We start from the raw sequence: 246493 nt of genomic DNA on the forward strand, positions 1-246493 counted from the left end.
CTCCATTTTTTCTGATCCTTTTAATTTTCCTGTCTTGATGTCTAAATTTCTTTGAAAATATATGTATTTTAGCGTGGGGGGGGGGGAGTCATGGGTCAAAGGACCACTTTAAGAAGTCAGTTTTCTCTGTCCAGCTTGTGGGTCTTGGGGATTGAACTCAGGTCTTCAGGCTTGACAACAGATACCTTTACAAGGCAAACGTTCTCTCTGGCCCAGGGCCTACTTCTCCTTTGAAACTTGTCCCCTCCTTCACTCCCATCTTGGTGCTGAGCATAGTCGGGTTATCTTTCTGACTGAAACTCAGCGCCTAAATACTTTAGGGTAAAAAGTCCTGTCCCTTAAGTGTTGCTCCAGATTTTATCTGGCAAGACACTTGTCTTCAAAAGTCCTTTCGGGGTGATCTACACGAGTGTTCGTGGCAAGCCTGTAATTGAACACATGAAAACAATTAGCTGCTCAGGATGCTCGCAGAGAAACTGGGGGAAACCTCGAGGTTCAGTTTAGACGCTTCCAGGCCGAGGAGATAAGTGGTACCAAGCATGGCACGTCGCGTACATGCTGTGTAGAGCAGGCAGGGAGGTGAGAAATGGTGCTAGGGTTGTAGCAAATTCACTTCTGTCTCCAGGACTTAGAGTTCTTTATTTCTTTGTTGAGAGACGTTTGCTAATAACAAAAGCTGATTGTCATCCTTACCTCGTGCCAGGACTGAGATAAATTCTCACAAGCGTTACTCCTTAAAGCACTTGAATGGTTTCTCAGATCAGGAAAAGACGGCTCAGAGAAGCTAGGAATCAAGTCTTGACATCAAGAGGCAGAGTTGAGATTTGAACATCAATCCAACTTCGTCGCCCATAATCTCAAACCACTACTGGATGTTTTGTTTGTCTCTGTTTTCTATTTTTTGTTTGTTTGTTTGTTTTATTGGGACGTCTATTTTCTAAAAATCTATCCTTTGCAAATTTCTCTTGGGGTATATTTTACAATCAATATAGTATGTGTTTATTATTGGGGGGGTCAGACAAAAAGACATTTTACTGTAGATACAAAATTGCAACTTGCCACTTTTTCATATGTTACCTTGCATTATGTTCATATTGCTTCATATCCATAGGCCACAAATTTCTCAAGAAATTTTCAGTGTCCTTGAATGTGAAAATTATGTTTTAAATTTATACTCTACCTCCCACAGTGGGCCTAACTGTGTTATCCAACAATACTCACCAACATTACACTCTAGAGTAAAGCCAAGCTAATAAAAATTGTTAGGAGCACAGAGTTTTAGTTTCCGTGCACTGCACCCAGAACAACATAGCAACTTGGAAATAATCCTGTGGCGCAAACACTGAAAGTGTTACTACAGACCCTAAATATCGAAACTGGCTTTGAACGCCCAAGCCATATCCTATATGCTAAAGCAATCTTGTCTGGGAAGCTCTCCGGAAGGACAGAGGAGGGCTCTGTGGAAGGTGTTGATAACCCATGCGTTGGCGCCCTCTGCTGGCAGAAGGAGGTTCTTTGTGTCTTTGCGGGAATTCTTGGTTCAGGTGTGTAGTTGCTTATAGTATCCAGCCCCAGTCAGTTCTTAGTCTATAAAGGAGAACAACCACCCACCCCCTGAGTCTTTCTCCTTTTGCTGCAACCAAATACACATCCTATTCTTGTTCGAGGACAGCACATGTGTCCCCGAAGCCAGGCTCTTTGTACACTGCTGGCAGAGAAGCTCCACATACCTGACACACATTCTGCCCTGACAAGTACAGCCTTGACTGTCCGCTGCGCTGCGCAAAGCCCGGCTTGCCACAGTCTCAGCTAGTGCTGTCTCGGTATTGTTTGTCGTAGATAAGAATTTTTAAGTCTCGACCAGTGGAAGGAATCAAATACCTACAATTCTTTGATTTGTTCAGCTGAAATAATTACTGGCACATATTTCTTAGCATGTGGTTTTCTCTATTTCTCTTTCTCAGAACTTTAAGAATATGAGTCATAATTGTTAATCATGTCAATGACTCCTCAAAATCTGAGATTTGTGCCGATGCCGCCAGGCAAAATTCTTCTGCACGGTTTTCCCACAGAGCACTGAGCATTTCTTTCCCTGCTTGGGTTGAGAACTTTAAGAATCACTGGAGAACTTAAAATGTCACCATTGCATGACACACTGCAACCTTTATAAAGAGGATACTTATAAACGGCTGGTTTTATTTTATTATTCTATTTTAAGGGGCATCGCCCGTTTTTAGAGGCATGACAATGTTTAAAATCCTTGTTGTTAAATTGTACGCATGGAATGAAATGGGCCTGGCATCGGACAGGACTCCGTCACTTACTGTTTGTGGAGACAATTCACCAGTAGTGTCAGTGCATGCTCTCGTTGGGTGTGCCAAGAATGCAAGATTGATCACTCTTTCTTTGGGTCTTTTTTTCGGAGTTGTGTTTGCAAGGAGCAGTTTTGAGAGATGAGGTAATGTCTCTCTGTGGAACAAAGAACAGGCTTGCTCACTGCTCGCCATAAAACATAGTAGTTTCCGAGCTCAGCATTCCTCGCCTATAGTGAAGACCGTTTTGTGTTCAAGCATGCATCTGGGGCCCATATGCTTTGTTCGGAGAGAATCCGAGTTCAGAGAGCCAACATGAACATGATGACCCTCTGGCTACTGCTTTGTTGTCAACAGTCCACTCGTGTTCTGTCAATATCGATAAAGCCGTGAAAGATTTATTTAGCCTGCAAGGTAGAAAAAAAAATCTGATTCTCCACACTTGACCTCACTAGATGGGTCCCCAATGTGCGTGATTTAACTTAAGCTGTGGTTTTTCTTTCTCGAATGGGGATGCTGGTACTTGTCCTTTAATAGAAAAATGTCCTCCCCCACTAGAAGGTTCCAGAGAATTCCCTCTCTCCTTTTAGTGCACCGCGCTAGGCAAGGACCTGTTGTTTGACGCCTGCTTCTGCCCGGCAGGGACGACCCTGTGGCCGCAGATACCCAATTTTTGGTGTAAAGGTGTCAGCGTCAGGTCGCGCCACGCGAGTCCTACGCAGGCGGGGCCCGGAGAGCCGCACGCTGATTGGAGCCCAAGCCGGGGCTTTTGTCTGGCAGCGGCCGTTGCCTAGCAACCGGGGATTTATTTAGCTAGTTCTCTCCGCGTGGCTTCGGGGTCGTCTGATGGAGTCGCGGGTGGGTGGGGGGCGCTGGAAACCCACTCCTGCCCACGCCGCAGCTCCAATTCACGGCGAACCCCGTCCTTCTGAGCAAAGGTGCCAGGTCGTTCGCTGCCCACCACGCCCAGGCGGGGAAGACGCCTCCATCGCGCTCGGCCGCGCGCCCTGCAGCCGCGGCGCCCGCACCCGCGCGCTCCCACGCTCCCCGTCTGCCTCCGGAGGCCGCCCACTCAGACGCGCGTGGGGAGCGCGCGGGCATCGGCGGCTGCGCGGAAGCTCCTCCGCGGAGGCAGAGCGGACCAGCTCCCGGGAGGATGCTTCGGTGCGGGGCGCGTCGCCCCCCTCAGGCCACCAGAGCCCGGATACCTCAGAAATTCGGCTCTGGGTCTGTGGGGAGCGAAATGCAACCCAAACCCCGTTCCTCCCCCGAAGCCCCGCGCAGATAAACACGCACAAGCACGCACACAGACGTCGCCGCGGCCCGCACTCGCAGCCGCGGGTTCCCGGCGTCAGGGAAGGAAAGTGCCCGGGGCCCGGAGGGGTCGCCGCCTTCGCCTGGCAGCCCCGGGCGCGGCCGCTCACCCTCACCGCTCGCAGGGGCGACAGAAGCGCCCGGCGTCACCGGCCTGGAGCAACGGCGCAACGGCCGGTCTGGGCCCGCAACCTCGGCGGCCTGGGCGGGGCGGGAGCGGCCGCCGGACACAGCTGGTAGGCGGGGGCGCGGGGCGGGCGGGGAGCCGGGGAGGGACGGGCGCCACCGGCCTGGAAGGGCGGGCTCCCGCTGCTCTCTCCGGACCCGCGGCCCGCAGCCGCCCTTCAGCCGCCGCGGCTCCTGGGAGGTCGGGCGTCCCCCGGCCTCGCCTGCCTTCGCCGGTCCTGCTGCGGACGTCTTGGCGCGGCGGCTCGGCTCCGGGGACAGCCGAGATTGCGATGGGCTGGGCGTGGGGCCGTTGCCTCTGGTTGAATAGGGCAGATGCGCGGAAGCTCCAACAGGTGGCTCCGTGGCGCAATGGATAGCGCATTGGACTTCTAGAGGTTGAAGGCATTCAAAGGTTCCGGGTTCGAGTCCCGGCGGAGTCGGAGTCTTTTTAAGACACTCGGGAAATTTCTTGATTTCTGCTTTTATTCCTTTTCGGTTGTGCAAACTTCTGCTCCCCGCCCAGCCACAGGACGCTGCGTGCTGCAACCACAACCTTGAGCTGCAGCTCCCGCGGCCACGCTTCCTCATTGCAGACCGAGCCGATCTCAATCGGGAAAAGGGGGACGATAAAGAAGCTGGGCGCTCGCTGTGGGCCTCGGTGAGCGTGGGGCAGGCCTGGGTCTCGCGTGACATTCCACGTCTGGAGCTAGACAGTGGCTACCAGCAGGGTGGAGGAAGCGCGCTGCCCAGACTAGCCGGAAGGCATTCTAAATACACGCCTCGCTCCCCCTCCCCCGAATCTCGAGGGGATCTTGTGAAAAAAAAAAAAATAGATCTCAGCTGTCACTTCAGGATGCCATTTCGGTGGATGTGGGAAGAGGTCCAGAAATCTGCATTTCTGGGGTTGACTGCTTTCTTCGTCCACGATTTTAGTGCAAAGCAAAGGATTGAAATGGTCACTTTCTGCCTGCCAGTTCGAAAGGGGAGTAAATGTCTTGTCCCCTTGTGACAGGTCAACTTTGCACAAGGTTAGCGTTCCACTTCGCCAAATACAAATAAGCGTAGGAATGAAGGGAGTTTAAAAAATGTATTGTGCCGACAAAACCGTAATTGATGCAAAACACAGAAAATTCAAAACAGTCGGTTAAGGTCCAGGAAAGAGTACGCACCCTTGCTATTCCTGTGTCTGAGGCTTGAAATTCTCACAAGCCAGTAGTAATCATGACCACTTGAAAATGTTTTCCAAATTTTTTTAAATTCAGGAGTTAGCACTTTCTGTACATTGCTTAGTATTACTGGCCATATGTAATATTATAAAACACACTGCAGCTTATTACACCCGTTTCAGCTAATACAGGTAGAGCTGCCTTGTGCCATTGTATCCTATTGATTTAATAGCCCCTAATACTTAGACATTTAGATGTCCGTTATTTCCCATGACGATGCTTCAGTGAACTGCCTGTTCTCTGTGCACAGTGTATCTTTAAGATAGCTCTCTAGGAAGTTGTATTGCTGGCTCAAGGGTTGTTCCAGGATTCCTAATCTGTGCCTTTTTTGACAAGGTTTGGCAGATCCCCTTCCTAGGCTCCTTCCTCACTTTACTCTCCCAGCGATGTGCGAGAAAGCTAGTTTTCCTACAGCCCATGCTACCAAACACGTGGGAACTAATCGTAGCTTTAAACTCATTTTTTATTATTGTGCATGACTCTGAGCACCTTTCCATAAACAGGGCAACTTGTTTTTCCTTTTCTGTGCTTTACCTGTCCTTGTAGTGAGCTCATTTTCCTCTTGTGTCATTCACACCTGCTTAGGATGGCTGTAATAAAAAATGTTTTTATTTGTTTGTAGTTCTTTATCTGTAAGAGAAAACAGCTCTATGTTTTCAATAAATGCTATTTTCCAGGGCACTTGTGCTATTTTTATTTATAAACTCCTATTTTTGTCTCACAGAAATTCATCTATTGTGATCTATCAGTGTTTGCCAGCTTCCAGGTCTGAAGGTTCCCAGATTGTTAAATAATTCCCTTTAATGGTTTCATTTTTAAACCTTTGCTCTATCTGGAATATCTTTTGTCATGGAGCTTCTGGTCCAGACTGGCTGGTGATGAGTCCGCTGTCTCTTCCATTCTAATTTTATTATTGTCTAAATTCCTGCATACACTTTGGTTTCTGGATTTTCTAGTTTGCTACATTGGCCTGAAATTTTTACGTGCTATTTTATAGTCTAGTAAGGTCAGGTGTTTGTTGTTTTAAGAGATTTCTCCTTTCTAATCATAAATTATTCATTAATGTAATACTAATGAAGCTGGTGCTACACCTGCTGTGGTCTACAGTTATAAACAGTGTCCTCATGTTTCCCAGCACATGAGCTGTGGGGAAACAGGACTTCTCACACATGGCTGGGGAGACTAAAACAATCGTCTCTAGTTGGGACGTCAGAACTGTTTTTGCTTCTGTGACAAAATATGATAAATTTAAATTGATTTTGACTCCGTGATTTTGAAAAGGAACCACCAACTTGTCTGTGCAAGGACAAGAGGCCAAGTCTGGTGCCTTACCTTTGTGTTCATTCAGGCACGCTCTCAACAGCTTCTTCACAAAACACCAAGCTACAAAGGTCAGAATGTTTGCAGAGCTAGAGGCTCCTTATGACCTCATCAGCTGAGAACTGGCGGGACTGAGGAGCTTCCATGTATGGAAGACAAGGAGAAACTGTTACTAAGGTAAAAATCTTTGTCCCCAAGACTCCTTCGGGAAGCCTCCAGATGCCCTGGCTGCCAGGGGGCGGCGTCGTTTACCCCTAGTTGAGGAACTCTGGGAATCGCACATTCATACAATGAGCAGATGTATTAGCTTCCTGCTAGCTTGTGAGAAATATCCCCTCCACCACGTGAGTCATGGGAACAGCTGCCTGGGCTACTCTGCAGAAACTTGAACTTTTGCTAAGACGGATTCTTCACTAGAGTTCACACATACCAGATGGAGAAACATGATCAAATGCTTGGCATGGGATTTCCTACAGCATCTGTCCATTTTGCCGTCTTAACTTCCGGGTCAGCTCTAAGTAAAATAAATGCTCATCGTTTGAAAAAAAATATTTTGTCCAAAACTAGTAAAACTTGACCTGTTGCCAGTAGAGCTGGTGTTTGTTCTACCCCACCCTTGTGCTTTCGAGACAGCTTACACACCTACAGTCCCTATAAACCATGAGACTAGAATGTTCCATGAGGAACTCAGCACTTTCTGAGCCCACCAAATAAAAGGATAGTTAGTGTGTGTGTGTCTGTGTATAAAAGAAGCATGTCTTTTGAAACCATGTTAGAACTAATGAACAATGACCAAAGAATAGTCTATCCAAGAGGAATCAAAAGTCTGCTGTTTTGTCTTATTAAGTGAACAGCCCAATCAGTATTAGCTTCCTTCTATTCCTATGCGGAAGAGCCAATAAATGGAGCCTGGAGGCACAGGTTTAGAATCTGAATCACTCTGTATTATATATATTTTACTATCTAATACTCAAAGCATTTCTGAAAACCAGCTGCTCATGCTAATATCTACCCCAGATACAACGATTCTGCTAAGTTCCTACAACGTCAGAGCATGTACACTGCCCAGAAATCCAAAAGCAAATATCACGGCTTGGTCTCATTTCTGTTGTGCCTAAGCCATAAATCCTGCTATTCAATCTCAATTTTAGTCCATAGTTACTTTGGCTTGATTTCTTCAGTGTTGTATTGAGACAGAACATCATGATGGGCGCAAGCATGAAACAAAACAGGACACACCAGCAGATGGAAGGCGGGGGTAGGGGTAGCAGATGCAAGATAATAGACTTCCTAAAGACATGTTCTCAACAAGGTCCTAAGTTTCCACCTTCTAATAGCCCATCAAAGAATTATCCATAGATGCATCAAAGCCCTCTATAAGCAGGCCTCAGTGATAAATTGGCCCTTTGGAAGCTCGTCTGTGAATTACTAAGTTATAGGAGCCCACCCGATGTACACCTGTAGGAGCCCCTGTTATTAAGAACTGGAGAAGCAGCTGGGTGTGGTGGAGTACTTTGATCCCAGCCTTGGAAGGCAGAGCCTGGTGGTTCTTGGAGCTTGAGGACAGCTTAATCTGTCTAGTGAGTTCCAGGACAGTAACGACTGCATCGTGAGACCGACCCCGTCCAAAACAAACAGATGAAGGAACAAAGCCCCAAACTTTACGAGTCCACCCAGGACCATATTCCAAATGTCTCATACACCATTGTCGAGCGTGGACTTAATGGCCATGGAAGTGCTGGACAGTTGTTAGCGGGGAAGCGGTATCGTGAGTTTTATTTATGTCGTTCCTCTGCTGCAGGGTAGATATGGACTAAGGCTACTGAAGACACTAAAGTAAGGAGGTATTGAGAGCTAGGATGGGGAGGTGGTTGAAGAGGAGGCTGAGAATGGTACTGGAGCTGTTTCCCAGGACAGACAGGGATGCACGAGAGAGCAGAGGCCGCTAGAGTGCCAGAGCTCAGCTGTTTGTACTTGGGCCAGTGGGTGCATGCTGACGTAATTGAGACAAAAAATAAAAATGCAGGAAGGAGTGTATGAGGATGAGTTCGGGTATGTGTTGACTCTGAGGTCTCTGGGACACCCTGGGGCTTTACTGTTGGAACTTAGACACAATGCTAAGCCCCGAACAAGTTCCCTGTGAATGTCTACATGGAAGGGCACAGCAAGGACAAGCTGAAGGCATGAAGTGATGGGAAAGCTAGGACTAAAGAGACGGATGCAGGCTTTGGACAACCTTAACTGATCTGCTTTACACCCGGCTGTAGCAGCCCGACTTTGGTAGTCATTGAGCCTAAACTCAAATAATTGTTGAGTAGATTAAATTTTGTGTATGCTCACCAAACCAAGACAGTCTCGTCCACTATTCAAACACCGATGGCCCCTGACAAGCCTACCTCGGAACCGACTGCAATGGAGAGAAAGCCACTTGCATTGAGCAGAAACTACTTTTCCTGGGCTAGCGATGATTCTCACGTTGGGCAGATGATTCTCGTCATGCTTGGCCATTGAGATAATCAAGGTATCAGATTGTGCAAATGAAGACTAACGCACATGTTCTGAGCATTTCAGTGAAACTAGCTAAGACTGTATTTGTTACATTAGATCAAACGTATCCTCAACTTAGACTGCTTCCAACTTAAGCTCTTTGAACCCTATTGAAGTACACAAGTATTTGTAAGTTGGGATGACTGAAACCAAAAGCAGAAGTTCCAGGCAGATATGATGTGTGGTGGTATTTTGTGTCTTAACAACTAAAGCTTGCCTGAAGTTCAGAGTGCAGAGCTATGCCACTAGAGGCCAGGCATTGGCGGCACACACCTTCAATCCCAGGACTCCGGAGACTGAGTCGGACGGATCTTCATTCAAGGTCAGCGCGGGCTACACAGGACTGAATCTGCCTAAGAGAGAAGCAGAGCTCACTGCTTCCCAAATTGTTGGGATCCCACACCTTTAATCCCAGCACTAGGGAGGAGGAGACAGGAGTGACGTAACTAGACACAGAGGAATGAATATAAGGTGAGAGAAGACAGGAGCTCAGAGCAGTCCGGATCAGCAGTCTGAGGACAGGACCGCCCCTTTGGTCTAAGCATGGTAGGGGTAAGAACTCGAATGTCTGGCCATTCTCCTTCTCCGATCCTTCAGCTTTCACCCCCTGACAGCTGACCCTGAGTTTTTATTATTAAGAACAATTAGAATTCGTGCTACAAGATCGGTTAGTAGATAAAGCCTGTGGCCAAGGCTTTGATCCCTGGGACCCACGTGGTGAAAAGGTACCTCATGTTGTCCTCTGACCATCATACAAGTACATGCACATGCCCCACACACTTACACAAACAAAAAGGTAATAAAAAATAGTTAATAAAAATAGGTAATAAAAAGCAGTTCCTACCTTTGAAACAGGACCCCAGACTTAACACAACTGACACCATGATGGAAGTACCACCCAGACCTTAGAATCCAGCATGTAAGTAGGCGGTAACACCTGCCAAAATGAGAACAAAGACCTAGTCCATCCAAGTCCATAGTTCTGAGAAGTCCCTAAATATACTCACCCTGCTTTTTGGCTTCTGTAGTTCCACATCTGACCAGCTGAGGTGTGTCAACCCAGGATGTGGTTTTTATGCTTAAAACCCCACTCTGAGAAAGACTCAGGACTGCACTGGGTCCCAAACACCAGTGTAGCCACCCATCGACTAATACAGGCTTTCTATTGGCTTCAACCCAAGTCCAACCAGTGGACACTTCACAACACCATCTTAGAATTACAGTACTTTTAGGTATTAGTCTTTAGTTTGGAAGGTATTTGTTTATTGGGACAGTAACATTGCATATAAAATCAATTATGCAGTTGAAGCGATTTTCAGTGCCTGATGCCCCTGCTTCCACTTCCAAAGTGCGGGGATTTCAGGCTGGTACCATTACTCTGCTTTGAAAGCTCATATTCAATTAAGAATGAATGTTAGGTGATTTCAGATTATTTTTAGTTAATTTCAGTTTACTTGATGGAAGCAATTATTTTGTTAAACATTCCCTACTTTATACAAATGAAGTGGAAATAAGGAAACTTTCCATTGTGGTAACAAAATTCCTGGTATCAGTGAGTTAAGGTTTATTGTGGCTTTGTTTCACAGATTGTCATCTGTGGTCACTTTGGTGTTGTAGCAAATCATTTTAAGGTGTGTGACTTTTGTTTATGCTGCATTTGTTTAACTCTGTGAAGCTATGATTCTTTGTCTAAAACACCTGATGGTCTAATAAAGAGGTGAATGGCCAATAGCAGGGCAGGAGAAAAGATTGGCGGGGCTGGCAGGCAGAGAGTAAATAGAAAAACAAATCTGGGAAGGAGCAAGAGAGAACAAGGAGAGGGAGATGTCAGGGGCAGCCACCCAGTCAGCCACAGATTAAGAGTGAAAGAAAGATATACAGAAGGAAGAAAAGGAAAATGCCCCGAGGCAAAAGGTAGTCAGGGTAATTTAAGAAAAACTGGTAAGAAACAAGCCAAGACCAGGCATTTATAAGTAATAAATAAGCCTCTGTGATTTACTTGGGAGCTAGGTGGTGGAACCCCCCAAAAACAAAAGACCAAGGAGCCAAAGAGTAAAGAGTAAAAACCAAACACCACTTTAGGCCATGGCAAGGAAGTCCATAGCAGGACAGCAATGGTAGGACAGCTGACCATCTCATGGCTGCAAATAAAACGTAAAGCAGTCAGGGGTCCAGTCCCCTTGCGACGACATGTCCCCATATTTACCTTTACTAGGGCCCGCCTCCTAAATGACCTCCCAAAAGTACCATAGCCTTTGAGGAATATTTAAGACAAATTACAAATTGCTTATAAAAAAATCTTTTTAAAAAGTTCGTCCGGTGCTGGTGGTACATGCCTTTAATCCGAGCCCAGCACTCGGGAGGCGAGGCTGGGAGATCTGAATTCAAGGTCAGCTTGACCTATAGACCAGGACAGCTAGAGCTGTTACAGAGAAACCCTATCTTGAAAAACAAAAGTTAAAATAAGCCAATGGAGACAAAACAAAAAGAGCATTTCAATGGAAATGTAACTATGAGTAAATACTGAAAAATACTGTCTGTTTTTATGCAGAGAATAGCTCAGCCCATTCTAGCATTCACAGGACAGATCAAGCAGCAGTAGGTTGCCCCTTGAGCCTTAGTCATGAAGTTTACTAAGAATCTCCTGGAAGATGGGTAAAGAAACTTTATCTTCCTTACTTCTCCCACATACAATCCTTTTATCACACAGAGACTACATATATTATTGAAATAGGTTGTCTTAAGTTTTTAAAAAATTTTATGTACATTGGTGTTTCCCCTGCATGCATGTCTGTGTGAGGTTGCCAGATTTTAGTTACAGATAGTTGTTAACTGCCATGTGGGTGCTGGGAATTGAACCTGGGACCTATGGAAGAGCAGTCAGTGTTCTTAACAGCTGTACCATCTTTTCAGCCCCTTGCTTCTTTTTTTAATAAAAGGAAGCACAGAAGCTAGGTTGCTTGATCCTAATATAAAGTGTAAGATTTTATAGTTATTCAAATAGGGATCCAGTAAATAATATAAAGGAGCTATAACCAACAAGCATTAATAGGAATGATCAACACTCTTGGGTACCAGAGTGTTAGGTTGGGTGCCGGCTGAACCACTGGATGAGGAAAACTGGGTAATTTGACCTACTGGCCAAGTGAAAAACCTGTTTAATCCTGTTTTGCTTATAACTAACCTTAGAAGGAATCATCCCGCCTTTCTCAGTTGCTAAGGAAAAACTCCAGCCCCTTGCATCTTCCAGTTTTGTCCCAGACTTTCCAGGGAGGCTTCTGTGTTTCTGACATACTGGAGCTCCACTGAGCTGTTTCTGCACGTATTTCATGACATGACTGCTCCGGGAACTTTCCTTACCCCACTGTAGTTGTACACTGGGAGACACAGGGAAGCAGAAGCCGTGTCTACACCCTCCACACACACCACAGGAGACACAGGGAAGCAGAAGCCGTGTCTACACCCTCCACACACACCACAGGAGACACAGGGAAGCAGAAGCCGTGTCTACACCCTCCACACACACCACAGGAGACACAGAGAAGCAGAAGCCGTGTCTACACCCTCCACACACACAACAGGAGAAGCAGGGAAGCAGAAGCTGTGTCTACACCCTCCACACACATCACAGGAGACGCAGGGAAGCAGAAGCCGTGTCTACACCCTCCACACACACCACAGGAGACGCAGGGAAGCAGAAGCCGTGTCTACACCCTCCATACACACCACAGGAGACGCAGGTAAGCAGAAGCCGTGTCTACACCCTCCATACACACCACAGAAGCCGTGTCTACACCCTCCATACACACCACAGAAGCCGTGTCTACACCCTCCATACACACCACAGGAGAAGCAGGGAAGCAGAAGCCGTGTCTACACCCTCCACACACACCACAGTAGCTTTCACAGTTAACAGTTTTGATCACTTCAAAATTCTTTGAACAGTTCTTTGAACATACTGCCTATTTATGTTCTAATTACATTCTTTAAATAAAAATACCAAAACATGGACAAACATACTGAAGTAGTGGATATTCATTTTCCCTTGAACAATTAAAACCAGATGTATCATTATACACACCTATTTTTATTCCAAGGGGCACATGATTCTTTCAAAATAAAGTCAGCTTTATTTCCAAATAGAAATCACTAAATATTTATACATTACTTATATAAATTATGTGATGACCTTCAGCAAATAAAGATCTATAAAATGCTATGGTTTGCATAGTAGATTTTAATTGCGAAATTTCTTCTTTTTCCGGAACTTCTTTCCTGCTGCATTTGCTGCTTTTTCAGCCATGATTTCTGAATACTTCCTTCGGTTAAATCTGAAAAGAAAAAACAAACTTTATCTCTAATCTAAAGCACAATAATACATCAGGTATATCAGGTAAGAGCAGTCAATATAGCCTTAGGGAGGCACTAACTCTCACAATGCTCTGAGCATTGTGTAAATTGTCTTGTGTAAATCACATTGCTACCAAATGTCAGGAGGCTGAGGACAGCAATGGTCTCTGTCCTCTGTGTGTGTGTGTGGTTTTTTATTTTTTTTCTTTTCTTTCTTTCTTTTTTTTTTTTTTTTTTAAGGTTTTGAGATGGTGTCCTGCAGTAGCTGGCCTTGAACTTCCCTAAGACTCCTAGGCTGATGACAACCTTCCCTTCTCAGTTTCCTGTGCACTGGACTTACAGACTACACTGACCTTCTCAGCCAGTTTGTATTTACCAGGTGGTGTTGGATCTGAGTATAAATGTAGGATAAAAACACAAAAAGGACAAAGCAGAACAGTTTTTACTTAATAGAAGCAGTATTAATGACTTTTTAGAAGCTCAAAGCCAGGTGTACTGGGACACTTGGGAGGCAAAGACAGGTGATCTCTGATCCAGGGTAGCCAGAACTACACAGTGAGAGACCCCGTCTCAACTGCCTCCACCCCCCCACCACAGAAAAAAAAAAAAAACACATAGAAAACAAAGAGTAATGACTTCAAAGTCTGCTCTCCAGATCAGAGGTCTGTTAGGTAAGAAGTATTTTCACAAGAACAGCAAGGCATTAATTATCCCACCCGCTCTCATTCTCATGAGGCTACATGTGCAGTTTAAAGGATACAGGACATATGGTTTGGCAGAAATAGATGAGAATCTAACTATTCCAGACACTAAATTATTTTTGCTTTGTTATTCTCATAAAAAGTCACCAACATGTGATGTGAAAACCTATAACTTATGTGTATTTTTAAAAGGCATACAGAAAGTAAAATGTAATTACCTCCTGAACTCAGAATCAGCCAGCAGTTCTTCCACAATAGTCTTTTTCCTTTGTTTCTTGGGAATTCTTGAATGGTAGAAGTCAGCTGGGTTATCAGCGATGGTTCCAACCTAAGAAAATTGAGAAATAAATAATGTAGCATGTGGACGTTAAGTCGCGTCATGTCACTGTAGGTCTACAGTTTTCTGTGAAAGGAACAGACAGCACAAGCCCCATCACACGTCTTCTGTCTTCAAGTCATGTAGACCTCCCAGGAGCCGGTACACGGGCGCCACCGACGGCATTTCCCATCAGAGCACACGGCAGGTCCAGTACGTCAGTGCTCAACAGTAAATTCATGATGAATAGCACAATGTATAAATTGTGCCTTTTAATTCAAGAATGTACATATAAATTCTATATGCCTATTTTAGAGATTAGCAAAAACACTGCCAACCTAGAACCTGTTTAGTAAAGGTTCTCCATTTATTCTCAACTGACTGACGTTTACAGGATGACTACTATGTGCAGGCACTGTGCTTAGGTGATGGGAAAACAAGGACTGAGACCGACTAGACCACGCCAGTAAGGAGCCACCATCTTAAGGCAGAAACTAAAAATCATTACAGTACAAACGATACACACAGACAAATCACTATACTCTGGAGACCTAGTGACCAGGTTTACCAAAGGAGGTAAGAATGACAAGACAGTATTTTAGCTTGGCTCTCTATAGGTAGAGTCAAGTTGGAGAACAGTGAAAGCTGGTTCATGTTCTGAGAAGGCTGAGCAGCAGAAGCTTAAGAGGGCTCAATAACCTAGGGGTGGCAAGCTAGTTTGTGTGCAGAGTAGCTAGTGTTATAGTCTGTAATTTCCTTACATATTTGTTTTCATGTTATACTTCTGAGAAACTTGAGTAATTCCTGGTAACCTTTGGGGTAGTCTGTATCACTTCCTTTGGACCTTCACACTGCGCATCCACACTAGCTACATGGGGCCAGAGGGAAAGAGACTGGGAAACGTATAAGGAGACACAGGAGCAGAAAAGGAATGGAGTGGAAACATGACCAACCTGCTCACTCATTGGGAGACACGGAAAAGCAACTTTTACCATGTGTCTGGGGAAAGGGAAAGGAACGGAACAAAAGAATTTCCTCTCTCTATGTGTTGCATGAACTCTTGCTCTTAGGTTAGTACTAACAATACATTCAGATACAAAAATTCAGTGAGTTTAAGAGAACTACTCTTGATCCCAGCTACCATTTTTAACCCTGCCCCTTTTGAGGACCCATCATAGACCGGTGGCTGGCTGAGCTGCGTTGGCGTCATGATAAAGCTAAGCAGACGCTGACCACCGGCCTGCTGTGCTCTCGCTTACTCTGCTGTGCTGCTCCCACGGAACATAACCAGTACTCTGTTTGTATACCTGGAAGTACTTAGGGAAGCCATCTCTGTCATTTTTCTTGTAAAACCTTTTTGGGTCCATGCTTGCTCTCATCTTCAGTGCTTTGAGATCATTTTTCAGTTCATCTGTCAGTTCTGGAGCTTTCATGCCAAACCAACCATCACCTGCTGTTTTCTGTCGCTCTTTCTGAAATACAAGTTTTAAAAATGAAAATTATAAAAAAAAAAAAAAGATTTGTTTTACTTGTATGTATGTGCACATACATCTGTATGCAGGTGCCCATGGAGGTGAGGAGAGTGAAGATTTCCTGAGCTGGAGTTAAAGGCAGTCAGGAGATGCCTGATGTGGGTGCTGGGAAACAAACTTTGGTCCTCTGTAAGAGCAGCGAGTGCTCTTGACCAAGCCACCTCCCCAGCCTCCCAAAATAAACATTCTGACTTTTAAAAGTATAGGAACTAATTTCCCCTATTGTGCAATAAAGGTGCCCTCCCCTAGAATTATGCAACAGAAAACTGTGTGAATTACTTGGGGGTGGTAGAACATAGCTGTGAACTCAATATTTGGGAGAGATTAAGGTTGGATGATTGTGAATTCAAGATGCCAACCCATTCAGACTCTGGGAAGGGGCATTTACAAGGGCTGGGGATAGAACTCAGTTGGTAGAGTTCTTGCCCAGCATACATGAAGCCTTGGTGCTTACTCTTCAGCATGGCATGAGCTGGGTATAATAATGTACATGTGTAGCCCCAGAATTTGGGAATTGGTGGCCAGAGGATAAGAAGTTCAAGGTCATCCTCTGCTTGGCCAACCCAGGACATATGAGATATTATCTCAAAAAACAAATTAAAACAAAACAAAAGCAAAACCCCAACTTTATAGAAAGTACTTATCTCTAGGATCCTTATAAAAAAGTACTAAGTCGAAACAAAACAAAACAAAAATCATCATTTAGTTTCATAAATGATGGTTCTCTGGCGATGACATCCAGGGAAAGGAACAGACAGCTTCCGTTTTGTTTTTTGTTTTGTCTAAAAGACCTCATACAAGAGATAATGTATAAAAATTTTATTTTAGGAGCTGGTATATAAATATTTTTTTATTCAGATAAGAGAAACTAACTGAGAAACTAACTTAATGCTTAATAAGTCCAGAACTTTATATTATATCCAAAATAAAATTATTATTCTTTTGACAACTCTACTAAGCATTTTGTTTCATTCATGCAAAATGCTTTGGTGCCTGCCACATCCAGTGCTGCGTTATTAGCACCATTTGGAACTGCCTCGAAGTTCAAATAGTAAAATAGCAGGGTTTGCTTCCACTGTTAAACTGTTCCATTCCCTCGTCTGCCAGACCAATTGAACCAGAATTTTGAGTTGGTGGTATTAACTCTGTGAAACAGAGCACCTAGCCTTCAGTAATATGTGTAAAAGCTAAATGATGTGAATGGTGAATCTGTGTGCTGACTGTCACTGTTTAAGGTGTATTTTCAAAAGCTGTATTTGGGGGTGGAAGGCACAGTTCAGTGGCAGGGCACATGCTTACCACATGCACAAGACCCCAGGTTTCACTCCCAAGCACCAAACAAACTAAACCAAAAACTGTATTTGTGTGCAAAGTCACACTAAACACGTTGATGGAAGCACATCTGATAGCTCTTAGGATCTGAGAACTCTGGTCCTATCTATAATAGATGAATTCATAGCCAGAGCTGAACTGCACGGTCACAACATTACACACCCTGAAAACACAGGCAAAGCACGCATGAGCAATCTAAACAGTGAGTCCTACTTACCCTGCGCTGTTTCTGAATCTGATGCTTCGATTCACTATATGGTGGCACACAATAGTTTTTTTCAAAGTCAGGTGTAATGACAGATTTCTGCAGAAGCTAAGAAAATACAAAATTATTATTATTATTTTTTTTTACCTTTCTTCCGCATTTAAACTTTTAAAATTTAGGCTTCTCCTGGCCTTGCTCTTGCTCCCTGGAACCCACAGGGTGGGGACATGCAGCTACTGCAGATTGTCCTCTAATCTTCCCCTGCATACCAGAGCATAAATGTGTCTACACACACATGCACACAAAACAAAGAAATGAATGCTTAAAAAAATACAGCAAGAAAATAGGACCCCTGAGTCCTTCAGTGCTGAATGCAAGTAATAATAATATACTGATCATGAATTATTATTTCAAGTATCCTAGTATCCTTTCTCTCTCTCTCTCTCTCTCTCTCTCTCTCTCTCTCTCTCTCTCTCTCTCTCTCTCTCTGTCTCTCGGTTTTTCAAGACAGGGTTTCTCTGTAGCTTTTGGAGCCTGTCCTGGAACTAGCTCTTGTAGACCAGGCTAGCCTCAAACTCACAAAGATCCGCCTGTATCTGCCTCCCAAGTGTGGGATTAAAGGCGTGCACCACCACCGCCCGGCTCGAGTATCCTCTCTTACAGATAAAACTCCTTCCATAAAAAAGCAACTATTTTAACAAGATGGAAAAAGAGCACAACAGACAATATAGTTTGCCAAGGGGAAAGCAGTAATGTTCCAAGGACTAAAGAAGATGAGACAGTTCATACGCTTACCTCATTTTTCTTTTTCTCCTTGATCTGTGTTAGGGTTTTCTTTTGAGACTGCAGTTTGTCTACATTGAAATTAATATACAAGCCACCCAACTGCTTGATATTTAGTCCAGGGTCTATGCTGCTACTTGTCAACTTCAGACTGAAAGAGAAAATATCACTTAAAAGATTAAGACGAAATGGGAATGAGACTGCATGGTAAAATAACACATGTACACAGAGTTCCTTATTTACAGTGCAGTTCCTGAAACACTCAATAAACGTGTATCTCATACATTCACTCAGAATAAAGTCAAGGATGAATAATAAATAAACACCATTAGAGAAGATGCCCAGATTTTCTAACAGGATTAGCAAATAACACGCACACAGATTTCATAAAGAACTTGAAGAAAAGCCATTCAGTTGAACTTCACACACTGGAGGACACAGTTCAGAAAGACACTGTACCTCTAGGAAGAAAGACTAGCTCTGACGTGAACTTAACAGGTTCCCAATTCTAGATTCTTTCTTAGGCAGACCAAGTGTGGTACAGGACTATAATCCCAGCCTTCAGAGGCTGAGACAGGAGGATTGCACATTCTGGTCTAATGTAAGCTACGGAGAGATCATGGGTGAAAGAAAATCGACGCCCTTGCTGGATGAATTAATGGCAGTTTCTAAACACATCTCAGGTGGCAATGAGCACCAACCCCGGAGAAGCAAAAAAGACGGCATACTCCAAACCAGTCTCTTCCACATCTGGTCTCAGCTCCTATCCTATTTTTATAGTGAGAATTTTTACCTTATATAACCAAGAGTCCTTTTTATAAGCCAGTTTCTTCTCTGATCATTCCCATAAACCATGTAGTGTAGTTCAAAGTACATGCATGAGCCTCCACTGAAAAGTGGAGTCTTCCTGTTAGTGCCTTGGCAGTGGTTCTTATCATGAATGCATACTGGGTTTAATGTGGGGAGGAGTGTGTTTTTTTAAAAAACAAACAAACAAAAAGAGCCAAGCAAACAAATTAACCAGGCATGGTGTTGCACACCCTAAGGTCCCTAAGGTGATAAGGCTATCACCACGATTCTTGATGGCCTCCCACGAACTAGATGTTGAGACTCTACTGCTGGCCTGGCAGTGGTGGCACAAACCGCTAACCCAGCACCTGGGAGGCAGAGGCAGGCAGATCTCTGTGAGTTTGAGGCCACTATGGTCTACAGAGCTATTTCAAGGACAGCCAGGCACAGAGAGAAACCCTGTCTTGAAAAACCAAAAAACCCTACTACTGAAGATCTTACAGGTTTTGGTTACAGGACACAGAAACCAATCTGAAACTGAACTGGAATCCTGTTGGCTAACTTCTATAGTGTTGGGAGACTATACAGGTTGAGGGAAGTCATCAATGGTCTGACCCAGCTGGGGACTGACTGTACTACTGACTTGCCAGAGAAGCTATGTCTGCCTACTGGAGCACTGTTAAAGGGGTAACCAACCACTTCTAACTGAATTTGAGGCCCACTTACAGGAATTTATACTTGGTTCTGTACACCTCATCAAAAAGAAGCCTGTGGTTGGTCACAGGCGCTAGTGAGGAAGCTACTACTTTTTTTTTGCTAGACATGCTTAATTCATTAAAAAAATACCTTCTAAATATCTAGGTATGGTGAGATGCTTTTTACTTTATTTTATTTTTTTTGTAGTGGGCAGCAGTTACTACTAAGATTCGGAAATGTTCAAAGTGCGAAGAATAATTGTCTCAAGATGCTCATTTCTACATGGGACATCTATATCTCCCCTTTCAAAGCTCAGGGAACACTGCAGAAGAGGGGCAGGGAGCATCGACATGGAATACTGTTTCTCTGGGTATGACATGGTAGTTGCACCCAGGAACTGATAGCAGCTGTTGATCACCTATGGAACACGACTGGACCAGTCGACACTCTGAAATGGAGGGTCCAGGAGCGCATGATGCCCCATCTCTCCCTGAGGACCTCTAGGCAGTAATGATTACAAGCAGAGGAAGAGGCATTTTTTTTCAATGGTACAGCCCTAGTAAGCCTCCCACGATCCTATAAATAACCCCTCACCTATACTCCTGTAAGTAATTAAACTCATTGGGTCACCTATGTCCCCAAAAGTCACTAAAGCAGAAAGAAGCTGGGAAAAGGGGTATCAGTGGGAATGACAGGGGGATGAAGCGTACGAGGAGTAATTACACCTCAAAACTGACTGTATACACACAAGAATGAAAATATCATAATGAAACATTATATATAATATATACTAATTAAAATTATTTTGGGGGTTGGGTATAGCTCAGAGGCAAAGGCTGTGGCCACAGGTTTAATCCTCAGCATGTCCTCTCCTATTTACTTTTAAAGGCAGTACTTACAGCTTCGACTTTGTGTTATTTAATAAATCTTCCTCATCACTAGACTCATCTTTATTTTCATCACTGTCTGATGATTCTTCTTCACTATTTTCACCTTCTTCTTCTTCCTCCTCTTCTTCCTCAATAGCAACTTCACTCGGGGCCTTGTCTTCCAGGTAAAATTGTTTCTCAGCGCTCAACCCTGGAGTTTTATCGATTACAAAGAGGGAACTACCACATGCTGTGTCCTCCAAGTCTCCGCTTGAAGACTCCTTCTGGCCACTGTTTTCAAGGGAACACACGGTGTCCTTCTCGGTCTCGCTGTTTTCAGACTGCTGGCTTTCATCACTGCTAAGAAATAACAGAACAGAACTCTCTACATCCTGCGATATGCTGAGTTCGGATTTGCAGGGTCTGGTATCAGATTCGAGACCCACATCACTTTGGCTGTCCTTGTTCTCACAGTCACCCGCACTTGTGGACTCGTCGTTACTATCCCCGTGGTCACTGGATTGCGCCACGTCGCTCATTTGTAGGCTGCCCACTCTGTCTTCATTCAGTCTCGCTACTTTCACAACTGCAAACTTGTGCTCTAACGATTTCATTAGAGCCTCACACTGGGGACTCGAAGGCCGAGGTGTGGCTTTATTGCTTGGGCTGCTTGAATGATTCTGAGAAATGGACTGCCGAACGCTGGTGTCTTGAACTTCAGAAAGAGTCAACTGGGAATCCTTCTCAGTAATTTCTTTGTCTTCCATTATTTGGGCATCCTCTTCATCCAGACTCTTAGCATTCTCCTTCCTAATTTCTGGAAGAGGTGCAACACTGGCTTTTTCTTCTTGTATATGCAAATGGTGGTGGTTTTGTGGTGTTAGCTTTTTTTCTGAATCTCTGGGGATGGAATCATCAAAGTCATTACTATCAGTTTCATTATTAGAGAAATTTGGCCTATCAATCTGAGAACGGGTTCTCGCTGGTAACCTAGAGGCCTGTCTAGTATCCGAGTCCTCTGAGTTCACAGAGGTACCCATGCTTTGCTTTTCATTTCCTGGTATAATCTCAGCATTTTCCTTCTCAGCCTGGGCCTGTAATTTCCTCCGCGTACTCCTGGCTGTTCTCCTGGGTGCGATCCCAGCTGATGAAATACCTGAGCATGACGACTCAGCATCAGAAACGGCTTCTGCCTGTGACTGTGGGCTTGAATCTCGTTGAGATTTAGCCTTATTTCTTCTGCTTCTTCTTTCTGTGGAAGGCACAACCATTGAAACCCCTGAAACATGAGATTCTGCTTCAGAAACCGCTCCTTCATCGAGAGATTCATGCTGAGGGGTTATTTTCTGTCTTTTCTTAACACTGGACTTCGGCGTGGGTGCAGTTATGATCTGCCTCTTCCTAGTTATTCTTATAATGGGCTCCTGAACCTCAAACACAGAAGTAATCCCCGAAGCATGAGACTCTGCTTCAGAGACCTCTGCATCAGTAGCTGGCTCTGTTATCTCTGCTGGGGGGTCTGGACTTCGACTTTTCCTCTTTCTGGAGAGAACTGAACTTTGTTTCTCAGCTGTCTGTGAATTAGCAATACTTCTGTCATCTTTCTTGCTTTCTAGATGCGTCTCGATTCCTTGAGGAGTAGAACCCTGCAAACCAAAAACAAACACAGTACAACTGAGATAGGGCTGGGACAAGAGCAAGCAAATGTAGCAGGACCTCAAAAGGCAAAACTTAATAAGGCACAAAACAAAGCTAAACTCACGATGAAATAATTTTTTCCTTTACTTGCCTCATCCTAGACTTCAGAAAGCAAAACTGAAGAGAATTTTCTCCACTCTGAGGGGAAAAAGTACCTAAATCATTTATAGAGGCCCAGGGAGCGGGGGGAGTTAAGTACTAATTGAGCAAATATAGTGTATATACACTTAGGAGTGTATAAGAGAATTCTGTTTGCCTGGGTTTTTATGTACAGGAAAGATCGTGTTACATCTTTTACCACACAACCTAAAGAGTGTGGCAGCAGGAGACAGCCAGAGGCCCTCAGAGACGCCACAGCCGCCCTGAATAAACCAGAGCAGTTGGTGCTGGGCCACTTGCCAGTCTCCCCACATGAAAACGATGCTCCCTCCCATCCCCAATGAGGCTCGGGAGCAGGGGCAGGAATTAATCTTCCCAGGTATTGTCTCACCAGGAAGCTTAAGAGGACTCAGGTGCGCGCAAGGCAAGCAACCCACATGCTCGTAAGAGCCTGAAAGACCCCGAGGCCTAACCCGGTTCCAGGCCGACACAGCGCAGCGTTATGCGCACAAGGCTCGTGTTGCCCTCAACCTCCTCCGCCCCGCCGAGCCTCCTCGCTCTCCTCCACCAGGCAGAGCCGCTCCTGCCCGGCGGCGAGGACGCCTGGAGAACCTGGGACCGCTCACCTTGTGCTGGGAGCTTCCTGACGCAACTGGGACCCAAGTCCGACACCGCCCGGACCTGGTGACCACCATGCTCCCGACTCTGTATTCCCGGCAGCCAGCGCGGCTCCCTCGGCTCCGACGCTTCGGAAGTGCGTCAGACACAAGGGTCTCGCTTACGCTTCCCGGCGGAAACTGCGGCCCGGGAGAATGGTTCCTATCGGGTTCGGGTACCGTTCTAGACAGGGATCGCCGTGGAGGATTGTTCCGCGCGTCCTCCACCGTGCTCTCTACGGCGGTAGAGGCTTGCGTTTTACACAAAATAGGAAGTCGCATTCTTTAACCCTCCTTTCCATCGGTCTTCTCCTGTGCAGCCATTCTAAGATCTTTGGCATGAGTCTCGACTGAAACCAAAGGGAGACTTCTTTTAGTACTTTTAGAAAACACTTAATATTTGTGAAGTTAAATAGAAATGAGATTTCGAGATTAGATTGGGATACAAGGATGTGTGTCAAGTGAACCCTGGATCTCGGAGTATAATTAGAAAGCTCGGGATTTAACTAAGATGTCTCCGGATTTGAAGTAATCGTTTAAAAAAAAGAAAGAAAAAGAAAATAAATTGTGAAAGAGAGAGAAAAAACTTTTTCCCACAATGGAAAGAAGAGACTGACTGGCCCAGATCGAAAAGGTTTTAGTTTAGTTTGTTTTGCAAGGTCTCTCCACATAGCCCTGGCTGTCCTGGAAGTCACTATGTAGACCAGGCTGATCTTGTACTCAAAGATCTACCTGCCCCTGCCTCCCAAGTACTGGGATCAAAGGCGTGCGTCTTCACACCTGGTTGAAGTGTTCAATTTTGTTTTGCAGATGAAAGATAGATAACTAGACTATATTGAGAAGCTACAAAAGCATTGATGAAGAAGTAAAAGAAAATGTTGGGAGCAAGAAGAGATGTGGCTCATCAAATCTATTTTCCTTTACTTTTTAAACACAAAGTAATTTTTCTTAAAAACACGCATTTCAGTGGGTACATTGCTTCTGAGTTAAGTAGCTCCTCTTCCTGCTCCTTGGAGGCAGGTATGCATAGTGACCGAGATTGTTTTGTTTTGTGCAGCCCTGGCTGTCCTGGAACTCGCTCTGTATACCAGGCTGACTTCGAACTCACATAAATCACCCGTCTCCCGGGTGCTGGGATTAAAGGCTTGTGCCATCACCGCCCAGCCATGACCAAGTTTTGATTGTTAAAAGTTGTCTTAAATTAAAACATGAGACTCGTGCTTAGCAAAGTGGCTTGTTTTCTCCTGGAGAATTGTCTCTGGTTTTCTAGCAGCCATTGTGTACCATGAGGATGCAGCCTGTGCTTTGGGAGTCGCATAAATGTTAAGAACAAGAATATGTGTTCCTTTAACTGGAACTTGAGTCAATCTCCTGTCTTCACACTCTTTAAGACAGGCGAGGCTTAGTGAAAACACTGGCAACAATGAGAGCTGTTACTTTTCAGTTTAGGTTTAAAAGAGTTCCATCTTATTCTCTGAGCCATCTGGGGACAGCACACTGCATGATGTGAGCTACGCTAGGGTGAGGCCTATGAGGGAAGGAAGTTTCTGGCCAAAATATCCAGTGAGACCTTCAGTCTGATAAACTGTCTAAGAGTGGAATGGTGTCATATGCTAAGTGTACACTTGATTTTATAGGAAATGCCAAAGCCAGGGATGGTGGTACATGGCTTACAACCTCAGCACACGTAAGGCTTAGACAGGAGCACTCAGGCCAGTCTGAACTACCTAGCATGGTCGTGTCTCGAAAACAAAAGCAAAATGAAGAAACACCTGGGTATTTTCCATAGTGGTGGTTTTAGTCTCACTGACATCCGAGAGCTACGTCTGCATCGTGTTCTCACCAGCACTTGCTGTTGTCAGTCTTTCATCATTAGTGACATCTCATTATAGTTTAATCTGCACTTTTCTGATGATAATTATGTCCAACATGTTTTAATAGTTGCAGGGCCCTGGGTTCAATCTCCATCACCATTGAAAAGGAAGATTGAATATGAAATATATTTGTGCACACTACAGATAACAACTTTTCGTTTTAAGCAGATATATGGGGAGTATTTTGAGATTTGTGTGTACCGTGTGTGTGACTGGTGCCTCCAGGTCAGAAGAGGACACTTGATCTCCTGAAATTGGGGTTACAGATGTTGGTGCTGGGACCTGAATCTGGATCTTCTCCAAGAGCAGCAAATGCTCTTAGCCACTGAGCCATCTCTTCAGCCCCCAGAAGACTCATTTTTAAAGGTTATCCAATAACTTAAGGATTTGGAGTAAAAGAATGTTGTGGAATATTTTAACTGGACAAAGATGTGTTATATTTATGCTGTGGTATATTACTTTAACTGCATAAATGTGTGTTCATTTAATTATGCTGCATTTGTGTAATTATTTAAAGATGTATTGCTTTTGTTTCATCTTGCCTGCCTAAGGCATCTGACTGGTCTAAGAAAAAGGTGACCGGCCAATAGCCAGGAAGGGGAAAGGACAGACAGGGCTGGCAGGGAGATAGAGTAAATAGGAGAAATATAAGCTCAAGAGGAAAAATGAAAGGAGAGAACAAGAGGCATGCCCAGGGCAAGAAGTCAGGCAGATGCCAGTCAGACATAGAGAAAATAAGATATACAGAAGCAAGGTAATAAGCCATGAGGCAAAAGGTAGATAAAGAGAAACAGGTTAATTTAAGTTAAAATAGCTAGCTAAAATGTGCCTAAGCTAGGCTGAGCATTCAAAACTTATAAATAGTAAGTCTCCAGGTCATGATTTGGGAGCTGGCTGGTGAACTAAAAGAAAAAGCCTGGTACAAAAGAACAATGGAATCACGTAACAATTCCATCCATGAATATTTTCTTCTGCACATGAACCCTTCACAAAGTGAACCCATAATTTGTGCTTTATTTCCTGTTGGGAGTAGAAGAGAAGACCAAAACAAACTCTGGCTAACATCTGGATACATCAGCAAAGGAAGGTTTCTCAGATTGTCAAAGAAACTCTTCAAAAATCCAGGTTTTAAAAATAAAGGTGATACCAAGTTCCCCTCAGAGTAGTTCGGTCAACTCACTGCACAGACTTAAAATACAACATGTTGTGGGATGTCCTTCTATATATATGTTGCTTTTATTGGTTGATGAATAAAGCTATTTGGGCCAATGGTTTAGCAGAGTAAAGCCAGGGGGAAATCCGAACAGAGATATATAGAGAGTAGGCAGAGTCAGGGAGACACCATGTAGCTGCTGAAGGAGACAGATGCCAGAACCTTAGTGGTAGGCCACAGCCTTGTGGTGATACACATATTAATAGAAATGGGTTAATTTAAGATGTAAGACTAGCTAGGAATACACCTAAGCTATTGAGCAAACAGTGTTGTAATTAATACAGTTTTTGTGTGGGCAGACGGGAACAAAAGAGCAGCCTCGGCTTACAACATTATATATGAGATTTATGCCATATGAAAACACATACATTTCCAAATTTAAGTTACCTATATATTTAGCATTATGTACAATCAGTATAATTATTGGCTTTCAGTTTGAATTCTATATAAGTTTTAGCAAGCAACTCAGTTGGTTTCACATAATTCTAATTGAGAAAGTCATCTAATCAGTAACCATAAAGCCTTACTTAGGATAAAGGTCTACTGTGTTGACTTAACATAGACTATAGTTTTAAGTTGAAAATCTCTGAGCAAAATGTTTTACAAGGCCTATGTTTAAGAATACTGATATACAAGATCTCTTTTAAAGAAAAACCAAGACTGGGTAACAAGCACAGATTTGTAGCCCAAGACCCTATGGTGTGCTACAGGTAAGCGCATGGCTTCTTTGCAAACTTTCAGTTTTTACACTAGTATGAAATTAAACTGAATGATTCCCCTCAGTCTTCCCTGGCTTTACTCTCTCCTCATCAGTAATGAATAGGTACAGACAACACGTTTTACTTAGCTGACTCTTACATTGTCTCTCCAGGGCCACAGTGCCAAGTACATGGTGTGAACACAATAGAACTAGTGAACGCTCTTGAACGCACAGTGACACATAAGAATGCATTAAGAGCCCCAAAGAATCTGAAGATGACAGTAGTTCTTTTTCTAAACTCCCAACAATAATGCTAAAGCATCAAGCCTCTCTCTCAGATTCCCTTTGTCTTGCCTTTGTAAAGAATAGGTGAAAGAAACACGACACAGAGCACATGGTCAAATCACAGTTGAGCTGCAAGTAAGAACACACAAGATTAAGTTTCCATTCATGGATCAAAGAATGAATTTTATTTACATTACTAGTAGATCGCAGCTGCTGTAGTTACTCTGAGATAGATTATTTTGCCAATGACAGGAAAAAATATCTAGTTTAACAATTGTAATTTAATTGCTTAGTTATAGAGTATAGAGTAAGAAGCAATTAATGAATCTTGGAAATAAAAAATATGTATATATATCACCCTGATGCCCAAGCCAAAATATATCTAAAAACAAATTTTCTTGATTTCTATTACTCATAAAAATAAAGGAAATATATTGCAAGTACTTTTCTTTATAGACAACTTCAGTTAGAAAACAATAGTTTAATGAAAACAATACAGTGGTTCCTGTGGGCGCTGAGGCGAAGGCAGAAGTGTTCAAACCTCGACAGCACACTGCCGGACAACTGAATATAATGCCTCAACTGCACCTGGTATAGGCAAGAGCTAGATTTTTTTTACACATCTCAATTTTCTCTTACAAATTTTTATCTTATATCTGAGATAAATACAGGTCAGTAAGTTATGAGCTTGAGTTGTAGTTAAGAACCCCTTCTTTTGGCTTGCAAAATGTAGCCTTTTGACTTGATGATTCCTCTGCTTTTCACAATGACGGAGTATCTCAGCAGCCACAGTGGCACCCACTCCTGGGCTTCGATGTCGGGGATGCTTTCCTGAAGAGCTTCTTGGAAACTCGCCTCAGAAAGTAGTTCTAAAACAGCAATCCCAACAAGTCAGGTCTGAAGACAAAAACTCTTGATTATGTAAGTAAGCATTTCAACAACAAAACTGAGTACAGGGTCAGAAAATTAGCTGCTGGCAGCATGCTTGCCGAGAATGTACCTGGTATTGTTTGCCCCACCCCCATAAACCAGCTCTGATGGCACAGAGCTGAAATTAAGTACTTAGGGATGGAGGCAGGAGGGTCAGAAGTTCAGGTCATTCTTGGCTATATAGTGACCTCCAGGCCAGCATGGCTGCAGGAGACCCTGTCTTAAAAGACAAACAGCAAAACTGAATATAAAATACATGTATCCTCTAAGCTGAAATACAATAGTAAATGCAACCAGTTCTTTTAAAGCGCATCCCTGTACCCCAGTCTCTTTAGTGGAGTCTGGAGTTTGCAGTTTTTGAAGATCTCCAGGGGACTCTAATGTACAACCAGGGAGAATACAAGAGAGGACAAAGGAAATAAATCACTCCTAACCCTATTAATAGCATTTCTATTACTATATATCTAATCAGGATTTTTTTCTAGTATGTGTTCATCTACACACACACACACACACACACAGAGGGGGGATTATTTGCACAATATTATATTTAATTACATGAGAAAATAATAACACAAACACGAAAAGATGTAACTACAGAAGATTTAACTCCCCACTAGTATATTTGGTATATATAATAACATAGTCTTCACCACTGGCAAAAAGAAATGTAGTTTTTTCTATTACTCTGAACTTTTGCTTTGGCCACAGCACAATATTTAAGTATATTCATCAGAGCATTACTCCCATTGCTTAACAAACAAACAAAAACATGTGGGCTCTAGAGAAATGGTTTAGTTCATTCGCATGCTCTTGCACAGGATCCTGCCGACTGATTTACAACTCCACCACTGCAGAGACAAAGCTAACGATGGGTGTTTAAATTAACAACACTGAACACTCAGCATAGCACACACTTCAGATTTCAACATTTGTTTTCTTTTTTCTTTTCTAAAATTTGTGTGCACTATGTTGGGATCAAACCCAGGCTGTGTGCATTCTAGGCAAGCATTCCAGAAGTGGCCTGAACCTCCAGTCCCCCAAATAAACAGCTTTTGTCTTCCATAAATGAAAACAGCAGCCTTACCTTTCGGGTCATTATGAGTCAGTAGCTGTATGTCAAATTGTTTAGCAAATGCCGTCAAATCTGGTGGCATCACACAGCAGGAGGCAAGATTAACTTGATTACTATTTGGCTTTACCTAAAAGTGGAAATAAAATGAATTGTATTAAATTATGTCTTATCGAACACAGAAAGCAGAAAACTAATATTCACAGTAGCTAAGGAACTGAACTACATGTCCATCAACAGAATGCGTACAGAAAACATGATCCATAAGCACCGTGAATTCCAGTCACCATAGAGGAAAGGAAACTGTGACACTGGCCGGGCAATAACCAGAAGCAATCACGTGAGTGAAGTAGGCTGGGCTCAGAAGAGCCTTCTTCACATGTCAGGCTCTATGGACTACTGTGTATGCATCTAGGGCATTACTAAAAAGGGGAGGGAGAGCTCTTGATGGGGTGAAAGAGAAGAATGGACTACAGTGAGGAAAGAAAGCAGCCCCATGAGGAAGCATGGTGAGATGGGAATTAACTAGAACTTAGTACACTGACATATATATGAAAATGCTATCATGCTAATCTATTGCTTTGTGTGTTTAGTTAGACAATTCTGTGTCTTCGTCTGCGTATGTGTGTAGACTGGTGCATGTGGAGGTCAGAGGCTAGTATCAGGCATTTTCCTCAGTCACTCTCCTCCATATTTTTGGAGACAGGGTCTCTCAATGAACCTGGAGCTCACTAGTTCAGCTAGACTGGCTAGCCATCCATCAGTCTCCAGGAAACCTTCCTGTCTCTGCCTTCTCCACAGCTGGTATCATAGGCAGGTGTTGCCTTGATAGGTATTTTTAACGTGTGCTTTTTTGGGTTGCTAGGAATTGAACTTAGGTCCTCATGCTAATATAGCAAGTACCTAAGCCACTTCCCTAGCCTCCACTTTTTAAAAAAGAAAGCAATACACTTTAGAATATAAACCATATTTGACAATTCTTCACTGATAAAATACTTCTGCATGACTATCTATTAATATCATTAGCCTTCCTAATCCGTGCTAATGATAACGAGGAAAACAGCTCCAGGATGAGGGAAAAACCAATTTTTGGTATTACACTTACCATTAAGATTCAAATTAAAGCCTGCTGGAATCATTAGTAGTCCAGCCCATCTGTCTCTGAAGCAGTGATTCTAAGTGTAATGGTTTTAGGAACAGGGAATCTACAAGGTAGACACTGAATTTCCAGGTATAAACTGTGGCTACTACTCAGGCATTTAAGGAAACTCCTAACTTCCAGCAGCTGTTGGCTAACTGTTATAGCCTTCCTAGATCACTAAGTCTCCAGCTGTATCTTGGCCACATACTGCTACCAAGTCAACAAGAGAAGGAACAATGCAATCGTCCTTGCAATGCAATCAACTCTGAGGAAGCAGCTGAGAATGAAATAAAAGAAATAGAGACAAGATATAGAAAATAAACGTGGGGTGTGGGTAACCTCCCTCATAACTTTGTAGGTTCACAGAGTGGGGAGATGGCTTTATGATTCCTTCTCCATATCAGGTTCTATAGACTAAGTCTAATACCTCTTACTTAATAGGAAAATACTGTTACATTTATTTCCTTACTTAAGAAATCAGAGCCATAATGCCCACAGTGTAATATTTTCATCACATGTAAAGCTGACTGAATGGTTTTAATTCACTTGCTCTGAAAACTTAGCATTTAGTGTTTCCTTCATTCATTTTAAGCAGGATTAATACTCAGTTCAATTACACATACCCAACTCCAAACCCCAAGCTCCTAATGCCTTAGATAAAGCCCATCTCCGAGCTCCCACGTGTAGACGTCAGCCACAGTGAACATGCGCAGGTGTCGGCATGCGGACGTGCTCTACCTGTGCCCACTGGTACAGCTGCTCCAGCTGGGTTTTGTCGAGATCAGAGGTGCCGATGGCAACAATTTTCTTGCTCTGCACTAAGTTTTCTAGCTCCTCCCAGTAAGGCTGCAGATGCTCCAGGGAAAGGTTCACTCCATCTTCAATGGGAGGCGAAGCGATGATGACCGAGTCCAGCTGTGCGACTCCAAGGATTGAGCACGCTGACGGGAGGAAGACACGGACAGGACAACTGCGTGTTACAGGCTAGAGACAGGTATTACCGTCTTCAACACAGTCTGCTGAATTCCACGTCATGGTCGAGTTTTCTGTACAGTAGATTACTGCATAATTTACCTGTCGTTTACAGCATGTCTCTAAGTGCCCATTCACCTACTTCTCTGTGCAGCAGACAAAGTCTCTGACCTGCCCTCTTCCTTGTGGTTTTCCTTCTTTATTTTTAACTAACCAGGTGCTGGAAATGAATCCACAGTATTTGTACTCTGTTGTCTCTATTTTTAGTATTTTATCTATAGAATAATATTTAAATGATTACACAGAAATTTCATCCTCAAGCAGATAACATTAATACATCTTTTACACTTCTATCAAAATATCACTTTATGTAATTAAAGATTGGTTCTATGCAAGTCTTTAAAGTTTGGGTAGAAGTTTAAAATGTAAAATTGAAATCATCTTTATCTAGATTAAAATAATTAAAGTCCATTATTATAAGAGGGATAAATTTTTGCTTACCCATGTCAACAGCACTTCTAGTTGATGATGAAGAATTTGATCCTACAATGAACAGCTTTGCTGGATAACAAAGAAAATGTTGATTACCACATGTATCCACACCTCATTTACACTCCCATGTCCACATCCTACCGTGCGCTCCCGTGTCCACATCTACTGTGCGCTCCCGTGTCCACATCTACTGTGTGCTCCCGTGTCCACAGCCTACTGTGCACTCGTGTATCTACATCTTAGTATGCAGGATCACCATGGCAGAAACTAGTTTTCCTTTCTACTTCGGTAGTTGCATAGCTCCACTTTAGGAAAGACACATGCACTTTCACCTTAAATTTTAAATTACAAGCTAGCTGTCAACATGTTTATTTTTCAAGACTAAAACAAATAATTTCCCATGCATTATAGGGCAGGGTAGAAAAATAGAACCTGAAATTATTTTAAATGTCTATTTTTATAAGCAAAGCATTATGGATCAATTTACATGACTTCTATAATAAGTGAAATCTAAGCAAGCCTCAAAGTGTGTAATGAGAAGAAAACTGGATATATATACATGCCTATGTGCATAGATGTATATATACATATATACACACATATATACATACATATATACACATATCCACAATATAAAGCATGGTATAACTTTTTTAAAGCTCTAGTTGGTTTTTTAAATTTTTTTAAAAATGATTTTTAATTATGTGCATGCGCAAGTACACAAGTGCATGTGTCTTCAGAGCATCAGGCCCCTCTGGAGCTATAATTGCAGGTGTGAGCTGCCTGACACGGGTGCTGGAAACCCAACTCCAGTTCTGTGTAAGGAATGTGTGCCCTTCCCTGCCGAGCCATCTCTGAGCCCCATCTGGTTTGTCTTTGGGTGGTAATATTTTATGTGTTTCTGTGCAGTAGTTAAAGTTTTCCTAGTGATGATGTGCTTACTCCTCAAATGAGGAAGATCAAAGTAGAAAGACGAAAAAAGAAGTGAGCAGTATTATGAGGCAAAGCTTTTAAGAATCACTTCTTTAGTTTCCCTTCAGTGCTGCAGATCAAACTCATATGTATGTATACAACCCTATGTTTTTAATGCATATACACACTAAAGAAAGTTATTTTGAGACAAGGTCTCCTTTTTTTTAAGATTTATTTATTTAATGTACACTAGTATTCTGCCTGTATATACTGTTTCAGGGTGTCGGATCCCCTAGAACTAGAATTACAGACAGTTGTGAGCTGTCTGTAATGTGGGTGCTGGGAATTCTTCTGTTTCTCTAGAAGAACAGGTAATGCTCTTAAACCACTGAGTCATCTCTCCAGCCCAAGGTCTCCTTTTATACACAGCCCAGTCTGCCTCCAAAATCACAATCCCCCTACTCTCGCCCTCCTGAATGCCAGGGCTGCAGGTGCACCAACCACATCCAGTTTTCATTTCTCAGTCTTGAGCATTATTCTGCAATCTGACGGTATAGCTCACTAAATGGGTTCCTGCCTACTCAATATTTATGTTAGTAAATGTTCCACTGGCAGCTCCAAGTTTTGTTACATAAACAGCTTGGTAACTTTTTATTCGGCTTTATACTGATTCATTTCCCAAAGAAGAGCTCTTAGAAATGTGACTGAGTCAAAGGACTGGCGCACTGTGTCTTCTGTGTTCATCCGCTTTCTACTTTGGCAGCCATGTCTCAGTTTACCAGACCATCAGCAACTAAGAGTTGATCCCTTACAATGCAGGAGAAACAACCAGGAAAATCAACATAAACAATCTGAAAACCTCTGAGATCTAAAACATCTTTAGTTCCAAGCAGTAAATTTGTACTAATTTCTTAAAATTTAGCAGGCATAAAAAGTAGCCTTCCAAGGGTTATAGTTCGCTATTTCTTTGGCTACTTGTTGTGGAATATTACTTTAACTGTGTGATGGTGTGTTACATTTGTTTTTGCTGCCTCTGCTAATGATGTAAAGATGTGTTAGATTTGTTTCACCTTGCCTGGTGAAACACTTGCCTGGCACTTGACTGGTCTAATAAAAAGCTGAACGGCCAATAGCTAGGCAGGAGAGCAATAGGAGGGACTGGAAGGCAAAGAGAATAAGTGGGAGAAGAAATCTAGGCTAGGGAGAGACGAAGGAAGAGAACTAGGAGAAAGAGAGGAGACAACCAGAGCCAGAAACCAGGCAGCCGCCAGTCAGACATAGAGACAGCAGGAAAAATATAAAGAAACCTAAAGAGAAAGAGATGAAAATAAGAGCTAAGATAAGGTCAAGCATCCGTAACTAATACTAAATCTCCGTGTCATGATATAGGAGCCGGCAGGTGACTCAAAAGAAAAAGCCTGGTACATTTACTAGAAAGTTTTTGTTTTTAATTTATGTGTGTACACACACACATATGTAGGTTAGGTGGCTATGGAAGTCAGAAGTGGGGGTCAGAGCTCCTGAACTAGAGCCACAGTGGTTATGAGAGAACCAAACTTAGGTCTTCTGGAAGAACAGTCAGCACTCTTTAGACCTGAGCCATCTCTCCAGTGTTGGAAATTGATTAATTTTCAATGTATGTAAAGAAACATACATAAAAGATTAAAGCTCTGGCTTAATTTACACTCAACTTTGTATGTGCATGTTTATATAAACCTACTGTCTACTGAGCAAATTTAGATTTCTGAACAAATGTGAAAATAGTATGAAAACAATGCAATAATGAGAAAGGGGATAACAAAAAGGCTTGTCTTAGGCTTTCTACTGCTGTGAAAGACACCACGACAATGCAACTTTTATAAAGGAAAACATTTAATTAATGTAGATGCTTATCATTTCAGAGGTTTAATCTATTATCATCATGGCAGCGAGCATAGAGGCTGGGAGTATGGCGGTGCACGGGCAGACATGGTGCTGTGCTGTGGAATAATCCTTCTGTACACTGTAAATATGTATTACTCTCATTGATTAGTAAAAAGTTGACAGGCTGGTAGCCAGGTAGGAAGTTACATGGGAAAGCCAAACTGAGAATGATAGGAAGGAGGAGGGTGGAGTCAGGAGAGACACCAGTCAGCTGCTGAGCATGCAGAATATAGAGAAAATGAAGTAACAAGTCATGAGCCATGTGGCAAAGGCATGGATAAGAAATATGGGTTAATTTAAGTGTAAGAGTTAGTTAGTAATAAGCCCAAGCTATCGACTGAGCACTTATAAGTAATATAAGTCTCAAGTGTGGTAATTTGGAAGCAGTTGCTGGGATGGGAAAACTCGACCTACAGTGTTGGAGAATTCTATATCTTGATCCAAAGGCAACAGGAAGTGAACTGTGTCACTGAGCATGGCTTGAGCATGTGTGAAACCTCAAAGCCCACCTTCACAGTGCCACACTTGCTCTGACAAGGCCATGCCTACTCCAAGAAAGCCACACCTCTTAATAGTGCCACTCCCTATGAGCTTATGGGGCAAATTAAATTCTAACTATTACAGCACTTATACAGTGACTAGCGTTCAACATATGCAGCAAATGTCCCTGTGGACTTGTTTATCTGCCCCCTCTTTCTACGACCAGATCTTCCCAAAACATCCAGGTCCTGCTGTTACTCCTGACAAGCAGCCATTGGAGTGCCCTTAGCAGATAAGTCAATGTTCTCAAACTAAATTCAGCATTAGAGCCCTCGAAAACTTTGCCTTGTTGGGGTACAGCTTGATGGTAATGCGTTTGTCTCACATGTGTGAGGCCCTAGGTCTTATCCTCCTCCCCCCATTACTAATCCTTGGTCCCTAAATTTCACCCTCTGGAATGGCTTTCTCTCTCTCTGGAAGGTAGGGTACACTGAGATACAAAGAGGCAAGCTTCTCTTAGGGTAAAAATTTTATTACCTATCAAAGTTCTCAAACCCTACAGAAATGGAGGACAACCTGGAGAAGGCTCGAGACAGTAATGAGCTACATACAGTCAACCACACAGGAATGTTGGCTTTACTTCATTTCCTACACAAGCAGTGATGTGAAGGTAACAGAAGAGACAGGTTTCAGAGTCAGGCACACCTTCATAGCCAGGTGGTTCATCAATTCACTGGCTGAAAGACAGCTTTCTTTTTGCTTTCTTAACTGGTGGGGCCTCATTATCCTGCTAGGCTGGATAAAACTTCTAATCCCCGCATCAGCCTCCCAAGTAACTGGAACTATCGTTATGTGCCACTACACCCAGGCCTACGCTAACTTTCATGCTAATTAACGTTACTGGTGTGATGGGAATAATGGTCCTGATAGGTTTGTTTCGATAAATATGAGGAAATATAATCATAAAGGGACAGTTCAGTGCTTAGCATAAAGCAAGAGTCCACAGATGGCATTGTAATTGGAACGAAAAGGCCATTCCTATTTTATAATCCCGTCATGTGTCCCTGTCAATGTTAGTAATAACACTGTTATTCTTTACTACTTTGTGGCAAGCACTGCCCTAGCTATGAGCCTCTTTTGTTCCTTCATCCATACTATAAAGAAGCCTGTAAAACAACTGAATCCCATTGCAGAGATAAACAAACTGAGGCTCAGAGAGGCTGAACACTTGCTAACCCTAGACCATTCTAGTCAATAACCTACACATCCAGGAACTTGAATCTAGGCAAGCTCAGGAGTTACTGAGCCCTGCTACTACGCTGCCTGTAAGCTGAGGGCAGAAACTATTAGCTTCCCACCGCTGACACAGAGCAGTCACGAACACTGCTGGATGTATGTATACTTCACTCTCCCCGCAGAGCTGGCTGCCCAGACTTCCTTCTGGACTCCAGGCAGCGTCAGCACTGCTCACCAGCACCCAGGAAGGGGAGATCTGCTCACTCTGCACAGACGCTGCGCCTAACTGTCCCCTCTCCTTTCCGTTTTCTACTTGAGTCTCTCCACTGCTGAGTACACATGAAATCACACAAGAAATAGAAACATCAGGAGGAAGACTAAGTCAAAGTTTCATTCTGACTCCATGGTCCTCAGCTCTGACTTCCTATGACTCACTCCTAAGAGTTGACATTAGACTGGCCTTCGTCTGGTTTCCTCCTAATGACCGACCCCTGGCTGTCAGAAGGATTTGCTCTCATGTCCCTCAGTCCACAGCACAGGAGAGTGACCGGTCAAGGGGGCGCTTACCAGACACTTTCATTTCTTCTCTTTCATCAGGGTTAATCTTCTCAACTGCGTGGGACACGGTGCATTCCAAGACATCTGGAAACTCCTGCAGGAAACACAAAGTACAATGGACATAAAGTTAGCCCTGCTGATGGTAAAGTTTCTGAGTGTCCTAAGCATTTCAGGAGAAAAAATCTTTTTGTGGTCTAATGAACTTTATAAGCATAAAGTGCAGATGTTGAGAGAAAATTTCTATTTTCTGGAGAAAAAGTCTCATTTTGGCCAGGTATTACCAAAAATTATTAAAGCAAACAAGCAGAAGAGTGTAGAGTTATGTGAGGTGTTAGACTCACTGGCACAGAAGAGAATTTTACTTTAAAATCAATGAAAATTACCTATTTTGAATAATGGCATGTTAAAATCTTCTAAAAATCTTTGATATACAAAGTGTCCTAGCTGCTATTCTATTGCCATGAAGAGACACCATGACCAAGAGAAAGCATTTAATTAGGGGCTGCTTACAGTTTTAGAGAGGTAGTCCATGATCACCACGGCAGGAAGCAGACAAGCACGGCACTGGAGCAGTAGCTGAGCGCTCTACATCCTGATCCACAGGCAGCAGGCAGAGCCAGAGACTGAGCCTGGCATGGGCCTGTGAAACCTCCATGCCCACTCCCAGTGACACACCTCATCCAACAGGGCCACATCTCCTAATCCTTCCCAACAAACATATGAGCCTAATCTGCACCAAAGGTTTGGCAGGCTTACTTGAGCGGACTGACACATCTCCTAATGATGTGCAGCTATGGATCTAGCAAATGCCTTTTCTCAGTAGCTGTCCGTAAGAACCATCACGAGCAATGTGCTTTTCAGTTGACAGTATACCTTGACAAATTCAACTCTCCGGTACTCTGTCATAACTTAGAAGGAATCTTGATTCCTCTCTCACACACAAAACATCAGACTAGTCTACTACATTGATGACATTATGCTGATTGGACCAGATGAACGGGAGGCAGCAAACACTTGGGACTTGGAAGCATATATGTATATCAGAAGATGGGAAATAAAACCAACCAAAATTCAATGGCCTTCTACCTCAGTGAAATTCTTACGAGGCCGGTGGTGTGGACCATGCAGAGATGTTCCTTCTAAGGTGAAGGGAAAGCATTGCATCAAGAAAGAAGCACAGCAGTTGGTGGGCCTATCTGGATTCTAGAGACAGCAAATTCCTTACTTGGGTGTGTGACTTTGGCCCGGTACATCAAGTGACAAGGAAAGCTGTTAGCTTTGTGGAGGGGGAGTGGGGGCTGTAACAGGGGAAAGCTCACAGGTCCAGGCTGCTCTATCACTTGAACCACATGATCCAGCAGACCCTATGGCATTTGTGTCAGTGGCAAATAGAGATGCTGTTTGGGGCCTTTGGCAGGCCCTATAGGTGAATCAAAGAAGAGACCTTTGGGATTCTGGAGCAAGGCTCTGCCATCATCTTCAGACAACTATTCTCCTTTTGAAAAGACAGATCCTGGCCAGTTACTGGGTCACCAAGTTACCATGAGATATGAGGGCCCATCCTGAGCTAAGTATTATCGGAACCACCAAGCTATACAACAGGATGCGCACAGCAGCAATCTACTATCAAACGGAAGTGTGTAAACACATGATCAGGCTCGAGCAGGTCCTCATAGCACAAGTTACATGAAGACGTTTCCCAATTGTACATGGTTTCTACTCTTGTTACAATGCCTTCTGCTCTCAGGCAAGTACCTATAGGCTTCTGTGGTGAGCCCTATAATTAGAGAGAGAGAGAAAGAGAGAAACAGACTAGACCAAGTAAGGGCTCTTGAAAGGTCAAAGCCCACTCCCCAGTGAACACACCTCATCCAACAAGGCAAACCTAATCCTTCCCAACAAACATAAGAGCCTATGGGGGGGCATTCTCATTCAAACCCCCACACCAATTTAAACAAGTAAACCATATTAACATTCTTTTGGATTTCAAAGTCATCAAGTTTTAACCTGTTAAGGTAACAGCAGATTTTCCTTCAATAGATTTAAGAGCAATTGCAGGTTCATAGCAATACTGAACAGGAAGAACAGAGAGTTCTCATTTACCTCCCACTTCTACACACACTCTGCCTCCCCCACTGTCAACAGTCCCATCCAAGCGCATCACCTGCAATCACTTAGTACGCAGTCTTCCCAGAGAGACTGCACTTCAGGTTCCTTCATGTCTTTTCTGGCTAGAGAGCTCACTGCTTTTCAGGACTCAGTAACATCCACTGCCTGGATGCACCACACTTTGTATCTCCACTTGTCTACCGAAGAACACCTAAGTTACTTCAAACTGTTATCAATTGCTAATAAAGCTGGCACAAACATCCATGTATAGGATTTTGTAAGCATAAATATTCAAGTCCTTTAGGCAGATACCAAAGCATAAGACTGTATGACAATAGTATATTCAGTTTTGTAATTGCAAATATTTTAAGTTAAAATAGTTATTTTCTGATGTGGGATTCCCCTCTGTATGCTATAGATATGTTTTATTACCATTGATTAATAAAAAAGCTTTCTTTGGCCTATGGCAGGGCAGAAAGAATATAGGTAGGTGGGAAAACTAAACTAAATGCAGGGAGAAAGAAGGTAGAGTCAAAGAGACACCATGTAACCACCAAAGGAGTAACATGCCCGAACAAGTAAGCCACAGCCTACTGGCAATACACAGGTTAGTAGAAACAGGTTAATTTAAGATATAAGAGCTATCTAGGAATACGCTTGAGCCATTGGTCAAACAGTTTTGTAATTAATATAGTTTTTGTGTGATTATTTGGGTCTGGGTGGCCGCAAAATGAAAGAACAGTCTCTGCTTACAGTCTTCTTCAGTATAATTTTTTAAATGGCAAGGGCCACTCCAATACATTACAATAAATAATCTATTAAGATAACAATAAAAAGATAGCATCTATCAGTCAGAAACATACTGCCTAAGATTTAACAAAACAAATAATGTCTTCCTTGTGGCTCCTGCACACATTATAATATCTAGCACAAATCAGTACAAAGTGTTGACAAAGACAGACACAGCAATGGTTATTTCAGATAAACAGACATTAACCATTTCTGTACAGCACTTAGATGGTTAAAAAAAAGAATGTCCAAAGGAACACTATTTCCAGTATATATTCTTTGTTTGAAACAGTTTTGTTTTAGCCCAAGCTGGCTTTAAACTCAATCCTCTTGAACTGAGTTTCTCAAGGGCTGGGGTCACAGACATATGCCTGGTTGCTCTTCCATGCCTTTAACTAGTGTATGACTAAACACAAGTCTTTGTCTCAGCTGGACTTCAGAGCAGATGTAGATATTTACAGGGACTGGTAACTTCTTTGTAAATTGCCAGGTATGGACATTTAATGAAATATAGTTCCTTACTGTTTCATGAGAAACTGACATTTAAAAGTTGTTCCTGGGAGCTGGAGAGACAACTCAATGGTAAGAGTGTTGCCTGCTCTTCCAAAGGTCCCGAGTTTAATTCCCAGCAACCACATGATGGCTCACAACCATTTATAATGAGATCTGGAGCCCTCTTCTGGTCTACTTGCATACACACAGGCAGAACACTGTATACATAATAAGTAAATAAATCTTTAAAAAGAGTAGGTTCCAAGACAGCAAAGGCCACACAAAGAAACCCTGCCCCAGAAAAAAAAAAAGTTGTTCCTAGCTATATTATTGGAGTGACATTCTACCAAAGCAACGTACCAGCCAAGGTGGGCTATCATTCTTATACTAGACCAAATATTAACTGGAATGAGACACTGGTGGATGAGGAACTAGGCAGGGAAAACCAAATGGGGAAGAAACTGCAGACCAGACTTCTGCTGGGTGTTCAGCCCTGCTGCCGCTTCAGCAGAAGAGCACAAAGGGCTGGCTTTATGGCCAACTGCCTACTGGACTTCACTCACCAAACTGAGAAAGTCAACTTCTTGCTTAGGCCTGCAGGATTTCTGCATTCACATTCCACTTACCCGGATCAAATCGGGGCTGATTTGGGAACTCCACTCATTCAAGGTCTTTTGGATACAGTCTCGAAGCTGCAAAAAGCATCGTTTTCAAAGTTAATCAATGGCTCTCCATACCCAGTACTCAGTAAAGATGCATTAGTAAGTGAAGGAGGGGAGGAGGTGTTAATAGAAAATTCTAAGCAACCCAGGCTTAATTCTATAAGATTTTTTGTCTCCTACACTATAAAGTCAAACCTTGCTCTTATTTATTTATTTATTTATTTATTCATTCATTCATTTATTTTTGAGGCAGAGTCCACATAGCCCTGGCTATCCTGGAACTCACTCTGTAAGACCAGGCTGGCCTCAAACTCACAGAGATCCTCCTGCCTCTGCTCCCAAATACTGTATTAAAGTGTGTGCCACCACACCTGGACCTTGATTCGCTGCTGGCTTAAGTGGTAATCTCATTATTTTGATGGTGATTTTGTACCAGTGAAACCTTAAGACATTAAAGTATTTACAAGTAAACTAAGATTTTATTTCAAGAATAAAGTTATAAAAAGACTCGGGCCAGGTTGTAGAGCACAAAGCTCTAACTCCAACATGCAGGAGGTGGAAGCACGACAAGCTCTGAACTAAATAACTGAGCCTTTAGATCTAAGTGTGGAGTGTGAACAGAAATCACGTAAACCCGTCCCTATGCTACGCTCCTCAAAAACAAATATTGCGCTGCCCTGAAGGCTCAGCAGTTCCGAGCACTTGTCAGCTCCCAGCACCTACATCAGGCAGCTCCAGTACCAGGGATCTAATGCCTGCTTCTGGCCTGTGGGCAACTACGTACATGTGGTGCATACACAGATAAGCGGCACAAACACACATACACATAAATAAAAATAAAATTTTAAAATGGAACAAAGAGTAAGTATAGCTGGAGGAACTTCTAGATTAGATTTACCTGTGTTATATTATTAAAAATTCAAACCTAGGGCTGGAGAAAAGGCTCAGTGGCTAACAGCACTGGTTATTCTTCAGAGGATCCAGGCTCAATTCCTAGGACCCATTCTGCAGCTCACAAGTGTCTGTTACCTCCAGTTTCAGATGAACCAACACCCTCTTCTGGCCTCCACAGGGATCAGGCACCAAAGTGGTGTACTGACATATATACAGGTGAAACACACATATACTTGTTTTTTTTTTTTTTTTTTTAATCAATCTTGGTTCAGGGACATGGTGCAGTAACAGAGCAGCTGCCCAGCATCCCTGAGTCCAGCCATTGGTTCAGTCTCCAGCATCAAAACTCGTAAACATTCAGACTCCAAGCTCAGTCACGGATCTGCCGAAGACTCTTAATAACACCCAGAACTTTCATTTTAACAAACATTCCAATTCTACAGCCTGAAAAGCTATCAGCATGAATCACCTTGCATCATGACAATCTGTAAATCATCTCCTAACACACGGGGCACTTCTTACCTTATCTCCAGTGTTTTTATAATTTTTATACCAACATCACTGTATGCTGTAAATTAAAATATGCATTTGTATTTATCTCAGTGTCAGTGATCTCATATAAGATGTATATTTATTTAATGAGCAAAGACCTAGATATACATAACAGAAAAAACTAGAAATGCTATTTATTACTATCTACTAAGTATGCTAGTGATATCATCTTATGCCATTTCATTATTCACTAAACTTGCTTTTAAGTTTATATTAGATTTACCAATTTTATGTTATGTGTGTTTTGCCTGCATATATTATGTACGTCATGTATGTGCATGGTGCCCGTGGAGATCAGAAGAAGGCATTGGGTCCCCTGGAACTGGAGTTACAAAGGTTGTGAACCACGAAGTGGGTGCTGGAAATCAAGCCCCAGCCCTCTGCAAGAGCAACAAGTGCTCTCAGCTGCTGAGCCATCTCTCCAATCCTCACCTAACTCATTTTTAAAATGTATTATCTTGTTTTATTGTGTACAGGCAGTCAGAGGACAGTGTTCAAGTTCTCTCCTACAGATGTGTGGCAGGAGTCAGTCTCAGGCTGTCCTGCCTGGAGGCAAGTGCCTGCTGAGCCACCGTGTGGCCTGGCCCTGAACTTACTTCTGATCACTCATTAACCAACTCTGCAGCTAAAAAACAGTTGAGGGCACAGAGGTTCCAATGCTGTGGCAATCAATGGAAAGGGAAATCAGTAACTAAAAGTCCGAGTTGCAAAAGCATTTTCTCAATGGCAATAGGGACAAATTTTTGAACTCACTATTTCACCTATGCCTGCTTATGATAAAGATTAATATGATGTGCATTTTACCACTTAGGTACCATTCAAAGTAACAGAGCCACTTAGATTAATATTTGTGCCACCCATAATAACTCATCTAGATTCAAGTTACAAGATCTGTATTGTTATGCAAAGCATAATTAAATTAAAGTCAGATGAAAACTATCTGATAATCTTTTCCACACAATTACTATATACATTTGTTTCTTTTTTTAAGTTTTAGAGGCTTTTATTTTGTTTTTTAGTTTACAAAGAATTAAGTTTCATTTCTGTGTTTTTCTGAACAGAATTTGCTGTTCCCTTCCTCCTTATTCCCATCCCTCCCCTTCCCTCACGCCCTCCTTCCTCAATTCCTCTCCACTTCTTGCTACACAGGACCTTCTGTCCTCTTCAGCACCTCGCGCTCCTCCTCATGGCCGTCTTGGTTTAGTCTCTGCTCTCTGGCAGCTCCTTATGTACACAGCGTATGTGTGGAAGAGGTCAACGTCTTCTTACAAACCAGTAAGCGCAGACACAGCAGGATGGATTAGAGGTGAACAACCTATGAGCAGCGCTTTAGCTCCCATCTTGGAAGTATTCTAAGGTCCTTCCCTCTGGGAAGACGAGTGGTTCGTACAGTAAGGCCCTGCTGATGAATCCCCCAACCCAAGAAGACAAACTCATCTTTAAAGAAGTGGCCTCTTTTCTGAAACCATATTTGCAACAAACATTTACTAAATGGACACCAGGCCCAGATACAGTACTACAACCTCCTGCCCTTTGAGAGTTGTCATTCTAGAAGAGACAACAGTTAAAAGAAATAAATTGTGGGCAGTGTGGGAAAATTCAGAAGAGTGTAAGGAGTGTCCCGAGGGCAGGAACAACTTAAAAGAGAGCCCACAAAGACTTGACTGTGAAGAAAGACATTAGGAGAGGAAGTAAGTGAGCAGTGAAGTGATGTGGAGGAAACTCAGGTAGATGAGCAGTAAAACCGAATATTTTAAGTATAGTCTACGCAGGGAAGCAGTGTGGACTGCACTTGACCGGCGCACAGCGGTTACAGAAAGGGTGGGAGCAGGCCGACGGAGAAATCTGCCTGCTATTCCTTGTGGCTCCTGGAAGCTTGGTGTTTTTAGAGGGAAAGTAGTGTCTCTCTGACTTAAGCTGAAAGAGATCTATCTGGCTGATCCATTACAATCCACTGGAATTGTCCAAGATAAAGGTAGGAATTCCCACCAGTAACAGCAATTCAAAAATAGTGATGGCTTCCCAAGAGCCATAGCAGTGAAGGGAAGCAGTTCTGGAAGTGCATTCCCAGCATAGCATACAGGATTTATTTGATTCAAAAGTGTGAAGGATCAGAAGAGAGTTGAAAAGTGACTCCAATTACCTAGTCTAGGTGACACTAGCCTGTAATCTTAGGGAGTCTGAGACAGGAATGTCATGATTTTGAGACCAGCCTGGGCAACATATTTGAAGACTCTGTTTCAAAGAATGAATGACCAAATGAGTAAGTAAACAAACAAAAGAGAAAGGAGGGTGGTAGGAGAGGGAAGGAGAGATGGAAGAAAGCAAAGCAGAGAGAAAAGGAGGACAGGAGGGGAAAGGAAGGAGCAGAGACGGACTACACTGCTTTTAGCCACCACTGCTGGGTGACTTGTACCACTGAGATGGGAATAAAGCATGAAAAAATTTGTAGAAGTGAGTTTTGAATATATGAGGCTGGTGGTACCTATGATTCAATCCTACTCAAAGCTCAAACAGACAGTGCAGGCAGGGCGTGCTGGCATGTGGGAGGTAGTGGCAGCAGATCTCCATCAGTCTGAAGTCAGCAAGCTCTATATAGTGAGTTTCAGGCCAGTCAGGGGTACATCAAGATTCCTTGTCTCAAAACAAACAGAAAATCAAATAGTCAAAAGGTACAGCAGGCTAGGAGATGTGAATTCGCCTGATGTCAGGAGCTAGATTTTGCTTTAAGCTCTGATGTTGCCATCAGCCCCACAACCATGAGTGAAGAGAAAGAAGACGGACGCTAGTACAGTGACTTTCTTCTTTCTCATGGCTCCTCTTAGGTGGTCAGCCGCATCAAAGTGCCCAGCCACCACCAATGAACGGAACTGTGACCTTTCTATGGGATACATAGGCACAGAAGTTACTGCCGACGCCCTGAGTGAAGAGTGGAAGGGTAATAGGTATGATCAGTGGTGGGGATGGCAAATGGGGTCTCTTCACGAAGCAGGCCGTCTTGACCTTCATCAGGTCCTGCTGTTGCGCAGGGGCGTTCTTACTATAGACCGAGGAGAACTGCTGCAAGAGAGTGCATGTCTGTTCGGGATACATTCTGGATGCCAATTTGAGCATTCTCAGCTTGGTTATCATAAAAAAAAAAATGAGAAAGTTATTCCCAGATTGCCAGATACTACGGTGCTGCGGTGGTTGAGGCGGAGCTAGCAGAGCCCTCAGCCTTCTCAAGCCCTGTGAAGATGAGGTCCACTAACGCTGTCATAAAGCCCTTAAACAAAGAAGCACCCACAGTTCACCATCTTGTCATTCTACCTGGAACACAGTCACCAACTGCTTTGAAGAAACAATACTAGGAACAATGAGGCTGCAGAATACACGAAGCTTTTGGACAAGAGAATGAAGAACGCCAAGGAATAACATCAGGGACAGACTGCCAAGACATGTGGGCTGTCCTCGCTGAGAGCTTCTACTTCTGGGTCTGGACAAAATAAGAATCTCTGAGCCTTCCTTCCTAGCCCATCTCCTTTGTGCCCACCTCTCCTGCAAAAGGCCCTGAGAAAAGGAATTCAGTTGAAGCACAAGACAAAGACTTCAAAATAGTAACCGTTAAGGACCTTAAAGAGGACGTGAGTAAATGTGTTAATGAAGAGGACGGTTAATATACAGTTGAATAATGAAAATAGTACAGAATATTAAAGTAGAATTTAACAAAGAAATAGAATCACTAATGACAACCCAAACTAAAATAAAACTCAAAATGAAAACGTAGGCTATCACACAAAACCTTTGGCGATGAGTACCTTGTTCAGCTTATCTCAGAGTAGCCACTTCTGAGAGCAGATGGGAAGTAACAGAGACTAAACAGGACAATGTTTACAGAGGAAAGACCTGGAGCACAGAGCCCTAAGTGGGATGACTTCACCGACCCCCTCCTCAAAGCTCAGGGATCTATGCAGAGGTGGAGAGACTGGAGGAGCCAGCGGGGATGGGTGACTCCAAGCACACAGCGTCTTCCAGGCACAGCAGGACTGATGCACACACAGACCATGGCAGCACACAAGACCTGCACAGGTTCAAGCCAGACAGGTTCCAGCACTAAGAGAGGGAAGTGGACCTTGAAGCTATGTGCCGTTGATACCAACTGGCAAAGAAAAAAAAAATCCGTTTTCTCCAACGGAGCATCACTGGGTATATCAACCAAACTCCAGGGCAGGCCCCACAGCTCCTCGGCTTTTTTGTGGACTGTTTTGTTTTGTCTTGTTATGTTTTGTCTTACTGGTCTTTTGTTTGTTCATTTTGAGGTTTGGTGGGTTTTTCTGTTTTTTGAAAGAGAGAACAAAGTTGGATGGGTAGGGAGATGGGGAAGATCTAGGAGCAATCACACAGGGGAAACATGATCAAAATACATTGCTTGAAAAAATAAATATAAAAAAAGAAATCTTAAAAAATTCAAAAAATAAGAATCTTTAAAAAAAAATGATCAGGCCTTGAAAACAATAGTGGTTCTTTACTGTTTTCCTGTTTCCTTAATCCCATCAGTGAAGCTGAACTGTCTCCTCGGCTGCACATTCTTTATGCCGAGGCTGAGGAGCGGCTCTGGTGGTAAATACCTGCTGCACAAGCGTACATGACTGCACTTAAGACTCCATCTTTAAAGAGTTGGAGGGATGGCTTGGTGGTTATGAGCGCCTACCGCTCTTGCAGATGGCTCAGATTTGATTCTCAGCACCCATTAGGCAGCTCCCAATCACCTGCAATTCCACGGGGATCTGACACACTCACATGTACAAACACAGAAGATAATTTTAAAAAGTCAATAATATTTTTATAAATGGCAAATAATGTTGAGGAATAAGAGTCATTGAATTAGTTGGGTCACTTTAGCACAGGTTATTTATTTATTTATTTATTTATTTGCTTGTTTGTTTTGTTTCTTTGAGACAGTGTTCCTCTGTGTAGCCCTGACTGTCCTGGAACTCAATCTGTAGATCAGGCTGGCCTCAGACTCAGAGATCCCTGCCTCCAAGTTCTGAGATTAAAGGCATGTGCCACCATGCCAAGCTTAAAAAAAAAAAAATTTTTTTTACAAAGTTCAACAGGATTGAAAAACCGTCTACTACACAGTATGCAGGGATTAATAATCTTTTGTGCAACCTGGTCCTAATACGGGGATAGACACACATGTTGTATAATGTTTTATTCTTTTGTCTTTTTGAGGGGCCCACCACCCAGCTCCCAAATAAATCACATACAGAGGCTTATTCGTAGTTACGAATGCCTGACCTTAGCTTCTTTCCTGCCAACCTTTCTTAACTTATGTTATCCCGACTACTTTTTGCCTCTGGGCTTTTATCTTTCTCTATTTCTGTACACCTTTCTTTACTTCTTTCTCCGTGGCTTGCTGTGTAGCTGGGTGGCTGGCCCGATGTCCTCCCCTCCTCGTTCTCTTGCTCCTTCTCTTCCTCAGTTCTCCTTCTAATTTAAACTCTGCCTGGCAGCCCCACCTCTCCTTGCTCCTGCCTCGCTATTGACCATTCATCTCTTTATTAGGACCATCAGGTGTTTTAGACAGGCAAAGAATAACAGAGTTAAACAAATGCAGCGTAAACAAAAGTCACAAACCTTAAAATACTCCCCAACATACAAAGAAACAGAAACCTATGAACTGAATGGATAAAATTACTATTCTCTGTCAAAAATTTGTTGAAAGCCTCTCTGATGATGATTGAAAGAGGCACTGAAATTCTCGCAGAATTAATAAAAGATTAAAAAATTGAAAGTCACTAATGTATGTTATGGTCAGATAAGGTAAGAGAATGTTTCACGCAGTACATTCGCACTCATGGCAAAATGCCCTACTGAACTCAGGGCAGGAAGAAATGAGGGCTCTCTATACCAAAGTGCAGTAATACCTTCTGGAGAAATAGGCAAAGTAGGCAGTTTAAACAAAACAGACAAGCTTAGCTGGAACCTGAACACACACGGCCTAGGCTAGGGTCTCAGGTTCCTAAATCTGACTGCGAAGGCTCTCAACTTACAGCGAGAAGGATGCCAGGTGCCGTTGTATTGTCTGTCTCATTAGAAGATCCGGGGCTTGTCTCCCATCACAAGACACTAACTTTACCATATGACATCACTTCGGAAATGTATTCTTTCCTCAGGATGTGTTTGCCTTTCTGATGGTGTGGTTGATTAAATGCCTGAGGATTTGCATATACCATCTTTCACTTCCCACAACTTGATGAGAGGATATTTATTACTCAGGGTTAAAGTTACAGACAGGAAGGCGCTCTCAAAATCGTACAGCTCCTAAATGCCCATGTTTTGTTTTTAAAGCGTTTCTATTTATCTTATTTAGTTTCTGAGACAGGGTCTTACATCATAACCCAGGCTGGCCTCTTGCCTCAGCCCATTAGTCTGGGTTTCGGAGCAGCGCACCACCATTCCAGTCTTATTATTTCCATCACATAACTGCACATCTGTTTTGTTTTGTTTTAAGTGCAAACGTGTTCCATATGCAATATGCCTCTGCAATTAGTTGTGTGGTCCATGGAGAACTACTGGCCCAGGGACTGAGCCATTAACACAAATGCCACACGTTTTAAATTCTACACTAAACTCTGTCACTTCCAGTAATTAGGGTTTATTGGGGGAGGGAGGTTAAGACAGGGTTAGCCCTGAAGTATGACCAGGCTGGCCTCGAACTAAGAAATCCTCCTGTCTCTGCCTCCCCAGGGCTGGGATTTAAGGCGTGTGCCACCATGCTGTTAGTTCTGAAGCAAATAAAATGTTAACTTCCAGTAAGTACCCTAAATCCAAACTCAGCACAATAGATAAAGAAACTAATGTCAATAATGTCAAAGTCCAGAGTAATTGTTAGTTCATCTATCAGCTAAATATTCCTTTCGCTGGCTAGGGGAGAGGGAAGGGCGATGAGGATGCGGGGCTGCTGTGCTCTGTCCAACTTCCCCAGCCAGGCAAGGGACCCAGTGAGCTGGAGAGTAGTGAGATCCAACTAAGAGACCGCCACAGGCATCCCTCGCCCCTCGCCAAAGTGCAGTGGCACCTGCTACCGCAGGCTAGCACCCAGCTCACGGCGATACCCCCGGGGACAGCCACTGGGGCGGGCCGAGCCCGGACGCGTCCTGCCCGAGGCCCGCGGGACGTCCCGCATCCCCCATTCCCCGGGGTCCCGGCCCCACCACGCTCACCTCCTCGCTGTGCGTGGACGGGCACTTTTTCCGCAGGCGGCCCCAGTTGAGCAGGTTCCCTGTCTGCAGGTGCAGAGTGCTGGCCCGCGCCAGGAGCGCCCCGGCCGCGCGGCTGTCGGTGCCCATGGCAGCTGCCGCCTTGAAGGAGGGGAGTGGAGGGGAACCGGAGAGCGACGGGGCTGCGGAGGGGGCGGGCTGGGAAGACGGCGGCCACGCAGGGCGCGGTGTCCCAGGCCCGAGAGGCGAGCGCGAGGCTGCCGACTCCGCGCGGCCACAGTCCGGTGTGTGCGCTCGGGCCCGAGGAGGCCGGGCGGCGACCGAGAGGCGGTCCCGGAGGGAGGCGCTGGCGCGGACGGCCGCTGCGGCTTCTGCGGCCACGGCCGCCGGGAGGGAGGTGTTTCCTGGAAGACAATGACTAAGCAGAAACCGAAGCCGAGAAAGTGCTTCGTAACCGTTACTCGTCCCGCGGCGGCCCAGGGGCGGGGCGCGGAGGGCCGGCGGGGCGCAGGCCCGCGGGTGACTGGCCCTCGGCCTGCGGCGGGCGTGGCGCCGGGCGAGCGGGGCGCGGGCGGGAGGCGCCGCGGGGAGCGCGGCGCGCGGACGGGCGCCCCCTGCCGGCCAGAGTGCGGCGCGCGGCCTACGGCGCCGGCGCCGCGGGAGAGTTCACGACCCCCAGCGCTCCCCAGCCAATGGCTGCCGCGCTGCGGCTCTCGGTTCGGCCTCTTTAGGAAACAGCCCGAGATCCATCTTAGAGAGCCCGCCTGGTTTTATGTCTCTGAGGCGAGTGTGCTTGAGCCGGCGTCCCCTTCCCCGCGCCTTGCTATGCTTTTGTTTTGCTTTGCTCAAGAATCTTTCTCCTGAACTGGTGACTCTATTTGCTGGTACCGTATGAAGTCAGAAAATATACTTTATCTTTTCCTTTCAGAAGCCTATAGGCCTAAGCTCACAAAACATTAAATAAGACTACCAAAGGGCGGTTAGTTTCCAGATAAGCGAAAAGAACAGATGAGGACAGAGAAAGCTTTATCAGCCACACTCTTACAGGCTGTGATTCTCCATCCCTTGGGGTAGACTGGGTATCCTATCAAACGGGCCATTTATTAAGGTTCACTTCTGTTGACACGGGTCAGGTATGTTAGAACCACTAGAGGTTTTCATTGGAAGGGGGCAAAATCTTCTAAAGGGAAAAACGAATCGGAGTTGGTAAACTTGTAAGAAATAGGGAAGGCAAGATAAGACCAAAGAAGGTGAGGCTGAGGTGGAGTAAATATTTGTGGGCCCAATGAACAAGAGTCTATGGATGAAAACAGGATTATCCCGGAAGTCAGGCCTAACATGACCTACTTCATAAATAGAAACACCTGCCTCTTCTGCTGAGATGTCGTATGTCGCTTTTTATGCATTCTCTTAAGTCTGTGTAAATAATATTTGGTTAAAACTTAGTGGTCATATGTCCTAAACTTAGTTCTTTCTCTTTCCTAGAATCTTTTTTAAAAGTCTGACTAACCTATGTCTTTGAGCCTAGCACTTTGGAGCCAGAGGCAGATAGATTTCTGTGAATTTAGGGCCAGCCTAGTATACAGATATGAGTTCCAGGACAGCCAGAGCTGTGTAGAGAGACTCTGTCTCAAAAGAAGAGAAAAAGGCCCAAATAAAAAGTGTTTCTTTATGCTTGTGTACGTTTGCCTCCATGAGTTTGTGCACATCATATGTGTTCAGGGCCTCTGGGGGCCAGAGGAGAGATCCTCCATGTGGGTGCTGGGAACTGAATCCCTGTCCTCTGCAAGAGTAGTGGGCTCTCTTAACCACAGAGCCATCTCTGCAGCCACTCTTCTCTACCAGTTTATATTAATACAGCATGCTGTTCAGAAATACCAGCTTCTAAATCTCACATCAGCAAGTACCGTCTGTGTTATTTTACCTGAATTTCAGTTTCACTTTCTCCAAAGCAGGAAGCCAGTAACTTCAACCATCACAGGACTATCGATAGCTGACCGATTTTAATGTATAGATTTATGCTTCTCGAATTTTCCCAAATAATATTTCCTGCATTGGGTAGGCGTGATGAGTTAATAAGAGAAGGTACGGGGAATTCTTAGTTCAGCACTTGGTTTACAGTAAATTCTCAGGAAGTGGGAATTATTCTTTGCGGTGCTGGGATGCAAACCAGGACCTTACCCTTATGTCCTACACCTTTAGCCCGAGGGTAGTGTGCGTATTTATTGAATCAGGCAAAGATGTGTTGCATTTGTTTCCTGTGGGCTGTTACTTTAACTGTGCAAAGGTGTGTCCCTTTTGTGCCTGCTGCATGTTAACTGTGTAAAGACGGGTTGCATCTGTTTCGCCTTGCCTACCTAAGGCACCTGGTCAGTCTAATGAAGAGTAGAAAGACCAATAGCTAGGCAGAGAAAGGCTAGGCAGGGTTGGTGGGCAGAGAGAAAGAGAAGAGAGAATAGCGAGGAGAAGGGCATGCCCAGGGTCAGCCAGGCAGCTGCCAGCCAGACACAGGAAGCAGTAAAATTTATGACATGCAGAAGGAAGAAAAGTAAAAAGCTCCGAGGCAAAAGGTAGATAAAGAGAAGCAGGTTAATAAGTTCAAAGATCAAGCTAGAAAGGAGCCTAAGCTGGGCCAAACATTCATAACTACTATTAAGCCTCTGTGTCATGGTTTGGGAATTGATTGGTGGCGCAAGAGAAAACGCCTGGTAGACACACACACAAAGTCTGTTCTCCCGTCACAGCCTGGCTATCACAGGTTGGCGGGTTCAGAACATGAGCACTCTGCAGCCATCACATTGCTGTAACAAGACTTCCTTCGGACCACCAGTCCCCAAGTGATGACACGGAGACTCATTATTAATTATGAAAGCGTGGCCTTTAGCGTAGGCTTGTTCCCAACTAGCTCTTATAACTTAAATTAACCTGCCTCTATTAATCTACCTTCTGCCACATGACTTTTTAACCTCCCCTCCATTCTGGATGGGTGTCTCGCTGGCTTCTCTTGCTAAGTCAGATATTAACATTCAGTCTCCTCCCAAGCCCAGCCTATTCTCTCCTGCCTAGCTATTGATCATTTAGCTCTTTAGTAAATCAACCACAATATACATCTTCACACAGTGTACAAATATCCCATAACATGTTATGTTGCTGAGATGTACATGTTTAAACTCATAGCAACTCTTAGCTACTTAACTCTTAGTTAAGTGACTTGTTGAAAATTCCCAGTGAGCCCTGATCCAAACCTAGACCCTTTGACCAGATGTGGCTGCACACACCTACAACCCCGCCACTCAGCAGGCTGAAGCAAGGGGGATCAGAAATTCAGTGGTAGCCTGAGCTACATAATGAGAAACCTATTTCAAAACAAACAACAACGAGGTTGAGGGGAAAACCAGGATGCTGCCTTTTAAATTCTTTACTCTTCCATATTACAGGTAATTTAAATTCTTTAATGTGTTTGTGCATGATTTATATGCTTTTAATGCCTTACATATTTTACTTAATGATACTGTTGTTGTAACACCACAGCTTGGAGTGGAATGGGGGGGGAAGAGAATTGTAATCTTCTAAATTTATTCTGCGTGCAAAGGAAGGAATACAAACCAGAAGAACTTGGTTGCTTGGTCATTGTGAATCTTTTCTTTTGTCTCCAGGGGGGGGAGTGCTCGCCATACTTCCTCCTGCAGGTGCACCACAAGCTTTGTTTTCCGATTGACACAGGCAGCTCTGCCAGCAGAGCTGAGTAAACACGAGGAGTCACTAACACCCAGGGCTTTTCAGCGCTTACTTTTTATTTTCCTTGACATTGGTAGAACCTGGTAGCATTGTTTGTGGTTTCCTTTCAAACCCCTTCCTTTTGCTGGGCCTGAAACAATCTCTACCACATCCCCAATGCGTGTAAGATGGAGCTCTTTTGGAAGTCTAACAAACTCCCAAGTTCTAAGTATTTAGATCAAAGGAGACAAGAGAAATTCATGGTGAATGCTTTGCTGGAGAAAGAGATAACGTTTTCATCTCTAGTTTTTTTGTTTGCTGTTTTTGTTTTGGGGTTTTTGTTTTGTTTTGTTGCTATATAGGAGAATAAGCAATATCTAAAAATTAAATTCTTTTTGTCAAACTGGTGTAAGAAATATCAAGTGAGAATCTTTTCTAACTTGCAAATGTGGAACGGTGGTCACCTTTTTGTGACCCTCCAAGTTACTTCTTGCATTAGAAAACTACCTGAAGTATTTACTCTTTTTTTTTTTTTTAAGATTTAATGTTATGTGTATAGTATGTCTGCCCACCAGAAGAGGGCATCAGATCTCATTTTAGATGATTGTGAGCCACCCTGTGGGTGCTGGGAATTGAACTCAAGACCTCTGGAAGAGCAGTCAGCTCTCTTAACCGCGGAGCCATCTCTCCAACCCAATGTATTTATTCTTACAAAGTAAAGTAGATTTAAATTCTCAATTTTTATTTTAACTTCCTCAGTGACCTTGTTTTTATTTCTGTGCTCAGGAGTCACCGAGTGACATCACCTTAAGGATGTGACGGAGCTAGGCGAGTGCCAAGGAGTCGGTCTGGACTGAAGAGGGAGTGGTTGTTATCCCTTCATCAGTGTGAACTAGAGTATGGCTAACGGGGGAGCTTACGAAAAGGAGGCTTTCGGTTTGGTGTCTGAAGTACTGGGGAGCCTGTTACACTTGCGTAAAGCAGAGCTGACAGAAATCAATAAACAGACAAAGCATCTCTATTTAAAAACGCTACTCAGTAGCTGTGTCTCAAGTGTCCAGAACTGGTCAGTATGAGGCTAGTAGGCAAAGTCTGCGCCCCTATTCTTTTGTAACCTGCAATCCATTAGAGGAGGCTGGTGCTAGCAACAGACTAGAAGCAAGGCAAAATTACACTGCGGTTGTTGCTACAAAGAAAGGCACAAACATATTAAACCCTCAAGTGACTTGTAAAATTATAGTAGGGAATGCTGATCTGGAGCCCCGCAAGACTTTGACCATTATCTAACGTGGCTTAACCAGAATCATGGTGATACAAAAGCTAAGAAGATGCACTGAAACACTGTGTGTGCCTTCACTTTGCCCTAGTTAGAAAGGAGAAAGTGATGTTGCCATGACGAGGCTGAAAAGTACTATGACTTAGACCAAGCAAGATAGAAGACAGTCTATTTTCCCAAGGATCACAGCTTCAAAGGGGAATGAACCAACAGGACAATGTGAGGGTTGGGATTGGAGAGGAAAATTTGTTGATAATCCCGTATGTTTGAGTATAATAAAAGTCATACCAGTAATAAATGAATCCATTGTCAAGTATGGTCATGTGAGATTGACTGGAGAGCTGCTATGTTGTAATAGTTGGCAGTATTAAGGTGGAAGGTGATAAAGGAAGAGAATAAATCTATTGCTTTTGTTTGGAGCTGCACCAGTATTTTGGCTCCAAGATCAACACTTTTCTCTTAAAAGCAGTATGGCCATGTTGTTATAAATGGAGCTATGGTCTTAGTAGTTCTTATATACTTTCTTGGCCAGTTAATTAGGAATTTTAAGCTTCTATTATTGGACTCAAAAGTAACGCTTACTTTAAGTTATATTTATGACCCATAAATCTTCAAATAATTTTGGCATCGATTGATAGGAGGTAGATGCATGACCATCAAAGTATTTTCCAGCATGAAGGATGCCTCGATGTTATTAAGGTCATAGGTGAATATTCTTTAAGGTGTGGTTCACATGTAGTGGGAATACAGGGTCATAACTAGTATATTAAATTCTGCTAGGATAATAGTGAAGCTAGATCATCACATTGCTATTGAAGGATGTAATCTGTAATAGACAAACTGGTAGTACAGCCTCACTATGGATTGGTTCACAGTTTGAGTTTATGAGACGAAGCAATGAGAGCTCATGACCGTGGGCTATCAGGACTGAGGCACCATAAAAACTTAATGATGTTTGACTAAGAATGACTGCAATTACCTCTACATGACTTGACAAACCCATGACTGGAGATTTTCAGTCTGCTTGGTGGGAAAGAGGAGAGCTTGATGTTTGTAGAGCCCAATGACCCTTCATTGGGATGCTTTAAGAATGAATAGGCTGTATGTTCTGTCAGCATTTGGAATGATAGTGATTTTTACTAGGCTGTAGCCTCCTGTCTTTATTAGTGATGCAGCTGTGAGGATTGAAGAGTTAGTAACTGGGGCGGGTGCTAGCTGGAGCAGAGGCCGTGCAGGGTGTTTTCACTGTGACTGCTATTGTACTTATTGATCATAGGAAACTTAGATGAGGAGTTTGGTAACTTAGGAGTAGCTTGTCAAACAATGTGGAGAGTGTTCTGTATAGATTAGAGCTTGAGTAGTCAATCAGCATACAAGATAGGAAATAAAAATCCTGTCTAATCATCCAGTTTGGCTTCCTCAGTGTGTGATAATAATTAAATTAGAATTAGTGTTGCCTCAAAGAGAATATAGAATAGGGTTAGATTAGTTTTTTTGGCAATAAATGCCATGATTAAAAATATGTAGAGAAAAAAAATTGTGGAGATCTCTTGGTGGGCAGTGGTGGCACATGCCATTAATCCCACCACTTGGGAGGCAGAGGCAGGTGGATTTCTGTGAGTTCAAGGACAACCTGGTCTAGAAAGGGTGTACCAGGATAGCCAGGGCAGTTACACAGAGAAACCCTGTCTCAAAAAACAAACAAACAAAAATTTGTAGAGAACTCTTAACAGTTTTGATAGCTGCACGTGTAGCTCTGTGCAGTTGATGGCTCTGGGCAGGGGTGGGAATGGACTCAGTTTTCTTTCAGAGGCTGGCCACTAGGAGTTTGGGCATGCCCCAGTATGAGTATACAGGAAACACAAATTGGACTTGGTATATTTTTCTTCTTCTTTTTTGGGGAAATCACAAGGTTGAGGTTGGACCCAGGAGGACTAGCAAGTGAGGGTGATCAGAGTGCATTATGTGAAATTCTCAAATAACCAATAAAAATATTATGTTGGAAGAGTTATTTGTAGATGTTGGATGTGGCGGTGCATGCCTGTAATTCTAGCATTTAGGAGATGGAGGCAGGAAGACGAGGAGTTCAAAGTCATCTTTGTCTCTGTAGGTGGTTTGAGGCCACCATGAGAAACATGAGAAACGTGAGACTCACTTTCAAAACAAACAAACAAGCCAGGCATGGTAACCATGCCTTTAATCCCAGAACTCTGGAGATTGAGTTCAAGGCTAGCCTGGTCTACAGATTGATTTCCAGGAAAACTGGGGCTACACAGAGAAATGTTGTCTCAAAAAACAAACAAACAAATACAAATAAACAACATTCTTTGAAGAATATTTGCAGAATAATCAATGTCGATTAATAATCAATATTGAATATTTTTGTCTTTCATTACTATAGAGAAGAGAAAGATTTATGAGTATGGTGGTGTATCCCTTTAATCCCAGCACTAGGGAGACAGAGGTACTCAGATCTCTGTGAGTTCAAGGCCAGGCTGGTCTACATGGTGAGTTCTAAGCTAGTCAGGGGTACCCAGTAGGAATTGGGGAGAGACAGAAGGAGGGAGGGGGCGAGTATTACCATTGACCATTCGAAACTGGTCAAGGAATATGGAAACCTGGATTTTCTATTGACCATCCCCAAATAGGACTTCCCCTCAAGATGAATATAAAGTCAGAAAATATATTTGCCATTAAATGAAGAATCATCATCATCCATCAAAGAGAACCCCAGGCTTCGGGGACCAGAATCAGAGTCACAGCAGGGACAGAAGTGGTAGATAGCAGAGGAAGCTCAGGCAGGCCGGGAATGTCCAGAATCTTCCATGGCTAGCTTACTTTCCCCAAAGAATCTTCTCAATAACTGGCAATTGAGAAACTAAGGTTTATAAAGGGGCTATTTTCATAAGAAGATTAAAAGATATAAGTTGTATCCTAATATTTAGAGGTAAAAAGAGAAATTGTTCCCGTTAGAAGGTTGAGTTGAGATATTAATATTCACAGATTGAACTAATCCTGATGTGGATTATCAATTATAATTTGAACTATTAGAACCAGAGATTGGCAGAAGCCAGGTGGGTTGTCTTGGCTTTTGGGAAGCAAAGATTAAAAATCTACTTTTAAAACAAGTCTGCAGGTGTCTCTTATAATCTCTGTAATTTGAGAATCATTGATCTTGCATATATATTTTTTTCTTTGACACCCAGTCACAGATTTGTTAAGGAATCTAATTGTCTTGCCCAACATTCTCCTTAAATACATACATATATATCTTCTGAGTCAGGTGTGGCGGTACACGCCTATAATCCTAGCTATTTGAGAAGCTGAGACAAGAGGACCACTCGAGTTACAGACAAGCTTAGGCAACATAACAAGACACTAACTGAGAAAATTTAGCTTTTAAAATTTAGTGTGTGTGGGGGGGAGGGTTCCACTGCACATGTGGAGGTCAGTGGAGGTCAGTGGAGGTCAGTGGACAGCTTTCATGGACCAGCTCTTTCTTCCACATTCTGCACGGGTCCCGGGGATCAAACTCATGTCATCAGGCTTAGGTGGTAAATGCTTTAACTTGCTGCACCATCTGGCCTGCCCCATATTCCAATTACAAAAATAATCTAATTTTATTGTAACATCTGGAATGTGCAGAAAAAAGAAAACCCATCAACACTTTTCAAAGAGCAACATTTTAAAAATACATATTTTTGTGACAACTGTCCGCAGTCTTGGCAACTGCATTTCTTCTTTTTTAAGTTTAGCATCTTGACGAATCATTCCTCATTCGCTATTAAAATTATTCTTCAGTAACGTTTTCCTTTGGGACAAGACCTTACCATGTTCTCCATGTTGCCTGGGCTGACTTTGACCTCACATTTCTCCTGTCTTGGCTTCTCAGGCATGAGGGACTGAGCTGGAGATATGCCTCATAGGAGAGCACTTGCCTGCTGGGCTTTAGACCCTGGTTTGAACCCCGGAATTGAGTGGCTGGGATGAGCAGCATCTGGCATTACACTAATAACTGTTAAAGAATCGTCTCCGCGGACTACTCCAAGGGGATCATGACTGGGTAATACCTGGACCCCTGTCTGCCTGCTAAGATTTCTTACGGATCCACTTTTCTTAGGAGAAAACTAAGGTCTATTCTCTATAGAAAATATGAAGATGAAGGCAAGACTGAGAAAGTAGAGCAGAACTCTACCGTAAGTGCCAGGGTCTCTCACCGGAGCCTGGGTTTTGCTGATTAGACTGACTGGCCAGTGACCTGTCCCTGACTCGCTTGCACTGAGAGGACAAGTGCCTGTCACCACACCTGACACTTTACATGGGTGTCCAGGATTGAACTCAGTGTTTGTTTTCATGATCACTTTGCTAAGTGAATTAGCTCCCTTGCTCCTCCTTGAATTCTTAGCAGGTTAAAATGAGGGTTTAGATGTACTTAGGGGATCGAGAGGCAACCCTGGCCCTGCCTTCAACCAGAGCGGGTGGTGTTTTTCCTTGTTTACACATTTTGGTAATGGTTTAAACAAAGGATTCCTCAGCCAAAATGTGTTTGAAAATCATGGGTTCAGATGGATTACAAAATCCCTTTCCTCCTATTATCCTGGGATAATAATCCCCTGGGCTTTTTTTTTTTTAATTAAGAAGTTTTATTGGCCTTCTAAGAAGAGCTATTACATGCTGGGAAAATTTCTTCCCCTTCAGTTTCTTTAAAAACTGACATTTAATCACAGGTCCAGTGGGTTCCCTGAGGTCTCTTGACACAGACTCTGGATGTGCACAATCCAGTTTGCTCATTGTCCTTCTCACATTGGCTCTTTTCATGCTGAGTTTGCTGGCTGATCCTACAATACAACCCCGTGGCGATCTCAGCTTGAAGATCAGCAGACTGTTGGAGGTTGGAGCCAGGCCCAAACTTGCCTTTGGTGAATTTCATGGACGGAGAGGAGCCAGTGAGTGTTGGCAGGACCCATCTGAACACTGGCCATTAAAGCGGGTGTTCTTTAAAGAATAAAAAATTAGGGTGCAAACTAAAACTTAATATGTTTGGGTATAAATGAGAAAACAATATTGAGCAGGTTTTTGTGTGTAATGCACTATGGTGGGTGAAAAACAACAGTCACACTGTGTCTCAGGGAGCCTGGAGTGATAATCTTCCAAGGAACTGGAGAATTAACCTGCTGTTTGGAGAACCAAATGTGCCTGCTTGCCATTGAAGACAAAAGTGAATGTGTGAGCCATTTGGACCTTGCTGAAGATGAAGTTTAGACTTGTTCTTTGACCCCTAAATCTAAATTCTTTGTGGATTATACATTAGTGGTTCAATGGATACAGTTAGTGTCCTGGTTTGAATATGAAGTGTCTCCCACAGACTCGTGTTCTGGGTGCTTGGTCCCCTGTTGGGAATACTGCTTTAGAAGGTTGTGGTCATCTGGGGGTGTGGGCACTAGCTAGGAAGTAGGTCATCAGGGGTAGGCCTTTGTGGACATCCTCATCCCTTGGACTGAACCTTCTGGAATCATGACGTAAAGGGAATCTTTCCTCATTTTCAGCTGTTTTCTAAGACGTTTTCATCGCAATGACAAACAGAACAGAAGGCCCATTACAAACTCTGTAGTCAGGGTTCCTAGTGATTTGCAGTTTATATGGACACACCATAAAGAGCAAGCATTCTTTCTTCAGTGTCTTTGCAAGCAATCTAGAACATTCTTCTCCCTGTCATTGCAGACTTTCCTATTATTAACTGATTTTTTAAAAACCTTGTTTGGGGTGAGAATCTTTGTCAAACCTTCCTAAGTCTAGGCAACACATGCCTCTTGTGTTCTCCTCAAACATCTTCTATTTACTGTTGCCAGAAGTGTGTGTGTTCCTATTGTGTTAGTCTGCTCACTATTGCTAATTTGTGCTATGTCACAGTGACCCCACAAATGACTCACTTGATCCTAACGGTAAACACTGGCATGCTTTGCATATGTAAACATAGGTGGTTCTTGTCACCAAGAGAAAGGGACTGCTGTCACCTCTGTGCAAAGATACAGAATGATATACTTAGGGCCATACATCTTAGCAAGCAGGGACTCTGATCCAGGAAACCTAGCCAAAGTCTGTTGTGTCAAACCAGATGGCTTTCCGAGGCAGAGCCGTCTTAGAGTACACACCCCAGTGGGGTGATTCGCTTGGCGCTTAGCAGGTATTAATGCGTATTCACTAGAAGAGTGGATGGAGCCCAGGACACCTTAGGAGACTTCAGTATGGCGGTTCTGTCACAGAGACCCAAGGTCTGCAATCAGGCAGAGGTTTTAGGAGGTCAGTTCCTGGGCTGAGGGTCAGAGAGGAGCAGAAAAGTCCTGCTGTCTGGGGCTCAATGTTCCCCCACAAGCCTTCATGGTTGGAACACTTGGTTGACATTGAACCAATTTCGATGCATCTTTTTTTGAATCTTGAACAAGATACTCAAAAGACGGTGCTTTTAAGAAACTATAGATTTGATTTGTAGAAGTTTATTTTTAAAAATTGCCAGGTGGTGGTGGCGGTGCAGGTCTTTAATCCCAGCACTCCAGAGGCAGAGCGGGGAGGGGATCTCTGAGTTCAAAGTCAGCCTCGTCTACCAAATGCGAGTTCTGGGACAGCCAGGGTTACACAGAGAAACCACCTCTCGAAAAACCAAAAGGGTTTTTCTTCAAGCGTGACAAAACGAAACTTGAAGCGTTCCCCAAACAAAATGTTCAAAGTAGAAGAAAAGATCAATGTCTTTTTGAAAGAATATTTGAGTCCAAAGCGCTTGCATAGAGAAAGTATCAGGAACTGGCCCAGTTTTCCACGCCCCAGATATCAGAAAGAATGTCTAGAGGCTGGCCAAGAACGCACATGGGGACCACCTGCCGGCTCTGCCGCTCCCTCCCCCTCTCCCTGAGGCTGGGCCAGGATGCGGTCCACAGCCTGCGTTCATACAAGCTCTGCTAGGTCTGAACTTACACATTAGACACCTCACAGCCGGGATGTCGGAGAAACTTTGCAGTCTCCTTCCCTGTCTGTAGGTTCCGGCCTTCTTCCCTTCCTGTAGTCCCTCCACATCCTTCTCCTTGACTTACTGAACTTCACGAAATCTCCACTGCCCACTAACCTCCTCGTCTGGGAAAAACGCAGTAGCCTTTATGATCTGTGCTAATTCCTTCAAGGTAGTATTTCACAACATGCTCTGACATCAGGTCATGGGAATTGGGACCTCTGCTTCTGCGAATTTGCTTTCATTATCTAGCCCTTCTGAGCTCTAAGTTCCCCTCATGTTACGGCAGATCACAACCAGCCATTTTGTGGCACGGCGTTGTTTGTCATGAGGGTAACTAAAGAAACCTATGTAAGGCAGCAGGCAGGTGGGTACAATGACAGACACACACCAACCCGCCTCCTCCCAGCCAGGGGCACACAGCAGTGTGCTAGGAGTCTTCCCTTGCCTCTGAGTCTCCATGGAATTGCCCTGGTGACTCTGGATGGAGCTGAGAATGGCTTTGTCATGCACCCTGTGCATCAGCCACAGCCGCGTGAGGCTGGCTAGAGACCGCAGTTACTAATCTAGTCTCTGTGTCTGTTGGCAATAAGGAAGATTCTTTCTGGGCTGCAGGATAGAATGTGCCAGATCAGCTTAATCACTGGCTTATTTATTAACCGAGTCAGGGAAACTTGAGCTGAGGACCCTAACTTAACATTTGAACATTTGGGGCATTTATCTTCACTTACCCTGTTACCAGCTCCATCTGAATCCTTTAGGTTTTTTTTTCTTTTTTTTCTAAATACAAAAAGACAAAGCCAATCCAAATGAAACGATCAAGTTTCTTGGCCCCAGTGCTGGCATGGACAACTGAGGACCTGCCTCTTCATTCCAGATACCACCCATTGCCACAGGTCCTGATGCTGCTCCCAACTTCCTGATATTCATGCCCAACCCCCAGGCTACAGGGACGTTTTATAAACGAGATTAAAATGTAACCATTGCAAAGGTTCTGCTCTGAGTAAGCAAACCCTTGCCAAGGCAGAGAGCAGACTTCAGCCAGGGCCTTGAATGAGGGCGGCCTGGTGGTTGAGCTTGCGCTCTAAGGGTGGAAAGAGAAAACCCAGCTGTAGGGGACCTGGGACTTCCTGTCTGCCACTGTGGTCAGGGGATGGGCCAGTCTTTTTATTTTTAATTGTTTTTATTGAGCTCCCTTCCCTGCCTCTCCTCTTCCCTCCTATCCTTTCCCATGGTCCCTTTGCTCCCAATTGACTTAGGAGATCCTGTTTTTTTCTACTAACCATTACATGCACATTAGATCCATGTATATCTCTCTTAGGGTCCTCTTTGTTGTCTAGGTTCTCTGGGATTGTGATTTATAGGCTGCTTTTTTTTGCTTTATGTCTAAAAGTTACTTATGAGTGAGTACATATGATATTTGTCTTTCTGGGTCTGGGCTACCTCACTCAGCATGATATTTTCTAGATCCATCCATTTGCCTGCAAATTTCAAGATGTCATTATTTTTTTCTGTAGTGTAGTATTCCATTGTGTAAAGATACCACATTTTCCTTATCCATTCTTCGGTAGAGGGGAATTTATGTTGTTTCCAGGTTCTGGCTATGGCAAACAATGCTGCTATGAACATAGTTGAGCACATGTCTTTGTGAAACGATTGAGCATCCTTTAGGTATATACCCAAAAGTGTATTACTGGATCTTGAGGTAGGTTGTTTCCTAATTTTCTGAGAAATCCCCATACTGATATACAAAGGGTCTGTACCAGCTTGCATTCCCACCAGCAGTACAGGAGTGGTCTCTTTATCCCACATCCTCTCCAGCATAAGTTGTCATCAGTGTTTTTGATCTTGGCCATTCTTACAGGTATAAGATGATATCTCAGAGTTGTTCTGATTTGTATTTCTCTGATGGCTAAGGATGTTGAGCATTCCTTAAGTGTCTTTCAGCCATTTTAGATTCCTCTGTTGAGAGTTCTCTGTTTAGGTCTGTACGCCATTTTTATTGGATTATTTGTTCTTTTGATGACCAATTTCTAGAGTTCTTTGTATATTTTGGAGATCAGTCCTCTGTCTGATGTGGGGTTGATGAAGATCTTTTCCCATTCTGTCGGCCGACGTTTTGTCTTGTTGACTGCGTCCTTTGCTTTACAGAAGTTTCTCAGTTTCAGGAGGTCCCATTTATTAATTGTTTCTCTCAGTGTCTGTGCTGCTGGGGTTATATTTAGGAAGTGGTCTCCTGTGCCAGTGCGTTCAAGTGTACTTCCCAGTTCCTCTTCTATGAGGTTCAGTATGGTTGGTTTTATGTTGAGGTCTTTGATCCATCTGGACTTGAGCTTTGTGCATGGCAATAGATATGGATCTATTTTCATTCTTCTACATGTTGATATCCAGTTATGCCAACCCCATTTGTTGAATATGCTTTCTTTTTCCATGTTATATTTTTTGCTTCTTTGTCAAAAATCATAGGTGTGTAGATTGATATCTGGGTCTTCTATTTGGTTCCACTGGTCCTCCTGTCTGTTTTTATGCCAATACCAGGCTGTTTTCAGTACTGTAGCTCTGTAGTAGAGTTTGAAGTCAGGGATTGTGATGGGGATGGGCCAGTTTTTGCAGAGGGCTCTGTGTCACCCTTTTGTAACTGAATGCTTTGTTATTTACTAAAGGTAGTTAGGACTGTGAGGTGGGAAGGGTAACATGAAAAGACCTGAATCCTGCACTGTGTGACCAGGTCTGGATAAAATCCTGAGTGGCAAAGGTACATGAGGAAAGTCCTCTGACAATAGATCTAGTGTTCTCAGACAAGAACTTCAGGATGTTGGGGTGAGGTAGTGTCCAGTCAAGAAGAAAATGAGCAGTAAAGGTAAATACAGGCAGAAAAGAAACACCCCACACACCCTCTCCTTCCCTTGCTGAGAGAACTCAGAGCTAATAAATGTGTTAGCAGTCAAATGCGTGCTAACTCCAGTGTCTTAGGCAAGAAGTGAGGGTTTCCTCCAGTGTAGAAATCCCAGGGACTTGGTCTCTAGGCTACTGATATAGTCCATCCAGTACCTGCTGCTGGTTATTGTTTGATCTTGGAAGAAACACAGCCCAAGTAAAGTCTAAACTTTGGCCAATGGGGTCAGGGAAATCATGGTTCCCTTTCCTTCACGTTTTAGAGGAAAGTGGTTCCTACACGATCTAGAACTGATCATTTATAAAAAGCACCAACTGCAAGGACCTTTGTGAGATTTTCCACTGTAACCCAGAATGTGACTGTGATTCCAGAGAGTTTGTTTCAGGCAGGGTATTTGGATTGGGCTGCACCCATGACTGAGCCGAGGGTTCAGCACAGGGCCCTGTGTACTATTTAGATAAGTCAGTCTTCTTCTGCTTCCCCTCTTCCCAGGGTTTTAGCCAGCTAGTCACCTAGCCCTGTACCTTACTCTGGGGGCATTCAGGCTTGTAATGCAACAGGATTTTCATGGTTGCAGACAAGAACCTCAGTCCCCAAACCTATTTAGCTGGGTTGTGCAGCCCTTATCCAGCTCTGGTAGACTGATTGTCTCCAGTCTCAGGACCTCAACCAGCGTCTACTCTTCCCATGTGCAAGTTTTCAGAAAAAAACATTTGAATAAGTGCACATTTCTAGGTGGAGAGGCAGGGAGGACAGGGCCATAGCCATGGCAGCTGCTCTGCTCCAGACTTGACAAGGATGCCAAGCCAGCAGCTAACTCATTCAGTACACATTTTCTGAGTCTTTTGTCCAGAACCAGTGGCAATGGTGGTCAACACTACAGCTCTGGTCAACAGCAAGCCAGCAGTCTGTTAGGGGTCACAGAAAGCAGTCAGGGAACCATTCCATAGGAATGTTTCCCAGGATGACCCCAGTGTGTGCTGGGAGGAGAACTGAGGGTGCTTAACTCAGGGCATCCAGAGAGAGGACTCTGCAAAGGGCAATGACGCAGAGGTAGTAGGAAAACGAGGCATAGGTGTGGATCAAGGAATTCCAGATTGCAAAATGTTTATACCCGAGAGCTGGGAAGGAGCACAGGCGGGTAGGGAGGAAAGTGGAACAGACCACATTTGCCTCAGTCAAGACTGGATGCTTTCATGACTGCAGCAGGGCACAAGACTGCATTCCATCTCTTGCATCCTAAGCATATGTGAGTGAGGGACTAGAAATCGCATGGGGGCTACTGTGTGAGGGTGTCTGCTCAGAGTTCTGGAAGTAAGTGTCTATGCTAGAGATGACAGCTCTCAGCATGGCACCTCGCGATGGTCACCAAAGTAATTTTTGCGCTTGGGTACGATTGCATTTCAGGCACGGGAGCTAGGGGAGCTTGTGAGCCTCCTGCTGCTTTGAGCTTCATTCCTCTTCAAGGGTCTGCCATGCCCTACAGGACACAACTGTGGGCTCCTACTTGAACCTTGCTGCAGAGAAAGGCTCAGGCCCTGGGAACGGAAGCTGTAGCCTGGGTAACTCTTGCTTTCTAAGTGAGACTACCTTCTTATGTGTTATATGAAAATCATACAAGTTTCTTATACAAACTCAAGCATCCCAGAATTGTATACAACAGGAAGAATTCCCTGCTCCTCTTACCATCCCCCCTCCAAACATTATTCTCTGAACTTCAAAGAAATGCTTGTATTGTATATCCAGTCATTTCCTAGGGCATTATCTTTGTCCCTCTGGGTAGGTAAAACCAGACACTACCCCTGCCCCATCCCTGCCAGGGCCTCAAAATATCCTCCAGTACTTTCTAGAAGCATCCTAAGAGGGGACTGTGTTGGTTGGAAAGAAAATCGCCCCCAAAGGGAGTGGCACTATTAGGAGGTTGTAATAGCTGTGGTCTTCTTCACTGTGGAGATGGGCTTTGAGGTCTCATGTTTGCTCAAGCCACACCCAGCGTCTCAGACCACTTCTTGTTGCCTATGAGTCAAGCAAGATATAAGAACTCTCAACTATGCCTCCAACACCATGTCTGCCTGCACACCACTGGTGTGCGAGGTCCTTCTGTCTATGTGTTGCTTTTATTGGTTAAAGAATAAAGACTCTGCTTTGAGCCTATGGCAAGGGCAGAATAACACTAGGCAGAAAAAGCTAGGCTGTATGCTGGGAGAAAGGAAGGCAGAGTCAGAGAGAAGCCATGGAGCTGCTGGAGACAGATGCTGGGAACTTTAGCCGGTAAGCCACAGCCACCTGGCCATACATAGATTAATAGAAATGGGTTAAATTAATATAAGACTTAGCCAATAAAAGGCTAGAACTAATGGGCCAAGCAGTGTGTTTTAATTAATACAGTTTCTGTGTGATTATTTTGGTTCTGGGCAGCCGGGACAAACAAGCAGCTCACCCCAACATACCACCATGTTGTACTATGATGATAATGGGCTAAACCTCTGCAAATGCAAGCCACCCAGCTGAAGGTTTTTGCTTTATAAGAGTTGCTGTGGTCACAGTGTCTCCACAGCAACAGAAACCCAAATACAGAGGCTTAGTGCATCTACACCTCTCTTCCTTGGTTGTAACTCCACATGCACTTCTCTGTCCTTCTCCCGTGTTTGATCCTACCGTTGTGTCTGAGGCTTTGAAAAGTTCATGGAAGCCAAATGTCCATGCTGTAGGAAGTATCTCCCTATCCTCTTGTCTCCAAACTAAACAGACTTGAGATGCGAGGTTCCAGACAGATGTGGCAGAGAGTCATCTGTTCACTGTGTGTCAGTACTCTTTATCATCTGGGTCCCCCTGGGGTCTCTGCTTTGATGTTGAGGCTCAGGAGGTTTCTTTTGAATAACCTCATTCTTCTTCCCATGCTCCATGTTGGTGGCCTCATAGGTAGTCTCAGGGTTGAATCTTAGGATTCAGGAGACCAGGCAGGGGGATTGTGAGTTCCAGGCCAGTCAGGGCTACATAGCCCCTATCTCAGGGGGGTAAGGAGGGAAGCCATTTTCTTAGGTCCCTACAGCTGTTACATTGAAACATCTTCTTACGGCTATGTAAAACACCTGAATATGTTCCCTTTTTTATTTTATTCCTTCAGCTCCTTAAGTCCATGTGCACCTGGGTACATGTGCCTGAACACACACACACACACACACACACACACACACACACACACACACACACGTGCATACATCACACTAGCACCTCCACACACAGATAGTCCATATCAAGTCATTCCAACCAATAAGGATCCAGCTGATGGGAGGGCAATCCTTTTAAGCACAAGAGTAAAAAAGAATCCTGAGAAGTATTTAGCAAACAAATGGATAAGTCCGGAGAGATGGCTCTGTGGCTAAAGGCATTTGCCGCTTTTCATGAGGACCTGGGTTTGGTTCCCCGCATCCATATTAGGCAGCTCACACTGCCTGCAGCAACACCAGTTCCTGGAGACCCAACACCCTTTTCATGCCTTCGTGGACACTGCATGCAAGTGGTCTGGAAGCATATACCTGGGCGCATGCACTCGCACATCAAATAAATAAATAAATAAGTGAATTTGGTTTTTTGAGACAGGGTCTCTCTGTGTGTAGCCCTGGCTGTTCTGGAACTTACTATGTAGACCAGGCTGACCTCAAACTCCACAGAGTTGCTCCTGCCTCTGCCTCCTGAGTGCTGGTAGCAAAGTTGTGGGTTACCCTGCCAGGTTTAAATAAGTAAATCCTAAATCAAGAAAGAGAAAAGAAAACAAAGGGTCTCAGCACAGCCTCTGGCTTGTTTTAGCCCTACTCACCTGAGTACAAGGTGATAGAGTAGGTCGGTCATTAGACAGGGTTCCTACAAGATCACAGGTGACCTATCTCGCTCTGTCAACCTAGAACGGACTGTCTGTCGGGATAGAGTGGCTTGCTTTCAGCAAACAACTTTAGGAGGGAGAGAAATGTGGGTTAGAGACTTCAGGAGAGAAATGTGTTGCAACAGTTGCATTCCTAAACCTCACTCCACCCCTATAAAGGATCACAACTGGCTTTTTCTGTTGACAGATCGCTCCACTTCTGAGGGGCAGAGACTGGCCCTCAGTATAAGCAATAATAAACACAGTTCCGCCTGTCAAAGGTCAGACCCCTGTCCCTTTCACCTTCTGTCTCTTTACACTGTCTTAGAAATCTAACATGAGGAGCCAGAAAAGAAGGATCTCATGACATGACTCTTGCCCTTTGAGACTGTAGACTGTACCTTTCAGAAGTGCATTGTATGAGTTGTATGAAGCTGGGCCGTGAGCACTGTCAGACCTGGAACTTAAAGGGAATGAAGGCGGACAGAATCTAGCATGACTTTCACCTTCTATGCCATCAGTTGGTGTCAAGTGGCCTGGGTTTCTCACAGAGGAATGACCAGCTTAAAAGAAGGCCTATTTTGTGAAAATCTAACTCTACGGTGTAGGCATGCAGACTGTAGCCCATGGGCTGCTATGAACGTAGGCCAACACAAAACTGTAACTTACTTAAAACATTATGATATTTTTTCCCTTCTATTTTATAACTTGCTCACATGACTCTCTAGTGTAAAATTTGAAGATAAGTCATGTAGCAAAAGGTTGAAAACTCCTGGAATGCAGTTTCAAGAAGTAGACACACAGGCTCTTGGTTGGAAAGCCATTATTGTAGCCAACACAAAATATTCATCAGTGTATTCAGTCATTATAAGCAGCAAGAAATGAGACTACGTTAATCCAAGTGGGTTCAGCTCTCTAACATGACATAATTGGTATTTCAGGTTAATAGCTACATGGCCTGTGCCCAAATCCCCCCTGGACCTGCATTAACAAACACAGGTTCTGTCCTGCCGGGAGTTCCTACAGCCCAGACTAGACCAAACAGGGATCCACGCACCCCACGCTCTGTGTTCCAGTATGTCCCACCCTTCAGAATCCAGAATCCCTTCAGAGAACCCCGTCCTGAAGCTCTCACAACCAGTACTTTTCACTGTCTGTGCATTATATTTATATATGGAATATAAAAGTTCTAAAAAAAAAAAACAGTTCAAGACTGCTCAGGCATGGTCTTCTGAGAGGCCTCTTACTAGCAGATTTACTTTCAGAACCCATTCTGAGCTTTGCACTCCTGGGTCACAGAGGGTTACTGGAGGTCTATCAAAGGCTTAGGGGCTTTGCTGAGTGAGCAGGGACAGGGGAACTGTCTGCTAGAGTGCCTTTTCTGAAACAGAGTTGATGCTTTCTTTACTCTTCGATGACTCCATGTCTCCTCCAGCTGTGCTTGGAAAGTTAGCACCCAGCCATCTTCTGCATCACCCCAGGAGGGAGGGGCTGCAAGAAATGCAGATTCCTGGCTTCTCTCTGATGGGCCAAATCTGGACTTGTGCACGCAGAGTTCAGGGATCTACTGCGGGCTGATGCAAACGCCCCCGTGTCGTGTTCTACTCAGCGTAAGAAGCACAGCACCCCGTGGGATCCAGCCCGGCTGTGGAACACAGCACTCAAAGCCCAGCAGGATGTGCTTCTATTTGCGGGTCTATCTTGTTGGGTTTGCTGGAGACATCTGTGAAACCCACATCTGTGTCTAGCCACGCTGATGCACCTCATAAAACTTGTCTGAGAGTCTTACTCACTCTTGTGGTTTTAATGCCCTCTGTGCCATTCCATTCCCCAGTTCCTCCCTTCCTCTTGGTATAGTTTTTTTTTTGTTGTTGTTGTTCTTAATAACCAGCTTAACTATCATTTCCTTTGGATTAGGTGTATCTTCTCCACTTATCTCTTGGTGGCACACACAGGGAATCATAACCATTTGGTCCCCCCTCTTCCTCCCTCCCTCCCTCGCTCTACTCCTCCCTCCCTCCTTTCCTTCCTTTCTCCTTTTGGACTATAAGCCCTACAGAATGGAAACCATGTCTTATGCTTGGCTGCTTCTTGGTCCTGAGTTGGATCTCAGAGACAGGTGGGGATGAATCAGATCTTGTTAGAGGCCCTAGAGCTTTGTGTCTAGTTGGGTTGGTTATGTCTCCTCAGTAAAATATTTATAACAGTGATTTCAAATTCTGGTCTTTAAAACACAAGGCACCAATAAGTAAAAAATAAACACAAGCTAGGAGAAAAACCATGTACAGTTTACTAGAAATAAAGCTGGGCATAATATATGGCATAAATGACAAATAGGGCTGTGGTTGGCGATAAAGCCATATTCAGGGCCAGTATGGCACCGGTGGAGATGGTGAATGGGCTATTCCCATTATAATGGGAAGTGGGACTGAAACTAAGAAAGCCATCCTACCTTAGGACCTCCAAGAAAAAAGGACGCAGAGGGCAGGGGCCTGAGTCAGCATCGGTAGAGGCATTGCCAATTAAAGTTTGTTGGGGCAGGGGGACACAAAAAGATTCTCCTAGGTTGTATGACTGAACTTCTTTATCATGGAGAGGTGTAGAGCCAACCATAAGCCAGGTTTCCATTCTATATGCTTGCAGTCCAATGGGAGAGAGAGAGGGAGAGAGAGAGAGAGAGAGAGAGAGAGAGAGAGAGAGAGAGAGAGAAACCCAAATGGCTATGGTTGTGTGTGAGTACCATCTTGAGGTCAATATAAAGCAAGTCTAATCCAAAGGAAATGGTAACTAAGCCAGTTGTTAAGAGCAAACGAATAATAGCAAGAGGGAGGGAGGAAGGAGAGAAAGGTAGAGGGGTGTCGTAAGCAATGGGAGAGAGAGAGAGGCAGGTTTTATGAGGTGTATGGGCTTAGCTAGAAGTGGAGAGATGCAGGTTTCATATATGAGGCTCAGGTGAATGAGAAAAAGAAAGGGAAGGAAGGACATTGCTGTTCCTAGGTGTGACGGAGGAGAGAGTTTACTGTAGACATGCGGGAGAGCACAGCCAGAGGCAGGGACATCTGGGAGAGTCCAGGGTGGTCATGGCCCTGAGCCAAGTGAGGAGAGGGAGAGGGGAGAGCCGGACCAAGAAGCCAGGAAGGTAAAGATAGATGAAAGGGCCAGGTAACCAAAACGGTTGGATTGTGTAGGGAAGGGCAGCTGGGGGAGGGAAGCCCAGCCTAATACCTAGGCTGGAGAACTTGGGGGGACGGGAGGGAGTATGCCAGCCAGGAAGACCCGGTAACAGGTGGGGACTGAGGGATGCTGGGAGAACCTGGCAGCCAGATCAGCTTTGGTATGTTAAGTAGGCACCTCAGCCGGTTGACCAGGTTTGAGATCTAACAGCAGGTCAAAGCCAGTGTCCTAGGCCACTCTGAATCCTTCTGAAAGTCTTCCAATGTCTACGGCCACATCAGACTTAACATTCTTGTGACTACCAACGTCTTTAAAATGGGTTCCAAGGAAGCCATTGTTTTCCACAGTTTTGCTGTAAACCACCTACCCGTGGCTCCCACCCATGTATTCCCCAGATCGCTTGATCTATGACTTTGCCCTGGAACTAGTGAAATCTCTCGTGAAACCTCTCCACTGTGAGCGTGGTGTCTAGGGAACCAGAATCCTGGGCCACAATCACTTCTATTTGGCTCCAGAATAAAATCTTTTATTCCCTACAAAGTGAGAGTTGTGAGTTTTTATTAGTTTATTTATTTGCCCAAATAGTGCCAAGGGGCTGTGCTTCTAAGACCATTAATTATACCAAATCCTAAAGCAGCAAGAAGATTCATGGTTACATAAAACAATGTTGCCAAGGGTCGGGAATCAAACAAAAATTGTGCCAAAAACAGTGAAGAATTGGACAAGGCAGGGCTAGCACTGCTCGGCAGGGGCACCTGGAACAACTTAACACACCTCATTATGAGGCTTTGGAATGAAGGCCTTGTTTGGGGCTGTCAATAATGGACCCATCTGGGTGTGTGTTCTTGGCAACACACACCTTTGGGAGGGAAAGTGTGGAAGTTAAGAAGCTCTTGAAGAAACCCATTCAGGACCTAGAAAACATCATACTGAGTGAGGTAATCTAGACCCAGAAAGACAATTATATTTGCTCACTCATAGATGGTTTTTAAACATAAAGCAAAGAAAACCAGCCCACAAGTAACAATCCCAGAGAACCTAGACAACAATTAGGACCCTAAGAGAGGCATACATGGATCTAATCTACCTGGGAAGTAGTAAAAGACAAGGTCTCCTGAGTAAATTGGGAGCATGAGGACCATGGGAGAGGGCTGAAGGGGAGAGGAGAGGCAGGGAGGGGAGCAGAGAAAAATGTAGAGCTCAATAAAAATCAATAGAAAGGAAGGAAGGAAGGAAGGAAGGAAGGAAGGAAGGAAGGAAGGAAGGAAGGAAAGAAAGAAAGAAGGAAGGAAGAAAAAAAACTCATACAGCCTCTTCTCTCTAATCTGCTATTGGTCAAGGTCTGTTATAATTTACAAAATGGTCACCACCCCTCTTGCTTTTCTTAATAACCATAAACGGTCCTTTCTTTATCTGGGGCTTTCTCAAAATGAAGTCAGCTCGTGTAATGATGACCCAGTGAGCTTCTTACTCTTCTAAAGCTATGAGCCTTATTAAATAGCTTATTAAAGCCATTGAGAAAACATCCAGATGATCTTCCCAGAACGCCACCTCCTGTTTTGTTTTTCAGGCTTTTCGGACTTAGTGAGACAAAGAGCCCAGATCTGTTCCCAGAGGCATGGGCAGCCTCTGTTTACACCAAATGTCTCACTTCTCCTATAGCTTTTGTAAATCCTTGGGTCTTGTTTCTACAGTTTGGCCTGTATCTACAGGTCTTTTCACCCCACGGAAAGGTCAATCGAAACAATGCTGACTCCTTGGATTACTCGTGGAATAATGTTGAATTACTCGCGGAATTATGATGTTGGAGAACATGGCGAAGGCATGGGCTCTGGTCCCTGCCTAGCAGGCGCCTGCGCTCTTGGTGCCGGGTTCAGCATTGGATCTTCTCCATTGAGGCTGCTTCAGCCTTGTTTCAGCTTTGTTATCCATGCTGCCCTAACCTTCCCATTCCCAAAGTTTGTCTCCTCCCAGCTTTGGCTCCCCTTCCAGCTCGTGCTGTTGTAGCATTGCCATGGTTTTGTGAAGAGCTTGACCAGTATATACACGTAGTGTTGGCCCGGCTCACTTCTGGCCTGTGTCTGCCTCTCTTTCTCCTTAAAGAAGAGCAGGGTGTGAATGCGGGCTGGAGACAGGACTGGGGCTGTTAGGACCTGAGTCCAACCAAGGCTCTGGTATTTAAGTTTCCTAATGCCCTCAGGTTAGCTCTGCAAACATTTATATTTATTTATTTAATTTTACTGGCTCTAATTAGTAGCTTACCTTGCTTCTTGAGAACATGTTAAATATTGCTGAAAATGCTAAATATTGAAAATATCTCCTTAGCTACATAGATGTGCTCTTTGTCAATTTCCAAATTCCTTTTTTCATCTGGTTTTTAACGTCCAGGGCCACGTACTCCCATCTGCCATGGTGTGAGCGCCTTCAATCAGCCAGTTCACCTTTCCACAGTGAAATAGGATCATCGGGCACTGGCATTCATTTGTTGTGGCTGTTAAAAAAAAAAAAATCACAAGCAAATCCAAGAATGTGGTTACGAAAGCCGAGGCCTGTAGCCAAAGGATGTGTGTGCTGCCGGTAGGTCATGTGCTCTGTTATGCAACATCTGACCATTGATTCCTGGACGTCATCCAGTGAGTAGTTAGATGCCTAGGAAATTGCTCGTAGCCTCGGTGGGAGCTGGATGGATGACTCTTTGGAGTTTTGATCCTGTTTGCAAACACTCTCTCTGCTGGTACATCTGACAAGGCCCAGTTCCAAACTGGGCAACAGGATTCTGGATATTCCCAAAGATCTCCGTGATATGCTATAGTGCAATGTGCTTTCAGCGTGGCACCTTCCAGCTTGCTCTGCTGAACTTCAACAAACTAGGCAGCTCATTAAAGAAAAAAAAAAAAACACCTTATAGCATCATGTTGAGCAGAACAATGGATTCTTTTAGTATCAGATGCTGCTCTGGATAAAGGCAGTGTGGGGAGTTCGACTCCACAGTTTGGGCCGAAAACAAAAGCGGCACGGGGGTGGGGGGCAGCCTGCTTGGTTACAGGTCAGCATTTGCTCTGTTAGGACATGCTCACTGTTTGGCAGTCTATGGTTGACTAAAAACTCATCTACTATGCTTGGCAAAGACTTGGCTAGTTGTTAAAGAATATAGTCTCAGGGGCTGGAGAGATGGCTCAGAGGTTAAGAGCACTGATTTTCCTCCCAGAGGTCCTGAGTTCAATTCCCAGCAACCACATGGTGGCTCACAACCATCTGCAATGAAATCTGGTGCCCTCTTCTGGCCTGCAGGCACACATACAGACAGAACACTGCAAACAAAATAAATAAATAAATCTTTTTTTTTTTTAAAAAAAAAAGAATATAGTCTCAAATTAGGTTGTGCTTTGTCTACATATTGCAGAGTTATATTTTGCTACATAAGAAGGCAGCTTTGGGCTAAATGTAGTGTATCATTTGCCCCTCAGTTTTGAGAGACGGATCAAAACCCTGTGCACTAACACCAGTTTCCCGCACTGTACTGATGGACTCATTTCGTTTCAGTATGGAGTAAACGTGAATTTATAATACCAAATGACTTGAATGATCCTGTATGTTTTCTTCGTAATCTCACGATTCTAATCATAGACATCATTGTTGAAAAAGGATGGTGGTAGAGAAATCTCCAGGATTCTCAAGCTTGAGTATGACACATCAGGGACACTAAGGCAGGAAGGATGCCTGAAGTTTGAGGCCAGCTGGGTTATATGGTGAGTTCTGGGTCAGCCTGGCATGCATAGTAAGATCCTACCTAAGGAACAAATAAAATGGGTGGAGGGAGCCCCTGGGAACTCTATGAGAGTATTTCCCTGCTAAAGGAATCTAACACGCTTTCTTCTCTTTCAAGCTTGACTATGGGTAGTGCTGGGCTCTGGTTGCAGAAGTATAATGAGGACCACCTTCTGATCCTTCAGTCAATGACAGGCCATGTGTATGACGGCCCCATAGATTAGATTGGAGCTGGAGAATTCTTGGCACCCAATGACCTCTTAGCGATGGTAAGATTGCAGCAAAAATACATCACTCACATATTTGTGGTGACGCCAGTTCAAACACCTCCACTGTGTACCCATCAAATGAAAGCAGAACACAATACTTATGTAACGAACGTAATGCTTGGCAGTGATAATAAGGGACTATGCTACTGTTTTATGCATTTGGTATAATATCCTTTATACTGCTGTTTTTGCATGTGCTGTTTCTATATCGGAAAATAAAAGCTCCCTGTAAAACAAGTGGGCCATGTTAACTCAGCAACAGCCTCACATGTCTCCTCTGTTCTGTATCTCTGCACTGAAGTAGCGTCCACTGTGCTTGATTTAATCTCTTATTGTTCATCAGGACTTCAAGATCCACTGCTAATTTCACCAACAAGAGACCAACGGGGAATGGTAGTCTTGGAAACCGAATTAGAAGCAGTAAGGATGACGTAGGTGGGAAAGCAGTAATGGTTACTGAGTGCCAGTCAGTTATGTCCCATCAATCACAGCTACCATCCTGATGAACAAAAATAAGAGCAATGGAAGCAGTTACGTAATCTGTTTCACAGAAGCAATGAGACTAGGAAAATTTTCAGCCAGGCCTCTATCGCTTATGGAGAACCTTCCAATGATCTGGACTAAAGACCGGGCACAGAAGCATATCCCTGTCAGCACTGTGGCAATCAAAACCAAGGCACACAGGTTGATCTCATTGAAAGAAAAGGCTAAACCAAGCAATGATGTTGGGTTTACTATTAGCCCTAGGTGAGAAAAGTGGTTAAGAAAAGATGACTCACTTTGTGATGTGTAAAGAATGTTGAATCTCCAAATACCAATGTGAAGATGGCTGAAGAAATTCTGGAAACTCTGGGTGAGTTCACTTCAGGGGAAAACTACTTATTAGAGCCAGTGTTCAATGTATAAAATTCCCCTGTCCTAGTGATGAATGCATGAGGGGACTCTCACCTTTAGGAGGGCAACTCAATGCTGGATTTAAGGTTTCCACAAATAGATCAAAGTCTGGCTTGAGGGTGCTGAGGTAGGCTACAAGTTGAAACCCTTTGTGGTCTGACATAGCGAGATCCCCCAAGACTTTCAAGTGTGCCGCTGTGCCTACACCGCCAGCAGGCAACAGAAGCAGTAAGTCATGGTAACGGCTTGGGAGCATGTATGTGTAAGCCAGCTCTCTCATGATGCTATCTTGAGCTGTGGCAGCAAAGCAGAGAAACACTGCATGGAGAGAGATCTGTAAGGATTTCTCTACTGGTACTGATGCTCCCACCCATCAGCCCTTCTGCTGGCCTTGCAGTCACATCCCCAATACTGAAGTGACGTCGTTCCTCCAGACACCGCTCTCTGCTTTGCCCAAGCCATTGCTGGAGCAGAAGGACACAGATGCAGTGCTTTGGGGATGAAAACATCCATGACTGTGTCAAGACCCTAGCTTGGAATTGAGGTGATATCACTAAGGAGTGTTGGGGTGGTGATTGAAAGAAGACAAAGGTTTGCCTGTGATTAAAGATTTGCCAAGGACGCAGGACTTGCAGAATTCCTCAAGGCTAAGCTGAGCTGGCAACGAACTTGACCTGGGTGTGGCTGGGGATGACATCTAGGAGCTCCTGAGGAAGTGACTAATGAAGAGCCGTCAGCCCAAGAAGAGAGGCACATAGCTGGAGAAGAGAGAAGAAAAAAGAAACCGATGAAGTTCAAGGAGAAGAAGGCCAAGAAGAGCCACAAAATTTAGTACAAGTTTCTACAGCCTTCAGTAATCTCCAAAAGTGCTACATCCATGGCTGTCTCGCCAGTGTAGCAGAAATGCTGGCTGGGCAGGCAGGTGTTGCCAGAGGATTGGGATCTGTGCTTCTCGGAGTTGTATTCCAGGTGGTCCCTTGGTAATCAGCTGTGGTCATGATGCCACCTGAGTCGCCATTTGTACTGACTCGACTTGGAGCCATATGTGTGTCTTTTTCCCTTGTCTGTGTGTTCTTTGTGATTCTTGCATATTGTTAACAGATCAGACTAATCTAGGCAGTTGCAGATATAAACAAGACTGCCGAGGAAATTTTTGAGCTCTGCCCCACTATCCATTAAAGCCTTAAAAGAAGTAGCCAGTTCTGGGAATTGGCAGGGTTATCATTAGGACAATTCCTTGATGATGTGGAACAAAAGGAGTTAATTTTACCAGGAAAAACCTTAGAAGCCTTAGGCATTTGCCTGGGAAGTATGTGCAATTGTAAACAGAAGGCCTATGAAACCCTTCTTGTGGGAAGAAAAAGACCTAACCTAAGCTGACAATATTTGAGCCTGTGAATTGAGAAAGGAGGAAAGTTGAAGTTAGTGATATGGAGCGAGTTTCAGAGAGGTTCGAGACTATGTATTAGAAATTTCCTAGCAAAAAGCTTTCCCAGGGAGATAGTAGTCTTCTTTCCCACCCAGGAGCACAAGGTTACTTAGCTTAAACCAGCCAGCCACCTGTGCAAGATGGTAAAGATAGTCTAGCCCAAGGGCAATAGCCTCTCTGAAGGCAAGAAAAGAGTTTATTTTACAAAATATAAGAGAGCAGAAGTCCTTGTACCCAAGTAAAAACATCTTCAAAGATTCTTTTTGTAAACTGTTTTATGCTGTTCTTTTCTGTTTTATGATTTGATGATGTATGCCTTTGCCAAGTTCTTTGATTGTAAAAAATATATAATCCTGCACTGAAAAAAGTAAAAACGCAGCAGCATTTTCAAAATACATTGAGAGTGACTGCCTGTCATTCCTCCATCGTATCCTGAAATCTCCTGTCCTTCGTCCTGTTCCCCCACGGTCTGAGTGGCTCCCCTGAGCCGGTCCATGGCACAAAAGTTTGAAAGCATGACCCCAAGAGCAAACGTTTTCATGAATAGAGGAATATTCGAGGTGAGCTACCTGTTTACAAGCACATCTGTGATAAAAGGGGTCAAGACAAACAAAGCATCATGGGCTGCAGTGATGTCATCTTTCTGTTCCCGTAGTTGCTTGGGCAGAGCAGAAAGCGGCGGCTGGAGGGAAAATATCACTTCGATCTTGTGATGTGAGCGCAGTGTCAGTAAAGGGCCGAGGTGTGGGAACATGATCCACAGTAAGCACAAGCTTGACAGATCGCTCTCCAAGCATGCTTCTCACCTCAAGTTGGCACACAACTCGAGAGTATATCTTGGGAGAAGAGCTGAGTCACCATGACATACGGTTCCGGCTGTACACTGAAAGGCTAATGTCCCTCAAGAAGTGACATGGCCTTCCTGAGAGATTCCAGCAGAAGACATTGTTGGCGTAGGGGTGACAGTTCCGTGTGAGTTATCCCACTGAAAGCCTTTTAATGAGAAGAACTGAGCAGGTCAGGGACGCTGGTGGTTTATCCCATTGAAGCTTGTGTTTTGATCACTAACCAAAAAGTTTTAAAAGAAAAACAGTTAAAGAATAGAAAGTTTAGTCAGATATGGTAGTTTATGCCAGTAATCCCAGCACTCAGGAGATGGAGGCAAAAGGATCAGGAGTTCAAGGCTATTACTAACTATAAACTAAGTTTGAAGTTAGCATAAACTACATAAGAGCCTGGCTCAATTTTCTTAATAAAAAAAAGTTTAGCTAATAAGGGTGTAAAGAAACTATTTTTATGTAACTATATGAGTTTGTGCTTTTAGTAGTGTTCTAAAAAGTTTAAAAAATAGTTTGGTTGCAAAAAGCTACAGTATGATGAGATGAAACTTATTGAAGGAAGAAAAAAATAACAAAGTAAATCTAGTGTAAACTATATGTATGGTGTCTATAAAGTCTACATGGGTGCAGAAATCCTGGGTCTCCACATTCATCCACCAATCAGTCACCAACACGAAAGGTTTGGCATCTCTGTAGGGACTCTGGCCCGCTAACTCGATTGGTAGGCATGGCTCTGGCAGGCCTTGCCTGTCTCTCCCATTCACTCTGCCTTGCTAGAAACCATTAGATTACATTCCTAATGCTAGCCACCAAGGTCTATTCCCTTATTTGGTCACTTCCTCCTCCTGAGGTTGATCGTGGGTCCAGCTATCCAAGTATTGAAGTCCAACAATCAAAAGCCCCCTTTGATTCACCCAATTACTGTGCCACCACTGCCCGGCTTCACACCCAATTAAAATCAAACACCTCATCCTAACACAAGGTTTTCCCTTGTACCTTGATAACCTGCCATTTTCCTATGTGACAGGTCACTGACCTCTCTATCCAGAGGCAGTCCTTTGTCCTCCACTCCAAGACAAATACCCCTGTCCTCTTCCCTTTGTTCCCTTCCCCTTTTCCCTCTTCCTCTAAACCCTGTCTTTGTCCTTTATCCCTGTCCTCTGTCCTTCTGGGGCAAATAAATCTGCTTTGTGCTGAGAACTTGGTCTTGGGGGTCCTGAGCCGATACTTTTCCTTCCAGCCTCTATGACTGTTTGTTGTAAAATGGCGTGAGAGGAACCCGAGGGCTGCATGGTGGGTGAGGGCCTGAGGCCTCACTGCAGGCAGGAGACAAAAAACACCATGCAGGCAGAGCTTAAATATGGAGCTTAGTGAGAGAAGGGTAAAGAGGAGGGGAGAGGGGAAGAGAAATGCAGAGAGAGGAAGAGGAAGAAGAGACGAGGACCTTCTTCTTCAGAAGAGCAATGGGAAAGATAAGGAGAGGGTGGAGCTTGACTCTTAAGGGACCTTTACACCTGCATAGTGATACAGCAACCTGTATCACTACAAGATACAAGAACCCTGGCCTGGCTGGAGTACTGCCTGGGTTCACCCTGCCTGGTGACAGGGGTCAGCACAGTGCCTGAATCCTAACACTGCTGAGTTCCTTTGAGTTTTAAATAGTTTCCTCAGTGCCTTTTCTGTTTGTATAAGCACACCCTCCCCCCTGTGTTACATTCGCCTGCGGTAGTGATGTGGTAACACGCTGCACATTTTATAGCTGAGAAAAAAATAGGCTAGCCCATACAACCTTTTATGGGCTATACTATGTAGGTCTATATAAACATTGCCTACTGATGCATTTCTCAGACGGTATTCTATTTAATACCTGACAAAACATTTCAGGAAAGTAGCGGGAAAGGCAGGAGATGCGGTGTGGAGGCAGGAAAGGGGATCAGCATTCCCTGCTGACCCAACATGCCCCCACAGTGGCTGGAAAAGAGAATGTTTGATCAGAGATAGGTTAAAAATTGTTTACCTAGGACTCCACATAGCTCCTGGGCAAAGTCCAGTGAGAAAAACCACTTTCCCATAGCTCCTGTATGCTGAAAGGGTTCCGAACCACATCTAGTGAGAAACAAACAAACAAACAAACCAAAACAGACTTAGTTTAGTGCACAAGAGATCCATACACACACACCCCCCCCATATCCCAATTGTGGGCTGGGCTGTGGCTCAGTAGTAAGGCAGTTGTCTGGCATGTGCTATGTTCTGGATTGGATTCCCAGCACTGAGAAAGGAAAAAACAAAATAAAATCCCAACATATTTGCTACCAAATATAGAAAACCTATCCATGAGATACCTATAAAAGATATATTGAATCCAGGTGGTGATGGCATTCACCTTTAATCTCAGTCCTCAAGAGTCAGAGGCAGGTGGATCTCTGAGTTTGAGGCCAGCCTGGTCTATAGAGTGAGTTCCAGGACAGCTAGGGTTATACAGAGAAACACTGTCTGGAAAAAAATCGAAAAATAAAACAACACAACAACAACAAAAAAACAAAACAAAACAAAAAAAACTCCAAAAGATATACTGTGCTGCCCAGCATTATATAACCAAGGCCTGAGAGTCACCGCTGATAGCTGAGTAACTGCTTATGCAATGTTACTAATCCAGTAACATTGCATTAATTACATAATCCAGTTATGTCAATCACTGGATTGACTTGGTTCTTTCTCATTATGTGAGCTTATGCACCATCATCCTGACAACAAAGAGGCAGTCTAAAACCCAACATTTTAGCTGGAGATTGGCAGGCGGCAGGGGACCAGTTTCAGGGGTTGCTAGTCTACTGACTGAAAAGGGCCGTTTGGGTTTTAGTGAACTTCCCACAGAATGCAAGGACTTGCAAACAAAACTTTACCAATCTGGTTCCCTGTTGACCTTGCCAAGCAGGGGCAAACAAGACTGACTTCCTCAAAGAGATTCTCTCTTTGTAACCCTGGTTGTCCTGGAACTCAGAGACATCAGCCTGCTTTTGCCTCCAGAGGGCTGGAATTAAAGATGAACACCATCATTTCTGGCCCATTATGGTACTTTTAGAATGATTCAATCTCTAAATAAGACATTTATTACATAAGTCCTGGATCTATAATTTTTATGCATAAAATTCATCCCAGAAGATTGTTTTGATTAGATAAGCCCATTATCAAAATGTCCCTAGCGGAGGTGTCTAATGGATCTGAACTGGCTAGATATTGGATGTAGTTCATTCTGTACTCAGTCGAATCTAAGAGTTGCTTAATTCAATCTAAAGAGCTCAAGACCCGGGTTTGTGGAGTTCAGGATCCAAGAGAGAACCCTCCCCTGACCTCCAGTGGCTGGGACAGGCTAAGGGCACAATGGACCCTGACCAGGCAGCTCTGTCCAGTCATTAGCAGTCCTGGAATTTAACTTGAAATCTAGCCTCTGACTCCTCTCTCTTAGGAAGTAAAATGTTAGACACATTCAACAGGGGTTAACTGAGCAGACAAAAGACTGACCAAGCAGATGGTACCTGTGGTGGAGGGAGGTGGTTCAGAGAGCGCTACAGCAGTCAGAAAATGCTGCTGAACCACAAAGAAACAGCCTGGTGGACACAGTTTGGTGTGTCCCTTAAACAGACGTATTTCCTTAGTTTGTAGTCCTTGTAGTCCGTGGCTGGCAGAAAACTTGTGATTAGCTGGGTTTCAGCCACTAGTTTTTGTTTTTTTTAATATTTATTTATTCATTATGTATACAATATTCTGTCTACATGTATGCCTGCAGGCCAGAAGAGGGCACCAGACCTCATTACAGATGGTTGTGAGCCACCACGTGGTTACTAGGAATTGAACTCAGGACCTTTGGAAGAGCAGGCAATGCTCTTAACCACTGAGCCATCTCTCTAGCCCCCCAGCCGCTAGTTTTAAGACTAAACTATCTTATTAGGCTAATTTAGGGTAAAGCAAGCTTAATTTACCTCAGTGGTTGTCAATCTTCCTAATGCTGAGACCCTTTAATATAGTTCCTCGTGTTGTGGTGCCCCCCCAACCATAAATTTATTTATTCTCACAGCTACTTCACAACTGCAATTTTTTGCTACTGTTAAGAATCATCATGTAAATATCTGTGTTTCCTAGTGGTCTTAGGTGACCTCTGTGAAGGGGCCAAGGGGTCGTGACCCACAGGTTGAAAACCATTGACTTAACTTGTGCTAAGTTTAAGTTTTGAGTTTCTTGGGATTGAGCAGATTGAGATCATGTCTGAGCATGGTTCACCCCCTTGCCAAGCTAAGCTGCTCCTATGGAGCTGACCTTGGGCCTACTGCTGTCATACACAGGGAACTGCAGGCATGTCCCAGCTTTGGCTTAGCCTAGGGAAGTATTTCTCAACCTGTTGGTCGTGACCCCAATGGACCCCTTCACAGGAGTCACCTAAGACCATCAGAAAACACATATTTAAGATATTGGCATTATGGTTCATAAAGAGTAAGAAATTACAGTTATGAAGTAGCAACAAAATAATTTTATGGTTGGGGTCACCACGAGGGACTGTATTAAAGGGTCGCAGCATAAAGAAGATTGGGAACCACTGGTCTAGAGGGCCATGTGTCTGGCTGTGGGGTCAATGAAAAGAGATGTTTTTATTGTATTATTGTCAATGACATATTTGTCAAAAAAGCTATGATAGGGACGTCACTGATTTGAGCCATTGCCCTGAGGTGTGCTGTTTCTGTGTTTCTGAGCATGTCTGTTCCACATACATCATGCCACCCAGGGACCCAGGGCCCTTCCAACTGTGCTCTGGCATGCTGAGTCCTTCAGGATGTTTTTATGGCTGAAGCTGGGCTACTGGGTTATAGAACGGGGAAGGTGGATCTGAGGGGCTTTTCTGCTCGGATCTTGCACCCATCTTTTCGACTGTTGAGCTAGGGGGAACACTTAGTGTAAGTTTTAGAAATGTAGCTCTTATGTGTGCAACTGTGCAACAAATCATACCCTCTTCTAGGAGGAAAATGGCTGGGTATCACACGGTAGCAGCCTTCCCACATCCTCGCCTTTTAGATCACTTTCTTCTGAGTTGTGAGCTCAAAGGCAGCCGCTGAGGGGGGGCTGGGGCTGCAGGAATGTGAGGCTGTGGAGAGACAAAGAACTCAGAAGGCCCTGTACTGAAATTGATGCCCCTCCAACGCCATCTTCAAACCCTGGATAACTGCTCTCATATTTTTCCTTTGCACCGCGTCCAACCAATTATGCATCCAATTCTGCCCGCTGGTTTCCCCATTAACATTTTCATGCTACCCACTTACTATTTACTGAAAATCTATTATGTAATCAAAACATCAGAAAAGAGCATATAAACAGTGGAGGCTACAAAGATGAGTAGGATTCAAGGTCTAGAATCCTGCAATCTAGTAGTGGAATGAGAGAGAAATATTCCTTTACACAGTGTGAATATATATCACTCTGATTGTTTACTAAAAAAAACCTAAATGGCCAGTAGCTAGGCAGGATGGGGGGCAGAGAGATTGCTGGGGAGAAGGGTGGCGTCTGGGGGAGTCACCAGCCAGACTCAGAAGCAGCAGCATGGAAAGTACACAGATGCAGTAAAAGAACCTTGGGACAGCACATGGATTAATAGAAATGGGTTAGTTTATGTTATAAGAGCTAGCTAAAAATAAGCCTAAGCTATTGGTGAACTTTCATAATTAATAAGAGTCTTCACGTGGTTATTTGAGAGCCAGCGGTCCAGATGAAAAACTCCACCTACAGGCACTGGAGTAAATTGTCACTCAGGATAGTTTACAGAGCATTTAAGATGGTTCAGTGGATGCTTGATGACCAGATTTGATTCCTGGGACCCGCATGGCAGAAGAGAACTGACTCCATGCTTCCCTGAAACCCTCACACAGCAAATGACTCTCCCCATCTCCTCCTTGGGTAGTCTTCTCTCGCATGACCTCAGAGTTGCTAACCCACCTCTAGCCGGGGTGAACGAGAGACTCTGCCAACTGTGCTCACTATATCCCACATCTCTTGTCAGCGGCAATTACTGGGCCTCAGAGTCTCTCCCCCAAAGCCCTCCAGGGCTCTGGAGAACAGCCACACCATGATGTAACCTGAGAAGCACTTCTCTAGAGAGAGTTTAAACAGAGTCCATCTGTAGTTCTGACTGGGAGACTATCTTGGAAGAAATCAGTCCCCTTTCTTCATCCAGGTGTTTCAAAGTTTGGAGTAAAAGAATTAGTTTTGCTCAGTGGTGGTGGCACACACCTTTAATCCCAGCACTTGGGAGGCAGAGGCAGGTGAATCTCAATGAGTTCGAGGTCAGCCTGGTCTGTGAAGGGAGTTCCAGGACAGCTAGGACTGTTAGACAGAGAAACCCTGTCTCAAAAAGCAAAAAAAAAAAAAACAAAAACAAAAACAAAACAAAAAACCAAAACAAACAACAACAACAAAAAAAAACCCACAAAGAAAAGGATTAGTTTCTAATTCTTGATGCTTTGTTAGCCATTGTCTTCTAATATCCCCGTGGCAGATATGCTCACCAGCACCGGGGAAGAGTGTGGGAACGTGGGTCCATGACGGAAGTTGAGAGAGGAGATTTCTGAGACCTTGTGAGAAACGCCAAGGGAACAAGAGTCTTGTGATCTGTTTCTCCACAACACGGGTTGTTCTTGGATATGTTTTTGTGCCCCTCGCAGGTGGAGCAGGCAGGAGTGAGTTCACGTCAGATGATTTCTTACAACTGTCTATTGTTATTTGTTTAGATGCCTCCATGGGCAGACATAATCAGACTTTAAATTGTCTGATGCTCTGACTAGAGTTGGCTGGCCGTTACACGGGACTGTAGACCCCCTCATTTCCAGGCACCCTCCCCCAGGTTCATGCTGCCAACTAGAGCAGTGAACAGAGGAGACCCAGTATCTTATAAAGTCTTCTTTACCAGGACATGTTGATAGGATTATGCAGGCCTGCTCTGTCATCTGACAGGATGTGCCCAGGCAGTGCCCTGGCCAGCCTAGGGTCCTAAATGCAAAGATCCCTTTAAGAGAAGCTCCACCTACCCTTTTCTTCTCTTTCTTGCTCCGCTCTCTCTCTGTCTCTCGCTCTCTCTTTCCCTTCCTCCCCTCTAAGCTCCCTTTTAATAGAACTTCGCACTCAGTCTGCATGGCGTATTTCTCTGTCCCCTACCTACTCACCCACACGCCACGGGACCTGCAAAGCTTTCACTAGCGCCGAATCTTTCACATGGGAGGTCTAATAACCCAAGATTCGGCCCTGCTCATTAACGTCCCTTTGTGCTCTGTCCTAATTGTACCTGATGAGGAGGCACTCAGATATGCTGATCCAAAAAAAAAAAAAAAGACAAACATTCGGAGAATATCAGTGGGTGCACACTTGCGCTACACAGTGGGTGTTTTTCTTAAACCCTGTGAAGACTTTGGACGTGACATTACTGTAAATCCCAAATCCCGGCCCTGAGTCTGCCAAACCTTGACCCCCTCCCCGGAGGAGTGTCAAGATGAGCCCACCAAAATCTTGACTGTAGTATGTGGGGCTGGCTTGTTGGGGTATCTGTCCTGCCCAGTACCCAACAGCTGGCAAATCCCAAAGAGAAATTACACACAGGACTCCATAAGGTTATAAACTGATTGGCCCATTAGGTCAGGCTTCTTGTTAACTCTTATAACTTATATTAACCCATTATTCTCATCTATGTTAGCCATAATGGCTCCGTACCTTTCTCAGCTGGGCAAGTTACATGCTGCCTCTTCAGTGGTCTGCGCAGGAGTGGCTGAGGAAGTTTCCTGCTTCCCAGAATACTCTCAGTCTCTTTGCTCCACCCCTCTTCCTGTCTGGCTTTCCTGCCTATACTGCCTGCCTGGCCAATCAGTGTTTTATTAAAATATGATTGACAGAATACAGACAATTCTCCCGCACCATTTCCCTCTTTTTTTTTTTAAACAAAGAAAAATACCCATAGTCCATTTGTTGGGAATGTGGGCATAGTATTTCAGGCTACTTCCTGCTGGTTGGGGGCGCTGATAATCTTATGGGGACCTAAAGAAAATTTAGGGTTATAATCAAGTCCTGTCTGGAGCATCCTGTGAGTCTCGATCATCTCAGGCGACAGTCTTGAATCTGTTATCGACGTAGAACTCAGACATCTGGGCCATTTATTCCTGTCGGAGATTTTTCAGGTGGCCTCCCTTGTTCAAACTGGATTTTTCTTAACTCTGAATAAATCCAGAGCCTCTCATTTTATGTGGAAACAAAAGCAGAATCTCTTCTCCAAAGTAGCATACCTTTTGACTTCAATTTTGAAGCCAAGGTATTTTCAAAATACCTATCTTGGGTTAGTTCAGCAGCATTTATAAACAACAGTCCTTTAGCAGCTGTTGCTCCTTCCTCAGCATTCAAACAATTCAAAGAGAGCATAATAGCATACAGTATCAAGATTCTCTGTGTATTTTCCATCTTTATGTGGCTTTACTTTAACCTCTATTTCTTTTATTTTTACTTTAATTTTAGATACAGGTTCGCTGTATATCTTTGTCCTGGAATAACTCTGTAGACCAGGCTGTCCTTGAACTCACAGAGATCCTTCTGTCTCTGCCTCCCCAGTACTGGGCTCATTGGTGTTTGCTACCATACCTTGAACTCACAGAGATCCACATGTCTCTGCTTCCCCAGTGCTAGGATTAAAGGTGTGTGCTACCACACCTTGAACTCAGAGATCTGTCTGTCTCTGCCTCCCAGGCATTGGGATTAAAGGTGTGTGCTACCACACCTTGAAGTCATAGAGGTCAACTACCTCTGTCCCTTAAAGTCTCAGAGGTCAAGGTACCTCTGCCTCCCAGGCATTGGGATCAAAGGTGTGTTCTACCACACCCAACAACTCTCTTTCTTTCTTTTTACTTTAAGAACTTTAACTTCTAGCCTACATATATTTTTAATTCATAGTAAACCATTTAGAGGTTTTCCTTCCTCTTTGACTCTTTTTTTACTGTATATCTCTTTTTCTGACCACATGAGTCTAAAACCATGGCTTTGATGGCTAGACCCAGTCCATTTCTTAGCTTTCCAGACTCATGGTAGAGGTACCAGCCAGAGCTGTGTTCACTGCCACAACTCTATGGTGTTTCAAGGTCCTTGTCATCAAGCAAGCTGCAGCATTCTGCTCACAGACCATTCTCAGTCAGAATGCCGGCCTGAAAGAGTCAGAGTTTGCCCTGGCAGGACGGCCCAGAAAGCCGGCATTTTAAAGCAGCACAGCTTTTTTCCTGCTATGGCTGAAAACTGAAAAGCGTGCGTTCAGCTTTTCATCAACGTTTAAGTGTTTCGTGGCAGGACCTCTTAAAAGAGCCACAAAGTTTTGCAGCTAAAGCTGAGTCAGGAAGCCTCTCTTAGATGAAAACCTTGCTTGCCTCTAGCAAGCAGAGCAGACCCGAGAAATTACTGCCACCAAGAAAACATGCTTTACTCCATTCTTTCCCAAACTTTCTCAGGCTTTCTGTGGATGCAGTTATCCACGTGGGCGCCATCTGTAGTATGTGGGGCTGGCTTGTTGGGGTATCTGTCCTGCCCAGTACCCAACAGCTGGCAAATCCCAAAGAGAAATTACACACAGGACTCCATAAGGTTATAAACTGATTGGCCCATTAGGTCAGGCTTCTTGTTAACTCTTATAACTTATATTAACCCATTATTCTCATCTATGTTAGCCATAATGGCTCCGTACCTTTCTCAGCTGGGCAAGTTACATGCTGCCTCTTCAGTGGTCTGCGCAGGAATGGCTGAGGAAGTTTCCTGCTTCCCAGAATACTCTCAGTCTCTTTGCTCCACCCCTCTTCCTGTCTGGCTTTCCTGCCTATACTGCCTGCCTGGCCAATCAGTGTTTTATTAAAATATGATTGACAGAATACAGACAATTCTCCCGCACCACTTGACCACGCCCCCAGTAGACTTAAATTGCTTCCCCCAGAAGGTCACCACGTGGTCTCTCTTGGTCTCTTCGCACCCCTCTTCTGTGGTAGAGTTTGCTGCCTTCTGGTTCCTCCTGGGGCCAACCAAGAGTACAGGAATCCCATTAAACCTAGATATTTCTTAATTTGGCTTGATTGGGATTTTTGCATCGGCAGGGAGAAATTTCCTAACAATTACATTGAGCCCTTTCACTTCCACTCCAGTGTTGCAAGATTTTGCCACGACGAGTGTGGCTGTGTCACTGACTCTCTTGGAGCTCACAGCGGTTGAGATACACTTACCCTCTGAGAAAGTCTGAAACTATAACATATACTGAACACTGGTGAAGTCGGGGTTTAGGGAACGATTAACGAGTAGTTCACGAGGAGAGCACAGTTTATTCCTCCTTCCCATCACCCCCACACGCCCACCCTCCTCCCACCCCACAAAGGAGAGCCCCTCAGAGCGAAAGTGGCCCTAAACAAAGCCACTGGGCAGGGGACTACTTTGATGGTCTGGATGAAAAGGTGACTGCCTTCCGGGAGGTCAGTTTTGCCAGCAAGGATTTCGCTGAGTCGGTGAGTTTTGGGTTCCTTGAGTTTACTGTGGGCGTCTTGTGTGTCTGCCTTCCGCTGTCTTTGGGCTGTTTTCGTTAGCCAGTTGTTCAGTTATTCCCGTGGGCAAAGGCTCCTGCGTTTCAAGCTATAGAAAACAAACAATGTAAGAGGAATCAGCCTGAGGAAGGTCAGTGGGACACTTCTCATCCTGGCTTTCTGGAGCAACAGAGTTTTAGGTTTCAAGGTGCATCCCTGGCAGTCTCTAGAGGAAACTCAGCTGTAGAGACTAGGAAGGCATCTATTTGACGGCTTAGGTTCTGGGCTGCCCTAAGGTAGTGGAGTGAGCAGACCAGATGCACTCTAAGGTCCACACATTTCTTATAGAGACTTACATAAACTTTCCCTAGGTGTTCTTTCTAGTGGTTGTTTTGCTACGTTCCCTGCTCCCATGCTGGGGTCCAAACCTAGATCCTTATAGTATAGAACAGGGACTTCTACCATTGAGCTAAATTCCCAACCCTAGGCGTGTTTTTTTTAAAATAATTTATTTTTATTTTATATCCATTAGTATTTGGCTTACATGTATGTCCGTGTGAGGGATTTAGATCCACTGGAATTTAAGTTATAGACAGTTGTGAACTCCCTGATGTGGGTGCTGGCAATTGAACTCTGGCCTTCTGGAAGAGCGATCAGTGCTCTTAACCTCTGAGCCATCTCTCCAGCAAACCCTGGGCATTTTTGTTTGAACCCAAGAAAGTCGCCATCACCTTGCTGACTTAAAAGCTAAGAAGCTATCATTTAAGCTCAGCCCTGAGTCTAGACTTCTCTTTGTCCAGTTCATACAGACATGGCTCCTGGCAAGAAAGATCCTTTGACTGGGATCTATCTCAGGTGAGAGAGATTCCAATGGAGTTCATGGTAATGCATCCTGATCAAACTTGTGTACTAAATTCAGGGTCCTAGAGAAACAGACATTTTTCTAACTCAATCTTTCCAGCTAAAGGTGTATACTCTCTAATCACAAATGTAGGCTGTCTTCATGACCCAATACCAGCTGTGGGGTAGGGGTGGGAGGTGGGGGTGCAGGGGATGGAGAGGGTTGGGGGTAGGCCTTCCCAGTCTATGTAAATTTGCCTTGTCCAATTATCTGGTTTAAATACAGATCTCTTAAGAAGTAGACAATGCTAAAACTACAGCAAAACCTTGTCTCAAAAAACCAAAAAAAAAAACCCTAAAAAAAGCAAAAAAAAACAAAACAAAACAAAACAAAAAAGTAGACAATGAGATGTAGGGATGAGAACAGGTCCCGAGATGATACCAGTAAAATGTAGATAAGAACTCAATTACTATATGTTTTATGACAGATTTATATATAATACCATATAAAGAATTTCTATAAACTTTTATTGAGGATGGTATGTCATAGGTCAGAGTTAGATTTTTGAATAAAACATTTATTACAAAAATAATAATGTAGCCAACGTGTTACAGTAGGTTCAAGTGACAAACACAATAGTACCATGATCTTAACCAGTCCAAATCGTAGACCATGAGCACCCTGGCCTGGTCCTAATGTAGCTGGTGTTAGCCCTGTGTGAGGGACTGTGTCACTGGCAATGGCAGCACACTCTTGCAATTCCAGCACTTGGGAGGCTGAGTCAGGAAGACCATGGCTTTGGAGCCAGCCCGGACCACACAGTGAGATCCAGTCAACAAACAAACAAATCAGTAAAATAAGGAGTATGTTGTGGTATGTAGAAGGGGCCACAGGTAGTTCTTAGAAATAATTTTGCTAACTATATGTTCTCTGTTATAACAGGGACTCGTGACTGTAAATGATTCTCAAAGAATATTTTCAGCCTATATCAACAGCAACTGCGAGATCTAAAACCGAGAGACAGTAGTTAGATTGGTAAAAGGAAGTTGCCCTGGACAGGCACCTTTACTTGGGCATTCTGGGCCCTCTGAAGGGTGACAGATGGGGAGACAAAGTCAACCTTGCCAAGTAGCCATGGGGTGGAGAAGTCTTCATTCCAAGTACGACCTGGGAAAGACATGCCCTGCCTGCTCGTCAGCTGTGTTTGACTTTTATTGCAATCAAGAGATTTTTTGAGAGGAATGAGAAGTCTATGGAAAATAAGGCTTTTCACGTGTTTTTCGTTTGTTTGGTTTGGGGTTTTTTATTTTGTTAGAAATACTTTGAGTTGGTTTGATTTGCTGTCCAATGGTCCAGAACAGAATGGCGGGGTTCCTTGTCCTTGTAAAGTCTCGGGCTTAAGCCATCTGGCTGCTGGCATGGAGCTCACTCCTTTCTCCAGATTTCTGTCCTCCTGGGAAACCAGGAGTGGTGGGTGTACTCCTGACCCAGGCGCTGTGCTAGGGCAGGACTGGAAGTCCACCCCAGGCATATCTTGGCCCAGAACTTGCTCTTTCTATCATTTTCTATCATTTCTTCCTTCACTATCTTGATACTTCCATGAAAAAATCCTCCCCAAACTGGTCCAAGCGCATTCTAACCAGACATGTCTACCATTGAAAACGAGTGCCAGCTAGTCGCTAGTCCCCATCTCTTTAAGATCAAAGGTGTGACCAGGAACTGTTGTCAAGACCCCAATGATGAAGATATTTCAGTAGTCTCTCTTTCCTTGTTTATTCCTAAAGCTTGAAGTTTGGAGATTTGTGTTTGCTGTGCTGCTAGCAAGAACGTTCAGGAAAGTTCCTTTCAACATAACCCTCGGGCCTGTGAGGTGGCATCACTGGGTGAAGGCATGCACCTCAAACCTGACAACTGGAGCTGGACACAGACACATGCTCACTCATGAATAAATGCCTTTAACATGTGATTCACCCACACCGTCCAAATGGTTTTCCGATTACAGAAGGGAGCCACTCGGCTCCTGGGTGGAGTCCCCAGCTGAGATCCCAGGAGAGCCGCTGGGATCAAGCCAGGAGGGCGGCAGGTACAATAGGGACGGTGGAGATATGGCTTGGGGGCATTCCGCAGAGCCTCATCTGAACCTCGGGGCCCTCAAGCCCAGTGGGTCAGTGAGGCCCCTGTGCTGAGGCCCTGTCTAAGCAGTGACTAGGAAAGGGCAGGGGAAGTACCTTGGCTTGCCAGCTGGCTCCAGCAGCTCGCGGGTGCAGAGGGAGGTCATAGGTCTCAGTCTGCTGTTTAGCAAAGTTCACAAATACCTGCAGGCAAGGGAAGAGAACATGGTTGTTTCCAGAAAGATGGGACTCTATATTGTCTTCCTGCTTTGCTCTGTTTCCCACAGTTAACGCAGCCCTGCAGGTAGGGTTTGTTTCCTTCTCTAGCTTGCTGCAAGCCCACACAGCAGTGCCCTCGACCAGGCTTAGACTCCTGAGCCAAGGGAGTTCTTGCTGGAGGATTCCAAGGGCCGTGGACGTGAGAAATTGGGATTACTACGGCAGCTGGCAGAGTCTGGGCTCTCTAAAAACAGAAAGCAAGGGCTGGAGAGATGGCTCAGAGGTTAAGAGCACTGACTGCTCTTCCAGAGGTCATGAGTTCTATTCCCAGCAACCACATGATGGCTCACAACCATCTGTAATGAGATCTGGTGTGTGGGTATACATGGAAGCAGAATGTTGTATACATAATAAATAAATAAATCTTTTAAAAAAACAGAAAGCAAGCAAAGGCAACTTTGTTCCACATGCAGTGTGGCCACAGTTCCTGCGGAAGGAGTTCAGCAGTGTGGCCACAGTTCCTGTGGAAGGAGTCCACTGTGGCTGTCATCTACCTAAGGGTGGCGAGAAAGGGCCGATAAGCAGGTGAGTGAGCTTGTCTAGAGGTAGACGCTCGTCTGATTTCACTGCTTTACCAAATGGCTCTTAAGGGTGTTTATTAAAAACAGGAAATTGAAATAATAATAATTAAAAAAAACAACTCCCAACAACCCAAGAAAATCTCAAAAGTTCACGGATGAATGAATGGGTAGATGAGTAAAATACAGGAATAATTGGATATTACTCAGTCTTAAAAGGGAAGGCAATTCTGACACACGATATAGTGTCCTTTGGGGACACTAGGCCAGTAACAAAATGACAAGTGCTATTTGGTTACACTTAAATGAAGTACCTAGAGTAGTAGGTGTCATAGGAAGCAGAAGTATCCAAACAAGGACACCAGCAGTAGACATGCTGGTGCGGACGGTGGGGGAGCTCCAGAGGCCTGGCCCTGCCCTAAGAACGCAGACATCTAAGGACTGCTCAGGTCATTTATAGATTTAGGAATGTGTGTGTATCTCTATCTATCTATCTATCTATCTATCTATCTATCTATCTATCTATCTATCTATCTATCTACCTACCTACCTATATATACCATCTATAGTTGGTTTTTTAAAACTCTTTTGGGGGGGGTCTGCCACCCAGTTCCCAGATAATCACATGGAGGCTTATTATTACTTATGAATGCCTGGCCTCAGCTTGACTTATTTCTAGCCATTCTGTCTACTTTTTGCCTCTGGGATTTTATCTTTCTCTATTTCTGTATACCATTCTTTACTTCTTACTCCATGGCTTGCTATGTAGCTGGGTGCTTGGCCCCTCGAGCCTTCCTCTCCTCCTCTTTCTCACTCCTTGATCTTTTCTCTTCCCAGATTTCTCCTCCTATTTATTCTCTCTGCCCGCCAGCCCCGCCTATGCTTTCTCCTGATTAGTTATTGGTCGTTCCTCTCTTTATTAGACCAATCAGGTGTTTCAGACAGCTTCACAGATGTAACATAAAAGAATACAGCCTGTCTTTGCACCATTAAACAAATGTTCCATAGCATAGACAAATGTAACACATCTTAAAATAATATTCTACAACAATCATCTATCTATCCACCTAGTGATTGGTTAATCAATAGAGATAGATGGATATCAACAATTTTATAGAAAGATAGTAGAAGGCTCCAGACACGGTGGCACAAGGCTGTCATCCCAGCATTTGGAAGTACGCAGTCCTGGGTTACATATAACAGACCCTCAAAGTAAAGTTAGAGGGCGCTTGCCAGGCACTTCCAAGGGGAGAGAAGAGTGGACATGTAGAGCTTGGTAGAAAGCATTTCAGGGACACATGATGGGAAGAGTAAAGATGGGCTGAGGAGACGGCTCGGCCATGAACATATTTAAAATGCTCATTGCGCAAGTGTGAAGACCAGAGTTCAGATCCTCAGCACCCACATAAATGCCTGGTACATGTGGTCCACTACAGATCCAGCCTTGGAAGGTGGACACAGGAGATCCCCGGAGCACACTGGCTTGCAAGAGTAGTCAGATTATTGGAAAGCTCTGGGTTTGATTGAGAGACCCTGCCTTGAAGAATAGGAAGGAAGAGAAATCAAGAAAGATTCTGATATCAGCCTCCACATGCATAGTCACACATGTTTGTGTGTATCTGCAAACATGCAAATACACACACACACACGCGAACATCACATTCATAATCAATAAACACCTACATAAAGAATAAATATCCATAAAGACTCATCGAGCCATACAATTAAATATGTCTGTTTTGTTCTTGTTAATTATACACGAAATAATTGATCTGAAAAGAAGGGAAAAAATCAGCCACAACCATTCACCAGCAAGGATAAAATAACTCGTAAGAAAAGAACGAAGTAAAAATAGTCAATGAAGTTTGTGGTTGACTAGAATATCATTAGAAAACCATCTCTGAGATGCCAGATTTGACTCTAAGGGACAGAGACCAACAGTGTGTTAGAACTGAAGACACCCCGTCTGTCCCCATGACACACATTACTCATGTCAGGCATTGGAGGGCAGTGTGCATAACCTCCTGACATCCAGTCCCCTGGGTGGACTTGCCTGATCCAGCGTGGTCTGAGTGACGGAGTACTCCTCAATGAGGAGGCTGTCCTTGTGCGACAGGAGCAGCTGGAAGATCCTGGCCAGGGAAGAGGAGGAGACCTGGAACTGGAGCATGCTGTGGTGTCTCTCCCTCTGCACGCTGCCTGGGAAGTTGCCCTGGAAGAACTGCTCGACGGGATTCAAATCGGGAAGCAAGTCGTCCTTTGGGGATTTAATTTTCATTGTGACAATGTAGCCATCTCCAAACCTGGCAGGTGCACACAGTGTACAGTACTGTCAGAGCTAAGACAATCAATCCCCAAAGAGTACTCTCATCAGGCATAACGGGGATTCAATGCCCACAGCCTTGACTTTCCACACACATTTAAAACTGGGAGCGAAAAATATGTTTGGCATGTTTCTGGAGGTCTAAATATCCATGTGGCAAAGTCGGATAGACATATTTGCTGAAGTTCAAGGTGGTTATAGCTCCTTGTAGAGATCCCAGCCCCACCCCAAAAGGACATGGCTGGATCACTCAGATGTGGGGAAGACTGAATGACTTGTATAAGACTTGCCAGGGAGAGGCAGTTGCTTAGGAAGACTCTACTCCCCAAGGAAAGTTCCTGAAGGAAGTGGAGCATTGCTGTGGTTTGGCTATATCTCCTGAAGACTCCTGTATTAAAGGCTTGGTCCTCAATGCAACACTGAATAGAGGTGGGACCTTAGGGGTGATATGATCAGGAGGGGCTCTCACTCCATCCGTGGATGATTTCATTAGAGGTGGGGCCTAGTTGGAGGAAGAGGATCATGGGGACCCGTGGTTGAAAAAGGTTCTCCCTTCCTCCGCCTCACCCCCATCCCCCCCCACTGGAATCTACTGAGGTACGCCGGATCTCTGGCACATATTACCACCACCACCACCACCACCACCACCACCACCACCACCACCACCACCACGATAGTCTGCCCCAGGCGCACAACCGTGGAGCTGGCCAGCCTTTGCTCTTTGGTGTGGGTTGTTCTCAGGTATTCTGCTACAGTGCTGCTTCTCCCTTCTCCTTATAGGTCTGCTGGTCACCCTGTGTGGGTCAAGATGGTCCACCAGAAAGAGTATGCGTCCTAGGCTGGTGACTGTGATGACCTCGTGTCACTTCAAGTCACTGTCAGACTTCCGCTATGAACCAGGGCTGTCTCTGCCGTCAGATGCTATCAGTCTTCCAGTATCAGGAAATCAACCATCTCTCCACATGAGAGCACTCTCCCCGTTGTCTCCACTATCATGAGGAGATTGAGGAATGAGAGGGAAAGTGTGTGTGGGATGTCCTTTAGCATTTGGACATGGGGCATTGGTGACAGGGGTCTGGTGACCTCACGGGATGATATCCTCATAGTTACCTACGTAGTCTCCACATGGTGGCTACCTCATAGCTGGCTATGTAGTCTCCACATGGTGGCTACCTCATAGCTGGCTATGTAGTCTCCACATGGTGGCTACCTCATAGCTGGCTATGTAGTCTCCACATGGTGGCTACCTCATAGCTGGCTATGTAGTCTCCACATGGTGGCTACCTCATAGCTGGCTATGTAGTCTCCACATGGTGGCTACCTCATAGCTGGCTATGTATCTCCACACGCTGACTACTGAAGAAGTCAGGGCCAAGTGCCCATTTGTCAAATGCACCTTACATATTGGACCATCCCACTTTGACAGATGTAAAGGGTGATGCTTGCCATGCAACATGCTTCCATGAGCTCCCCAAGATTTGGATCTCGGATAAGCTAGGTTCTCTGTCCCTTTCACTGGCTGGCTTCATAGCTTATATCCTGGGCTCTTAATAAGCATGTGAAATACATGAGTGAGAACTATAAATCAGCTCTTTCCCAGGCATATCAGGATTCAAGGAAAGATAGCAATGTTACAATAATCTCATTTTAATGAATTCTTAGCTTTATCCCACAAGCTATAAATAACAAGGAATTATCTTTAACCATCTGTAAGCTCATGGATACAAGATCATCTTGCTCAAGATTACTGGTATTAGTTTGTCATACAACAGCATATAGTCATTTGTTTTTAAACAACCAGATACAATATTCTAGAAAAGAAAATTGGTTCTCAAGCTGTTGGGTCTCTTGTTTGTTTGTTTTTGAGACAAGGTTTCTCTGTGTAGCCCTGGCTGTCCTGGAACTCACAAGGTGGTAGTTTAGTCTGACCTTGAACTCACAGAGATCCACCTGCCTCTGCCTAAACTGTTTGGTCTCTTAATCATTTCTGCATTGGTTGTGGGCTCTCATAAAAAAAGGTTGTGGGTCCTGGATCTGTAGGGAAATGGGGTTGAGACTAGATCAGTGACAGTGACCTTCCTGCCTTCCAGCGAGGCTCTGCCCCAGTAAATGGCCCAGTAAGAACTCTCCCATCCAGAGACTCCTATGAACTTCTATAGTCCAGTATAGAACATCTCATCAGCTTTCTATCTGCCTAGAGAGTCTGGCCCAGCCATCGTTGGCCAATACCTGTGGGATGAAGAGGCAATTGTACCAAATGTCCATGATGAACTCAAGGCCTGGTTGAACCCACAGAATGTAGTGAAAGGCATGCCCCTCCATCTGCTTACTTGTACTTGAGGTGTTGAATGGTGCCCAGACATTGAAAGGTGCCCTTCACCATGATGGCCAGCCGCGTGCACAGGGCTTCACACTCTTCCATGCTGTCGAACAGGAGAGAGGAAGTGAGAACGAAGGTAGGGGATGCTCCTGCTCCCTCCACCTCCCTGGGGATCTCTTGCCTGTGGGAGGTGAGAACCACAGCTCTCCCTTCTCTGATTATGCTGACAATGGTATTCCACAGCATGCGGCGTGCCTGGGGATCCATCCCTGTCGTGGGCTCATCCTGGAGAGTAGGAGAGAAAACAGGGAGATACGGACTCAGAGCTGGTCTTTCTCCATTGCTGCATCCTTCCTGGGTTAACAAACATGTGTATAATCACTTCCTAGCAAGAAGGAAAGACAGAGCCATGAGCTGTAGGACATAAAGGCAGGATGGAAATTGGAAGAGTACAGAGACACGGTGTATACCTATAGATCTATGTCAGCTGTGAGTAAATTATAGTTAAGACCACAGGAATAAAGAAATTGTATAATGATGATGATGATGATGATGATGATGATGATGATGATGATGATGATGAAGAAGGAGGAGGAGGAAGAGGAGGAGGAAGTGAAAGAAGAGGAGGAAGAGAAAGAGGAGGAGTAGGAGGAGGAGGAGGAGGAAAGAAGAAGAAGGAGGAGGAAGAGGAAGAGGAGGAAGAGGAGGAGGAGGGGAGGAGTAAAAGGAGGAAGAGGGAAGGTAGGAAGGAAAGAAAGGAAGGAAGGGAGAAGGAGAGAGAGAGAGAGAGACAGACAGACAGACAGACAATAGAATTAGAAGGGGTCAGGGGAGGGAGATAGCCCAGGTAACTATTCCAATCTTTTCTATGTCCTGTGTCCTCTTAAAACTCAGACTACATGGACTCAAGGACTCAGGTCGACTCATAATTCATGCAAGGGTCACCGGAGCCCCTGACTCAGGTTAATGCTCCTGCCCACACAGCCCTTCTCACCCTGATTTCTAACCAGATATCAACACTCCCTGGAGCTGATGGAGCTTTCCCATTCTTAGCTGCTGACCCTCAAGAGCCTTCCTGGGCACTGAAGGCCAAACTGCGCTGTGACCAAACACTGGGCTAATTTGCTCCAAAGGGCTAATACGTGAGCAAGTCAGACCAAAGCTAACTGTTGTCTTTTCTAAAGCCGCAAGCCCTGAGCTAATTCTTCCAACCCAGAACGTGCAGCAACGCTTCAACTCTTCAGGGTACGATGCCCTCACCAGCAGCAGCAGGGGCGGGCAGCCAATGAGTGCTATGGCCGTGGAAAGTTTCCGCTTATTGCCTCCACTGTAGGTGCCTACCAGGCGGTCGGCGTAGAGAGACAAACCCAGGCTCTGGATACCCCAGTTGGCAACCTAGGAAAAGGGAAAGAAATTTCAGCCGGCAGATGATGGACAAGCGGATGTCCCAAGCACCAGCACAGGGCAAAGCTGTGTTCTCAGAGCTCAGCCTGCCAGCCCCAGATCTGCGGCAGCAGGGCCACCTGCTGGATGGTGTGCATGTATGTTTCAAGGAGAGAAGGCCACTTTTCTAGTCTTGATCTTTGGCTTCACCAGTGTGGCTTCCTCCATTCTGCAATCCCCTGAGAAACAGCCTGCAGCCTTCCAAGGTCTGCATTTCTCACCAAAAGCTCTAAGGTCTCTTTGAAAATACAGTGTACCCCCAAACCACTGGATCTAACCCCAAACAGTCCCATCTATAAGCTTCTTGTGCGTCTAATACCAGGGAAAGTGCTCTGAGGCAAGCTCACCTCATAGGTCATTCTCTGGCTCACTTTCCTCTTCCAACCCTATACTTAGACATCACTTGCTGTGAGCTTTGGCCTGAGCTGGCCTCTCTACTGACAAGCATGAACCTCATCCCAACGATTGTTCCCAGCTTAATTTTCCTCTCAGCACTTGCTTCTTTCTAACTCAACTCACTGAATATTTTCTTAATCTGTTTCCTATTCTTCCAGAGGCGCCATTTTAAACTTGTTGTTTGGAAATATAGTTTCAAGCTCTCCGCACCCACGCCACCCCCAGGGTGTGTATGTGGGGTGGGTGTGCACCATCGCAGGTGCTTATTTGCCTCAGCACACACGTGGCAGACAGTAGACGACCCCCGCCCCCTCCCACCTTGTTGAGGCAGGGTCTCTTTGTTGTTCACCGCTATGTATGCCAGGCTAGGTGGCCCGTGAGCTTTGAGGAGTCTCCTGTCTCTCATCTTGCTGGTAGGAGCCCTGGGGTTGCAGACATGCTCCACCACATTGAACCTTACTGGGGGTTCAAACTCAGGTCCTCTCAATTGCGCAAGGGCTCTACCCATGTGGTCATCTTTACAGCCCTCATTGTGTCGCGTTAGCCTCCTGTGAGCAGTAACATGTGATATTGAAGACATATGTAGTCCCTCCTTCTCACCTTCTTTTAAAATGAATATTATTTCCTTAGAATTTATCTTATGTTTTTTTTAATGATAAGATTCAGGTTGTACATTGTCCACCAGGAGTCTACGTAAGTGAAGCTGGATCTAGGTATGATGCTAGAGTATCATATCTGGGAGCATTCTACATGACATTAATTTTCATCATCCAATTAACATGCTATCTAATTTATTTTCTTTTTCACATTTTTAATTGTTTTTATTGATTTATATATTTTTCTCCTCTCCTCTCCCTCCCCACTCCCCTTTTCCCTCTCCCATGATCCTCACATTCGCAATTTACTCAGGAGATCTTGCCTTTTTCTAATTCCATGTAGATTAGATCCATGTATGTCTCTTTTAGAGTCTCATTGTTGTCTAGGTTCTCTAGGATTGTGAATTGTAGACTTGTTTTTCTTTGCTTTATGTCTAAAAGTCACTTATGATTGAGTATATATTATATTTGTCTTTCTGGGTCTGGGTTACCTCATTCAATATGATGTTTTCTAGATCTATCCATTTGCCTGCAAATTTCAAGATGTCATTATTTTTTTCTGCTGTATAGTACTCCATTATGTGAATGTATCACATCTTCTTTATCCATTCTTTGGTCAAGGGACATTTAGGTTGTTTTCAGGTTCTGGCTATGACAAATAATGCTGCTATGAACATAGTTGAACACATGTCCTTGTGGTATGATTGAGCATCCTTTGGATATATACCCAAAAGTGGTATTGCTGGGTTGTGAGGAGGTTGTTGCCTAATTTTCGGAGAAATCATCATACTGATATCCAAAGGGGCTGTACCAGCTTGCACTCCTAACAGCAGTTCAGGAGTGTTCTCTTTACCCCACATCCTCTCCAGCATAAGTTGTCATCAGTGTTTTTGATCTTGGCCATTCTTACAGGTGTAAGATGGAATCTCAGAGTTGTTTTGATTTGCATTTCTCTGATGACTAAGGATGTTGAGCAATTTCTATTCAATGTTAGGCTTTCTTTCTGTTCTCACATTTAGCCCCCTTCTTGTTCTTATTAATTCTGTCTTAGTTTTAAACCTGTAGAACATGGACACATCTACATGAGTCAAAACTACACAAAGGATTAACCTCGGAGAAGCATCATTTCCTCCCCGCTTGCTTTCACTCCTCTGTCCTCTTATCACCAAATTCACTGCTGTCCGGTTTACCATCTTCTGTCCTATTTGTAAAACTAAGCAGCCACATATCTGCTTCTTTATTTTCCTGCTTTCTTTCATAAAAGTAGCATCCTGCCTGTTCACCTTCATGTTTGGCCTCTTCTCATACGGTAATATTAGAAATAATGTTGGCAATGAGTCTGTAACAGACCATGGAGACCTCCTTTATTCCTTTCCTGTAGCTGCATAAGACCGCCACATGTATCTTATGTATCCAGCCAACTATGCCTAAATAGTTAGGTGATATCCAATATTTTGCAATTGCAAGTGTAATGAATAACTTAGTGTTTATGTGTTTTATACTTTGACACATGAATCTTCAGGGTAAATGTCAAAAATGTTGATTGCTGGGTGAAAAGACACATTCGTGCCCTATCAGAGAGACTCCAGGGCAGGAATGTGCTGTGTGTTCCTATTTCATTCAGTGTTATAGCCAGCTTCTAGGTCTGGATTTGGCACACAGACATGACTATTTGCTGGAATGGGTGGATAGTGTACCCAGTTTCTTGTCTCTAAATGATAGTACTTCATAAACCAGGCATATAGTTTGCCAACCTCCCATGTGGTCACAACAAACCGTTTTTCACCTTCTCAATTTCCTCTGCTGGCACACCCCGCAGCCTGGCATAGAGGTAAAGATGTTCTCGGCCTGTGAGGAGGTCATCAATTGCATCAAACTGAGGACAGTAGCCCATGTTTTGATGGACGTCAGACATATTGGTTAAGATGCTGCAAGAAGAAAGAGCAATTAGTGAGTGTCCTTCCTGGAGGGGGGACCAGAGAGCAGGAGCTGGGCAGTCTGCTGCCATTGGGCCATTTAAAAACACACATGGAATTCGGAAATCCAAGTGTGGATGCTTTAGTTGGAAGCACAGACTCCATCAGGAGTCTGAGCTTTAAAACTAGTCAAACTTGAGTTTCCAGGTCTTAGACAAATGACCACTCAAATGGTTAGGTTGGATCACCTGGCTTGAGGCCTTAAAAACAAAGGTTAAGAAATGATCAATGGATCATCAATGGATTCTAATCCCTTTCGGACACCTGGGGAGTAGCTTGGAATAGGTGGATACCTCCCAGTGGAAGTAAACTTCTTCTGTGTTTACTGGCAGACAAAGAGAGACAATCAGACAACCACTGGAGCGGGAGGCTGGCCAGCGGCAGAATAGGGTTCTCTCTTCCCCATCTGATGAATCCATCTAGATACCCCACCAGCAATGTACTGACTTGAGCAACAACAAAACTCTACATAGATGATTTTGTCAAATCACCTTTGCCTGGCCCTTATAGCCTCCCGAGTGCTGGGATTAAAGGCATGTGCCACCACCGCTCTTTTTTAATTTTTTTTTTAGATTTATTTATTAATTATGTACACAGTATTCTGTTTGCAGGTATGCTGCAGGTCCGAAGAGGGCACCAGATGTCATTACAGATGGTTGTGAGCCACCATGTGGTTAGTGGGAATTGAACTCAGAACCTCTAAAAGAACAGTCAGTGCTCTTAACCTCTGAGCCATCTCTCCAACTTCCCCTGGCTTTCTTTCTAACTTAGACTATCAGGCTGTGTCTCACCTGCACCAAAATTGGTGTCACCTAATAACCTGTTATCACATCTCCCACCCCCCACTGAACCTTCTCTCCATAACTCCTGTTATTACCACTGTGAAGTCACTTGCCTGGTGACAGCTAGCCAGATGGAAGATGAGATACTCTCAGCCATGACCTGGCTCTATCTTTGTAGTCTGTTTGCTTCAGATCCACTGGGCACAGTCATGGAAGGCTGGGACTCCAGATTCATCTTATCTGAGTCCCAGAGATGTATTCAGGACTCTGGCTGCTCATTGGGCTGGGTCGAGCACTACTTTTGAGTAAACGAGGGGGGTCTTTGTCAAGCAGATGCTGGGGAGCTGTCAGCAGTGTCTGTACCCGCTTACAAACTGGAGCAGAGTGTTGTGACCGCTCTCACTGGGTGACAACAGTGCTGTTCAGGAGCAGCCAGCAATGAGGAGGCCATTCATCCTTTTCCCTGCCCTGCCTCATAGAGACTAAATCTGTTTAAAACCACATTATTACAGAGGCCAACAGTGACTCTCCAGAAGCCAAGGCTACAGACCAGCTTTCTCTTTCCCAGTTTTCCTTAGTCTGATGAAAGCTAGAATGGGCAACCAAACAGCCAAAGCTGAGAAAGTCCTCCTGTGGTCCCTTGGATGAGGACCTGTATTCTTAAACTCAACAGAGACAGGACATATTATCCCAGGAGTTCTTAACTTGGGATTCAGAGGTTGCAGTGGGATCATGGGTGTACCCAGGGCTCAGTAAATTCCTTGAAGCTTTATAAACTGTCAGGAGGGAGATAATGGGAGGCCACAGAATATTCTTACAGAAGAAGAGGACACAGGGCTCCTCGGTTGCTGAAAACAGTCTATAGCCCAAAGAGATGAAGAAGCCTTGACTTGGTGATTCCCAGAACTTTCTAGGAATCCATGCTATGAGCACCCTTTTAAATAAGTTTAGCTTGGTTTTTCAGTATGCCTCTGTCTGGTGTATTTTTAAATCACATTCTGTGGGAGATCTCCCTCCTGCATAGGTCTTTCTGGGTCTCAGAGTTGCCCTGGCATATGACTGAAAATGACTTTCCTTATGTTAGCACAAGGATGTGACCCCTGGGGGACACTCTACAACAGGAAGGACAGAGCGCTCACCTCTTGCCTGCTATGGTAGCATCACCCGATGTCACTGTGGTGTCCCCAGTGAGCATCTTGAATGTGGTGGTTTTGCCTGCACCGTTCACTCCCAGGAGACCAAAGCACTAGGAGGAAATAGAGAACAGGTATTTCCCTAGGGACCAAGGAGGTCTTCACTGCCAGACCCCAGGCCAGTGTAAGATCTGGGAGTCATTTTATACATAGACTGCCATTATTGAGATTAATGGCTATGTATGGCCAACACAAAACATCCCTAATCCTAACTGACTTGAGCACTAAGAATGTGACACTGGCTTTGAGGACTTAGAATAAGAACAACAAAGAAAAATGAAAAACCGTCTCAGTAATGTTTTATATTAATTACACATTGAAATAATATTTTAGATAGATTGGGTAAAATAAAAATAGTAAATTGAATCTGTTTTTCCTCCCTGCATCTACTAGAAAGTTTGGCTTTCATTAGATTCCTACTGTCCAGCTCTGCTCAGAGAGAGAAGATTCATGGTTAAGGGCTGGTCTTTCTCAGAGTTACTTCATGGTAGTCTGTATGGTACCCACCTCTCCAGGACGGACTCCAACACATAGCCTGTCTACTGCTGGACTGGAAGAGCCCGAATAAACCTGTAAGATTCCAAGAAACTGGGTTGAAGACCAAGATATGGGTAGAGCAGGCAGTGGAGCTTGAGTCGAAGGCAGCAAAGACAGCTTTGGGAGAGAGCCACCAATATTAGGAGGTTACACATTAATACGGCAGCAGATGAGGAGCCGCGACACAGAGGTGTCGAGACTGAACCACACCGTGCACACGAAGAACAGAGAGCAGATGATGACACTCGGAGGAGCACATCTGGGGCCCTGCAGTTCCCAAGATGAACAGCAAGGGCAGTACCATGGGAAATGGCTGCTCCCGGAAGGTAAGTGATGATCCAGAGGTGGCACACATGATCGTCCTGTGCCATGTGTGGGCTCAGCTCGCATCACCAAGATAGTATTGCCCACTTGTGCCCCTCACCTTGGTTAGTTCATTTAGCCATAAGATGTCGGTTTTATTTCCCCCACTAGTGACTCTTTGTCTTTCTTCAGCCACATCGTCATCTTCATCAAAAATGGGCTCTCTAGCCGGCTCAGCGACCCTAGAGGAAGGGATGTGGTCAAGATGGGGGCTTGGGGCTTGGTGTGCAGTAACTGTTACACAGTCCCTTCCACCTAACTGCCATCCCATTCCCCCACTTTTGCTCCTCTGGGCTTCTTTCCTCTAAGTCCTGACAGGAGGGGTACTAGGCAAGAGGTCAAGGGCTTCTGCTCAAATCAGCTCCACACTGTAGTCCTGCCTCTTAAAGCACAACCTCGTGTTTGCCGACGGACCTCTCTGAGCCTTGCCTTCCTCAACCACGTGAAGGGGAAAGAAGGTCGTCTCGGAGATGTGTGAAGATGAACTCTGGATGACGTCTGGTACAGAGTGAAGGCTCGGGATCTGGGAGCTAGTGTTATACTGCTAAAATCTTTCCACTCTGGCAGGTGAAATGTCTGTGGATTATTATCCACCAGCCTTCCTTTTTCCTCCAGCCTTTCCTATCAATGTCAAAATAGCTCTGTCGTTGTATTAACACATGGTTCCAAATCTTACTTGGTTCGTTGGAAGCTCTAGGTTCCTAGTCTAAATTCTCCAAGCTTCTATGTCCTGCAGGCAGATCCCACATGCCTTTGCCACCTGCACATTTGTAATGCATTCACTTCTCCACCAACACTGCCATCTGCCCTAGTCCCTACTTCATGTAGGCTACTCTCACTTGCTAGCCTCAGCGTGTTCTCTTCCTCCTACCCTGCTGAAAGAATCCTCTGGAAATCCTTCTGACCACCTATGTGCTGAGTGTTTGACCTTTTGACATAGATATATGACATTGTCACCTACAAGTGTGTCAAGCTGTACTCCTAGCTACCCTTGGATGTGTGCAGCCTATAGGCTATAATTTAGACATGCTTGACCTAGGACTCCATCCCCTCCTTCCTCCCTCACTGACTGCATCTGATCTACCACTAAATCTTGTCTAAGAGACTGTCTTCTGGTTTTCTCTATCACCGCCTGATGCCTCCGATGCCTTGGTCCCTATCCAGCTCACTGTGGCCTCTTTGCGTATCATCACGGACTCCTATCTCACCTCTCAGCCATGGTAAGATCATGGGTAAAATACCCCAGGGATTTCATGCTGCTTGTAGCCTTGAATCCCAAGTCATCCAGATAAGGAGTATTTCATGACCCAACCCTGTCTTCCCCTTTGTACCCCCACTTCATCTTCCTGCTTTATGACTCCCTGGAAGTCCTTTTGTTCCACGTATCAGTTTTACTCTCTGGGGATGCTGAACTTTGGTGTAGGCCTTATCCTCTACCAAGAGGACATCCTTTCTTCCTTCCACTCCCTTTGTTTGCTAATTACCTGCATGGGTATATTTGTTGAGTGCCTGGAAGCCAGGCCACTCTGATTTTCTGTAGGACTCACTCAATTCTATTGGTATAAGAATTTAAAGCCAAGGGCTTAGTTTAGGCAATCAACTCTCTTCCCCTCTTCTCCTTTAAACTGTGTGGACAGCACTTCTGAGGGGTCTGCGGACAGCTGAGAGGCCCGCCAAGAGCTTCTCACAGGCTGGCCCATAGCTAGAAGCACTATTGACTGTTTATTCTACATGTGCTGATTTATTTTCTTCCTCAGCCCTCTCAACCATGGGATTAGGGAAGCAGATCATTTATAATGCACAAAGCCCTGGAGTCCTTTTATTTACATCTTATCAAACTCACCCTGAGAGGAGGAAAAGTTGAGAAACAACAACAACAACAAATGTCATAAAAATTCTTAGGAATGGGCTGGGTGATTGGGACGCAGGGCCCTGGGTGTGGCCCTCTGAAGGGGCTGTACTCCAGAAACCAAGCTCGGGTCAGCATGAGGCAGGCAGGGCTGGGGACAAGCCTGGAGAAGTATGGCTGGGCAGGAGCATAAGCTGGCTGAGCTGCCCCTTGAGGTGTCCTGGGAAGTCTAGGGTTGGCAGAGATAGCTTGGCTATGGGCATGGAGGTAGGGCTGCTTTCTTTAACCTCTCCCCAGACCCCTGGATGCCCTCCCCTGGCACAAGGTCCCAAGGTTACTCCTGCACTCAGTGTTCTAGACAGCAAGGGAGTCCCTTCTCATAGATCAAAACCCTGCTTCCATAATTTAGATAGTTCATAATTATTCTTATTTACAGTGCTAGCACTCAGTTTAAGATAGATATGTGGTAACTACACAGAAAGTTAAATATTAGTAACTGAAATGAAAAGAAATGTATTTCTAAACTTCTAATGGAAGTTAAGACTTGTATCAAGTTCTAACAGGCCTACTTTAAACCTTCTCTCCTGTGGCAGAACAAGCTGGGCCTTAAGAATGAAGAAACAGATCCATAAAGAATGCAGTTTCTGAGAACCATGCTGATACGAAGGCCAGGGCTAGAAACACTTGTGACCAGATGGCACCTCGGGGTGCAGTAAGACACACCACCAGGTGCCAGGCAGTGGTAGCGCACGCTTTTAATCCCTGTGCTTGGGAGGCAGAAGCTGGCAGACCGCAGTGAGTTTAAGGCCAGGCTGGTCTACAGAGTGAGTTTCAGAACAGCCAGGACTGTCTCACAGAGAAACCCTGTCTTGAAAAACCAAAACCAAACAAACAAACAAAACCCAAACAAGAACATACCACCGGGTGAAGAAAAAGTGGTACTGAATCAGGAGCGTCAGAAGGAAGTAGACCACCCCTTCTATTGCCATAGCAACCAGATTCTTCCCAATCAGGTCCCACTGGAAGGGGTTGGAGGAGTGTTCCTCCCCTGGGGATGAAAGCAACAGTATATTAGGAGGCATAGTCTGCTTTAGGGTTCCCAGGCTCACCCATGAAGACCCGACTATGACCCAGATGCCCAGGTCTGGGGGAGAGGCTAAATGAGACCCCAAATCAAGTTCCTCTTGGCTCCCCAGGTCAGAGTGTAGGAGTGTAAAATCCTGCCCTTTGCCCCACCTGTGGCTCCCAGCCATAGAAACAGAGGCACCTTAATTCCTTCTAAATGGCAGCATAATTCCTGACCAGGATTTAGGTCCCCTGCCCCAACCGCTAGGCTACAGGTCTGACATTAGAACCCTTGTAACTTTCCCAGCCTGGACGGCTCCACGGCTGTGACCTAGCAGACCTAGGATGTTACCCACCAAATTGGGCATAGACGTCTGTCACAGCTTGGCTCAGCGCCAGGTCGACGAGGCCTCTGCCCAGGCAGAAGTGGGGAAAGACGACAAGCAGCTTCCTCAACAGGGCGTTGAGCCTGAGCAGTGGCTAAGGAAGAGAAGGGAGGCTGCTGAGGGTGGAAACTGAGGCTAACTGTCCCCTTGCGAGCAGGTAGGCTCCAGTGCCTTCACAGAGCAAGGCCAGGGACGCTGCTCCACTGGCAGCGCCCAGTGCAGATGTGTGGCCACCCTCTGGACTGCGAAGAACTAGTGAGAAAAGGAAAGGCTAAGGAGACACTTGAGGACACAGACTCTGCCACCCCCGGGGAGCTGGATTGCTGGAGGAGAGCCAGGGCATGGGGTAGCCTGAGCAGGACGTACCAAAAGGAGTGAGGGACAAAGATAGACCTGTAGCCCCATACTCTCCTCTTTTTAAGGGTTCTGTCAGGCCACTCCCTTCTGGATAGGAAGAAGTCAGGGGGTGGGCCTACTAACTTGTAAAATGGAGTCATTCAGCACCAGGATTTCCTAGTCCTGTCCTCAAGATTTCTCTGGGAACAGGGAAGTATATGCTCGTATGTTGTCATTTGTGTATATGCAAAAGTTGGAGGAAAACTATGTGTTTGTTTGTGTGTCTTCAGGAAACATCAGGAGCTGCAATAAGGTGGAGTCTGGATAAGGGAACTGGGGGAACCGAAGTGGGCAGGGAGCTTTTTCATTGTGGCAATCTTTTTGTTTGTTTTAGATTTGGGAGTCACATGAACAGAAGCTCCTGTGGTACATTCAGTTAGTGTGTGGTCTTTATATAAAATCACCTGAATATGTTATCATGGTGTGTGTGTGTGTGTGTGTGTGTGTGTGTGAACAAACTAAATTCCCTTGAGGAAACTTTCTAGCTTTAATCTAAAAAGTCAGAATCATGAGTGAATGCATATAGCTTAAAGAAGAGACTTAAAGAGTCCTGGGGCTCAGAGCACATAAATCAAGAGTCAAGAGTAGGGAGTAGTCTTGAGTGAGGGTAGAGGAGGCAGCCCTGCTCACCTGTGCACATGAATCTGCACGCACAGTGTTTGCTATGGCTCTGGGAACTGGTGCATCTGCTGCACCATCCTACCGATTACACCAAGAAGCTAGAAAGTTCTGCTCACCTGGTTATTCTCAAACAGTTCCAGGACGAAGGTGACGGCACTGCTGTTGATGCCGATGAACAGGTTCGCACAAGACAGAGCCACGTAGGCGGTGCTGGGGACGTCAAACAGGAAGGATGCTGGGTACATCATGGGGATGACTGCCCATCTGTGAGAGATGACAGAGCTCAGGGAGAGAGTGCCGAGATCCATCCCATCAACTCTATGTCTAGATACGAGGTGACATAATTGAACTGGCTGGGGTCCCAAGGAGAGCAAGGATACACTCCATTCCTCGGCTGTCCTGCCTCATCTTCAAAAGGAGATGACAATGCCTGCCCTGACCATGCCCTGACCATGGCATGGGTTTTATGAGGAGCAAATGAGGCAGGAATGATGTGTGAACTTTATGAGCCCTAAAGCCTGGAGGCCACCCACAGTAATGCTCTCTGCCCCAGGTAAAGCAGAACTGAAGGTCCCAAGAACTCATCTTCCTCATTTCATCCTTCACAGTCAAGCTGGCTTCTGAGTCCATTTTCAAGAGGGATTAATGGACATCGTTGTTCTGGGATGAATGGAGGCCATTGTTCTGCTGAGACGCTCCTCTCTTCACAAGGACGGGCCAGGCATCATTCCTTTTTATGGCTGAGGAGTCTGAGGCCCAGTTAAATGACTTATTTGTCCACAGTTAATAGGCCTGAGATACAATGCTGCATGCTGTACTCCATAATTTGACTGGACTTCGTCTCTATGTCATCTTCTAGGCTGACATGGGGGTGGTGTTATGGCTTGGAATCGTCTACTGTATGCAGATAATTCTTGGCAAGCATAGAGGGAGACTTGACACTGGGCAGTTTGCCCACAGAGGGGATAGAAATCAGAGCTGGGAGGAAGTAGAGAGTGGTTGAGTACCAGACTTTTTTCAAGGTCACAGTTGGAAGTGAAGAAGATTTAGACTATGTGGCATTCATCTCTGTACCCCTGAATGGACTCGGGCTCAGACTTAAAGGGCTGGAGTCAGCCAGAGAGGTTTCTGATTAGCTACCGTGGAAGTTTCTGGGGCTAAACCTGCACGTGCTCCCACTACAAGAGGAGCCAAGTTTGGTACCAGAAAATCTACCTCCGCCCCTGGCCCGGATGACTTACCCATACAGCATGAGCAGGGCCACGAGAGCCGGAAGGTGATCTGGGGATGTGTAGGCTTTCTTCTGAAACCCAACAAAGATGCCCACCACCAGCCCCGCACTCACAGCATAGTTCATCTTGGAGAGAGGAGACAAAAAGTCACTGAAGCTCTATGACCCAGGGACCAGGCTCCTCCAGTTCTAATGGTCTGGGATGAGTCTGCTTGTCCAGTCTGGTTGTTCTTAACGTACAGAGTTAAGATATCCGTTAAGCTGTCCATGGTTCGTGCACAACCTCTTTCCTACCCCTGTTCAAAGACTATCAGTCTGTATCTTTGGAAACGACAGATTTAAAATTCTATGTGATCTCTTCCTCTCCCACTAATTGGTCATAAATCCCTGGTGGTTATTCTTTCTATACACGTTTCCAGAATTTGGAAAAACTTGAAATATAGTCCTCGGTTTTGAGACGTTCACACGGCGGGGGTAACTCTTCTAAATAACGTGGTTCTGAAGACATTAGGTCGGGACTGGAAAGACAGACAGCTTGGTAAGATTAGATCTCCACCACGGTGAACCCTGGTAAGAGTGAGGAGGGCACTGGAATGCATGCCAAAGGCCCTGTTGAGACAGGACATGCATAGGGACTAGCTTAGCAGACTGGGCTATACACACATCTATCTCCAAACAATACACCCACAAACTTGTGAGCAACTAAGGGCTCCCCTGTAAACCAAGCTGCATACATATCTGTTTGAGACCAACAGAAGTAAGTTATTCCTTTTAGCAATCCCTTGATATGCCCTATTCAGATTGTAGACTCCCTGGAACACAGTCTTGGAATTAGGGAATGGGTCTATCCAGCCTAGGCTGGGTAGGGGTGCAGGTACCATAAGACAAAATTGTATCCCCAAATAAACTTTTAGGGGAGACTCCCTATCTACCATCTTCTGCCAGTGTAAAACTAGGTATGCGTATAGTTAAGACCAGGAGGGGCTTGCACATTAGGCAAAGATTTACACCATCCTAGTGTAAACATCATAACAGAAACTCTGTACTCCACCAAGCAAGCTCACCCTCCTTTTGAACCCAAAGAAATAACTGGGGCCTTTGATTGTCACTCATTCGGCTTTCTGTCGATCTTGACAGTTCATTGCTAATCTGTTCTATTGCTTATATATGAGTGTTTTGCCTGAATGTATGTCTGTACACTATGTGCATGCAGTTTGCTAACAGACCAGAAGAGGTCCAGCCTGGAAATGGAGTTCCAGACAGTTGTGAGCCACCATGTAGATGCTAGGAACTGAACCTAGGACCCTCAGCAAGTGCTCTTAACCACTGAGCCCTCTCTCCATCACCTGTGGGCTTTTATGTCATTCTTAAAGGGCCAAGAACCTGAGCGCACCCATTCCAGACTCTGACCCATAGTACCCTAGGGTGAGGAAAGTGTCTACACAGGGGGTTGATTCACATGGAACAACAGAGCCAGGGCAGAATAAGGAGGACCTCCACGTAGCAGCTGAAGCAGGGGGAGGAAGAGGGAATTCCTACAGAGAGGCAACCCTGGCAGATATGGTGCACTACTACAGTGTATATATCACTCAATTAGGTAAATGGTTGAAGGGAGAGGTAGAGCCAGTTTCTTACTAGGAGAGAAGAGCTATGAGCTTGGAAAGTCAGAAAACTAACATGAACTCTTCAGTAGTAGAGGCGAGCATCGCAGAGGAACAGAGAGACTGCGGAGCATGGGTGTAAACCTGTGTATGTATGCAAACATCTCCAGTTCTGTCTACTTAGAAGCCTTGCCATCAGCGTTCTCTTGGTGGCAATGAACAAGTCTGGTGCCCAGACCTTGGCTTATTTATCCCACTGAAATAATCCAGGATCCATTGGGGGAAATATCTAATGTCAGCGGAGATACAGGGTGAGCCTGGGTCTCTTGCACAGTTAGAGTAGGAAGGTGTTGTGGGAGTAACTTCCGCTGCCTCAACCAATAGTCGCTGAAATACGAGCCCACAGTGCAGCGGGGAGCGACTTCCGCTCCGTCAGCCAATAGCTGCTGAAATACCAGCCCACTGGGGCGTGGTATATTTCTCTTTTAAAAAGAGAAGCAGATCCGGATCAGGCCCTCTTGGTTCCAGCTCTTGGTTCCGGTGCTTGCTCCTGGCTCCTGCTCCCGGCTCATGCGACTAGGCTCCCTTCCTGACGGTTTATGGTGTATGTAAGTTTTACCCCCCAAAATAAATAACCCCTTAAAACATAACTGGTGTGGGATTGATTCGCCGATAGGAAGGTACTCCAGGAAGATGGATGCAGTCAATCGGACATAAAGGGCAGCTTGGAGGGGTTCCTACTGGCCACACTGCTGATTGTCTCTATATTAGACTAACTAATAGTGGCACCGTATTGCAATCCACGAATTAACAAGAGCCACGACTGCATATAGACATAAATAAATAAATGAGCAAATGGAAAATTTGCTGACAAACCAGATATTTGCATATCGTCAAAGGGCCCCTTAAGGGTCTCATCAATAATGAAGTGGTAAAGAATAATTCTGGTGGAGAAACGGGGCAAACACCTCCTTAAGTGACAAAGTGAACACCCTCAAAACGAAGACATGTTGAAATCTGATACAAACTGATAGGATGCAAGGAAAACCCAGCCTCTCTGTACCCCAACACTGCTGCCCAGGACTCATGACCTCAATCTGGTCATGAGGACCTCAGGTCACCCCAAACTGAAGGACACCCTGCCACATTACTGGCCTGTAATCTTCCAATGGTTCAGGCCATGTGTGTGAAGGGGAGACTCGGAAACTGTTTCAGGGTGAAAGAAATGAAAAAGACAGGATGTCCTAGTGAAAATTGTTGGTATGGAGGTATGTCCTTCTTGTGTGTGTGTGTGTGTGTGTGTGTGTGTGTGTGTGTGTGTGTGTGTGTGTGTGTGAGAGAGAGAGAGAGAGAGAGAGAGAGAGAGAGAGAGAGAGAACACACATACACTTAGTCACAAAACATGTTTCAGCTGCTTTCCCCTGGCTAACAGCCCAGAGACTTCAGATGCCTGGGATTTGTATAAAAAGACAATCAGCAGGAGTCTGTCAGACCTCTGGCAGCATTCCTCAGGAAGTTTGGGAAGCTGAAAGTCCCTGCACGGAAGGACACAGTCCCCCTGGCCAAACAGAGTTCTCTGCCTATGGTGAGAAATAATCCTCCACAGAAGCTCCTTCCACGGAGCAGCTCCTGTACCCCTGGGATAAGGTTGGGGTTGGCTCCATGACCAAGATCTTCACACGCCATCAGAGAAATGGTGTCAGGACCTGTCACTTCAGCAAACGTTCTAAGACTGTGTCTTCCAAGCCCTCTAGGGGCTGAAAACGGAAGAAAGGATGAAGTTGGGGGACACAAGATGATACCTCAGGGACAGAGAGATCTAGATAGAATTACAGGCGTTACAGAGCGACCAACAAGAGACAGTAGAACAAGGAATCAATAGCTTGCTTCATTCTTACGGGGCCAGGGAGAGAGGGAGAGAGAGAAAGAGAGAGGAGAAGAAAAGAAGGAAGGAAGGAAGGAAGGAAGGAAGGAAGGAAGGAAGGGACAGAGAGAGAAGTAAGAAAGAAAGAGAGAAAGTAAAAAAGAAAGAAACTTTCAACTAACTCAAAAGGCTTTAAGCTGTGCTTGCCACATCTAGGGGTCTAAGACGGCTTCAACATTTAAAAGAGAAGGGCTGGAGAGATGACTCAGAGGTTAAGAGCACTGTCTGCTCTTCCAGAGGTCCTGAGTTCAATTCCCAGCAACCACATGGTGGCTCACAGCCATCTGTAATGAGGTCTGGTGCCCTCTTCTGGCCTGCAGGCATACACACAGACAGAATATTGTATACATAATAAATAAATACATATTTTTAAAAAAAACATTTAAAAGAGAAGCAGATGACACATACAGGACAGGAACGTCTAATGCCACAGGTGCCCTGAGTATATGATATAAACAGCTAACTGTTAGTTCAACAACGATTTCCCAGGCATGCATTGTCTTTTTGCCATGGACTAATGAGAGTAATGAGCTCTTTAATTCTAGACTACAGAGTTCAGAGTTCCAGCAAGCTATACATTTCTGCAAGGCTGTAGCCAGCATCTTCCGGCCCTTGAAAGAAAGGGCTGCTGTCTACCTTGCTAGTGCCACTTCTACCTGAGATGCCCACCCCCTCCTTGTAGCCTTGCCTCTCTACAGGCTCCAAGACCTCTCTTTGTACAAATATACGCACAGGCCAGGCCCAAGTGTAAATTACATACCTCATCTTTAAAACAGTAAAACAGGGGCTAGAGTAACAGCTCATGAGTCAAGAACATTTGCTGCTCTTGCAGAGGACTCAGGTTGGGCCCCCAACACCTATACAGTGGCTATCAGCTGACTGTAATTGCAGATAAAACCAAGATCTCATGGACCAGGTGTGGTGGCACACACCTTTAATCCCAGAACTTGTGTGGTAGAAGCAGGTGGATCTCTGTGAGTTCGAGGCCAACCTGGTCTACATATCCAGTTCCAAGCCAGCCAGGGCTACATAGTGAAATCCTGTTGTTGTTTTTTTTTAAATACTCATTATTCAAGACACCAAGAAAAGATAAGTTGGTGTCACAGTGACCCCCAACCCATCATAAGTAGATTCTGTTAACAGTTCCTTTGATCCACTGACCTGTAGAAACACATACAGCATTGTGATCTCTTTCTGCTCTCAGCAACATTGATTGCTGTTTGCTGTTGATCTGATTTTTTTCTTAATTTTTCCTAACATGGTAGCTGATCTAATACATAATAAATATGGTTATTTAAAATAATTACCGTGTGAATGCATGTGCATGATATATGTGGGTGTACACACTACAGCCACACACATGTGTGAAGGCAGAGAACACGTTTCTGCAGATGCTCCTCTCCTTCCACCTTTATATTTGTTCCAGGGATCGAACTCAGGTCATCAGGCTTGTGCGGCAAGCTCCTTTACCTGCTGAGCCCTCTCGCTGGCCCCTAGTTACTTTGAAGAAGTAAAATAAGGCTTCTGGATAATATTCCCAGATTTGGCAAATTAAAATATAGGATGTCCAATTAAATGTGAATTTCTGATAAGCCGCTAATAACTTTTACTCTAAATATGTACCATGCAATAATTGAGGTGGGATATATTAAATATTTATGTTACAAGCTGTTCATTGTTTATCCTGAGTCTCAGAGTTGGTGCTTAGACTGTATTTTTCTCATGACCCTATCACAAGGAAGTTCTACCTTCCCCTTTGGGGAGGTTGAGGCAGGACTTAAGACAGAGATGATGGATGGAGAGTCCTTTTGGTATTACCTAATCAGACCCCCGCTACTCACTCATCTCTGGCATATAGAGATCCTCGGGTGGATCAAAGCCCTCTTGGTGACAGGCACAGAGCGTCCCTACTCAGTGGCTATTAATTGTGCTCTGTGGTCTTCCCAAGGTTTAGTTCCCACCTGCCTTTTTAAGAAGGTGTCAAGGGATAGCAGTCACAAGACCATTTTCCCAGCAGCCCTCCCCTGCTGCCAGTCCCACCCTGGGCCCCAGGAAGTTAGGGAAGGCCTGGCACTCACAATGTCCCAGAGGAAGTTGGTCAGCCAGTAGGTGGTGGGGCTCACGCCACTGATAAACTGCAGGTGCTTGGCTTTCGTCACCCTCTCCTGGATCAAGTAAAGGACAAAGCTGGCTGGAACGAAGGACATGGCAAAAATCACACATATGGCAATGACGACATCCACGGAAGTGGTCAGCCTGCAGCAGGACCAGAGAGAGGGGACATCAGAGACCCAGGGAAGGCACACCGGAGGCTCCGGCAGTCCTTACCTTTAGACCCACATCCCCAGTGTGAAGCTAATCATCTCACAGGATTATCTTAATCAAGACTAAGTGGATATTTTTACAGGTTGCTTTTTGGATTCATGAGAACATTCCAGACAGCCTTTCTTTTTATTTCACTCCTACTTATTTATCATGGTATGTATAAGTGAATGTTTGTCGCAATTCCAAATTCTTCTTAGCTCTGAATTTTTCTATAGACTCTTAAGTTTCCTGCAGGCATAGACAGGCCTTTATTCTCTGAAATCACACATCACAGGAACGGTCACATGTAAACTCAAAGGATATGAAGCTAGTCATGTAAGGTTGGTCTCTGCAGCCACACGGAAGGCGTTTGGCTTGGGAGTAGGTAGACACTGAATCCTTCCTAAACCCTAGGAGGGTCTGGTAGCTTCCCAGAAGTTTGCACTTACAAAATGCTCTTCCTAGCTAGACAGTGGTGGCACATGCCTTTGACCCGAGCACGTGGGAAACAGAGGCAGACAGATCTCTAGCTCGAGGCCAGCCTGATCTACAGAGAGAGTTTCAGAACAACCAGGGCTACCCAGAGAAACCCCGCCTTGAAAAACTTACAAAAAGAAAACCCTTCTCCTAAGTTCTCCTCTCTGTAGGAGAACCATTGTAGAGACCAATCAATGTTCTTCCCGCCTGAGGCTGAGACATGAGAGCCCCGTCCTGAGGAAAGCAAACATGGCTATCCAAAGCAGGGCAATCTGTGGGGGAATTACCAGAATCCACAACTCTGCCAGGGAAGTGAAGGAAACTCCCTGAACCTTCCAGGTCCTGGCAGGTTCTCCGTGTCCTGGCAGGGAGGTTAGCAGTGTAATTCAGGAGGAACTTGTTATCAAGGGCCCCAAGGGAATGGCATAAAGTGTTCATTTACTTCCAAATAAATGGAGATGGGCAAGAACAGCCAAGCAATTTGGTGCAGGAAGCATTTGAAGCTGGTACATTCATATGAGCCCAATTAAATGTTACCACTCGGGCCTGCGTCTCACAACACTAAAAAGATTCTCTTCGGTTTCCAGGGAGAATAAGACAGGGAGGGAGCTGGGAGCCTGGGGTGGTGGCAGCTCACACTGTGATCTCTGACAGCTGCTCCTTGGTCAGGTTCAAGGGCTGGCTGATGACCGTGATTCCATACTCCTCAGGGTCCTTGTCCTTGGCTAGGCTGGCCCGTAAGATGGCGTTGTGGGCCACGTTCAGAAAGCTGACCAGGGCATGCCAGCCCTTGTTGTTAAACCATACCTAGGAGGGGCAGACAGAAACAGGCTTGACTGGACGGGTTGAACTACAACCCAGGCTCCAGAAAAGGGACACAAACAGGCTGTTTAAAGGAAAAGCTATCAGCAGCAAAATGAATGTGACCAAGGAGGAGGAACTTGGCAGTCATTTCTTGCTTGGTTTTAGCAGGTGCAATAGAATTTAATTAAGCAGGGTGAAAACAGTCATAATTATGAGCCTACCGGAATTTTTAGCTTCAGGTCAGTTACCTTAATGTTGTCTTTGGTTTCAAGATGTTTGAGGAAATCTAACATTTCTTTAGAGGCCTCCCTGGTGACGGGACCCTAGAAGAACATAACAAAGAAAGAAATGTTTCTTCTCGTATTCCCCCCTTCTCTAGTATGTAGGATAACTTCCTTCTCTTCATAGTCAAACAAGTCAAAAATTCGACCCCCGAACTTCAGTCTGTTTACCTACCCCGCTCACATTCATCATCTGGCCAAGGTCACTTAAAAACCCAACAAGTGCTTCCCCTGTGATGGGGATGGCAGGGAGCTTCCCTCCGATGGAGATGCCGCCATACCTGCAAGTCAGCAAGAGGGCCTCCAGTCAGTGCCAAGATGCTTATGCCTGCCAGACTCACGCCCACCAGGGCGATATCAGCTTCTGCAGGGGGTGTGCACATGGGGGAATTGTCTGGTCTATTGAGCAACACTGTCCAATTTACACACTTTTCTCTCCTATCTCTAGACTTAGAAGCTAATAAACCCAAGCCCTAGATTCCACATCTGAGATTAAGTATATATTTGACTTTCTGACTCTGAGTGATTTTGATCTCTGGTTTCATGCCTTTTCCCGAGTATGGCATGACTTCGTTCTTCTCTATGGAACATATAAAACCACAAATGACATTTTCGTCGGTGGGCCCCTAGGCAGATTCCTTCACTTGGCTGTCGCAAACAATACTGCAGTAAACTTAGATGTGCAAGCATATATCTATTGTATGTTAATTTACATTCCTTTGGAAATACATCAGGGGTGGGATAGAGCGAACATTGCTATGCTTTTAGTTTTTGGAAGAACCTCTGTACTGGTTTCCATAGCGACCAAATGCAGTCCCACATATGGTGCTTACGGGGTCCTCTCCCCTCTGTATCCTCAACAGCACTTGTTCTTCCTTACCTTCTTCTTGACAGTCCTTCTGACCAGGGAGAGACAGGATTTCCATGTAGTTTTGATTTGTATTTCCCTGGTATCTGAACATGGTGAGCATCTTTCGTGTATTTATTGGCCACTTGTATTTCTTTTAAGAAAGGTCTGTTCACTTCATTATTCATTTATTGGTTTATTTATTCTTTTGGTATTTAACTTTATGAGTTCCGTATATATTGTGGATATTAGTCCCTTGTTGAATGGTTATCTGGTAAAGATTTTCTTCCATTCTGGTGGCCATCTCTTCCTTTGGTAATGACTTTCTCTGTTTTAGAGAAGCCTTCAATCTGCTCTTATTTCCTGAGCTGTTAGAAGCCCTGCACCTGTGCTTATATCTTTTTTTAATATTTATTTTATTATGTATACAATATTCTGTCTGTGTGTATGCCTGCAGGCCAGAAGGGGGCGCCAGACCCCATTACAGATGGCTGTGAGCCACCATGTGATTGCTGGGAATTGAACTCAGGACCTTTGGAAGAGCAGGCAATGCTCTTAACCTCTGAGCCATCTCTCCAGCCCCTGTGCTTATAGCTTGACATCATTTCCCGTTGGTAGTTACAAAGTTGCAGGACTTACCTTAAGACCTCTGATCGATTTTGATCAATTTTGTCCAGAGTGAGAAAGGGGGAATCTAGTTTCCACTGTCTACATGTGGATAACTGGTTTCCTGGCATCATGTATTGCAGAGGGTATCTTTTTTCCAGTAGATGTTTTCGGCACCGTTGTCAAGAACCAGGTGGCTGTAACTGTGTGGGCTGATGTGTGAGTCCTGTCTTTTACTCCATTGGTCTATGTGTCTATATTTTAATTTTTTTATTTTTGTGATTATAATATAATTACATCATTTCCTTCTTCCCTTTCCTCCCTCTAAAACCTCCCAGGTGCCCTCCTTTCTCTCAAATGCATGGCCTCTTTTTTCACGCATATGTGTACGTGTGTGTGTGTGTGTGTGTGTGTGTGTGTGTGTGTGTATCTTTGACCCAGTATACAAACTTTGAAGTCTGAAGTCGGATGTTGTGATATCTTCAGATTTGTCTGCTTTGAACCAAACATACACCAAATACATACAGAAGCACAAGGTGCTGAAGAGCTAAAACCTCCAGGATGCTCTAGGAACAGGGTGGATACAGGAGCTGGACCATCTCCCTTGAAACTTAAATGGAACAGGCCAGGGAGCATCTACACTTAGAATCTAAGATTTTAATTCATCATAAAATTGTAGCTTTCCAGGCATGGTGATGCATGCCTTTAATCTCAACACTCGAGAGAGAGAGGCAGGCAGATCTCTGTGAGTTTGAGGCCAGCCTGGTCTACAGCATGAGTTCCAGGACCATAAATTTCTAGTGTCTGCTTTTCTGGAAAGGCAGGACCTCTGAAGACATTGCCTTTTGAAAGCTTTTCAGGCCACTGTAAAAACCGACCCTGAGGAAAGAGTGCCACCTACTGAACTAAACTTCCCATGTTCCCTCCAGGCGCGCATCTCCCAGCCTCAGTCAGCACTGCCCTGGTATGTTTAATGCTTAAAAACAAAATAGTAAGACTGCGGCATAGTGCGCGAAATCATTACCTTTGCCTTGGCACGAACTATTTTAATGATCTAACCATTGTTATATATTAATATAACACGTCTATAAATTAACTATTTCAATCGCCCCTGCCCCAGGAGTTTCTTACCTCTGTTCATTGACCCAGAATTTGCTCTTTAAGCTGGAAGTCAAAATAAAAGCATGCAATAAATACCACCAAAATAAAAGCATGCAATAAATACCACCAAAAAAAAAAAGCATGCAATAAATACCACCAGGATAGCAGTTGTGTTAGCTTTTCTTCCTAGTCTTTGGGGTGTCTCAGTCCTGGGGGTGTTTCTGCATTTCCTGATATCTAAGCAATGTAGTATTCACCAGGAGAATCTGCACACAGAGAAAGGACTACTACGTTCCAACTCTGGCTCTCCCAGTTGTCCCCTGCACACTGGACTTTTTGTCTAGCCCTTTAGACAGGCCTCATGCTGGACCAGTGACCCCAGGCTAGACCTAGAAAACATGGCAACAATCATGAAGTGAAGCTGGAAGCCCTCCCTCTTTTACAGAGTCTAAGAAATTCTAATAATCACCTGTATCCTTGGGAGACGTTCTGACTTACTCCTCCGCATTCGGTTAAGACAGACTTTTGGGGGCATTTGGAGGTAAGATAACATGATGAGGGAACTCTAGTCCCTAGAGCTCAAGCGGACCCTGAACTGTCGCTGTCACCAGCCATCAAGTAACATTCAAAAATTCCATGATGCAAATATGCTATTGAGTCAGGTTTAGGGTGGTTTTTGTCTATTGGATTAATGGACAAGCTCACCCTCCATTCTGGTTTTGGATTGGGCGGTGCTCTTGTCCTCACTGCCAGGCTGGCCCTGCCCTCCCAGCAGCCGTTCTGCCATCTGCAGTGCACTCCAGTCTGTTAGGTCTATTCATCATTTATTCGGACTCTACGATGGAAGGCCGCCGTAAGTACTGTTAAAAATTAGGCAGCATGCGTCACTTAAAAGCCATAGAGCACCTGGAGACTGGCTCACACTTCCTTAAAGGCCTTTCTGGCAGAATGCTTTTGTCAGGCTGCTAAAGGCCTTCCGTCGCCATCCCGGCTTGATAAGGAGAGCCACAGAGCCGAGAGACGCAGGCATCAAAGTGTCTGCGGATGTGGTCGAGGGTGGCGGTAACAGGTGATAATGAGTGTGGCAACAACAGCGCCCCCCCCCCCCCCCGGCCAGAGCACATGACCTGGGCTTGTACCCAGACTCTGTCCCTGCCTTTCCCTTCTCAGTCTCCTTTTGTTTCTCCTTCACTCTTCCTCCACTTTCGCTCCCCAACTTCCCCCACTTGTCCCCCCACATCCTACAAACTGTCTCTCTTTCGTGACTCCTTAAGAGATAAGGTTTCATTATCGAATATATTTTTTGGACCCTTGCAATAGTGCCTGAGATAAATGCCTGCTGCTGCTCATCTTGAACAGCAGAAAAAAAACAGACAAGAAAACTGACCTCAAGATGCCCCTTATGTGTATATATCTCAGTTACCTTTTCTGCCGTCTGTGGCCCTAACATTCTGCTGTCTCCCCCCGCCCCCCGCCCAGTTAATGGTGGGGAACTGACTTTCTGCCGTGGTTGATGTTGTCGACAGGCAGCCAGGATGACAACAGGGACGGGATCGCCTACCTGCTTCTTATGAGAGCAGGATACGTTTTCACCAAGTAATCGGAGACGTTCCTGCTCGTGAGGTCTTGTAGGACTTCCGTGCTGCGCTGGGTCCTCTGGAGTGAAGAGACAGTCAAGATTTCGGCATTGAGACATTAGGGTTCATGGAACCGCTGTTCTCCAAAAGTTATTATGGACTCAGATGCTGGGTCCCCTGACCGCGACCCTGACAGCGTTCCAGTTGCTACGTCGGTGATGTGGGAGTCATCCTTGATTCCCACCCCGCTTTTCTCTCTCCATCCATGACTTAACTACAGAGCAAATCTCCGATGGCTCTGTGTCTCCCACTCTGAGCCTGCCACCCCAATCTAAACCACCACTCAGACCTCGCCTACGCCTCGTCAGAAACGTCCATACTGTTTTCGTGGCGCTGCCCTTGGGTTTCTGCACTCCGCTCTCCACTCCCTGTCAGACTGATTTTATAGATGAAAAGCATCCACCAGTCACTTCGTGTACCTTCACTGCACTCATCCCACAGGAAACATGCCTCTGCCTGAATCCACTCCCTGCCACTACGCCTTCCCATGTACAGCAGCGCTCTGGGAAAGCAGAGGTCTTCTCTGGTTTGTTGGCTTTCCCATCCCCAGTACCCGGCATGAAGTTGTCCGATAATATATTGGGAATGCAAATTAAATAATTTGAATAGTACTTTATAGTTTAGAAATCACTTTCAAAATATATCTAGGAGTGGATGGTCAAGAGATTTAGAGGAACTCAAAGGTGCTAGACCTTGGCCACCAGGGGGCAATGTCACACAGTGCTGAGTTTCCAGGATCAGTTGGTGTCATAGGTCTAGATTGCCACACAGCAGTGGCTGACGGGATTCAAGGTGGCAGTAACCCACCAGCAAAACGCATGTATTTTTCATGTTTTCCAGATCCCTCCCTTCCCCTACCTGATTCCTCCGTTAGTTCATTTTCCACCATCCCTGCTAGGTGAAGCAGGAGCCCCTGGCAGGGACAGTGTGACAGACAGTGTGACGGGACCGTGGTAAATGTCCTGTACACACGACCCCACCCCACTGCTCTCACAAGAGAGAACTTTACTATGGAGAAAGGGAGGTTAGGAAAAGTGGGCCAGCTTGCGTGCGGCTGGTCTAGGATCCCCTGTGTCTGACTCCCCTGCTGTCTGTCACCTGTTCCTCGAACTGACCCCAGTACCTAACCAAACAACCCTGGTCGCAGGCTGGGACAAGCGCTGATGCCTGAGGCAAGGTTGTGACAAACGTTTTCTAAGACTTCTGTCAACGACAAAGTTCCTACTCTATCTCTGTGTAGAGCAGAAGTCAGGGATGGGGCTCTCCCACCTCAAGGCCCGCCACTATCAGAACAAGGTTAGAGCAGGAAGGCTTGCTTCAGGGCGTGGCAGCTGCTGCCCTGATGTTCCAGACACTGCTACGCCCCCCTTCTCTTCGCTGCCTCTGAACCAGGGCCCTCCTTCTGCTCTTATTCCTTGTTGAACGGGAAGGTGCAAAGTGAGGGTGAGTGGATGTGAATGCATGTACATGTATGTGTACATACATGTGCAGGCATGTACTTGTGTGTAGGAGATGGGGGCTATAGAGGTGTGACATTCAGTTCTGCTCCTAAGGAGATGTGAGTGCTAACGAGGACACTTGGGTAAACTAAAGTTCAGACCTGCTCTGATTCCTCTAGGACTTTGAATGTCTCCCCAAGGGCGGAGGGCCATGCTACACTGAAGGTAAGTTTCTAAGTTAGACAGGCAGCCTCTCACTCAGTTAGGAAATGAACTCCTGTGTAGCAAGGCTTGACTTTTCTTTTCCCAGCCCAGATCTTAGGGAGCCAAGGATACCTGCAATGCCGCAGTATCGATGTCGCCCGAAGAGAGAATATACTGCTTGAGAAATATAAAGGCATATGCTTTAGAATTTTATAAAAGAAAAAGATTGACACTGGGCCAGTTGTGAGCCAGCAGCCGTGACAGACGCGACAGTAACACACAACACACTTATTTGTCCCGTTACGTCTTCTTCCTGCTGCTATTGTTGTGGCTTTTCCCATGGGCACAGGTTGTGCAGAATTAAAGTGACAGTCCCTGGTCTCTCTCAATGCTGGGTCCCATCCGGTGACAGGGAAGTGGAGGGGCTCTGCAGTAGCCTCTAGAGGTCTTCCGTGCACACACTTAAAACGTGCGTTGTATCTTTTTCTTAATCTCATCTACCCAGTGGCCTAACAAAATAGTTTTTCTAGCACTCTGATTGGAGAGCCAGGGGTCTGGGCAGCTCTGAGGAACAACAGAAAAGAACACGGTAGACCATCCATGCTGTCTTTTGCACAGGCAAGAGACAAGCTGTATCTCGCTTTAGCCACCATTAGGTCAGGGTTGCCATCCCTTGAGCCGACGGTAATCCTAAATAGTTTGTTACTCACATGTTTCTGTAAATCCCTCAAATGCTGTAAGCTAAGTGGAGTTCTCCTCAGCCCCCAGAAGAGACAATGAAGACGGCTCAGACGGCCGAGAGACCAGACCATGCCTCCCCGACTCCCGTGCCTGATCCCTGCTCCTGCAACAGCCTGCCTCTTTGGGAATCATCCATTCATTGAGAAATAATGAGAGATCATCTGTACAAGCCACCTGGCAGGCTGTTACCAACCAGAGAAAAGGTGGGGCTCTCCTGCCCTGGAAGGAAACCTCTGAAAACCTCCAGGAGGGCTTGCTGGGGTCTAAAGCACACAGCTCTAGACAAGGCTGAGAGTCTTGCAAAAGATAAGTTGCCGGGTGTGTGCGTATGGATGTTAAATACATAGTGCATAGGCACACAGATTATCCCTGCCTCCTCCTTCCTTTCTTGTAATGAATATCAAACCCAGGGCCTTACAGCACGCTAGACAGCCTACCGCTGAGTTCCACCCTCGGCCCCCTAGTGGACTTCATTAAAACTGCTAATCAGTATGTAAACATAGTAACACTTGAATACACAGCAGCACGACATTATGTAGAGTGGAGAAAAACATTTGGAATCTAAATGATCAACCACGGGAAATGATTTCAAATCAACCGGCACACAGGAATAGTATGCAGCTGTTAAAAGGGCCGGTACCTGTGGGGGTGGGAGCCCTCCAGCACCCTCGGGGCACTCGGGCAGCATGGTGAGCTTCTCCCTGGTGCTGCACGTGCAGGAGGGGGAGGGGTAGGCCTCTGTCCACTTCTGCTTCTGGAACAGGTGAGTGATGTTTGGGGACACGGAAGGGGTCTTCCAGGAGGTTGAATTGCCACAGGGGTACTCCCTTATGGAAAAATGAGAAAATATTCCCCAGTCAGCCCCACTGCTGATGTATTTCTTTTAAATCCCTAGAAAAGAGGAATCATTACTGGCTCTCTTCTTCTCTGCTTTTCTCTTCCTCAGAGTCAGGAAATTTCCCTCCTGGGGGTTAGAGTCTGCTTAAGGAATATCAGAACTGGGGTCCTGCTCGTGACAAAGTGTGGACTAGAGAATAACCATCTAGTTTGCGGACTCTCTGTTTTTTTTTCGGTGGGGGGGGTTGTTTGGTTGTTTGTTTGGGTTTTTTTTGTTTGTTTAATTTTGTTTCTGTCTGGCAGTTTTTGCTGTTGAGAGATGAGAAAAATAACAGAAGAATCTGAAATGTGCCTGTTTTTCTCTTAAGCAATAGCTTTGGGGAAGACTGGATGAGAGAAGATGCTACAACTACGCTGAACTCTAAAAATACCTGGTGCATTTCAACTGTGTTCTACAACTCTGTTTTCTATAGTTACAACCATGAGTGAGAGCTGGCCATAGAAATAATTCATGTCATTCCAGGTTCAGTTACACAACAACATATCCTTTGCCTTCTTCCATCCATAGATACAGAGTGTAGAAAATTTCTAGATGGAGACACAGAGCTGTCGATGATGGGGCCTTCTAGTACAAGTTCTGCTTAAAGAAGAAGCTGGTGGGGGGGGGGGCTGGAGAGATGGCTCAGTGGTTAAGAGCACTGCCTGCTCTTCCAGAGGACCTGGGTTCAATACCCAGCACCTACATGGCAACTCACAACTGTCTGTAATTCTAGTTCCAGGAGACCCAACACTCATGGCAAAACACTAATGTACATTAAATAAATAAATAAGTAATTTTTTAAAAAAAGAAGAAGAAGAAACTGGGTAAAGCGCTGCTTAGAGACATGGATGGGACCCATATAATAGGGCAGGATCGAGGGGTCTTTCCCAGCGCTTCCAGGCTGGGTTGGGGGTCTCCCGTGTTAGTGCAGGACTTACAGAAGCCAGTCTTTCTTTAGACAACGGTTGCCAAAGCCCGGCTTGTTCAGGAGGACATCTGCCAGCACTGTGAGATGTTCATTGCTGGGCTCATCCATGCTAGAGAGAGAGAGAGAGAGAGAGAGAGAGAGAGAGAGAGAGAGAGAGAGAGAAAGAGAGAGATGCTCACGTAATAGACTAGGACAAAAGGACAATGATCACTAACATGCAGATAGAAGTGTTTACTAAATTCCATAACGCGCATGTATGTGAGACCCCGAACCCCGCCTGACTTGGAATGGTTGTGGGGCTCCTGGAAGTGGAGTGCCCTACCATACACACCTATAGAGCTCTGATGGTTGATTATCTATGCCTCAAAAAACAAAAAAAAACAAAAAAACAAACAAAAAAAAGGAACTTTGATGCCCTTTTCCAAGTTTCATATCCTCTTTCCTTATGGGCCTTCCACTGAGTACCACATTGCTAAGCAGTGACCACTACATTAGCTTCCCTTCTAAGAACAATCCCAGGACTCCTTTGACCTTAGTCATTCCAGGGAAGTGGGAAGGTCAAGACCCTTGTAGCAAGCACGTGGTCCCGGAATATCACATATCGGAGGATAATGGTGCCCCGCCGGGATGAACCTACATACCTGAAGAAGGTATATTGATGCCCGTACATCCAGGGGTGAAGGGTCAAAGCTGGAAAGTCACCAAACGGAGGCACAACAATGGAGAGTATCAGAGCCAAAAACACGAAAGTGGCAGGAAGAACCATCTGTAGGAGAGTAGCCAGAGAGGCACGGGCTGAAGTGCGAGATGACATGCACGCACAGGAAGGCATTCAAGGTGCGCGTGTGTACCCATACCGTGCACACATGGGGCATGCACATTCTTCTAAGCCTTTATTCCCATTTCACAATCCCATGCTGGTAGTGAAGGACAGGCCTCTGGGGGAATGCTACAGGCAAGTATAAAAGGTAGTATATGTAGAAGGTGTAGAAGGAAGAGGAATGTTCCTGCAGTCACAGAAGGATCTGAATGTCTGCCATGATCAGCCAGAGCCTGAAGGGATACTTAAAGAACAATCACGTTACTTGCTTCTCCTTGAACCAGAGTTCTTTTTTTTTTTAATGAAAAACATAGAAAGGGGGTTGGGCACATAGCTGAGCTGGTGTAGAGTGTTTGCCCGGCATGCATGAAGACCTGAGTTCAATCTGTAGCATCGTATAATATCGAGCTTATTGGCACATGGCTTTAATCCCAACACTCAGGAGATGGAGGCAAGAGGACCAGACGTTCCAGGTCATTCTTAGCTACAAGTTTGAGGCCAGCCTGGAGTACATGAGGCCCTGTCTCAAAATAGGACAATGGCTTTGAAAAGCGAATGAATTCATTAGAGAAATTAATGAAATACATAACTTTACCTTTCGTTATGAGAATGGAAACAATATGGACAAATGTGGTGCTATCCTATTTTTTACTCTAAATGAGGCCCAAACCTTTCAAGAAGGTTTGCAAAACCCAGCGTCAAAATAAAGGTTTGGCAAGGGAGGAGTAGAGCCAATAGGAGCTGAAGAAAGAGTTCTGGGAAGTGGTTGAACCCATTCCCACAGATGTTCCCAAGTAGACGGAAAAGTGGGACCAGTCCAACAGAGCCGGGTGTGGGGGTGGGGGTGGGAGCTGAGTCAAGCCCAAGCTGGCCACCGTGGTACCTGAGCCAGAAAGTCTTTGTGGCTGCGGACAGCATGGTGGAACCGCTTGATTAGCAGTGCTTGCACGTGTTGAGCAATCAGCCGAGCGCCTGTGTTGAATGGGGCACCCTGTTCCTCTGATTTGGGGGAAGACTGGCCCTTGGAAGGATCCATTTGTCCTGGGGAGCAGGTGTGAGAGCCCTGGGCAGGTCGCCTGACTTTCTCAGTGGGAACAGAACAAAGCTGCTGGAGATCGACGTGTTCTCTTTTTTGCTGCGAGCTACCTAAGGGATCAAGAATTTGAAAAATACAAACATAGAAGATTATTATATACGTTTCCCCCTGCTGCAACATCAGTTACTCTTTATTTAGAAAACTACAGGACAAGGAGGTTAATAATATTTCTGTCGTTGTTAGGGGTCAAGCCTCACTTCTAGCCCATCTGTATTTGGTCCTCTGTACTGTGGGAGGCAGGGAGGTTGTGGAATGGAGGCTCAGAGCCAGGAGAATAAGATCCATTAGCCCGTGTGGCTTTAGGCTGTATGCCGGGCTCAGTGAACTCAGGTTTCCCCAGATGGGCCAGGTCCCTCCCTGTCCTATCTGCCTCATAAGGTTATCGTGCTATTAAGTATCACAATGCTATCAGGTACTTTTTCAAGTATAGATAGCCATGCCGGTATGAATCAAGAGGATTTGGAAGTGTTGCCGTGAGGGGCTCGCTAAATCTTGAACACAGATCACAAGCTGTGTAGACTTGGCATGTATTTATTTAAGTCTCTCAATGACTTTAAAAAGTAAGCTGGGCGGTGGTGACTCACACCTTTAATCCCAGCACTTGGGAGGCAGAGGCAGGTGGATCTCTGTGAGTTCAAGGCCAGCCTGGTCTACAAGACCTAGTTTCAGGACAGACTCTAAAGCTACAGAGAAACCCTGTCTTGAAAAACCAAAAACCAAAAAGAAAAAAAAACCCAAAACAAAAACAAACAAAAAACTAGTATTTATTATTATTATTATTTTCATTCTCCACATGAGGAAACTGACTTATGAAGAGACTCAGTACCTTGCCCAAAGTCACTTAGGTATCAAATGATGGTGCTCAGGTTTGATGGTTGTCTACAGCACTCTATGGTTCAACTCTGAACAACCTACCCTCGACTGCCTCTGAAATGCCCACCGCTATGCCCCTGCTGACCAGTCTTCAATGTCTGACTGTATTATTCGGACAGGCTAATTACTAAAAAGGAGCGTACAGGTCCCTAGCTTTTAATTCTAGCACAAACTTGTGGTCTAATTTCACGTGCTTTCATTCTTGTCTCGGTTAATATGAATCTCTGGCTTTGAAGGAATAGAGAGAAAATTCAATTGCTCTCTGCAAAAAACTTGAAAAGGAATCTGGGCTCCCTGAAGAGATCTCATCCTTTCCCCTTCTGTAAGGATGATGGCCTCAGTGATCCACCACATGACCTATATGGGTAAGCGGGAGTGCACATGGACCCGTATACGTGGTCATTGGCAATTCTAGGCCCGACTGATACGTCTGGTCCCCTAGAAGCTGGGTGAGATACACACTATCCTAGGAGGTGGGAGAAGTAGCAGAAATGCCACAGGAAGGAAATACTACATAGGAAGACATTGCAAGGTGCCGAAGACATTGCAAGGTGCCATACTGGGCAGGAGGAGGGGACTAGGGACCCAAGACAGCAAGAGAGAAATGCGACCATCTTTGCCTCTGAGCAGGAGAGAGGGCCCACTGGGTCTATTTCAGCAGAGTGGGAATAAGCCTCTTACTCTATCAGAAGTGATTTGTGCTATGGAGACAAGTTACCGTCCTGATACTTCCATTCGCTCTGAAGTAAGTACGCAACACTCATAATGCTTCGTGTGGCCATGAAGAAACAAGCAAAGGACCCAGGCTAACACATACAGAAGCGGGAAGGCCAGAATTCACAGGAATTTTGGTGCCCGCCATTTCAGAGCCCACAGGTTCCTAACTGAGAGTTTGAGAGTTTTTATCTTGATCTCAAAGGGGCCAGGAGACAGCAGCAGGCATCTGGGTTATACTAGCTGTCGGCATTATCTCTAAGGACTCTCTGGAAGCTGTCACTCCCGCAGACAAGAGTGGACCAGAAGGCTGGTGGAGAGGAGAGGAGATGGTGATACAGCAGGAAAAAAAAAAAGAGACCAGAGGTGACATTTGAAGGGGGAAATCTACCAATCTGACAGTGGTAAGACTCCCGATTCATCCAGAATGTCCCTACCCAGCTAAATCCAGTTTCTCATTCCTGTCTGTCATCCAGTGGCACAAAGAACACAACATGCATTACTCGGGGCTCTGGCACTAGAAAGAAAGGAATGGCTGCTTTGTTACTCTTCCTGTAGATTTTTCAAGACCAAGTCTGGAGAAACATGGAACAGGTCGCAGGGTCCAGCCCCATACCTGCAAACATAGAGCTGGAGTCGGAGTCCTCCGTGACTTTCAGAAAAATCTGTTGAAACGAGAAGAGAGAATTTGGTTCAGGCAATTCCTACTTTTGGGAGAATCTAAACCTCCGTTTTGTTGGGCACTGTTACACCAGGGGAAGAAATACACGTTAACTGCCTTAAGAACATGGTCTATGGATGAAAAGTGTAGGCACATGGTGACCAGAGCTGCAGAAGTATGCACGCATGGGGACTGAGGTAAGAGGAAGCCGGCTAAAGATGGAGACGGGTGCACACTGGGTGGGAAATACTGGCCTTTTGCTTTGGTAGGATTTTGCTTTAGTGTTAGACTTTTGCAAGAGCTGCCTCTTCTGGAGCTAGCTGAGACTAACTGCGACCCCTCTCGGTCTTACCTCTTCCAGGGGAGTGTCAGAAATTCCAAAGCTACTGAGCCCCAGGTCAGACAGCGTCTCCTCCAGCTCTCGGAAGAGGCTGGCATATGCTCTCTGCTTGAAATCCTTGTTTGGAAGGAGGAAGATCAGTTCTTGACCAATGCATTCCACCAGCTTTGCCTCTGGGACATGGTGGTACACCAAATCCATCAGCTCCTTCACATCCCCTAGGACAAGAAGAAGGACTGATATCAATTCCACACAACCTTTCTAGAACCTGAAAGACTGTGATTGCCTGGGCCTCTTAGTCTGTTTCACCCCTGCCTCTCCCACTCCCTCTCCCCCTCTTATTTGAGAAAGGGGTAAGTAGCTGCCACCACCCCCTGCCTCTCTCCCTCTTCCCCACACTTTTCTCTCTTTCTGTCTCCCTCTCTCTGTCTGTCTCTCTCTCTCTCTCTCTGTCTCTCTGTCTCTCTGTCTGTCTGTCTGTCTGTCTCTCTCTCTCTCTCTCTCGTGTGTGTGTTTGTGTGTGTGTGTGTTGAAAGAGGGTCTCACACATCACAGACTGGCCTCAAATCCTTTATGTAATTAAATCTGATCTTGAACTCCTGCCACCTCTATCCTCAAATGATGGATTATAGATAGGTACAAATATATCATCTTTAGCCGGGTGGTGTGGCACACATCTTTAATCCCAGCAGTCTGGAGACAGAGCCAGGTAGATATCTTTGAATTTGAGGACAGCCCACCTTAGCCTGTAATTTAGCTTGGTACAGGCTGGCCTTCCTGAGTACTGGGGTTAGAGGCATAAACCGCACACTTGGCTCTTAGTGTCATGACATTTCTTTTAGACTTGACAATCAGTGAGTCTATTTTCGGCTTAGTCGACTCTGGGACAAAGGTCTTCCAGGTGGCTAGCTGTACATCCTGAGGGAGGGCGTGTCCTCCATTGTTCAGTCAAAGGTGCTATTGCTTCAAGGAATGCTAAACTCCCTGGTTCCTCATCGGTGAAAGGGGAAAATAACTGGGCCCACTTCAAGACTGTGGGGATGGGGAGTTAATGTACGCACGGTGCTTGGGGTGGTGCCTGGCACAGGCTGGCTGGCACTTAGCTGCTGTTGCATTCCTGAACATCAGCCCAGGGACAAAAGCCCATCATCATTACCGCTTATTCTCATTCATTGGAAAGTTAGGAGTTAAATCAGGGTTGTTTTCTTTCTCATGGTCTAGCCCAAGCAAGCTGTAGGGGACTTATCCAAGACACTCGCCTAGAGAGTGTCTAGTTCCCTTCCTAAATCACACCCATGCCTGGTCTGTTTCTTGGAGGACCACTCCATTTTCCCTTGGGTTGTACCTGTCCTCTCAAACAGGACAAGATTCACTAACCAGTGACCGCAGAAGGAGGTTGAGAAGCCCTGGAGAGGATGAGGATGGCATCGGGAGCGGGCAGCAATGGTAGCATGATAACTCTGAACAGCCAAAGCTGGATTTTATGGACAAGCACAGACTACTTTGAAATTGAAAGCCTAACTTGATATTTAAAAAAAAAAAAAAAAAAAAGTGGGTCTTGCTTTGTAATTCAGACTGGCCTTGAACTCATAATCCTGAGTGCTGGGGTGATAGGTACGTGATACTCTAATCCCATTGAGTGTTGATATTTAAGCCAGTTTTCTTAAAGGGTCAGCATCACCTAGGAAAGTCTCACCTTTTTTTTTTTTTTTTTTTAAATGACGTGGTCAGAATATTTCACAGCTCGCCATTAAGATCCTGTGCTGAGCCAGAATGAAAGGCTTGTGTGTCACACCTGCAAGCAGTGTGATTGTCTTCGGTCCTGGATGAGCTCATACTGGGACCGGGGAGTTCTTTACTGGAGGAAATAGCTCTGCCCCAGTAAACTTGGAGGGGTCACGCTCATTGTTCTCGCAGGAAGGAAGTGAGACCCAGTCACTGGATTCCCAGGGACTGTGTCTTAGATGTGTGTGTGTGTCAGCCTCTCAGAAGGCTCCATCTGGCAGGGAGGTCTGTGAGTGTGTGTGTGTGTGTGTGGTATGTGGAGCGCGGGGAGGGGGTGAGTCAAAAGCCAGCCAAGAGGATTAAGGGATCGCTCCTCCCTAATTGGGGGCACCCCCACCCACTGCACTTGCCACCATTACAGCATACCATGCTATACAAAGAAAGTCTTTTCACGGACATAGAGCCATACTTTAAACATCATGCCAGCCACAGACACACACACTCCAACTTGGTTTTGAGGGACTGTAACAACTAAACATGTTAATATGGATTTGTTTAAAGAAAGCATCAATGTCTGGACCAAGATTCCAAGGAGAGATTTTTCAGCAGCACAGGGGATGCCCACCGCGAGATGCAATGCCGAAGAAATGCTTCTGTCTGGCACAGGCTTTGCCGGCACGCCAAGTAGGGGAGCAAATCCCAGTGATGGGACCCCAAACATTGCCTCTCAGGTTTTTGTTGTCTCACTAAGTCACCCTGGATGTCCTAAACTCTGTATTTAGATCAGGCTGGCCTAGAACTCACAGAGATCTGCCTACTTCCGCCTGTGCTGGGATCAAAGGCGCATGCCAATGCATCTGGCTTTCCCCCTAGCCCAGGCTTTAAGCACAGCACATCAATATTGTCAAGCGTTCCTGCTCCGCCAGACTTCACTTAGGAAATTCTTAATGTTTGGGGGTGTGTTAAATTGGAAGCTTGGTCTCTGATAAGCACACACTTGCCTCTGTTCATAAAGCAAGGTCAGTGCCTACGTTTAGTTTTGCTTTTACACTGGGTTTTAGGGTCTGGGGCACTCGGCTTGCAAAGTCATCCTCATGAGAGGCGTGAAGGCGGGCAGTCGCTGAGAATGGAAAGAGTTGCTGGGAAGCTCTTGGGATCCTGAGCTTAGACCTGACGGGGGGAACAACTGCACGTACAGTGAGCCTATTTACTGTACCTCTCTGCAGATGGGGAGAGACCTCTGAGAGATAATATACCCTTAAATTGAAGGGAGGCTCACTGGGAACTTGGGTATGTGTGATACTGTGCAAGGATGTCATGCATCCGCTCCACCGACAAGCTCAGATTCCCCAAAAGTTCCCTATAAGAGGCATGCAGGGACCAAGCGATGGCTCCGCAGTTAAGAGCACTCGCTGCTCTTGCAGGGACCGTGGGCTCAGTTCATGGCACCCCCATGATGGCTCAACTGTCTGTAACTCTGGTTTCAGAGGATCCAATGCCCTCTTCTAGCTTCTGCAGGCACTGCACATACAACATGGTTCACTTTCATACATGCAGGCAGTCAAACACATAAAATAAAAATAATAAATAAAGTGCTAAAAGGAGAGAGAATCAGAGGGTACCTTGGCATACTTCTAGGAGTGGATGTGCCCATGCTCTGTTAGAGGGCAGGAGGGCGCCAAGGACCAAGACCTCATATGAGTAGGGAAGGAAAGTGAGCAAACACTGGACTCCTTATTAAAGAGAGAGCTCTTGGCTGCAGAACTTTAAAATCATGTTAGGAATCATGTTGGGAGGAGAAACAGACTCAAGAAAGAGACAAGCAATCACACGACATTGGGGTTCCAGTACACCAAGCGTCCTCTTTGCTTGAGGGCATCGCCACAGAGCACAGCCAAGAACGTGGAAGACGGTCATGAACCAGGACCAACGTTCAGCCCGCCCAGCTCTTACCATCCAACACTTGTTCTTCGGTTATCTCATCCACTCGGGCTGGACACCTGGTGGAGAAAGCCTTTGATGTACAGCTGCAGGCCCCCTACAACAGAGAGACAGAGATGACTGACGAGGTGCACCTCACCCCGGCGATAGCATCTTCTCGGTGCCGGCTGCTGTCACCACTGTTCTGTCTCTCATCACCAACCGGGGCCAACCTTTTCTTCTTCTTCGCTGTTCAATCTGTTAATTCATCGGAGCGTTTTGAGGGTGTAGCTGCTTGATTTTTATCCCAGAGGGCATGTGAGTCAGGGACAGAGAGAGAGAGAGAGAGAGAGAGAGAGAGAGAGAGAGAGAGAGAACCTCAAAGCATCCCTTTGGATTATCACTGCTCATGTGGCAACTAGAGACATTCTGCTCCCCTCCCAACCCCTGTGGACACCGGGCTGTGGAAATCTATGTGAGACAGGAAAATCCACTACAGCCACTTACACTGGAGGTGTAAATGAGACATCAGTAGAACACTTGTGGCAATTCCAATACGAGGGACACCTGTTCTCAAGGAGTCCAGGCAACATTCACAACCCTTTATCTCATTTGTCTCCTCTCTGTCCCTCCCTACAAGGCCGAAGCCAGCATCATCAGCTGCGTTTTCCATGTAAAGAATAAAAGTCACCTGCTCAGGGTGACACAGCAGACTTGCCAGTCCCCCTGGTCCTAAGGACGTGCTCAGTGCCCTCTGCTGGCTTCCCTATCCCCACATCATTTGATTACAGCTCCCAAGGATGTCTTTCCTTAGGTCTCATTTACTACTGGAATTCAGACTTCATTAGGGAACATGAATGTTGGGATGAAGGAGAGATGCTTAAACAAAACAGTCTAACCTTGAAGGGCAAGGTATTCCCATGGTACACCGTACTACATGTGTAGTTTGGGACACCGGTGTGTAGTATTTCTGGCTATTTAAAAATAGTTGTGTCCGAGTGCATGTTTGGGGGCATCTCTGCAGGGCATGTTAGAACGTGATTACTGAAATCTGCAAATAGACCCAGAAATAAACTGATTCCGACAGCTAAAGGCCCAGTGGGTAGGAATATCTAGAACGGCAGCCCCACACTGCCTGTCCCTTCCCATCCAAGCTGGGCCCCTTCCCTGTGCAGACACGAACCTCACAGCCACCTCTTTGGTTCTGGATGTTTTTCATCTTGCGAACCAAGGTCAAGTAGAAGCCTGTGCCAAAGCAGTTCTTGAGGAAGAGCGGCGTTCCACAGCAGTAGAGCCTTCCTTGGGAAAGGATGGCGATACGGTCGCCGAGGAGGTCAGCCTCATCCATGTGGTGGGTAGACATGATGATTGTTCTGCCTGTGAGAAAGTCATCGGGGTTGTCACCAGACAAGCCCTGGGGAGGACACACAGCAACCTCCAGGTTACGTGGTCCCCAGAACTAGAAGTTAATAAATAAATACAAAGTAGCTACTTCTTCAGCAAGCGTAATGATGTTATAGCAGCTGATTCATCCTAGCATCCTGCATCCCTAAAGCACCATCATGTACAACATCTCTGCACTGAGTTTCAGGTATGTGTGGGGCTCATCACTGTTGTCACCGCCAGCATCTATGGATTTCTATCTGTTGTCCTCACATAGTTAAACGCCACTCTTGTGCTTTATAAAGAACAAATACAGCCCTCTCTCGTTAAGTGGGAACTGTTATTAAAGAGAGGAACTGAGGATTTCAGCCTGAAAGCCTTCAGAGGGGGACATGGAGAGTATCGTAAGAATAGAGGAGGGGGCTTTCCAGGCTGTGCGGGTGAACCACACCGTGGCTTGTGCAGGTTCTCTGAACTCTGCCTGATGGGGCTTCTGGATCTGAATCCGCTGGAAGGTTCTGGGATAGATGGGTAAAGAGCCCGTCTGAAACATCTTCATCTGCCACAGTCTCTGCGGTTCCAGACATCCAGGCCCCTGTTCTTAACAGGGGTTCATGCAACAGCTAGGGTTGTCTTGGGGTGTTTTTAGGTCCCTTTATCCAGAAGGCAATTCCACTTTTCCAGATTGGAGGACTAAAGGTAGAAATAACTTTCTGTTTTATTGAGACAGGGCTTTGAACATGCCACATAGCTGAGACTGATCTCGAATTTCTGGCCTACCTGCCTCTTCCTCCTGAGTGCTGGGATTATAGGCATGTACTACCAGGCCTGATTTATATGGTCCTGGGGTTGAATTTGGCATTTTGCGCATTCTTTGTAAACACTGTACCACTCCAGCCCCGTCTTCTAGACTATTTCAGCCAGTGACTCCCTGTTTGTGTTTATGTAAATACCTCAGGAGGCCAGGAGGCTCTCACTTGAACTTGGACTTCACCAACAGTCTCAAGGGAGTGCAGTTACGGCTGTTAGTGTACTTAGCTATAAACTACTAGGTGTGAGAAAAATGGGATTCCAGAAAGAACCTCAATGAGACCATGGGGTGCTGAGCGTGGGGTATTCACCAGATCGATATTTCAGGAGCAGGTCCCAGATGGAGCGCCTGGAGTAGGGGTCCACCCCAGAGGTGGGTTCGTCCAGGACCACCACCTTGGAATCTCCCACAAAAGCAATGGCCACAGACAGTTTCCTCTGCATGCCACCTGGAGGCAGAAGGAAGACGATGGTGGCTTATCACAGAAACCTTCACATGGGGACGAGAAAAGCCCAGGACTGGTGGCAAGTGGCAGCTCTTCAAATTGGGCAGTTTGATACTGCCACCTTAGATATACCTGCACTGTCCCAAGACATAGTGGCATTGGGGCTTCATCAATGCAGAAAGGCCACCCTTGTGTCCTGGCACCTGCTCATCTGAAGACTGTATCTTGAACTTCACAGAAGTATCAGGAGCTCACCCCGGTACAAGGCCCTGCCCCAGTGGTTCCCAACCTTCCTAATGCTGCAACCCCTTAATACAGTTCCTCATGTTTTGGGGACCCCCCCAGCCATAAAATTATTTCGTTGCTACTTCATAACTGTAATTTTGATACTGTAAAGAATTACAAGGTAAATATATCTGTTATGTAGGGTTGTGACCCACAGGTTGAGAACCACGGCCCCACCCCACTCCTCTGCTGAGATGCACCGGGAGGGAGGCAATGGATGCTCCAGATGAGGACCTGTCTCTTTGCAATACCAAGCACCTGAAAGGTCCTGAGCCTCCTCGTTTCTCTTGTGGTGGAGGCCAGTGTCTTCTAGCATGGCTTCCATCTCCAGCTGGGCCTCCTCCCAGGACTTCCCTTTCAGCTGGGCATAGAACAGGATATGCTCAGCCACTGTGAGACTGTGGGCACAGGATAGGAGAAGGGCAATGAGTTGAGCAATTCCATTTCTAGCAACTTAGCTTAGAAAATAAAGATGAAACCTGGCGGTGTTGGTGCACGCTGTCAGTCCCAGCACTTGGGAGGCAGAGGCAGACTGATCTCTGGGTTCAAGACCAGCCCTGTCTCAAAAGAAAGAAAATAAGGATGAATATAAAGGCAAAATTTATTTATGATACAAAAGTAAAACAACATTGGGATCACACATTTGTACTTATAAACATTAGAAATTCCTTTTTAAAAATATATGTAATCACATGAATTACATGCTGTGTAATTCACAACACCTTAGGTTCAAAAAAAGCAATTACAGAACTGGAAGGATGACTCAGTGGTTAAGAGTATGGGTTGCTCTTACAGAGGAGCTGGGTTCAAGTCCCAGCACCCACATGGTGTCTCACAACTGTTTGTAACTCTAGATCCAGGAAATCTGGTGCCCTCTTTTCAGGCACTGGGCACACATATAGTGCACAGATACACACTCAGGCAAAACACCCATGCACATAATGAGATAATTAAAGAGCAATCACCGTTTCAAAAAGTCAGGTGACAAAACTGCACATATAATTCTACTCTCCTTCATAACCTGCAAGTCTGCAGGCGTGCCTGCACGTGCAGAGGAATTTCTCAAGAACCATATCTAGAGGTGTTGACAGCAGTCGCCTCTTGGGTGGCAGAATGACGCGTGACAGTTTTGTTTGGTTGTGTTTTTCTTTGCATTTGGCTGTCTTCTCTCTTTCAACCCCTACCTTCCTTCCACAATGACTAGAGTCAGGACATAAAATATGTTTCGGTTGGAAAGAAAGAGAATGGGGAAAGAGAGAGATAAGGAGGAGGGGAAGGAGGGAGGAGGGGAAGGAGGGAGGAGAAGAAGAAGGAAGAAGAAGGTGGAAGTAGAAAGGGAGGAAAGAAAGAATGCTCAAGTCAGCCAGCATTAAGGGCCCTCTGAAAGGGCAGCCCTTAGCACCAGGGCTCGGTGTGGAGAAAGAACGATGCTCCTCTTTCTGGTTCCTGCCCAGAAGTATTTCAGGGCACGCAAGGGGTGGGTGTCAGAAAGAAGCTGCTGTCACTCCTCTGGCGGGGACATGGCAGCTCTGAGCACCAGGAGCACAGTCTCACATCTGGAGAGACAATCCTTACCTAAGCAGGACAAGGGCTTTGGAGGTGGGGACCAGACTATAAAGCATTGGGCTGGAGGGATGATGTGAGCCAGGGGCAAGTGAGAAAAAGATACAGGTAGCTTAGGGTTCCTATCGTTGTGATGAAACACCATGACGAAAGAAACGTAGGGAGGAAAGGGTTATTTGGTTTACACTTCCACATCACTGTTCATCATCAAAGGAAGTCAGAACAAGAGCTCAAGCAGGGTAGGAACCAAGAGGCAGGAACTAATGAAGAGGCCATGGAGGAGTGTTGCCTACTGGCTTGCTCATCACGGCTTTGCTCAGCCTTGGCTTCTGGAACCCAGCACCACCAGCCCAGGGGTGGCACCATGCAAAATGGGCTGGGCCCTCCCACCGCAATCGCAAATTAAGAAAATGTCCTGCAGGCTTGCCTACAGCCCCGCCTTATTGAGGCATTTTCTCAATTGAGGATCCCTGCTTTCCAGTTTCTCTCCCTTGTGTCAAATTGACATAAAACTGGCCAGCACAGCAGGGGTCATTTCCAATAGACATCCTGTTTTCTCCTGGTGCTGGAGATGGGACCCAGGGATGATGGACATGCCAGGCAAGTACCCTCCCACAAAGCCCACCCCTGCCCTGGAGAATCTCAACTCCAGTTCACTTACTGGTGGAATAGGATGTTATGCTGGGGACACATGCCCAGGCTCTGGCGTACTGAATCAAGGCTGGTTTCAATGTCTTTTCCCCCAATGAGCACGGTCCCTGATGTTGGTGGCAACAGACCTGTCAAGATGGATCTGCCAAACAGAGGGTTAGGTGGCAGAAGGAAAGGGCTTTAGGACTCACCAGGGGAGAATGGCAACCCCGCTCCAGGGTCAGAAGGATACTTATAGTGATTCCTGCCTTAGCTCACTATTAAACTCAAACCTACATCAGCTGAGGGGCCTCGCCATTTTCTACACACGGCTTACTTAGCACCAGTGCTACATCCAGGTCCTGGTACCCAGAACCACAAGGGCCTTCTTTTTCCACTCTTTATTTCTTGTACTTCCAGACCAGTTTCAAGAGCTTCGGGGATTCCCAGCCTCAGACTCCACATCACTCATCCATCCCTGTAGTGGTCAGTTGTAGTGCCCACTGGGGTGGTTAATCACAGTGTTCACAGGGATGGTCAACCATGGTGGTCACTGTCATGGTCACCGTGGTGTTCACTGATATGGTCAGCCATGGTGGTTACTGTCGTGGTCAGTCATGTCATCACTGTATTGTTCACTGATATGGTCAGCCATTGTGGTCACTGTCGTTGTCACTGTGGTGTTCATGGATATGGTCAGCCATAGTGGTCACTGTCATGGTCACTGTTGTAGTGTCCACTGTAAAGGTCTGTCATAGTGGTCATCCGGTGGTTTTTGATGTGGTTAGCTCTTGTGGTCACTGTCATGTTGTGGTCAGCTACAGGGGTTGAGAGCACAGCCCAGTGCTTTGCCTGGGTAAGCAGCTCTGACTGTGGAGAAACCAGCTGTTGCCTTTACAAAGGCCAGAGAAGACCGCGATGCCCATGAGAAGCTGAGCCCACCTATGCGTTCATTGTGTGTCTGCTGATGAACTGACCGCAGTCAGGCACAGGAATTAACAACTTCAGTTTGGGATCCCTAACATAAAAAGTCCCTAACTATGTTGAGATTTTCCCCCCTTTTCTTTAATAAAACAAGACATATTGACTCCTGCCTGCTTAGGTAGATGTCTGGGTTAAGTGAATCAAAACATACTTTAGAATGGAAGCAGTATAAAGTGAAACTTTAAAGTGTTATATTATTCCCGGTGTTGGGCAGCATCGTGTTTCAACTCCAGGGGAAGTTGAATCTCTGCAACTCAGTGAAGTAATGTGTTTGTCTTCAAGAGGTCCTGGGGTCTTGGATAGAGCTTCCTGTTCCCGGACCACGGGAGTTCGCCAAGGAGATAGACCTAGACTGCCACACCCAGCTCTGATAAAATCGCAGGCTCTCTGAACCCGTATTTAGAAGCCGAAATCTTTGTTGATCAACCACTAGAGGGAAACAATCCCAAGTACAATGGCCCCGGCCCCACATTCCGTTCGCACTGAAAGCCCCAAGAGCACATTCCAGAGCAGGGAGTTCACCGCTGTTCCTTCCCGGGGCCCTGGAAGCCAAGGATTTGTGGCTGCCGTCACGCGGCTTGTTGACCCTCACCCTCACCCCTCCTCCACCGCTCACCCAGCGGAGCTCTGCCTAGGAACCTCAGCAGATGGCGCTCAGGCTCCTGAAGACCTGTAGGACTGAGAAGTCCACCCAGAGATACAGATCTTCCTGCACTTGGCCTTCTGCCAGGTGTAGACGCCGCCACCGGTCTCTCTACACTTTCTTAGAAATGTAACCAACCCCCAACAGAGGTCCCATGCCAACTGAAGCATCCTGATAATTGGTAGGAAGAGGAATGCTCCTTAAAAACAGAGATGTTCTACAGACCCTGGACACAGACAGCCAGGACTTTATCCTCACTCTGGATGACAGTGATGGGGATTAAGAAGGGGATTTAGGGTGTTAGGAACAAGAGGCGACTGTGGCAAGAGGGCCTGGCTAATGCACCTACTGAGCCATCCAACTCAGAGGCTCAGGGAAAAAAAAAATCACCCAAACTCTGTGAATGGCTATTTCCGCGGCAGGAAGGGGGCTATACACTTCCTCCCCATTCTCTCGCTGCTTCTTACGAATATTACATGTACTGGAATGGGCTTTGAATACTGCAGCATTCTTAGGAGATTTTTTTTAGTATTTATTTATTGTGTATACAATATTCTGTCTGTGTGTATGCCTGCAGGCCAGAAGAGGGCACCAGACCTCATTACAGATGGTTGTGAGCCACCCTGTGGTTGCTGGGAATTGAACTCAGGACCTCTGGAAGAGCAGGCAATGCTCTTAACAGCTGGGCCATCTCTCCAGCCCCCTTAGAAGATTTTTAAACTTTTATTTATTACTTAATTTTATTCCGCAGTGTTTGGGAGGAGATTGCATTCAAGACAGGATCTCACTATGTAGTTCTGGCTGTCCTGGAACTCACTATGTAGTAGACCAGGATAGCCTTGAACTCAGAGTTTACCAGCCTCTGCCTCCCAGGTGCTGAGAACAAAGGCATTTAAGCCACCACAGCCAGCTTGCTTTGGAAATTCTTGGGACCACAACAAGGGTGTTTTGTTTGTAAGTTCGTTTCTTTTCACCACAGTTCAATAGGTTCAGCAGAGATTGAAGTTATTGGGGAGAATGAAGCCGGGGATGTTGATGGGATGGGATGGGATGGGGACAGCCCCTTTGCCAGAGAACTCACAAGGTGGTGGTTTTCCCTGCTCCGTTGTGACCGAGGAATGCCGTGATCTGGCTCTCATAGAAAGTGACGGTAAGGCGGTCCACAGCAGGCCGACTACTGGGCTCGAAAACCTTTACCAGGTTCTTCACGCACACTCCCGGCACCAACCCTGGAAGCTCGCGTTCGAAGAAGGAGTCTTGGAAAAAAAAAGCACATTGTAGAAAGGCAACATGCTAACGACCATGCTCAGTGAACACAGTGCCTTCTTCTATCCTGTGTTCTGTCTGGAACTTCACCTGCCCACGTGGTTGTAGCTTTGCAAAGAGGATCAAAACGACCATGGTAATAATGGCATTGGCCATCGATTTAACAGTTATTGTGAGTCGGGCACTGTTTCTGGTGTTCTCCAAGAATTACCTCATTTCATACTCATTTCAATCGGTTAGAAAGTCCAAGACTGAGAGGCGGTAAGTGTTCTGTTGAGGTTACGTGGCTTGTAAGTGGCAGAGTTGGGGTGTGAGCCCAGGGTCCATTCTCATCTGAAATAGTCCCTGCTTGCATATTGAGTTAACCCCAAGCTCCATCTTTGCTCTCAGACTCAGTCGACAGGATTCTTCATGGGTTTCTGGCACCAGCTCTTACCCCTCAGTACTCCTAGACAGCCCACTCTTCCTCATCATGGCTCCTCCCTCCCTCCAATTCCTGTCCCCTTCAGTGTTGACCGACTCTCTCCCTCCCCTGACCCCTACCATATCTTCTCTGCAGGATACTCTACAGAGCCAGATTAATTATCGTCAGAGTATTAATTCCAAATATCTGTTCCCTGGCTCTGTCCCTAAATCTGTTGCTCTGTCTGTCTGTCTGTCTGTCTGTGCCTCCCAGACTGGCCTAAATCTGAACTGGAAGCCCATCCTCAGTTTCACTGCCTGTCATTTCAGCCTTGTCAAACCACTCCAGGAGGAGGGTCTTCCAGAGGCATCCCTGTCTGCAAACCAACTCCGTGTGGATCCGGGTCTCCAGCGGCAGCTTTGCCAAAAGGTACCTGAGGGGCACCTGGAGGCTGGACCTTCTCACGCCAATATCAGAGCCCAGGCACCTCTCTAAACCTAAGAAATACATACGCTGCAGGATGAGAACCCTTACAAGAATTAGATCAAGAGGAAGATGAAGCAACAAAAGCCGGGGGACACAAGTCTTATGTAGTCTGCCCATCAGCCCAGGAGCGATTAGGTAACCTCCACAGCCAGGAAAGGCTTCTGCTGGTGCTAGTGAATGGACCCAGGGTTTATAAACCTTGAGCGAAGTGCATGCAGTCAGCTCTGCTAGACTCTTTCCCCTGACAGCACTTATTTTTGTCTTTCCTTATAGCTCATATCCGCTTCAAGTCCCAGTGACCCAAGTCATTGTTCTGGCTAAATCCTCGGAAGTCAGCACATTCGTGCAATTTACTTGGGATTTGCCTAACAAGGGCACAAACACACTACAGACTTGGGATTTGCTTTCTCCAGGAAACAGGCACTAATGTCTGCGTTGGACCCTTCATGCCCGTCATACGCAGCTGGACGTCAGATTTAACATCAGTCAGGAGAGGGAGGCAGCTTCCTGGCCTTCTTCGTTCCACCCATCTTGTGGTTTTGCTCTGGCACTGCTGGCACTACCTAAGCTCCCTAGCTTTTTGCCTTGGCTCGGCTCTGCCCTTTTCTGGGGCTGGGGAGTGGGGGAGGGGTGGCGGGTGTTACCGCTCATTCCTTCCGGGTGCTCCGGATCCTCCATTTCCTCTGTTAAAGGTTCAGTCTTTTCCAGGGCCCTTTCTTCTCTGGTCGAACAACCTGAACCAATCAGAAGCCTATGTGACTCTTCAGTAAAGACAGGCAAGGAGAGGAGGGGCAGAGGGAACAACTGAGTTCCCCACCACAAGGGGAAGAGAGCTTCCTCAACAGTCAGCATTGCTCTGAGACCAGCCTGCTGCATGGCCTCCAGCTCTGACCTGCTGCCAGGCCACGAGATACTCAAATCGGGTTGCACCATCTTCATCAAGCCCAGGGGGACTTTTGTAATCGGAGCCTTGGAGCTGAAAGAGTTTCTATTTACTCTGGTGTTTGTTTTTAGGGGGACTCAAACTCAGAATTTCATGCATGCTAGGCAAGCGCTCTCCCACCAAGCATCATTCCCAGCCCTCACCTCTTCCATCTAATATGCTAGGCTTCCCATGTCCGAAATTGTGACTGAAAAACCAAAATCCAAACCCCAAACAGTCACATAAAAAAATCTGCCCCAGGGTTAAATTTGGAATGGGTTAATTTTCTTTAGCTTACCACCTGGTCCTTTTTAGCTCCAAACTACAACATGTCAGTCAGAGGAACCATGAGCAGAAATTCATCTATAGTGATATGATGGGTAGCCAGCGTACGTCTAAGTTTGAGGAAGAGCTCCCTTGAGAAAACTACCTATTTGAGCTTTCAAGAATCTTGAGGTTAACACCAGGGTGGAGCCTGGTGTATTCAGGATTGTGAAGGGTGATTCTCTCTCTCTCTCTCTCTCTCTCTCTCTCTCTCTCTCTCTCACACACACACACACACACACACACACCATGGTTTCTTTTGTTTTCTTGTGGATTTGTTTTGTTTTGTTTTTAATTGGCATTTGGTCTAAAAGGGTGTCAAGGACATCCTGGAAAGGGAAGAAGCAGAAAGGCTGCCCAGCCAGAGAGGAAGCAGGAACCGGAGGAAGAAGCCACCAGCACCAAGCCCTTAGGGCTCTGGTTCAAGTGCAGACGGGCCAGCATCTGGGCTATTCTAGGTGTCTGCTCACCAGGGCCTCTCTGCCCGCAGGATGGGAGGGAGCAGCAGGCTGGGGCTGAGTGGTCAGAGGGGGGCTTCCTGCTGCGTGTCTGACTCCTCTTCCTGGAGCAGAGCAGTTTCGAGTTTATTCTCCACAATTTCTGAAGTCAACATTCGGGCTAGTACACTGTCCACAGGTGGAATAAACCATCCAGAACAAATGCCTTTCTAAATAACCACTGAGGTTTCTAAATAACCGCATGATTCCTTGCCGGGAGATGTTCTAGTTTCTGTTGCTGGTGTCCGGTGGGATTTTTGTAAGAAATGGATGTCCTGTGTCTCTGAGAAGAGGAGCTGGGGAGTGAGTCCTCTGCCTTCCGATCCAGATAGAGTGAGGGATTGAATTTCGTCCAGCTTACGAGACAGGTGAAGCATATTCTCCTTCTGTCAGCAAAAGTGTGTGTGTCTTGTTTCCAAGGAACACGTTTCTCGATATTTTTCTTTTTTGTCTTAAATAGCAGAGGACCTCTTGGGATCACAGAGGGGGCAAATGAGCAAGAGCGCTGGCGTTCACTGACATTAAGAACACTCCAGGGGCGCCCCTGTGTTAGACACCCCCATTTATGATGGGTTGAGAACTTTATCACAGTAGACATTTGAAAGTTTGTAGATACACACGACACACAAAACAATGGAATGGAAAAACACTGGGCTGTCCAAACACTGCTGCTTGAGCTATTAAAAATGTATATAGAGAAAAATACTTGGGGGGACCCTCAAAAATGTCAAACAAACAAAGATCTATACAAGCCTTTCAAAGACTCAGATTAAGCCTTAGAAGAACTAAACACCGGTGTCAGTGATTAAAGGTTAGAAACTGGCCCAGGTGTAGTCATTCCCATTGAAGCATGGGTAGGCAGAGCTGAGTTCGAACATTCGAAAGCATTTTTTTTCCTTCCTAAACCTCCCAGTTCTAGGGGAGGCTGTAGCTCATAGCTTTCGCGTTTCTCTCATAGCTTTGGAGGCCCTCTGCTGCCCCAGAACTCAAAAGACTATGATCTAAGGGGTTCTTATTTATTTTTTTTTTTTTTCCTCTGAACCAATTTATTGACCACAGCAAAGTTCTATATACAAAGGGATCTGGACCTTGGTGACAAATGCCTATTCCTAGGATGCAGGACTTTGAAGCAGGAAGACCACGTGTTTGAGACCAGCCTGGGCCACACAGTTCTTTCAATGTTGGGCTGCAATACTGGACTGTAGTAACTGTCTCCAAAGAGCAAAATGACAAAAGCCCAAACAAAACTACGATCCTTTCTAACTGGTATCTTGGTAAAGAAAAGTCCACATCGGACATTAGGTGAATGACCTAACTTCTGGAACTTTACTAGTTTTTACAAGTTAACACAGGTAGGACTGAAGCCCTGTGTCGGGCAGCTGGAGAACAAGAGATGTCACGAGGCCATTTTGTGCACTGCCACTGTGATGCCATCGTGCTTCTGAATCATAATGTTCCCATTATCTGATTCTAAACAGACCACAGGAATATCAGTGGGGTCAGAGGTTAGCTTAGATGCTTGCTGAGCTAGAACAGATATCACTCCAGCATGTTCATCTGACAGGGTACCACGACAGCCCAGATTAAGTCCTTGTGAGTCTGTGCACAGGACTCCAACAATGGATGGATTCTTCATTGTGTCCTCCAAATGCTGTTCCAGAGTAGCCTCCATCCCACCCGCTATCCGCCCCGGTCCTAGACCCCGCAGCAAAACCTCTAAGGGGTTCTTATGATTTCCAGGAATCACTTGGCCTCCTGTTTTGTTTGAGGAAAGATAAATTGTGTTTACGAGGCACTGTCAGCAAATGTCTATTTGACTTTCTTCTCCAGCCGTCGAGCTGCGGATCCACAGCGCAGTTTCTGCCTCATCTTCAGAGTCAATTACTGTGCCTTTCGAGACTGTGGAGAGTAAGGACAGAGGAGAGGGGAGGCAGCAAAGGCTGACAGCAAAGTTCCCGTCATGATTCCTGGATCCCTGCTTTAAAAGCGGGAAGAAGATATTTGACTCCTGAAATGGTGCAACCCCTTTTCAACAGGTGCTTAATCCCAGACGCGAACTGTCAATTTCCTGCCTTTTGCTCTGGCTCTGTGATTCACCAGAGGTAAGCTTGTGGAGGCTGTGATGCTGGGCGGCCTGCTTGCCCACCGCAGGCAGCAGGAATCGGGACTTGACATAAAGGGCCACCTTGGCACCTTCCACACATCGTGCACAAACCCCAAGGAATTAATTTCAGTTCTGAAGTGTTTCTGGCGTTGTCATTTTGTTTTATTTATTTATTTTTTTTTAAGATAGGGTTTTTTCCTGTAGCCCTGACTGTCCTGGAGCTCACTCCGTAGACCAGGCTGGCTTCGAATTCACAGAGATCTGCCTCCTGAGTGCTGGGATTAAAGTCACATGTCACCACCACTTGGCTGTTTTAATTAACAAACAAACAAAACACCCAATTTACCTTCACCTCCAAGCCAGTAAGACTCTTGCAGAAGGAAGTACCAAGGGAGTGGTGTTCCGTAGTCTCCTGAGAACAGGAAAGTAAAGAGAGAAAACAGTGAGCCCCCACCCCGCATCACAAAGCTCTACAATATACTCAGTGTAAATCTCAGATTATAACAACTGTTGATAGTCACAAGCCATTGTGTAGTTACCCATGGGCTATCAGGCAAAGCGCTTCCTTCGGTAAGTTTGTAATCAAAATACCATGGGATTTTTTTGGGTGTTACCAGCAACACTGGCAATGACAATCCTCGTTGACATCAGTTTCCCAAGAAATAAGTGTTATCAAAGAATTAAATCACGCCATTTTTTAGCAGTTAACCAGAAAGCAATAATATTGAAGATCACAAATATTTGCTGGACTCTGTTTATATAACGGGCGTATTGCATACTTCCCATGTGTTACATCACCGGATTCTGAAAACCCTAGGAACCGGGAAGTAATGTTAGTCTGAAGGATGCAGACACTGAGGTGCACTAACTTGGAGCCACCTGCCCCAGTGAAATAAACATGTAAGAATCCTAAACAGGCAATCTGGTTCTAACGTCCCCATTCTCCACTCCCCGCATTCCACTGGATTCAGCTGTATTTTAAGGGGAAAAAAGTTCTGGTTCCAGTTCTCTTTGCAACTTCACATCTGGGTATGGCTCACCAGAAAGAACAGATGTGCAAAGAGGAACCTTTCAGCCCAACCTCTGATCTCCAGGAAGAGTAAGGGGCTGCAAACCATTCCAAACCTTAGGAAGTGGACTTGAAGAGATTCTGGGCTGGCAACCATGTTTCAGTGCTGGGAGGGGGTGACCCGGAGAAGGCAAAGAAGCACTAGGCCATTCCATTCCTGCCCTCACTCCTCACCTTATGGCAGTCCTTGAGTTACAGCCATTACTATAAAGCCGTAATTGAAAAGAGAGCACTCTGGTAGTGTTAGGACCGGGCGGAGGAACCGAGGGAGGTCTTATGGGATTGTCCCTTACTGGATAGTCTCAGAGTGGAAATAAATGGTAGTGGCAGGGAATGTGATGGTGTTTGAGAAATCACACCTCTAGTGTCCTAACCAGAATCCCAACCTCAGTCTCAAAATGTGGCATTGTTTAGAAGGTAGATGTGCTTAGTTAAGTTAGGTGGGGTCATACTGGAGCATGGTGACCACACAGAGTCCTCATAAGATAGTCACATGAAGACAGATGCCACATGAGGTGAGGATTGGAGCAAGGTGCCTGCAAGTCAAGGAAGCCAGAGGGTCAAAACCCCCGAGAAGTTTGGTTTTATAGGCAGCGTGGCTTTCCCAACAGCTTCATTTTTGATTTCTAGCTTTAAAAAAAAAAAAGAGATTTAAAAAAAAAAACTCTTATTTTAAGCCGTACCATACATAGCCCTTGTGATAACAACTCTGGAAAACACATTGTCCTTCAGGAGGGACATGGACCCAGACTGCTGGACTCGGCCAGCTTTTCCCATTTGTGGTCACTGCACACCCGTTGCTGTTTGATTGGCTTGGTTCTCTGTTTGTGACAGGAGCTCACTGTAACCCAGGCCGCACTTGAACTCTGCCGTACCTGGCCCAGCTGCTTATTTCTGAGGACCATCAGCTTGGTCTTCCAGGCTCCTTACTCCTCCCTGTCTGCTTTGGCCAGGGCATCAAGGGCTAGACCCAGATGTCACTGTGCAGCGAAGGCTGACATGGAGACCATCCAGGTGAAGAGGGGCCTGCTCCCGCTCTAGGAAATGCTGATTTGAAGGAAAAGCTGAGTTTCTGCAAAGTAGATTATAAAACTTCGCAAATAGCTAATTTTGACCAGTAGCTGATTTTCTAGGCTGCAGGTGCGTTAAATAATGATTCGGTGTCCATGAAATACTAAGTTCTAGTCAGGGCTTCCAGGATGTTGCTGAGAAATAAACAGACCATAATTCTGCTCTCGTGGGGCTCTCCTTGGAAAGATGGTAAGTCAACAAATGCATACATAAGGTTACGTCACTGTTGTGAAATATTAGAAGGTGTTATGCTTGTTTATGCTTGTTTAATGATACAAAAGGTGTGTTGTATTCTTTTATGTTGCATTTGTTCAACTCTGTGAAGTTGTGTTACTTTGCCTCTCTAAAACACCTGTTTGGTCTAATAAAGATCTGAATGGTCAATGGAAAGGCAGAAGAAAGGATAGGAGGAAATGGCAGGCATACAGAATAAATAGACGGAAAAAAAAAGGAGGAAGGAGCAGGAAAAGGAGGAGAGGAGGATACTAGGGGCCTGCTACCTAGCCACACACCCAGACATGAAATAAGAAGCGGGGGAGGGAGACATACAAAAATAAAAAAAGGTAAAAAGCCCAGAGGCGAAAGATAGATAATTTAAGTTAAAAACGCTGGCTAGAAACAAGTCAAACTAAAACCAGGCATTCATAAGATAACAAACAAACACAAAACAACTCCATGTCATGTCAGGCGGTAATGAGTGCTTAAAAAAATAAAAAAGTAGGGTAAAGGGTTAGCGCCGCAGAGGGGGTATTGGTCATACAATGACAAAGATCTAGTACTCTTCAGTCTAGAAAGATCCCTGTGATAAGCTGACATTTGAACAGAGACCTGAGCAGAGTGAGGAGCCGAGTCAGCAGATCGGAGGCATAGCCCGGGGAGAAAGGCAGTGCTAGTGAAAACAGCAGGTGTGAAGGTCGGCCCAGGAAGTGTGCTAGTGGGCTCGGTGTGTTGAACATCAGTGTGGGAGCTTGTGGTGGCCGAGAGACTTTGGGTGGAAGGGAAGGCAGGAGGTGAAGAGGGTAGCAGAAAGGCAGATGATGAAGCCTGAGTTGGGACACTGGGTTTTACTCTGAATGAGGAGAAAGGACCGCCAAGGGATTTGAACAGTGTTGACACCAGCTGGATTGCAAAGGCTCCTTCTGCATACAGTGAGGGGGACACAGTGGTAGGCGGTATGGGGGGATGGAGGCTTAGAATGAAATTGGTGGTGACAAGGAAGCCAATTGTAGACCTATTTCCCTGGCCCTGTCATGTGTGTGTGTGTGTGTGTGTGTGTGTGTGTGTGTGTGTGCATGTGGCACACACATGTATATGTACCCATATGTACACATGTATGTGGGTAGACATACTCATGAGCATGCCTGCCAAGGCTAGAGGAGGTGCCTTCCTCTGCTGCTCCCACCTGAGTCCATTGCTGCAGGGTCATTTGTTGAACTGGAAGCTTGTTGTCCTGGCCAGGTTGGCTGGTTAAAGGGTTCCTGGAACCCCCTTGTCTCCACAGCCCAACAGTAGGATTACAGTCACTTGCTGACATGCCCAGGTTTTATGTGGGTTGTGGGGATTCGAACTCAGGTCCTCACACTTGCATAGCAAGTACTTTTACCTACCGAGTCACCTCCCCAGCTCCAAGTGTAGACCTGTTTTTAAAGCGGAGACTATAATTGGTTGGCGGAGTTTTAACTTCTAGTTGTAAATTCAGATACTGGCCCTGCGAGCTTTAAGTTCAAATAGCTCAGGGAGGGATCAAGTTTAAACTAGAAGACTGAGCCAAACAAATCTCATTCCCTTGACCATGGGAGATAAAGTAGCCTGATTCTTCCTTGCCTACCTGGAAAAACCTGGTCCAGATACCAGGCAAGCAAGCCATAGAGAGCCGCATCAAGGAGCATCATCTTCATGGCCAGCAGGAAGCTGAACTCGTCCCCTTCCATGGGACTCTTGCCAATGTTGTCCCACTGCAGCCCCAGGCCTTGCTCTTCAAAGCGGACCAGGTACTCAGTGCCAAAGCCAAATGCCACAGGGGAAAGCAGGCTCTGCAGAGCGGAGAGGGGCATTGAAGGAGACAGAGGATAGTGGAGCCCAGAGGGCCACAAGACAGGGAAGGGAGAGGGACCAAAGAGGGTTTGTGTCGTGTCTGGGTGTCAGGCTACTCAACGAGGACTTACGGTGGTCCTCTCGAGGGAAGAGAATTCTGGAGATGCTTGGCAGGCCTCAAAAATTCCCACCTAATGCCTAGTGAGCTTCCTCTCGCCTGCTCAATGGGATAAGCTAGGTTGTAAAGGGGTAGAAGGAAGTGGCACATAGTGAAGACTCCAAAGGAAGGAAAGTTCCCCTGGTTTCCTCCTTCCTCCCCTCGGCTTCCATTCTCAGAAGACCACACAGTTCTGGGCAGAACAAACATGCCAAATCGAGCCACTTTGTGAGACTCCCACAAGAAGGGGGCTTGAAGTCACCATTTTCCTGTGGTCAGCAAGGACGCTAGGTCGCAACTTCAGTCCTCTGTGCTAGAAAATGTGGAGCAGGAATTTTAGAAAGTGACCCACCGAGTCTCCATGGGTGGTCCCTGACACATCAGAGTACACTTGCCTTTGCCAGGGGTTCCCTGTAATTTGGAGGATCCTGGACAGAGTTCAGACTATCTCTCCCCAAAGCAAGAAACCCTTTTGCTATATGTACACACACACACACACACACACACACACACACACACACACACATGCATGCACACACGCTTAAACTGAACTCAACCTGGCTCTTATTCATAGTTGCCAAATCTGAAGCTTCCTGGTAGGTCCAAGAAGCTGTGGCTTCCCAGTACCACATAACAACCCGACGATTACCAAAATTGCCCAGCTCTGCCCACAGCCTGAGTCACTAGAGTTTCTGACTATTACCCATTGTGACTGTCTTAGAAAACTAAGTGCTATAAATAGTGGCAATTAACTTCTTATTTAACATGCGAAATAATAAAAGGCAGATGCGCCAGAGTCGGAGTCCCGAGAACAGGTTCTTCTGGCGGAGAGGCAGGCAGTAGTCCTGGGACTACTACAGAGTCTGGGAGGTTCTGGAGGGCCAGAAAACTGCGCCCTTTAGGGCTGAGGCTGATTAGCGCCGGCTAATGAGAGGGTAGAAATGGCCCACTTGAGAACAATTAATAAAAAGACCTATATTTATTTGGGAATCCCGAGCTAAGAGGTCTCTCAAGCCATCAAAAGCCAGCTTCCAGAGTCTTCTCTCAGCCAAAGAGCCTAGTGGTAAGGGCTCATTTCTGCATCCTTTTTTTTTTTTTTTTTTTTTTTGCAAGCGCTGTTAGAGCACAGGCAAGACAAGATGTCACTGATCCAGTTTCTTTTGGAAAAATGAGCCCCATTTGAACTGATGCCACCCTCTTTCTGAGCAGACAGACAGTAAGGCGGGGGGGGGCAGCAAGCTTCCTCTCATCTGACCCTTTTCAAGCAGGAAGAAAAGAAGGATGAAGGAATGGGCCGGCTGGTTCTCCTCTCATGCAGAAACAAAGGAAGCTAGCTTGGCTCTCCAGTCCTTTCCTAGGGTGCGTTTATCAAGCCGGTTTGCATTGCTCAGAGGGGAGGCTGCTTTCACTCTGACTCCCGAACCTTTGAGCTTGGTATTATTAGCCTTTCAAGCGTAGGAACTCTCGAGTCAAAAGGCAGAGTGGAACCTTCTTAGAGAGCAGGCCAAGAGGCCGCCAAGTCATCAGAGGAAATCTCTGTCACAGGCTAGGGGGAAGCCCTGAGGCTCACCACAATCGTCTTCAGGTCACTTGTCATCCGGTCCTGCCAGGCGAAGCACAGAATGTGCGGTAGGTAGAGGGTGAAGTAGATGACCCCACTGCAGGCTGCTGCGAGGCTGGCCTTGGAGAAGAAAGTACTGAGCAGGAAGCATTGCATGATGGTTGCCGTGGAGAAGGCCAGCAGAAACAGGAAGAGGATGAAGGGATCGCTGTAATGGAGGATTCTCCCATGCTGAAACCAAAGAGATGGTGCAACAATAATTCTCAGCCGTGCCAGAGGCAGGATCCTGTATGCAGTGATGCCTCCTGAAGCCTTCTGCTGTCTTAGAAGGGGCCCCCACAGCCAGTTGCTAGTGCTTAGACTTCTACATGCACACTCAAATGTGTGGAGTTCTTCTGTCTTACCCATGCCCATTAGGCAACACTAATGTTTTATTTTTAAAAACTTAACTGGGAAACCACTAGACTGAGCCAGCTCCAGCGTTCTTGACTCCTATACCAGTAAATCAAAACCCAACTGCCAGGTAATTTAACCCAGTCAGCAACTGCCTACTAACCTCTAAGTGGGGACTTCAACCAATCAAGACTTTCTTTGTCACGTTTCCTCACTCCTTCCGGGGAGTCCTGAGCCTCTTGTGGTCTAGAGTTGGCTAGCTCATGAGCCACTGATGGTACTGGAAAGCCCCAGGGTAAGAACCTACTATCATTTTCCTAAGAGGTCATTTTTATCAAACTGTGTTCGAAATACTTCTGCTTGTACCCATAGATTTGTTGCCTTCAACTTTGTGGTCTGAGAAGCTTCCTTGGCTGAGGGTAGTGGTTAACACAGTGACTCTGAACTGGTCAAAGTGCTAAGGATAAATAGCTCTGAGTTCTCAGCTGTGAGTGGGTCAGTTATCAATCTCCCACCTTCTGAGGTGCAGGGAAGTTCATGGTTGAGGGCATGTGAGGAACGGAAGGCCTAGCGGATGGAGAGAACTGTGGCGTGTCCCCTGGACATGATGTGGTTGTGGCACACATTAATACACAGCAGCTATGGATACCTACATAAGGCCCAGGCAGTCAGCATTCCAGCATGGACGGAACGGGACCTGGAGAAGAGTTATTGGCAGTTGAGGGATACTGAGGGACCCCATCAGAAGATATATGCGCATGGATGTGTGAACATCCACTGGAACATGAACAACCCACGAGCAGCCAGATCCCTAAAGGACAGTGACTGTCCTTCTTCCAGTATCGCTCAACTTCCCATAGATCTTCTGATGGGGTCCCTCATTATCCCTCAATTGCCAATAGCTCTATGGGTCAGCTCAGCAAGTTCATGGTGGGAAGGACATCGTGTTGGGGCAAGGGAGGAAGACCTGTGTGTTAGGTCTTGCAGTATCACCAGCACCCTGCAACCACAAAGAAGGGAAGGCCACCCAAACAAGCCTGGCCATTTGTCTGGGGCTCAGCCTGCTGACTGTCAGCGCTGGCTTCCTGAGGCTTATCACTCACACAGGTGGGAGCACCAGTAATGGATCCAGAATGTTTGGAAGCGGATTGATCCTCCTGATTCATGAACACTGTGCTTCTCATAGAACCTACGCTATGTACAAGACTTAGTATCTTCCACTGTCTATATAGAAAATAGGAACAAACTAATGAAGGTTTCTGAACAAGCCGCTGCCCGATTACACTGTAGGACAGACCGAGACGTTCAACTGTTCTTCATCTCCATCACTACAAGCCCCATGAAGAGGCCAGCATCTTTGCTCCATCTCCAAATACTTATAGGTTAGCCCATTCTTTCCTCAGGAACACAAAGCTACGAGTAGTAAATATTGAGAGTATGTCTCAGGCTTTAGAGTCGATACTCACTTGGCCACCTCCATATATTTATTGGGATATAGTTGAGTTCTGGTGTAATGGAAACACAGACAGGTCACACAGCATAGCGTTCCCGAGACCAAAAGTCCTTATGCTCTCCTTTTTGCCTTTTTCTCCACGCTCCCCCATCCTTTGGAACTGCCTCATCTCATGAATGGGCTCTCTACAGGTAGGGACTCCCTGAATCACTGCTTTTCTCTCAGTAGAAGAGAGGCCAATTAATGACATCTGTTTTGCGCCTGTGAGAACCAAGTGGAACTAATGGACTCCTTATCTGCTCCAGTCACCGTTTCTCCTTCATGCTCTCGTGCCTGCTGGGCAGTGAAGGAACAGATTGAAAAACAGATGAGGGGGAACTAGGCAAAAGGGAGGGATAGACGGGAGCCACACTTAAAGCCAACCTAAGTCTGAGGAAATCTAAATAAAGGTCACAACTTTACAGTCGTTACTGTTCTCTGTAGAACGAATTCAATGTCTTATCTGATCCTAGAGCAAAGTCCTGCAAACATCTAGACTGTGGGCTTTCTGGTGGCTTTCAAGCAGGGGTGCCAGTCATTCAGCCAGCCTCCCCACTTCCCCGACCCAGCTTCCTCCACTGGCCACTTTCCTTTCTGCTCCTTGTAGACTGAAGAACAATGGAACCTTCCCATTGTCCCTGCTCCCAGCTTCTTTCCTGTACAGTGGTGCTGGGGAGGAAGGGCCATGCAAAAACGGGGGAGTCATTCAAAGGAAGACCTTATTTTGGTGTGAAAAGCTCTGTTTCCGTCATTATTGGAACAGTGTCCTGGTTCCCACAAGGAGAAGTTTCCCTGGGCTAGGAGCTCTCGGTGAACATTCCTTACCTCACGTCCTAAAAGCTTTGAAGACCTAAAAACCCATTCTTAGGGAGGCCAATCTCAGGGCCACTTATCAGTAAGAAGTCAGGGCAAGCTGAGGCCATTCATCCTGCTGTTTACTCACTGAGTCCTTTAATTCTAAGGGTACCAAACACCGGCTGGGGAAAGGCACAGGCTGAGGGATGGGCAGAGCAGAGGGCGCCTGGTGGATAAGGAGGGAGTGGCGGCTCCTCTCACCTCGGCAGAGCTTAGGTCTCCTTTGTAAACACCAAGCCATGCTGGGTGGGGTGAAGTTGTTTGGATAGAGTGGCCTCCACCTCAACATTGTTTTGGAGGGGACTCTAACATGGTGTTTGTGCCCCACCATAGCTCCCCAGGTCAGAATAGAACAGCAAAGACAGGATGCACTAGGTTGAGAGGTTGAGGACATTTTAGTAGAAAATAAAGGTGGGATTTGGATTAAGTGGCTATGTCCCTGTTGGTTTGGATATATGATGGGACAGTCTTAGATCAGGATCCATCAAGGGATGGGAGACACTCATGCAGTCTGGCCCGCTGCACACGTTTCTTCATGCAGAGCGGTACCCGATATGATGGCAGTGATAAAGTTGATTGAACAAGCTTGCTGAATCTACATCAGAAACCAACTTCCATCCAATAAAACATCAAAAAATATCAAATGTGTGAATTCATATTTCAACAAGTCCAAAGAAATCTTCTATGATGGGACTAAAAATATTTAGGCTAGCAGTAAATTGTGAAACAATGTTTTATTTTCAATTCTAGCTTGCAGAGGAGTCACAGACTTGCAGAAGATCGAATGATTTGCTCTATGGCAATAAAACTCCTTATCACTGAGAAAGGTCAGGCTCCAAATTCCATCCTTTACAACAGAGCCCTTGGAGATCTTTGCAGGCAGAAGGATGCCACTTGGGGAAGCTAATGCCCTGGCCATGGGATGGTTGATAAATTGTTCAGATCTCTTCCCCTCATACCACTGGCAGTGTTCGCTCATTCTAACTGTAGCTGGATGTTGAAATGGTAATTCTAGGAAACACTCTTTAGACTCATGTCTGTCTCTGAAAGAAGAGGCAACCTTTGAACACACAACAGTCCCATACTGGGCTTTGGTAATAGCAACCTCTCTACGTGGTCATGAAATGGACTGGAAAATCTATATAGGCCATGAGTGAGTTCCCTTGGGCTAGAAGGGGAAGATGGGCAGATGTCACCACAGAATGGCTCTTTTAGGGAGGTTGGAGGTGCTGGCTCTCTAAGTGTCCTACCTGGTTTGAAAAGCTGGGGTGCTACCTTTTGCACCCAGATAACTAGCCCAGGCACACATACATTAACAGGAGGAGACCAGGAACAATGGAACCCTTAAAAATGTCAGGGTCTGCTCCACCTGGCTTACCATGATGAACAGCGTCAGGAGGAAGATGCTCATCGACATGATGGAGAAGCTGTCCAGGAACCAGGTACACCAAATCACAGCGTTAGAGACACCCTGGTTCTTCAAGGTCTCCTTCAGTCTCAGTTCCTTTTCCAAGACGATGCCCTTGACAGTCATGGAGACAGAGTAGATCCACGCCAGCACCATGAAGATGGGGAAACAGCGGTTCAGGATGATCATAAAGCTAAAAGGGTGAGGGGGACAGAACAGAGCATTCTTGGGCCCGGGAGAGATGAAGGAAATACTTATCCAACCAAGAGTTGAGAATGAAGTCCAAAGGAAAGGAAAGCAGAAAATAAATCATGGGACCGACGCGAGGTTGAACTTTAAAAAATATCTTTTGCATTTGTCACCTTGTCTTTCCAGTTCGCCCAGATGAACGCTCAGTAAGTGCAGGAATAAAACCATACCATCCCTGCCGGATAGTGTAGACCGTGACTGCAAAGGATTGTGAGAAAGACTGCAGACCGGTTGCCACAGGTTGTGACTGGAAGAAATCAGTGATTCGATTGTCACTGCTTCCATCAGCCGGGCACAAGCGGAGCAGCTCCATCCCGGGATACGATCTCAGCAAGCGAGATGCATTTGACACGAAGAACTCAAGTTAGGGTGAGCTTTACAGGTTTTCCCTGGGAATGGCGCACTAGTAAAGCCCTTGGGATTATTATCTATTGAAACTGTTGGGTGTTGTCACAGGAAGGGCCCAGTGCCAGCGTGGGAGGATAGTTTCACTCAAAATGGCCCTAGGGAAAGAGCCAAACAACCGAAAAGCATGCACTTCCGGGGTTGGCCGCCAGAGGACTCTCCCGTACTGAATGACCCCAAGTCCCACTGCCTCTCCACACCTACCCGGTTCCCTGCCAGCGCCTCCCTCTGTGACCTGAAAGTGGACCTGGGTTTTTGCCCTTGGCTCCACTTCTCATCTCTGCTTCTTATCCAAAGGAAAGCTCACGGCAGAACAGCCACTGTTATCTCGGCCGTCTTCCGCCGAGCTGGAGAACTGATGGGGCCACAGCGTTGAGAGCGGCTTTCCTGTGCGCACGCTGGCCTTGATTTTCTTTCCGACATCGCCATTTGGTAACTGGACTCTTTCCTTCGCGTTCTGCTGTCTCTGCTTCCTGAACCCCACAGCCACACGCACGGGCTACAGTGACTTCCCCAGTCTTTCCAACACCCCAGGACCTAAATTCCTAAGCCAACTATAGCCGAGGGAGCGTTTCTGATTCGTCTACCATGGTGATAAGCCTCTGAGAACCTCTTCTTTTCTGTCTTTTCCTCCAGCACTCCGAAAATCCATTTTCAACGAAACAGTGGGCTGTTTGCTGCTTAGCATGCTACTAGCCAACGGAAGGCCAGGCTTTAGGATGGGGGAGGTCAGAGAAGGAGGCCAGAGCTCATCCGACACATTCCTCTACCTTTTCCCCAAACATACATCATAGGAATGTTAATTAGGGAAGGAGCTGCATTATTCTGAGGCTCCTAGGAACCAGACCTACTTGCCATGCAGCCCAAACCTGGCAATCAGTGAGCGAATGCTCTGACCAGAATCTTCCACATAGCAAACATACTACAAAGAGGAAATTCAAACAGGGGGCATCTCCTCCTCCAACTTCCCTCCTATTGTTCTAACCTCTGATGTCCCTTTTGTACCCCCACACCTTCCCATTTTACTTTCTTCCTCTGCTTCTGTCTGGAGTATGGAGCCAGCAGCTTCTCTAGTCAGAAGCCTAGTCTCCCCAGTCTGGTCCCAGTCCCCGGCGTTCCTTTGGGAGACACTGAAATCTTGAGAGCACCCTGGTTCATTCTGCTCAGAGAGGAAGATAGGCGCCTGGGACTCACGAGTCATCCACGAAGCAGGGATAAGGCATCTGCTGGAGATAGACTCCAATTGGGACGTCCGCCTGGGTCTGGGTCCTGGTGATGCCTTGTTCAACCATGTCCTGTAGATAGGCAAAGCCTCCCCAGATGTACCGCAGGTCTTCGACAGGATCTGCCCTAGGACCAGAATCCCAGTACCTGAAAAAGACATGGAGAAAGGGAGGAAGAATGTAAATGGGGATGGGCAACCCACTCATTTTACAAGCAAAACTTACCCTAGAACTCAGTCTCTTGAAACCTTCTCCTCAATCAATGGTTCTCGGCCTTCCTAATGCTGAGACCTTTTAACACAGTTCCTCATGTGGTGACCCCCAACCATAAAATTATTTTTGCTGCTACTTCTTAACTATAATTTTACTACTGTTGTGAATCATAACGTAAATAGCTGATATGCAGAATATCTGATCTGCGACCACTCTGAAAGGGTTGTTGGGCTCACGGCCCACAGGTTGAGAGCCACCGTCCTCAATGTTCCCAGAATATCCAGTTCTACTTTGGATCACAGGAATAACTCCAGCAATGTCTGGGAATCACAAGGTGCTTGCTCCCTCTTCTTGGATCTGCTCAAATCGATCAGCCCTCCTCCAATTTAGCTTACCTTCATTGATTTATTTATCCTTACTCCTCCACTCTCTACTGAACACAGTTCACTGTGGATTTGGGAGAAACCCCGTGAGCCCCGACTGAACCATCACCTGTCTTTGATCTTATTGGTCTTCTCCACCACATCTATATCCATCCGAATCTTGTACTTCACGTGGGGAGGCAGGGAGCTGGTCCAGGGGTACATGTCAGGGAATACCACTCCAGCCCAGAACCTGTTTTCCTCCAGGAGAGACAGGGCTCGCTGGATGAGCTGAACTTCATCGTCATAGCGTTCAAACTTATCCAGAACCAGGCACTGCAGAAAATCACACAGGTGGAGAGAGTTTGAGACTTAATTGCAGACAACGAGACAGAGGAAACACTACTGGCCAAGGGATAGGTCCCCCACAAAAAGACCTAGGTACCTAACATTTGTTTAACTCCAGGGTCTGGCATTAATTTCTTCATGTGCCTAAGTTTGGGGGGTGCAAGGGTTCTGGAAATGATGGCAGGCCCTTATCCTGAAGAGTTAACAGAGACCATGCTACCCAACTGGCCAAGGCGGTCCAAATATGCAAGTTCTCAAAATGACACAAATTCTCAAGGCTCTCACTCCCCAGCGTGGGGAGGCAGGGGAGTGGGGTCACGGTGGACACTGGCTGCTTTGAAGATCAGAAAGCCCGAGGATAAAAGAGGTTTAGAGAGAGAAGCATTCCTGGCGTTGAACCTTCCTGGCTCTCTCCAAACACATACAGGCTAGCCAGCCGAGGGACGAACCAGGAAGGAGAAAGTAAAGAAACAGGCGGCCAAAATGATTTCATCTGAGAAATCATTGCCATTTACAACCTTATGATGAGAGAGCAGAATTATCCCAATGTCCAGAGAGAGAAAGAGAGAGAGAGAGAGAAAAGAACAAAATTAAGAGTTTCTTTTAGGTGGATTCAGGGTCCCCCACTTGTAGAGACTTACTGAAGTAATTATATTGTACTGGTATTTGTTTTACACTGGGGGTTTTGTGTCCTTGATTCTTAGAATGTAACTCACAAGAGGTCAGATGGCCTTGTCTTGATTAATTGGTTCGACGAATATTTACCGAGTGTATGCCACATGCCAGAGCCTGCCTGGCTCCACGGGTACAAGGGGAGGCAAGAACAATCTCTTCCTGAAACAAACTCAAACCTGATGAGGGAAAGATTGTAGTAAACCAAGAAGCGCCGGGCAGAATGACAGGGAGGCTAGCCTGAAAGACTCAGGACATCCAGAGGAGGACCGGGTCTCCTGGGAGGGACCCAGGAAGGCTGCCTGGAGGAAGAGGCCTGAGCAGGAGGCGGATAGACAGAAAACAGGCAGAGGAAAGAAAACGGAGGTCAGCTTGACTACAAGGAGCAGTACTGGGGTCTCTGGGGACCTGCAAGAATAGAGCAGTGGACCCCATCTTCTTTCAAGCTTTGGAGCATTGGCTAGTTTTAAAAAGATGCCAGAAGCTCTACTTCAGAATCTTGAGAGGCAAGGCCAGGGCACCGACATTTTGATAAAACCCAAAACCAAAAACAACAAAACAAAAGCAAAAAGAAAACCCCTCCCCAGATAGTCACAAAACACAGAGAAGAGCACTGGGTGAGAAGCAGCGAGCACTTGGGACCAGATCCTCTACTCTGCTGGATTTGGGGATGTTGCTGGCCAACTGAGGACTTTCTCAGGACACGGGCTTTCAGGCTAAGACCAGGAGCACTCCAGGCAATCCCTAGAATACCATAAGGCCGCTGTGGGGTTTGAAGCAGAAATAGATCAGAAACGATAGGGACGCGTCAGAGAACGCTAGGCTACACTGCTGAGCACATTCAGGCTCAGTTAATTCCAGGGGAGCCGGAAGTCCGATGGAACCTTTCCCGTGCTGTGGAAGAAGCTGCAGAGATGCTGAGTTAAGGGTAGGCTGTGGTAGAACCGGGGTACCTTACTCTCCAGTTCCAGCCCAGAGCGCCTCCCTGCACACCAGGGCCCAGAAGGATAGCCTACAGTGCACGTCCAGCATTGTGTGGCTTATGGAGGGAGTCCTCCAGGTGCTCATAAGAGTCCTATCGGTGGAACGATGAATATTGTTTATCCTCACCTGGCAGCCTGGGAAAGTTCTAGGCTCTAGAACATTGGTTCTCCTGTGGGTCACAATCCCCTTGGGATTGCATATGAGCTATCCTGCAAATCAGACATTACAATTTATAACAGTAGTAAATTATAGTTAAGAAGTAGCAATGAAATAATTTTATGGTGTGGGGGTCCCCACAACATGGGGAACTGTATTAAAGGGTTGATGCGTTAGGAAATTTGAGAATCCCTGCTCTAGAGCACTAAAAATTTCCCGGAAGTGGTAGGGTGAAGTATCAAGCCCCTGTTCACTTGATTAAGGAGAAATTAAGAAACCAAAAACACAAACAGCTGGTAGCGGAGAACCAAGCTCTACTGCGCTGGCAAGGAGCAAGCGGACTCCGTTCACTCCCTGGAACCCCTCCCATCCAGAGCCTACCCCAGAGTATGAGAGCACAGCACAGGAGTCTCTTACGAGGAGGGTGTATTTGAACCCCAAGGTGTTACCAATCTACATCCCTGGGTTTTCTGAACTTATTGTCCTGCCTAGACTGCTCCCATGGGGTCGTCTCTGTTCTTGATAAAGGGGAAGAAAACAAAGCAGTCTGTTTTCTAACTGATAGCAGGCAGGAGAAACATGGGTGGGTGAGAATATCAACAGGGCCAAGGCTTAAAGAACTCATGTGGTTGAAAGGAAATTGGATTGGTATTTCTTTAAGAAATACAAGTGAGAATAGATACATCAACGAGCTAAAGGAAATAGGTTTTCTTCAGTCACTCATTGCCTTGCAAACAGGACTTAATCGCTAAGATTAACACTGGCCAATCCTAACACAAGACAAAGGACTTCAGTAGATCACACACCAAGGAGTTTTCGTTTCTTCTGGGCAGAAACAGCTTACATTATTCACAGTTTTATGTGTGCGTTTATGGTGTCTAGTGCAGAAACTCTATGGCAGCTGGAGAAGCCAGTCTGCTGCCAGTTGGTCAGTAATTAACCCAGCAGCACCACTATGGGAGACAGGGTTGGCAATTGCTGTTTGGGCAAGGAGGCTTCGGGACTGAGTTAATAGAATATAAGAGTTTACTAGCTTGGCAGTGGTGACACACAGCATTAATCCCAGCACTCAGTAGTCAGAGGTAGGTGGATCTCTATGAGTTCGAGGCCAGTCTGGTCTACAGAGTGGATTCCATGAGAGCCAGAGCTACACAGAGAAACCCTGTCTCAAAAATACAAAAACAACAAAACAGGGGCTGGAAAGATGTCTCAGTGGTTATGAGCACTGACTGCCCTTCCAGAGGACCCGGGTTCAATTTTCAGCACGCACATGGCTGCTCACAACTGTCTGAAGATCCGGTTGCAGGGGATCTGACACCTTCACACCAATGCACATAAAATAAAGTTAAATAAACCATAAAAAATATTAAGAAAAAAACCAACAAAACAACAAAAGCCAAAACAAAACCCTGGAACACATGTTTAAATTTGACAGGTTTGACAAAGATAAGCAATAAATAATCCCATTCTGGCTGTTTGTCAAGTTAACAACTGGTGTGTATTTAAATAAGATAAACTAGACACAGGCAAATGTCACATCTTCTCACTCATTGAGGGGACTAGTAAGGCAGTCCTGCATAAAAATAAAATAGTGTTTGCTAGCAACTGGGGAGGGTTGTAGGAGAAATTAGGTACAGAAAGAAATTCAATATGGAGTGCCAAAACAGAGTGAAGGATTTACCTTGGGTTTTCCTTCAGCACAGTAGAGTAATTATTGGTTAAGACAGCCTGTGATGTTTCTCACAGTGACCAGGGGAGTATGGAATCTCCAACAGAGCAAAGATTAGTGGTTGAAAAGGGAGAAATGTTCTTTCTTATTTTGGTTCTTATACATTGTAGACATGAGTTGAATTACCAGACTATGTTACTACCATAAAGATTTAAAAATATTGTCTTACTAAAACAAACAAACAAGCCGGGCAGCGGTGGCGCACACCTTTAATCCCAGATCTCGGAAGGCAGAGGCAGGCGGATCTTTGTGAGTTCGAGGCAAGGCCAGCCTGGTCTATAAGAGTGAGTTCCAGGATAGCTAGGGTTGTTTTGCAGAGAAACCCTGTCTCGAAAAACCAAAAACCAAAAAACAAACACATGACAATTAGAATCAATTTGAAATTAAATTTCTAAAATAAAATCAAAATGATTTGGGGGGATGAAAGTTGTTCTATGCAGTTTTATTTTTGTGTTTTTTTTAAGCAGTGGATATTACCCCGAGAATGTTCTTAGCCATTCACTCGGCTTCACAAAGTCCTGGAATGAAAGGTCTTACGGTCTGCTGTCCTTGTTTTATCAGAAACAGATGGGACCAGAAGTGTGGAGAACCTTGCCTTACTTCCAACAGAAGTCAGAAACAAAATCTATGTGTGTCCTCAGTGTGGGGTTTGGAAGTTCCCGCGCAGGCGCAGGTGTGCCCCACAGTTCCTTTGAGAGTATACCATAGGCCATCCACAAAGTCCTGACATTAGTGCAGGTCTCTTGCCCGAGAGCCGCACTGCCTAGTGAAGTTTTCTGCAGTGACTGACTTGTTCTCTCTCTGCCCTGCCCAGCATGGCGGTCAGTGATCTCACGTCGCTATTGAATACTAACGATATCACGAATGCATCATAAGCACCGGTTTTAAATTCTATGGAGCTGCTGGTAGCTATGGCGGTCAGCAGAACTCTAGCGGTAAGGAGTCCTTTGAGGTCAGGACCAAGTTCTGTTCAACGTGGTCTCCGGTATAGTACTTTCTCCTGCTAGGGAGTCAAGAAGTATGGACAGAATTTTCTGAATTGGTTTAAATTTAAAAGCCCTAATGGGCAGATCTAGCTCTATGCTTTGAACAAGATTCTATACATCCCAGATGCGTGGAAAAAATGAGCAGCAAGTCATAAAATGACTTTGTTGTGATGTACTTTGGGTATAATTCTTGGTGGTGGTGGGGGGCTGATATAATTAAACACATGACTAATGACGTGACTTCCAAGGTTATCTAGCGCATTCTCTTTGAACCTTATGTCTTTATATACTGGAATAAACAGCCGATGCTTTCAATGACATTGTTGAATCCTGTGATGACGTGGGCTCCATCCTGGCTGTTTTATCAGGCAGCTGATTCATGGTCACATTTCCTGTCATGTTTCCCTAGATGGGGACCTTGGTACTCTGGAATACACAAAATTTAGCAGGTTCTCAAACGTTCGCTTCTATTCTAAAACATCTGACCCATTTTCTTCTTCATCATCACTTTGGGAGGGGGCACAGTGGAGTTTGGGGGTCAGACAAACTGCCATTCGCTCTGACTGTTTCCTACCTGTGGCTTCGGATGCTTTTGCTGTGTCCAGTCTCAGAGGTTTGTTCTAAGGGCTCACAAACACGAGACAGTGTTTGTAAAGGCCTCACTCGGTGCCTCACTGTAAGACTAGAAAGCCAGGGGTGTAGCTCAATGGTAGAATGTCTACCTAGCACGTCCAAGGCCCTGGGTTTATTTTCCAACATTGCAAAAACATAACAAAAAAATAAACATCAACTACAAAGACTGATAGTTTACTTCATGCCCCCAAACTGGTCCAAGGGGCATGTGTATATATTCATTTTGTATATATGTTCATCTTCACCTCACATGAAGGTTTGTTACTGTGATCCTTCCAAGCCCAGTTACAAGATTCACTGAAACAAACTTCCTCCGGGCAGAATCCATTTTCAGCCTCTACAGCACACTGCGTTGTCCCATGACTAGAGAAGCCCTTATAAATACCATTTTACTGTTGCTTTTGTAAAAATACCTCAGACATCAAATGACTTTCAAGTTTCTGCCAGGTTAGTCTTCATTAATGACAGTTGTCATTGGGGGCGGGGGAAGTGCAGTTAGTTGCTTTCTTCAAATAGTCTCTTTGAGGACACAAATTGTTTTGAGTTGATCCATACATAGAATTCCACCCGGCCAGGACAATACTATGGACAGAAGCCAAAGCCGCCTGGGCACTGGGAGCTGGAGAGATGGTGAGTTTTAATTAGTGTCTATTAGCTGTTCACGGGCCGGTAGTTCAGACGACGCCGCATAGAGGAAGGTCTTATAAAACCAAACATGAATGTCAAGTACCCCTCACCTCAACTTTCTTACTGAGGTGAAGAAGGAGAAACTGCTTTGAATGTGAGCCAAAGGCCCCCCAAGTGATCCTCTGAGGATCACTTGGTTCTCAGTGTAGCTTTGTCTTCTCATGGGGAGACCATTTTCCTCACAGCAAGTGACCTCAGCCCCCCTGATACTTACACTAATCCTGGAATTAAAATCTTGGCTGACGGGCATGTATATTGGAGCATGTATGTGTGTAAGAGGCAGAGCTAATGACAACACCCCCCCCCCCCCCCCCGCAGCCGAGGTCCTGGGTTGGATGTATTTAGCCTATTGTGACAAGCCTGTCAGTTACAACATACTGGGTTCTAAGGAGGTCACGGAGTCTGTTTTTAAATGCTATCTTGTTCTACGATTCTGTGCCATCCTGGGGGTTAGGGAAGAATGTAGGGCAACAAGATTGGCAAGTGTAAAGTGCTGAACGCAAACCCAGCACGGCGATTTGGCAAAGAATAAAGCCAGTATCTTAAGCCCTCAGAGGTCAGTTTCAGGCAAATGTCCCAGTAGGAGTTCAGAATCTCAGGAAGAACCATGACGATGCCCTCTGACAGCCAAGAAAGCAGCAATCTAGCCTACAAAGGGGTCTCAGAGTCCTTCCTGTGTCTCGGGTGTGTGTGTGTGTGTGTGTGTGTGTGTGTGTGTGTGTGTTCACCGTTAGTGTCTGTCTCCCCACCCCCACCCCATCTTCCTGAATAGCCAAGCCATCACAAGAAGTTCCTACAGGCCCTCGGTTCCTTCCCAGCTGTCTTCCTAGCTCTGGAAACAAACAGCCCACCACCCTGCCACCCTGCCACCCTGGCAGAAGGGAGAGCTGCTGGAACCCTCTCCCGCACAGGCAGCCATGCCCAAGCCCAGTCGCTGACACAGCTACACAAAACACCTCGGAGGAGACGCTGCCGGGCCAGCAGGCTCCCTTCTTCAGCTGTGACTGCTTGGTCTCCAGCTCATAAACATTAAGTCATAGATTCGCGGCATCATCGATTACGTGGTAAACCGTGTCTAGAGGAGGCAATAGGGAAACATATTCTCCTTTCCGTTTGAACTTGATAATCAAAGGGATCCGGCACACTGTGCACAAACAGACATATTTTTGACCACGCAACCCCAAAGGCATCTAGGTCAGGTCTTGGGAGATAGGCAGGCGTTGAGGATTTCTAATCCTGCCTCCCATCTTTTCAAAAAACAGCCTATAAATGCTAGAGGAGGCCTCTTGTGGTCCTGATGGTATTCATGCAGACACCTGGGGATTCTTAAAAAAAAAAAAAAAAAAAGGAAAAAAGAAAAAAAAACCGAAAAAACAAAAAAACCACCAGGGCAGGTGGGCAAACATCCCAGAATTAATTTCCTGGCAGATGTAAACTGCAACCTTCAAGATTTATTTCCAGCTCCATGGAAAAGCCACGGCATAAAAACTTTGGGCTGTTTGGGTTGTTTGGGATGGTGAATTAGAGGCAAGGTGTTGTAATAAATGGTGTTGTGTACATGGACACTTTGAACTGACTTCTGGCACCTTCATCCCCAAAGAGTGAGAAAATGCACAGTGACTGGGCAATGAAGGGGCAGAAAATACATGTCAGTAATGAATAAAGGTACGGGGCTGGAGAGATGGCTCAGCGGTTAAGAGCACTGACTGTTCTTCCAGAGGACCTGGGTTTAATTCCCAGCACCCACATGGCAGCTCACAACTGTCTGAAAATGCAGTTCCACGAGATCTGACATCTTCACACCAATGCACATAAAATAAAAAGTTAAATAAATCATTTAAAAAAAATTTTAAAAAAGCTTAAAGAAAAAGAATAGAGGTGTTTCTAAAATAAATAAATAATAAATGCAGTATTGAAACAAATAAAAAGGCCAAGTTGGAACAAAGACTCAAGTTTTCTAGCCGGCTAGTTCCAGTGAAAGTTACCCTCACGTGGCTAACAACCTCTAGGCACTTGACTCCCTCAGTTTCCTGTTCCATTGTTTCAATAACCTGAAGGTGAGGGCTGCAGTATTGGATAATAACGGGGCTGTGTATCAACCAATAAGACTACTCTATGTCACAGGCCTCTGCTCTGCCTCACCAGCAGCTGTCACCCAGACAGCTTGGGTTAGCCTCATTTTTTAGATAGAGGTTTAGCTCTGCTGTCCCAAGTAGCAGAGTCCATACAGAGATGCTGAAGAGCGAGCGTCTTGCTGCCCCCAGTGTGAAGCTCTCACAATCCTTGCTGGCCGACTCCAGACACACCAGTTCTGTTACAGCCACCCTCGGCCCAGACCTCCCCTTCCTTGTGAACTTGCCCAGTAGGTCCATACCTCTGTGACTCATTTAAATGTTGCTTTCTGCCCAAAATCGCCTTTCTGATTTTCTGAACCAGGGGATCCGACCTTTAAGATTCAACACAAGCGTTACTTTCTGCTGAGATTTAGCCTTTTTTTTTTTTTTTAAAGGTTTCTGCTTGACGTCACTACAGCTCTACTCAGGAAAGCTGAGAACGCAAAAAGAAAAACAAGTTTTAGCCCTTGATGCAATCAGGTTAACGAAGGCGGGGAGAGTGCATGGACAAGTTGTGATCGGGCTTCCATACAGGGAATACAGCGTGAAGAAAAAGGCTTGGGACTGCTGGAACCTGACCTGTAGATGTGGGCGTGACCAGCCAGTGGGACAGAGTGCGCTGGGAGGTCTGGGGCAGTCTCCTAGGACGTGAAAGAGCTGTGGAGGCTGCTTACCTTCTCGGGGATGAGAAATTCCCAGGGAGCGGTGAGCCTTATGTCACAGTGGGCTTGGGTTTTAGAACTGTCTCATGGGAGAGGATGTGGGAACTGGACAGAAGCAACAAGAGCCTGGAAGCCTAGTGAGGGGCTAGGAGAGACAGAGCCGGCCTCTGGAAGCAATTACATATGAGGACGGAGAAAGTGAGAAGGAGGAAAGACTGGCAGAACTCGGATGACTTGCAAATTTGATTTTGTATCTGTAGAGGGCGAGGTTATGGGGAGTCAAGGGTTAACAGTAACTAATCGACATCTCAAGCTCAGTTCATGCAAAGACCTACACAAAAGAATGAACTCCAACCTTTATGAGTTCTCATTTTAATCTGTTTTTTTTTTTTTTAAAAAAAAAAGATCAACTCATTGTCATTATCTCAAGTGCTATAAAGCAATTGCTTCCTTTATTGGGCTCGGTCTGTAGTGAAGCGGAGGACATTTGCAGAGCCTCTGGAATCACCTTGCAGTGGAGTCAGTACAGACCTGTGTTAGATTCTGGAGTCCCAGCCTAGAGGTGAGACTTTAATCCCAGCACTCAAGAGGCAGAGGCAAGGGGGATCTCTGCAAGTCTGAGGCCAGTCTGGTCTACAGAATGAGTTCCAGGACAGCCAGGGCTACCCAGAGAAACCCTGTCTCAAAAAACCAATAAGGTAAAATAAAATAAATAAAAATAGAGAACAAATTTTGAACCCCACTTAGCTTCTGTGCCCCACTGGGAAGTCGAGCCTCTTAGACTCTTGGCTTGAAAGTCTACACAATAATGGCCATTATGGCCAGCAGGCAGATGGGACGGAATGCAGCAAGGGATGACAGTGGAAGTGTCCAACGCAGTAACCCTGACCCCCCCTCCCCCGGCCAGCAGAAGTCTCTTTCCTCCACCCATGTCCCCAGCCTACCTCCACCTGTCTTCTCCGACTGATTTATAGATTTTCGAGAGCTCAAAGAGGTATAAAATACGGTGATTGCCTGTAAGTTGCTTAGGATCTAGTTCATAGCCCTTGAAATAATAATTGCTCTTGTGGTGTAGATTTCTGCACTCAATCTAACTCTTCTGACGGTAGTCTGAGTATCTGGAGTCATCGCGTGAACAGAAGAGAGCAACAGCTATTGTAACCAGCCAATGCTACACAGCTAACTCCACGACATGTTATGCAATCCAACCTCATCTTTCCCATCTGATTTCTTCCCTATGTTAGCCTAAAAAATACATTTCCTGAGATGGCGGTGGCATGTAGCCAGCGGTATTAAACATACTAAGGAACAGTGGTTAAAAAAATAGACACTGATAATTCAAGAAAATAACCGTCAAAAAAAAAAAAGAAAAAAGAAAAAAGAAAATAACCGCCATCTAGTTATAAAGAGTTATGTACACACATTAGCTGAGCTGATAGCCAAGGAAAGGCAGTTAATGAATGTGTGTTTTCTCAAGACTTAGCAAAAGGTAGTTGTTACTGCTTAAAGTATAATTTTATGCTCTGATTAGCAGTATTTTCATATTAAAGTTTGGCTGAATTCAGCTTCCTGATATGAAACTTGAGGCCTGAAATTCAAATGTGCTAAGCGATTCAAATCCAGTGTGAACTGTAAATAGTGTTTGATTTATTCCAGGCCAAACCTTTGGCTGCCCAAAAATTTGAAGAGGAGAGGAGTCTATGTTTATCTCAACTAAAGAGGTAAAGAGAGGGATAATTTGTTAACTTTTATAATTGTCTTTTTCTAAGAAAATATGTGAATAGAGGCAAATATAGGTTATAAATAAAATGTATGTACATAAGAATTTAAGATATTTACCTATATGTGGGCCAGCAAGATGGCTCAGAAGGTAAAGTCACTGGACACCAAGTCTGAAAACCTGCATTCAACCCAATGAGCCCATGTAGCAGGAGAGAAATCACTCTACAAGTTGTCTTCTGGCTTCCAGACTTGTCATGGCACACCCTACACTGCCCTCTACCACACACACAAAGTAAGTAAATAAACAAACACAGCCCCCACACATACACACACATAAGTGTTTACCTATGAAGTCCTAGCTCAACTTCAGGTTCCCTAGATTTAGAGAAGCGGATGGTGAGACAATGTCTGGGAATAATCTTTCCACATGTGGGAGAGGTGGAGGTTCTCAAATGTCACTAGCATCCCTGTCCCAAGACCACGGTTCACCTTCTAACCGAGAGGTCTGTCTCACTTTTACCTTTATTTCTCAGGAACAGCAGAAAGACAGGCCTTAGCTATGGAATGAGGGACACTACACTGAAAGCTTTATCTGACAGATAGTCTGAAGATAAGAAAGTTTCTCAGCCTCTGAGTCACTGTCCGCTGAAGTCCGGCACCCCAGAGCTATCCTCCTAACCTTTGGGATTAAACTCTAAGCCAGTTCACTAAGGCTAACCCAGAGTTCAGCACGACAAACCTTGACTAGCATTCGGGCAGTCTCTGAGTGTGAGAAAAGGCGCACTCTTGGCTTGGCTTATGGTTCAGGGCAGCAGCTGCCACGTGTGTACGTTCTCAAGTGAGCCCAGAGTGGCCATGTCATCCCCACCTTCTAGATGAAAAGTTCCCAGTCTAGCATTTACACATAGGTCTGGTGAATGTGTTAAGTGCTCTGTGCCTCCATGCTTGTCTCTCATTCTGTCCTTGTATTGTTACTTACAATTCTGTACAGAATTGTACAGAAATCAAGCCATAGACAGTCGCATCCCTCAGAATGACTAATAAGCAGAGGTTGTAACTCTTGTGGCACAGGTGGGACAGTCCCATACTCAGCTGTTTAACCTGGACCCACAAGAAAATACAGGAGAATGGACACCCTTCAGGTTGCCCCATGGTCAGCAACTAGGGCCTCACGCTAAGCAGGAAGGAAGAGATTTAGCCCTTCTAGTTAATCCCACCACTCAGGAGGCAGAGGTAGGTGGATCTCTGTGAGTTCGAGGCCAGCCTGCTCTACAAGAACTAGTTCCAGGACAGGCTCCAAAGCTACAGCAAAACCCTGTCTCAAAAAACAAAACCAAAACAGAAGAAGAAGAAGAAGAAGAAGAAGAAGAAGAAGAAGAAGAAGAAGAAGAAGAAGAAGAAGAAGAAGAAGAAGAAGAAGAAAGAGGAGGAGGAGGAGGAGGAGGAGGAGGCAAGAAGACGAGGAGGGGGAGGAGGAGGAGGGAAAGGAAGAAGAGGAAGAGGAGGAGGGGGAGAAGGAGGGGGAAGAGGAGGAGGGGAAGGAGGAGGAGAAAGAAGAAAATTTACTTAATCACTCTCAGTTTTCATCATGAGGAATTGTTCTCAGAGCTTCTGTTTTTTTTCAGTCTCACAACTAAGTGTCCAATTGTTATGGGTCACAGAATTCATTTGCCTAATTTTCCTTAAGTGTTTTGTTTGGTTTCTGTTTCAGAGTAGACATAGAGACGTGGGCACCTAGCTTAGCTCATGAGGAACTTTTCTAATCTCCCTATTATTGGAAAGGAGGTACCAAGCTGGCCTCCTTAAGTAAGGCATAGGTGGTAACACACTGGCTTCCCTGACCTAGAGAAACCTTTAGAACCACTAGAGAGGGGTTCCTTAGCAAGCGCGCTACTCAGACATTCTGGAATGGGGTGGGGGATTTTTCAAGGCTCCTGCAGATGGCCCAAGATACAAGAGCAGATGCAGAATACCCAGGATGGCCTGTCGGGGCTCTGTCCTTCACTCCTGTCTTCCCCACTGAATCTCCTCCTTCCTGTCAGCAAACGACTTGTTTCCCTACTCCCAAGGGCAAGACGATAAGAAACTGAGTCATCACTGCTGCTAGTATTCAAAGCCTCCTAGGGCTTCCCATGGGGTGGCCCCTGACCCTTGGCCACAGTGGTCTGCTCTTCAAAGCCCTGGGGAAGTCCCAGTGGCTGAGGAGCTAGCTATATGGTCAGTAACTTCATGAGCTTGACAGGGGCACCAGTTGGGGGGGGGTTTAGGTCCGACTTAGACCAGGTTTATTTGTGTTTTGATTAACATTTACTATTGATTAATGCTTCTTATGTGACAGCGGGTTGCACAGATTAGCTCATTTAATTCTCAGAACAAGCCAAGTATTAGGTAAATGCTCCTCAAATCCACATTTCACAGATGGAGACAGAGGAACACAGTAGAGAATTGAGTCTAGGAAAGTCTCAGCCTGTAGGCTTAAGTCTTTATTTTGTTTTGTTTTGCTTTGAGGTAGGATTTCTCTGTGTAGTTTTGGAGCTTATCCTGGAACTTGCTTTGTAGACCAGGCTGGCCTCGAACTCACAGAGATCCACCTGCCTCTGCCTCCCGAGTGCTGGAATTAAAGGTGTTCACCATCGCCCAGCTTGAATTCTTAACTGTATAAGAGACTAAGGCCCATTAAGTATCTATTGATACTATATTAAACACACGATGCTTAGGAAAAATAATTCCTTTAGGGCTGGGGATACAGCTCAGTTGGTAGCATGCAGAAGGAAGGAGGCAAGGGAAGAAAAAAGAAAGGAAGGAACTTTTTTTAATCATGATATATCATGATACAAATGTCAGGTCAAACAAAGACACGAATTAGTCTTCATACACCTCACAAAAACATCGTGAGAACCACTATTAGAAAAAAAAAATACCCTTGTGTCCACACATGCCCATACACAGGCCCTGGATGTAGTAAGATTAAGATAAGGCATGCGCCACCACCGCCCAGCCACTCGCCATGTTTTCTAAAAAGCACTTGAGGTTATTGTCTTCCGGTAAGATGGGAATCGCTTCAGCTCTGGTGCTGCTGCCACCATTTTGTACTTCTGGTGAAGGTACACTGGAGCATGGGCAGTGATGCCAATGTCCAGGATTCAGGAGAAGGAGGTTCACATACTCTAGGGAAATGCTGGGGCCTCCAGGGCAGCAGGGATCCTCAAGAACACATACAGCCAGGCCATTTCTCACTAGTGAGTTATGATGATTCGTCATCTGGGATGGGAGAGCGCTCTCCTGTAGACCTCAGCTTAACCTCCCTTCCTATTTTTAGGAGCACCTTCAAACTTTGTTGTTGTTGTTTTGCTTTTTGAGATAGGGTTTCTCTGTGTAACAGCCCTAGTGATCTAGGAACTGATTCTAGACCAGGCTGGCCGCAAAATTCACGGAGATCTGCCTGCCTTTGCCTCCTGAGTGCTGAGATTAAAGGCGTGTGCCTCCATGCCCAGCAACCTTAAACCTTCCAAAGGCCCAGATTTTTGAAGGCTGAGGCCAAGCCCATTGGGTGTGATTGACCGTTAGGGACAAAAGTCCCTGGGGCTGAGGCTGAGAAGCTGAAGATAACTAAGATGTGCCCACGATGCCAGATAATCCATCTAGCTGTTCAAGCCGGAAATGGACACACAGGACTTGAACTTGGACAAGAGCCTGAGGGATATGAAGAGAGGGCTGCAGACCATGCGAGAGTGAATTTTCCAAGCTTATGAGAAAGTAGAGGGAATCTTTGAGGGTCAAGCGTCAAGGAACGGATGACTAGGTCTAGGGAGTTGCATCTTCATGGTAGCACTTGCCTGGCATGTATGAGGCCCTGGGTTCTACCCCCAGAACCACAAAGAAAACAAACAGAGAATTAATAGGTAAATGGAGGCAAAATGAAAAACCACTTGAGGCTTGAGCATATACACATTTGTCCTTTTGAGGAAATTCTCCCTCACTTCATAGGAATCTTGCTTAGAGTAAAGTCCCCCATGGCAGCGGTGTGTGTTCCAGGCCTCCCGGTTAGAATCACTCCCTTCCTGAGGCACTAAGGCCCCCCAAAGCCTGGTGGAGCAAGGGTCCTTTGGGGGTTATTGTTTGTGCTGTGAGAAAGGCATTCGTACCCTCCTTCTGTGAAATCTTTGGTGGAAGAATGACCAGTGAGGGCTGTCAGCAGCTGGGGCATTACCATCGGAGAGCAACAGGCCGGATGCTTTCTGGTTGAGTCACTGAGACTCGAAGCATTTGAGTGATGCAAACAGATGTGTGCTTGGAGTATGAGGCCGGTGTCTGTGTGGAGGAATGCCTGGATTAGCAGAGACTGAACCCTGGAATCCAGGGAGAAAGCTGCTCGGACAGGCTGGTACAAGGCCTCTGGCCCTCACAGAGCCCGGAGAGCAAGAAAAGGCAGACTTGAGAGATTATTGAGGAGTTGGAAAAGAAAGACACTTTGACTGGGTGGGGCAGGGGGAGAAGGAGGTCATCAGGGCTGGCTCTGAATTCGGGCACACCCATGCTTGGACTCTGTTTGGTACTCCTAATGGCTGGGATCTTATTCAACTTCTTTAAGCCTTGGCCTCTGTGTCTACATACAGACAGTGATAACACTGCACACTCCATGGCATTGCTGGAGGATGAGATAAGGCGGGGAGAGACAAAAACATGCGGCCCAGACATGGGCACCAAGTAACAGGGTAGAATCACTCTTTCACTGAGAGTGGAGAAGAAACAGAAGTTAAGGATGACCCCGATGTTCTCGGCTTGAAAATCTGAGCAAAGGCTTGTGGAGTTAATTGGCTGAAGAAGTTCAAGGGTTTACTAGGAAAGAAGGATGTAAGTTTGTTTTGGGACGCGTTGAGTCTTATAGGCCCTTAAAACTTTGGGGGAGGTGTGTCCAGCAATACTTGAGGCTCACACTCAAGATTGGGTGGACACTAGCCAACAGAAGGTTATAGAAACAATGGCTGGTGGGAGAAAGTTGAGGATGGATGTGCCCTGGAAGGGAGGAGGAAAACCAGAGGAATTATAAAGCTAGCAAGATGTGAGGAAATCTTCATCAAGTATAGAGAAGCCCCCAGAGAAGAGGATCTGTTAGATGACCATGGCGCTCTTACTTCTTCATGGGAAAGATGAAAGACCAAAGCCAACACCAGCTGACTGGCTGACACATCTCTAGCCTTACCTATGAGGCTCACTGTGGTCCTCAAGTGAATTGATGCCGCTTACCTCCAGGTATTGGTTAGCCAGGTGTAAGAAGCGATCTGTGATGTTAAATACATCCCTCCAGTCAAAGTTGGTCATGTCCTCAGCTTGGGTCTCTCGGGCAGCATTAGGGAAGAAGTTTAATATGGCTTCAGTGGTAACACCTTCTTCTCCAAACTGACGATTTATAAAGTCTTTCACTCTTGGGTGTTCCAGGGTATCCTTGGGAAGAAGAAACATAATCACAGAAATTAAGAATTCCATAGGCTCTTTGGTCTTATTCTTAGAGCATTTCCAATTTTTCATGATTAATGATGGAGACAATAGGCCCACTAAACAAGTTGGTAGGGTTTCCTCCCATGACAAGGTATATGTACTGCCACTTTGAGGAGAAACCAGATGAAGGGTGGGAGTATTACTGAGCATGTAAAATTATATGGAAGATTTTCTTTTAATGGCTTTCTGTTTTGTTCCCATTTTAATTTCCCTGCTATTGAAAACTCTTGCCTCTTGACTTTACAATGTTGTGAATGAGGCCATATAAATATACGTGACCATCTTGGTAGTATAGAGCTGGACTCTTCAGAAGACACCCTTTTGAACCTGAGACCATCAAGTGAATTAATGGGAAAGACACTGATCTTGTGATAACTTTTAAACCCCCCTCCCCCCCAGAGATTAGGACACAGATTTCCCACCTAATGCCAATGACTCCACTTGGTGACAGTTTACAGACTGTTGCTTTGGGTTCTGTTTGTTATGGCATGATCTGACTCTAGTAGTGATGAACTATCTTTATGGCCCCTCTCCTTCTAACCCATCCTATGTTGTGATGAACTATCTCTATGGCCCTGCTCCTTCTAACCCATCCTATATTGTGAGCATCCTTACTCTGATCATGGTCATTTGCGTGCTCTTATCAAAGAAGTACCAGATCTGGGGCCCCACTTCTTCCCAGGCTTTGACCAGCTTCCTAACTCGATCCAGTTCTTCAAAAGTTGAGTTGGCCTAAAAATAGACACACAGAGAAAAAACAGAAGAAAAAGTAAGAAAGAACCTTTAGTTCTATCTTCTATCTTTGCCATAAACCTTTAACGGTTGGGCAAGGTTCCTCCTCCTCCTCTTCTTTTTAGATTATTGTATTTTTATTTTAAGTATATGGGTGTTTTGTCTGCATATATGTCTATGTACCACATGCATGCGGTATACCCATGGAAGCTAGAAGGGAGGGTCGGATCCCTTGGAAATGAAGTTATAGACAGCCGGGAGCTGTCGTGTGGATGCTGGGGATCAAACCCTGATCCTCTTGAAGAGTTCTCTTAACAGCCAAGCCATCTTCCCAGCCCTCAAGATTCTTCTTGGAAGTGCTTCCCTTTCCTAGAACACTGCCATTTCTCTGACTCCAGGATGGACAGAATCTAATTGGCTAGTTATCTCAGAGGTGCATGTAACATTGATGTTATTGTTTCCCAGTCTCATGAAGTTATATTTGGGATCCCAGTGAGCAAATATCCATCCTCCCCATCTTTGCCTGTTCTGGGAAGCCAGGGATCAGAGAATGGTGGACATTTCCATTGGGGATGTAAGTACAAAGTGAGAAAGAAAACCCCATTGGAAGCTGCTTCAAAGAGGGTGGGCCCAAGCAGGGGCACCAGAGGGAGGCATTCCTACCATGACTGTGCATGGGGGAGGGAACCCAGGAGTCCATTTAGGGGAAAACATGCAGGGGAGTCACTGGCAAGAGCATAATTAAACACACAGACACACACAGAGACACACACACAGAGACACACACACACACCACTGTCTTAAGGGACTACATCATCTGGAATCTCACATTCTTCAGTAGTCTTCTAACAGCAGGGGAATCTGGAGTAAAGAGGATTTTCCCCATCAGCAGTGGCTTTGCTGCCCTCCAGGCTATTTTGGTCAAAGGGTTTGATTCCAGGCTCTGGATCAAGGCATTACAAAAGGATGCTGTCAAGAGAGAAGGGACACATGTTTCAAAACTCCCCACTGCTCATAGCTAAACATAGTCATTAGGACATCAAATCACATGTTTGACTCTCATTCAGTCCCACACTGGAGGGTTTGAGAAATAATTTAAATTATTAGGCTGGACCCCCCCTAATCACAAGCTCATCATTAGTGACAGAATGCCACAGTGCCCCCTGATAATAGCCTCCACAGTGCCACAAAGGATAGGTTTTGCCTTGTGGTTTATTTCCTTAAAGGAAAGAGTTGAGAAGCCTGCTTGTGATTTCCCAAGGGACCAAAGGGAGTGAAAGCCCCCACAAGCCTCCCCACACTGGAATCTCAGTTTCAGCCTCAGCTAATTCCAAGTCTCCTAGCTGCTTGTCTTCTCTGCTGTATGTAGCTGTGTCAGGGCCCAACTCCTTTTGCTGTGTCTCTTGCTGTCTTTTTGTGATTTCAGAGCACACTCTACCCCAAAATAGTGAAAGTGAAGCAGATGACTTGCCGGGACTTGCCAGCCCCATTGACTTGCAGGAGGGTGGGGTGGGAGGTAAAAGGTGTGTGTGTTGGGGGGCTTACCAGTCCCATTGACTTGCAGGGGGGTGGGGAGTGGTAGGTAAAAGTGGGGGGGGCTTCTCAGCCCCGTTGACTTGCAGGGATTAGGGGTGGTGAGTGGGAGGTAAAAGGTGTGGGGGGGGGGGGCTTGCCAGCCCTGTCGACTTGCCAGAACCCTATTGAGTTGAGCTTTGTTGTAACCAACTCTGGGCTGCCTCCTCATCTACTTCTCTTCCTCTGGAACTTAACCCCAGTTCAATTACTCAGTGGGAAATGTCCAAGAGGGCTTGGGTGCTTTCCATCCCTCCACGTTCCTCTACTAGGGGAAAGAGAATTTCTGGGAGAAATCCCCTTGCCCGAGGCCACTTAACAGGAGCAAGGAGACTCAACCCCAGGACTGCCAACCCATCCATCACTTTTCATATTAGTGCTTGGAGGTATGCGTGTGTGCAAGTGTGCGTGCATGTGTAAGGATATGTATGGAGGTCATAGGACAGCCTAAGGCGTACCATCTACCTTGTTTTATCACTAGCTTGGAACTTGGTAAGGAGGCTAGGCCAGTTGGCCAGCAAAGCCCCAATGTCTTCTTGTCTTAATCCTCTTGTGCCGTGATTACAAGTGGGCACCATCATGCCTGGCTCGCCCTTCCTTCCTTCCTTCCTTCCTTCCTTCCTTCCTTCCTTCCTTCCTTCCTTCCTTTTTTCTTTTTCTTTTTGGTGGATTCCAGGGATTGAACTTGGGTCTTGTGTTTGCATAGCAATAACTTCATCACCTGAGCCATCCGCCCAGCTTTCCCCCATCCCCAACCCACCATCTTAACCCACACCAGGGGCCAATTTGCATACAGAAGTCCGAAAACTTACTTGTTCTTTTGTCATAAGAGTAGGTGGGGTCTTTCCTTGTGGAATCAATCCCCAGGAAGGCTTTATAGTTATTGTCTTCATACCAGTTAAAGGAGAACACACGAGAGCCTCCTCCTTCTGGGTAGCCACACAGGAGGTCAGACAGAATGCTCATCAGCTGGGTGAAGGTCTCAGGACCACTGTTCTGCAGAACAGGTCTGGTTACCCATAGCAAGTCTTGAACACTTGGCCGGTGAATAAACTAGGAAAAGGGAAAGGCTTTGAATAATCTTTTTTAAAATTTATTTTATTTCATGTACATTGGTAGGGGTTTTTGTTTTAATTTTTATTTTATTTTATGCATTGGTGTTTTGTCTGTATGTTTGTCTGTGTAAAGGTATTAGATCCCCTGGAACTAGAGTTACAGACAGTTGTGAGCTGCTATGCGGGTGCTGGGAATTGAACCTGGGTCCTCTGGAAGAACAGTCAGTGTTCTTGAAAGTTGACCCTTCTCTGCAGCCCCGACTTTGAGTAATCTTCAACCAGACAGAACCAAGGCTTGCTCATGTGTGTGTTTGATTGCCACATTCAAAGGAAACATATATATTCTCAGCAATTCTTAATCCACCCGCAGAAAACAAAATGTACTGTCATCTATCTGGGGGCAAACATGAACACAAAATATGTTAATATGTCTGCTTTCCTTTGTTTGGGTTTCTTGGAATTGTGTCCTTGGGAAAAACACAGAGACTATATCAACATAAGCTAGCTGTTATCCCAAGATGGAGATGCTGGAAAAAACAAAACAAAACAAAACAAAACAGGAAATAAAATAATGGAGAAATCTTTGTTCTGGAAATGAAAGACCACAGAAAATTTCTGTGATCAAAAGTTTAGAATTTGGTGTTCTATAATTGCAAATTTTTTTAAGATTTATTTTTCCTCGTGTGTATGTGTATGTCTGTGTCTGCATGTCGTGTGCATGCAGATGACTGCAGAGGCTAGAAGGCCGTGTCGGGTCTCCTGAAGCTGGGATCACAGATGACTGGGAGCTGCCATGTGAAGCTCGCTTCAGCAATGTGGATGCTGAGATCTGATCTCGAGTCCTCTGTAAGAGCAGCCAGTGCTCCTAACCATTGAGCCACCTCTCCAGCTCCCCAAAACATCTTACTAAGTTCATTTTATCACACATGAGCTCTTCCATTCAACTGTATGGTGTGACTTGTTCTCCCTGTGCACCCCCCATCCCGTGTGTGTGTGTGTGTGTGTGTGTGTGTGTGCTTGTGAGAGTGTGTGTGTATGTGTATATTTTAAGATTCAAGCAAAGAGCTGGGTGTGGTGGTGCACGCCTTTAATTTCAGGAGCCAGCCTGGTCTAGGAATTGAATTTCAGGACAGCCAGGGCCACACAGAGAAAACCTGACTCGAAAAACAAAAACAAAACAAACAAACAAAAAAGACTTAAGCAAAGAACAGAAAATGTCTCCCTTATGGAAGAAAGTTCAAAATTCTGTGTCTACTAAGAGGGGCCTGGTGTCCCTTGCCCTCTCTATGGTGTCATCGTAACCCACGGCTTCATCCTTGAAACGGAGATCTGTGATGCTGAGAACTAGACCGAGAGAAACCGAGAGATACCGGCAAAAGGTACCAGTGACTTGGTCCCATGAGGCCACTTGGCGTTATTTTAGGGAAAATATAAAATAAAAACAGTGCTGTGTTTATTCCCTGACCACACCTTACTATTCACGTTCTAAGGAACTTGGAAATTAAAAAAAAAAAATCAAAAACCATTAGGATCCAGCCAGGCGTGACGGAAAACATTCTCCCACTTCTGTCAGCGATGTCGACCCGTGTTCTCTCTTTGTACACATGCCAACACTTGCTTTCCGAAACTGATGAGCACCGTGTGGAATCCACACAGTGAGTCACGTTTATAATCATCGTCTGTGCCTCAGTGAGAAAGTCAGAGCCTTAAACGGCTTCAGCAACAGTGGGTCTTATGACCAGAAGGGGTTATTATGTCGCTCATTTAATCAAAGCGCTCAGAAATGAAGGGCTGCGTCAGGGGTCAAATGGTCCGATACCAATTCATGTAAGCTGGGCCGTCTGCTTTAACCTGGTTCACAAGCACTCGGACCTCTTATCTAAACAGGCAGAAGATATTCGGGGAGGCCCACACAGAATTCAAAGTGTCGATATGCTTCAGGAAGGTATTTACCGTCTCTGTCGGCTTCACAGTTGGCATACCGACTTGAGTTCTTAAAATGCTGTGAGGAGAAAAATGCCGGAGACTCCGCCCTGCCGCAGGTGGCCAGCGGTACAAGGGGCCCTTCTCTCGCTCTGCCTGCCAAGCTGGGCTCCTGCTTTGCCCTGATTGAGCTTAATTTTATAAATACAGATTCCAAGCATGTTATTTTCCAAGTTGACTGAGCCTAAGGTGGCTGGGAAAAATCAAAGGGGAAAAGCCCAGAGAAAAATCACATTTTCCACTCCTCTTTGCCTTCCATAAAAACTCATCGCACTTAAAGAGAGTTGCCTGTTTCATTCTTCTCATCTTTGTTGACTGTGTGTTCAAAAAGGCTCGTGACCGTGACTGTCTATTCTCTCCCTATCTCCATTATCAACCAGCTCTTAAGTGGAGGAAGCAATTTCTGTATTTCGGAAGTCTTACATGAGCAGATGTTAATTAAATTGTGTAAATATTTTATAAAACAACAGAAAAAAGTCACCCTGGAGGGGTGAGGTAAAGCACTGAGAACTGTACCTGTTAGTACCATGTATGTGTTTGCTGTTGTTGCAGGCCCTGGAAGCCATTTACCAGTCCACAAGGAACCATGCTACTGCAGACAAGCTGTTGGTTCCAGCGATCCTTAGGTCTTGATGTAGCATCTCAAAGATGGTTATTGTTATTATTATTATTATTATTATTATTATTATTATTTGATGGTCATTTTCTTTTCGCCTCCTACCGAGGAGCACAGATGGGTTGGAAGACGAGCAGATGCCTTTAAGTTGCTAGACTGGAAGAATAAATGAGTTTCTCCTTAACAGGTGAGAGGTACGGTTAAAGTCCTTGCTATAAGTGTGACTGAAACGGTGTAAAGGCATGATAAGGGCTGGAGAGATGGCTCAGAGGTTAAGAGCACTGGCTGCTCTTCCAGAGGACCCAGGTTCAATTCCTAGCAACCACATTGTGGCTCACAGCCATCTATAATGAGATCTGGTGCGCTCTTCTGGCATACAGGCATACATAATAAATAATAAATAAATAAATAAATCTTTTTTTAAAAAGGCATAATGAAACTATAGTCAATGACATCGGGCTGCTTACCTTTTGCAATCTTGGTGACACATCAGATAATATTCCTGCCCAAAATCGCAAGTTGATACCTTGGGAACTGCTGTCTAGGAGTGTGGGAAGCTGAAATCACCAGAGAAAAAAAAGCAAAACACATTTTTTTTTTTAATGTAGTTACAGCACTGAGAAAATGGCTTAGTCAGTCACACGAGCATGAGGACATGAGTCTGAGCGCCAGCACCCACATAGAATCCTGGCTTGGTGACACAGACATGTAACCCCAGGGCGGGGGAGCTAGATACAGGGGAATCCTCGGGACTTGCTGTACAGCCAGTGTAGACAGATTCAGAGGGGCATGTCTCCAAACACAAGGCGAAGAGCCGCTGAGGAAGACACGTGATATCAACCTCCAGTTGTACATGCATGTGCACACAGACACATCTATACGTGTGCACACACACACTACACACACACACACACACACACACACACACACACACAATCTGATTTTGTGCATACTGGTAAGCCATTTTCCCCCTCCCTAATTGTACTTCTGCAAGGTTGCCTCCAGGAACAAAATTCTTTTATCCAATCCAGAAAAATCAAAAGCTCCTCTTCCAAGTTTCCAGGCTGAGCTAGTCAAACACAAACAGTCTCCTGGTGACAGCAAATACACCAAAGTGACTCTGATTGCTGTTTTAATGACATCAAACAGGGTTCCCAGAGGGGGCAAACCGGCACAGCTGGTGGAGTGTGAAGATAGGCAGAGGGTACCCATCTGTTCACCTCCGGGCTCTGCGGGCCCTGCCAGGTTTCCTTCACCGCTATGTCTGTCCCCTTTATGACCTTCCTGGGCAGGCTGTCACTCTTCCTATGTTCACAAATACCCTCTCATGGAAGATCCCACCAATTCCACCACTTTTCTTACAAAGCTAGTGCACAGGAGTGAGAAGTTCCCTGGTCAAGTTCTCCAGCTGAGAGCCACATCTGGCTAAGGCTTGCCCGTGGGACAGCTCAGAAGAGTTTCAGTATTTTCCACCTTCATCGGGGACATCAAAGCCCTCAGTTTTGTTGCTGGTCAGTCTTAAGAGTCTGATGTGAACCCCCTGATCTCTAAGTTCAAGTCCCAGTCGGCCTTATTCGTTAAGGTTTCAGAATGGAATTGATGCATGGACAGACTGAACAGTCTTTCAGGACTGAGTTCTAAATGTTAAGACAAAGGGTTTCAAGTTCAAGGGAGCACCTTGAGCGGCCTAGAGAGAGGCCCCGGCAAAGCTTGGATTGCATCCTCCTTCAGGTATGTGTACATCACCAGCCAAGAGTCTCAGCGCTTTCATTCTGTAGGGTGGGTCCCCTGAATGATGGTTGGACTGGTCTGGCTTGCATCAAGAGTTGAGAAGCAGGTAGTTAAACGCAAACCATTGAGTTCTTATCTCTGCCCTGTATCCTTGCCTTTCTTCCCATGGGAAGCAGGATTGTTCTGCTCTGACCACTGGGATGAGACAACCACCTTGCTGGGGCTTCTTTTCAAATTGCTTATAAATAGTTTTGATGGTAATAGATGCTGGGCAAGTCACTTTAATCCCTGTTTTTGCAGTGGGCTGATGGGGTTGAGTTTAGTGGGTAGGAAGGGAGTAAGGATGTAAATAGGTCAAATCTTATGTCAACAAATCCTGTCACTAATCTTGCCCATCTTCTCTCCTAAAAACCATGAGAGATAAGAAGGGACACACTATTTATTATTATTACTATCGTCATTATTAAGGGTTTATTAAGGTTTTTTTTTTTTTGAGACAAGGTCTATATAGCCCTGGCTGTCATGGAGCTCACTATGTAGACCAGGTTCCCCTGCCTCTGCCTCCCGAGTGCTGGGATTAAAGGTGTGCACCACCACACCCAGCTGTCTTCCATTATTTCTAATGTATCTGTCTTTCCATTAGATCAGTGGTCTGCAACCTGTGGGTCATGACCCCTTTAGGAGGTCACATATCAGATCTCCTACACATCATATATTTACATTATGAATTCATTACAGGGGCAAAATGACAGCGATGAAGTAGCAACGGAAATAATGTTATGGTTGGGGTCACCACAACATGAGGAGCTGCATTAAAGGGTCGCAGCATCAGGAGGGCTGAGAACCAGTCACCGCACTGGATTACAAACTGCTTAAACGTAGCAACAGGCTTTAGTTTTACATCTTCAGCTCGGGTACACACGGCCCAAGGATATATGTTGCATTAACGAACAGTAAACTAATCTTGCAGCGGAGAGACAGAGTCTCCTGGGTTATAGGTTCCATGCGTGGTGTCTCTGCCAGGGAGGGAGCAATCGGTTCCACTACTGGTGGCTAGGAAGGTGATACTTGAGCTGATAAAGGGGTGCGGTGATTGTGGGGATGCAGGAGGTATCTGTGTACTGAAGGGTGTGGGGAGTCTGGGATTCCAGGTGGAGCGAGGAATGCGAAGCCAGACATGGAGAGTCAGCCTGGATCACTAGCCAGATAAAAACAAGATTAGGAATCTCGGGGAGAGGATGCCTGCGGCCAGGGCATGAGATGCGTTTGTGTGTGTGTGTGTGTGTGTGTGTGTGTGTGTGTGTGTGTGTCTGGTCAACACTTTCTTTTTTGATCTTACTAATAATTGGATAATGTCTATCTACCCCACATTTGCTAAGCCCTAGTGCGCATGGTGTCCTAGCTATGTTTTCTTTGCTCGTTCTTTTCCATGGGATTGATAAATAACGAGGAACTGGTGTTTTGGAGAAACCATTTACATATCAGAACGATGCCTGGCTCCCAAGCAGCCCCTCTCTGTGTCTGTTCACCAACTTTTTAATTGATGTGACTATAAATTATAAAATAAGTTCCCCAGGGCTCACTTCTTCCTTGAATTCTCTCCCCATTATCAATTCCAATTCGAAAGACCTGTTCCTGCCAAAAGAACCAGAAGAGGCTGCAACTTTATTTGAATGGAAGTGTGCAATAATTTCTAGAAAAACGGGTCAGGAACCAAAATGGCAAATAATACTATGCCGCACATCCCAGACTCCTGTATCAGCAAGTTCTCTTAATATTTTCAATAACAAATAACTTCATGTCATAATTGGGTTTGGGACTAATAAATTGAGGTCAAGGCCAAATTAGACTTCTTAAGGAAGACTGGCTATGCAAATAGGGTTTGCGGCAGTGCGTGTCTCTATTAATTGTGGTTGGTCTAAGTGGTCCCTGATCAGTGAACCCTTACTTAAGCGATATAAGGTCCTCATAAGGGGCTCCTGAGACCTCTCTGTTAAGATTCTAGGAGGACAGGGGCTGGAGAGATGGCTCAGTGGTTAAGAGTACTGACTCCTTTTCCAGAGGACCCGGGTTCAGTTCTCACATGGCAGTTCACAACTATCTGTAATTCTAGTTCCAGGAGACCCAACACTATGGCAAAACACCAATGTACATAAAATATATAAATAAACATTTTTAAAAAAGATTCTAGGAGGACAGGGGCAGGAGAGGTGGCTCAGCAGTTTAAAACACTAGCTGCTCTTCCAGAGGTCCTGAGTTCAATTCCCAGCAACCACATGGTGGCTCACAACCATCTGTAATGAGGTCTGGTCTCCTCGTCTGGCCTACAGGCCTACATGTAGGCAGAACACTGTATACATAAATAAATAAATCTTTATTTAAACAAAAGATTCTAGGAGGACAAAATACATTCCTTTCCCTTAGGATATGCAATCTGTGTACCAGTGTAAAATAAAAGCATTAGCAGCTCCCTAAACATCCTGATCATAGTTACTGACTCAGTACCAGTAACTCCATCAGCACAGAAGAGGGAGTGGCCCCGATGGTTGATGGGTTTTTCCTAACCCAAAGGAGCCAATCTGGAAATAATATTCATTTCTAAGTTGAGGATATACTCAGTACATGAGTGATTAGGTAGCATCAGAATAAAAATGCCTTTATGGGGATAACATGGTTTCTGGGAGCCACGGAATGATTCTGAAGTCAGGGGTGGGCAGCCTGTCTTGAAAGCATCTAGGCTAGAAGTTAAGGGCAAGTTAAGTCATGGACAGAGAGCCCCAGGCTGTTGGGTTCCCTTCCCAGCAACTGCTACAGGAAGCCCAGATTTATCCGGGAGGGAAGTTGTTGCTGGGCAACTGGAAGACGGTGGATTTAAAGCATGTTTGTTGCAGCCCTGACAGTTGTTAAGCATGGGATAAAAAGAGAGGAAGCTGCTTTGGTGCTGAGGGGGCAACCAGGAGAGGCGCCCTGCGTGCTAGGAAATGCGTCATGAGTGGAGAATTCGGACTCAGTCACAGGAGGGTGGGGGACATGCCAAACTGTCTCTACTGGGAGAGGTCATCCAGACGTGCCGGGAGGAGTGGTGTCTAAAGGTCTGAGGCAGAGGGTGGGCTCTGGGGTATGCGAACCCCAGACGAGTTAGGGAACTTCCTTGTTGCGCAGTAGAAACTAGGCCTCGTCCCCTCCTGACGACTTCTGACTTAGTCCTGGTGTCTGTTTCTGATGAAAGCAAAGCTGAGCTTGGAACCCAGGGGGCGGTGAAAGGTCACTTTGTGAGACAGAGCTTCCTTTGGTCTTTGGGGTCTGAGGAAGGAGCCGAGGGACCACTGCGGAACAGACTGTATTCTCTTCCGCCACCCTGACATTCTGTGTGTGTGTGTGTGTGTGTGTGTGTGTGTGTGTGTGAGAGAGAGAGAGAGAGAGAGAGAGAGAGAGAGAGAGAGCGCACGCATGCATGTATGTACAGGCCAGAGGACAACCTCAGGGGTCATTCCTCAGGCACCCCTCGCCCTTTCGTTAATTAATTAATTAATTTTAAAATCTGAGACAGGGTCTTGAACCGGTTTGGAGCTTGCTAAGTATGCTAGGCTGTCTGACCAGGGAGCCCTAGGAATACACTTTTCTCTGTCTCCCTAGTTCAGGGATTTATTAGCACGCACCTTTATATACGGCTTTTTTACACAGGTTCTAGTTATAGAACACAAGCCCTCATATTTGTGGGCTAAAACACATCACTGACTGACCTAGCTCCGCAGCCCATGACTTCACTGTGGTATAAGCAAAATGTCTTTGGTTTCAGAGTGTATTTCCTATCTTTTCTCCAATATGAATTTCATCCAATCTCCATGAATGAGGAAGAAAGGGTTCTCTATAAACATCAGCAAGCTGGGTGCCAACCCATAGCCAGAAATTAGTCTCCGGGCCACTAGAGGATGCTTGTGTGTGCCAGCAGGTGGCCATAGTCAAGAGCCAATGCTAAGGTGTTATGAAAAGAACCAAGGTCAATGCCAGCGACCAGCATAGCTTTCTGCAACCATGCTTCTACCCAGGAGAGAGAAACACATGGCTGGTGCTGAGGCCAGACTGCAGGTCGGGGTTCTGGGAGTCAGCCGGAGTGAGGCTGCCTTGGTGCTGAGATGCTCATGACACAGCTAAAAACTCTCCTGGATCCCAGATGAGAGGGTCACATCTGTTGCGATTATCTATCTGTCACCCCTGAGCTCTGGGTTATTGTGACATAGGGTCTACCTTATGACTGAATTCTGTCGGCGTTCTAATTTTGTAACGTGGAAGTAAGTTTTCTGCCTCGTGCAGTGGGGCTTTACCTGTAAGTCCCTCCTGTGCCCAAATGCAGACATTGCCACTCCCCTCGGTGTCTGCCCAGTCTGAGCCGTGACACATGTGGGTCGTGTGGTCCTGTCACTGTCCTGAGGGATCTTGGCCCGTGTGTAATAGATTCGGTGTGCATGTGCATTCATGTAAGTGCTTCTGGGAAAAACAGACCTCTGTCACCCATGCTCCCATTTCAAATTTTAGCGCGCTTTTAACTCTTGAGAGCAACATCGTCTTTGTTTCGCACATGAGACCCGCTGGGGTATTTTTGTATTAGTGGTAGGTAGAAAGACACTTCATCGCAAGAGCTTTTAACCTGGGGTCTGGCTTCAGTGGCTCCATGAGTCCCCACACCTTCACATCTGTGGGAACTTACATTCCCTAGGGAAAGGCTTAGAGCTGGTGTCAGATTCTCAAACATGATCCTAATCCACAAAAACAGTTCAGAGTCTCTGTTGTGCAGAGAGCTGAAGTATCAGGAGCCAAAATCCTTCTGAGAGTCAATCTACGCTGGAGAAAACCTGTTATCTAACATGTGGGTAACACATACTGTAAATATGTGGCCTATACTGACTGAACACAGGCAGGGACGCCAGGCCCGTCATCTGAACTAGCACCCTTCCCAGGGGCTGGCTTCTGTCCCAAGTCACTTTATCTTTGACCAGTCACGAATTCTTTCTTCCTCAATTGATAAAGTTGCATCTGGTCTGTCAAGAAAACAAGTTCTAGCCTACTGTATACATCTGGAGCCTAGAAGAAATCCAGACAGACAAATGCTGAGACAATCAGCCTAAAAGCAAAAAAGCTTCTGCTCTGTTTCCTTCTCTATAGAAATCTGTTTGCCGAGGGGACTCCCCAATAACCACTGATTTGGTAGATGTAGACAATCGCTGTAAACCAGATACACCTAGTGTGACTTCATGGTTTTTAAAACCCATTTCTGGATGAGTTTTGTTTCTGCCTGCCACCCACACACACACACACTCTCTCTCTCTCTCTCTCTCTCTCTCTCTCTCTCTCTCTCTCTCATCTCTCTCTCTCTCTCTCTCTCTCTTTCTCTCTCTCTCTCTCTCTCTCTCTCTCTCTCTCACACACACACACACACACACACACACAGAGTTGCTTGCACTGTGCTTCGATTTCTTTCTTCCTAAAGTAGGAGAAAGTTATAGGAAAACAGCAGTGTGTGTGTGGAGGGGATAATGGAGGTAAACTCACTAATGAGACATTACTGTAAAACCCAGGAGATGAGGTAGCAAAAAGGCACTTGAAAATTGGAACACATAGTTGAAATTTAACAAGCTGCAGCCAGCGATCCCAGGGAGCAGAAGGCATGGCCAGCGATAGGCAGTTCACCCCTGTTTATTCCCAGTGACTCAGGAATTCAGAGAGCAGAGCCAAGAGTGAAGCGGACACGGACAGGAGCATGTATGTAGTCAGGACCCCCAAGACTGGGTCTTTTCTTCTCAGGAACTCAGTGTTCAGCCAGGCCACAGTCACAGGGACACGAGGACAATGGAGTCAGAAAAGCAAAAGTCACAGTAGCATAGAGGTCGAGGGGGAGGGGAGAAAAAGCCAAATTGTACAACAGCAGGAACATTTACAGAAGGGAAACTGTGAACCCCAAAGCTAGCTTTCCTCCTCCGCACACAGCCATGGAGAAGGGGGAAGGGAGGAAACTCAGATTTCCCGGCTGGCCGGCCGAATGGCAGGTCTTAGTGCCCACCTCAAGTTCCACAAATAAACATTCAAAGCTGCCGGGACAGACTTGCTTCTCAGCAAGATTTCAAAACAGCGCATCAGAGCGGGAGAGAAAACAGGAAGGCTGGGGGGTGGGGGCCAGAAAACGGGATGGATGCAGGAGAGACGGAAGGGGCATGCGCAACCTGGGCCCGATCAGATGGGAAAGGGCCCAACCCCTCACCCGAAACTGACTGAAGTACTAAAGTGACGCGGGAGTTTTATTTATTTTTTTTTAATGAGGTGCGAACATTTCAGGTATGCTGGCGGTAACGATGCCCTGGGCCCAGCGCTGAGCTTTTGGGTTTCACGTTGCCAGCTGTTAGCCTGAAAAAGCCCCAGGTGAAGATAAAGAAAGTCTTCAGGCTACGGAGTTGGGGGTGAAACCAAGAGAGGCTACACCTTGGAGAAAATCCAGCCCCTTGATTTGTGGTGTGCTTCCCCACCCACCTAGGTCACCAGCCATGTGTGCGGTGCATGGGTTCATGAAAAAGAAAGCGTGCAAACTGTGTGTGTGTGTGTGTGTGTGTGTGTGTGTGTGAGAGAGAGAGAGAGAGAGAGAGAGAGAGAGAGAGAGAGAGAGAGAGAGAGAGAGAGTGAGTCTGGGATCTGCGAGAGGGTCGGGTGGAGCAACGCCCGGAGAACTGCATTCGGATTATTTGAAGATGACAACATTGAGTTCTGACCTCCAAAGGACAGAGGAAAAACACAGCTGGTCCCAGTTGGTTGCTAACTCCCACTAGGTTCCCTCGGCTCCGCAGATTCCCAGGTCTGGAGGTTGTTCCCGCCCTCCCCCCACCCTTGCTCTGTACCCAGCAGGGGCAGGTGCCGTCACAGTGGTTTACTGAAATTTTTCCTCTTTCTTTGTTAATGAGAACTGACTTGGCATTTAATAAAACCTTATTTATATAAGGGCTACGTGTGCACAAGAAACAGGCCAGCAAAGGGGCCGGCCCAGCACTCCCACGCCAGAACGACAGTGGCTGGGCGCCAACCAGCTGCAATAACAGCCAGGCCACAGAGGCTAGCCATGCTCCTCCGGGGGGCCGCTGGGGTCTGCCCTGGCCACCCTGTGCCTGCCTGGGGATCATTTTCCTAAAACCACTCCCAGGATGGGTACAGGAAGCAATGAAAGCCAAATCTCATTTAATGCTTGCTATTTCTTTTAAGTTCTTTATTAGTAATTTATTTGCTTTTAATGTTTAGCTGCCCTGGTCATTTGTCCCGGGAAAGGCACACTTCAAGGGCACCAGATGACTACCCGGGGTGTTTGCTCTTTGCTAGGAGGTCACGTGCTCTGTTTCAGTCAGTTCCTTCCTCTCTGGGGCCAGAGCAGGGATGAGGAGAATGGCGAGGATCTTTGAGGCGGCCTAATGCCGCCCACTGGGGTGTTCTCCTTAGACCTTGGCTCTGCAACTCTCTTTAAGAGAAGGAGAAGACACCTCTGCAGCGCTCTGTTCCTGAAGCCCAGAGATGTTTGGGGTACGAGGATTACTGTTTGGTCTACAGAAACCAAGATGGTAAAGCCAAACTCTTTTGTTCAAGGTTAATAATTTTTGACCCTGACTGGACTTTGGAATTATCTGGGAAGCTCTGGAAAACACTGAAGTACACAGGTTGTACCCTGTGCTAACTGACTCGGGATCTCTGGGCTCGGAGTAGGGGGGCTAGTTTGAGATAGTCGCCTTTAGTCTAGGCTGGCCTTAAACACCTCATGTAGCCAAGGGTGACCTTAGATTTCTAATCCTCCTACCTTCACCTCCCCAAACACTGGGATTATAGGTGTATCCTACCATGGTCAGTTTTCTGCCATGGTGGGAATCAAACCCAGGGCCTAATTAGGTACATTAGCCGAGAACTCTACAACTGAACCACATCCGCAGGCCACATGTGTAGCTGCTGAAGCCTTCCCAGTGATTCAATGTACAGTTAGGCAAAGAACTGCTGGTCTCAGGGACTATTCTCAGGGACAGATACTACGTAGCTTAGTATTCTAAGATGAGTGTCCATGAACAGGTTTGTTGGGTTGTTTGTGGGTCGAGAGTAGGAGGTCAATGTTGGCACCATGGCCTCAGCCCAGCGCCTGTGCCCTGTAGGTATCTGTTGCAGCTGTGGGCACATGGGCAGAGGGTAAACGAGTGCCTTGGGTCCATCTAAGTCAGGGCAACTGGTGAAACGTCTGACTTCCAAACTCAACGTAGGGCAGAACGAAGGCTTCCTGGTCTTTCTCGTTTGATAAGTAAACACTCCGGTCAGTGGCCCCAGCTTGGGGTGAGCTACAGCTTGCATCTTGAGCATCACACAAAGGCCCGTCTGTTAAAGGCTTGGTCTCCATCTTGACACTAGTGGGAGGTGGTGGAACCCGCAAGGGGCAAGGCCTAGCGGGAGGTCTTTAGGTTATTGGGAGGTCTGGCATAGAAGGGGAGAGTGGGAACCCCAAGCCCTTTCCCGTGTTCTCCTGTGCTTCCTGGCCAAGAAATGAGTGGGTTGTTCCACCGTGTGTTCTACCTCAATACAGGACCAAAGTGATAAGGTCCATCAGCAACAGACTGGAGTCTCTGAAACCGTTAGCCAAGAGGGACCCTTTCTCTGTGTGATTGAGGTACGTGTTACGGTAATGCAGGACTAACAGAAGGTCTAGTCACTAAAGGATAATTTTAACCAGATGCAAAATCTTATCTGGCTGTACCCAGGACGAGCTGCATTGAAGACCACGACCCAGCGTAGACCAAGTGTTGCCTTGTAGTCTGTTGTAGGACAGAGATGTTCAGGCCACAGGCTCTTAATTCTCCCCACAGTGTGGGAAGCATCAAGACCATCTCTGGGATCCGAGACATTTTGTGGTAACGCTTCAGGTCCTGACACCTTTTATGTACTTTGTAGATCCACCCTCAATGAGCTGAGAAAATTGCAGAATAACTTTCAAGGGAAACTCAAAATAAACTCTGCTAGAAACAACAAGGCCTATTTTATTTTGACTCTGTCACAGGAAGGGCCAGCTTGTTCGTCCCAGATGCCCTGCTAGTTTAGCCCCAAAATAGCCACACAGAAATTGTACTAATTAAAACACTGCTTGGCCCATTTGCTCTAGCCTCTTATTAGCTAACTTTCACATCTTGATTTAACCCATTTCTATTAATCTGTAAGTCACCACATGGCAGTGGCTTACCAGGAAAAATTCAGCATGTCTGACTCTGGCAGCTTCATGGTGATTCTCTCTGTCTCTGCTTTCTTCCTCCCAGCATTCAGTTATATCCCCCACCCCTGCCTACCTAAGTTTTTTTACTATCAAAAGGCCAAGGCAGTTTCTTTATTCATTAACCAATGAAAGCAATACATAAACAGAAGGACCTCCTACACCATGACTCATTTTAGAGAATTCATCTGGCTTTTTTTCTTCTCCTTTCTTTCTTCCCTTTTCTGTGTATCCCGTCCTCTACCCCAAGACAAGGTCTCTTGCATCCTAGGCTAGCTGAAGATGACTATGGACGTCTGGCATTCCTGCTCCCACCTCCAGAGTGCTGGGATTACAGATGTTTACATGTGCTAAGGATCCAGCCGTGGCTTTGTGCGTGGAAGGCCAATACACTTATCAACTTGGCAACAACCCTGTCCCAATCTAAAGACAAGCTGAGAGCAAGAGAGACCAAGAACAAGAGTGAGAGACAGAGAGAGAGTGAGGAGTGAGAGAGTAAGAACGAGAGAGAGAGAGAGAGAGAGAGAGAGAGAGAGAGAGAGAGAGAGAAACTTTTTTGGGGTTTGAGAAAGCCACCATAAAGACAGGCAAAATGTGAACTCTGAAATCAACAACTAATTCCAGAATATCTCAAAAATAATCTTAGTGATTTACATTCCTCATGACACAGTTCCAGAAATTAAAATATAGGCAAAAAGAAATACATAATTAGGTGCTAAAAGCAGTCTGTTTTTTCCAAAGGATTCTTATGAATATTCCTATAAGTGTGGCCTCTGGGAACCCCCATCGAAATCTCCTGAGCAATGACACAGCTCCCTACCAGCAAGACTGGAGACTTGGACTTGCATGTTTCAGCAACCTCTGATGACATCATGCGTCCTAAAGTTTGACCCCTCTGTGCCCCACCACATTCTTCCAGCAAGGGAGGAGGAGACCCTCATGGGCTCTGGGAGTCTGGACTACAGTTCTAGAGCAGAAAGCTGGGTTTAGTGATCTAGTCTTTCCAAAATGTTGAGATTACGAATTTCCTATTTTTTTCTATCTACAAAGAACATCTTTGGGGTCAAGTACAGGTCTGTAGGAAGGAGCTTGACCCACCCATTTGCTGAAAATTATGAATGCTTTGCACAGTTTTTTTTCCTTCATCTTTTCCTATTATTTTAGACATAGATGTGTCCAACCTGTGGCTCATGGTGGCAGGTTCTCCAGGATGGCTATGAAGTACACCTGCAGATGACAATGCCATGTCACCGTGTCTAGACACCCCTGGAAGCAGTATCCTTGTTGTATACATGAACATGAGAACCAGGGCGAAGTCAGTGTCTTGTCTGTAACCATGGGCAAGGAATTCCCTGGTCTACAGGTGATGGAGGACACATGTTTCGCAGTTGGAGAGGACAAACGCCTCCCACATCGCATGCTGAGGGGTGAACCAATGCGGGATTCCCCTCTATATGCTGTAAATATGCTTTATTGCCACTGGTTAATAAAGAAGCTGCTTTCAGCCAATGGCTTAACATTATATAGCCAGGCTGGAAAAGATATCTAGAGAGAGTAGGTGGAGTCAGAGAGAAACCATGTAGCTGCCAGAGGAGAAAGATGTGAGCTGTTAGCTGGAATCTTGCCTGTAGGCCACGAGCCTCAGGGTAAAATATAAAATAATAGGAATGGGTTAATTTAAGATGTAGGAGCTTGCTAGGAATACGCTAGAGTCACTGGCTAAGCAGTGCTGTTATTAATACAGTTTCTGTGTAAATGTTTCTGGCCAGGGTGGCTGGAAATGAACAAACAGCCTCCGTCTACAAATTGGCACCATCAGAGCTAGCTTACGCTATTGGCCAAACGGTATTGCAATTAACATAGTTTCTGAGTGATTATTTGGGTCTGAACGACCAGGAGATGAACAAACAGCCTCCAACAAAAGTAAACGTACCTCCTTCCCCTCGCTACTGTTCTAGAAGGATGGTTGTTTCCTCTTGGGTGCTAGGATTCTGGAGCATTCCCCAAGGTTTGTCATAGCATCAAGCTCACACCTTCTCCAGTGCCAGTTGCCCAGTGGATTCTCTACAAGCAGGGAGCATGTAACCCTTTCCTTACCACACGGAAGAGTTTGAAGAAGTCCACGCTGTCATACAGTGTGTCTTCTATCCACTGTAGGGTCACCTGGGAGAGGGGGCACAGGGCATCCCGCACGGTCTGTGCCCCCCAACGCTGGCTGAAGATGATGAAACGCTGCAAGAGGGCCTCACTGCAGGCAATGTTCTTCAGTTCCAAGTCTGGGACTCCATAAGCAAACTGTAGGGAGGAGAAAATATGCTGGAAAACCCCTTGGAGGTAAATATTACCACCATCCTGAACAAAGATGCCACATTCTGACCCACAGGCCTGACAAATAAATCATATTTCACAGCAAAGGTGATAGAAAGGGCAGATGGATTATGTCTGCTGGCTAGTTGGTTTAAAACACACAGACTAGTCAGGCCGTGGTGGCACGCGCCTTTAATCTCAGCACTTGGAAGGCAGAGGCAGCCTAATCCTTGAATTCGAGGCCAACCTGGTCTACAGAGTTCCAGGACAACCAGGGCTACACAGAGAAACCCTGTCTTGAAAAATCAAAAACAAAGCAGAACAAAAAGACACAGAGATGACTTGACTCCTCCAGGTGGGTTTAACGTCACACAGGGACTTGGAAGCGTGGGAAGGCAGAAGAAACAGGACCAGAGTGTTATGGTGGGCGGGAGAAAGCCTTGACAGGCCACTTCTCATCTTGCAAATGGAGGGGACCTCATCCGAGGAATGTGCATGATCTGTAGAAGATGGGTAGGGTGAGAAAATAGGCTTTCCTTCAGACAGCCCGGTAGAGAATGTGACTTAATGGCACCTTGACATTCAGACTTCTGATCTCAAGAATTATAAGACAATAAAACTGTGTTGTCTTAAGCCTTTAAGTCTGTGATCATTTGTTACAGCAGTAATAAAAATCCAAACCCTCCTTCAAACCTTATCAGAAAACTTTTCCAAATCGAGAGATCACTTTGAAGGGGATGCTAAGGTGCCATTGAGACTGTCTCCCAGTAGCGGAAGTGGAGGGGCAGTGAAAACACGTTTATAGCTACCTTGGCCAGCTTCCCCTCCTTACTAGATTTACCACGTAAGAACACCAGATGCCCAGCTCAGTTTGGTTTTGGTTTTGTTATTGCTTTTTGTTTGCTTGATTATTTGAGGCAGAGTCTCGCTGTAGCCCAGGCTGACCTGGATCTCACTCTGTAGCCTAGGCAATTTTTCTATTTCAGTTTCCTGACGTTACAGGAGTAAGCCACCATATCTGGCACAGTTCAATTAACTTGAATTTCAAATAAAGAACAAATAACTTTTTGTTTGTCTCAAATCAATCCCAAAGGGAGCATCATTATGTTGAAATTTTTCTTTATGTTTATCTGAAATTCAGAATCAAATATATAACCTGCGTTTTAACCACAGCCCTAGGCCTAGATAGCCCACATCCCACACCTCCTAGAAGCTCACAGACAATGACTTGGAACATCACAGCTATGATGGCCTCCGTTTCTCAGATGGAAAAGAAGACGTCCCAACCCTGGTCAGGGCCTCTTGGTTGCCTGGAGTGTTTCCGGGCATCCTGGACTTCCAGGGTCTGCACCATGAATAAATTCATAACACTGGGCCCTGAAGACACCATGAGGTTTTCAATCACACACTGGCAGGCAGAACAGACATGGGCTCTCTTATTCCCATGGAAATGTTGAGACCACACTGGTCCCTCCATGAGGCACAGGCTGATGGTGGATCAGTTGTAGAATCAGTCTTAGGGCCTGTAGTGGGGGCGTCCCCACAGATCATTCTGCCTTTGCTCCCACCTCACTTCGGATCCCTGGGTAAAATCCCGTCCTCTCTCTAACCAGACGCTGAAACCTTTCTCATATGTTTGCTTGTCTGATCCTCTCATACTCCAGAGGAGGGACCTGAAGGAATGGGGACCAGGCAACAACATACAGAAGTGTTAGCTCATGTCTTAGTTTGCTTTTAACGACTGCGATAGGAAACCATGGCCAAAAGCATCCCAGGGAGGGAAAGGTTTATTTAATTTTATAGTTTACAGTCCATCATGAGCAGAAGTCAGGACAGGAACTTGAGGCAGGAAGTTGGAGAGAGGAAATGAGGCAGAGGCCAAGGAACAGTGCTACTTACTAGCCTGTTCTATAGCTTGTTCAGCTTGCTTTCTTATACACCCCAGGATGACACCCCAACCCATGGATGACATTGCCCACAGCAGACCGGGCCTTTCCGCATCAATCAGAAATGAAGAAAATGTTCCACAGACTCTCTTATATGCCAATATTATAGGGACTGTGTAAGTTAGGGTTTCTATTGCTTGATAAAAGACCATGATGAAAGTGACTTGTGGAAGAAAGGGAAGGATTTGCTTGGCTTACACTTCCACATCATACTCTAATATAGAAGAAGTCAGGACAGAAGTTCAAACAGGGCTGGAATACCCACCAAGGTATGTGACACTCTGGGTTCAAACCTAACGTAGAAGGGGGAGGGGGAGAGAAGGTAGGGAAGAGAGAGCAAGCAGATAGCCAGTGAAAGTTTCTAGAATTTACAGGGCATGGTGTACGTGTCTGGCCTATAATTCCAGCACTCAGGAGGTAGAGGCAGAAAGATCAGACATTCAAGGTCATCCTCAGCTAACAGTGAACTTGAGATCAACATGGGTCTATGACAGCTTGTCACAAAACCAACAACAACAAAGTACTGGGTGCTTATTAAGTATTTATTTTGGGTCTGGCAACATTCTAAATGCTTCACGTATATTAATTTTTTTCACTCTCTCCATATATAACCACCATATGTAGTAGGTATTTTTGAGTTCACACTTATAAGTGAGGAGACAGGCTCAGAGTGGTTCTGATGTTACTGTGTGTCACTGAGCCTTGAGGAGATCTGACTCTTAGACACTCACTGACACTCATTACGTCTTTGGTGATAAGGAAGAGTGAGGATTGGACAAAGACATGAGACTTGTGAGCATCTGGAGTGAGGAAACAACATCTGAACTAAGTCCTGAAGCATGTGTAGGAATTTTCAAGGCTAGGCAGATGGGAGTGAGACAGAATGATGCAATGACTTCCTTAGATGGAAAGAAATGCTGTGGAACAATCTTTGTATGTTGTAGATATGTATTGTTCTCATTGTTAGTAAGAAGCTGATTGGCCAATAGCTGGGCAGGAAGAGAACGGGTGAGACAGCCTGACACAGAGAGAATGCTGGGAGGAAAAAGGGTGGAGTCTGGAGTTGCCAGCCAGACTCAGAAGGAGCATGAATGTGTCATGCTAATAAAGGTACCACTATGTGGCAGAGTGTAAATAAGGAATATGGGTTAACTGAAAATGTAAGAGCTAGTTAGTAATAAGCCTGAGCTATCGGCTGAGCATTTATAATTAACATAAGCCTCAGTGTATTTATTTGAGAGTGACAGAAGGACAGGAAAACTCTACCTACAGGACAAGGTGTTGCAATACCCTCCAGAGCTGCGCTCATATGCCAAGAAGAAAGGGCCAGAAGGAAAACCCACTGATTGTGAAGAACAAGGCATTTCTGATTAATAAGGATGACCAATTGTAGTTTCTGTGGAGGACACCAAAAAGGCATATTGGCATTGTGGCTGCAAGTGCTAATGGTCACATTGGCTAAAGGTCAAACACAGAACTAGATGGGGTGAAAGTCATTATGTGTGAGGATTTCTGACCAGCTGAGAAGTGAGGAGGCCTGGGAGATGGAAAGGGAGCTGGGTGGGGGACCGTGACTGGCCTCATTGTTGTGAGAGGGGGGTTGTGGAAATTGCTGATCTGAGAGCATTGGTTACTCCAGCGCAGCATCCCCTAGAGCCTGGTGACCCTGGCTCCTTGTCCATGAAGAGCCTCTGTCCTGGTGCCCAAAGGGCAGCCACTTGAACTCCAAGGGTCATGGCTGTACAAACTGGGAGGAAATTTCCCCTAAATTCCAACCCTTATCTCTGCCTCTCTTTTATTACCAACTGGAAATGGTCACAGGCATTGCTGGGACTGGAGGTTTATCAGCCGAGGAAAAAGCAAATGGGAAAAATGAGCCATCAGTGCTGATGACACTTCCCCTGCGGTGAAGACAGAAGCCAGGTGGTGCCAGGCAGCCAGGTCCGCTTCTCTGAGCCTCATCAGGAACAGATTCCGCTTTGCTTGTCCGTTTCCAGGCATTACTGTAAGGTCTGGACCATTAGGAAGCAGGAAGGCATGGGCTCTTTCCTGGTGATGCAGGGAACCAATCTAAAAAACCCTTCAGTAGCTGTCCCCACCAGGTGGGGAGGAGGTCTCCTCTCTCATCTGGGCTCTGACAACAGCACCCTGTGCAGACCTTCCTCTCAAGACTGGCTCATGCTCTGAAATTCTCAGCTTAGGTTTTGGTCTCCCCTGGAGTCACATCTAGCCAGGACAAGAGCTCATACCCGAGCTCATCAGTCTCCCAGAAAGCTTGCTAACACAGCCAGCTGAGCTCAATAGCTAACACTAAGGACTCAGCTGAGCCGGCAGGTGCTGAGAACTTGCATTTCTAACAGGTACTCCCGCGTCACTGACGCTAATGACCACGGGACGACAAGAACCGGTCCAGTGGCCCTCAAGTCCTGAATTCCACTTAGCCTCTGAGGAGTTGGAACTGTAGAATGGACAGAATAACTCCATCGGTAGATGCCTCAGTTTCCCCCATCCTTGTGTTTCATTTCAGGGTTACTGTGAGGGACAAAGGAGTCAACAGATGCGAAAGCCATGTGTTTGTGTAAATATAGAGAATCATTAACACGAATGAAATAAATTTATGGAGGAGCCAGAAATATCTAGAGTGGGCATGTCTGGCCCTGGTAAGCAAGTGGCCCAGGAATACAGATGTGACAACTATGAGAGCCAACATCTAGTCACCCAGTTCTTTGTTTGTTTGGTTGGTTGGTTGGTTTGGTTTGGTTTGGTTTGTGTCTTGAGACAGAGTTTCTGTACGTAACAGCTCCAGCTGTCCCGGAACTCTTTTGTAGACTAGACTGGCCTAGAACTCACAGAGATCTGCCTACATCTGCCTCCTGAGTGCTGGGATTAAAGGCGTGTACCACTGTCTTTACCCAGATCTTCTTTTAAGAGGTATTTTAATTATAGGCGGGTGTGTGCATCTGTCTGTGAATAGATGTGTCCACATCAGTGCTGGCGCACAAGGAGGCCAGAGGCATTGGATCCACAGGAGGCTGTGAACCTACTGACATGGGTGCTGGGAATCACACTTGGGTCTTGTTTTAGACACTGTTCCATTGCTGTGCAGAGACATCATGAGCAAGGAAACTTTTATAAAAGAAAGCATTTAATTGGGGGATTGTTGAAAGTTTCAGAGATTGGTCCATTATCATCATGGCAGGAAGATGGTGGCACACACAGAACTGGAGGAGGGGCTGAGAGCTACATCCTGATCTGTGGGCAGGCAGGCAGGCAGAGATTGGACCTGGCACGAGCTTTTGAAACATGAAAACTCACCCATTGTGATACATTTCCTTCAACAAGGCCAAATGTATTCCAACAAGACCACTCCTAATCCTTCTAATCCTTTCAAACAGTTCCACATTCTGGTGACTAAGCATTCAAACACGTGAGTCTATGAAGGCCATTCTTATTCAAACCACCACAGGTCCTCTGAAAAGCAGTGTGTGTTCTTATTCACTAGACCATTTCTCTAGCCACACACACACACACACACACACGCACACACACACACACACACACTTGCACACACTTAGAGTTTTTATCTTAGCTGGAGCCCTTCCCTCAAGTGCTTGTAAGTCAGCTTTTTACTGAGTAAGGGTATTTTTGTCTTCACACAAGGACTCCTGACATCCAGGAAGTACAGCAGACATTTCTGTTTACATCGACCCTCCTCTGGGATGTAAGTCTCCTGAGTCAGGGGCGTTGCCTGTCTGATCCACACTGCTGCAGTATCTATCGCTGTCCCTAAAGATTTGATTAGTAAAAACATAGTAATTTGATTACCTTTACAGGGTAGGTTCAGCCTTGTGATTTCTCTGCTTCCTTCAAGTTTCAAAAACCTGGGGAGTCTGATAGTACCAGAGGTACCAGAGCTGTTTCAGAGTCCTGTGATCAGATGCTCCTTGACTCAATAACCCCCAGGTTTGTCCGTGATATGGAACATGAGTCATGGAGTCTGAATATGGAAGCCGAAGGGAAAAGAAGTCTGCCTCCCCTCCTCTCCAATGGTCCTCACCTACCTGTTCCACACGAACTTGGGAGTTGATCAAAAGATGGGCAACTGAGTCAGACAGGCCAATGTTTCTTGTGAGAAATAGTGTCAATGTATCCTCATCTTTTAGGATGTCTCGGATTTGTAATCCTCTTCCTGAAGACGAATGGAAGAAAGAATGGGGTTGAAGGGAGATGAGTCAAAATAAGAACAGCATCTAGCATCGATTCGAAATATTTCTGCTTGACTCTTAGAAGGGGGCCGTGTTCTTGGCTTCCTGGGGAACTCTTGGAGACTGAGGCTGCTGCCAATATCTGTCGTCTACACAGTCACACCACCTATGGCTAAAGAACCTGAGCTCAATACAGTGGGAGGCACAGAAGGAGGGAAAGTTAGCCCAGGGTGAGCAGGGTGTCAGGCACTTCTTAGAGTTGGCCTGAGACAGTGACTTTCAAGAGAGTAAAGGCTGGATGGTGGTGGCTCACTCCTTTAATCCCAACACTCAGGAGGCAGAGGCAGGTGGATCTCTGTGAGTTCGAGGCCAGCCTGGGCTACAAGAGCTAGTTCCAGGACAGGCTCCAAAGCTACAGAGAAACCCTGTCTCCGAAACAAATAAATAGATTAATAAAAATCAAGAGAGTGAAGGGTAAGGAACTGCAGCAGGGGAATTTGGGCTCTTGAGTATTTGCCAATATCTAGAGACATCTTTGGGCAGCATTATTGGGGAGAGGCCAGTGATATTGCTAAACATTCACAGTGTACAGAACAAGACTTCCTCCTTAAAGAATGTCCTGCCCCTACAAATGTCAGTGGTACTAAGTTTGGAAACCCTGGCCTACCTATGTACTCCACCATAAAACTCACAGGTCTGATAACTTCCTGCAAAGTTGGCGGGGGGGGGGGGAGGTGTAAAAAAATCAACTAAAAGCTATGTTATTAATGGCTTTTCTATATCCAGGAAAAAAATGTGCTGGGACAGAAATCAGAAAAATAAGTTCCACTCCGTAGCATCAGAACCAAACCAAATCAACCAACCAACCAACCAAACAAACAAAAATACCATAGAGTAAACTTAATGAAGAAGGCAAAATACCTCCATAATAAAAACTTTAAAATATGGAAGTAATAAATTGAAGAAGACACTAGAAGATAGAAAGATCTCCTATGATCCTGGACTGGCAGAATTAATACCATGAAAATGGCCATAACTCACAAAGTAATAGAGAGAGGGAGAGGGGGAGAACATAAAAACAGAAGGGGAACTAGTTGGGAAGAAGGAAGAGGGGAGAGGGCCAGAGGAGGGTATAGTAAATGAATGTGGCTAACATTCACAATGTAACTGAAGAGAAATGTCCTTATGAAATCTAAGACTTTGTCCAACAAATATACACTAGCAAAAATAAGGTTTTTCTTTTTCTTTTTCTTTTTTTTTCCTTGAGGCAGGGTTTCTCTGTTGCTTTGGAGCCTATTCTGGAACTAGCTCTTGGAGTCCAGGCTGATCTCGAACTCACAGAGATCCACCTGCCTCTGCTTCCCAAGTGCTGGGATTAAAGGCATGTGCCACCATCACCCGATGCAAAAATATTTTTTTAAAGAAAAGGAAAAAGCGGTTTTTGGATTGGAGATGTGTGCTCTGTCCTCAGTGCAGTTATGATGGGTACAGGATCCTTCTGTGGTTTCTGTCGACTCAGTCCAGGGTCGAAGCTCCGGGCATCGGCGTGAGGGCAAGAAGAACTTCATGTATAAGGGAGTTTGGGGCCTGATGCCCAGGCTCATCCTGGTTAGCCTTAGTCCCATTCTCTCCAACTCTACTCAAAAGCTTTTGGAAGCAGAAATTCTTTTTTCAAAGAGGCATAAAGGACTCCTTACTGTGAAGGTGTCCTTGGGGCACGTGATCAGCCCCTCTCCAGGTCATCGGTCACCACAGTGCATAGATGTTGTAGGGGTGACAAGAGGTGAAGGTCTCTGAGGCTCTTAACCCCATATGGGCGCTCAATCGTGGTTTATTCTTTCAGCATTAATGTCACCCCCACCCCTCCTGGAGGGTTCATCACAGCACCTACCTCTTCTGTCGCTTCCTGGGCCAGCATCAACCTCAAGCTGCTACAGTTGAGATGCTGACCATAAAAGGGACCAGTTCTAGCGGTCATTTCAACGTGAAAGCCAAGCCCAGGATATGTAATGTCATGACGACCCGAGTTCTTCAGGAGCCCGGGGCCTGGCTAAGCTCTGAGTGTTTCTCCAGGGGCCTGTTCTTCTAACACTCCAGCTCCATAGCAAGCTCCACCTCCCACCCAGCCTTTTCCCCACTGCTGTTTCAAGGATGTGATGTTCCTATGGGTTCCTGTAAATGGTGACTAGATCCATGGGTTGCCAATGGTTTCCTATTGCAGGGCAGGGGTCAAGCCCGCAGATCTGCCAGTGTCTAAGGCAGGGCCAGCTGGCCCTGATGTTCCTATACAGCAGGCTCCTGTCAGGTTGGGTGCCTTTGAGAGCTGGGCCAGTGGGGAACCCACCAGCACTCTCCCTTGCACAGGACATGTCCAAGGACTTTGGGGAGACCTGAATGTAGGGTCCCCCTGGAGTAGCAGGGCCTGAGAGAAGGGGCTGTATCTCATCTTTGTCTTCCTTTCCTTTGGATAACACACATATCCTGTCATTTTCTAAACAGCTCAACTGTTGTCTTGTATTACAGAGAGCAGCCTCTAGACACAGCTCGACGGGCTCTCACTGTAGTGGTCCACGGACACACACAAACATGCAAACACAGTTGTCTAAGGGTTCAGGACTACGGTCCTGCTCCTTTTGCATCCTTTGTCCTACCTAGCCATGTTGGGTACACAGAGGTAAAACTGCAAAGGTCATTCTGTCTGTTCTCTCTCTCTCTCTCTCTCTCTCTCTCTCTCTCTCTCTCTCTCTCTCAGTGTGAAGGCCTGATATAGTATCAAAGCTTCAATAAATGTCTATTGAATGACCCTACATATGCAATAAATACCTGTGCTCCTGTCCCAAGAGGGAAACCCCATTTGACTGTTTAGTTTTTAGTTATTCTTTAACATCCTGAGCTCATATTGCATACGAATTCCTCAGGAGAAGGGGCAAGACAGAGAGTCATTTGGCCTGGGTATCATCCGACTGCGGCCTGGCTGAGGCAGGGGTGGGGTGGAAGAAGAAGGGCAGGGACATGGTAAAGCACACACCTGAGGTGGGGGCTGAGGGTCACCCTGCCTCCAGAGCATGGGGCCCAGGGTCTGAGCAGCAAGGTGCTACCAGACAGGCTCTCCATTAGATTCCTGAGCGGGGGCCCGTGTGAACAGGGTGGGGTGGGGTGGGGGTTGAGGGTGTCTGGGGAAAGAAAACTACATTTCTTCTAAAATGTGGTTCTACTTGTTCTCTTTGCTGGGAAGACTGGAGGCTAGGAGTAGGGGGCAGAGGGTAGTTGCGGGTGAAGCTGTGGGAAGAGGGGTTTAGAGATGATTGAGACCACAGAGCTGACTGGGCACATGGGGGGTATGTCTGCAACTGGGGTGTCCCCATTAATCCTCCCCTGCAGAGAATGCAGCCCTACAGGTTTGCGGCAGAGAAGAGGGCTGCTGCCTGGGTCAGCACGGGTACACTTTCCCAGGTACCTGGGAACCCCACAGGCAAAAGCTGCAGCAGCCGCAACAGTCCACCCCATTCTGCATGAGTTCCTAATGACCCCAGACTTCATGCCTTGATCAACACCCTGCAACCTCTCCCTGACATCTTGACTAGACTTTAGTGCCTGGCCCAACATTCCTCCAGAGGCCATGTCATTTCCTTGGGCGTGGGCTCTGGACCTTCTCAGTTTCTGTCCCTAGCTTGCGGGGAGCCTTGGAAGGCTATCCTGACCCCTTGTGCCCTAGCCATGCCCTCCTTTAGGAGATTCCCCCACACATGGAGAGCCTGCAGAAACAACTACCTGCGCCCTCGATCACCCTCAAGTCCTGTTTTGGGTTTAGAGTCGTGATTTCAGTTCTCCTAGACACCACAGAGATTTCTGCTTGGGATAAATCTCTTCCACTCCCTGCAGCCAGACTTAATCTCATGGTCAGACCTACCAATGCAAAGGCCACTTCATGGCAGACCCTTCAGAATAAAGGGGAGGAAGGAAGGTCGCCTTGAGATCAAGACAGCGGCTGTCTGGCGCATCTGTTTGCTTAGCCTTGGCCAAAACATCTCAGCTGGCCGAGCTCCCCCGCATTGGTTTTTTTTTATTATTATTATTTAAAAGGCAAGTAGTGAACCAATCATAATGGCTCATGCTTATAATCCCAGTATTTCAGAGATTGGGGCAGAAAGATTGTTACAATTTCAAGACAAGTCTGAGCTCCGTGAGTTCTAGGCTGGCCAAGCTAAGTAAGAACCTGTCCCAGTAAACAAGCAAATAAATAAAACGCTCGTTGTGTCTCTACCGTCTCTAACCCTTCACATTTGAGCTAACTGGTGTCAGCACTTCTCCAGCAGAGCAAAGAATGGAGCATCTGTCATCTGGGCAGTAGAAATGACGCCCAGCAGTGTGTGCTCTGCCGTTTGGAAGCTGCTCGAATGTAACTAAGCAATCCTAACCCGGCGGTCTGGATGTACTTCTGTGCTCTCGCCCCTCCAGGGAGCAAAGGCAGAAAGTGCCTACATGGGAGGGCGGCAGACTCTGCTCCCAGTCTTTCCCCTTCCTGACTCCCCACGTTCTCAACGCCCTCTGCTTCCCCACACGGTGAGGGACCGCATTGCCTACCCTATTTTTGTTCTCTAGGCACCCTGTGGGCAGACACTCATCCATCTCTCTATTCTGGCCTGCCAACCCTGAAGGTGTTTCGTCCAAGGTTAAACAAGCAGATGAACCAGACAGCCACTGTGTCTATGCCTCACAGTAGGTGCCAACCATGTGCTGAGTATAGAGGGGCCGTGTAGATGGGCCTTGGCCCCTGAGCTTCTTTGAGGCAGGTTGAGAAATTACCATTTTAAAGTAAAATAGATCCCTCAGGCTAATGTACCAGGCTATAGCAAAACCAAGGACAAAACTAGCAGAAAGCTTAGCTGGTTAGCGTAAACATTATTTACATCCAGTATTTTGGCCTCAAGGATCAGGGAGGACAGGTTCCCACAGGCTGGCTGGTCACATCACCATCTTAACTTTACTGTTGGTAACTCGGATACAAGCTGCCCTCTCCGGTCCCTCTCGATCCCTTGGCATCCCTTGGTAGTCCTTTCCTATGGCTGTCATATGGTGATCTTTATAGTCACACACCTTTGTCTTAGGAGCACACGTCTTTCCCCAGCGGTAGCCTCTGACCTCCATCCTTACCGTCTCCTCAGTCACCATCTCTCCACATTACATCCTGTTCTCCACGGACCCATCTGTGTCATTCTGGATGCTAAACGTGACTGAAAATGTACGTTAGGAGGAGTCTTTGCCTGTGTATGCATGTGAGCTTTTATGTGTGTACATGTGTGCATCAGTGGAAGTGCACACATGCCACAGCATGCATGTAGAGGTCAAAGGACAACCTCTTTGCATTCACTGCTGTGTGAGACAGGCTAGCTGGCCTACAAACTTCTGGGGGATTCTCCTGCCTCTACCTCCCGCCTCACCACAGGAGTGCTGAGGTTACCCGCCTCTGGCATCTTTTTATGGAATCGCCGGCTCTTTACTAGGTCTTCAGCCTCTGGTGTGCCAGATTAACTCTAGAGGCAAGTACAGAATGGGGACATGGACACCCAGGTTACCTGCGAATCTCTCAGGATGAGTGCGGAGAGTGTCCATGAACTGGGACAAAGTGCGGAGCTCAGCCCAAACCTGGCCAAGCTGCTGGACCTCTGGTGTGTCCACGAGGAGCTCCTGGAAATCTCGATACACCCTTGCCAAGCTGTTGAAAGAGCGCCTTATAAAGAAATAGCTTATAAATTTTCATAACCATACAGTTAGCAGCTTTATGCTGTTTTTAAATTGTGTTCTTGACTTAGTTAGCATGGTCTCCATTTGATGGCTAGTTATAATTTTAACCCTGACAAAAATGATGAGTGTTTTACTCAATGTTTGAATTGCAGCAGGGCAAGCCGACCTTAAACCCCATTTTCTCTGAGCCTGTTATTCTGAGGCTGTTGGAAGATATTACCAGTGAGTCTTCCTCGCCTTCACCCAGTTCTCTGAGTTTTCCTCCTCCACCCACTCTTAGGGGTGGGACCTGACGCCACACTTTATCCACACGGCCCTCCCTGCGCGTATCCATCCTGGCTGGCTGGACAGGGAGAATGGAGATGGGCAATTGGGTGTTCAGTTTTGTGGGTTAAAAACCACGCCGTGGGAGCCACAGCCCAAGATCCTTGTGCTGCAGGTCACTAATGACAGTTTCAGTCATTAAAGGTTTGGAATTCATTATTTTCTTCTAAGAAGGAAACCTCACGTTGTAAACTTGACTTCGGGTTTCCTTGCGTTTCTCTGCTCCTTGGCATTTCTCCCAGGCCTTGTCTAAAGAAGCCTGTGGAGGAGACAGAGAAGGCTACGGGCAGCCTGTGGCCGAGGTGAAGGAAGCCAGTTGTTCTCACTGGAAGGAAGTTAGTCGTCCCAACTAAGAAGACAGGTGACCACAAAGTAGTGGGCACATCACAGCCTGGCCTACTACTAGATTTTAGGTCCCCTCTTGGACATACAGATGAACAAATCATGTCCATGTGGTTGAAGTTTGAAGGTCCCCCCCCCCAGGTGCCTTGCCATTAATAGGCTATTAGGTAGGAAGCTGCCCTCCCCACACTCTTTCAGAGTTCCTCATCAGCCCTTGGGAGCAGCACACACTGCTGCATGGGGGAAGGGGGAGGATGGGCAGGGGGTGCAAGTTCCTCCCTGTAGGTGGGAAGTCTCAGCACTTACATGGAGTTGTTATAGTTTGACACAATTCCAGGAGTTTCTCCCGGGGTGGGGTTTTGAAAACAAGGGTTATTCATATTGCAGAAAATCCCCTGGAGCCACGGTAACATTCCTGCCGAAGGCATCGCCTTGTTGGGGAAATGGCCTTTAAGACAGAAAATGAAAACGAGAAGGAGTGAGTCACAGAAGCCAAGCAGGCCAGGAGCACAGACTCTGGGACTCTGCTTCTCCCTCGCTTATGAAGCGGGAGCGTCTAATGCAGGTTACTCCCTGTGCTGTGTCCCAGAGTTCAAGGTACATAAAGAGACGGATGAAGGTTACAGGGCAGCAGCTCTCTACCTGTAGGTTGTGAACCCTTTGATGTCGAACAACCCATTCACAGGGGCCACCTGAGTTCATAGGAAAACACAGATATTTACATTACATTTCATAACAGTAGTGAAATTACAGTTATGAAGCAGCAACCAAATAACTTTACTGTTGGGGTCACCACAACCTGAGGAGCTGTATTAAAGGGTTGCAGCATCAGGAAGGTTGAGAAGCGCTGTCCTAGTGGCTTACATGGCCACGTGGAGAGGAACTGAGGTAGATAAGAAGTACGGAGTTGGCTCGGGGAGGCTGGTGATCACAGAGGTTCTTTCCACGCAGGCGTGGAGGCTGTGCACTACTGGGGGGATGGAAAGAAGCAAGGGTTTGCTGGACAGGAGGCTGGCAGAGCAATGGAAGTTAGAAACTCAAGAGCAGGGAGCTTGACAGCTTTCATAATTCTTGGGGAGTCCATGTCACCTGCCTAGAAGAAAAGACACCACCATCCTGCCCAGAACCCACAGGGGACCTTCTGAGAAAGCTGCCATACATACAGGCCCCACACAAGGCTTGTAGATGCCTCGAAGCTCCAGGGTGTAATATTTATTAAGTGTGATCTGCATTGTCCCTTCTTATTTCTCCCCTGGTACTACGTAAAACAAATCCTCTAAAGCAGTCAAGATAAAAAATAAACTGGGCGGTGGTGGCACACACCTTTAATCCCAGCAATCAGGAGGCAGAGGCAGACAGATCTCTGTGAGCTGGAGGCCAGCCTGGTCTAAAGAGTGAATTTCAGGACAGCCAGGGATACACAGAGAAACCCTGTCATGAAAAACCAAGAAGGAAAAAAACACCTAAATTTGTAATATAACAGCTAAGTTTATAAAAACAACAATAAAATAATAAAAAAATATACATAAAATACATACAAAATATATATATATATAATATATACACATGACTATGTTTGAGTTCCAGAATCTCAGAATGAAAGAAATGAAAAGCAAACAGTACCTTCTTTCAATACACCATGACAACCAAGATTGCGTGTGTTTTAATAAACTAGAATTTGTTCAGCATGGACAAACCTGGTTCACATACCAAAGCCTCTGAAATGTCAACAGATGTGATATCCCCAACACCCAGAAGAGCTTCCTAAAGGGAAGGCCAGCGGGGGTTTCTGGGCTCATACTCACATTGATGGTGACTGTAGAGGGGGTTGGCATTCCTCAGCCAGATTAGCACCAGAAACAAAGACAGAGGCCACACGAGTTCCACCACAAAGCGAATCTGGAAAAAGAGAATCAACAGAGAAAGATCAAGGGTGCTAAGAGACTTGGGGAGATGAGACCACCCGAGGAGAGAGGCCTTCGTGGTGCACAGTAGAAGCGCCAGGACTGGGCTGTGGTACAACCGTTTGCCATGTAACACTCTGGGCACCAGGGATCACGTGTCCCACAGCAGCCGGAAACTCCCTGTCACTGTCTTAACGTCACCGTGTCTGCGCCGATGTCGCATCACCTAAAGCCAGAGCACACGTGTTCAGCAATGACGCTCGATGGTGACAATGTGACCGTTACAGGTATTCACTGTGTTCAAGTCATTCACTGAGAGACAGTGTCTATTCATAAAAACCAAATAACAAAAACCATAAATTGGAAGCAAAGTGTGATGCCACGTGGTGTCTGTAATGGCAGCTCTTGAGAGGCTGAAGCATGGGTTCACGGCCAGCCCCTACATAGCAACTTTGAGACTACCCTGTCTCAGAAACGATTCACTGTCAGGAGCTGACGGCTGTAAAACCAGCCGTTGGCCTTGCTCTTGATTTAATCTTGTGTTTATTATGGCTCTAGGAGCAATAGACTACACTACGCATAGATAAACATATATTTCAACTTTCAACCACCTTTTGCCTGATTCATTGTAGCAGCCGGATTCTGTGTCCATCTGCATCTAGTCCTAAAGTAGCACAGACACAAGACCAAGACGAAGGAACTCAGGGCTCGGCACATATGACTGTATACGGAAATGCGGATTCCTATTTATTTATTTATTGAGACAAGAGTTTCTCTGTGTAGTTTTGGAGCCTTTCCTGGAACTCACTCTGTAGACAAGGCTGGCCTCAAACCCAGAGATCTGCCTGCCTCTGCCTCCCAAGTGCTGGGATTAAAGGTGTGCGCCACCACCAACTGGCTGTGTATGACGATTCTAATAAAACTCCTGTGTAATGCTACTGCTTCAGTCTGGAAAGATCTCATAATTTCTCATTCTGTGGATGAGTGAAGAAACCTACAGAGGCAGGTGATTTGTACAGTACCACAACAGGAAGCAAAATCCAGCCTTCTGCCTCCAGGGCCAATGCTCCTCCTTCCCCCTCCCATTGTTTTGCCTTCTGGTGTGTGGTAGATCTTGCCTGAAGGTGGTCATTGAATTAATGAATGACCTAGTGATCAAATGACTATGTAATATGGTGCCCCAAAGCAAAGTCAACAGACATCCAGCTAGTCAACAATTTTTTTTCCTTCAACAAGATCTGTTGTTTAGGGGAAGCAGACCAGTTTCTTCCCTCTCCCCACAACCAGAAGAGGTGGCTGATCTCAACCTATTACAGAGAGCTGGTAGATCAAGGGAGGCTTGATCAAGGGAGTCAGAGTTCTCCTGACTCCAAAAGAAGAGGCACTTCATATTCCAGCGCTGGGCACAGTGGGAGGAGGAGAGGGAGAGGGGATTGTGAGTTAGGGATTAGACATGAAGGAGACATCCTAGGACAAACCATGTGCTGCTTAAAACAAAACACAAAACAAACAAAACCCAGAAGTTGGCTGGCAGCCAAGTCCTAATATATCGAAAACTAGTTATAGAAAATAGACCACACATTAAAAGAAATCAAAAATGTTGACAGGTATATGGTAACTTTCTAGAAAGACTCTATTCGACGCTTATCAAGGGAGGCCATGTTAGAGGAAACATACACACAAAGACAGCAAGAAGACAGAATGTGTCCAGTTTCCAGGGTTTTCCTAGATACATCTTTTCCTACAAGGTGGTGAAACACCAGTATTGGGTTGGGTAATTCCCACCTGGGGTTTAAGGAAACCGCCCCAGGAATATTTGCTAGCAATTAGATTTGCTGGTGATTGTCCACAGGGCTTGCGCATCCAGAGTCCCCCTGGCCTCATACCCTGCCAGCCCCCAGCACTCTTACTATCTCTCTTGGTCCCTAGAGCAACACTCATGGGTACACCTGGCCTCCACTGTGAATCCAGCACCCCATACAAGGCAGGGTTCGTAGAAGTTCCCATCAGACACATGTGGACTGGGTAAATCTTAATCAAGGGCCTCGGGTGGCTCTCTGGGGAGCTGGAGTTGACACAGGGGCTCAGGTCATTAACAGTCGGAAGACTTAATACACTGAACCCCACCAAGGCGTGCACACCAGCTTCTCTCTCACATCTATTCCGGACCATCCTGTAAGGATGGTGGGGGAACAGGTTCGACAAGATAGCGGAGTGACAGGTGCAAGTGATGACGCCGGAAGTTGCTCTCAGTGTCTTCACCAAGGAAATGAGACAACCAGTATGGAGTCATCGCACTTGACTCCTGAGACAGCTGATTGCCATGTTGGCTCTCTACCAAAGAAATCGCTGCCTTCTTGCAGCATGTCAACCTGTGAGTCATATGGGATGCTAAACGCCACTCAGGGAATGTGAAGATTTGGGTTTCAACCACTCGCCGGCTTGCTTAATTTCCAAGTCTCAGTTTTCTCCCCTACGAAACAGGGATGTTTCTCTGTCCTGTAGTATAGTGAGAATTAAGAACAGACTACTCTGGGACCAAGGACTGGGGTTCATGACACGGGGTAACCCTTGTAACCTCTCCATACCACAGGGGCTCAGCTGTAAAAGGGGAATGATATCAAGCCCTGTTTCCCAAAGCCGTTGCGATGATGAAATATATTTATCATGCCCAACTCAGGAAGCAGAGCCTGGCACATAGACCACTTATTACTGTGTCATGGAGTCGCCCCAGAGGCCACAGGTGCACAGCGGGTGACAGCACGTCATAGATAGATGATTAAAGAAATACAATGAAAATTAATGGCAGCATCTTAGTCCTCCCCACACGTTCTTGGCTCCTCCCTTTACGGCGGTGGCTCTCAACCTGTGGGTGGCGACCCCTTTGGGAGTCATATATCAGATTTCCTGCACATCAGATATTTACATTATGATTCAAAACAGTAGCAACATTACAGTGATGAAGTAGCAAAGAAATAATCATATGGTCGGAGGTCACCACAACACGGGGAACTGCATTAAAAGTAGAAGCGTTAGGAAGGTTGAGAACAGTGCTTTATAAGTTCAGTTTGGAAGCATAGGGTATGTCCTTTCCTCCATACTTAAGACAGGCATGGGTGTGCAAGGTCAATAGTCATTGGGGACGGGCCAATCTTGACTTCTTGTCTCAGAAAAGAGGTTTCTAGCCTCACACTAGTACGTTTGGTCTGTCTAGGAAATGCTACTTAGCAGTTTTGGGTTTTGTTTTGCTTTTATTTTGTAACTGCTGTACCGTACTATTTTACTTGGATCTTTTATTCATTTATTTTTACTTTTTGCATATGTGTGAGCGAGTGGTAAGTGCATGTGTTTGTATGTTCCTGTGTGTATGCAGGCGTGTGCTAGCATATTTCTGTGTATGAGTACGTGTGTGCAGGTGTGTGCTAGCATATTTCTGTGTATGAGTACTTGTGTGCAGGTCTGTGTTAGCATATTTCTGTCTGTGTGTGTGTGTGTGTGTGTGTGTGTGTGTGTGTGTGTGTGTTTAAGCCCCAGGCTGACATTGGGTGTCTTCCCATTGTTCTCCATTTTAGTTCCTGAGACTAAGGTCTCACTTTCAGACTCAGGGTGTCTGGTTTCAGTGAGTGTGACCAGGCCGGCTTGCTCCAAGGACCTCTGTCTCCATCTCCCTCAAGAGAGATCATGGGCAACAATTACCACTGCACTTGGTTTTCAGTGTGTTCTGGGGCCCTGAACTCTGGTCCCCACACTCGTGTGACAAGTACTTTTAACTGTGGAGCCAGTTCCTCCGCTCGATTTTATTTGTACTAATTTTTTAAGTTAGCATACAAAATAACGGGCTTTATTATGCCATTGTCACATGCCTTATTGTCCGTCCTTCTAATTCATCCCCATTCCACACTATCCTGCAGGCCTGCCCCTGAGGGTTCCCTTCCTTTCTCCAGACAGCACCCCTTTTGGATTGCTTCTATCCTCTCCCGTTTCCCTTAGAATCTTTCCCCATTCTGTATTTGGCATGCCTGCTCTGTGAAGGCGCCAGGACTTACAGTCCTCTATGGGGGAAGCGGGACCCTCCTTTGGGCACCCCAGGGCCCTCCAACGCCCTGTCTCCATCAGCAGTCCTTACATAGCTGGATGGATGCACATAGGCATCTCAGGCCATGTCCACAGAGAGGTCAGAATCTCCCCCAACTGTTTTAGGTAACTCCAGGACACAGCCAAGGCTGACAACTCCCATCCCAGCAGAGTTGGTCATCTCTAAAAAGTACTGGGGAAATGAATGTTTTCCCTCTGTATGGGATCTGGGGCTGCAGCCCCTGAGGGCCGCTCTCTATACAAAGACCACCTGTCATTCTTTCTTCACCTGGCAGAGGCAGGTGAGTCCTCCCAGCAGCCTCTTCCCCTCCCCCAGAAGCAGTCCAGTCAGCCCAGATGAGCACTGTGGCCCTCGAAACTCAAGTGTACACAGGCATGCCCTAGGGAGAAATTCCACATTATAATAAAAACATGTCTCCAGAGCCCGCCCCCTGTGCCCCCACCCCACCCCGCCTTAAGCATGTCTGTAACTTTAATTAAGCCTAGTCTAAGCTCAGAAGCCACCCCCCTCTATGGAATTTTTTTTAACTATACTGGTATTTCCTTGTTCCCTCTCCCCTCCCCCTCTTTACCATTCAGCCTATGTGGGGGAGGAAGGGTTCCTGGCCAGGGTAGAGTTGTGCTTGTTGTTTTAAAACAGCCAGTTAGGTTTTCTCCCTTCCCTCTCTGTTTTCAATTTAAAAGGGAGGTAGTCTGAGCTGGAGAGCAATCCTCCCTCAGGATCAGGGAGGCGCTGATCCTCCCTTCTGGGCTGAGCATCCAGACAGGACTCAAACCTGGCTCAAGGCCACCCTGAGTCTGGCGGACGCGGAGCTGGTGCCTAGGGTCCCCGTACCCCATGTTCTCATCCTCTAACGCTGCACCCAGCGTTAACGGTCACGGTCACACCAGAAGCATACCTCTAGCGTTTAGGAAGTGAACTCCTATTTTTATGAGTCCTCAGGCCTTCAGCAAACATCCTGTCCTTTCCCTGGAAGTGGGGCCCCGGGGACACCAAGGGGTTCTAGGAGCTGCAACTGAAGGCCAAGCAAAAGCTGCACTAATGTCCTTTACCGCCCTCTCGAGCCTCAAGGGCAGGCGTGACCTTGGGCAGTGTCTTTAGGAGGCAGGGGTGTGAGGGTTAAGCTCCCTAGAAATCTCCTCTGAGTCCCTGGGCCCCTTCCCTCACCTCACGCTTCCTCTGACTCCGCTATTGGGTCTCCATTCTGCCCAGGAATCATGTGTGGCAGCCTCCTTCTGCCTGACTCCAAATTCCATCAGGGCAAGGGCTGCGTTCAGTTTTCCTCCATGCAGGCCAGACTATTCAGGCTGTAGAATCCGTCTGAGTTTACATCTACCGTCCCGGTGGGTGATACCTTACCCAGTCACTCTCTCTTGGTGACATCGGTGCCTTGTCTGCTAGTCAGGGCAGTGGAGCGTAATGACCATATCTGTTATCCCAAAGTCACACATGGTTTAATTCCGGGTCTAGACTCAACTCATCCTAAGCCTTCTGTCACCTCATTGGTAGCCACAGGAGCAAATGAAGCTTCCTGTCCTTGCCCCCCTGTGAGGGTTAAATGTATTTAGAACTATGCCAGGTGCTTCCAGAGGATGGGAAATGAAGGGAGGGGAGCGGGCACCTGAGGATTCTTACTCTGCATCTTGAACGGGTGAAAGAGGAGGATAGAGAACCTTAGTATCTCTCTGTCTGTTCTCACTTGTGATCTGCTTGCAATAGAAAACCCCTAAAATGTAAAAGCTGAGGAACGGCCGCATCACAGTCTGCCACGCTGCACTTTCTGCAGAGTCAGCATTGTCTAGAGGTGGAACTTTCCAGAAGATCCAAAAGCCTTGAAAGGAGCCGCAGACCCTTTCATGGAGCTACCAGGGGCTTAGGAAAATGCACTCACCTTACCTGGACATTCTGAATACATTGGCTCTCTCGAGGTTCAGTTTCCAGGCCACGCAGGTGATATCAAATACAGGCAGGGCCCAGGCTAAAGTGAGACAGGGTTCACATCATGAATGGCTTCATCCCTTGGGGAGCACACAGTGAAGAAGAAAATCCCCATCCAACAGGAATGCATTTAGAATGCCAGGGGAAGGGGTAGAGACTGTGAACCTTCCGGAGCCAAGCCTGTCTCTGGAAAACCATGTTGGCTTGCCACAGCAATGGGAGCATTGCTGGCCAGCAGTCATGGGGCTAGGGAGGGGAGGGGTGGAGAGGAGATGGGGTGGCCAGTGGCGGCATATTGAATTTCCTTGGCAGTCTGTAGAGTATTTGCACCCTGAGAGTAGAGATTGAATTGTCCCATTTATCATTGTGAACTTAGCACCTGGCATGCTGCCTGGGGACTATTATTTCTTGACTGAATGAATGAGTGAACACCATGAAGTTAACAATGAGTCTTGCTCAGATTTTGACAGCATTCTCATTCATTCAGGAAGGGACATTTCTGGAAGGAAATGAGCATTTGGTTACTGTTAGCACTTGGTCCCTGGGGGTCCCAAATAACCTCAAGGCTAATTTGAAATGACACCAGCCTTGACAAGGACAAGTAGAAGTAGGACAATGGTGTCCCCACGGGTGAGCTTGGCTTTTCCCTTCAGCCTCCCTGTGTACTGTCCGAGCCACCCTTAGGCCTTTGAGCCATCTCTGTGGTATCCCCTGCTTCTTCATATGTTAGCTAAGAAGCTATGGTCCCTCAACCATAAGGTTAGTCAGGGTTCCTTCCTCAGGGGTCTGGGCCTGAGGAGTCTCAGAGGCCCTGATTTCAGCTCCATAGATCTCTGGTCTCAGTTACCATCTTAGCAGTTCCTCATCCTTCCCTCGGCTCTCTCAGCCGGAGCGTGGCACCTTCTGCCTCCACAAACCCTTAGAGTTTTCCTCTCTTCTCCCCGCTGTTAGCTTTCTTCTTAGCTGACACATGTCCGTGCTCATCTCTCTCTGGCAAAATCTGCCTGAGGCACACACACAGGTCTCCACATGCCCCACCAACTGGTCCCGCTTCTTCCCGATACCCAGAAAGGCCCTGTTCTGCCCATAGAAACCCACCCCAAACCATCTTCTCTGTCACAGTCTGTCTCCTTCACTGTCCTCTTCATGCGGTCCAGCTTTCTTTTTTTCTCTGTGCATGTGTTAAATGCATGTTATTTGTGTGTGCACATGTGTGTTAGGGTTGCCTGAGTTCAATAAGGGGTGACATCTTCAATTCTTGGCCCCATCATTTAATCTCAGCTTTCCTCACTGTAATTATTCATCCACAAATGAGGCTGCACTTCCAGGTTCTAAAGGCAAGCACATGCAGAGGGGCCGTCAGGCACAGAGATGTCTGAATGTTAAAGGGCCCTGCGTGACCCACGTGTGCATGCACGGTTCTATCCACATATGACTCAACTAAACCCTTGTGCACATACGTGAGCCTGTTATCTGTGTATAACGTGGTCACACCAATTCCCTGTGTGCATACGCTAGGCAGCTTTTAAAAGCTGGATGCGCCATCTTTCTCTCTCTTTGCATACCAATTCCCAGGCTTGTATACACCCCCTCTAATAAACTCTTAAGTGGGTTTGTTGTGTGTTCCGTGTTTCCTTCGCACTCATGCCCAGGTAATTTCATTGGTGCTGTGACTCAGATTCGAACAGAGGTTGCTCTCCTCGCCCGCCCCTTATAAGAGGCAGCTCTTGGCTCTCTGCATGAGCCCCTTCTCCATCCCACACTAAACCCTTCCAGAAACTCCAGCAAGCCCTTGTCCAGGTCCCAGCTCTTCATCTCCCAGATTTAACTCGTCCTTTCTCCCTCTATGTAACAGAGAAGGAGGGATATGCCCTTGGGTTCCTAGGATTTTAGCTGGGACCTTCCTTTGCAACTGTAGCATACCTGTCAAAAAAGCTGGACCTCACCACTTAGGGCTGGGCATCCTGCATATGTGCTTTAGTGGCCGCTGAGCTTCTTATTCGTGAGTCAAAGAAACTAACCTTTGGGTCACCCACCACTGTCTTCTGCCACCACAACCTGTCCCATCTCTTAACTTACAAAGGCTTACAAACCTTACCCCCTTCCTGAGTTCTTTCCTTCCAGGTGTCACTAGTAGAAGATGCCACACTCACTTTCCAAGGCTGCCCACCCTTTAATATCTCAAATCTCCTACCTCAACCTAACATTAATTATTCCCCATCTCACTCCTACATAGAGACCTTAGAGGATCTACTGCCCCACCCCTCACATATACAGGGCAGCAAACTGTCCCAGGCCACTTATACCTGGTACACGGATGGCAGCTCCTCTTTATGTGATGGGCTATGCCATAGTATCAGATACTGGGGTGGTGGAGGCACAGACACTCCCAGCCCATAACACTAATCAGCAGGCTGAGTTAACAGCCCTTACCCGTGCCTTCCAGTTAGCAAAGGGACACTCTTTAAATGTTTACACAGACTCCAAATGTATCTTTCATATCTTCCTGTCCCACACAGCTATCTGGAAGGAGCGTGGGCTTCTTACAACAAAAGAAGGCTCCATAACAAACTCAGGTTACATTATGGACCTATTAAAAGCCTCCCATCTCCCCAAAGCTATAGGCATCATTCACTGTCGCTCTCATCAGACCAACAGTTCCATTATTTTCAAGAGAAATAACCAGGCTGACCAAGCAGCTAGAACAGCAGCATTCCAGAGCCCAACCCTACCTCAATCACCTCCGGGGGTTCATACAGTACAGCCCGCATTCTCGCAGACACCCCCGACACCCAGCAAATTCTGTCCTACCTACATCAGTTCTTTCATCCTAATAGCAAAGCTCTATTTCGTTTTGTCAAGGCTCACCCGCAACCCACCCCTGAGGACTTAGAGTTCTTAAAAGCTACCACTGCCTCTTGTAAAATCTGTCAAAAGTCAGATCCCAAGATCAAATACCATAGCTTCCCTTTTCCCACCCACCGGGACAGAAGCTCCCTTCCAGGAGTTGACTGGCAGCTGGATTTTACTCATATGCCCACGGTTAGAAGAGCTAAATATCTTCTGGTCTTAGTGGACACAACGTCTGGGTGGATTGAAGTATTTCCAACCACTAATAAGAGGGCCCAGACAGTTTCCAATGTTCTTCTCCGAGAAATCATCCCCCGGTTTGAAATCCCAACCTCTCTTTAGTCGGATAATGGCCCAGAGTTCACTTCCCAGATTTCTCAAACTTTGTCTAAAGTTCTTAACATTCCCTGGCATTTTCATATCCCATACCACCCTCAGTCTTCTGGGAAGGTAGAATGAACTGACCATTCCTTAAAAAAACGTTCTTGTTAAAATGTGATAGGAGCTTCACCTTGACTGGGTAAAACTTTTGCCTCTGGCCCTGCTTAGGCTTAGGGCTCTCCCCAAAGGTCGCCTTTCCATCTTGCCCTTTGAACTCATGTATGGGTGGCCAGTTTTAACCCCTGGCCTCTCACCTAAAACCTCTCCTCTTCCTGATCATCTGCTTACTCCACTGTAATCCCATCCACGTTCCCTATTATGGGATTTTACTGACTACTCATTACCTCAACCATGCAATAATTAATGCCCACCACCATTTAAAATAGGGGATCAGGTACTATTCTCTCCCCCAGACCAACGCCCCTCACCCCTTTTCCCTAAATGGCAGGGCCCCTTAAAGTAATTCTTGTAATTCCCACAACTACCAAGCTCTAGGGACTCTCTCATTAGATTCACCTGTCCCATCTTAAATCTTTTACTCTCCCAGCTGAAGATAACCCCTCATATATGGTAACTCAAACAGGGCCCTGTTCCCTTAAGTTCCAGAGAGCACCAAGATCAGCCACTTTTTCTCCAGTTCCACAAAAATAAGTCTCATCCTTACTCAACTCTCCTGTGCAAAAAAACTCCATATACTCTCCCTCTTCTTCTTTCTCCTATCTGCTTTACCAACTTCTCTATCTCCAATGTCATGCTTAAATTTCCAGTTAACCACTCAGCTGTTATTACAGGGACCATCATTAAACATAGAGCCGAGGTACAAGGACTTTCAAAAGCCCAGGTGGTAAGAAACAATAACGAGTTTGCAGCCCCAAACTCCAAAAAACTCACAAAAGAGACTTCAACATAACAGGTTTATCACTGCAGCAGTGTCTCCTGAATGTTAAGGTAATACCATGATGCTAAAGGAAAACAGGTGCCTTAAGATTTACTTCAGGTAAAACATTAAAGGGTCTAATAATTATCCTTTTCAATAATTTTCCCCTTCTCCCCCCACCATCTTCCATTCTATTACTGTAATCATAAACTTTTAATATGTCTAAAATTTATTTTTTTTTCCAAATATTTTTTATAAGCTCCAGGGAGTGAATTGGACCTACCTAAACGGACCAGACTCGCCCAGAATAAGTATCATTAAATTCTTCCGTTATCATTCCTGGTCTTGGGAACCCCTGGGAAATTCCCTCCCCGCTCCGAAAGAACCCCGCTCTATCTTCCATCTTGTTACTCTCCTCTCTTAATCACCAGGATCTAAAATTTTTTCCAGACATAATTTTCTGCCTTTTCAGCATCTTGCAAGGTCCAAGCTGCCAGCCAGTCAGTTCCTCAGAGCCGGAAAAAACAACAGTAATCAGCCACCCTAGGACGTGGTCAAGCATCTCAACTAGATGCCCACAAAATCAGCAATGACGCCCATATAGTCGGCATGAAGCGGTCATGAGAGACCTTACGACGCCCCATTCCCACCCATTAAGACTCCCAAGCCCCCAAATTTTTATAATAAACAAAAGGGTGGAATATAATTATTCAGCCACAAATAAGGCTGCACTTCTAGGTTCTAGAACTGTGCACGTGCAGATGGGCCCTTTGGCGTGGAGATGTCTGAATGTTAAAGAACCCACGCGCGCATGGTTCTATCTACATATGACTCAGCTAAACCCTTGTGCGCATGCGTGAGCCTGTCATCTGCGTCATCTACATAGGACGTGGTCACGCCAACCCCCTGTGTGTATGCGTTGGAAAGCTTTTAAAAGCTGGACGTGACATCTTTCTCTCTCTCTCTCTGCACACCGAGTCCCAGGCCTGTATGCGCCCCCTCTAATAAATTCCTAAGCGGATTTGTTGCGTGTTCCGCGTTTCCTTCCCACTCCCACCCAGGTAATTTCATTCAGCTCTCACAACAACCTCCCCCCACACCAGCTTCTTAAGTCATTCCACATTTCTAGGACTCTGTAGGGCACTGGGACAGACATTCCTTCGTTCCTCCTCTTCTTCCTCCTCTTCCTTCTTCATCCTCTCTCTCTCTCTCTCTCTCTCTCTCTCTCTCTCTCTGTCTCTCAACAGGATCTCATTTATTCCAGACTGGCTTGAACTCACTATATAAGCAAGGATGACGTTGAATTTTTGATCCTTTTGCCAGGTCTGTACTAACATGCCCAGTTTCTGTGGTACTGGTGGGCAAGCTCAGCAAGCACGTTACCAATTGAACCAGCTGAGGTACATCCTCAGCGCCATTTCTTTAGAGATACGCATTTGTCTCTCGTCCCTTCAGATGAGAGATAAAAAGCTGTTTGCTTCCCTCTTCTCTGGAGGGGCTCAGGGCTCCTGAAGCTCTCACCTGCTGGGATGTCAACCTGGGATATTCAACCTACATTACTTAATATTACTCTGGATTCTCAAAATTTACTTCAGGTTTCCCCAGCCATCATAGAAACCAGGCCAGAGGGAATATGCATCTTATACCTTTAAATCCTTAGTCTGGCCCACTAAAGGGGTTTGGGAAAATGCATGGTTAGTAACACAGTTGCACTTTCCGGACCTCTAACAGCAACTGGAAGATGCAAGGTTATTTTTCTGCAGCAGGAAGACAGAAACAATGTGTTCAACGAAAACTGGGACTGCTTTGGGAAATGTATCCCGATACCAGGAATGTTCATTCCACTCCTGAGCATCAATGTGCGGCGAAGCTAGTCAAAGCCTTGTTGCCTTCTTCTGGCTGTGTTTTTCAGGGCTTAGCATGCTTCCATGGTGTGGTGAGAACTGGACCAGCAGATGTCAAAGCGGGAGGGGGTTGGGGGTCACAATGGATTCCTCTGCTGGGCAGGGGACAGAATATTTTTCTGTAGTCAAGGCCAAGAGAAGCATGTCATCCTGCGAGAGGGCATTTGGTGGGAGAGACTCACGGAGCAGCCAAAGGCAGCCACAGAGCTAAAGGGCAGTAAGGTTTCAGCCCCTCCTCCCTTCTTCCTCCTCACACGCCATCTCCACCGGCTTCCTGCTGTTACCTTTTGTCTTTTTCTCAGAGTCCAGTTCTTCCAAAGCAAAAGCTGTATCTGCCTGGGGAAGCCCATGCTGGTGACCACCCAGGACCAGGCGATCACTCTGAGCTGGGGTTCAGGCAGGCAACGGACACAAAGGCCACTGGGACGGCCTCCAGCTCAGGCTGCTGTGTCCTTCTGGTGATTAAAGGCCCCCGCTTTTCCCCTTCAAACATAATCCCTTCTAATTACCTGTAAGCCCTTTGTCAGGGAAAGGAGGCAGCTAAGACTCCTTCCTAAAGGGGAAAAAGGGCCTAAATACACACGCGCAGAGCACTGAGGGCCCAGAATTGGGGCATTCAACGGGAAACCAAGTGCCTCAGGTGCCCTCCCTGGCCCTCAGACAACAGAGGGGCTCTGGGGGATTCTGATGAAGATGCCTCGGCTGGCTCTCTCTGCCTGTTAAGTTTGGGACAATTCCCTTTGCACACCCAGAGGCTGGACAGTTGCCTCCCTGTGGTCTAACATGGGCCAGCATTCTGGATTAGACTGTTTGCCCCTTAACGAGTTGGAGCTAATGTGACCCCGCTTTTTCAGCCCTTTGTTCTGCACTATAATAGCTTCAAGTCTGATCAACCCGCCCTGGCTGCCTGGGATAATCCAGACTCAGCAGGACAGGAGCAATGTCTGCCCTGGACTTGGACACAGTACTTACCACCATTCTGGGTCAGCAGGGGGTGTTGCTAGATAGATTGATCACTGGTGATGGAGCTGTTTGTCCAAGGACCCCCCAAACATCTCTCTCTCTCTCTCTCTCTGTCTGTCTCTGTGTGTGTGTGTGTGTGTGTGTGTGTGTGTGTGTGTGTGTGTGTGTATCTGTCTGTTTGTCTCTGTCTCTTTTGGCTTTTTGAGACAGGGTTTCTCTTTGTAACAGCTGTCCTGGAACTAGCCTGTAGATAGACCAGGCTGGCTTTGAACTCATAGAGATCTGCCTGCTTCCAAGTGCTGGGATTAAAAGCGTGCGCCACCACTGCCCGGCCCAAACATGTCTCTTTAGTACTTCCCCATGGAAGTTTTGCCTCTGATCCCTCAAATCTCAGGAATGTTTTTTCTTTGAAAAGTCGTGGACACCAAGACCTCAGGAAGGAGAACCATGAAGTAGGTTAGACACAGACTTGGCAGAATTCATGGTCTGTCCATAAACGTGGTGCGTGAACTTGGTAACCTAAGACTGTATGAGGGTAGCCGTGAAGTCAAGCACAGCTAACTGGCTGTGCTTGGAGAAGAAGCTTCCCATAATAGAGAAGGTTTCTGCTTTGAGTGTTGAAAAGTTCCTTGGAGGTAGTGGCATTTAATATAAGGCTCTGCTCCATGCAATATAGCATTTCACGTGGAGTAATTCAGGATGCGGTGTCACGGTAAACTGCCTGAGTGTAGCTTGTTTTTACCATTGTTACGGTCTTGTAGCTGCCTGCTTTGTTTTAAGGAGAAGCAATCTGAAGGCTCATGAAATGAAGGGCTTTGCTAGTTGTTACACATAATACTGGGCTATTGGACCAAGTAGCTCACTAACATTCCCTGGAAAGACAGGGAGGTAGGAATTGCTTATCCTGATCAGGAAACCATGAGGAATAAGGATGACTCCGGAGGGCCACAGATGGGAGATACTGGAAGAAGAGGCCATAAAAGGGAGACAGAGACCAGACTCAGAATCTCACACCCATGATGATTCCATTGAGATTAAACGTGAAGTGGCTCCCAAGTGCAGGGAGCCCCTAAACAGAAACAAGCTCTGGACAGGATCACTGGGCACGACTTATGTGTGAACGTGTGTGGTTTTTATCACGCAGGGAGAGAGAAAATACTCGAATCCAGTGCCTCCCACAGACAGCTCTGTGGGCCAGGCTGCCTGAGCGCAAGAAAGAAGTGACAGCAGTCACATCAGACGACGGGAGGGAGGGACGGGAGGGACTGGAAGCAAAGTGACCCAGCAGAAGAGTGGCGAAGAAGACAGAGAGGTCCTTGGGGCTTGGAGCCTGACTGGCTGGATAGTGACAGGGTGGCTCTCCAAGAGAGGAATGGCAGGGGAGAGCCAACTAGGGGGGTAGGAGGGATTTGCATTTAAATCCATTTTTTTAAAGTTGGTGGACAGTTCTAGGCTTGAGAATCACCTTGAACTCCTGCACCTCCCCCAAGTGCTGGCATTTCAGGTCTGAACTAACCCATCTGGCTACATTTCAGTGAAGCTGAAGTCCCTGTGACGTGTGCTGCCCCGAGATGTTCAGCAGGCAGCAAACACCTGGCTCTGGAGTCCTGAACGAACTTCTAGGATGGAGAGAGAGATCTGAGACTCATCAGCATGTGGGCGGATGACTAAGTCCTAGACTTCTGCCAATGGCAGATACTGGAAGAGTATGTGAGTTATGGTGGGTCAGGGTCACCCAGTGAAGGAATAGGTTGTCTTCCAAGTCAAGGATGAGAGAAGTTAGGGTCATCAGATTATCAGCTATGTGAACGATCTATTATAATTTAAATAGGCCACTTTTAACTTTTAACTAGCAAGGGATGCGTGTGACTAACGGCAAGCACTTTGCCGTTATTCAGTCGATAACCATCAAGGAGCGTTGTTTCTCTCTGAGTGGAGCTCCTCTGGCCTGGACTAGTGTTGTCTGAAACTGACTGTTCCTCCTTTTCATTGGGAAATAGACACAACGTGAAACCATCATTCTAGTCAGTTGAAATTATATAGTTCTGGAATCTTAAGAACAAGCCCCCTCTTCAGCCTTCGCCACCACCACCCATCTCCATAAGCTGCTTCTTACTTTACAGTATTAAAACCCTGAGCCCATTAAATAATAACTTCTCATTCCCTACTTCCCAGGCCATGGAGACCACCATTTCTGTTTCTGTCAATTCAATGGAATTATGTGTTAATCTGTCTTTTTTATGTCTGACTCATTGGGTTAAGGGTTATCTATGTTGTAGTATGTTGTTCTAATCACTTCGGGCTTCTCTGACAAAATACTATAAACTAGGTATCAGATAAACAATAGATAGTTTTCCCAGTTCCTGGGACCGTGTAAGACGAAGAACAAGATACTGATTGGTGTGATGCCTGCTGAGACCCCCACTTCTGTGTGTGCACTCCCACGAGGAGCTCTCTTCAGCCTTCTGTATGTGCCCCTGCCCCACCCACCTGGCCTCTGTTGTCATGACTAATCCCTCCCAAAGGCTCAGGCACTGCTGCTATCATACTAGGGGTTAAGACTCCAATTTGTGGCTTTTCAGAGGCCACATCCACTCAAGCCATAGGACAAAGTCCAAATTTCTTTCCTTAAAGCCAGGTGGTATTTGATTGCATGTATATACCATTTTATTTACCCTTCCACACTATGACTATTATTGGGTAAGGATGCTATTTTACATTATACATTTTGACTATTATTGAGCAATGACACCCTGGCCAGCTGTCATTAGACTCTGCTGTGCTTCTGTATCTCAGGCAGTTTAGCTGTTAAGACATCCCAGGGCTAAGTGCTACTTCTCTTTGCCTAAATGAGTTCAAGTTTGGCTCTTATCCCTTGGAACTTAAAGGTTTTTGTTTGTTTGTTTGTTTTTGAGACAGGTTTCTCTGTGTAGCCCTTACTGACCTAGAGCTCACTCCGTAGACCAGGCTGGCCTCGAACTCACAGAGATCCACTTGCCTCTGCCTCCCCAGTGCTGGGAGGAAAGGTGTGTGTCACCACCATCCAGTTAATTTAAAGATTCTTGACTAATGTAAATTATCTTAACTATGAAGGCCATACATATCTTCCACACAGATTACACACACACACACATGCTATAGGACTGTAATCCTGGGAAGGTCCATGATCATGTAAGGGGAAATTCTATCGAGGTGTATAAAGTGTCAAGGAGAAAAGCCTTCCTGTCTGACGTGTATCATTTAAGAACATGAGGAAATCCATGGGTACGAAATTCTAGTTAGGAGCACGTTCCAGGTGCTATTTATTACAGTCCAGTGCCCACAAACAGCAATGACGAACTGTATATTTCAGAAAGCCGGAAAAGATTTTGCATATTTTCACCATCAAGAAACGATGAGGGTGGGCTGGACTGTTGTTTAACTTGTGGCGTGACTGCCTGGCATTCACAGAGCCCTGGGCTTGACCCTCAGCACAGCAGAAAGCCGAATGCCTTGGAGAATAATTATAATCCCAGCAATGGGCGGGTAGAGGTAGGAATAACAAGTTATCCAAGACTGTCTAGTGAGTTCAAGGCCAGTCTAGGTTACAGAAAATGCTGTCTCGGAGGAGGAGGAGGATGAGGAAGTGAAGGAGAAGAAATAGTGGTGTAAGACACGGTAGATTTGGGACTGGGAAGATGGTTGAGTTGTTAAGTTCACGGACTGCTTTCCCAAAGGACCCAGGTTCAAATCCCAGCACCCACATGGCAGCTAACAATTGTCTGTAACTCCAAGATCTGACACTATCACACAGACTTACCTGTAGGCAAAATACCAAAGCACATAAAAGTAAATAAATTAAAAAAAAAGAAACGGTAGACGTTTGAGGAGATAGACATGTAGCTGTTTAATGTGATTTAAATATTATATGGTAAATACATATATCGAAAGATAGTGTGCTTCTTCAAATATACACCCAATGTTTATGTTCTTACATTACATTTGAAAAAATAGAAAGATAAATTAATTTTAAAACAGCAAGTAGAACTCCCAAATAGCCAATACTTTCAACTCCTGCACATAACACGAAAAGGCTGACGAAACCAGTTAAGCCAGCTGACAGCACAGTCCATAGATGATGGCAGGCTTACAGCCCTTGTCAGTCACCGCACATTGGCCCAGGACTGAAGCAGCTTCATAGATCATTCAAACATTGCAAGCCTTTGGGTTGAGGTCTGTTGAGATCACTAAGTGGGAACAAGCTCTTGTCATGCATGTCTGCTGACCCACGTCTGATTCTGGCATCCCGGAGTGGCAGGAGAGATTGGTTCCAACATTGTCCCCTGACCTCCACACAGGTACTCATTACACACACTGCTCTCCCACTAAAACGAAATCTTAAACGTCTTTTAAACTATACTAAGTGACTCTTTCAAGATATTGGTAGCCGATGACTAAGCAAGTGTGATATTTGTTTCCAACTTTGCATTTTGCTTAAGATGCACTTATCAGTCCCTGAGTGCTACCAGAATGCCTTGCGAGAGTCCCAGAGCGAAGGTATAAACAGACTTTCCCTTTGTGTTTAGAAGGGGACACAATAGCACATAGTTTATCACCAAAGATAAGTGATGAATGCTTCAGAACCGTTTGGCAGAGAGGAGAGGATTTTTCTCTAAAAACATAATCTCCAAATGTCCCAAAAGAAAGAGTGTCTTTGGAGAATTAAAAAAAAAAAAAATCATGAAACTGTGGGAATTGTCCCCATTTTCTTGGGGACGCATCACCTCGGTTTCCTAACTATGTTATTCACTTAAACATTTGAACAATTATACTAAATTAAAGCGACTGCTGTGTTATCAAGTACAGAAAGGGCGGGGCACCTGAACAGTTCTGTAGGGATGTCATACAGATGCAGTCCTGGAACTCAACACTAACCTATATCCATGTAGTTCAGTTTCATCGTTTAACCATTGTCTGTCCTCTTACACAACATGGTCTGTGTGTGTGTATGTGTGTGTGTGTGTGTTGTTAAGTGTAGTGTATGCATGTGTTTGTGTAGGTGTGTGTACGTATGTGTGAGAATGGACACTTATGTGTTTATATACAAGGAGGCCATCGGGTGTGTTCCTCAATTGCTCTCCGCCTTCCTTTTTGGAGACAGGGTCTCACTGACTTGACTCTCACTGATTTGGCTACGATGTGCTTATAATGAGCCTTGCAGCTTGGAGCCATTGCAGATCTCTTTGATTTGGCCCGTCGTTGCGTTGAAACAAGAATAGCGGGTCCGTTTCCTACTTGGTCTCACGGTGTCCTTGGAAAGGTCCAGGCACCATTACTCATTGTTACGAAACAGACAGGAATGACAGGGTTTTCCATGCAAGCACAGAATCTGTTCAAGCCCCAGAACCCACTCTAGAAACGTCAAATGCGGTGGTATGAAGTCATTATCTCAGCACTGGGGAAGAGAAGAGAGAGAGAGACAGACAGACCCCTGGGGTCTGCTGGCCAGCCTATCCTACTTGGTGAGTTTCAGGCCCATAGAAACAACGTCTCAAAAAACAACAGAGACAGTGCCCAAGAAATGGCCTGAACTTTTCTTTGACCTACATCAGCATGCACAAACATGTGAACCTACTCCAAAACACACATGCACACACAAGAAATTAGTGAGCAAATGTATATAATTTCAAGCCTCTGGTCATTGTACAAAATCACTGGTCCTCAGCAGAAAAACAAAAAGGCATTTTGCTAACTAAATCACTCTTGTCAGAATTTTGTACATCAGCTGGCAATAATATACTCTTGCCTGAAAAGATTTTGGGCTTCCAGATTTTTGTTATTGTTGGGTTAAAATGTAGATATAAAAATTTAGTGTGTAAGCCTGATGTGGTGGCGGATCCCTGTGAGTTCAAGGCCAGCCTGGGTTGGCAAAGTGAGTTCCAGAACAGCCAGGGCTACACAGAGAAACCCTGTCTTAAAACAACAACAACAACAAAAATTAACTTATAAAAATTGTGTTGGAAAAAAATATGTACCTGAACATTCCACGAGGTTCTTTCTTATCGGAAGAGAAAAAACATTCACTGTTTTTACATCTAAACAGTCTTTGACTGACTTATCCTCCAAATTCCCAGACTCCTCTGGGCAACGCCACAAGGGCGTCGTAAGGGGCAGCTCTCCTAAAAATCATGTGCACATTTCTTCACAGCATCCTTTTCAAAAAAAAGCAAAATCCAGAGGTTTTACAAATGTCCATCACAGAAGACTGGATAAGTGAACTAATGCCCATTCTTTTTCTGTTGCTGTTGTTTAGTGCATGTGTGAGAGAGTGTATATGTGTGTGTAGTGTTTGTGTGTGTGTGTATGTGCACGCTTGCGCTCCATGTGCCACAGCATGCATGGGAGGTCAGAGAATAATTCCCAAGAGCTGGTTCTCCCCTTCCACCCCTTCCACCCCTTCCACCACGTAGGTCCCAGGGATCAAACTAAGGCCATCAGACTTGTCAGCAGCACCTTTCTCTGCCAAACCATCTTGCTTGTCCTTAACTGCGTTCTAGTCTTTCCATCAACTCTCTTACAGCAGGGGGAACAAGGTCTAACTTTAAACCCATGGACACTTCTCCCCCATGCAAATGCTAAGCCAAGGAAGCTCGAAACAAAGTCTTCACTGCCTAGGTTTGCATAGAGTTTAAGCTGAGGCAGCAATCACCAGCGGTGCTTGAAGGACGCAAATGGTGGCGACTTGTAAGATACAGACTGGAAAGGGTACCTGGTGTGTTTCTAGGCGGGTTAGGCACAGTCTGCCTTCTGTCCTGGGTACCTGTCACATGGGCACGCTCAGTTTGTGACTATCTTGCATGAATGTGATGTTTCAACAATCTGTTTAAACTACAGGTGAAAGAAGGAAACCCAGTAAGGGCAGCTGAGCAGGGGTGACAGATAGTGAGAAGTCCTGATGAGGAATTCTTTCAGCACACTATAGGAAGAGAAACGTGTCAAAGAGGAGGAAGTAGACCATGGTACCAAGTGACTAAAAAAAAAAAAGTTCAGTAGAGAAAAGACTGAAAACGGCACATTGGGTCTGATCGCCGACCACGAAGAGAATAGTTTTAACAGGAGGCAGAAACCAGACCTCAGAGGGTCACAGAATGGGACAGGTAACCCGACACAGTGGCTGCTCTTTCATACAATTGGATTGAGACGGGGAAGAGTGGGGGACACAGTAGTTAGGGGGCACACCAGGTCAGGGAGGCCGTCGTTCCCCTTAGGACGGGGGAGATTGGCCTTTCTAAATCGTGGGAAAACCAATTGAAAGAAAGATGCTGAGCATCACTGCTGGGTGATTGATGGGTCCCAAGGAATTAGCCTTGGGCAAGGGAAGGGTATCTCACATTCCACGGACGTGGCGAGGAAGGAGGCCAACCGGGCACAGGTGCACTGTCAGGAAGGAAGTAGGGCAGGGGTCTCACAGGGCTCGCTCTGCAGCTCTTGCCTTCAGCGTGAGGTAAACAGGGTACTAGGTGAGATCCGTGGAAATCCTGGTCACAGACCTGAGGAATTAGCTCATCGTTCTTTCGACTTCTTTGGTTTTCTTCTCAGACACAGGGTTTGTTTAGGCGTCTGATGAAGAGCCGGTTCTCCACAGCGTGCCAAAGCCGAGAGGAAATGCTTCAGCCCACCGGCTCTCTCCCCCCACCACTATATTCCTGTCATTTGTTGGAAGATTACAGAGAAAGGTTGTAGCCAATCAGTCCAACTTCATCATTTAACCCAATAATCAGAACCAACTGCAGTCTCTTCCCACCTGCCATTCTTTCTGGTCCGAGATTGCTGGACCCTTTGCAGAGAGACCTGCTGACCCTTGGGAAGTAAGGCCTCGCTGTAGGTCAGACTGTGACCTCTGCTACCTGGTGCTGGCTCTGGAGGTTCCGAGTGCACTTTGGCCAATTTCCTCCGGACCCACTTATTTCTCTGTAATTGGTCCAACTTTTGTGTCCATCGAAACAGGTCGTGTGAGGGGGTTCTCCTGTTACCCAAACTCTAGCAGATCAGACTAACCCGAGGAAATGATCCAGACCTCGCACGGCTTCCTGGATTTCAGGAGTCGGGAAGGCAGACATATTTCCCTATGTGAAGAACTCTGCTTTGGCAGAGAAGCTAAACCAAGGTGTTATCACAAAGGAGGGGGCGGCTTGACAGGCCCATTGGTTTTTATTTGTTCATCCCAAAAGTATTTAGAGTTTTGCTGGCTTGACGTTCAGAAAAGACTCGGAGCCTGGAGGTCTTACATTTTCTGGGTATTACACACATGATGTAGAACTTGCCAGATAAGCAGTTTAAGGGTGTGTGGGGGAGCAACTCACAGGAGAGCATCAGTCTGCCTGTTATCACTCACCGTGGGGGCCCCAAGCAGCTCACTGAGCCCCGCCTGGAAACCCAGAGAAACCACACTTCTAGGGTCAGCCCCAAAGCTCGGAACCCTGCGTGGGGGTGGGGAGTGGGGCTAACTCAGCTGTCGGTGTGCACCAAGGTTCACACGTTCTAAAGCTAGCGACACCACCCACGGACACTGAAAGAATTTTTAAGAACCAGAGCCCCCACTAGTTCAGACCAATTTCTTTTTAATGATCCGTTTAATATGAATGAGGTAAATAAGCTAAGCTTAGGGGTGTGAGCCTCACAGGCAAAGGCAGCCTCTGTTCTGGGGAATTTGTGTTCAGGAGGGCGGAAAGGGACTTCTCCAAAAACTCTGGACTTGCAGGTGCCCACAGCTTTCAATAACAGCTCCAAACATGGCTCCCACCGCCTCACAACAAACAACTGGCAAGAAACACTCGTCCCTGCTTCCCCACTAATGACAAACTGACCACAAGCGCTGTTTTTACAGAAACCATTTGCCATTTGACCTGGGTCCTGGCAACAACAGAAGGAAAACGGAAAGTACCGAGGCAGCATTTTGCCAGGCGCTGCAAGCGGAGTGAGAAACTATGTTTCTAATTCCTGTCTGCTCAGCCTAACAAAGCCTGAAATTTGTCCTCAGGTTCCTTCCATTAAATGTGTCAGAGGGAGAAACCCTCTCCCAAGAGAGAACTTGGTTTCAGTGCAACCTTCCCTCCCTCCCACTCCAGTGACTCACACTAGCCCTGCTGAATCTGTCTCTTTCTCGAATATTCGGTGAGGCCAGCAAGCAGAAGAGAGAAGAGTGTTAGGTTGGCCTTAGTCCCCAGCACGGACTTATTTCCAGCTCCGCCCCAATGGGAATGTCACATAGTCATTTTAGCACATACAAAAACAATCACGGAAGCATCAATAGGAGGCTCAGGTAGACGCCGGCCCCTGCCATTTATCCCAGGAATCCAAATAACAGCATGGAAGAAGCTTCTGTGCTTATGGATGAAGGAAATTCTAGCCTCTATTTCTTTGTTAACTTATCTTAAAAGTGTTACCCTCGGGGGTTGGAGAGATGGCTCAGAGATTGGATGAACTTACTGCTCTTGCCGAGGACCTAGGTTCCATTCCCAGCACCCACATGGTGGCTCACAAATGCTTGCCATGTAAGTTTCAGGGGATATGACACTTGCTGCTGACTTATTTGGGCCCCTGAATGCATGCATGCATGAAGTGCATATAAACTGATGGGAATCACCAAAGCCCGACTCAGGATGGGTGACAGCTCATGAAAGCTGGAGACCTGGGGCTCTCTGCACAGCTTGGCTTAGAGACTGTCTCCTCCAGATAACTTAATTGGACTGAGCCTCTTCCAGGCATCAACAATTGTCCTGTGTGGAATATCCCTTTACACTGTGTGAATATGTGTCACTGTGACTGGGTTAAAAAAGAAGCAGACTGGCCAATAGCCGGGCAGGTACAGGTTAGGTGGGACTTGTAGAAAAAAAGAGAGAGCGTGAAGAAGAGGAGGAGGAGTCTCAGGAGTCAAGAGGAGATGCAGAGGAAGCAGGAGATTGACTTGCAGTACTGAGAAAAGGTATTGATTGAGTCACGTGGCAGAGCGGAGATAAGATATATGGGTTATTTTAAAATGTAAGAGTTAGTAATCAGCCTGAGCTATTGGTTGCACATTTATAATTAATATTAAGCCTCTTTGTGGTTACTGGGGAGTGGGTTGATGGGACAGAAAAGTTCACCTACAGTTGTGAACATAAATCTATATTTTTAAAGTGCTATTCTTGGGGTGTAGTTCAGTGGATAGAGTGTTTGCTTAGTGGATTTGAGGCCCAGCACCAAGTAAACTGGGTGTGGTGGTAACACAGCTCTAACGCCAGCACTTAGAAGGTAAAGGAGGATCACAAGTTCAAGGTAATCCTCAGCTACGTAGTAAGTTCCAGGCTAGCCCAGTATCGACAAGAGAGCATGTCTTTAAAACAAAAAAAAAAAAAAAAGGTTTTTCAAGACACAACTTTGGCTGTCCTAGAACTAGCTCTGTAGACCAGGATGACCTTGAACTCAGAGATTCTCCTGCCTCTGCCTTCTGAATGCTGGGGTTAAAGGCGTGCCCCACCACCACCCAGCTGAAAAGTGTTACTCTTGATACTCCTATTTGTGTCCATTAGAACAAGGAGGGACAAGGTGTCTGGTAGGCCAGAAGCTCCTCAAGAAAGCTCAGGAAAGGCCTCTTTCTAACAGAAGATGCTTGTTTTTCTCTGAAGTGCCGTCGAAGTTGCAAAATGTATTTGGAGAAAGATTGGACAGTCCCTCGAAGTGAAAGACCACAGAGCTCTTTGTCGCAGCCAGAGCAGGCCCCAGAAGCCTCCCAAAGATGTCCGAAGAGGCCTGAAGTGAAAGTCCTACAATGGTGGATCAAGAACCCGAGCTGCAAAGCCAACAGCTACCATAACCACAGCAAACTCCGCTCAGTAGCCTAGGAGGAAATAGTGAAGGGCAGAGGGAGCCTAAACTGAGGGTTACAACACCAGGGCTGTACAGACGGGCTTCAGAGCCCTTGGGCATTTCCTCTGAAGGACAGGAGGTCAGGAATTTTAAAGGCAAACTTTGGCTTTTCAAAGTGAAACTGTGTGAACAGTGTAGTAGATCGCAAAACACAGGTTTCTTAAGTTCAAAAGCAAAGGATCCTTTGGTTCAAACTGCTTTCCATATTCACTCAGCTAAAGTAAGGGGTGGAGGGCAGAGTGAACCTGGGGGAGATATCAATGGGCCTCCTGGAGAGGTAGCTGAGAGTTCTTGATCTCACAGGCAATGGGAAGTGGTCTGAAGCACTGGGTGTGGTTTGAGTGTGCACGGGATCTCAAAGCCCTGCCTCCACAATGATACACTTCCTCCAACAAGGCCACACTTAATAGTACCACTCCTTCTGGGGGCCATTTTCTTTCAATCCACCACACCATGAAACCAAAAAACTCCATTCAGATTCTTACTACTTCCTCTCAAACTGCAAGTACAAACACTTGTATCTGCTTCATTTTTGTGATGCAGTAGCCAAACTAGTAGTTCCTTTAGTTACTTCACAGCAGCAAAAAGATTTTACATTTTGTGTGTTTATGGTGTGTGTGTGACGACTGTATGGGGTGTTTATGTGTATAGTGTATGTGGTGTATGCATGGGGTATGTATGTGTATAGTGTGTATGTATGGTGTGTATGTATATGGGGTGTGTGTGTGTGTGTGTGGAACAGTAGTATCAGGGTTTACTTGTAGGAGGAGGACAGCCTTGGGTGTTGGTCATTGCCTTCTTCCTTGTCTGATACAAGTCGGTGGCTGCTAGCTGGCTCATGACCGCCCTGGTATAACAAACGCAGGCTGCCACGCTTACTTTACGCAGGTTCTGAGGATCCGCACAGCTGGTCCTCACACTGGATCAGAGCCCATCTTTATCTACTGAGCCATCTCCCCAGACCCCCTCACCCACATTCTCAAAGGTTTAAAATGTACCTTAACTCAGCTGTCCTTCCCAATTGCCCTTCAGCGAGGAGCAACTCTTTGCATTTCAGAGATGAGGAAACACATTCCAAAGAGATTTGATGGCCACTGCGGGACAGCTGGTAGGGAAACGCAGGCTTTCTCATCCTTTCCCGCCATGTGAACCTGACCAAAGCAGGCAGTAAATGCAGGTTGACTCTTCCTCTGACTTAGGTCTCCCCTTCCTGGCCCATCATGTCACAGGGTTCAGTGGACAGTTCTCCTGTGCCTCTCAGTATGAGCACATCCCGCACCCAGCACAGGGGACAGGGCGAGCTCCCCATCTGGGACCAGCATGGACCCGTCCTGGTTTAGATCTCTTTATTTAAATAGGAGAAGCAGTCAGCTGGCCCGGCTCATTCTCCAAGAGGGGAAACTGAGTCATTTGTTTATCCGCTGCGTTCCATTCTAAATCCCTCTCTGGCGACGGATGACCAACTGCTCCGGACCTTCGGGTGACTCACTCACCTTGGCAGCTTGTCTGTGGCTTTAAGTCAGTGCCAGCAGACCCAATTTCCTATGTCCTCCAAGTTCAGAAACTGTCACGATGAACTTTGGTTACCACACTGAGCATTCAAACAGAGGAAAAGATTGAAATGGTTTTACAAAATTGTCTGTGTGCTTGCAGTTCTGAAGACTGGAGCTCTAAACTGGGCCTATAGGCAAATGTACCCCCTGCCGTCTTTACTTATTTAGCTTTTGCTTTCTCATTTTTTAAAAGACATTGTCAAATAGCCCAGGCCAGCCTCAAATTCACTATATAGCTGAGGCTAGCCTCCAACTTGTAATCTTTTTGCCCGTCTGGTGACCGCTGTAATGTTCTTCTCTAGTCTGTAATATTTCACATCAGTAATAACAACAACAGAAAACAGAAAATCAAAAAACATGTAAATTAGTGGGAGGTTCAACTTGCAAGGAACTAACATGTCTGTTTTTCTTAAAGGAAGGAGGACATGCAGAGTGTGGTGGCGCACACCTTTAATCTCAGCACTAGGGAGTCAGAGGCAGGAGGATCTTGGAGTTTGAGGCCAGCCTGGTCTACAAAATGAGTTCCAGGACAGTCAGGGCTGCATAGAGAAACCCTGTCTAGAAAAAGCAATAGATAGATAAATAAAACAAATGCAGGAGGCTGAGATCCATAGTGATAAAAACATGGACACACAGACACTGGGCAGGGAGACTTCTCAGCATGGCTGTTGTGTTTTGTTTTGTTTTTGCTTTTTTTAGACAGGTTTCTCTCTGTAGCTTTGGAGCCTGTCCTGGCACTTGCTCTGTAGGCCAGGCTGAGCTCAAACTCACAGAGATCTGCCTACCTCTGCCTCTCAAGTGTTGGAATTAAAGGTGTGCCACCCAGCACCACCACCCAGCAGCATGGTAGTGTCTTGTGGATAATCTCCTGGCACCTTCCTTTCCTTCATACAAAAGTCCTTTATGTCCCCAAATTCCCCAAGATACAGCTTTGAGGCTGATGGTCCCTCCAGGGGTGAGTGGCTTGAACATTATGCCAGTAACAATGGCCTTGGTAACATGGGCTCCAAGAGTGAACGTCAACCAGGAGTAAACGTATCTGAGGGATATATAACAGTGTTTATTGAATAGATGTATTTATTGAGCAAACAAACACAAGGTTTAAATAAAAGTGTAAAGCAATGCTTACCATGAATAAACTCCCATGATGGCCTTGGCTGTCAAGGCCTTGAGGCAGGCGAGGTCCTTCCGTTACCGGAATTTATGAGCCAGAGCACACTTTCAGAAAGTTTTATGGTGCCCAGATCAGAATCAACCAGCTGGGAAGCACACAGATTCCTGGGCAGGATGGCCACGCTGTTCAGCGAGGCCTTCTTCTGTCTATGCGAACAGCTTTCCAGGCGACACAGAGGCACATTTTCCCACACTGAGGAAGAGTCCAGAAGAAATGGGAAAGACAGGCCAGTCCTTCACTGGGGTGCTAGCATCTGCCCCTAGGCTTTCTGGTGGTGTTCAGGGAGCTCATGGGGCTTCAGAAAACTTGCAAGCTCACTGCTTGGTTTGTGTAAGAAGTATGCCACTGACATCCGTTACCTCATCAAAGGGGACACCAAAACGAAGCTGGAGCTCTAGGGGGAGCTTCTGCTGAGTCTGGTGACTCAGCTCTGCAACCTCTTATGAGAAGTTTTTATTTGAATACATAGTTATCCACTTTTAAAAGAAAAACTAGATTTATGTGTTTGAGTGTTTGCCTGATGTTTGCATACCATGTGTATGCCCAGTGTCCATGGAGGTCAGAAGAAAGCACCAGATCCTGTGATGAAGTGATGGATGGTATGAGACACCGTGAGGGTGCTGGGAACCAGACCTGGGTCCTCAGCAAGATCAGCCAGTGATCTTAACTGCTCAGCCATCTCTCCTGTCCTTACTTCTCTGGTTTTAATCAAGGAAAGACTATAAAAATATGAGGAATGTCCTATGAAAACAAAGTATTTATTTTCTCTATGATCTTAATGACAAGAACCTTCTTACCAGAAAAAAAAAAATCTAATTACAAAAAGGGGTTAGGCCTGCCCGGGTTAAGTCAATAATTTCGTGGGCTCAAATGACAGAACTCTAAAGTGCAGTCTGATGCTGCCAAGCTTGTTATTGACTCAGAACCACTGGGTTGGCTCAATATAATGGCCATGCCAGGGAAGAACCACGTCACCACGTCTCGTAGGGCAGGATCTAGTGAGTTTACCAGTTATACAAACGGTTCAGAGGGGTGTCTATGTGCCAGACGATTATGCCGACTTCTCCGAAAGGAATCAAGTGTCTCAACAGGATGTCTCAATTGCTCGACTCTTTTAGAACAGCTAAGGTGTTTTAGGTGTGGCTTTCTTCACACACTTACTAAATGGAGCCTTTGGGGGAAGTACCTAGGAAAAATTATAAAACTTCTCCTGTTAATCTTAACGAGAACCAAGATAAAAACAAACAAACCCCCTGTCCAATCTTCGGAAGAGCCTCCCGCTTCTGAGAATGTTACTCTTGGAGCAGTGACATGACCGTAAATGTATCTGCAATTAAGGACATGTAGGAAGGACTCGGCAGTGATAGATACAAAAGCTACTCTGTGTGGGGCCGTACAGACGGAGTATAAATATAAGCTATGTAGCGTTTAGGGAAAGCGTGGGCGGAGTCACCATTTCTGACTGATGGGAGGAAACACAGGCTCCCCTGCTCAACTTTCTGTTTTCCAATCAAAATAAAGACTTTTTCTCAAGAAACCAGATTTGAGCTTAACAAGTATTGCTGTGACATCTTCATAATTCTCATGTAAGTATCTGAAACTGTACAAAATACTTTGAAGAAAGAGATGGGGCCAGTGGAATGGCTCCGTGGGTAAGAGCACTTGCGTAACCTGTCTGGACCTGAGGTCAGTCCCCAGAACCCATGTGTAAGAAGAAGAGGAGGAGCGAGACCCAAAGTTGTCCTCTGATCGCCACTGTGATGTCCTATGCCATGTACCAACCCACAGCCTCCCCTGCCAACTGTCCTGTCCTTTCTCCTCTCCCCCAAACACACACACACACACACACACACACACACACACACACACACACACACAGAGCATACACATAAGTGAACAAATGCATGAATAAGTGGAAATTATGGGGCTTACAATGTGCAATAAACTTCATGACTTTTTTTTTTTTAATTTTAGGATTATAGAGACAACAATGAGGCCCTGCATGACTGCACGTGTCGTCCGGCAAAACCGAAAACCTAAATGAATAGGCTGTGAATGTGTGTGAGTGTATGTTACATCTATGTTTAAATGTTGAACAGAAATCAAAGGCTTGCAGCGCGGCCAGCCAGAGGTTCTCCGAGGGACACGCTGTGGAGTGCACTGCTCTTGGCAGCCGTTCCGGTGGACACAATTCAGCTCTAAGCAGATTTCTTTAATCCTCGCCTGTAACTGGGTCAGAGCCGTCTGATTTTAAGCATTATTCAGGGGACACGTGCTCAATGATTACTGAAGCAGTCATAACCACCTTTCTTTGGAAGGTACTCTTTTTTCTTGTTAATGCTCGGAAAACCCAACTTCTATGTTTTTGAAAAGTCACAAACACTTTTATTTTAAGGGAAGGGATAAACAGTGTAGCTGGTGGGGCCTTAGAAGGCAAACATGCCAAAAATTCCACAGAGGAATTTTTTCCCCCCTAATAGGCTGCTTAGGAGAAATGCTCAATTAGCTTGCTATAGTTTTTGTATCAGTTCAAGAAGTTTCTGATGGGTAATTTGAGGGCATGGTCTTGAGACTTTTCAGAGTTGAAAGGATGAATATATGTTCCACCACCATATGGAAGGTGGCTTGAAGAGATGACCCAGCAGTTGTACTAAGAAGTTGACCAGAGTTCAGTTCCCAGACCTCAAGTCAGGCAGCTCACCACTGCCTTTCACTCCAGATCCAGGGGTCTGACACTCTCTTCCGGCCTCTACTGACACACATGCGTGTGCACACGGACACAGAAACACAGAGATATACGCACATAAAATTTAAAAGTCTTTAAAAAATCTCCACAGGAAAATCAATTGTGTGGTTATGTCTCACCGAAGACTTGTCTATCACTAGGTGACCAGTACCAACAGTCCCGGGGAACCGTTAGGTGCCATGCGTTAACCTAGGATCTCTTTGCAAGTTCCACCAGCTCACTGCATTCTCATTTGTCCTGCCCAAATGCCATGTTCCAAAACTTGTGTACATGAAAAAACCCAGATTGGGTATGGCGCCTTTAAGCCCCAGCACCTAGGAGGCAGATGGATCTCTGAAATCAAGGCCAGCCTGGTCTACCCAACGAGTTACAGACCAGCCAGGGCTACAAAGAGAGACCATGTCTCAAAATAAAATAAAATAATAAAATAAAATAAGAAAGGAAAGAAAGAAAAAGAAAATAAAAGGCAGCCTAAATTGACAGGTGGACTCACTTGCAATGACGAAGGCACTACATAATTTTTAGAGAAGATATTCTCAGGCTAAAACACACAAAGGCGTTAATAAATATCTCTTACCACCTGCTCTGTAGAGCTACACTTTCCTACTGCTTGCTTAATTTCTGCAGTGGCATACACCTGTAGTCCCCACTCCTGCGAGCCTGGCACAGGACGATCACTTGAGCCCAGGAGTTTGAGGCAAGTCTGGGCAACAAAGCAAGGATATTTTAAATGAAATTCTGGAAATAGACAAGCCTGTCCCCTAACGACAGGGATATGATCTGAGAAATAAGTCCACAATTTGATCATTCTGCCAACATCATCGAGTATATGGACACAACCCAAGATGGCTCTGATGTCACCAGGTGACCTAATCATGCAGAACCACCATCTTTGCGTTGCTCCACACATCACACGATGCATGAACATGCGCGTGTGTCTATGTACATTAAAACAATAAAGAGCTGCAACCTTTACTGCTTGTCAAAGAATGGCTTACTTCTATGAAATTTTTGACCGTGTTTCCATCAGATAAGTTTATTAACGTGAAATTGCTGAGTGGCAGACTTGTCACAGTTTCAACAGGCAGGCATTGGTGAGTTAACTCAGAAAAAATTCCACCACCTCAGGCCAGCCAAATGCAGATGCGCCCTGAATCCCAAGAACCCAGACACCTACCTCCCTCGGTCTGTTTTTTGGGCGATACTCAGTCCACAGTGAGAGGACAGTGCATTATATGACTTGGGTGCTTGGCACAGCTGCCTGGCTAAGAAACTGTGACATCCACTAGGTCAGACTAAGGTTGAACTGTGCTTTAGGTTAAACCCTGCCTTCCCCCTGGGCTAGTCACCGCAGGATTTACTGTCTTCTCTCTCCACCAGCCCGGGGCCATGCTCTGTGCTCTCTCACATTCACAACGGTCCACTAAAATATTTTCTATTGCAGTTCACCATCATTTACTCTATAAATCAAACCCTAAATAAATCTGTCAACACTGCCTATAGGTGTGTCCAGAGTCTCCCGAAATGATACATTCAAATGCTATAATTATACTCCAAGTATAATTTTGGCCAAGGGTAACTTCAACATCATTCCCACTGAGTCTGCTAAACATTGGAAAAACTTGAATAGAATTAAATGCATTATTTATCAGATAATATCTAAGCCCAAATAAGATAAGGCTGTAATTCAGTGGTAGAATACTAACCTGTAATATATGAGGCCCTGGATTTAACACCCAGCTCTGCAAATAACAAATAAGTAAGATTCACATAAAAACAATCTCCCTTTAATATGAAGTGTAATTTAAAACAGTATAGTGGAGATGTGCAAGGCTTAGTGGTAAATACTTTTAATTTTAGTACTTGAAAGGCAGAGGCAGACAAATCTGTTGTGGACTATTAGTTTAAGATTATACTTTGGAATATCTGTTTAATGATGCAAAGATATGTTGCATTCTTTTATGTTGCATTTGTTTAACTCTGTGAAGCTAGGTTACTTTGCCTGCCTAAAATACCTGATTGGTCTAAAGAAGTGCTGAACAGTCAATAGTGAGGCAGGAGAGAGAAATAGGTGGGGCTACTAGGCAGAGAGAATAAATAGAAGAAGAATCAAGAGAGGAGTAAGGAGGAGAGGAGGATGCCAGGGGCTGGTGACCTGGCCACCCAGCCAGTCAAGGAGTAAAAAGGAAAGAAGGACATAGAATAAAGAAAGGTTAAAAGCCCAGAGGCAAAACATAGAAGAGAAATAGGCTAATTTAAATTTTAAAAAAATGGCTAGAAATAAGCCAAGCTAAGGCTGGGCATTCATAAATAAGAATAAATTTCTGTGTATTTATTTGGAAGTTGGGGTGACAGGCCCCAAAGAGAAAAAAAAAACTTCTCAGTTTGAGGCTAGCCTGGTCTACAGAGTTAGTTCCAGGACAGCCAGGGCTACACAGAGAAACTCTGTCTGGAGAACAAGCAAACGAAATGTATGGAATCATCGAGGAAAGCAAAGACATATTTCCCACACAGCCACCTTATGGCACAAAGTGTGGTTGCCACATGAGGTCTTCCAGGGTCCCAAACAGTTCAGGACTTTCTCCGGACCGACCTTTACTCTGGAGAGCCAATTAGAATGATCAGCTAAATATTTACACTCAAGCAGGTGCACACCTGAAATCCTGGGAGACTGCGGCTGCCTGGTAAAACCATCTCTTTTAAAAAGACAACTAGACTCACATCTTGTGTTCCTTGAACGGTCATAGATATAGACCAGGCTGGCCTCAAACTCACAGAGATCTGCCTGCCCCTGCCTCCTGAGTGCTGGGATTAAAAGTGTGCACCCCGCTCTCCCCCACCCGGCGAACAGTCACAGTCTTAGAGGAGTGGCCAGGGTGCCTGCTGATGATCTGTCTACTTAACCCCAGAGCTGCCTGGGAAAGTTTTTCTAACTTTAAATTCAGGAGATTTGTTTAAATGAATGACATCTCTGTAATATGCAGGGTGAAAATGGGTGTGTGTGTGGGGGGGGGCTCTGCTCTTGTAAGGCAAGTACTAGGCTAACCGCTCCCTCTTAGCCCCTCTCTTGTCTCTGTTCTTCTCACTTGCTTTTCTCACCCTCTTGTTTGACTACAAACTCTTGTATTGCGTAATGCTGAATAAAGGCTGTGATCACAGCCCCCCCCCCCCCCCCCCGGAATTCCTGTTAACAGGGCTGAAACTTGCAACACCTGGGAAGGATTCGGGCCCCAAACTGTCTTTGTCAAGTCAGGATTAGGGTAGTTCAAGAGTTTGTTAATTTATTTTATTTTTATTTAATTATTATTATTTTTCCCTGTGTAACCCTGGCTGTCCTGGAACTCACTCTGTAGACCAGGCTGGCCTGCCTCTGCCTCTCCCTCTTGAATGCTGAGATTAAAAAGGTTTGTGCCAGCACACCTGAGAGAAGTTTGCTATTTTTGAAAATCACAATGTGTGTATGCAGGGGACAACTTTGGGTGTCTTCCTCAATCTCTTTCCACTTACACATTTTTTAAATGTGTGTGAATGTTTTGCCTGCGTGTGTATGTGAACCATGTATGTGCCTGGTGTCTTCAGAGGTCAGAAGAGGGCACAAGATCTGTAGTTTGTGAACAGACAGGTCGGGGCTTGGAATGACTCAGGCCTTCTGCATGAACAGTGTTTTTTGCTTTAAATGAACAATTTACATTTATTTGCTGATAACAAGTCAAACACACTTTGCACACACACGTTAGACACTGGAGAGTGCAGCCTCTGCTTGCCGATGCATAGGTGGCCCATGACAAGTAACCTGAAACTCGTCTTCAGGCTGAGGCCCCAGCTTCAAGCAAACAGTTGATGGGTGGCCCTGTTCCTTCTGGCTCCCAGGGGAGGAGGGCAAAGGATTCCTTGCTGCTCTCACTCTTGTGTGTTGCCGGAGGGAGGTTGCTCATTCATTCCCCGGCCGCTCAGACCCAAAATAATCACTCAGAAACTATATTATTTGCAATACTGTTTGGCCAATAGCTTAAGTGTATTTCTGGCTTACTCTTATATCTTAAATTAACCCATTTCTATTATTTTACTTTTGACCATGAGGTTTGTGGCCTACCGGCAAGGTTCCATCCGATGTCTGTCTCTGGCAGCTACATGGCATCTTGCTACTCTGCCTTCTTCCTCCCAGTTTAATTTTCCCTGACCAGCTCTACTCTGCCCCATCACAGGCCAAGCCAGCTTTTTATTCATTAACCAATGAAAGCAACACATACACAGAAGGGCCTCCCACCCCACTTGTGCCTTACAGATTTCCACAGCTTCCCCTCGCTGGTGTGCTTGTAGATTGCAGATGGCTTTGTTGTATTTCTGCCTAGGATTAGTTTCCTTAAGCCATTCATTTTTAATCTTTTGCTTTCACTTCTTTTTTCCAAATAAAGTTCTTGCCACATTGCCTGGCTTTGAACTCTTCTGCTCAGGAGAGCCTCCTGCTTTAGGACTAGCTGGGATCACACAGCGCCACTCACTCAGCGCATCCATCATTTATGACCCGTGAAGAGAGCTCCTGCTCTCCAGGCTTCTAGGTCAGGTCTCCTTTCCTCTTTTACATCCACAATGGCTCACTAATCCCTGTTAATTGGGTTCCTAAAAATAAGCTAGTATTTACATCATTAAGCCTAAAGATAGTGGCTTAGGGTCGTTTTTGTCCCATGGATTGAGGACCCTTCCCCTGATTGTGAGCAAAAGCTAAAGATCCCCTTTACATCTTGTTCCGTCTATGCTGTAAAAGCTGTTACAGCCTAGCTTCCCTGGCTTTCTTTGGGGAGAGAAGCGAGGGGTTGGCTTGTAAGACCTGTCACCTGCTGTGTTCACTCATCAAGTATCACCTGCACAACTCCCCACAGCCCAGAAAAACTCAGAGATTTTAGGTGAAAACTTGCAATAAATTTTTATATGCACACACTAAAAGTGACCTCAGAGTTGGGATATGCCTTACTTCAGTATCCTAGCAACCAGAAAGAAAAATCTCTAAGAATGACTGGTAGCTGCCTTTGCTTTAAAAAGACCAAGTTTTAAAAAGACCAATGAGGTAATTTACAATGAAGACATCTGAGTTCACCATTTGCTGGTTACACAAACTTTGGGGAGTATGGCCTCTGTGTTATCTATTTGCTTGTGTGAAAAGGCAGCTAAATCTGTCTCAAAACTATTAAATAACTACAAAGTGGACTTTTTAAAAAGAGTGAACTAGAAACAAGAGAACTTACCAGAAAGCAACTATAACAGGCTCTATGCCAGAGAGGTTCTCAACCGGTGGGTCAAGACCCCTTCAACAAACCTCTCTCCAAAAATATTTACGATTTATAACAGTAGCAAAATTAGTTATGAGGTAGCAATAAAAATAATTTTATAGTTGGGGGTCGCCACAACACGAGGAACTGAATTAAAGAGCTACAACGTTAGGGAGGCTGAGAACTACTGTGTGCCTACAACTGTCCGGAAAGGTCCAGCCCACCCATCTCGACAGCTCAGAGCTACATTCACCCAGCACTGCCTTACAGAGAAAGGCTTCAGTGAGGCTCTATGGTTTGGACTTACAACGTCTCCTAAGGGCTTGCTCCCTAGTGCGGCCTTCATCAGGGTGACTGACAGAGCTATATAGCTAAATGGACTAGCGTAGCGGAAAACAGGAGGCCTGGTTGGAGGTAGTGGGTCACACGAGGTGTACCACTGAGAGACTGGTCCCCTGGTTGCCTTCCTAGCTGCCATGAGGCCAGCAGTTGCCTCTGCCACATACTCCCCTGCTGTGGTAATCTAAGCTCAAATCCAACAATGGAGCCCACACCAACCTTGCCACCTTTAAGGTGTCAGTCTCAGCATTTTGTCACAGTAAAAGCACTACCTACCATTCTTATGACTTAACATACCCTGTCACGACGCTGAGGCACGTTTTCACGTGAGGTAGGTACTGTTACTGCTCATGAGCCATTTATGTAAGATGCCAAAGATGAACCCTAAAAGAAAATTTGTAACTTGGAAACATGACTAATTAAGTCTTCTACACTAATTCCTTTGAAATGTTAATTTTATACTGGCAAAGTAATTACATGGTTGTGAAGACAATTCAAACCACATATGGCCTTCACTTAAAAGCTTTCTGCAGTCAATATTCAGTAACTGCTCACTTAAAAAGATGGTGAACTGCTCTCTTCCCTCCCTCCTGGGCCCAGAATTCTGAGTGCTGAGGACTGACGTCAGCGAGGTCAAGGGTTCATTCAGTTAATGTGGTCTGGGAAGATGTGGTTGAAATCAGGTCTTTGTTTGAATTTGGTTTTGAGACAGGGTCTCTCTTACCGTATAGCAGAGCTCGGTCTGCCTCTGCCTCCCAAGAGCTGGGATTAAAGGTGTGCACGGCCACCACCCAGCAAGATCAGTTTTGACTGCCTTGCGATTGATTGATCAATGTGCTCAGCAGTGCTCAGAAGCTAAATAGCTAAATAGATTCATGACTGAGGATCTATTTAGCTGATGAGATGCCTAGTGAGGAGGGATTTAAGTCTGGAAAGGAAGGACTAGATTAAGCGCTCAGGAACTTAAATTTCACCTAAAGGAGCAGTGAGCTTTTTGGAAAATACCTAATTCTTCATCCGAGATATGGAAAGTCAGGTGACTTTGTAACATATTAACATACCTCCTAAATAAATTACCAGTGAGGTGGCCATACCAAAGGGTCACAAGCCACCTTGAAAAGACTCCCATAAGTCAATTCTGGGGAAATTTCAGCACTAAAATAAGAGACGTATCATAATCTACTCTGTGAAAAAGGAATCTGAGTCTCTACTGACGAACATAAACAAAGGAAGAGACAGTTCTTTACAGCAAAATCCCAAAGCATTGAATTCACCATTTGGCAATCAAAATCGTCGTGACTGATTCAGACAAGAATTGCCAATGAACTCAAAACTAGCTGTTGGCAAATCAGGGAAAACATTTATAGTTCCTAGGAATCTCCTCCCAATGTGCTTATGCTTTCAAACGTTCATCTTTTACTGTGTGGCACCTGCACATCAGGGCGTACGGTGGGGGTCAGAGGACAGCTGTGTGGGGTGGCTTCTCTCCTCCCACTTTTACTTGGGTCCCAGGATTGAACTCACATCACTAGATGTGCACTTCAAAAGCCTTTACTTACCAAACCAGCCCCCAAAGTACATCCTAACTACCAGCTTTACAATGGGAAAGTTTCCTGGATTTTATCCTAATCAAATGACCAAAGACAACAGCACCAGGGCAAACAGATATTACTCATCTCCTAGTATAGCAAAAACACAGAACCACTGTGATATTTTTTGACAAAAAAATGTATATCCTGACCCTATCTGTGCAGAAACATCACATGAACCCAAACTGTGCTCCTTAAGTATTGAGGCTATGAGGCCAAATAACAAATAATTGTTCCAGATTGGAGGAGACCAAAGAGGACAACTAAACACACCATGTCATCTGGGATTGGGCTAACGGCATAGATAGGAACATTAATGGGGGCAATCAATAAAGTTTGATCTATGATTAGACATCACTATTATGTTAACCTGAATTTAATGGGTATACTATGGTCATATATAAGAAACAGTGGTTTCCAATTCATATATATTAATATATTATACTCTGTGCAAATGACTTGGTATGAACTAAAATTTTCTGCTCTGGATATCTTTCACTAGATTTGTTCTAGTGAAGAAATGAAGTCCCAAA

General features: G+C 45.8%; 4 protein-coding genes, 2 long non-coding RNA genes and 1 other non-coding gene across 7 annotated transcripts; 3 read left to right on the forward strand and 4 right to left on the reverse strand.

Annotated features, from left to right (window-relative positions):
- The first annotated feature begins 4149 nt into the window (after positions 1-4149).
- Positions 4150-4234, forward strand: Trnar-ucu (transfer RNA arginine (anticodon UCU)). The gene is given in 2 exon segments: positions 4150-4186; positions 4199-4234. It is a non-coding gene; the product is annotated as a tRNA-Arg (tRNA).
- An 8719-nt stretch (positions 4235-12953) lies between these two features.
- On the reverse strand, positions 12954-23035 carry Dnttip2 (deoxynucleotidyltransferase terminal interacting protein 2). Its single transcript, XM_048456826.2, has 7 exons — positions 22884-23035; positions 20491-22106; positions 18119-18257; positions 17336-17431; positions 15562-15726; positions 14157-14266; positions 12954-13218 (listed from the first exon to the last, which is right to left on the reverse strand). The coding sequence occupies exons 1-7, from the start codon at positions 22950-22952 to the stop codon at positions 13125-13127; spliced, it is 2289 nt and encodes a 762-aa protein (XP_048312783.2). The 5' UTR covers positions 22953-23035; the 3' UTR covers positions 12954-13124.
- A 4101-nt stretch (positions 23036-27136) lies between these two features.
- On the reverse strand, positions 27137-49706 carry Gclm (glutamate-cysteine ligase modifier subunit). Its single transcript, XM_085677763.2, has 7 exons — positions 49408-49706; positions 40718-40783; positions 36711-36795; positions 31602-31661; positions 30867-31069; positions 29003-29117; positions 27137-27854 (listed from the first exon to the last, which is right to left on the reverse strand). Exons 1-7 carry the CDS (start codon positions 49531-49533, stop codon positions 27685-27687), a joined length of 825 nt encoding a protein of 274 aa, XP_085533889.2. The 5' UTR covers positions 49534-49706; the 3' UTR covers positions 27137-27684.
- A 388-nt stretch (positions 49707-50094) lies between these two features.
- Positions 50095-54699, forward strand: LOC146891219 (uncharacterized). The gene is made up of 2 exons (XR_014997611.2): positions 50095-52841; positions 53908-54699. It is a non-coding gene; the product is annotated as an uncharacterized LOC146891219 (long non-coding RNA).
- A 34252-nt stretch (positions 54700-88951) lies between these two features.
- On the reverse strand, positions 88952-218201 carry Abca4 (ATP binding cassette subfamily A member 4). The gene is made up of 56 exons (XM_048456647.3): positions 218163-218201; positions 214545-214587; positions 214268-214348; positions 209298-209391; positions 208357-208462; positions 207335-207409; positions 207047-207169; positions 206658-206769; positions 204478-204538; positions 204297-204360; positions 194721-194918; positions 192597-192695; positions 182092-182181; positions 178783-179023; positions 177228-177367; positions 176282-176398; positions 175415-175612; positions 159605-159810; positions 158871-159047; positions 156993-157215; positions 152884-153105; positions 150951-151155; positions 147329-147394; positions 143780-143869; positions 142062-142236; positions 139385-139516; positions 137419-137558; positions 136741-136878; positions 135420-135613; positions 134270-134354; positions 130604-130809; positions 130207-130255; positions 127791-128053; positions 126729-126853; positions 126098-126196; positions 124923-125109; positions 121823-121917; positions 120292-120324; positions 117883-117988; positions 117675-117749; positions 117260-117429; positions 115920-116097; positions 110327-110442; positions 109202-109349; positions 108039-108162; positions 107536-107665; positions 104830-104950; positions 104376-104438; positions 103815-103921; positions 101704-101845; positions 98743-98877; positions 97664-97767; positions 97493-97585; positions 94893-95142; positions 92160-92246; positions 88952-89199 (listed from the first exon to the last, which is right to left on the reverse strand). The coding sequence occupies exons 1-56, from the start codon at positions 218199-218201 to the stop codon at positions 89098-89100; spliced, it is 7242 nt and encodes a 2413-aa protein (XP_048312604.3). The 3' UTR covers positions 88952-89097.
- LOC148119360 (ragulator complex protein LAMTOR5) lies at positions 146177-146601 on the reverse strand. Its single transcript, XM_087897611.1, has one exon. It carries the CDS (start codon positions 146548-146550, stop codon positions 146275-146277), a length of 276 nt encoding a protein of 91 aa, XP_087753737.1. The 5' UTR covers positions 146551-146601; the 3' UTR covers positions 146177-146274.
- On the forward strand, positions 190753-192373 carry LOC125414767 (uncharacterized). Its single transcript, XR_007236364.3, has 3 exons — positions 190753-190947; positions 191946-192029; positions 192121-192373. It is a non-coding gene; the product is annotated as an uncharacterized LOC125414767 (long non-coding RNA).
- Positions 218202-246493: the final 28292 nt, after the last annotated feature.

Source organism: Myodes glareolus, chromosome 17 (genome assembly GCF_982192425.1).
Source record: "Myodes glareolus chromosome 17, mMyoGla1.1, whole genome shotgun sequence".
In the NCBI taxonomy this organism is placed as follows: domain Eukaryota; kingdom Metazoa; phylum Chordata; class Mammalia; order Rodentia; family Cricetidae; genus Myodes; species Myodes glareolus.

What these genes read in the sequence shown, in the direction of transcription:
- Dnttip2 (XM_048456826.2), bottom strand. Translation starts at nt 22,952, where the DNA reads ATGGTGGTCACCAGGTCCGGGCGGTGTCGGACTTGGGTCCCAGTTGCG. An exon ending in AGGAGAAAAAGAAAAATGAG is followed by an intron (nt 17,432 to 18,118) that starts GTAAGCGTATGA and finishes GTATTTTCTTAG; the next exon opens with CTTCTGCAGAAATCTGTCAT. An exon ending in GCTGATTCTGAGTTCAGGAG is followed by an intron (nt 13,219 to 14,156) that starts GTAATTACATTT and finishes TTTTCTTTTCAG; the next exon opens with ATTTAACCGAAGGAAGTATT.
- Abca4 (XM_048456647.3), bottom strand. Translation starts at nt 218,201, where the DNA reads ATGCGGGCTGTACTGTATGAACCCCCGGAGGTGATTGAG. An exon ending in GCAGGGAAAACCACCACCTT is followed by an intron (nt 139,517 to 142,061) that starts GTGAGTTCTCTG and finishes TCTGTTTGGCAG; the next exon opens with ATCCATCTTGACAGGTCTGT. An exon ending in ACAAAGACTTTCTGGCTCAG is followed by an intron (nt 126,854 to 127,790) that starts GTACCACGGTGG and finishes ACTCTCCTACAG; the next exon opens with ATGGTTCTTCCTGCCACTTT.
- Gclm (XM_085677763.2), bottom strand. Translation starts at nt 49,533, where the DNA reads ATGGGCACCGACAGCCGCGCGGCCGGGGCGCTCCTGGCGCGGGCCAGC. An exon ending in TCAGCCCCGATTTGATCCGG is followed by an intron (nt 36,796 to 40,717) that starts GTAAGTGGAATG and finishes TGTTTCCTGCAG; the next exon opens with GAGTTTCCAGATGTCTTGGA. An exon ending in AGCTGTACCAGTGGGCACAG is followed by an intron (nt 29,118 to 30,866) that starts GTAGAGCACGTC and finishes TTCCACTTTTAG; the next exon opens with GTAAAGCCAAATAGTAATCA.
- LOC148119360 (XM_087897611.1), bottom strand. Translation starts at nt 146,550, where the DNA reads ATGGAGGCTACTCTGGAACAGCATTTGGAGGACACAATGAAGAATCCA.